The sequence below is a fragment of the Podarcis raffonei genome, chromosome 3 (genome assembly GCF_027172205.1).
Source record: "Podarcis raffonei isolate rPodRaf1 chromosome 3, rPodRaf1.pri, whole genome shotgun sequence".
NCBI lineage: Eukaryota > Metazoa > Chordata > Lepidosauria > Squamata > Lacertidae > Podarcis > Podarcis raffonei.
The window spans coordinates 7670323-7954709 of NC_070604.1; the positions used below are offsets into that span (position 1 = coordinate 7670323).

Consider the following 284387-nt stretch of genomic DNA (forward strand, 5'->3'; position numbering starts at 1 on the left):
TAATACCGTACATGCGGTGAACTTAACCCCTTTCCTCCACAACCTTTCCCGGTCTTCAAATCCGTTTTTGTTTCAAACTGCTTTGCCTAGTTCTGCCTTGGCAGGTTTTCCCAGACCAGGTTCTACCTTGGCAGAAGGGTGTGACCTGCGTTCCAAGCACAGCGAAGACTGCACTGCCCATCAAAGCCCATTAAGCAAGCCCCATTAACTGTCAGGCTATACAGACCAAAGCCAAGAGCTGAGCAATAAGAATCCTGGCGCAGACTCTGGTCTCCCATGTGCTCTACCATTTACTTTCAGGTGGACCGGGAGTAGCCTCCTGGATTTTGCCCTTTGACAACTGCATACAGGTAAAAAAGGGGAGTCGTAAACCTTGGATAAGGTCACACCATGGGCACATTTCGGCAGCAGCACTGGGAATCCAACCGGCTCCCCACCCTGGTGCCATGTTCAGGCCCTCTAGGCGATATCACTTTCTTTGTTATGTGCCTATTGCAATTATGTGCAGCTGACCTTTCTGCAGTGGGGGGAAACAAGCCTATAAATATTGCACACAGACCAATAAGACTAGAATGAAGCAATTAGGGAAAACAGCACATCTCACATATGTTGTCGTGTGGCAGGGCCAGCGCTTATTAGCATAATAACAGCATGCTCAGCTAGCAGCAGAATTAAAAGGAAGGGAGATGTGTTAAGATGGGCTGGCCAGCCAGACAACAGTTGGCTTTGGTAATTAGCAAAACCACGGCCACTTTCGGAGCTCTCTTTTGGGTCCTCTGGGGAATTCCAGGCTCTGGGCCAGTGTTTCTGGAATGTATACTAGCAGCAGGTGAATGCTAATATGCAAAGGGCGATTGCTAATAATGCAGAACCAAACGCCTCTCGTACGAGGAAGAGATGCTCTAAGAGAGATGTTCCCTGTCTGGGAAATCACATAGGAACAGGGCCAGGTGTGAACGTGCCAGTTCTTATCTCCTGGAGCCACCACAAATCTTTTGGGTTCCAAAGCTCTTTAGAAAAAAACAACCCTTACCTTGTTATTTGATATGGGGTATATTCCAGTTAGTTTCATTCCAACCACAATTTCATCCCCCTTCCCCTAATGGACTTTCCCAAGGAAGGCTTGTTGGCTGTTAAGATAGGCTTGAACAAAATTAGCAGTTAACTTCAGCCAGCAACTGTGCCTGCCTCCAACAGATTGAAAAAGGATATTTTGAAATTGAGGTAAGCAACAACAGCGACAGGATAAGGGGAGTGGGGGAGCTTAAACGGAGATCAGTCATTTAGAGATCGGCTACAAGTTAATTAAGAAAATAAACCAAAAAAGGGGGGTAGGTCCAGGTTAACTCTTAACCAATAAGCAACATGGATCTTTTTTGTTCTCAGCATAGGTAAAGGTAAAGGGAGCCGGTGTACAGCTTCCGGGTCATGTGGTCAGCATGACTAAGCCGCTTCTGGCGAACCAGAGCAGCGCACAGAAATGCCGTTTACCTTCCCGCCGGAGTGGTACCTATTTATCTACTTGCACTGGTGTGCTTTCGAACTGCTAGGTTGGCAGGAGCTGGGACTGAGCAACGGGAGCTCACCCCGTCACGGGGATTCGAACCGTCGACCTTCCGATAGGCAAGCCCTAGGCTCTGTAGTTTAACCCACAGCGCCACCCGCGTCCCATCGCCAATGAATCTAGATGTGTTTTAAATATTTGCTGTAATGAAAAACAAACAAATGTATGCTGAGAACAGGGGCATAGGTTCCAGGGCAGCTTACAACAATTAAAGTGCAACATTCGTGCCAAATACTGCGCAACATTAATAACAGTTTAAAACAACAGAAAAAAACATAGAAAAATGTATGTATGTATTTAATGTACCATCTGGTTTCCTCTGCCAATCTTAGTTGGGTGCTTTTCCACTGTTCACAGCCTGGGGTGTGTGTGTTTTTTACCAGAATTCCGACAAATTTTGATGGTGCTGATTCTCATGAGAGCCAGTGTGGTGTAGTGGTTAAGAGCGGTAGTCTCGTAATCTGGGGAACCGGGTTCGCGCCTCCGCTCCTCCACATGCAGCTGCTGGGTGACCTTGGGCCAGTCACACTTCTCTGAAGTCTCTCAGCCCCACTCACCCCACAGAGTGTTTGTTGTGGGGGAGGAAGGGAAAGGAGAATGTTAGCCGCTTTGAGACTCCTGAAGGGGAGTGAAAGGCGGAATATCAAATCCAAAACTCTTCTTCTTCTTCTTCATGGAAATGTAGGGAAATGCCATATGTCAAGCCAGACCACTGGTCCACCTAGCTTACGAAGACTGACTGACTGGCAGCATTTCAGGCAGGGATTTCAGACAGGGATCTCACCCAGTCCTGTCTGGAGCTGCTGTGGCAGCAGGGGCTGTGCCACGGAGCTACAGCTGGAGCTCATCCACACTGGTTGTCTGCCCCACACTTTCTAGGCACAGAGACTGCACATTCCCAGTCCATTTCTGAGCGCTTTCTCTCTTCTTCTTTTTGCCCTGCCTATTTCCCCAGAAAAAAACTGCTCTTTAACACTGAATCAGAACAAATGGCAATTTGGGTTTTCTGCACATTGCCGAGAGCATTAAAGAGTGGATTTCCACGGGGAAAGCAACAGGGGGGAAACATTCAGACACGGACCGGGAAGGTGCAGAGCTGTGCTTTAAAAGCGCAGAAGCATGCATAGGATTGTAGTGATTATTTCTAATTACACTAAGGACGGTGGAAGCAGAAAGCAAGGATCAAGGAACTGTAAAGCAAATAGGGAGCACAAATTATGCATACAGTGGTACCTCAAGTTAAGTACTTAATTCGTTCCGGAGGTCCGTACTTAACCTGAAACTGTTCTTAACCTGAAGCACCACTTTAGCTAATGGGGCCTCCCGCTGCCACCGCGCTGCCAGAGCCCGATTTCTGTTCTTATCCTGAAGCAAAGTTCTTAACCTGAAGCACTATTTCTGGGTTAGCGGAGTCTGTAACCTGATGCGTATGTAACCTGAAGCGTATGTAACCCGAGGTACCACTGTAATGCCTTTTGATCACTCAAAATCTCTGCCCAACTTCTTCCCCCAAATCATTTCCCCAGCTTCCATAGGCACAGCTTTTTTGGCTCAACAATGAGGACTAGAACTTTTTTTATTTTAATGGAGAAACCATTTCCAGAAGAGTAATCAGAAAATTTCCTCAGCAGGTAATTCAAACCCAGTCTGGAACATCATATGATGGCCGCGTTATCCGCATATAACAACAAGGGCGTCCTTCTCATTCCTATTTTTGGAAGGTGTCCATCTGGGTCCATTAAGCTCTCTTCTAGGTCATTTAAGAATAGACAAAACAATGTGGGGGCCTAAATGCATCCCTGTCTCACCCCCCCCCCCAGTCATCTCGATACTGTTCGATAACTGTCCCTGCTGATCGCATCGGACCTGCAGTTTGGTTCCATTGTACAGGGCTTTTATAAGAAAGAGGAGTCGTTTGTCCTGTAAAATCAGATTTAATTTGGACCATAGCTGGGATCTGGGGATGGAGTCAAACGCTGATTTCAGATCCATGAAGGCCACGAAGAGTTTACCCTGTAGAGGCCTGGTATACTTCTTGGCTAGGAAGGACAGCAATGAGGACTAGAACATTTTTTATTTTAATGGAAGCTGATAATCTCTTTATAAGCCGGAAAGCATATTCAGAAGAAACAAGAAAAGTCCTTGTAGCCAAACTTCTGGAAACAAGAAGCCTTCCTGTTTCTTCAGAGGCGTTTTCTCATCCTTTCTCCCCACCCCTGCCATTTCTGTTCCTTTGCCAGTTCTTGGATCTGCTGTCTAGACAGTCTTATCTAGGATTGGAGACGTTCCCTCTTCCCATACTGCTGCGTGTTGTAAAGAGTTTTGCAGCCACTGTTAGCATGCAGGGCCAGGCCCGCCAAACGTTCCCTCGCCTCTGCCTGCTAAACTTAAAGGAGACTGAACTACAAACAGCCTTTAGCAGAGCAAGCAGACTGAGGACTTGAAGGCTGAGCTGGGATCGCCGTGGCTTGGGCCCGTGTCATCTGTTTATGTTCAGTGCCGCTCGTCACTGGGCATAATAATTCGGCTGCATCCGTTGCTTACAAGACTCTAGCTTAGAAGACGGGAAAGAAAGGAGGAAGCATGCTTCTCTCCCACACAGGCCTGGAAAAGTACCAGACACATGAACAGACCGACCGGCATGCATGTCTGAAGGACAGTCCGCAAGACTGATAACCCCTCTCTGCACATGCATATTTCAGCAAGGGAGACAGAGGAGCTGGCAGGCACAAGAAGTCTCCTCACGTGGTCATCATTTGATAAGGCCCCATACGGCCAGCCGCGAGGGTAATTCGGAGGGATTAACTGCTCTGCTTTCTCTGAACCTTTGGCAAAGCAGCGCAGGAGCCACCGGAGGCGGGAATTTGCTTGTGTGAACAGCTCCTGCAATTAATCAGGCACCCAGGGATCAGATTGAAGAGGAGGCCACTTGCATTCCAGTCCTTGCATGTCGGCCACCTTGTCACCATCCCGCCTGACGAATGTTCATCCAGAGGATCATCACTGGCCATCGCAGGAAGCAATGACATCAAGTCATTTGTTCCAAGCAATGGCAGCCAGCCATTCTCCCCTCACAGTCCTGTTCTGCCAGCCCCTCGGATGGTGCAATGTTCTGTGATCCAGGAAACGTTTCTGAGGCTCAAACTAGTAGGGCGTGCACACCTGAGGTGGCTGCTTCCTTCCGCCTAATGGTAGGGATGGTCCTACTGATCAGTGAGCAGTTTTAGTGACTGTGCTCCCACACCCTCCAACATTTCTCTGATGAAAGTAGGGACGTCCTTTTCAATGCTATAAAATGTAAAGGTAAAGGTAACCCTGACCGTTAGGTCCAGTCGCGGACGACTCTGGGGTTGCGCGCTCATCTCGCTCTATAGGCCGAGGGAGCCGGCGTACAGCTTCCGGGTCACGTGGCCAGCATGACTAAGCCGCTTCTGGTGAACCAGAGCAGCGCACAGAAACACCGTTTACCTTCCCGCCAGAGCGGTATCTATTTATCTACTTGCACTTTGACATGTTTTCGAACTGCTAGGTAGGCAGAAGCTGGGACCGAGCAATGGGAGCTCACCCCGTCGCAGGGATTCAAACTGCCAACCTTCCAATCGGCAAGTCCTAGGCTCTGTGGTTTAACCCACAGCGCCACCCGCGTCCCTTTCCAATGCTATACAGTGGTACCTCAGGTTACATACGCTTCAGGTTACAGACTCCGCTAACCCAGAAATAGTGCTTCAGGTTAAGAACTTTGCTTCAGGATGAGAACAGAAATCGTGCTCCGGCAGCGCAGCAGCAGCAGGAGGCCCGATTAGCTAAAGTGGTGCTTCAGGTTAAGAACAGTTTCAGGTTAAGTACAGACCTCCGGAATGAATTAAGTACTGGGCAGAAACATAAATTAACCATCTTGGACTTGTATCCGCCTAACCAAGGAGGACAACCAAGCTTATGCACAAAGTAGGACATCCTTTCTGCTTCCTCTGAAATTGTGTGGCACAAATCAGGCCCTGCTTTGGATTCCATCAATGTGGGAAGTTAAAATTGTATCGGACAGAAACAGGGCCTTTACAGTGTAGGCCTCAAACCTGTAGAATGGTCTTCCCCTTGAGGTCCAAAGTTGCACTTCCTTATTTGACTTTAGAAATACTGCAAGAATTGTTGTTGTTGTTTATTAAATTTGTATACTTCATCTAAAGTTCACAGGACAGTTCGCAACATAAATATACAAAATGGAAACACAAAATGCATAATAAAACAAAAGCAAAGCAAACCAATAACGCTCCCTGCCACCCACAAACCATTTGAAAGGCCATAGAATGTTAATCAGCCAAAGGCCCCGTTATAGAGAAAAGGTTTTCCCTGGAGCCTAAAGATATGTAATGAAGGTGCCAAGTGAGTCTCTGTGAGGAGCCACCACAGAAAAGGCCCGTTCCCATGCGTCTTGAATTCAAGTACAGTGAGTTGTGGTGGTGGTGGTTGTTTATAGACTACCCTTTATCAAAAAATCGCAGGGCAGTGTACAATATTACAATCACATTTTGATGATGATGATGATAAATTAATGGTGTTAATTTAATAATAAATTCTTATGTACAGCCTAACACCCTCCTCATCTTCCTTTAGGTTAGGGAAAATGCTATCAGAGCCTGAGGAAACAAAGTTCCTCATTGCATGGAAGGAATCTTCTACACGTATAGGTTGTCTGGCAGGGGCTCTTTCAGAACTTACAATGAATGTATGGCGTGGGGATGCATGCAATAACATTTCTCCTCCTCTACATGTTTGTATAAAGTCTGTAAAGGACTATTGGGTACCCCTGTGGGATAAAAGTGCAGAACACACCAATCAATCAGTCACATTATTTTGATTTAAGCAAAGAATGCTGTAGTGTAGCTTGGTATATGGTATTCTGGGTTTGTGTGTGGAAAGCCCAGTGTCAGCCTGTGCACTTTCAGAGAGTGGCTTAATATTGTCTATGGGTAAAAGGGGGTTCTTTGTGTGTGTGTGTGCTTTTGCATGTCAGATTTCCTAAAAAGACGGGTGGGGTTGGTGATGCCATTGATTTCTGGACATAACATGTTTGCAGAAGGAATACCAACCCCAAGTGTCTGGAATCGCTCCTGGGGCAGAGGGGTTTTTTTTGTTTTGGATGAGACACTGATGAGTTGTGCTATATTTCAACTTCTCGAAAAATGATTTATCACATCTTACCAAATTCAAACTGTTGCACTGTTGCAATGAAGGTATATTCCCATTACGAGCTGTCAGTAGCACTGTTGCTGCTTTCAAAGGGAATTCAATCACTACTGTCAGGTTGCACAACTGAAGTTGATTTGTGCTCTTGCACAACAAACCCCAACCAGAAAAAAAGAAAACCGGAATGTCTCCGAGTAAGGAAAGTGATGGGACAACGCTTCAGAGAGTGTGGGATAACATTTGCTTGGTGCAACCTCTCCACAAACAAATCAGAATAAATGTTCAAGATAAACAAAGTTATTGAATCTCCCCACAAACCTTGTGCGAATGAATCAGGATAGATCTTCGATAAGGAAGGCTTCTGAAAGTGACTCGTATTATTTATTTCATCTGCTTGGGTTCGTTCCATTTAATTATCAGAAGCACCCTGTGAAGTTTTTCCAATTAGGTTATCTTAACGTATTTAGCTAAATAGTCTTTAAATTTTATCCATTCTTCCTGGTACTCCTCCTCCTTCTGGTCGCGGACTCTTCCAGTCAGGTCGGCTAGCTCCGAAAAGTCCATCATCTTCATCTGCCAGTCTTCCACTGTTGGTACTTCTTGTGTTTTCCAATTCTTTGCTAACAAATTTTTAGCTGCAGTTGTGGAAAAGCTTGCAAATACGAGATAGGCTTGGGGCCTAAATATGTAGGGATAGGAATTAAGATGTTTAAAGCCAGATTAGAAGGAATGAAAGATGTTAAGTGATCAAGATAATTTTTCTTTGAAAAGATAGATTTTGGAAAACTGTTAAAATGATATATAATGAAATTCAACCAGGGGGATTTGAGGAAGTCACTTAACAATGTTACCAAGATTGGTTTAATTTCAAATATGATGTATGTATGTATGTATGTATGTTTGTCTGTCTTAAAAAAAAGGGGAAATTAATAAAAAAAATTAAAAGGGGGGAAAAAGGAGCACCCTGTGAAGTATCTGAATCAAGATCACCCAGTAAGTTTCATGGTTGAAGGAGGGATTTCAACCAAATCTCTCTCTGGGCAAAGTGTTCCATGTCAAGCAGTACCTGACCCTGAACCTCAAGTCTGGAAATATGTCTAGAGCCTTAACTACAGCTATGTTTTGGCATAAATCTGATTTGTACTCTAAATAAGTTGAAATAAATGTTTATTCTAAATAGGATAATCAACCGTAACTTTATAAAAGCTAAAGTACCCGACATTATACCAAGCAGAGCAAAGATAACAGAATGAGGCAAGGGCAGAAATGTAATTGATGGATTAACTTAATTCAATTACTGCAAAATATAGCCTTTATTGTTTTTTGAAAATCACATTTTCCAGTAATTCTGATTCAGTTAAATTTTTATAGTATTATAAATAATTCTAATTACGCTCATATAGGTTTAGCTTTCTTCTATATGGACATTTAGGGGGAAAATTAAATTAAATTATCTACATGTGCTTGAAATGTAATATACAAGATTATCTGAAGAGCCAGAAGCAGCAAGCAAATATGAACAAATTTTCTTATGTCATGTCTGAAAAAGCCTAGCATGGGTTCAGGAACAGAGTTCACATTTTCTGAAGAACCACTCTCTTTGCAGATTAAATGTTTAATTATACAGCCAAGTCTACAAATAGATTGTTAATGTTGGATGGGAGGAATGGAAGGTCTAGATACAGACGCACCAGCAGATTAACAGAAGACCCTGCAAGAAATTTATCAATGTCAAAGGTAATTAATTACAACTCTCCATCGACCGATATAGTTCTGTTTATCAGACAGGATTCCTGGAATGGTAAATGCTTGCAGAGTATTCAGTAAGGTTTTCTGTTCTTCCACTTGTTTGTCATTTGTCTACTTCAATATTTGTCCTTGTTCACATTGGGTTAGCTTGCTAATATATTAAAGCCAAGCCATATTTGGACAGCCTGTAAACTCTGCCTGAGATAAAGCAGAGTCTCTGATATCCATGAGGATTCAGGGAAATAATGCAATAAAGCAGGAGCAGGGACCTGTGTGGTCCTCTGGGTGTTGCTGGACAAGAGCTCTCATCGCCCCTGGCCATGGTCCATGATGGGGTGATGCTGATGGGAGCTGGAACCCAACATACCTGCCCTGGGATCCTATAGGGCAGAAGAGCGGGATAAAAAATTGTATAAAGAAAGAAAGAGACATCTGTAGGACCAAAAGTTCCCCACCCACCCCACTATAAATTGGTAAGAAATGTCGCAGGTCACTTCAGTCTCAGGAAGGGCACACCTGGAATACTGTGTCCAGTTCTGGGCACCACTATTTAAGAAGGATATTGGCACTTGAAACGTGTGCAGAGGAGGCAATCAAGGGTCTGGAAACCAAGCCTTGTGAGGAACGCTTGATGGAGCTGGGCCTGTTTAGCCTGGATAAGAGGAGATAGAATAGCCATTTTCAAATATCTGAAGAGCTGTCCCATGGAAGATGGAGCAAAAGAGTTTGGATTTGGATTTGATATCCCGCTTTATCACTACCCAAAGGAGTCTCAAAGCGGCTAACATTCTCCTTTCCCTTCCTCCCCCACAACAAACACTCTGTGAGGTGAGTGGGGCTGAGAGACTTCAGAGAAGTGTGACTAGCCCAAGGTCACCCAGCAGCTGCATGTGGAGGAGCGGGGAAGCGAACCCAGTTCCCCAGATTACGAGTCTATCGCTCTTAACCACTACACCACACTGGCTCTCAAACTTGTTTTCTCCTGCTCTGGAGGGTAGGACCGAACCAGTGGCTTCAAGTTACAAGGAAGGAGATTCTGGTTAAACATCAGGAAGAACTTTTTGGCAGTAAGAGCTGTTCAACAGTGAAACAGACTCCCATGAGAGGATGGCTATCTGTCAAGGCTTCCTGCATTGCAAGGCTTTGACTAAATAATAATAATAATAATAATAATAATAATAATAATAATTTATTATTTGTACCCCGCCCATCTGGCCCACTCTAGGCGGCTTCCACAAAGACCAAAAATACACTAAGATGTCACACGTTAAAAACTTCCCTGAACAGGGCTGCCTTAAGATGTCTTCTGAATGTCAGGTAGTTGTTTATCTCTTTGACATCTGGTGGAAGGGCATTCCACAGGGCGGGTGCCACCACCAAAAAGGCCCTCTGCCTGGTTCCCTGTAGCTTTGCTTCTCACAATGAGGGAACCGCCAGAAGGCCCTCGGCGCTGGACCTCAGTGTCCAGGCAGAACAATGGGGGTGGACACGCTCCTTCAGGTGACCCTAAGGGGCGCTTCCAACGCTACAATTCTCTGATTCTGTGGTTCTGTGTCTCTTTCCATAAGCAGTTATATTTTATGCTTTATGTTAAGCAATCTTTCCTCCTCTCACCCTTTCTGGAAACAAGAGCAGAAAGAATTTGATTCTCCCATTTCTAAGCCTTCGGTGCATGGTTACCTCTGCTTTCATCGCCCTACGTACTGCAAAGCAGAGCAAATTAAATAGCTCCCCTATTCATTGGGTGTGTGCTACAAATTGCGATCTAGCTGCACACAAAGAGGTCCCACCAGTCTGCTGGAGGCATTGCTGAAAATTACAGAATTTTGGCTGGGAAAGGTACAGGCTGCCTGATCAATTGCCCTGGCAGTTCTCAACATTTATTTTTACTCTGCCCTCTATGCAGAGTACAGTGGTGGCCCAATTCCTTGAATGAAACTTGAGTCTACAGCATTCTGAGCCAAGGTATGGGTGTTATGGCTGAGCCATTAGGATACCTAAGATACACTTCCAAGCAGCCTCAGACTGCACCTCTATGACCTCTCTCCTCCCTGGACATGGGGGGGGGGGGAGTTCAGTGGCTGAGCCTTAGCTATGCCAACTATCTACACAGCATCATAATCTGGGACTATTTTTAAAGGCCCTCTCCTGGAAATGCAGAATCAGAACGCATGAGCAGCAGTTCCTATTTCAGTTCAGCACAAATCCAATGCAGCCTGAAGGAGCTCCAGTTTTCTGCATTGAAATAAACATCTGGTTCTGTTCTAACAGCAGTCCTTCTACTTTGAGCAAGGTCAAGGAGACATAGTGGGAGCAAGGTGGGAGCAGTAACTTATCCCCATCCCAAATTAGGCTAGTCTAAACAGGATTATAGAATGCAGCTGATGTTTGCAGGAATGAGCAATATCACCATCAGGACATGTAAGAGGTATAATCTGAACAAGTTCTGCAAAATGCAGCGATAAAAAAAAAGGGGAAAAACAGATCTCGACGGATGTGGATCTAGCACAACTGCACCCCTTGAGTTTTCACTAGTCCAGCTCAAGGCCATAAGGTAAGTCTGATACCTATTGTAAAATTCGAATAACAATTTCCCACATATGATGATAGGTAGAAGGCTGTAAAAGTTACTAAATTTGGCTTGCTCCTACAAGATCCTATGCAGGTTTATTCAAAAGTACCACTGAGCTCAATATCACTCACTCCCATAGGATTGCAACCAGTTCATAGGATTGCAATGTGAAGCATATTCACTAATGTTCAAACTGTGGGTAGGGGAAGTGGAGTGCGTGCAAGTTCCACTCACCCCATGTTCCCTGCGCACATCAGCCCCACCCACTCAGTCTCCAAACTTCTACTGATGAGTTGCTTCAAAGAATGACAGAAGGACATTTCAAGATTTATCTGGCGAGGAAAGAAGCCAAGGATAAAATATAAATTATTAACAGATCTTAAAGAAAGAGGGAGCTTCTCCCTACCAGATTTAAAATTATGGGGGGCTGGATAATATTTTTGGGGGGAATGAACAATTTCCTATGCCCCACAAATAACCCAGAGATGCATTTTAAATAAAAGGACACATTTTACTCATGTAAAAACACGCTGATTCCCGGACCATCCACAGGCCGGATTTAGAAGGCAATTGGGCCGGATCCAGGCCCCGGACCTTAGTTTGCCTACCCATGAGCTAGAGCAGGCTTCCTCAACCTCGGCCCTCCAGATGTTTTGAGACCACAACTCCCATCATCCCTGACCACTGGTCCTGCTAGCTAGGGATGGTGGGAGTTGTAGGCCAAAAACATCTGGAGGGCCGAGGTTGAGGAAGCCTGAGCTAGAGCATACAGAGCCAAAATATGGTATCTCTGTGGTGAGTGATTCCCCCTCCCAGGAGTAAAGTTTGCATCACCTCAAGCATCCATTATCCTATGGTGAATCTCCAGTGCCCCCGTTCTGCATTCCTGGCAACTAGAAGGAGAGCAGCATGGAGACTCACATTATAATGAGGACCAGTCACATGCTGAGTACTTTAAAACGTTTCCTACAGAGAAGGGGTAACTCACCATGAGGAGAACATTTTCGGCAGCATCCGCAACATGTGCTCCAACTCCAGCTGAACACTATACGTCCCTCAGCTTCATTTGTTAGCTCGTATATTATTGCCGAGTCCAGTCAATTTCAGGCAAGTACTGCATTACTTATAACTTCAAAAAAAAAAGCTATTCTCCAGACCCTTTTTGTCAGACTTCCATGTGAGGCAAGCATTTGATAGAAATATGGAAAGTGGCCTGAACTTTAAATGACAAACAGATGAGAAGTTCTGATGGAAATCAAACACTTCTGAAGCCCACGTTATTTTCACATAGAATATAAATAGCTCTTTTAATTGAAGATGACGAGCTCATGGTCACATATTTGGTTATCTCTATTCGCAAAGTTGCAAAGAAAAAATAAATACAAGAACCGAATCATGACAAGAACTAAAAATACATATTAAAATCTGGTTGTAGGATCCCTTAGGTTATGAACTTCTGGAAACGAGTGAAATAAACTCACATTTTGTTATGAACTACAATCCAGAAAATTTGTAAGTGAGCAAATATACTGAGGATTCCTGACAGATAGCATTCTTTCTACTCCCATTTTATTTTTGGCCCATTTGATTTGATTAGAAACTTGCTCACATTTCTGTTTTAAAATACAGATACAAGTGATAATGCTGTAAGCTGGAAACATAAAGGGCACACATTTTTGGCTGATTTGTAAGAGAGCAAATTCTTTAGAATTGGTTTTCAAGACGGTATGAACTTGGCAAAAGACGTTTTGGCATATAATTTCAAGAGAAAATGCTTAACTCCAACTCCCTTAATAGCATGTGTACAAATGCCAAAGTAACAAGGAAATTTTATGTGGATGTGGTTGTACACACACACACACACACACACACACACACACACACACACACCAGGAAAAGCTTTTATTCTGAACTTATTACGTCTCCTGTACTGAAATATACATGTGCTGCATGCAGCTCAGAGAACCAGTTAGATTAAATAAGGATGGAAAAGCAATAAATATCTCTTCTGTGGCTTTTGCCACTTGCTTGAAGATGATACTCTACTGCAGACAAGAAGAGTATTTGCACCTATTAATATTCTAGAATAATACTACTACTATTCTACAGTATGAACTGAGGCTTTAATTCAGGGGTAGCCAATGTGGTACCTTCCATCCGCCTCGTTCATTATTGCCAAAGGTCAGGGATCACGAGAGCTGTGGTCCAATAATGTTGTTGGCTACCCTTGCTTAAGTGTGAGAGACTACTGTAAGAGATTACCTGGACCCCAACAAATCCAGTAATAGCTCAAGAATACGTTAGCAGAAAACTATCTACTTATAATCCCCCGCACCCCAACCATAGCCTAAAACTAGAACGAGAACACCTAAGGAAACAACCATTTTAGGGAACGTTTCCAATGAAGAATTGATGTGTGCAGGAGGAGTAAAGCACATTTCCCTCTGTTATCCACCAGTTCTTCCCAGGAAGTGTCAAATACTAGGTATGTGCAGCTGTTCTGTGCTGCTACTGAATAAGGAGTTTAATTTGGGGTGATTTGACCTCTCCATGAGCCATCAAGGCCTCCACAAAGCCATTCATCAAAATGGAAGCAAGATTTGGGGGACGTCTGACTTGGGTGTTTCCTTGTGTAGGTAGCTTTCCTCGGGTGACATCTGGTGTGTCTTTCCTCTTGGAGCAAGGTAAGAATGTTTACAAGATTGTGGGGGGCAGGTGAGCGGCAAAATGAGTTGGTGGTTGTTGTTGTTTGAATTTTACAGTAGGATGCAGAACCTGTGGCCCTCCAGATATGGCCAGACTGCAACTCCCACAATCCCTGACCACTGACAAGGATGGCTGCAGCTGATGAAGCCCAAAATCTGGAGAGATCTGGCAGTCTTGGTCCTGGCTGAGCGGAAGCCCTGGCTGCATGCAGCCAATTCAGAGTATACACATGTATGTAATAAACTACAGGATGCCTTCAGAGTATGGGATTTTCCAGTAACCACAAGCACACACATCAGTATGTCAGGAAACCATAGCAGTCATTTCCTGTGAACTCAAGAGAAGTGAAATTGGGCTACTTCCCCCTTTAAAACACTTTGCAGAAAATCTGCCGAAAAGTTATACCGTTTCCCCCTTCCTCAAAGAATGCGCATTATATTTTCCCATGTTCAACAACAGTGGTGAATAATCATACGGCAACAATAGAATTGCTCCTCTAAACCGCAGCCCCACTGGGGAATATAAATGCCAGGCTTGTTATTTATGTAATTAATGTCTCACTGAAGTGGATCATTCATTGTTGGGGTTTTTTTCTCCCTCTGCAATTTGAAGGCTAGAAGATAGAATATCAAAACACCAAAGCTTGACATTTTGAAGTTATTTTTCTCATTAGCCTGTACACTTCAGGATATAGTTTAGCTCCCCTGGAGATTTATCATCTTTTGTATGACAATCAGAGGCTTTGAAAGGTGTATAAGTATTGGTTTTGAAAATGCATATGGTTTCAGAACAAAGAGAACTGGATTGATCAAACAGCGAGGGCAACGTAAAGGAGTAAAGTACACAAAATAATCTCCAAGGAGTGGGCAGTTTCATAAAACAAAGCTTCTCAATGTGGATGCCATATTGTCAATTAGACCTAGCAATTTTCAGAGGTAATGGGAAGTGGAATACAATATGTACAATCTGATATATGAACACAATGGCAAGAGAATCAATACCATATGGTGTGGACAAATTCGGAGCTTCTTTTCAGCAGTATTAGATTGTACAGGAAACTAGGAACGAGCCAACTGTATGGTATTTTGGCCTTTTCCATTATTTCTTTTGTGGGACAGTCTGGAAAAGGTGATCCTCTCTTTTAGCCACTAGATTGGATGAGACCTGATTCGGAGGTACAGAGGAAGCAGAGGTAGGCACATGGTCACACGAGAACCATGTGATGTGGATCCCCAAGGTAGAATAGACCTGTCTCCTCATACTTTACATTGTACTTGTTTCTAGTTCTGCAACAGTAAAACTGCTAGCACATTTGCAAAGCTAAGTATGGTTTGAAACCAAGTCGGAATCAAGATTGCTGGAAGAAATATCAACAACCTCAGATATGCAGATGACACAACCTTGATGGCAGAAAGTGAGGAGGAATTAAAGAACCTTTTAATGAGGGTGAAAGAGGAGAGCGCAAAATATGGTCTGAAGCTCAATATCAAAAAAACGAAGATCATGGCCACTGGGCCCATCACCTCCTGGCAAATAGAAGGGGAAGAAATGGAGGCAGTGAGAGATTTTACTTTCTTGGGCTCCATGATCACTGCAGATGGTGGCAGCAGCCACGAAATTAAAAGATGTCTGCTTCTTGGGAGAAAAGCAATGACAAACCTAGACAGCATCTTAAAAAGCAGAGACATCACCTTGCCAACAAAGGTCCGTATAGTTAAAGCTATGGTTTTCCCAGTAGTGATGTATGGAAGTGAGAGCTGACCATAAAGAAGGCTGATCGCTGAAGAATTGATGCTTTTGAATGATGGTGCTGGAGGAGACTCTTGAGAGTCCCATGGACTGAAAGAAGATTAAACCTATCCATTCTGAAGGAAATCAGCCCTGAGTGCTCACTGGAAGGACAGATCCCGAAGCTGAGGCTCCAATACTTTGGCCACCTCATGAGAAGAGAAGACTGGAAAAGACCCTGATGTTGGGAAAGATGGAGGGCACAAGGAGAAGGGGACAAGGAGAAGGGGACAATGGAGGACGAGATGGTTGGATAGTGTTCTGGAAGCTACCAGCATGAGTTTGACCAAACTGCAGGAGGCAGAGGAAGACAGGAGTGCCTGGCGTGCTCTGGTCCATGGGGTCACAAAGAGTCAGACACGACTAAACAACAACATACTTAGAACTGGCCGTGTCTATTTCATTAGAAGAGAAAAGATCCATGGGGAGCCTGATTCCGACAGGAATCATGGTGTGGGGAGGGGTTAACTCTCACATGCCGTTTTACTGAAAATGCTGTTCCTGAAAATATTACCCATCAACAGGGGAGGGAAGCCTCAGGTCCAGGAGCTCCCTGTGACTTCCCTGTATAGTTCATCAATCTCTTCCCTGGCCCTGCTTCATCCCCAGAGTTTTCCCTGGCAGGAATGTGTCTTTGGCCTCTGATCATGTCTAGATGGAGAACAGAGAGGATTATGTGAGTGTGTGTAGAAACTAGCCTACTGTAGAAAGGTAACAAGGGAGGGAAACTGTCCTTCCCATCTTTCTACCCTTTTACGTTGGCCAATATGGGGTTCCTGGACAAGATGTATCTGTGATCTGATCTGGTAGGGAGTCCACAAAAGAGCCCAGAGTCTTCCACTGTGCGGTCTGTGTCTCACGAAGTTGGTCATTGAGTGGGGAGAGAGGGAGAGGGAGAGAAGGGGGTGGGAGAGAGGGGGCCCATGTAACAGTGGGTGGTCATTTGAGTCACATGTAATGATGCTGAGAGACTACGTCTTCAACCTTACTAGATCTGGACATTCCCAGTCTGGTTTTTACCAAGCCTTCTTTCATGAACCAGAGTTTGACCACATCATAGACCCAAAGGAAATCTGCCTGTGCTACTAAGAGACCTACTAAGATGACTTCTGGTTGAGATTGATGGCTTTTGACTATGACCGGAAACATCAAGCATACACCAAGCGTTCCCACAGCAGACACATACAATGTGCTGGTCAAATGTGTGTGCATGTATCTTAAAAAACCCACGTCTAGGCATCTGGGAACATAGGCGTAAAGTGTTTCCAGGTACATGGATATATACAAGCATATTCACAAGGTCCACACAAAGGACGATAAGACATTCAGGGCGGCTGTTAGTCATAATGGCTATGTTTTCCTCCAGTACAGTGGTACCTTGGTTCTCAAACACCTTGGTACTCAAACGCCTTGGTTCTCAAACGCCGAAAACCCAGAAGTAAGTGTTCCAGTTTTCAAACGTTTTTCGGAAGCCGAATGTCCGATGCAGTTGTTGGCTATTGTTTGGGCACCTGCACCAAACAGAAGCTGCGCCTTGGTTTTTGAGCATTTCAGAAGTCAAACAGACTTCCAGAATGGATTAAGTTTGGCGCGTTTGTTTTTGCTATTTATTTTGCGTATTTGTTTTTGAGGCTTTTTCGGTTAATTTGTATTTGTGACTGTGTGGAACCCAGCTCAGCTACTGATTGACTGATTGTGTGACTGCGGAAATGGATAAAAGCCCCCCATCCAAACAATGACTATCATTAGTGCAGTTAAGAAAAAAAAGTTAATTTTAATTTTTATCATCTACAATACTGTCTTATTTCTTTTATAGTACAGTATAAGCCTCAGTGCCTAGGACTTGCCGATCGCATGGTCGGCGGTTCGAATCCCCGCGGCGGGGTGCGCTCCCGTCGTTCGGTCCCAGCGCCTGCCAACCTAGCAGTTCGAAAGCACCTCCGGGTGCAAGTAGATAAATAGGGACCGCTTACCAGCGGGAAGGTAAACGGCGTTTCGTGTGCTGCGCTGGCTCGCCAGATGCAGCTTGTCACGCTGGCCACGTGACCCGAAAGTGTCTGCGGACAGCGCTGGCTCCCGGCCTATAGAGTGAGATGAGCGCACAACCCTAGAGTCTGGCAAGACTGGCCCGTACGGGCAGGGGTACCTTTACCTTTACCTTTATATTGATTATTGCTTTCCATTTATGGATCAATGGTCTCATTAGATAGTAAAATTCATGTTAAATTGCTGTTTTAGGGGTTGTTTTTAAAAGTCTGGAATGGATTAATCCATTTTGCATTGCTTTCTATGGGAAAGCGTGCCTTGGTTTAAGAACGCTTTGGTTTTAGAACGGACTTCCAGAACCGATTAAGTTTGAGAATCAAGGTACCACTGTAACAAGTAGGCCTCCGAGTACCAATTTCTATAGACCCTGAGCAAGCAAAGTGCTCTTGAGTTCATTTCCTGCTTGTAGACTTCCTATAGGCATTCTTTATTTTATTTTTCTTGAGGCAATCACAATCTGCAGACCTGCCATATATTTTTCAACTAAAAATCAGAGCTCTGAAAGGAATACAGAATTTGGCTCTGCAGCCTATTCCTCTTTCCAAGTGCTGATGCCATGGCATTCTTCGCATCCTTCACATCTAGCCTAAGTGTGAGGCAGACCAATCTCCTTAATTGAGCCAAATCTTTATCTTTAATTGAGCCCTTTATTTTCTCATTAAAACCACTTCAACAGCATCCTACTGGGATTGCTAATTAAACAATTAAAATAGTTGAACTGGGGAAAATGTTGATTCCAAAATACTATGCGGCATCAATTTCCTCTCAAAGAATACTATACTATACTAAATTTTTCTCCTCATTGTTAGCTTTAGTTCACATTGTGTCCAGGCCTCTATGTTTCTGTAAGACAAGACATTTATTTTCATTTCCTTATTTTGTCGTCATCATATTGCTCTTCCATCCCCTGTTCCGAGCACAGCCCAGAATATATTTTTTCACTGCGTCGGGAAAAGCAGGACTTGCTTGCACAGAGCTGCACAGATCGCTTTTTAAGCTTGCCAGGCAGGGGTGCGTTTTCTCTGCCACATGAGCTAACGAGCTCCTGAAAAGTTGGGAGCAGGTTTAGGTTTCTAATGATGTGTAAATCTAGGGGATGAAGGGACCGTGTCATCATGGAGGAGATTTTTCCGTGCGGGGAAAAGTGCATTCCGGGTTCTGTTTGCCTGCGACGCTTCCCCTGTACTCTGGCAAGGAGCTGATGTGGACCTTGGCTCTCGCACAAACAGGCTTTCCGAGACCAAATGACATACAAAAATAGCAGCTGCTCCTCAGAGCTGATTGGCTCATTTTAAAGCAGATGGTCCTAAAATGCTGATGGAGCACTGCATCTCAGCAGGCTAAATCTGAAAGGCTTTTTAGAAAACAATGAAAGGAGAGGTTCTACCTCAGGATCCTTCTTCCAATATCCTGTGCCCAACACCTAATGAGGTGGTGTGTAATAGCAGCAAGGTTACACTGCTTAAGTATTTTGCCTGCAGCAGTTTGTAATATCTTTTTAAGCAGGTCCGGATAAGTTTTCTGTATATAATGGACAGTGCAAATCTTTTCTGTTGTGATTCCATGACTGCCTTTGTTGTTTAAAATTTAAAAGGAGTTTTACATTTTCAAAACAAAGAACCATCCGCGCTGGCTATGCCTTATCAAGTTTTGTATGTGAACGTAGCATTAAAACAACAAAATTAAAACAAAAGTTGATGTAACTAGCAAAATCACTTTCATGGCGCATAAAAATGTAGCCCAAGTCCTTTTCGCAACAAAAGCAGGGTGCATGGTGGCATTGAAGGAATGGGTTTCCCAAATCTAAAAACCTGACTGTACAGTCAGTCTGAAACGCGACCCAAAATCCACATTTTTCCCCCTGCAAGGGAGCATTTCTAAAATGCATTAACTTGAGCTCGTGAGTCAATGAATAAACAGAAAGCCAGCTGTATAAACAAGTGCTCAAAGCCCTCTCCTTTATCAGTCGGTGACGGCAATGGATGGCCTTTGCTGTTCCAGTGGAGCAGGGATGGCACTCTGTCTATCTTACATTAAGACCACACTGACGCACAGACTTAGTTCAGGAACGGTGCCAGGAGTTGGTGACCTCTTGCTCCAAGATAAGAGTATAGGAACAGGAATAGGAACACCCTTTTATGGTCAAAAGCACAGGAAGAGGAAAACCCTTTTATGGTTAAGAGTAAGGAGCAGGAACATCTGTGATGTCAACACACACATGAAACCCATTCCTTCAGCATCAGTCTCAACAACTCTTCCTCCTTTCTTGCTAACACCAACCAAACATTTTTCTAGCATTGAGCTTAAAAGAAAAATATAAGGTGATTTGCTGGTTGTATTGATCCATATTGAGAGTCAGTTGTCACCACTGAAGAAGTAAGGACTGGTAATGTGCTGTAGAATAGTTTGGGCAAATATGCACTCAATCTCTGAGAATTTTTTTTAAAAAATGAAGAGTTTCATTGAATAAAGTAATTGGAGAGATATAAAGATGGACCAAAAGTCAAAGCACACAGCCTGAAGGATCAACAGCTGATCACCTCAAGAGCATTAGGCCACTGAACATGTACAGCTTCATTGTCCAAAGCAATAGGCCATCTGTAGCCTTCCTCTGATATGGACAAAGAAATAAGCTGCGTCATGATGCAAGATTTGAAAATCTGGGGATAGTTTGCCACCCCAGCCGTGACCTACCAGGATAGCACCCTGGCCCTGCAGAAGCAGCTGCTTCCACATTCGTGGCCTTCATTCCCTCACTGGCTTTAGAATGGTTGCTAAAGAGTGTTGTTATTTTAATTCACTAAATTTGTTAGTTGCTTTATCCTGCCCAAAGCAAATTACAAACAAACAAGAACTCCACACAGATGCTTCAAAAGCTGGAGTGGGGGCGAAATACATTAAAAACACCCCACCCACTTATAAAAGTTAGTTAAGGGACCAAAGGCCTGGTTATAGAGGAAAGTTTTTACCTGGTGCCTAAGGATATAAAATGATGGTGCCAGGTAAGCCTCCCTTGGTAGAGCATGCCACAAACGGGGAGCCACTGCAGAAAAGGCCCTTTTTGTGTTGGTGTCCTCTGGACCTCTTGTGGAGGCAAAGGTAAAGGGACCCCTGAACATTAGGTCCAGTCGTGACCGACTCTGGGGTTGCGGCGCTCATCTCGCTTTATTGGCCGAGGGAGCCGGCGTACAGCTTCCGGGTCATGTGGCCAGCATGACTAAGCCGCTTCTGGCGAACCAGAGCAGCGCATGGAAACGCCGTTTACCTTCCCACCGGAGTGGTACCTATTTATCTACTTGCACTTTGATGTGCTTTCGAACTGCTAGGTTGGCAGGAGCAGGGACCGAGCAACAGGAGCTCACGCCATCGTGGGGATTCGAACTGCTGACCTTCTGATCAGCAAGTCCTAGGCTCTTTGGTTTAACCCACAGCGCCACCCGCGTCCCTTGTGGAGGAGTCACATGAAAAAGGACCTCAGGTGATGATTGCATGGTCCAGGTGGGTTCATATGGAGAAAGGTGGTCTTTGAGGTATTGCGGTCTTGAGCTATTTAAGGCTTTATAGGTCAAAACCAGCACTCTGAATTGGGCCCGGAAAGTAATTGGCAACCGGAGAGGTTGGGCCAGGGTCGGTGTAATATGCACAAATCGTTTTGCCCCAGTGAGCAACCTGGCCACTGAATTGTGCTCCAGCTGAAGTTTCCAAACCATCTTCAGAGGCAGTTAAACATGGGTTTAACACACTGCAGTAATCCAGTGATGGCCAAACTTGGCCCTCCAGCTGTTTTGGGACTACAACTCCCGTCATCCCTAGCTAACAGGACCAGTGGTCAGGGATGGTGGGAACTGTAGTCCCAAAACAGCTGGAGGGCCAAGTTTGGCCATCACTGCAGTAATCTAACCAAGAGGTTGCCAGAGCATAGACAACAGGCTATCCCTGTCTAGATAGGCACACAGGTGGGTCACCAGCCAAAGCTGATGACACTCCACACCACCAAGGCCACCTGAGCCTCCAGCGACAGCAATGGATCCAGAAGTATCCACAAACTACATACCTGCTCCTTCAGAGGGTTGTGTAACCCTATCAAGAGCAGGAAATCTCCCAGCCATCCGATCTAGGGAATGACCCACTAATGGTGCCTCAGCCTTATATGGATTGAGCTTCGGTTTGTTGGCTCTCATCTAGTCCATTACTAAGCCAAGACAACAGCCCAGCACATCCACTGCCACACCTGAAGATGTAAAGGAAAGGTAGATCTGTCTGCATTGTCTACACCACAGGCCCCTGCAGGCCAACTTTGACATATAGGGAGGGCCACCCACCTGTCAAACACCTGATGCCATTATGAGTTCAAAGTGACCACTCTCCGCCCTGATTGGTGCTGTCAGTAAGCCCCACATGTCAAGCAATGGTCAGGATCATGCTTCTTTTACCATCACACATGATGTCAAGCGTGGGGCCAATGTACATGGTTTGAAGGGACCTCTGACCAGGCGCAATTATGCCCACATGCCAGAAGTTTCACAGTGCTGGTCCACACAGATGGGCAGTACAGATATATCCCAAACCTGACACACTGTGCAGCCTTGGGTATGGCATGCCATTCTTGATCACTTTGTCCTTAAAGAATTAATGTAATATTAGGTAATGCAGATGGCTGCTGCAATGAACTTTAACGGTCTGACAACTCCTGATCTGTTGAAATCAGTTTTTTCCGCCCTCTGTATTTTCCCCCTTTAAAAATTAGCCTCTTGAGTCTTTTAGAGATAATTACTGTGCTTGTTCAGCTAGGTCTGTCATTAAATTACTCAATAAAATAGACCACTTTTAAACTCTCCAGAGTATTAAAAGCTCTATGGCTTGCTCATCAGCAAACAAGAATCTGACAGGTGATTGTTTTGTAAAGCAAAGTGAACATTTAATTTTGATTTTCCCTTTTTTTTTTTAGGTTTTCATAATTTATGGTTTGCCTTTAGTTAGGTGCCGGAGACACAATTTCCACAAAGAGCCAAACTTTTCAAAGAAATTGGGTCGTGAGGGAGATGCTGTGGAAAGTCCCAGAAATAAAAGTTTACAGAGGGCACTAGGACACGGAAGGGAATCAGCATCCCTCCAGATGTTGCTGATCTCCAGCTCCATCAGGCTCAACCAGCATGTTGGGCTGGGTTGGAACTGGAGTTCAACAACACCTTGAGGGCCACAGGTTCCTCATACCTGCTTAGGGGATGGAAAGTGCCGCAGGATAATAGCCTCAATGCTACAGCTAATGTGCTGTTTCCAGATGTGCTTCAGGTGCCTGGCCCTGGTTGGCCAGAGGTGCTTCTATGCATCTTAACATTGGCCGAGATATGCACATAATAGTAATCTACTTGTGAATACTGCACAGTAACACTTGTGCTTGTAACAGTTTCAAGGTGGACATGTCACTTCAATTCCAATCAGTGTATTTCCTGCTGAAAGGAAAATGCCTTGAAGAGTGATCAACTGGGAAGATGTATACCCCCACAAATAAATTAGGAAGAACAAAGCAAGATGAATGCTCACTGGTGTATAACTTCTCCACAAATAAATCAGAACTGCTCAGAAAAGTTTGGCCATAGTCTAACCTCCATGTGAAGCTATATGCAATCAAATCCGGACGAATGCTCAACAAAATAGGTCATCTGGAAGAGGCTTTGGTCCTCAAACTTCTGAGGAATCTTCAACCGACTGGAGAGCCTAAAAATTATACCTAAAGATTATCTCCTCTTGTACTTTCTCTTGGCCCCACTTATATCACCTTATCAGACTTCATCACTGTATCTTTAATAACACCCTGAACATCTCATATGGAGCTGGTGAATTGCACTATCAACTAACAACAATTTTCAAGACAGAGGGATAAAAGCAGAGTAATACAATTATGGATGTCCTTGGCTTATGCACACTTTGTGGGATATATCCAGCCTCATATAACCAACATGCATAACTCTAATTAATACATGACGATATAAGACCATAGAGTGAGCTGTCCTACCAGGCCTAGCTAGGTCACACACCCTCACCTTGGGAGGAAGGGTTACCAAACTCAGTTCTCTCTTTTTCCACCATGTGAATTCAACCAGTAAGAACGTCTAAGGTGGATGATCCAAGCTTAGACCTCATAACTTTAGCAAGCCATATTTGTGTTTCTATACAAATAATTTAGAAACCCTTCCATTTTTGAAACTAAGTTACACTGCCTGTCTTTTCTTGCTGCTATATGGAAAAGCAAATGAATCTAAACTTTTGAGAGTTTGTAAGTAAACCATTTTAACTTACCAAACATGTGGTCTCTTTCTATGCTAAAGGAAGTGGGAAACTTTGGAAGCGACTTAGAAGGGGATATTTTAAAGGTCTAACAGCCTATATTTCTACACTTTACATTGCAGCATGTTTTGTGATTTTAAATCTCTGCTGGGGCTCACTCACCAAAGAGTACTTGCCCAAACCAAATGCAAACGATCAAAAGCCAACACACAATACTTCTGTGTCATTCTTACCCCCAGTTAAACAGGTTTTTCAGGTTTTTGAAAAAACTGCAAAATCAGTGTAGCAGCGACAACATCAGGATGTATCTGATGAAGGTAACAATGCCTCTGTAATATTACCTCCATCTGTCTCCAGCCCTGGAGTCAGCTCCCAGCACAAGAACAAGCAGTACATGAACCCACAAGCTTTGCGGTCGTGGAGTCATGTTCCTAATTTATTTGTCACATCACCTCTCCCCAGGAGAAGGTGATTAACAGCCTCGAGCCAATATATCCTGGGAAAACATATTCCCTGCTCAGCTGATGTGAATCTCCTTGTCTTATGCATATCATGGCCAGCCAAAGTACTGAGGTGAGCAAGACTTCTTCTTCTTCTTCTTGCAGGTTAAAAGGTAAACGTCCTATTAATTGGAGACAAAGATTATGAGAAAGTCAAGATGCTTTATGGTCCCATGCAACTGATCTCAGCTCTCCTAACATCCCTAGGACATGCGAATAATGGTATACAAGACCTGGATGCAATTCTTCGGATTGCCGCTGATATGAGCACAATGTCTTCGTGCCAGCTGCAATCTGACACTGCCCCAGCTGGGCAGGCTGGCTGCCTGACAAGGAAAAGCATTCCATCTCACTGTATATATCTATGCACATCTGTGAAGACAAAGGAAACAGCCGTCGTGGGCTTTCCGACCACAGTGGATTTTTTTTAAAGCACAAAAAATGCTGACGGGATCTGCTGCGTTCATGACGACATGGAGGTAACAAAAAACCCATCTGTAAGATGAAGAGGTTCTTATATCAGGAAGCTTGCTTGCAAATGTCATATTGTTCTGCTCAGACTCAGTGGATGCTGAGAAACGAGGCGTACAAATACATGCAACGCAACCTGGCAAAGGGGCCAATCCTCCGAGAGCTGAGATAGTAAATTGAATGGTGCTTTCTGACGGGCAGAGCTGAAGCACATTCACACTGAAGTTACCCAGCTGCATTAAGTGCAATTTACTGTCATTGCAAAGGGGTAACCTGCGTTATCCATGGGATTCTATGCCTTCCTAAAACCACAAGGGATGCAGGTCTATTTGCAAGCTTTTTCTTTCTTTCACACTGCTAAAACGGGGGGTTGTTAAAACCTCTATCACACTGATCAGACCGTAAGAACAAAATCTTTGTAAAACAACATGGGAACCACAATAAAGCTGTCCTTTGAAAATTGCACTTCTCTGAATGTTGGGGTACAGTTCTCCAACTAAATGCACATATCACGGGAAAGGATAAAAATGCATGTACAGTGGTACCTCGAGTTAAGTACTTAATTCGTTCCGGAGGTCCGTACTTAACCTGAAACTGTTCTTAACCTGAAGCACCACTTTAGCTAATGGGGCCTCCCGCTGCCGCCGCGCTGCCGGAGCATGATTTCTGTTCTCATCCTGAAGCAAAGTTCTTAACCTGAAGAAATATTTCTGGGTTAGCGGAGTCTGTAACCTGAAGCGTATGTAACCCGAGGTACTACTGTAAATGAAAATAACATATAAACATTTATTATATTGGAGGAACTTGCATCTATTCGGCAGCTAGCCTGAGGGTTGTCCTTACTGTCTCATCTATTATGGGATACTCACAGCACCCCTTTATTACTAATGCACACCAGAAGATAATGTTACTGCTGTCCTATAACCATGTTGATGTGGACAATGAAAGGGAAACAAGAGAAAGCAGGATGTGACGGGTTCTTGTTTGTGTAGTACAGCCTATGTCTCCAAGAACACAAGAAGAGGCTGCTGGATTAGGCCAGTTGTCCCATGGGAAACTGCAGGTGATTGGTCTTGGGCTGAGGTTCACTTTTAGGCTTTCCAGAGACATCTGGTTGGCCACTGTGAGAACAGGACACGGGACTAGATGGGGAGCCATGGGGCACGGCTATATCATTGCCAAAGGCCTCGTCCACCAACCTTTCCACCTCCCTCAGCTTCTCTGCTTTGCTGCCTTGACCTCAAGGAAAGAAACGTCTTGCAGGGGATCCAGGAGCTTATTGCAGGAGGACACACTCATGATTTGTGTCCAACAGGCAAAGAGCCGTTCATTTGACTGAGCAAAACACTGGAAAGCCCCCACATAGAATCACAGAATTGTAGAGTTGGAAGGGATCTTGAGGGTAATTTTATCCAACTCCCTGCTATGCAAGAATCTTCACAAAAGCCCCAATAGCCATACTTAGGGTGGTGAAAGCAAAGGCATCCCATAGGCTTAGAAATGTGCAAGCAGCATTAGAGTGGTTCCCCCTCCAAAGTGTTAATTCAGAAGCATGTCAACAAGGAAATGAACACATTGCTCTTTTCTACTCCTTTCCCTGCCCTAAGCATTCTTATGACTTACCGTATTTTTTGCTCCATAAGACGCACCTAGTTTTTGGAGGAGGAAAACAAGAAAAAAAATATTCTGAATCCCAGAAGCCAGAACAGCAAGAGGGATCGCTGCGCAATGATCCCTCTTGCTGTTCTGGCTTCTGGGATAGCTGCTCAGCCTGGATTTGCTCCATAAGACGCACACACATTTCCCCTTGCTTTTTAGGAGGGAAAAAGTGCGTCTCATAGAGCGAAAAATACGGTAGTTGTGGGAATGACATGATGTATTATGAAGTAGGGAAACTGAGAGAACTGAAATGGGCAGTTCTTTCCATTCCCATTGGGAAGCAGAGGCAGATTTAGGGGAGTGCAACCAGTTCACTCACTGGTGGAGGAACAGGGGGCAGGAGAGGCGCACCACCCCGGGCACCATCGGGGAGGGGGTACCATTGAGGGGGCACCCCTGGACACGTGCCGTGCACCCCCCACCATGCCAGGCACCACGCCCCCAGATCGCATGCCACGCCCCCAGGACGCACACCAGCCACGCCCCCGCCTGCTCTCTGCCCCCGGTGCCGGAGCATGCAGCTTCACCACTGGGTTCACCATCACTGGGCGCTGAGCCTACAAGGCACCGCAGAGGGCATAGCACTAATGACTTAGAACAGAAGACGAGATGTGGCAGGTCCTAAATTTTGGCATTGCAGAAAGCGCTGCTGAAATTTGAAAACCCAAAGTCTGCCACTGTGTGGAATCACAATTTCTCTCAAAGAGAGAGTGCTGGCTGCAGCTGCTCCTGTTGGGACGTCCAGTGACTAGGACAACACGTTTGGCTATTTAGAACTTGCTGGAGCCAACGTGAGTGGAGAAACAAATGTAAATGTATCCTTGTACAGTAGGATTAGGGGCATGGGTGGCGCTGTGGGTTAAACCACAGAGCCTAGGACTTGCCGATCGAATCCCCGCAACGGGGTGAGCTCCCGTTGCTCGGTCCATGCTCCTGCCGACCTAGCAGTTCGAAAGCACGTCAAAGTGCAAGTAGATAAATAGGTACCGCTCCAGCGGGAAGGTAAAGGGCGTTTCCGTGCACTGCTCTGGTTCGCCAGAAGCGGCTTAGTCATGCTGGCCACATGACCCGGAAGCTGTATGCCGGCTCCCTCGGCCAATAAAGGGAGATGAGCGCCGCAACCCCAGAGTCGGTCACAACTGGACCTAATGGTCAGGGGTCCCTTTACCCCTGATAGTTTCTACAGACACCCACACATCCCTCTCTATCCTCTTTCCAGGGAAGCAAGAACCATTAAGTGAGTTCAATGGCACATGCCATCCAGGCAAAAGTGCTCAGGGGGTGTGACTTGGCCCCGGAAGCCAGATGCAGCAGCTTGGAGGACCAAATATGGCCCCAAGACCTGAGGTTCCCCACCTGTAGTGTGGAGAGTAGTGAGCTAGAAGGACCAATGCTCTGTCTTGGGATAGCGCAGCTTCCTGTGTGCTTCCTTCACAGCCTTGTAAAGGCCCCAATCACAGACTTGTCAAAGAGTCACTGGCTGCGTTAGAAGTCTTGAAAAGGCAACAAAGGCTTTTGTTCGGCTCTCAAAACCATTTTTCACCACCTCGGTAAGGCTGGAATATCACCTTGGGAAATGGTTTTTTTAATAAAAAAGAACGAAAGAAAGAAAACCCAACACCCATCTCCCAAAAGACACTCCGTGACAGGATTTTTGTGACTCACGCTTTTTAGGGGGAAGCCAGCGTCAAATTCTGACATCTGCTTAAGAGGTTCTAGCATTTCAAACATGAATTAAGTGGCCTGGTGGAATTGTTTGGGGATGTTTATTTTAAAAGAGGCTGCCTCGGCTCAATGATGATTGAGTTGATATAGCATGAAAGAAAACTGGTACTACAACAATGCAAATACAGGTATCATGTCACGGGCTGGGGGCTGGGTGGAATCTGAAAGCTTGGCCCTCAAAACACATGCCAATAGCACAAGTGCTTTAAAAGATCAGAGCTTAAGAAATCAATCACTTGCAGTGTGCAAGTCAGAACACAACTTCTTTCCAAAATTCAATTAAATCAATATGCAACTTGTTCGGGGGGGACGGGGACTTGACTCCACTGACATATATGGCAACGTTCTCATTGACTAGAATAGATTTTTAACACCTCATTGCCTGCTCTTCTCTAAGCTACAGGCACAAAAAAAAATTGAAAACCCTAAAACTAGATGGCGTTTGGACTGGTTCACACCTGCAGTTTATCACTTGGTGACTACAACACCAAGTGATGGTACCAGGTGTTGAATGGACTTTCATTATCTCCATGCATGGTTTCAAAAGCAATGCCCTTCAATAGAGTGCGGTCACATGAAACAGTAAAGGTAAAGGTAAAGGGACCCCTGACCATTAGGCCCAGTCGTGGCCGACTCTGGGGATGCGGCGCTCATCTCGCTTTATTGGCTGAGGAAGCCGGCGTACAGCTTCCGGGTCATGTGGCCAGCATGACTAAGCCGCTTCTGGCGAACCATAGCAGCGCATGGAAACCCCGTTTACCTTCCCACTGGAGTGGTACCTATTTATCTACTTGCACTTTGACGTGCTTTCAAACTGCTAGGTTGGCAGGAGCTGGGACCGAGCAACGGGAGCTCACCCCGTCGCGGGGATTTGAACCGCTGACCTTCTGATCGGCAAGTCCTAAGCTCTGTGGTTTAACCCACAGTGCCACCCACGTCCCTCACATGAAACAGAGCAGCCATCAATTGAAGGCGCTAGTTTTAACCTTTCAAAGACCTAAATGGCCTGGTTAACCCTAGTTCATAAGGTCCCCATCTAAGGTCCCTGCATGTCTGTGGCAAAGCAAGATGTCATCCAAGGTAGAAACATTTCTGGAGCTCTTCCAAGAAAGCTCAGAGGGCACCCATCTCTGTTACTTCAGGCTTTTCAGGATATGTTGTTGGCTGTGGTCTTATTATATTTCATAAATCTTTATAAAACGCCAAACCATTGCACTGTGGAGAGCGTATTAACTTATGGTCTGTGTGTGTGGTTTGGGAGCTGCACAGTCAGGGGAAAAACAATGCTGTCCAGGGTTGTAAAGATTGCAGAGAGAATAACTGGGTGCACTCTTCCCACCTTGGATCAAATCTACGCTTCCAAGTGCCATAAGAAATCTGCAGAGATAGCGCAGGATAGTACGCACCCCGGAAATGATCTCTTTCAGCTTCTGCCTTCTGGAAGAAGGTATAGGGTTATAAAGGCCAGGACTAGCCGCCTGAGAAACAGTTTCTACGCAAATGCAATTCTGGTTCTAAACGCAGCATAAGGGGTCTCTATAGTATAGTGTATTTTTTAGTATAGTGTATTTTATAGTATAGTATAGTGTATTTTAAAATGGGGTTTCAGAGTTTTTAGGGGTTTTTATAGTATAGTATAGTGTATTTTAAAATGGGGTTTCAGAGTTTTTAGGGGTTTTTGGATGTTTTATGTAGTTTTTCAATTTCATTGTTCTGTATGGGACAATGACAATAAAGATATCGTATATCGTATATACCAGCTCCCCAACATTTTGTAAACCACTCCGGAATGTTGCAGTTATTTATTTTAAAAATTAATCACATTTAAGAAGATGGAGTTCTATGCATTGGTTCACAAAGTAGCTGAAAATTATACCTAACTCCTAAATCACAGGATTTTAGCCACAGACTAGAACTCCCACCAGCCTCTGCCAGCATGGCCAATGATCACAAGCAGTGGAGATTGTCATCCAGCAACTTCTGGAGAGGCGACCACAGTGGTTACCTCTGATTTTTGTGAAGCACTTATTTGGGTCCTTAACTGTGTGCTTGTCCATCATTAAACATTTCAAGGACACACATATCCAGCTGAACGTGTGAACAGAGCTTCCTTTCAGGAGATGCGATGGGGCTGTCTAAAATGTGGGGAGCACAAAGGCTTTGTGATGTTTCCGTAGTGAGCAAAGGCCAAAGTCTCCCTCCCTCTCTTCCGCCTGGAGGTGCTCTATTCCAGGCCAATATACACTCGCATGTGGAAGCATTAGCAGTGGCTGATTTGGAAGGCGCATTGGAAATGAAATGATAGCAGAGTAAATGTCAACGCATTCAGTGTGACACAGTGAGCACCAGATCTTAAACAGCTTCATCATTGTGGCATTTACTGTATCCTGAAATAATATTAATCCCACTGTTGTCCTTCTTGATGGAATCATCCATGAATATGCTTTATGGCACTGGCCAAAGTGCTAATAGGTTAAAAGAACAACCCATTCAGTGTTCCACTAAATTAAGGTCGCTTCATGGGATTTAATGAAACAAAGTGCTGGATGGAGTTTTCAAAGGACGTTCTTGTAATTCATGTCTATTTAGGGCTCCTACTAACCAGAAATCTAATTTCTTCTAGTAAAATAGCTTTTTGTGAAGCCCGGCCATGTGAGAAAGAGACTTTAAAGGGCAACGATCAGAAGATCTTGACTATAATACTTTGTTATTTCACAAATCACTTTTCAGGTTGGCGGGGGCGAATGAGGAGCAGAATTTAAAGTCCTAAAATTAATCAGACCCTGTTTAATCCTGTTATTTTTACTACAGCAGTGCAGAGACAACCCAACCTGTTCTGTTGCACACAAATAAGATGTAGATTCCCCCCCCCCCATTTTAACCAGGGAACAAAGAAGAGGATTGATATGGGAAATATTTCTTCCCACAAACGGAAGCATCTACTTCTTTTTAAATATTTATCTTACTATAACCTTCCCATCAAAACCATAGTTACAGCTCAGTTCTCTAAAAGCAAGACTTCTGAGCCACCCACTCTACAGTTACATGGGGTCTTTCAGATAGCTTCCATGTTGAGTTGGAGACAATATCTCAACCGAAACACATCACCCTAGTGGATTAGTAAGTGGGCGACTCTGCTTTTTGAATCCTATCGCAGTAGGATTTGTTTGGAAATGTATCGTAGCCAAAAGGCATAAGAGAAGGTAACTCCAACACTAAATGCCATCAACAGCTCTGTTGCCTGATGGGATATTCCACCCACGGACATCCAAAACACTTTCCAGGCAGCCACCCGTATGAAGGCAAAAGGAAGCAACTGAGACACAGCAGAGTTCTTGCTTGGGAAAAGGAATGAGCATTTCTAAATTGGAGGTTAACCGACATGTTTATTCAGTCTATTCAGTCTGTTTATTCAATCTGGCCTTTTGTGATACTAATCTTTCCAAGGCAGCTTAAAGGTGTGAGTGAGTGAGTGAGTGAGTGAGTGAGTGAGTGCCAACAAACAATAGTTGTTGTTTAGTCGTTTAGTCGTGTCCGACTCTTCGTGACCCCATGGACCAGAGCACGCCAGCCACTCCTGTCTTCCACTGCCTCCCGCAGTTTGGTCAAACTCATGTTTGTAGCTTCGAGAACACTGTCCAACTATCTCATCCTCTGTCATCCCCTTCTCCTTGTGCCCTCCATCTTTCCCAACATCAGGGTCTTTTCCAGGGAGTCTTCTCTTCTCATGAGGTGGCTCAGCTTCAGGATCTGTCCTTCCAGTGAGCCCTCAGGGCTGATTTCCTTCAGAATGGAGAGGTTTGATCTTCTTGCAGTCCATGGGACATTCAAAAGCATCAATTCTTCAGCGATCAGCCATCTTCATCGTCCAGCTCTCACTTCCATACATCACTACTAGGAAAACCTTAGCTTTAACTTTATGGACATTTGTTGGCAAGGTAATGAAAATGTCATTGGATTCTTCCCACAGGGCAGCTGGAGTTGATGGTAGCATGTCCTAGTGGATGGAGGAGATAGTTGACACCAGGCAGGCTCTGAAATGGTCTTCCATCACCTGCCTTTCTCAATCTCCAAGTGGTGTGAGATTGCAAGCACTCGCCCAGGGTTCATGTTTCCTTTCGGGAATGGAGACTGTGGTGTCTTTAGGATATATGGTTGATCTGCACATCTCTACAACGTGAGGCTATGATGGAGGGGCTCACAACATCAGCACCCTCAAAAGGGCCTTGTTTCTCCCATAACCGCAGCATTGAAGTCAAACAAACATCAAAAATTGCTCTCTGACCCTCTCTCCAGCTGGCTGCTTTTCTTCTTGGTCACATCATTCCTCTCTACTCTGACTTTATACTTTCTCACTATTTTGCTTCCCACCCAGGCTATGACTTTCACCAGGAAGTTTGTCTGTGTTTACCTGGAAGGTGCTGTGATTTTCTTGACTAGCTTGTGAGACATGGAGCAGGTTGGCTCAGAAATTGTGGTTTGATTCACATATGCCTGGTAAACAGACCCTCTGGTGTGACCCTAAACTAAAAAATTAGTGGGGAACCTTTCTTTGGGAGAAACGGGCTGATTGGGGGGAAATAACAAATTTCTCCTCTTTTCTAATCTGATGGGAGTACACTCTCTCCCGTCAGGTGCAAACTGGCAATATTTGCAATTTAAACATCTGTTGCCTACTTTGGCCCTGAAGCACTAAGTGCCTTTGAAATCCCTGCATTCTTGGATGACATAAAGGCTTCTGAACAACATCCTAAGCCAGTAATATGTCTTTACCAAACCCTAAGAGACAAGTCTAAACCAGATCTAGAGGGACTCAGGGTAGAATGAGCATCCGGTTCACATATCGCAATGGAAAAAACATTGGCCTCTCTCAGGCTGATTTTCACAGATATTATCTTGTGTTTGATACCCAATTGTATTCAGAGTTTCTTGGTCTCCACACTGTCTTTCTAGGAAAAAATCAACTAGCACTGACAAGTGCTGTTATTTAGTCCTGTGCTGAAGTCAGAGGTCACCAGCTATATCAATATGGTTTCATGAGATCTTATCAAATCAGGTACTAGTCCTTTCAGAAGGGCAATTTAACTTGTTTCTGAGGATATTCATAGTGGCTAAACATCTAATGCGGGGATCAGCAAACTTTTTCAGCAGGGGGCAGGTCCACTGTCCCTCAGACCTTGTGGGGGCTGAACTATATGGGGGGGTGAACGAATTCCTATGCCCCACAAATAACCCAGAGATGCATTTTAAATAAAAGGACACATTCTACTCATGTAAAAACACCAGGCAGGCCCCACAAATAACCCAGAGATGCATTTTAAATAAAAGGACACATTCTACTCATGTAAAAACACACTGATTCCCAGACTGTCCATGGGCCGGATTTAGAAGGCGATTGGGCCAGATCTGGCTCCTGGGCCTTAGTTTGCCTATCCATGATCTAATGTTTCAATACTGAAAAGATAAGTCTACCACCACCATCCTGACCACACAATGAACAGATGACATGATTCAACTGTCAGCATATGATAACATGACTTTCCATAAACACAAGAAAGATGGGAAGATCTCTGATATATGGACTCCTTTTCAGTGGTGTCCAAACTTTTTTCAAAGAAGGCCAGATTTGATGTAGTGAAGGGCCATGGGGGCCGACCAAAGGACCAACCAAAGTTGTTGAGCTTTTTTTAGGATTTTACCCCCCGAAATGGACTTTGGACATGCCTGCTTTATATAGATCTAGTTTGTCTGGACCACCAACTATTCGCCCTGCTCTCACTCCTCCCCCTTACTTCTACATATCAGACACTTTTTAAAAAGTTATGATTAAGTTTGTATTGTTTGGCTGCATTTATTTCTTTTGGGAAAATTCAATAAGCGATTATAAATAACAGAAAATCATTTCTGGAGAAAGTGAATGTTAAAGGTGGCTAACACAAAAGTCCCCAGTGCAACCCATCTGGAATTTGGCAGGGTTAATTTCCTGTGTATGAGCTACCATGTCTCCAAATTTCATACCCCTAAATGAAAAATCAGGATGCTACTTCAGTACATGCTTGGGGTCACCAAGTTCAAACCTTAGCCTGAAACTCAAGTTCCTTTAGGTAAGCCATTCGTATCTCAGCCTCAACCACTTAGCTGTAAAATTGGGACACTAAAAAGTGGCTTGCCTTGCATTATTCTTGCAAAACTTCTCCTGATATAATGCCCATGAAGCCTTCCGGAAAAAAATACTATATATACATAACATGTGTTTTTACCTGCAAATCACATATGAGACTTTGCAACAGCTTGAGGAATCATGATGCATTTCCAGTTTTTCAAATTCTCCAACTTGTATCTAATACATTATTTCAATTGTCCAGTCCAGCATTTTGAAGTTTCTTCTATGTTTGGCTGGTCCTGCTGACAGTATCTTAATGGTCCATGACCAAACTATTCTGAGACTACAGAATAAAGAAACAAAATCCCATCTCAAATGAGCAAGCTGTGGGTCTACAGCAAATCTGGTGGTAGCCATGATGGGAAGAAGAGAATTTTACAATACAACAATAAACACTGCCAAACCGTACCACGCTGATTCTCGGCCAGTACATGCCCCTTCGACGGCCCATCTGTCACAGAGTTAAGACCTTTAGAAGCTGTTTAAGAAAATGTTAAATAAGATGGCATTCAGCAGTGCAAAATGCTTGACTGGCTAATACAACAAGAAAAGGAACTAGCCTGCTGGTGGGTTTGATATAATGCTTAGTGCTGCAGATTGAAGGCTTTCAGAGAACAAGAGATGGGGATCCCCCGCCTGTTGCTTTGAATATCAGCAAAGTGTTCTGGGGAGCATAGAATCAGAGCCCCCTCCCCAGCTGGGAGCCAGGCAGCAAACAGCACACCACAAGCCACTATAGAGAGGAATGGGGGGCAGGGGACAGAGACAAGGGATAAAATGGGTACCAGAAGGGAAGAGGAAAAGATGTTGCCTCTGTTTGTCTTAAAGGTAAAGGTACCCCTGCCCGTACGGGCCAGTCGTGTCCGACTCTAGGGTTGTGCGCCCATCTCACTTAAGAGGCCGGGGGCCAGCGCTGTCCGGAGACACTTCCGGGTCACGTGGCCAGCGTGACGAAGCTGCTCTGGCGAGCCAGCACCAGCGCAGCACACGGAAATGCCGTTTACCTTCCTGCTAAAAAGCGGTACCTATTTATCTACTTGCACTTTAGGGGTGCTTTCGAACTGCTAGGTGGGCAGGAGCTGGGACCGAAAGACGGGAGCTCACCCCGCCGCGGGGATTCGAACCGCCGGCCATGCGATCGGCAAGCCCTAGGCGCTGAGGTTTTACCCACAGCGCCACCCGCATCCCCCTGTTTGTCTTAGGTAAAGGTAAAGGGACCCCTGACCATTAGGTCCAGTTGTGACCGACTCTGGGGTTGCGGTGCTCATCTCGCTTTATTGGCCAAGGGAGCCTGCTTACAGCTTCCGGGTCATGTGGCCAGCATGACTAAGCCGCTTCTGGTGAACCAGAGCAGCGCACGGAAACGCCATTTACCTTCCCGCTGGAGCGGTACCTATTTATCTACTTGCCCTTTGACATGCTTTTGAACTGCTAGGTTGGCAGGAGCAGGGACCAAGCAACCACCCCATCAAGGGGATTTGACCTGCTGACCTTCTGATCGGCAAGTCCTAGGCTCTGTGGTTTAACCCACAGCACCACCCGTGTCCCTGTTTGTCTTATTGCCTTTTAATTCTCAAGCAGAGGGTCTTCATTTCCATCCATCCAACCCCACGAACTCTCAGTAAGAACAGTCATCCTCTGTGAGATACTTCCCAGTATTCAGGTGTATGAAAGGTACACCTACATATGAAAGCAACAAGCACTATATGCAGGGGGGCCGGGCCACCCACTCCTTCCTGCCCCTGCTGAAGCTCTGCTTACTGGGGTTGCACAACTGTAGCTTCTGGTGAGATCTCATGAGATTGCGTGGGGCTCTCACAAGATCTCTCTAGAAGCCACTGCAACCGCTTCTCCTTGCTTCTCTGGCAGCAGAGGGAGAAAACATCTCCGGAGGCCACCCCTTGGATTCTGCCGCCTGAGGCGTCTGTCTCAGTCTGCCTCATGGATGGGCCAGTGCTGATTCTATGCAAAGATGAGTATCCAAGTCAAGGGTCAGCATGGTCAGACATCTGCCAAATGGCCACTGACGAGCGCCTCTGGACCGGCTCCTCCTGCTCACCTGTGCAACCTGTTTGCTTCTTCACCTGCCTCTTGCTTTGACCCAGAAAACAGTGTTGGTGAGGAGGAGCCATAGATGTGACTGTCTACTTGCTGGTTGGCCCTCTGCCTTAAAAGCAGGCAGGTGGAAGCAGTGATGAGGAAGAAGAGGAGCAGGGGCAGATGGTGATAATGGCAGGGAGGTGGAGCAATCACTCAAGGCAAGGGAGCCCATGAAGGATGTCTGGCCCAAGGGCCCTCCTGCACTGAATATCATCCATGCTAGCTCAACAGGGCCTCCATTCAATATGGATATGTGTTTATGTAATGTGTGAGACAGGCTTCTGTCGGTAAGGAAATAAGGAAACTACCTAGTTTGCCCTTTCCGAATCAGTAAGTGGTCTGAAGCACAGCCATCCTTTGAAATCCACACTTCTCTGAATTTTGCAATTCCGTTCACCAGCAAAGTAATGTGTACAAAAATGCATATTCTGGGGTAACATGTGCATAAAAATGTCACATATTAGCCAAATATATTTTTTCAAAGTGTTATACTGGAAGAAATTGTCTTGTAGAAATAAATCTATTGGCAAAATTGCATACAGATGTATATGCTACAAGAAATTCACACTAAAATGCTGGTGAATTTTCATAAGGACTTTTTTTATTTAAAAAATGCAAACTGATGTGGAAATGTGGAAAACTGGGGGAGGATGAGAAACTGGCTGATTTGCTCATCTCTTTACTGCAACAAAAAGCCATTTACAAGTTTGTTGTGAAAAGTGACCATCTGATGACATGCATTTCTCTGCTTTATTATTGCACCGTGAACAAAAAAAAATGGGTTGGGGGAATCTGGCATTCATATAAGCAAGACTAAATGTGAGAATCTCATGAAGAGTGGCAGAGACCAGAGACATGCTAATGGGATCTAGAGTTAGCTTCTCCCAGCGCTTTGGCTCACAAGAGAGCAATCCCATGTCCACGTCCACTGAAAGGACACTCAGACGTGTGACTACTTTAGAGACAAATTGTGCATCACCTGTAAAGCACATGCAACAACCTCAATGGCCATTTTTATTAACAAAAACCGGTTTGGGAGCTGAATATTTTCAGGAGTGATGTAGAAGACGAGGCCGGTGCTTAATTTTTTCCCTGCCTGTTGCCCCACCCACCGTCCCTCCCTCCAATACAAATCACTCTCACAACACTGTTTTGTCCTACAGATACCTTTGCCAAAACTTTTGAACCTAGGCCAGGTGGCTGGAGGCAGCCAACAGCAGGATTAATAACCTATCTCTGCCCAGAGCTGTTTCATAGGACAATCAGATGTCCTACTTTACAGAGCTTAGTCCTCTGCTGGAAGGCCTCCTCCATTCAAAGGGCTATCCAGTCCAAGTCTGGTTTAGAGGCAAAGAACTATAAGAAGAATGAAACGGGGCCTTGAAGCTGAACATCAGTACAGTGGTACCTCAGGTTACATATGCTTCAGGTTACATACGCTTCAGGTTACAGACTCCGCTAACACAGAAATAATGCTTCAGGTTAAGAACTTTGCTTCAGGATGAGAACAGAAATTGTGCTCCAGCGGCGCGGCGGCAGCAGGAGGCCCCATTAGCTAAAGTGGTGCTTCAGGTTAAGAACAGTTTCAGGTTAAGAACGGACCTCCGGAACAAATTAAGTACTTAACCCGAGGTACCACTGTACTTAGCACTGGGACAGCAGACTAAGCAGCCACACAGACCAACTAGTGGTGAGATGGATTTCTATTTAAATGATAGTCACTGTTTCTAAATTTGCATTTATAAATCTAAATCAGCACATGCAAAGCTTCTGCCTTCTATTTGGAAGTGACCATTTCCCCCCTTTTTGGCAAGACCACATTTCCGTTGCAATTTTTGCTCACTTGGCCCTGATTTGTACAGGAGGAGAAGCAGTATCCAAGCTTGAAAGGCACGAGATGAAGTCTGGTAACAATAAACTTCCCTGTCTCTTCTTCACTCAGCATCGAATACAGCGAGAGGCCTTTTTCTCCTAAGCTGACCTAAATAATGCAGTGTGAGGTAATATGAGAGCTTGCATGTGGGACTCGCATTTCGACAATGCTAATCTGACCCCAACTCCTCCCTGAGATGCCTCGCTCGCACAATCATTAGTTAACTTCAAAGGAGCAGTTGACAACCTTCTGCAATGCACAGTAAAAGCCAAAAAGATCAATTACCAAAATGCTTAGTATGCAAACTGTATCCACAAGCACACGATGGCTCTTTGAAGACAAATAACTTCATTGTTTGTAACTGAGACAATGAAGCTGCTGAGTTGGGGGACGGAGAAAGGGAGGGAGAAGTTTAAGCCCAGACAGGAAGCGAGCTAGCATGCTCTGACTTAAAGGTAGAGAGGTACAGCATTTGAAGGGTTAAGGAAACTTCTAACTCTAGAACTGGCAACTAAGGCCACATCTGCATCATACATTCAAAGCACAATTATACCACTCCAGCAGTCATGGCTTCCACCAAAGACATAGGCATAGTTTGCTAATTCCTCTCATAGACCTACAATTCCCAGAGTTCCCTGGGAAGAACCATTAATGGTTAAATGACTCGGGGAATTGTTACTCCATGAGAGAATCAGGAACCTCAACATCCTTCATAAGCTACACATCCCGGGAATCTTAAAATGGTACAATGGTGGTTTAAATGCATGGTGTTTATGTGGTCTTGGAAGAGACAGCCACAGGGCCTTTTGTGAGGCTCTGGTCTACTCAATAATATTCCAGGGCTTTCCCTGAAATTTAATCCTCCCCTTTTTTAAAAGTAAGTCTGTAACTCTTTTTACTTGTGGCAACATGAGATGACGCATGAAGCCAATATTCTGCCCAATTGCTCACATAAATATCTTGACTGTTTTTCTGACCCTTCTTCTACAGTGGGTCACTGTTTTGCTTAGGCCTCCTTGCCACAGTTTTCAACTAAGTTCAGAGTAGACCCACTGAAATTAATAAGCGTAACGAAGGTAGGTTCATTAATTTCAATAGGTCTGTTCTGCTTAAAACTTAGTTGAATGCCATGCTTTGTCGCCATCGCCAAGGAAGAAATATATCACCAAAAAGGAGACACAAAAAGTGTGCCAACTGCATCTGCTAATTTTATATCAAATTACTATTTTTTAAATGGGAATACAAGAGGGCCATCCTCTGTAGAGCAGGGCGTATGTCCAGCATACCTGTCCCTCGAACTGCAAATGCAGGAAACAGGATATTGTTGCACAGTGTAGAAGGAAATAAACCCTCTGTATCTCCACCATCGGGATGCGAGTGGCGCTGTGGTCTAAACCACAGAGCCTAGGACTTGCCAATCAGAAGGTCGGCGGTTTGAATCCCCGCACTGGGGTGAGCTCCCATTGCTTGGTCCCTGCTCCTGCCAACCTAGCAGTTCAAAAGCACATCAAAGTGCAAGTAGATAAATAGGTACCGCTCCGGCAAGAAGGTAAACGGCGTTTCCGTGTGCTGCTCTGGTTCGCCAGAAGTGGCTTAGTCATGCTGGCCACATGACCCGGAAGCTGTACGCCGGCTCCCTCGGCCAATAAAGCGAGATGAGCGCCGCAATCCCAGAGTTGGTCACGACTGAACCTAATGGTCAGGGGTCCCTTTATCTTTACCTTTTTATCTCCACCATCATAGGAGCATAAAAAGAGCTACTGAAGCTAGCCCAAGGCCCCATGTAGCACAGGATTTTGTTCTTACAGTGGCCAGCAAGACACCTATGGAAGTCCACAAGAAGGACCTGAATGATTCCAAGCAACAAGCATTCAGAGCCTTGCCTCCTCCATCAGTAGAGGGAGAACACAGCCATCATGGCTAGCAGCCACTGATAGAAGACATTATTGTTGTTATTGTTATTGTTACCCAGTGGTAATCTACCCAGAGACATTACCTTGCTGACAAAGGTCCGTATAGTTAAAGCTATGGTTTTCCCAGTAGTGATGTATGGAAGTGAGAGCTGGACCATAAAGAAGGCTGATCGCCGAAGAATTGATGCTTTTGAATTCTGGTGCTGGAGGAGACTCTTGAGAGTCCCATGGACTGCAAGAAGTTCAAACCTCTCCATTCTGAAGGAAATCAGCCCTGAGTGCTCACTGGAAGGACAGATCCTGAAGCTGAGGCTCTAATACTTTGGCCACCTCATGAGAAGAGAAGAGAAGGGTCCCTGGAAAAGACCCTGATGTTGGGAAAGATGGAGGGCACAAGGAGAAGGGGACGACAGAGGACAAGATGGTTGGACACTGTTCTCAAAGCTACGAACATGAGTTTGACCAAACTGGGAGGCAGTGGAAGACAGGAGTGCCTGCCGTGCTCTGGTCCATGGGGTCACGAAGAGTCGGACATGACTAAACGACTAAACAACAACAACAATAATAATATTGAATTTCAAAAAAGTTCCAGACCTCATTCAAATTAAGCGTCTTGGAAAGGATGAGAAAACAATGGTTAACTTCACTTGAGGGTTGCAAGAAAATGCAGTTGGCCACACCTTTACCTGACTTCTGCTTTCAAACAGAATTTCTTAGAGCTAAATTAAAGTACCTAGGTGTGTCCTCTTTAAGTGATGGGTTCATATTTCTCCAGAAGCAAAGCTATTTGAAATCAGGAGAGCCCTGGAGAAATGCCTGCTGTTGATAAACAGCTTATTAGTTTGTTCCCCCAAACAGCTGAGATCATCATTAGTTACACAAATGTATTGAATTATGAGCAAAGCAGCACTATAATCTGCTGCTATAATAGCTCCATGTGAACTCTGACTAGCCACATGCATCTGCTGAAATGATTAAACCGCAGATAAATTCCGGGATTCTTTCATCCAGGGCTGGCCTGAAAGTTCACGGGTTTCTCTGGGGCAGTGAGAGGGCATGAATTTCCAAGTGAATGTGGGTGCCTTAAAATGTTGTTGTTGTTTGTTGTTTGGAAGACTACTGACTTGATTTAAGTCTCTTCCAGATAAGCTGCACTCTTTCTTTACATCTATTATTTTTATTGTATGTATTTGATTTACTTCAATGGTTTTAAATAAATAAATATTAAGGAGACTGTGTGTGCAGGAGCCAGCTGCAAATTATTGCATAGACACTTGGGATGGGAGAAGGATCTGCTTTCCTCTGCTCCCTCCTCCCAATTAACCTCTATCTCCAGGACTCAGGGCTGGGAAGGAGGGCAGAAGAAGTAGAAGAACTGGTCTTGGGCACAAGAGGAGGAGAGGGTTAGGAGTGTGGGCTTCAAAAGGGAGTAGAGCACATGAAAAGGAGCGGCAGGAGCCAAGCTCCTCTGCCACACACAGCCACTCCTAGATGGCCTTTCCTTCTTCTTGGGAGAGTCTGAGGAGGCAAGGACAAAAATTGACCCAGGGAGATTTTGTCTCTCTCCATTTGAGAGACTAAAAAGGGTTTTATTATTTAATTTTTAATAATAATAATAATAATAATAATAATAATAAATTTATTTATACCCCACCCTCCCTGGCCAGAACTGGGCTCAGGGCGGCTAACACCAATAAAATTACAATAAAGCATAATGGGGGGGGAACAGTTAATTAAAATACAGGTTAAAATACAATTTAAAATGCAGCCTCATTTTAATAGTAGCCCATAAATCAAACCCATAAGGGGAGGGAAACATAAGGGTCAGACTGAGTCCAAACCAAAGGCCGGGAGGAACAAAGGCCCAGCAGAAAGATGTCAAGCCCCGCAGGGCCCTAGTCTCTTGTGACAGAGCGTTCCACCAAGTCGGGGCCAGTACTGAAAAGGCCCTGGCCGTGGTTGAGACTAATCTAACCACCTTGCGACCTGGGACCTCCAATGTGTTATTTGTGGACCTTAAGGTCCTCTGCGGGGCATGCCAGGAGAGGCAGTCCCGTAGGTACAAGGGTGGAGGAAAAAACTAGATGGGCCATTTACATTCACTGGCAAATACATTATTTTTGTTTTTTGGTTTCAAGGTTCTGAAAATTGAGGTGTGCCTTAGATTTGATAGCACATTAGATTCAAGTAAATACAGTAGGCACCTTAAGCCAGCCCAGTCAACACACCTCCCCAACTGTGATAGGTCGCCTGATGCTGTGACTAGTGAATCATAACACTGGCCCTATGGCAGCAGGGATTGGCTGCCTGCCAACTACAAGCAAATGCCATTGGAGGGTTTTAGAACCTCTTGATGTCTTTTGTTATGCAGATGAAGCTCTGTTAATGATGAAGCCTAGGCCTGTGACATTATGCATGCAGTCTATCTTAATTTCCAACCACTGACACATTTGCTCATTTGCTAGGCTCTTTTTCTTCATTTACATGACATTTTCTCAGTGACTGCGGTAAATGCTCACTGTGTCGTGATTAATGACATCACCACCGTCATGACATCATCAAGGACTGCCCCAAGGTCTCAAATATGGCCCCTGAAATCTCAGGGTGTGGGATGCTCTTGACCTGCAAACCCTAATCCTGATGTGTTTATATATATATATGCACAGTGTGCAGCCATGTTTCCTGGATTCATCTGAAGACCCGTCCGATGAAGGGACTCCAGAGAGTTCCTCTAACCTTTGTATCCTTGGGGCCATTACTCAAGCATATGTCCCTCGATTGCTGCCTCGTCTGATCTTTAGCCTGGAATGAATAATGGGGGGGGGGGAATAAATCTAAAAGAGAAACTTTTAATATATACTCACTTTTTGGATTTTCTGCATGGTAGCAATGTACCTTAGCACTGTGTTACAGGCCCCTCGTTATTTTAGTTTTTTAGTTTATTTCTTACAGAGATGCATGTGATTCAGGCGTACATAACATTACCCCAATAGAATGCCGCACAAAAGCCAGGACTCTTGGCCAACAAAGTACTTTACAAAACCCCTGATTCTGGTGAACTTGGGTGCCTGGTGGAACACCTACAGAAGAAGAAAAGCCTACACAAACCCAACCCTAAGGTATGTCCAAAGTCCGTTTCAGGGGCCTAATCCAGCCCACCGGTCAATTTAATCTGGCCCCTGTGGCAGATGGTACACAACACCAGTGAAGTTAGGGAAAATGTACAAAACTAGTTCAAATATATGTTGGAAGTGTAAAGAAAAGGAGGGGACATTTTATTATATGTGGTGGGATTGTAAGGTAATTTAAAAAATTTGGGAAATGATATATAATGAATTGAAGAAAATGTTCCATTTAACATTTGTTAAAAAACCTGAAGCATTTTTATTAGGGATTGCAGGGAAAGACCTGCCAAAAAAGCTGAAAAACATCTTCATGTATGCAACTACGGCCGTGAGAGTCCTAATAGCTCAAGGATGGAAGACTGAAGAAACCGCAACTAAAGAATGATGGCAAGAAAAATTGATGGTCTATGCAGAACTGGCAAAACTGACGTATAAGCTATGGGACAAGGATAACTGTGACTTTAAGGATGAATGGGAACCCTTTACAAAGTATTTGAAGACGCAACAAAGTGAACTGGACTCCTTGGCTGGTTTTGAATAAACATTCACAAACTTGTTATTGATAATAATTAGCTAAATAGTTTGAGGATCTATACAACTGTGTAACATGCAGAAAACAGCATTTTTAGAGAAATCAAAGACTGGAACTGAGGGAAGTCGGGGGGTGGGGTGGGTGGGTTCTGTGGGGGGAGGGAGGGAAGGAGGAAAAAAGGGGGACATAAGGATGATATGTTTCTGGATAAGGTTTTGTTTTAATTTTGAATTAAAAAAGTAATTTTTTTAATAAAAAAAAGACTTGTGCCCCTGGAATGTCCCTTTGGTGCTGCTAACACAGTGGTTTGACTTTACCCCTGGAGGCGCACTCCATTGAGACTTTACCCCTGGAGGCGCACTCCATTGTCTCTTGAGACAGACGGATGCCAACCGTGTCCTAGGTGGCCAGCCAAAACAGATAGTTTTATCAAGCCCCTGGTGGGATTGTGCTGCCACATAGACTTGGTGGAGCGCATTAGGCTTGGTTGCCCACATGTTGCGCAGCTCTGTGCTGATTCAATTAGTGCTCCTCAACCACTCTTTCGATATTTACAGCCTTTCCATTTCTCATTAGCTGTCAGATAGAATTATAATGTCACTAGAGCATTAAAGCCTTTTGAATAGATAGCAGCAGTGCCCTTTTTTAAAAGTTTAAATAATTTTTAGCTAAATCGTTTCATCTACCATGCCTACATTAGAGGGGAAACATAGGTGGGGAAAGATCTGACACTTGGATTTATTGAAGAAAAAATGTTCCAATGTATGGGAGAAAATCAGGCACAAGAATTGGGCAGGGGGACTGATAACACGAATTGGAACCATGCATGGAAGGGAAATAGCTGCCAGTGCTATTCTGCCAGTGGAGATGGAAGAGTTCATGAAGAATTCTTTAAATTAGGGCTATCCTTTTTTCTCTTTTTTTTATTTTTTTTTATAAAATTTTTATTGGCTTTTCAACATATATTATAAGACATTACAGACAACAAACACAAACAAACGAACATATAAACATGTATAATTTCATGAATTTTTTCTTGTACCCAATTTCAACGACTTCCCCATGCCTCCCTTTTCTGCATCCCTGTTTTAAACTTTTTCAGCAACCCCTGATCAAATTGCTTATAAATTCCTTTCTTTAACCCTTTTCTTTCCTCTTGTCCAATCATTTATCTCTGCAAATCTGCTATGCTTTACCCATGACGTTTTAACACTCACTAATTTTACAACAATTTTTAAGATAAAATTTGAATTTCTTCCAATCTTCTTCCACCGTCTCTTTCCCTTGGTCACGGATTCTGCCCGTCATCTCTGCCAGTCCCATGTAGTCAATCACCTTCGTCTGCCTATCCTTTTTTCTCACGTTCCAGTGTTTCCTTCTAGCTGCTGGCATTCCCTCCACTTTTCTCTGGCAGCAAGTCAGAGGAGTGGCCCCAGAAGTCGAGTAAGTAGGTGAGGGAAGGGTGGAGGAGCGGGGCCACAATGGTCAGAGCCAGCACTGATCACAGGCAATATGAGGGGCAAGCTGCCTTGGTGATATTGAAAGTGAAAACTAATTCCCTAGTGACCTGAGGATGTTCATTTTAGAGGGGAAATGTCTATTTAATTCCCAGAGGAGCTATTTCTAAAGAGAAGGAGATTACATTTTAAAATGATTTCAATAGCAGACAATCAAGAGGTCCAACACCTTGCTCACATAAAATCTGCTTCATAGATTAAAATACCCCCCAGACACACACACACACACACACACACACACACACACACACATATATATATATATATATATATATATATATATATATATATATATGCTAGCATGGTTAAATATAAGTCAAGGGAGCTGTAAGGGTCAAAAAGTCTCATCTGTTGCATTTCTCCTAACAATGCAAATTGTGAAGATTCGAGAATGTCATTCAGGGCCTTCTTTTATCAAAATTAGACACTGCCAACCCTCTTTGTTTGTTTCAATCTAAAATTCCAATCCTAAGCATATTTGCTCGGAAATAAACCCCATTAAAGTCAGCGGCACTTCCAATGAAATAGGTAATATGATGACCAAAATGCGTCAAAATCTCTCCACCACATTTTAGACTGCATGGTTGACTTTGCCCTTTTTAGCAAACAGTTCTTTTTGGTGGTGGCCCCTTTTTGGCATTCCTTCCTTAGGGAGCTCTGCTTTGTTGCACATTCAGAAAAGCTGTGAGGGTATGGCTGGGATCAAGGTGTAACACTGCTGTTGTAAGGGCAATTGTCCTGTACCATTTCCAATTGTGAGAAATGCTTTTTCAGTAGGAATGGTATACCTTTACAGACAAAATGAAAATGCCTGCTTTGTGCCTTCAGACCAACTCTCCCAAGTCTGCTTCAGCATACAGTGGTCCCTCAGGTTAAATACGCTTCAGGTTACAGACGCTTCAGGTTACAGACTCCGCTAACCCGGAAATAGTGCTTCAGGTTAAGAACTTTGCTTCAGGATCAGAACAGAAATCGGGCTCCGGCAGCAGCAGGAGGCCCCATTAGCTAAAGTGGTGCTTCAGGTTAAAAATAGTTTCAGGTTAAGAATAGACCTCCGGAACAAATTAAGTACTTAACCTGAGGTACCACTGTACACCTACACAAGAGAGCTTAGTAAATGTGTCCAATCATAAATTCACAGCAGCATTCCTGTTCAGATTAAGTGGTGATAAACTATTGTAGTTGATGTAATTCTGGCACAGAACAATGGTGGATTTCTTTTCTAGAAAAGAATGGGCATTTATGCTATTCTAGGCATTAGTTCTGATGTCTTAAAGAGCCGTCTCAAAATGCTGCTCCTTACACTTAGAAGCTTAAAGACGAGGCAAGAACACTCTTGTAATCTAGCACTGGCTGCTTGGAATATATAAGAAACTCCACTTGTCACAGAACTTAATTTCTAGGCTAAAATCAACATGCTGATGTTAACACTCTTCATTTTATTATTAGTAATAGTAGTAGTAACACATTTATACCCCACCATTCCTTAAGGAGCTGAATGTGACTGCTTATCTACTTGCCTGCTTTAATATTAAGATGTGGGACTTAAGCAGAGAAGAAAGATGAATTATAACTGTATGGACTATCCTTTTGATCCGTCCTTGCTTTTGATATTAATATAAAATAAAATATATAAAAAGGTTGCTTTAAGAGGAATGTCCGTTTTTAATTGTCAATAATAATAATAATAATAATAATCTTATTATTTATACCCCACCCATCTGGCTGGGTTTCCCCAGGCACTCTAGGTAATACTCTTTATTTTTTGAGTTAGCAGGTTTGCAATAGTGGTTCTCGTTTACCTAGGAATTTGGAAACTAGGAACACAGCTGACTCCCCACCTTCTGGAGAAAGGCAATCACTCAGGTAGGATATCTCAGCTTCTGACACAACTTGAATATGCAGTGTTTTGTGCCAGCTCACATCTTGAGACATTGCTCAAGACCTTGTTGAAGAGATGGTGCAATGGCAATAATAATAATAATAATAATAATAATAATAATAATAATAATAATAATAATTTATTACCATCTGGCTGGGTTTCCCCAGCCACTCTGGGTGGCTTCCAACACAATATTAAAATACAGTTGTCTGTTAAACATTAAAAGCTTCCCTAAACAGGACAGCCTTCAGATGTCTTCTAAAAGTCTGGTAGTTGTTCTTCTCTTTGACATCTTGTGGGAGGGCATTCCACAGGGCAGGTGCCACTACCGAGAAGGCCCTCTGCCTGGTTCCCTGTAACTTGGCTTCTCACAGTGAGGGAACAGGCAGAAGACCTTTGGAGCTGGACTTCAGTGTCCGGGCAGAACGATGGGGGTGGAGACACTCCTTCAGGTATACTGGACCGAGGCCGTTTAGGGCTTTAAAGGTCAACACCAACACTTTGAACTGTGCTCGGAAACGTACTGGGAGCCAATGTAGGTCATTCAGGACTGGTGTTATATGGTCTCAGCGGCCGCTCCCAGTCACCAGTATAGCTGCCACATTCTGGATTGGTTGTAGTTTCCAGGTCACCTTCAAAGGTAGCCCCATGTAGAGTGCGTTGCAGTAGTCCAAGTGGGAGATAACTAGAGCATGCACCACTCTGGCGAGGCAGTCTGTGGGCAGGTAGGGTCTCAGCCTGCATGCCAGATGGAGCTGGTAGACAGCCGCCCTGGACGCAGAATTGACCTGCGCCTCCATGGACAGCTGTGATTCCAAAATGACTCCCAGGCTGCGCACCTGGTCCTTCAGGGGCACAGTTACCCCATTCAGGACCAGGGAGTCCTCCACACCTGCCCGCCTCCTGTCCCCCCAAAACAGTACTTCTGTCTTGTCAGGATTCAACCTCAATCTGTTAGCCGCCATCCATCCTCCAACCGCCTCCAGGCACTCACACAGTGGTAGAACATCTCCAGAATCTCTCTTCTAGAGCAAAAAGCTTATTCGAAGTCAGAAAAGGCTCCTCTGCATGCTAGAGAAGTCTTCCATTTGCAGAAGGGCTTCTCTGGATGTAATCCATGCTATCCATTTTAAACTCTGAACTGGGTGTGTCTTTCGGAATCCAAAAGGTCTTGCAGTGACCTGGGACTTTGCATCAGCCGAGACCTCAAGCATTTGATGTTTAATTCCTGCATGACAAGACAAAGGGAAGCACTTTCCCTCCCCTTCACCTCCACTCCCAACATCTGCACCTGCTGGGGGGTGGGGAGAAGGGGCTTTAGCAATGGAAAGCCTTTTACCTCTGGGTGGGTGGGTGTCAAATTGGTGGGGGCAGGCAGAGAGGGGGATCAGGTCAGATTATGTAAACGATTCTGCCTTGGAAAGGGGCTTTTGACAGGCCTCACATCTTGTCGACTGACAATTGCGACTACTCGGATTTCAAACCTCATGCTTGGATGCTTTTTTCTGAAACCCTCTCGGTAATGCTAGCCTTTTGAGGTTATGATATCTCTGGATGTGATTCAATAAAAGAAACTCACTTTCTGTGGAAGCCCTGGAACCCAGCCAGGCGGCCTCAACGAATGTGAAATGACTCCCAGAGAAAATAAGTGTGTGGCGGGTTTTTGCTGCTTCTCCCCCTTCTTTCATTTTCCACTTCTAACCTTGTGCCCAGATGGCTGGGATGTCTTTCCTCCTTTATTTCCTGTGTCGATAGTCTTCAAATCTTGCAGCCTTAAAAAAAAAATTGAAACTGTGGGCTTAAACAGTAGCCACAACGAAAAGAATGTGAAGCCAAGCAGCAAACGTCTCTCTCCATCTCTCTGGCTGACCTTTGCCATGCAGGGAAGTAATAGAATTGAACCATTGCTCTAGGTGAGCTTAAACATTATTATAGTCACTAGCTTTCTATTACGTGTTAAAAGGAATTGCTTTATTGTCATTTAAAAAGAAGAAAAAAGCTAAAGAAAAGAAAGAATCGCAAAACCCACCTCAATGCCAAAGGCTAAGATTTTGGGGTTTTTTCCCGTTTCTTTTTTCCTTTGACTGTCATTCACTTTGCCAAGGTTTTATTTTCCTTTTAGAATTTCTTGCTTTGGCAGACGCTGTAATTGTCTTATTCCTGGCTTTTGATCATCCAAGCAGATTAATATGAGGGCGTAAAATGTTACGGGGAAGTGTTGTGGTGTTGTGGGTGGGGGAGGAAGGGAGAGAGAGGAGAGTTGCTTGTTTTCCTTCATCACATTTTGTGAGAGGCATCTTCTTCTTCTTCTTTATCTTAATCCACCTCCATCTGCACAAATTGTTTCATTTTGGCTGCCACTCAGCTGCAAGGTTTAGAAAACAGGATGATAAAAGGCAGAGGCACACCTTGGAGGTGAAATTCAGATATTTGTGGTACAGAAAATGTACAAGGTGTTCCAACACTCTCCTGTTTGATTGGCATTCAGCTGCAATTTTGTTTTTGTCACCTGGAAAACATTCTCCCTGCTGATAAATTTATTCAGAATCTTTCCTCCCTGCTACCATGGAAAAAGAATATGACTGTAGGCAAAGCAAAGAATTGTGAAACAGAACTGGGGTCAAATGCACACTGAGGAACTGATTCTTTGTGTGACCCCCAGCCCCATCGCATGATGTCATAATTACCCACAATCCTATCCCACCTGAGACCTGATGTCACCTGCTTTTTGGGGGGGAGGGGTTGAATTTCCTTTTTAAAAAAAAAAATTTATTGATTTTCCAACATAAATTATAACACATTACAACTGACAATACAAAAACAAACAAACATATAAACATGTATAATTTCATAACCTTTTTTTCCTTAAACCCAATTTCGACAACTTCCCCATGCCTCCCTTTTCTGCGTGCCTGTTTTAGACTTTTTCAGCAACCCCTGATCTCAATTACTTATAATTCACTTTCTTTAACCTTTTTCTCTTACCCAATCATTTATCGCTGCAAATCTGCTTTACCTTACCCATGACATTTTAACACTCAATAATTTTACAACAGTTCTTAAGATAAAGTTTAAATTTCTTCCAATCTTCTTCCACCGTCTCTTTCCCTTGGTCACGGATTCTGCCCGTCATCTCAGCCAGTCCCATATAGTCAATCACCTTCGTCTGCCACTCTTCCAGCGTGGGTAGTTCTTGTGTCTTCCAATACTTTGCTAAAAGAACTCTTGTTGCTGTTGTAGCGTACATAAAAAACGTCCTATCTTTCCTTGACACCAATTGGCCTACCATGCCCAGGAGAAAAGCCTCTGGTTTCTTATGAAAGGTACACTTAAGAACCTTCTTAATTTCATTATAAATCATCTCCCAGAAGACCTTAATCCTTGGGCACGTCCACCAAAGGTGATAGAAAGTACCTTCCATTTCATTACATTTCCAACATTTGTTATTGGGCAAGTGATAAATTTTTGCAAGCTTGACTGGGGTCATGTACCACCTATAGATCATTTTCATAATATTCTCTCTTAAGGCATTACATGCCGTAAACTTTATACCGGTGGTCCATAACTGCTCCCAGTCAGCAAACATAATGTCATGACCAATGTCTTGTGCCCATTTAATCATTGCTGATTTAACCGTTTCATCCTGTGTGTTCCATTTCAACAGCAAGTTGTACATTCTTGACAAGTTCTTAGTATTGGGTTCTAGCAGTTCTGTTTCTAATTTTGATCTTTCCACCTGGAAGCCAATTTTCCTGTCCTGTTTAAATACTTCATTTATCTGGTAATAGTGAAGCCAATCTCTTACTTTAGACTTCAATTTCTCATAACTCTGTAATTTCATTTTCCCCTGAATTTCCAAGGCCATCAGTGCGTACAGAGAGTTCTCTATGCTGGCAGGCAAGCAGACTACGTGATTCAAAATGTGTCTCTACCTGTGAGCACATTGTTGGAGGATGAGGTATAGCACAATTTCATGCACCTGTTTATATGAAATCCCCCCCCCTTTCCCATAGAAGGAAAGTTCCCCATACAGCTATGCTTTCACTAGCCACCATCCTCACAGTATACGAGTAGAAGGCTCTCTATTTTTCTCTCTCTCTCTCTCTCTCCCTGTTCATCTCCTTTTTTAATTTATGGAAAGGCATATACCATTCTGTTCCATTTTGAACTGCTTTACACTGGTACCTCGGGTTACAGACGCTTCAGGTTACAGGCTCCGCTAACCCAGAAATAGTACCTCAGGTTAAGAACTTTGCTTCAGGATGAGAACAGAAATCGCGCAGCGGCGGGAGGCCCCATTAGCTAAAGTGGTACCTCAGGTTAAGAACAGTTTCAGGTTAAGAACGGACCTCCGGAACGAAGTAAGTTCTTAACCCGAGGTACCGCTGTACTTGTTTTACAGTGGCAATAGCTGCATCTCTTTTTATAGTGATATACCCTCTCGCTGTAACCTGCCCTGGGATCTTATGGGGAAGGGCAGGTAAGAAATAAATAAGATTTCAAGGGAAAGCAAATGATTGGCTTTAATTCATTTCAGTGATGTTTCTACAACTTGAGTTGTACCATGCGGAAGAAATTGCTTTGCAAATGGGGGAGGGGGTTATAAACACCCTTAATAAATGAAAGTTCCAGTAAATAGTTTTGATTCACAGATGTTACAGTGAGGCTGGCTTTACAGGCAAGAAGAAGAAGAGGAGTTTGGACTTGATATCCCGCCTTTCACTCCCCTTAAGGAGTCTCAAAGCGGCTAACAATCTCCTTTCCCTTCCTCCCCCACAACAAACACTCTGTGAGGTGAGTGGGGCTGAGAGACTTCAGAGAAGTGTGACTGGCCCAAGGTCACCCAGCAGCTGCATGTGGAGGAGCGGGGAATCGAACCCGGTTCACCAGATTACGAGTCCACTGCTCTTAACCACTACACCACACTGGCCGAGCCACTGATGGCACGAAAGAGTGGCCAGTCTGTTACCTGGCAACGGGCAACAACTTGCCTCCACCATGGGCTGAGGGGGTTCCAGTTGCTCAGCGCCATTCCTGTGCCTCAGAGGAGCTCCGGTGGGAACTGTTGCCTAGTAACCAGTGGGCAGGGAATGCCACCAAAATAATCCTGAATAATCCTGGCACCAGAGGATCACCATGCTGTTTCCTGATACCAGATGTGAGTGCTGTTTTTACTGTGAGAAGACTTGTTATTAAGCTGCTTGGAGCTCCAAAGTGGAATAAAAGTATACTAAATAACTGTATAAGCCGAGGCAGCCAAATTCTAAGGGCACTGGGTAAATAATTGAATCCTAGGGCCCATGGGCAACAATTGTTCATTTGAGCTCCGTGCCTGGAAAATCACAGACCTCCTATGACATCTCGTTGGTGCGGTTTGGCTTTGCAATCTGTTGACAAAAACAGGCAGAGACCACACTTGTAACTTACATTTGCGATTGCCACTGTTGACCTAGAATTGTTCGGAGAGTTGCTCTTGGGTTTGTGCAGATATACCTAATGTGGACTTGAATGGGGCAGTTGCATGTTGGGCATTGGAGAAAGGGTGGACAATTTGTTAGAAGAGATAAATGTCCAGGACCTTGCATGGAAAGAGCAGGATGGTGCATAAACTGTGCATTTGGAAATTCCCATTTACAACGTGAGGCAAGACTAATACGTTCGGTCTAGTTGTCTATCAGTGGCTTCTTGACTAGCCTCCATATGACACGTTCAGGTTGGAATTTAATTCCTGCCCTGGTGAAACGAGCGCTCTCCTTCTTTTTCCATATGCTGTATGTTCCCTGGGGTCTGTTTATTTCTCATCCGTGGCAGATTCTTTCTCACTGGTAGAGTAGCGCTCTGTTTGCAATTGTGTCATCAGTGGATTTACAGACCCTCCTGAAAGTGCACACAATCTGTTTTCCTGAGTCCTTGTTCCTGCTCACTCTTTGCAAGTGGGGCACATAACCAACACTTCCCTCCCCCAACCCAGCCAGCCCTTATTTGTTTAGGAGGCTGGAGGGACACAAGAGGTGCAAAGAGATTTCTGCTTTAGGGGGGGTTGGGCTGGCACACATCCAAATGATTAACTTGCTTTTCCTCGTTCTTGTGACTCCACTACTTGCACAGGTGAGCAGTAACTTTCAGCAATGTTGAGCGGTAAGCAAAAGTTCTCTGAAACTGCAGCAAAGCTGGTAAGCAGCTGCCTGAGAAACAATAAGAGTCAGAATGTGCCTGTACCTCAAGTGTGGCGTAATGGTCAGAGTGTTGGACTGTGACCTGGGAGACCAGGGTTCGAATCCCCACTCAGGTGTGAGGCTCACTGGGTGTCCTTGGGCCAGTCACCATCTCTTAGCCTAACCTACTTCACAGGTTTGTTGTGAGGGTGAAATGAAATTCGGAGGAGGAGAATCATGTACGCCTCCTTGAGATCCCTGGAAGATAAAACCAGAAGCCTTTCTGTTAGGAATGGTAGGAAATGAAATCAATAAGAGAGACTGTAAACTGTTTCAATATGCAGTGACTGCCGCAAGGTTACTTCTGGCCCAAAGATGGAAACAGGAAGAAATTCCAACAGTGGAAGAATGGAGAAGGAAATTGACCGAATATGCAGAATTGGACAAATTGACTGGGAAGATTCGATACCAGAAAGACCAAAAGTTTATTGAGGACTGGGGAAAATTTACAGAATATCTGAAAAATATATGTGATACACAGACAACGCTTGTTGGTTTTGAAGAGACTCTGTGAAATAGTAAGAAATATTGCAAAAAAAAGAGTAAGAGGAAAAGGAGTGGGGAAAGGCAATGTCATGTTTAGAAATGCGCCAATAAATAGAAATTTTTCGAAAGATTGACAGAGAAACTGAGGGAAGTCAAAAATTGAAGCATGAGTGTAAAATAATTTGTTGACTGTATAAAACTTGTTTGGAAAATGAATAAAAATTATTATTTTTTTTAAAAAGAGATCCCTGGAAGATAAAGGTTTTCTATACATGGAATACATAAATAAAATAACTCAGAGCATAGTCCAGGAAGTTATGGCTCGCAAACAAACACATTTACAAAGCTGGGATGTAAATTAATAATGGCTCAGGACTAACATGAGTTAGACCAAACTGCAGGAGGCAGTGGAAGACAGGAGTGCCTGGTGTGCTCTGGTCCAGGGGGTCACGAAGAGTCAGACACGACTAAACGACTAAACAGCAACAACAAAACGGCTCAGGAAAGGCTGCATGGTTCAGCTATATCAGCTATCAAATTCCACAGACCACTAGGGTGAAAAATAGGCATCAACTATGACTTCAAGACAAGGTACCATTTGCAGCCCAGTATATGGGAAACAGCTTTCAGGTGAGATACCATGCTCACAGTTAGCCAACGAAGATTTGTAGCTGAGAAAAACCGAAAATAGCATCTTAGTTTGAGAACTTTACCTCGGTCTAAGAACGGAATCTGAATGGTGGGAGGGCACTGGCGGCGGGAGGCCTCATTAGGGAAAGCATGCCTCAGTTTAAGAACTGTTTTGGTTTAAGAACGGACTTCCAGAACTTCAGTACTTCATGGTCGACTTTCTTCAGTAACGTTTTACTCTGAATTGTTTTATTTGTTGTTTTAATGTGTTGTAAACTGCTTTGAGAATTATTTTTCTTAAAAGTATAAAGCAGCATAGAAATGAATTTAACACTAATAATATATCAGGATCTGCTGGCCCTATGGATCCTGCTGCCTGAGGCGGTCCCCTCAACTTGCCTCATGGGTGGGCCAGGACTGTGCTAGACCTTCTGTCCCAGACATCAGATTAACCAATTTAACTGGGCATGCTGCAAGGCTGAACCAAGGCATTTTGCTGCCTGAGGCAAAATACAACATTCCCCTCCCCTGCCACCCTATTTCATATAGAATCATAGAATCATAGAGTTGGAATAGACCACAAGGGCCATCGAGTCCAACCCCCTGCCAAGCAGGAAACACCATCAGAGCACTCCTGACATATAGTTGTCAAGCCTCTGCTTAAAGACCTCCAAAGGAGGAGACTCCACCACACTCCTTGGCAGCAAATTCCACTGTCGAACAGCTCTTACTGTCAGGAAGTTCTTCCTAATGTTTAGGTGGAATCTTCTTTCCTGCAGTTTGGATCCATTGCTCCGTGTCCGCTTCTCTGGAGCAGCAGAAAACAACCTTTCTCCCTCCTCTATGTGACATCCTTTTATATATTTGAACATGGCTATCATATCACCCCTTAACCTCCTCTTCTCCAGGCTAAACATGCCCAGCTCCCTTAGCCGTTCCTCATAAGGCATCGTTTCCAGGCCTTTGACCATTTTGGTTGCCCTCCTCTGGACACGTTCCAGTTTGTCAGTGTCCTTCTTGAACTGTGGTGCCCAGAATTGGACACAGTACTCCAGGTGAGGTCTGACCAGAGCAGAATACAGTGGCACTATTACTTCCCTTGATCTAGATGCTATACTCCTATTGATGCAGCCCAGAATTGCATTGGCTTTTTTAGCTGCCGCGTCACATATACAGATGCCGACTGAGCTGACAATTGAATATTACATTAATACTGGCAAGAATATAACTTTTTTTCCAGCACGTTTGAAGGCAAGCAGGCTAGTGCAGGGATGCCAGACTGACTATGGGATGTACACCTTCCTCTGGAGAGGAATGGCCAGAGAAACATTCAAGGGGCTTCTGCAACTGCATCCAACATCTGCCACCTGGGGCAGCTACTGCACTCTCCCTAATGGTAAGGTGAAGGTAAAGGGACCCCTGACCATTAGGTCCAGTCGTGACCGACTCTGGGGTTGCGGTGCTCATCTCACTTTATTGGCCGAGGGAGCTGGCGTACAGCTTCCGGGTCATGTGGCCAGCATGACTAAGCCACTTCTGGCGAACCAGAGCAGCGCACGGAAACGCCATTTACCTTCCTGCCAGAGCGGTACCTATTTATCTACTTGCACTTTGACATGCTTTGGAACTGCTAGGTTGGCAGGAGCTGGGACCGAGCAACGGGAGCTCACCCCGTCGCGGGGATTCGAACTGCCAACCTTCTGATCAGCAAGCCCTAGGCTCTGTGGTTTAACCCACAGCGAGACCCCCGTGCCTTTTCCCTAATGGTAGGGAGTGTTTATTATCAAATATGTGTTTATTATTGTTTATTTAGGTAATTTATAACCCACTCTTTATTAAAATCCATCCCAGAGTGGAGTACAGCTTAATAAACCAAAACACATTGAGAACTCAAACTGCCACAGAAAATCTAGCAAACTGTGAATAAAAACTAGTACAGTGGTACCTCAGGTTACATACGCTTCAGGTTACAGACTCCTCTAACCCATAAATAGTACCTCGGGTTAAGAACTTTGCTTCAGGATGAGAACAGAAATCGCGCGGTGGCAGCGCTGCAGCAGGAGGAGGCCCCATTAGCTAAAGTGGTGCTTCAGGTTAAGAACAGATTCAGGTTAAGAACGGACCTCGGAATGAATTAAGTATGTAACCAGAGGTACCACTGTAGTATGGAACTGGCCCTTTAAAAGCAAAGATCAGCGTGCCATGTCTGGAAAACCATTTTGCATGTGACTGCAGATACTGAGGGCACAATATCCTTTCTTTTGGATCATGGATAACCAGTGTGACCTCCATCGGCTTCAGGAATGCAAAAACTAGGACTGTTTCCAAACAACAGTTGCCTCCTGTCATTACGCCTGCCACTCTTCCAGAGTCCTACCCAAAAATGAGCTTTTAAAAAGCTTATAATTATACATGTTCGGGTGCATAATGAAAATTAAGCAGGCCAGGCATAAAAATCTAATGGCCCAGCCTACATAATGAAGATGATGATAATGAGAACACACAATGACAGCCATTAATAAATTTAATTGCCCAAGGCAAAAGTGTGAATGAAACGTTCCAAGCCTTTCTCTCCTTGCAGATAAGAGGCATCTTAGGCCAGGCTTCCTCAGCCTCGGCCCTCCAGATGTTTTGAGACTACAATTCCCATCATCCCTGACCACTGGTCCTGCCAGCTAGGGATCATGGGAGTTGTAGGCCAAAAACATCTGGAGGGCCGAGGTTGAGGAAGCCTGTCTTAGAGCATGGTCTAATCTTTCTGCAGCTGTTTAGAATGGGACCACGTGGGGTGAGGGAATGGCGTTAGCATTGCTCTTTTAATCAAAGAGCAGGGCATTACTGGAGGAGCACCAGAAATGTCATCACTTGGATAGCAGCGTGCCGTTGCACATCCGGGGTGGCTAACCTGTGACCCTTCAGATGTCATTGCACCCTGACTCCCATCAACCCAGCCAGCACGGCCAGTGGCCTGGATCATAAAATCATAGAATTATAGAGTGGGGAGGGACCCCAAGGGTTTCCTGTATGAGAATTTTATTTTATTTATACCCCGAATTTTATTTATACCCCGCCCTCCCTAGCCAAGGCCAGGCTCAGGGCAGCTAACAAACAATAATAAAAACTAGTTGAATGAATACAACTTAAAAACAAGATTAAAATACAACATTAAAGCATTAAAAAGCAGCCTCATCAACAGGAGGAGAAAAGAAAAAAAAAGAGGGAGAGGGAATCAAATTGACTCCAAGCCAAAGGCCAGGCGGAACAACTCTGTCTTACAGGCCCTGTGGAAAGAGATCAGATCCTGCAGGGCCCTGGTCTCATGAGACAGAGCGTTCCACCAGGCTGGAGCCAGTGTTGAAAAGGCCCTGGCTCTGGTTGAGGCTAATCTAACTTCCTTAGGGCCCAGGACCACTAGGGTGTTGCTATTTATGGACCTTGAGGCTCTCCGTGGGGCATACCAGGAGAGGCGGTCCCGTAGGTACGAGGATCTTAGGCCGTGAAGGGCTTTAAAGGTCAAAACCAGCACCTTAAATCTGACCCTGTACTCTACCGGGAGCCAGTGCAGCTGGTATAGCACTGGGTGAATATGCTCCCATGGCAGAGACCCCGTGAGGAGCCTCACTGCAGCATTCTGCACCCGCTGGAGTTTCTGGGACAGTTTCAAGGGCAGCCCTGCGTAGAGCGAATTACAGTAGTCAAGCCTGGAGGCAACCGTTGCATGAATCACTGTGGATAGAAGACTATCCTACGTGTGGTCTGAGGTGGAATCAGCAGCTTTACAAAACTACAAAGAAAGAAAATAAGAGTGCCACTCACCAAGAACTTTTCAGCTCCCTCAACTATTTCAAAATAGCTCTCTGGAGCCAATGCTGTATGCTTAAGGAAGAAGTATAAGCATCACTGGACACATTTTTTCACCGTTTACCTCTTCCCTGGTTCTTAACAGCAATGTATATGCATTGCATTGTATAGTTGATTTTGATTCATGTACCCAAGAGGACGGTACAGGATTCCATTCAGCCATGACAGACTGCATGTTGTCCCCCCAGATCCATGAAGCTGTCTTCACTGAGCCTCATTCTAACACTCAGAGAACCCCTGGCTCAAGGAGTTACCCTGAGGTCCCAAAGAAAGTCACAGATTTAGTTCGTGTCTGACTTTCTGTCTTTAAGAATGATTGCCTCCACATCACACTCCCACTTACACCTCAATTAGGGTTTCACTTTGCACAACCCCCTTTGAGTTTGTAATTAGGTAAAAAATAAAATAAAAATCGCAGGAAGTCTGCAAATGACTAACAAGTACAATTAAAGATAAAAAAAATTATGTTCTCTTGTAATACAAGGATATGTGGGGAGGGTTGTTTACTTTTCAGCCCTGCCGCTGGGGTCATTCCCTTCTGCTAAACATGACTTCATGACCCGTTTGATTTCATATTCCCACACTCCAGGTTTCCTCTCTCCCTTTTTAAATAGTAAGGTTCTTTGTAGTCGTGCTTTGATTCTGAGTTCAGTGCGCAAACCTTTGTGGTGCTCACCAGGCAGCTGAGACAAATGAGAGCGGTTAGAAAACCCCACACTGGCAGTTCTCTAGTAGGTAACACAGTAAGCAACACAGCACTGCCATACCTTCAAAGGGGGCATTTATGGTACACATTTGAACTGCTGCTATACCTGGCGTTACACCTGCTGCTTAATTGTCATGGTTTCCCAAGAGAATCCTGGGAGCCAGGCTTTGATGGGCGTGCTGATCATTGTTCCTTTGGGTTAAACGACATGTTGTGTCATTTAGAATATGTATGAAAATAAATGCACCACTTTTACTTGGGTGGAAAAGCAGCCGCAGGGCCCTGATCCACAATATGCTCCTCCAAGACAGGATCAGGGTCCCCCACATTTCTTGCTGAAAACCTGTAGAAATTTTTTTTTTAAAAGAAAAGAATACAAGGGAAACAACAATTAAAACCCCACTGTTTGCTGTGTCCCAAGGTGAAAGACTTCTGGAAAAAGATTTATAATGAATTGAAAAAAATGTTGAAATATATATTTATTAAGAAACCAGAAGCCTTTCTACTTGGAATAATAGGTTTGGAATTGCCCAAGAAAGATCTCTGATTGTTTTTGTCTGCCACAACTTCAGCTAGAATCCTGCTTGCCAAAAATTGGAAATTACAAGAAGTACCAACAGTGGAGGAATGGCAGATGAAGATGATGGACTTTTTGGAGCTAGCCGACCTGACCGGAAGAGTCCGTGACCAGAAGGAGGAGGAGTACCAAGCGGAATGGAAGAAATTTAAAGATTACTTAGTTAAATGATAACTTAAATAGAACTACTTGTGAGTAACAGATTGGCCTAGGATTTAAATATGTGATATTGTAGAATATTATGGATTGAAGTCAAAATGAATAGAAAGAAAGATGTTAATTGAGCAAGTAAATTTTATATGAAAATAGTGTTGGAAAACCCAGCTAGGGGGATTCGAGGAAGTCACCCAACAATGATAACAAAAGTGGGATTATAACAGTTAGGATAAATGTTTGGTTGGTTGGTGTTGGGATACTGCCAGGGAGATAAAGTCCATCTGAGCCCCCAAGCTCGGTGCCGGACGATCCATCGACCTCCCGTAGTCACGCAGTATCAGCAATTTAGCGGCACGAAGCCTCAAGAAAAGATAGCCACATTCTTGGACTTGTGCACACTCTATCAGCAGAATTCACACAGCAAAAGATGCACAGCAGGAGAGCATATTTACAGTTTATTCAGCGTTGGTCAGAACAAAGGAAGACATGACCGCCTGCTCCGGCTGCTCAGGCAACAAGAAGGAAACGAAAGGAACAGACAACATAAACATCCTGTGAGACAGGAAATACGCAGGCTGTAACACAAACATCCTGCTCCCTTTTAAGGTGGAACGGAAATATCCTAACGGTTGGTTGGTTTTTGATATTGTTATGGTGTTTTGTTGTTGTTGTTGCTATGTTTGTTATAAATTTGGAAAACTAATAAAAAAATTGAAAAAATAAAATAAAAACCCACTGTTTGCGGGGAACAGAAAGTAACTGATAATGATGGGGACAGTGGCTGCTCACCTGGTCACAGGGTGAGTGGATGTTGCAGCCTGTTGCACTGGGCCCCTCCCCCTTGGGAGCAACATTGGGGCTAGGCAGCCAGCTGTGGGAGATTGGCGGGCTTTCCTGCCATAGGCTATTTGAATCCTGGCCAATTCAGCCGGGTCAGGTGGAGAGGGTTTTGGAGCCAATAAAGGTCAGCTTCTGTCCAAAGCCTGTGACAGATGGGCCATAGAGCTTCCTTCAGCAGCTTGGAAGGGTCATGCGTGTAGAGCTGCAGCTTTCGGAGGACCTGTTAGTTCGGGCTTGACCCTGTCATATGTCAGGTCTCCACCAGGGGGCTGTGAGGGATATATAAGGTAAAGGTAAAGGGACCCCTGACCATTAGGTCCAGTCGTGGCCGACTCTGGGGTTGCAGCACTCATCTCACATCTCAGTGTACAGTTTCCGGGTCATGTGGCCAGCAGGACTAAGCCGCTTCTGGCGAACCAGAGCAGCGCACGGAAACACTGTTTACCTTCCTGCCAGAGCGGTACCTATTTATCTATCATCAACCTTTATTACGGTCCAGAGACCCAACAAATCGTTACAAAGCAACCCTATTTATCTACTTGCACTTCGACGTGCTTTCGAACTGCTAGGTTGGCAGGAGCAGGGACCGAGCAATGGGAGCTCACCCCGTCGCGGGGATTCGAACCGCCGACCTTCTGATCAGCAAGTCCCAGGCTCTGTGGTTTAACCCACAGCACCACCCGTGTCCTGAGGGATATATACCCAAACCCTAAGCCAGGGGTTGGCAACCTAAGGCCCATGGGCCGGAAGCGGAAGCCGTTTAACCAGCCCACGAGCCGCCCCTGAACCGAGCCGCCCACTCGGTGAGTCCGTGTGCGCTGGGCTAAACCAGTGCAGAGTGATTGGAAAAGCTTGCAAATATCAGATAGGCTTAGGATTTAAATATGTAATGTTAGAGATTAATATGTTTAAAGTTAAATTAGAAAGAAAGAAAAATGTTAAGCGAATAAGTTAATTTTATGAGAAAGTTGGTTTTGGAAAACTGTTACAATGATATACACTGAAATTCAGCTAGGGGGATTCGAGGAGGTCACTTAACAATGTCACTAAGATTGGTTTAAATACAGTTGAGATGTTTGTTTGTTTGTTTGTTTGTTTGTTTGTTTGTTAAAAAAAATTGGAAAATCAATAAAAGAGATTGGAAATAAATAAATAAATAAGAGTGGCATGGGGACTCACTTTCGCGGCTCTGGAAATCACTTCTGCGCATGCCCAGACACTGGAAATCGCACCTGCACAGCAGCGATTTATGGCACCGCAGACATGCGCAGACTCAATTTCCGGCATCGTGCTGCACCGGTCTGGCCCACAGAGGATCTCCACCGGAGTGATTCAGCCCATGCGCGGTAAGTCTTGCCGACCCGTACCCTAAGCCAAATCCAACCTACATCTGGAATCAATAAAGTTCTGGCCAGTTTTAAGATCCTAGATCATTGCCTTGTCCAATTTGTTCCCTTCTTGGCTCCGGCCTTGCTCCCTGAGGTGGAGCATTTTCTATTCTTGTACTTTTCTGTTGTGAACCATCCTGGGATCTTTGGATGAAGGGTGGTATACAAATTTAAATGATGATGGCGATGACGACAACTGTGACACATCAGATTATCTATCCTGGCAGCTGGCAGTGCAGAGTTCTTAGTCAACCGAAAGAGCCTAGACCTGAGAGAGGCGAGATTTTCAAATGTTGCCATACTGTGGACGGCCTACTCTAAAGCAGCAGCAAAATTTGATATATCGTGTGATGTGTGTCATGGGCTAGGTACATTTGGAAGTGTCACTGCAATCTACAGCTCTGTTAGAAGGACAAGTTCAGTTCAGGACTGGAGGGGGTCGTGATGGGCCTGGAATGTGGCTTTCTCATGAAAGGTTATCCCTCCAGTCCTTATTTGTTGTTGTTGTTCCCTTTCAAGAGATTCCAGCTTTTAAACATTCTTGGCCGGAAAACTCCTGGAGCTCAAATCACACCAGGCCATGAGAAGGGTTCCATGCACTGGTCAGCCTTAATAGTTGCAACCCAGAATGATAAATGAAAGGAAATTCCACTCTTGACTTGTTTGATTGTGCCAGAGTGCTGCAGAGTAAGTATTAAGTAACATCACATGTCGTATTCAGCCCTGAGGAAGAAAGGATCATAGAGGAACACAGGGGCCTCCATCAAAATTTTGAAGTGTCCTTCATCATTAGGGTTTTTGAAGTCCCTCCCTGCCTCCCCTTCAGACTTGCCAGCCCCGCAGCCACAATGAGCAATTACCTGAAATCATGGAATTAGCAGAGGATGTGGATTTATTTCTCTTGCAATGCAGAGAAGAATTGAAAGTACGGGCTATCAGTTCATGAAACGAAGATGTGGACGGAATCCTAAATAAGAGTCTACGAATCCAAGCATAGGTTTCTTTGGCTGATGCCCAACTAATAATAATAATAATAATAAATTTTATTTATATCCCGCCCTCCCCAGCCGAAGCCGGGCTCAGGGCGGCTAACAACAATAAAACAATACAAAAGTACAACACAAACAACACTCTAAAATCATTCATTATACAATTAATTAAATTCAAGCCACTGGCCACCATTGGGCCAGAGCTCCGCGAAGATTGCCGAGGGAGGGAGTCAGGCTGTGCCCTGGCCAAAGGCCTGGCGGAACAGCTCTGTCTTGCAGGCCCTGCGGAAAGATGTCAAGTCCCGCAGGGCCCTAGTCTCTTGTGACAGAGTGTTCCACCAGATTGGGGCCACGGCCGAAAAAGCCCTGGCTCTGGTTGAGGCCAGCCTAACCTCCCTGTGGCCTGGGACCTTCAAGATGTTTTTATTTGAAGACCGTAAGTTTCTCTGTGGGGCATACCAGGAGAGGCGGTCCCGTAGGTACGAGGGTCCTAGGCACAGGAAGATAAAAGGAAAGGTAAAATTATAATCCTGATGGACCTAGACCTTTCTTGGTACATACTGTATTTTTCGCTCCATAAGGCGCACCGGACCATAGGGCGCACCTAGTTTTTAGAGGGGGAAATCAAGGGAAAAAATCTTATTTCCCCCGTGCAGCCTGTCCGCTTCTCCCAGAGCTGCTGCGGCTGCCAGGGGAACCCAGCCCCAAGGAGCAAACATGGATCCCACTCGCTGTTTTGGCTTCTTCTTTAGCCGCGCGCAACCTCTCCCTGCTGAAGGGCTTGCGCGCGGCTATGGCACAAGCCAAGACAGCGAGCGGGATCCATCCATATGGCTTGTGCTATAGCCGTGCGCAACCCATCTGGCAGGGAGAGGCTGCGTGGGGCTAAAGAAGCCATAGCCACGTGCAGCCTCTCCCTGCCGGAGGGGCTGCGCATGGCTATCCCTGAAGCCTTCCGAGCACAGCGCAAGTTCGCGCTCCTCAGGCTTCGGGTTCCTTTTGCCGAAGCCGGGAGAGCAAGACTGCCCTGGCTTCAGCGAAAGGAACCTGAAGCCTCCAGAACGCAGCGGGAACTTGCGCTGCGCTCCGAAGGCTTCAGGCGGCTATCCCTGAAGCCTGGAGAGCGAGAGGGGTCGGTGCACACCGACGCATCTCGCTCTCCAGGCTTCAGCGAAAGCAATGCGAAGCCTCCAGAGCATGGAGGGAGCGCTCCCTCTGCGCTTCGGAGGCTTCGCATTGCTATCGCTGAAGCCAAGGAGCCTGCATTCGCTCCATAGGACGCACACACATTTCCTCTTAATTTTTGGAGGGGGAAATGTGCATCCTATAGAGCGAAAAATACGGTACTGTCAGAGCTGCCCGAGGTCCCAGCTCACAAAGGACCAACGCCGGTTCGTTGTTATGTACGAAAGTCTTTATTGAAGTTCAGTTTCGCTTTCACAGCCGCAGCGTGCAGCTCTACGTCTCAAACTCTAGACCGCTGAAGCTCCGTCTGAATCTCCTCCCCCCAGACACCAGTTTAAGACTCTAGCCTTGCTCCACCTCTTCCTTTGCTCTTTCCTCCTCTGGTTCCGCCTGTCCGTCGGGGTCTCGCCCTTCCTAGACTCTTCTGACGCTGAGTCCCCTGAGTCTTCCCCCTGCCTCCGGCGGGCTTTAGGACCTGGTTCCCAATCCGGGTTTTCTGCTGTCCCGCGCGCCTGTACATTCGAACTTGGCGCGCGCGCCCAGCCGGCAACCTTCCTCCTGACCGTTACACTGCTCCTGTCACTGCTTCCCCCTTCGGGGAGGCTAGCTGGACCTGACCTCCCCTCCGTTCCCCCACTCTCCGATAGAGGCGTGGTCAGCCCTGACTCATCTTCTCTTCCTGCTGGAGGAGACGCTGGTCCTGACACATGTGACTCTTCCCCCCCACTACGCTCTGGTGGGGAAGCTGGTCCTGATCTCCCGCTGCTGCTTTGGGAGTCCCCGCTGGCCCCTTGTTTCTGGTGCGTCCCCCCTGGGACCCCCCTTGCCCTGACCATCAGCGCCCCCTTCTGGGAATCTTCTGATTCGCTGGAGAAGCTCATGGAATCTCTCGGGTCACTGTCATACTCCCCTACGCTGCCCTCAGATTCTTCCCCTTCGCTCTCCATTTCCTCTCTCCCCTGTGCTTCTGCTCCTGAGCCCCTGACAGGTACATTCAGAAAAGGCCCCTCATGGGTGAAGGAAGTGCCAGCCATTCCCTCCCCACTGCAAAAAAACAAAAGCAATTCAAAAGAAATACTCAAAAATAATGAAGGTCACCAACTGGGTGCTCACAGGCACCAAGAAAAGCCTTCATTGGCACCATTGCACCCGCGGGTACTGAGTTGGTGATTCCTGCCTTAAGAGTATTGGATTTGGCCCAGGAAGGCCTGGAATTAAATCCATGCTCAGCTACGCTTACCTTTTTGCTTCACTCTTTCCAGAGCTCTTTTTGGGGTCTGGGCACTTTCACCATGAACCCCCCCCCCCTTCAAAGCTGAAGCGCCAAATCTGCGGATCAGCAAAAAGAGTGCTCAGACTTGGGGCTCATCCCCACTTCCTCTTGTCCTGCTGGTTTCACCCGGAGAAAACTGCTCTTTAGCGCTCAGTCGGCACAAACGGCAGTTCAGGTTTTCTCCAGATTGATGTTTACTCTGATTTAGCACTAAAGAGCAGGGTTCCCTGGTAAAGGAGTGGGGCAAAATGCCTCGAAAGTGTGGGTAAAGCAGAAAAGCACTCCAAAACATGCTCTCTAGGCAAAGAACAAGCAGAAATGTGGACGAGCTCAAAGATCTTTAAAGCATCGGCCTACCTGGAAAGCAGAGAAGACAAGTAAGTGTGGATAAGCCCTTTGTGTATAATCTTAGGTGCATCAGTATGTCATGTCTACTTGGGTCCTAAGGAAGTTTTCAGACAGCAATAAAGTCTGCAAACTTGAAGAAAAGAGCATGCTGGGATGTTCTGGGGTCCAGATGTGGACTGAATGGACAAAATTGAAAAGCCTCTACTGCAGAAAAGGTAAGGAACAAGAATACAATATACCCTTTGCTTTTTCCCCTTGCAACTGACCTTATGGGCAGGCAGCAATTGTCTGCAAATGGCTTCATCATCAGGCTTTCATGAAGCTTGGAAAACAGGCTTTTGATAAGAGGTTTTGGAAGGGGCTTGTCTTAAAATATTGAGAGCCAAGTTTCCGCTCCAGTGCTTTGCAGCCAGGTTCTGAATAGTAACAAAATGGGAATCGGTGAAAGGGGGGGAAGCTCCAGAAATCAGTTTTAATTAGCTATACAGTAAGACCCTTTGTCCAACAAATAGATTTGATAATATCACTGATAACCTTTGCAGCGTCTGCTATCACATTACACGATGCCATTCTCCTGATGGGAGGACATTTTTCCAACCCCAGCCCCACAATTGAGTTGCTTGCAGGGAAAGAATAATGTCACAAGACCCTTCCCAGGGTGGGATTCTTCTGTTTGACTTCCTCCTCTGGCCTGGTGTTGCGCCAGCAAAGCTCATCCTTAGCAAAGACACAGCGCAATGAGCGACAGCCGTCTTCCCTGCTGCCAAGTCCATCTCATTGACTCTGTGTTTACCAGGCTTGCGTATTCCAGCATTTCAGTCTAAAGCTTTGCTTCATCACCTCCAGAATGCTGGGTTTGGTGAGGTAGACCAAGGCACTCTATGCAGATGCTGTGCAGATGTTTTCCGTGGGAACTAGGGCTTATTCACACTTACCTTTTGGGCTGCTCTTTCCAGACAGAGCTCTACGCTGTAACACTCCATGTCCAAGTATTTCTATGTTATTTTTCCACCCTGAGCTTTCCCCACAAAAAACCACTCTTTAAAGCTGAATCAGAGCAAACATCTACTTGGGTTTTCCGCGGACTGACATTTGCACCGACTGAGCTTTAAAGAGCAGGTTTTCATGGAGAAAGCTCCGGTGGGGAGGGGGGAGAAATAAATAAAAAACTGCTTGGACACTGAGCTTTAAAGCTTGGGCCATGCCTGGAAAGAGCAGAGGAAAGGTAAATATTGACAAGCCCTCCGTCAAATACAACCCATCATTTACAAACCATCAAGGTAATATCTTGCTTTCTTATTTTGAACCTGTATTTTATTTTATGCCTTCTACGTATGGTTCAGCACAAGCATTTAAATAAAAATTCAAATTTGGGGTTTTTTGTAGAAAAATAAACGGCACTGCTCTGTTATGGGGGGATGTGGGGTAGAGAAGGTTAGGCTCAGTTTCACTCCCCGGACAGAATTATAAGAACTACCGTATTTTTCGCTCTATAAGACGCACTATTCCCCTCCTAAAAAGTAAGGGGAAATGTGTGTGTGTCTTATGGAGCAAATGCAGGCGGGAGGCTCTGCTCAGCGCTCACTTTAAAGAGCCGTGCGGAGTGTGTGTGCGGCTCTTGGGGGCTTTTCTCCAAGTAAGGAGAAGCCTGCAAGCGCCGCACACATGCTCCACGCGGCTCGTGAAAGGGAGCGCTGAGCAGAGCCTGGGGTGCATACAGGCTCTGCTCAGCGCTCCCTTTATATAATTTTTTTTCTTGCATTCCCCCTCTAAAAACTAGGTGCGCCTTATGGTCAGGTGCGTCTTATGGAGCGAAACATACGGTAACTGTGCCACTGATGATTTTGAAGCCGGTGGGATTATGGATCAGTCTGGAGACTGTATAATTATCCAGGCCAGACGTATACATGGATGCAGTAGCAAGCAGGATGTAGCATATGTCCAAGCGCAACCTTGTTGTCAGCACTCAGCCATGGGCAGCAGCCTCAGGTAATCCAGGAACTGGGAACCACAAGCCATTGGATGAAGCCAGTAGACAAGACTCAAAAACAAACCAAGAGGCAGGACTGAGATGCAAGCTGGAAGTCATAACTGAAGAGAACAGATCAGGATAAGAACACAAGAGCCCTGCTAGACCAGTCCAAAGGCCCATCAATATCCTGTTCTCACAGATGCCCAATGGAAACCTACTAGCAGGACATGAGTGCAATAATACTCTCCCCTCTTGCTATCGCCAACAACAATTGGATGCATACCCAGTGGTGTACCAAATGGTCGCAAGAGCTCAGGAAGACCTTGATGATCATGCAAGAAGGTTTTACTGGAACAGCAAGGCCACTTCTGGTTCTTCCTGTCCAGTAGGATCCAGTGGCCAGCCTGGCTGGACAGGGTCATCCTTTGGTCTGAGGCTACTAAGCTGCCTAGGCAGATGATGCAACACAGCGCATTGGCACACAGACCCAACCATTTCCGATTTAAGCCCCAATGGTTTGACACATGTTGCCTCCAGTCGGTGATACTCCGTCTCTTCCCTGCCATCTTCACATGATTTGGGAAGCAGCAACTTCCAACCTAGTTGCACCCGGCCAGATGTTACTCCTTCCGTGGGAATGCCCAGCATGTCCAGTTTTACAGTGTCTGGATTTTATAGTTTCTGAACGGAACTTCCATGAGTTTCACCCCCCCCACCTCCCTTGAAGTAAGAGCAAACCAAAACACAAATGTCTGGCAATTGAAAGAACATCTGTGTTTTCAAGGGCTCACCCTTTTGGGTCCCATGCTTTACGTTGGGTTTAACTCTTCAAAGCACAACAGCTGGTACACAGCCTAAATAGCCTCAGAAGCGCCGATACCTCTGAACAGTCACAATAGAGAATCCATTTCAAAGCTTCTAAAACCATCTAGTAAATGTGTGGGGTTGTGTGAGCGTGTGTTTGTCTCAAAAGACTGTTTGGAAGCAGTATGAGAAATTCAGGCTGTAAAATCATAGTAAAAGAGGAGGAGGAGGGGATCATTTTTCCACTGAAAGTTACCTGCATTCAGCTTTGTGTCCTTCATATGTTATTGGGGACTTCAGCTGTAGGCCAGCAATATCTAGATTAGGGAAGGGTGAGCTAAAGTGAGCAGGAAAGGGGTTTCAGTGACACATACACACGTTCACAAGCATCAGTTTGTTGTTCCTTATTAAGGCTAAAAAGGTAAAGGTAAAGGGACCCCTGACAGTTAAGTCCAGTCACAGACGACTCTGGGGTTGCGGCGCTCATCTCGCTTTACAGGCCGAGGGAGCCGACATTTGTCTGCAGACAGTTTTTCCAGGTCATGTGGCCAACATAACTAAGCTGCTTCTGGCAAAACCAGAGCAGCACACGGAAACTCTGTTTACCTTCCCGCCAGAGTGGTACCTATTTATCTACATGCACTGGCATGCTTTCGAACTGCTAGGTTGGCAGGAGCTGGGACCAAGCAACGGGAGCTCACCCCATCGCGGAGATTCGAACTGCTGACCTTCTGATCAGCAAGCCCAAGATGCTCAGTGGTTTAGACTGCGGCTACATTAAGTGACGTGGGTGACACTGTGGTCTAAACCACAGAGCCTAGGGCTTGCCGATCAGACGGTCGACAGTTTGAATCCCCGCGATGGAGTGAGCTCCCGTTGTTCGGTCCCAGCTACACATTATTGACTTAAAATGTAGTGAGGTCATTTTCCCTTGCAGTGGTGGTTCAAGTTTCATTGGTACGTTGCTGTAAACATCAGAGAGGGGGCAGGACCAATGTGCTTTCCCTGTTTTTTCCCTTCACGTTTCCATTCCACCACAAGGAAGCTGCCGTCTGCACATGTGCAATGGCTGCCTGGACTGTACACACCTCAGTTTAACTGAGAAGTGAATGTGGCTTGCGTTTTCAAATGGCATGGCAGCTGGTTTGAGGGGAAGTGCAGCAAACAGCAGCATTTTCAATGAGCTATATGGACTGTGGCTGTGTGTACTCAGTTTTAAACATCAGCGGTGGGAGTGCCAGAGGAAAAGTCATTTGCACTCAGCCTAAGATGCACACTCGATGCTGGAGGAAGAAAGCTGACCAAGAAAGAAAGTTTCTAAGTTCTGAACTCATCTTCCTCCTGTGGAAACAATCCTGTCAGGTTTGGCCCAACCTCTGGCCCAGTACTACCACATATCAATTACTGACTTACATCAAGGAGCAGGTTTGCAGTTTGGGTTCACCCTTCATTTAGAGAAAGTATCTTTTTTGATGTGACTATTCAGGTTCAAATGGGTGCTATTGTGCTGAAGGAACAAATGAGGGGAAAGTTCCTTTTTTTTAACTGGGCTGCATCAATAGGAGTATAGCATCTAGATCAAGGGAAGTAATAGTGCCACTGTATTCTGCTCTGGTCAGACCTCACCTGGAGTACTGTGTCCAGTTCTGGGCACCACAGTTCAAGAAGGACACTGACAAACTGGAACGTGTCCAGAGGAGGGCAACCAAAATGGTCAAAGGTCTGGAAACAATGCCTTATGAGGAACGGCTAAGGGAGCTGGGCATGTTTAGCCTGGAGAAGAGGAGGTTAAGGGGTGATATGATAGCCATGTTCAAATATATAAAAGGATGTCACCTAGAGAAGGGAGAAAGGTTGTTTTCTGCTGCTCCAGAGAAGCGGACACGGAGCAATGGATCCAAACTACAAGAAAGAAGATTCCACCTAAACATTAGGAAGAACTTCCTGACAGTAAGAGCTGTTCGACAGTGGAATTTGCTGCCAAGGCGTGTGGTGGAGTCTCCTTCTTTGGAGGTCTTTAAGCAAAGGCTTGACAACCATATGTCAGGAGTGCTCTGATGGTGTTTCCTGCTTGGCAGGGGGTTGGACTCGATGGCCCTTGTGGTCTCTTCCAATTCTATGATTCTATGATTCTATGATTCCTTTTTTTAACTGTCTCCTTCCCACACTGCCCTTTATTTGAAAGAAACCTTCTTACCAGCTACACAAGTTTCACAATTACTTCCTGTGATGCAACTCACAGTTCACAGTTATCACAGTATTATTACCACAATATTATTAAAATATTTAATGCTTCTGCCTTCTGCTTTGTTAACTAGCCAATTTAATAAGATTCTGCTTAATGAACATTTTGTCCCTGTGGAATTGAGGAAGGGGAATCTGAGGACCATGTTCTTTTACACTGTTATTGGTATAAAGAGCCCAGTGAAATCTAAAGTGGTGCAGCCCAGACAGAGCTTTGCCAACAACTAAGATGATCATTCTTGTACTAAAATGATAAAATGAATCAAAACAACATTGTGGACTGGATGCATTTTGCACATAGATATATAAATGTTTATTCTTATTCTTGCTGATTCCATTTGTCATTTTATTTTAAAAAATGTCTCACAACAACTTAACGAGACAAAATATAAGCAGGTAAAATAATGTGAAAGCTAAAGAAAAAGGAAAAGAATGCACAGAATAAAAATTTCATGAAGTACTTATCCAACAATAACAGTTTAAAGGACAAATCCTGCCCCACCATCACACAAGTGTGAGCTAAAAAGCATTAACCAGCAAAAGTCTGGGTAAATAAAAATGTCTTAGCCTGGCACCTAAAAACTGACAGTGATGGCACCAGGCATGTTTCCCTGGGAAATTATTTGAGAAAATGCATAGATACCAGAGAATAGATGGAGGGGGTGGAGAGAGGGAGAGAGAAAGAGAGAGAGAGGTGTCAAATGTTAGATTAATATTGGAGAACAGGAAATCAGAATGTTGCATTTTAATGAGTTGGCAGGTGGTCCACATTCATGACAAATTTCATACCCAAGTTGACACATTTTCAAATGTTAATGTTCTCCAGAGGATTAACTGTACTCTAATGATGGAAATAATGGCTCAGAAGGTTCTGCTTAATCTGGTTCCAAATCCTTGGCACTCAGCGTATATAGGTGTTAGGTTATGCACTCCACAGAAAGAAGTAATTATAGCTTTAGAAACAAGTTACAGGGAAAAATAGAATTATGAAGAGGATCTGAATCATGAAGGGAGCAGGCTACTTCATCAGTGCGAAACAATGCTTAATCAAGTACGGTAACTATAGGAGTGGGTGAACACACACTCACTTATTAACCAGGGCATGCAGCATTGTGAGATACTTTCGCAAGTCATCCCTGTGGCCGACTGCAGAAGTTAAACAAAATGAGCCTGGAGGCCTCATCTTGCTCCTTTCGTTTTGATCTCTGAGGACCAGAAAATAAAACTGGAGTGAGGAAGAGAACAAAAGGAAGATCAACTCCTGGAATTGGTATATTAAAGGCAGTGGGGGGGGTACATTCTGCTTCATATGTTGAGAGCTTTGGAAAGGAAGTTCCCTGGTTTCATGGTCTTCAGCATCCCAGAAGATATGGAAGATACAGAAGAAGACTAAAGCTGCTGTAGGTTTAAAGTGAATAAAGCACAGGTGAGTCTTTATGTTGTTGTTGTTTAGTCATTATTCGTGTCCCCATGGACCAGAGCATGCCAGGCACTCCTGTCTTCCACTGCCACCCACAGTTTGGTCAAACTCATCCTGGTAGCTTCGAAAACACTGTCCAACCATCTCGTCCTCTGTCGTCCCCTTCTCCTTGTGCCGGCCATCTTTCCCAACACCAAGGTCTTTTCCAGGGAGTCTTCTCTTCTCATGAGGTGGCCAAAGTATTGGAGCCTCAGCTTCACGATCTGTCCTTCCAGTGAGCAATCAGGGCTGATTTCCTTCAGAATGGAGAGGTTTGATCTTCTTGCAGTCCATGGAGCTCTCAAGAGTCTCCTCCAGCACCATGATTCAAAAGCATCAATTCTTCGGTGATCAGCCTTGTTGATGGTCCAGCTCTCACTTCCATACATCACTACTGGGAAAACCATAGCTTTTACTATATGGACCTTTGTCGGCAAGTTGATGTCTCTGCTTTTTAAGATGCTGTCTAGGTTTGTCATTGCTTTCCTCCCAAGGAGCAGGCGTCTTTTAATTTCGTGACTACTGTCACCATCTGCAGTGATCTTTATATCCACAGGTAAAAATAAAGGATCTGAATCTGTGTTAGAGCTTGCAGATACAAAACCAAGACATAGTTTGGGATCCAAAGAGGTCCATATGTATGAAGCTAACACACTTCCATGAATGCATGAGGAGTTTTCTACCTGCACTACTAGGACCAAATTGGACATGACATCTATCACCCAACTACAGCTCCCATACATGAGTTATTTGATGACAGAAGCCTTTCCAAATGCCAGTGGAGTCTGGGAGCCTGAGATTATCACTGCCAGCCCCTCATCTTCCTGGGCATCTGCTGGGTCACTGCTCACAGACCAGAAGCCCACAGCGCCCTTAGCAATTCCTCTTAGCAACAGTGTCTCTGAGCCCTGGCAAGCACAGAGGGCAGAGCAAGGCAGAAAAACTGGACTATGCAAAACCAAAGCATGGACAAAGAGGGCTCCAGGGCAAAAATAGAACATGTACAAGCATGGACCCACTGATAATGAAAGTCAGGGTTTTGCCAGCAAGCAAAAGCGGCACATCCCATTTTGCAGCTTAAAGGTAAAGGGACCCCTGACCATTAGGCCCAGTCGTGACCGACTCTGGGGTTGTGGCGCTCATCTCACTTGGCTGAGGGAGCCGGCGTACAGCTTCCGGGTCATGTGGCCAGCATGACTAAGCCGCTTCTGGCGAACCAGAGCAGCACACAGAAACGCCGTTTACCTTCCCGCCGGAGTGGTACCTATTTATCTACTTGCACTCTGATGTGCTTTTGAACTGCTAGGTTGGCAGGAGCAGGGACCGAGCAACGGGAGCTCACCCCGTCGCGGGGATTCGAACCGCCGACCTTCTGATCGGCAAGTCCTAGGCTCTGTGGTTTAACCCACAGCGCCACCCACACTTAGAGCTTAGAGCTGTACAAAAGGGAGAAATGCCCCAAGGCATCACATTGCCATGATAAGAATGAGTTTTTCCTGACAAAATACTCTCTGCATAACTGTTGATATTATTCTCTCCTGCATCTAGTCAGTCAAGGTGTCACTCCAATACAGCTGGCCTTATTTTCTTTGTGGAATAATAACTAATAACATTTGAGCCTGCCTATGATCCCATCATATCACTGTTTAAATGTTCTCTTTTGACCTTTTCTTTTTGGAAGGCTTGCTTTGCAATCAGGCTTGGGGAGCATATGCTATTAATTAAGTAATTTTGCAAATTTAGAAATACAAATTACATTGTTTTCAAGGCAAATAATGGCCTACCAATTATTCTGCCAACGGGAGTGACTTGTGGTCCTTGCTAAATCTTTTCCCTTTGGCCATTGTTTTCTTAGTTATTAAGCAAAGATACAGTTGGTCCTTTTGATTAGAAATCTTTGGCTGGAATGATTGCTTGGGCTACAACAAAACCTTAAACCCAATATCCTTCTGAAATCCCTTTGAAATCAAATCTAACCCAGCCGCCCTCCCTTTTAGGGAAACATTTATGCAATTGTGTGAATGTCATTTTTCGGCGCCAAGGTTTTTAAAATGAGACTGAAGGCCAAAGGGTTGCGCCTCTTTCTAATGCACAGCTTAACAAAAGATCTGTCCCTGCCATTAACCTTTACAAATGAATTGGTGTTAGGCACTTTTCAGTGCTGAATATGGCTATAAAATCCAGAGGTCTTTCTCGTACCATTTTCTTTAAAAAGAAAGGGCTGATTCCAGTACGTTTCCGAGCACAATTCAAAGTGTTGGTGCTGACCTTTAAAGCCCTAAACGGCCTCGGTCCAGTATTCCTGAAGGAGCATCTCCACCCCCATCGTTCAGCCCAGACACTGAGGTCCAGCGCCGAGGGCCTTCTGGCGTTTCCCTCATTGTGAGAAGCGAGGTTACAGGGAACCAAGCAGAGGGCCTTCTCGATGGTGGCACCCGCCTTGTGGAACGCCCTCCCACCAGATGTCAAAGAGAAAAACAACCACCAAACTTTTGGAAGACATCTGAAAGCAGCCCTGTTTAGGGAAGCTTTTAATGTTTAACAGACTATTGTATTTTAATACTTTGTTGGAAGCCGCCCAGAGTGGCTGGGGAAACCCAGCCAGATGGGTGGGGTATAAATAATAAATAATAAATTATTATTATTATATTATTATTATTATTCCAAGAGTCACGTGAAGGCTTTGCTTCAGCATTCCTAAGTAGAAAACTATTCCAATACCGCAATTCCAATCAGTACAAGGGAATCGACACGCAAGTGTGTTCTGTCAACCTTCTCCCAGCTGGTACCCACTTCAGATGCTACTGGATTGTCCTCAGCCATGACTCGTGTCCCTGCTGGCTGAGGATGATGAGCACTGGAGTCCAGCAACATCTGAAGGATGGAGAAGCAGTTAAACACTTTGGCCGGGATCCAATACAGAATGAGAGGATGTCACTGTGCTTTCTCACCAGATCCTGGCAGGCCTTCAAAATTTTGCTATTTGAAATTCACATTTTTAAAACACTGTGAGCTTTAGAACACGTTTTTAGAACACAAAATGTTAGTACTTCTGGCTACACTGCACAGCTGGTGTTTTGCCACTTCAGTGTTTGGAAAATTGGTGATTCACAATGCACATTCCCACGGAAGCAAATGAAATCTATGGATTAATAAAAATTATAGATTTTATAGAACTGTAGGGCGGAGCATTGCATTCTGGTTAAATTCCAAGCTGATTTCAGAAATCACTTATTTTGACCACGGGGTAGAAATCCAAAAAAGGAAAAGCTACAATATAAATAAAGCCAACTGAAAATTTGGCAAGCTGCTCGTGGAAATGATGCCCCAGCACGGGTCTGAGATGGGAGAGAAGGAGGCATTGCAAAGGAATCGTCTGCCCACATCCAGCAGAGAGATCACGCCTCAAACCGCCTCGAATCAACAAAGGAGAGGATTTTGGCAAGTCAAATTAAGAAGAGCAGGGTTTCATTTCTTGTTTCTGAATCATGAAGTCAAGGCCTTTATTGTCAATTAAGCCTTTGTCTCCTGACAGGATGTGGCACCACTCACACAGACCCACTGCAGTGAGAGAGCCTTGGCACTTGCTGCAAGCAAGCAACTTTAGTAACTGTCGTGCCTCAAACTTCGCAATGTCTTGGACTGAAGCCCAGAGTTTCTGCCTGCTGTTGCCCAACCCTGGTGCCTACCCAACTATGGTACTAGGTTAAAAAATAGTTTCCTAACTTTATCTTCGCGTTTGATGGCACCGGAGCAATTTACTCCAAGTACCAGGAGTTGCTTTCTTATAACACTTCCAGATTGTCAGAGACAGCAGCACTGAACAAAGTCATAGGGTGCCTGTGTCCCTCCAGATCTTGTTTGAGATAAATCCCATCATCCCTGATCATTGGCCAGGGCTGTCTTAAGCATATGTGGCGCCGGGGGGCAAAGATCCGCCCACCCCACCCCCCAGGTTGCCCAGTCCCAGGCACGCAGGAGGGCAGAGCCAGCCGGCTTGGTCACCCCCGAACTCACGGCGCAGAGCCGCCAGCAGCAGAAGAGCCTGCCGCAGCTCTCCGACTGACTCAACTCTCAGGCCCCGGACTTTCAGCCTGGTGCCCCTGTGAGCCTGGCGCCCGGGTACCCCGCACCCCTAGCACCTATGGGTAAGACGGCCCTGTCATTGGCTATCCACAAGGGTGGGTGTTGTGTACTGAAGTTCTCACCCTGGGCCAGCAGGGGGATACTGTAGATAGTTTTCACTCAGGTCCACATATGCAAATAAGGACTTGAAAGTGATGTTCAGTGATTGGATAGTTACAGAAAATTGTTACTGTTGCTTTGTAGTTGAGCTCTATATAAGCAGGCTGGCTGAACCCTTCAGCCCAGTTCTGCTCTGGCCTATGAATAAATGAGCTGTTTGAAGAATCGCTTTGTCGTCTGATATGTTCACCCACAACTTAACAGTGGGTGTGGTATCTTGATATGTGTTTGAAAACCCTCCCTTTGTATCAACACCTTTTCCTCCCTGCAAATGTCCCAGGTGAATGAAGAAGAAAGTACTGTAGTTGTTGCGATCTTGGAATATAGCAACTCACAAGTCATTAGCCAGGTGTGGATGCACCCAGGGGTGGCATGTCCCATTTCGCCACCTGAGGCCTCCCTTACCTGGGTTGCACAGTGGCGCCCAAAAAGCAGCGGTGCCAATGGCATGTTCTGGTGAGATCATGTGAGATTTTGGCAAGATCCCTGTGATGGCCTGGGATTCGGATGCTGAACCTGAAGAATCCCAGCCTGCACAGGAGTCCCCGCCTCCAGAACCAGCTGAGCCGGGGCTGGAGCATGAGCCTGAAGGGTCCTCACCTGTGCTGGATCCTCAGGTGCAGGCACCAGCTGAGTCTGCTCTGGCTCCTGAGGTGATGGAGGACCCATTGCCTGCAGGTGCTCCACTCTCAGCCCCGTCAGAGGAAGCTGAGGTTGCCTCTGAGTCTGGTAACCCTCCAGCCTCTCCTGAGCTGCAGAGGCTCAGGGCTGAGAGGCGGAGGGAACTAAGTTCCCGCAGGAGGAGTGCTCGCCTCCAGGCCAGGAGAGGTGAGTCACCTGAGGATTGGAGCCGCCCTGTGCCTCGGGGCAGAGAAAAGCCAGCCAGCCCCAGTCCCAGGTTGCGGGAGCAACTTCGTTGGTTGACAGTTCCTGCCTGAACCCTGTCCTGCTATCCTGCTGGAGCTCCTGACCTCACCCAACTACCTGCCCTGCATCCAGCTTCAACTTTTACAGACTGCCTCCATACTGCACCTTCGACCTCGGACTGGACTCGGACCTCGCCTCCCGGTTAGCCCACGGGACCAGCACAATCCCTCTAGATCTCACTGGAAGCCACTGCCGGCACTGTTTCTCCACCTGCGGGGGCACCACCTCTTTGGCTTCCACCCCCCAGGGCAGCTGCCACAACCTGCCTCATGGATGGGCTGGCCGTGGATACATTCCTCCCATTGCCAGGACTGCCTGCATTTGCTTTCATCCATTTTCAAATGGACACACTGCAGGGTAATCCAGAAAGAATCTGCAGTGAGCTTTTCTTTTACGAACGAAAGCAAGAAGCACTTTTCAGGGGCAAAAAAACATGAAATTGATCTTTCTCCCTCAATTCTGGAGGCGTATGCAGCTTTAGTCACAGGCTACCTGACCTTACCGTTAGAAAAGTTACACTTTTTCAAGCCATGAGTCGTTTATAGAAGTTTGCACAGGTGGCATTTGCAGACCTGGTGCTGTGGGTTAAACCACAGAGCCTAGGACTTGCCGATCAGAAGGTCGGCGGTTTGAATCCCTGCAGCAGGGTGAGCTCCCGTTGCTCGGTCCCTGCTCCTGCCAACCTAGCAGTTTGAAAGCACATCAAAGTGCAAGTAGATAAATAGGTACCGCTCCGGCGGGAAGGTAAAACGGCGTTTCCGTGCGCTGCTCTGGTTCGCCAGAAGCGGCTTAGTCCTGCTGGCCACATAACCCGGAAGCTGTATGCCAGCTCCCTCGGCCATTAAAGCAAGATGAGCGCCACAACCCCAGAGTCGGTCACGACTGGACCTAATGGTCAGGGGTCCCTTTACCTTTACATTAGGATTGGCAATAAATCTTTGGTCTTGCCCCTTAGCCTCATCTTGTATTATAATGTTGGAATCAAGTCACGCCTGAAAATCCCAGGACGTATGACAGTCCCATATTCACAGTGATTGCCTGATCAGTTTCTCAGGTGGCATCATGCTTTTAAGGTAGCGTAGAACCCTTTCAAGCAGACTGTCTGAAATATTAGCATAATGTCTCAAATAATTCAGGAAATGAGTACTTTACGAATGATAAGCTCCATGCAAGTTAGATATAATTGATTAAAAGCCCTTCACTAAAGGAGCTACCTACGAGCCACACAGGTGAAGAGTGGTTCTTCCCTCCTCCACTCACTGTGTCATTTTCCTTTTTCATTTTCTCCCCAGACACCAACATTAATACTTCAAGTGCTATAGAGGCAGAGTGTGTCCCTCACCATCCCTTCCTTTCATGTAAAAAAAACAACATTTCATCCTTTTCACTCATTTCACGGGAGCAGCAAATCATTCAAATGTGAAGGAGGTTTGTGTCACTGCTTTTTAATTTCCCAAATATGGACATGTCTTTGGAGGGTAGTTCAACTTTCACAGCAGAGAGAAGGGATCTTCACCAAGTGCCCTGTATTGTTCGCTACCTCAGCACCACAAAATCTCAGGGCTTCAAAAGTAGTTGGATGATTGCTCTATCTCAGTGGTTCTTGAATGGTGTGATGTGGTGTGCCACACTGGTGTGGCAGGAGAAAGATTCAAGGACAATCAATATTATATTTTGTTCTTATGATGTCTTATGATCATACCATAAAGTAGTTGTGTTCAAGTGCTGCTGGGCGTTGTTTGTTTTTGTTTCCCAATGTATTTCTTTTCTTTTTTTAATAAATTTTTGTTAGTTTTACATAAAGTTGTACACAATAAACATAACCATTCCAAAAAATAAAAAGAGGTTCTTTCGAACCTTCAGACCTCCTTCCCTCTGTCCCTGGGTTCCATTTCTTTTCTCTCTTTTTTTCCTGCATCCTTTCCTGTAATCCATCTACTTTATATAATATTGGTAACCAAAGTTCATGTCACAGTATCCTTGCCAATGATTCCAACTGTCTACAGTGGTCTTTCAGATATATTAAAAAGTTATTCCAGTCTTTCCAGTATTTCTGATCTTTCCCGTCAATCTTGCCATTTCTGCATATTCCGTCAGCTTGGTCTGCCCCTCTTCTCTGGTCGGTACTTCTTCTTCTCCCCCCAAGGTATTTTTTTATCCATAAACAATACTGTGTGGCACAAGCAAATTTTTATTCTGAAAGTGTGGCCCAGAAAAAAAGGAGAACCACTGCTCAGTCTGTACCATGGCTGGTATGAATCCAATATCTACTGGTGCTTTTTCACAGGGAGTGAGCACATTTCAAATCATGCAAACGTTGTCCACCATAGGACTTACTACCCTCATTTAAATCAGGAAGGGGGAACCTGCAGCCCTCCAGATGTTTTTGGACTTCACTTCCCATCAGCAATGGCACCTGGTTTTTGAGGAGTTGCACCAGTCCTATCATGTCTACCTGGACGTGAGTTCCAGTGCAACTTAAAGGTAAAGGGACCCCTGACCATTAGGTTCAGCCGTGGCCGACTCTGGGGTTGCGGCACTCATCTTGCTTTATTGGCCGAGGGAGCCGGCGTACAGTTTCTGGGTCATGTGGCCAGCATGACTAAGCCGCTTCTGGCGAACCAGAGCAGCACACGGAAACGCCGTTTACCTTCCCGCCGGAGCGGTACCTATTTATCTACTTGCACTTTGACGTGCTTTCGAACTGCTAGGTTGGCAGGAGCAGGGACCGAGCAACGGGAGCTCATCCCATCGTGGGGATTCGAACCGCCGACCTTCTGATCAGCAAGTCCTAGGCTCTGTGGTTTAACCCACAGCCCCACCCGCGTCCCTCCAGTGCAACTTACTTTTAAGCAAATATACTAAGGACAGTTTTGTCATTTGCAAATTTCGAGCGAAATGGAGTTGGAAGACACAGGTGTGAAAGCACAGTCTGACTGGCGAAATGTCTTCCTTAGGAAAGGTAACAGTGTTCCCGTCTTTAAAGGCAAAAGCAGGTACTGCAAAAGTAGTAGCGTCAGTCATTTTGAGATGCAAAAGGAGGGGCTTTTTGTGGGAGTTTTATGTTGCTAATTAAATCAAGCAGAAACCTAAATGGTAAATACATTGCACATCGTTCAGTATATAATCTTAAGAATCAAATGACAGGCTTCATATCGGTTTGAATTTATTAAAGTGACATCAGACATTTGCGGAAGGAGTAAACAGAACTGACATTAGGGGAGGCTGACAGGGCAAAGCTGGAGGCTGGTCAGAGGAACCGTGGAAGGAGGAGAAATCTGGGCACATTCTCTCCTACATGTCTTCACTGTACTCTTAATTCTTCTCCTATCATGTTCACGTTAGGAATTCATTTTGCTATCAATGATCATTTGAAAGTATCCACAATTTCCATTAAAACAAGTACACTGAACGAACAAAAGAAATACACATCTGGGAAGTTGTGCTTGGTGCATTTTCCACCCAATTTGAAAATGTAAGCCACATTCACTTCATGGTTAAGCAGAGGTGTGTACATTTAAAAGAGCCATTGTGCATGAGATGTTAACGGCACAGGAATAGGAGTTCGGGGGGGTACAGGTGTGGGGAAACCAAACAGGTAATGTTTGGGTCAAGACATCCCATTTGCAATGTGCAAATGTGACTTGAATCACAGAAATAGAAATGAGCTCACTTGCCAGAATATCATGGGGGACATTGTCAAAAGCCTTACTGAAATCAAGATACACTATGCCCACAGCATTTCCTCATCCACCATGCTGTAATTCCATAAAAATAAAAAGAAGAAATTGGATTGTTCTGGCATGACTTGTTTTTGAGAAACCCAATCTTAGCAATAAACGCTCTCAGACCGACTGTTGAATTATCTGTTCTAGGACCTTCCCTGGTATTGATGTCACCGGTCAGTAGTTACCTGGGTCTTCCTTTCCCCCCTTTTTGAAGATGGGGACAACAAGAAGATGCCCTATGCGGTTAGGCCCAGCATAGGCAAACTCGGCCCTCCAGATGTTTTGGGACTACAACTCCCATCATCCCTGACCACTGGTCCTGTTAGCTAGGGATGATGGGAGTTGTAGTCCCAAAACATCTGGAGGGCCGAGTTTGCCTATGCCTGAGTTAGACCGTTGGTCTATATAAGCCTCCCCCAATTTGTGCCCTCCAAATATTGCTTCACTCCAAGTCCCATCAGCCCCGCCCAGCACAGCCAACAGTGAGGGATGATGTGCACTGTAGCCCAATGACATCTGGAAGCAGAGCCAACCCACCAGTGAGGCAAGAGGAGGCGACTGCCTCAGGTTGCAGGATCCACTAGGGCAGCAGATCTGGCCTCCAAGAAATGTATCGTCTGCTGCTGCAGTGGCTGCTCCTTGGAGACTGGATCTCCTGGCTGGATCACCTGCCTCCTTGGCAGCCTAAGATACAGTGGCATCTCGGTGAATGGGAGGCACTGCTGGTCTCCTGTTCCTGGGTTCACTTACCCCTTGTTCCCTGGCAGGGGGGTCACCAATTTGTGGTTCGCCTCAGGTGCCAACCCTGTCTAGAAGGTATCAGGTTGGGGGACGCTATTCTACATCTACCCAGTATTGTTGCTGATGCCCAGTGGCTCACCAAGGTCAGGGATATTTCCTAGGCCTGAAATATTTCTTACAATTGGGGTTGGCAGAGACTGAACTTGAGACCTGATGTGTGCAAAGCAAGGGCCAGCCTTCCTCAGCCAGGTGCCTCCAGATGTTCTTGGTCTAAAGTTCCCCTCAACCCTCTTGGCCATGCTGGCTGGGGTTGATGGGAGTTGGAGTCCAGCAATATCTGAGGAGCTGCTGGAAGTTGGAAATGGCTAGCATAGGCTCTGCCATTAAGCTCAAACGCATTCCACCGCTATAAAAAAAAACACACACCCTGAAACTAAAACTACCTGTATGCGTCGCATCCTGATGATGTCACAGATCAGCCATCTTGCTTTTCACTGTGTAGCTCTCACCGAAATACCTTCATATATTGTGCCAGGCAATATCAAACAGGGGCTATAGGCAAGCGGCAAGAGAAAATAGGTTTTGTTTTGTTTTCTCTGAGGGATAGATGCAAAGTTCCCTTCCACCCACCCCCAACCCAAAATTATAAACGTCTCCTTTCTTTATTGCTAGTAAAGCTAAAACAACCATAAAAAATAATTACATCTGTGACAAAGTACAATAAAGGCCAGATCCTCAGCTGCCATAAATCAGCATAAAGCCATTAGCTTTCAGGGAATTATGTTGTTGATTTACATCTGATGAGGATCAGATACTATGGCTTTAAGGACTTATCTCCCTAATCATTAAAGACAGCTAGAAAATTATATTTAGCCACAACCAGCAAGCTAACCTTGTGTCATTGGGCTGTATTTGTAAATTTCCTGAACTCATCCATCATCAAGATTTAATTAACCTCTAATCAAAATTATATAACTTGAACTACTGCTGCCAGTCCTTCCATAGTAGATTGAAATCTAACAAGCTTGTCTGTTGGAGCTGGGAAATGGCTATGCGCAAAATACATCATGCAGGATTAGAATAACTGCTAATTAACCAATGGAACTCATCGCTATGAGAAGCAGTAGGGAGCCCCAGTTCAATGGGAGTGAGACAAAACTCAGGGGGGACTGTTTAGTCAACAGCTAATGCTCTGGTTTATTTAGATTTTGTAGCTCACCCTATGCATTCACTGGGGGTCTTGCCCAACATCCCGGCACATCCCACCCTCCCTGTCATTCTTCCCCCATTCAGCACACAGGTCTGAAATCAGCTTCTAAGTTGGACACTACATGCACACCCTTGCGCTGTAAGCATGTGACTTCCGCAAAGAATCCTGGGAACTGTAGTTTGTCACAGGCGCTGAGAATTGTAGCTCAGGGAGTGTTAAACCACAGTGCCCGTGATCCTTTGGGGCAGCCGTATTCTTTTAAATGCCTCTGCTCGACTCTTCATGCTCAACACACAATGGGTGGAAGTGGAGCCATCACATGGGAGCGGGGGGGGCCTTCCGCACTTGAAGCCCCCATGCATTCATCCAAACACGTGAGTCAGGACAGGAACGCCAACAATTCCTCATCTCGTTGTGGAACAGATGGCTGTTATGACCACTCTAGGGAAGCCAGGCAGCAAATCTTCAACTGCAGGCTCTGCCATATTGTTCCATTAATTCCTCCTTGCGCATAAGGCATTTGATATTGCCTTCTCATGCTTCCTCTCCCATCGTGCGGTTTTCTGACACCGTCTCATTTGCAGAGTATCCCTCAAATGAGAAAAATCTGGACTGGGAGAGGAGAAAGTCTGGGAATGCAGTGATTTGGAAGAGAACGTCCCATTGACAATGGAGAATCAATGGAAATACAGAATGCTTACTGTTCACATTACGTGGCAGTATGGATGAGCCCAGAATCTACAGGGGCTTCTAGATTACTGTTTATTGAGGGTGGGGGCTTGTTACGATATAAATTTTCTGCAGCATTGTTGGCATCAAAATACCAGCTCATGTAAGTCCAACATTTAATATGGATTCAACCTTACTAGAGGGGCAGAGACATCACCTTGCCAACAAAGGTCCGTATAGTTAAAGCTCTGGTTTTCCCAGTAGTGATGTATGGAAGTGAGAGCTGGACCATCAAGAAGGCTGATCGCCAAAGAATTGATGCTTTTGAATTATGGTGCTGGAGGAAACTCTTGAGAGTCCCATGGACTGCAAGAAGATCAAACCTTTCCATCCTTAAGGAAATCAGCCCTGAGTGCTCACTGGAAGGACAGATCCTGAAGCTGAGGCTCCAATACTTTGGCCGCCTCATGAGAAGAGAAGACTCCCTGGAAAAGACCCTGATGTTGGGAAAGATGGAAGGCACAAGAAGAAGGGGATGACAGAGGACGAGATGGTAGGACAGTGTTCTCGAAGCTACCAGCATGAGTTTGACCAAACTGCGGGAGGCAGTGGAAGACAGGAGTGCCTGGCGTGCTCTGGTCCAGGGGGTCACGAAGAGTTGGACACAATTAAACGACTAAACAACAACAAGGGGGGCAATCTAGCAAGTTTAAACAAACAAACAGAGCCTGTTCCCGATGACCTGTTTGTGATATTTGAATGAGACCTTTGCAATATTAAGTCCTTATCTGAAAGCACTCTGTATCCCAGTGGGCCTTGGGAGGCAGAGAGGATGTGAGTTTTGATGCCGCAGCAGAGATGAGCAACCAGTGCTAAGAGGAGTGGGAAAACATTAGAGTTTGAAATCCCATTTGAAGATGAGCAAGTGAACCAGATTGGTACTGCCTGCATACTGTGCTTTCAAATGACACCCCATTTCGGCTGAGCTGTTTTGGAACCTTTGAATGGAGCCACTTTTTATGATGGTGATTGCCTTCTCCTAAAATTAGAGCCCTCCGATGCGAAAGCCCCAGGCAACAGCCCTTCTCGAATCTTGGTCTGTGGAATGAAAATCCAAGGGACTGCAAAATCAGGTGATGGAAGCGTCTTCCTACCAGCTTCACACTCCTTGCAATCATTCAAACTGGAAACGTTTTCAAAACGGAAAGCTGGATTTCTTTTTTAATTTAGACATGCAGCCACTGGATCTGAGCCCAAGCCATTTTCTGCTAAGTACCCAGGGATATGTAAAAGCCTCTGTTGTAGAAGTGGAGTGACAGCCTCGCCCTGTTCCTGCACACTCCTCTGAGACATTACCTGCTGGACACAGTTGGAAGACAGGATATCTCTCGAGATGACAGGCAGCCCTTGGACGACTGTGATCAGAAATATCTATTTCCTGCCGCTTGCCCTGCCCACAAAAAGAGCAGCGTGGAGAATCTGGGCCTGAGCTTCCCTTTTTGTTTTGTTTTCCTTCTCCAGGTGCAATAAAACATATGCAAAAATAAGGGCAAAGTTGCTTTGTGCTGGGATTTTTTCCCCCTCTTTTCTGGAGCATGAGCTATTGGCTGAAGCCCAAAGCCCTAAAGGAATATTTCCTGTGTGCTCGGTTGATCGTTCCAGTCCTCCTGACTTGTAGATAACATTGGTATGCCTCGCTTTGCAACACTCCTAACAATCTAAACTCCACATCCCCTTTGGCTATTGCCTTCATCTCATCTGTACGCTGACTTCCACTTATCATTCATCATAATGGGACCAATCCAACAGCACTGAAGAAGCCAGTGGGAGTTTTTACACTGTCTTCAATAGACTAGGAGCAATACATTTCTCTGCCAGGAAGGGCCTAGGAAATGAAATGGCACATGCTGCCTTGTCAGAAGCAAAACTCTCCAAAATGTTCCAGGAGTTTAAAATGCTAGAGTTCTATTTTATGCAGCAGAGGAAGTTGCCTTATAATGAGGCAAACTCAAGTTATCCAACTGGCCTGGTACTGCTGCCTGCTCCAGGGAGAGGCAGGCAACTTCTTTTCTGCTGAGAGCCATATTCCGTCAGGGGTAATCTGTCAGGGGAAGGGCCGACCTGAGCCATTTTGGCACCTGAGGTGAATCACAAAATGGCATCCCCAACCAAGAGGCTGCTGTAAAGGCAGCATTGAGGGACACGTCTTTCACAGCTTCCAAAACTACAAACAGGTCAAGTAGAATATGGAGTCCTCTCCTAGAGAAAATTATCAGCCCCACCACCTACAGAAGGTTGCAGTCCCCACCTGGGCTCTCTCCTTTTCCTTCCCTGGGAGAGCAACACATCCCTGTCTCCCACACAGGATTCTCCATCAATCACCCATGAGTACTTTATCCCTGGACTTTAGCAAAGGCCCCAAACCTAGGACTCCAAAAGAAAGAAGGGGGGGGGAGAGAAAGAGAACAAAACTGGACTTCTCCAATAGAAGCCGTAGCAGTAAAACGGAAAAATACTCAGGAAAGCTGGCCAACATATAAAACACTTCTAAAAAATGAAGATAACCAAATAAAAATTTAAAAACTTTGAGGAAATAAGAGAACACATCTCAGACTGGTTCCAATACCATCAGTTATTTGAAAAATTTAAATCTGACAAACAAAAGGGGTTCTCAACAGAAATTTCCCGATTCGAATCTGATCTTGTAAATTCTAAAAGAAAAACTCTTTCCAAAACTTATCAACTCCTTCTTGACTGGACAGTCAAGGAGGAGGAGGTAACAGTGGCAATGGTGAGGTGGTCCCAGGATTTTGGCCATTCAATAACCATGGCCCAATGGGAAAATTTATGGAAGATCAATTAGAAATTCACAAATTGTTACACGATTAGAGAGAACTTTCAAAAAATGCAACATCGATGGTATCTAACACCATGGAAACTTTCAAAAATGTATAAAAATGTGTCAAGTAATTGTTGGAGATGCGGTGAATAGGAACATTCTACCATATGTGGTGGACATGTAGGAAAATACAGGTATTCTGGGAGAGTATACATGTAGAACTGCAAAAAATGCTAAAGATCTCTTTCAACAAAAAACCAGAGGCCTACCTCCTGGGAATAACAGATTTGGATATTCCACAAAAGAGGAAGGATATCTTTTTATATGCGACGGCAGCAGCAAGAGTTTTGATCACAGCAAAATGGAAGAGTAATGAAATCCCCTCTATACAAGATTGGATCCAAAAGCTGACAGAATATGCCGAATTAGATGGTTTATCAGAAAAAATAAAGAATAAATCAAAACAGGAATTTGTTTCAAAATGGGAGGTTTTCAAAGATTATCTGAAAAATAAATATAGTAGTTTAAATTCTGTTGCAGCATTCGAGGAACTTCAGTAATACTTGCAAGGTAGATATAAGAGATTTATTGAGAATAAGTTTAATTATGATAAAAGTGTGTACTGGCAAAAAGTAATATGAATTTGAAATATGGAATAGACGGGAGGTTGGGTCTTTAGTGTTAAGACCAATAGATGTTTTATTGTTTGCTAAGAAAATTATGTGTATATGGTTATTTTTGTAATTTGTGTGTAATTTGGTATTTGTGTGTGTGTGTTTTTTTCTTGTTGTATAAATAAAAAACTCAGTTAAAAAAAGAGAGAGAGAGAGAACAAGAAAAGAGGGGGGAAAGAGAAGTGGAGGGGACAAAGGGGAAAAAAGTATTAGAAATAGAGAAAAATAGTTTCCAATTTTCCATCTTCGGGTTATATAAGCAAAATGTTATCTAAGTCATTCAGCCCATATTAATACCCATCTTCTCCATTTTCTGTTAAACCATATTTCTTTTAAGTCAAAGTGTCTCAGAATCACTCATTTCTTCTTCCCATGAAAAGCCCACGAGGGATTCCCAAATTGTTGTTATTATTAGTAATTAACTTTCCCACCATTAATTTCCACCACCATTCCTCCGTACTGTCTTGGGCAATAATAAATTCTTCCATCCATGTCCATATTAAAATCTCTCCACTGTGGTCACATATTGGAATAACATTCCATATTTTTCTCCTTGTTATATATCCTTTAGTTCATGCCCAGTTCCGTATGTTCCAATTCCATTTCCTGTTGTTTTCCGTTTCCTGTTGTGTTTACGATAATGTCCCAATCTTCTCCTCCAGGACCTTCCATTTTAATTTTTTCCTGTTGTTCCCCCCAAGATAGCACCATAAATCAAATAGCATCATTATTTGAATGCATTCCAAATCACATGCTTTCTCTCTGCTAGAAAGGCCAGGACTAGCAGAGATACCTGTTTGTGTGTCTAAAGACCCTGTTTTTTGCCCTTCTGCCCTCTTCCTCTCCATACAATGGGCTGCAGGAAGAGGAATGGATTGCTTTTGCTGGATGTCTGGACTGAACGCTTGCAGAAATCTTTCAAATTAGGCCACAGGCTCCCAGCCTCTGAGCTGCAGCATGCGGTGATGGGATGGACCATGGAACATCCCACCAGGAGTGCCACACTGCTGTCTTCCTGAAATTTAATAAATAACAACAACGATGATGATTCGAAGCACATTCTTTCCTTCAAAGAGTTCTGGGCACCGTTGGTTCTGGAGGGTTGCTGGGAATTCTAACTCTGTGAAGGGTAAACTGCTGCAACCGGGAGTCTTCGAATGAAAGACCGCTCCCCGAATGTGCTTTACTGAACTCTCCCCTCTCGCGCTCTGGACGTTTCCCTAAGCAGCTTGGTTTCCTTTCTTCAGGGGGGGGGGTGGAGACGGGAAGAACAGCGACAAGCTTGTTGCACAGCCCAAGTCACACAGCCGCACGGAAGCTTGTCAAGGAATCCCTGATCTGCCTTGAGAATAAGACTCTTGGTTAGTGAATGATCCAACTCAGAAACGTGGCAGCCTTCCTTCCCCAGAACACCTCATAATCTGGGGTGGACACAGAACTGAGGGGTCCCCCTGCTCTTTACCTATTGAGGGTCTCTTCTGTCACTTAATCCCCCTTCATGTGCTTCAGGATAGAACCCCAGCCCTGAAAACAGAGCCAAGCCCTGGTGAATGCTGGCATGGACGATGACATTAATTCTATAGGAACTGTGATTATCCAGGCTGGAGTCTCTGCAAAGGTTTTGAATGGTCTCCAAAATCAGTTGCCTATTATTGGAACAAAAAACACCTTGGTGGCTTCCACCACATGAAGCACTATTGCTTAAACCACTTGGAAAGAAAGGAAAATGGCTTACATATGTTGATCTATTAAAGGACTATGATGGAAAATGGAAATTAAGAGATTATGATGAGATTAAAGATCACTTTCAGAGTTGGTTGCATTATCGACAATTACACGAAACATATAAAGAAAGGGTTCAGCTATACAAGATCTAGGTTTCAAACAGAAGTGATCGAAGGAAAAGTGAAATTACTGAAGGCCGCATACAGCATACTATTAGAATGAGAGACAAAAGATGAAGAGGTAAAATCAGTTATGACTAAATGGGCACAAGATGTAGGTCGCAACATCATGATGGAAGACTGGGAAAAGTTATGGAAAACCGATTTTAAAATTACAGATTGTTCCCTGTTGAAGGAGAATTATATGAAGATGATGTATAGATGGTATTTGACACCAGTGCAGTTAGGGAAAATGTACAAATCTAGTTCAAATATATGTTGGAAGTGTAAGGAAAAGGAGGGGACATTTTATCATATGTGGTGGGATTGTAATGTAATCAAAAAAAATTTGGGAAATGATATACAATGAATTGAAGAAAATGTTCCACTTAACATTTGTTAAAAAAACTGAAGCATTTTTGTTAGGGATTGTAGGGAAAGACCTGCCAAAAAAGCTGAAAAACATCTTCATGTATGCGACAACGGCCGCGAGAGTTCTGGTAGCACAAGGACGGAAGACTGAAGAAACCCCAACCAAAGAATCATGGCAAGAGAAACCGATGGATTATGTAGAATTGGCAAAATTGACACATAAGCTACGGGACAAGGATAATTGTGACTTCAAAGATGAATGGGAACCCTTTACAAAGTATTTGAAGACCCAACAAAGTGAATTGGACTCCTTGGAAGGTTTTGAATAAACACTCACAAACTCTTTATTGACAATTATCAGTTAGATAATTTAAGGATTTATACAACTTTGTATCATGCAAAGAATAGCATTTACAGAGAAACCAAAGATTGGAACTGAGGGAAGTCAGGGGGTGGGGTTTGTATGGGAGGGTGGTAAATGGGGGGGGGACCAAAGATGACAAGTTTTTGGATAATATGTTTTGTTTAAATTTCTAATAAAAATTTATTTTTTAAAAAAAACACAAAATCAGTTGCCTAGAGGAAACGGCCGGAAAGTATCAAAAACCTCATCCGACTTCCTTTTGAAGAAGTGCTGGACTTTTGCAGCTAGAATTACCCAGAGATTTACATAGCTACCCCCATGTTAATGTACTTTGCATGGGTATATTTAAATTCTGTATTGTGTGTGTGTGTGTGTGTGTGTGTGTGTGTGTGTGTGTCACAATGCCTCTAAGACCCAAGGCTAATTTTAGAGGCTGGGTGTGGAAATGTAAGGTTATTTGAGGAATTCCATATGGAACTGAATGCAGACCTTACAGATGCAAAGGCAACTCATCAGGAATGGCTCCTTCTTTCTGGATCAGTCTTCTCTTCCAATTCCTGCCTCTATTCTAAACAGCAGTACGCTTGAACAGAACAAAAAAGGGAGAGGGGGAGCTATAACGAATTGTTCAAGCATTACAAAGGAAGAAGACGACATGGGGAACTTAAATGAAGTTCTGGATGATCTCCAGCTCCCATTTTTGGTTTGGTTTACATTTTTTGACCCAAATAACAGATTAAATCTCCACCGGGGTGACTATAAACTAGCCCCGCTTTGGGAGCTCAGGGTTTTGCATCTTTACTCTGAAGTATGCAGTATAAACAGAAAGCCTTTTGCCTTGGAAAGAGTTCCTTCTAACTTTATCTGAATGAGTTGCATTCAAAGAGGTTCAGTCTGCTGATAAACTGCTGAGATAAAGTTTACTCATATGCACTGGGGGGGGGCGGTTTAAAAAATGCATGGTGTCTCTATAGATTCGAGGACCTGGTTCCACATGTCTTTGTGCACAGAGAGCTTTGCCTGAATTAAACCAAGAAAGCCCATGAAAGAGACATGACTTGCATTCAGACAATCTACCGTATTTTTCGCTCTATAAGACGCACCAAACCACAAGACGCACCTAGTTTTTGGAGGAGGAAAACAAGAAAAAAATATATTCTGAATCTCAGAAACCAGAACAGCAAGAGGGATCGCTGCGCAGTGAAAGCAGCAATCCCTCTTGCTGTTCTGGCTTCTGTGATAGCTGCGCAGCCTGCATTCGCTCCATAAGATGCACACACATTTCCCCTTATTTTTTAAAACAACTCAAATAGAGGTGCCTCTGACACATCACCTGCAACAACACAGCGCTCCAACTTGCAATGGTCCGATTAGCCATGTTGCCGGACTACAACCTTTCTCATCCTTGACCTTCGGCCAATCTATCGGGGGCTGATGGAAGTTGTGGTCCAGCGCCTGAAGGACACCACAACTTGCTCTCCCTGGACTGAAGGATGTTGGCATTTAAAGCAATCTAGCACAGGGATCAGCAACCTTTTTCAGCCATGGGCCAGTCCACCGTCTCTCAGACCATGTGGGGGGCCAGACTATATTTTGAAGGGGGGGAAATGAACGAATTCCTATGCCCCACAAATAAACCAGATATGCATTTTAAAATAAAAGCACACATTCTGCTCATGTAAAAACACCAGGCAGGCCCCACAAATAACCCGGAGATGCATTTTAAATAAAAGGACACATTCTACTCATGTAAAAACACGCTGATTCACGGACCGTCCGTGGGCCGGATTGAGAAGGCGATTGGGCCGCATCCGGCCCCCGGGCCTTAGGTTGCCTAACCCCTGATCTAGCATGTTTTACGGATGTTTGTTGGTTCTATTCTTCCATGCTGTGCCTTGATATATCTTCATGAAAATGTAGATAATACATAAATAAATAAATAGTAAGATCTGCTGGATTTTCACTCATCCTGAAGCACGTTGCACAAACAAGAGCACTCCTGCTTGGCATTTTATGAGCCCCCCAGTGTCAGGCGATGGCCACAGAAATCCTTGAAGAGACAGATCATGCGATTCAGAGAAAGGAGAAGTTCTCGATGTGTAGGTGCCCAGGCTTGTGTCTCTTAGAAGGGATCCGTGGGCTGCTTTGCATGTCCCGATAAGCCAAATTATGGTCTCCAGGGAAGGTGTGAGCATAAAGGCTTTGCTACTTCCAGGTCTTTCTTACTCCTGCACTGAGCTGAGCAAAGCCAAAGTTTAAAACTTCATGTCATAGTATTTAAAAAGCTCGGGGAATGAACCTGCCCTTTGTTCCTTAAGATGATGCTGTTTGGTTTATTATATATACTTTATGGCAAAGTTACAATTCGTTCATTCGTTTTATACCACAGAGAGAGAAAGAGAGAGAGAGCATTTTATGGGTGGGGGCAGTAATCTAAGCGATTTACAAGGGGGGGAACAGTAATGAAATGACATGCTAAAATCTAAGAGAGACATAGTATGAAAATACAGCAAAAGGCTAAACTGCAACAGCGTCTGAAGAAAACTTTGATGCAACCATCACCCAAAGTGAAAGTAGTAAGAAATAAATAATATCACACGTAGTATATCCACACCATCCAAAATCCACTACTTGCCTTTGCAGAGATAAATACAAAACTGTTTGCTGATCGGGAAATATTTAGCAAATGAGTTTACAAACCTCAATAGTCTATTAAAACAACTATGGTCTATAAAAAAGGGGGGAATATTAAAAGAAAGGAGGTTCTTGGATTTGTAACTATGGCAACCTGCTAGGTGGGAAAAGTTGTATCTGCAGGGATCTCACCTATTGCACTTGTGTAAGAATTTTCTATTTTAACAACTATTCCACCCCCACCCCGCTATGCCGATGACATACCTGAACTGTAAAAGGATCTTTCAACGCAAATAACTGCAGCTTGGCTACAGCCTTTGGTGTTCCTTTGCTGTCACCCAGTGGCCGTTCATGAGATGATCCAACTGTGCGCATCAAAACCCACGTGTAAAATGGAGTGCTGATTAAATTTCCAAGTCAAAAGAATGTTGGCTGTTGTTTTCAAAATGACAAACGCATAGCTGTGTGAGGGACAGAAAGGAACAGTGGTGGGGCAGAGAGAAGAGATGGAAGCATATTTATTCATTTTAGGGCCACAGTTGTGGTCCCCCTATTAATAAAAGCGGATTCCTTGAATCATTACATCATGGGAGGGGGCAATAGGTTCTAAGACTTGCAGCGTGGAAAACGTTTCAAGGATTTGTTTTGAAACTTGGCAATGTGGAGAAAGAAGCTTTGAGGCTGGTCTGTTGGAGGAGATATTGTGCATTTTTCTTCCATAGACTTTAGGATGGCTTTCCCATAAATATTTCTCCATTTGTATTGCATTAGGTCAAGGGGCATGTCTTAGTATGTGTTTTTGCCCATGTTTGTGAGGTTTTTTTAATTTTAAAAAAACAATTAAACAGCAAATTTGCAAACAACAGATTTTTCTGGCCAATCTTAGCCTCTGGAAGTTTAGAAGCTAGCTGTTGCCAATCAAAATTCTGACCAATCAGGCCTCAACATTGACGAGTTTGCAGTTCAGATCAGCCAAGAGGCTAGAGATTAGGTGTGAAACAAGAAAGAAAAAATTCGCAAAAATAAGTAAATAATCATTTAAGAGCATGGGGTGAGAGGAAGATATCTCTGAAGTGCACGGAATCTGGATTTTGACCATTGGCTTTTGATGGCACAGTAAAAAGGAGGAAGGACATTGAGGAAGCAGCCATGTGGCTTTGAGTGCTTTAGCCGCTGGATTTCCTCTTCTTCTATTGCAACTTTTTAAGGCTAGGCTTCCAGTAGTGATGTATGGATGTGAGCGCTGGACCATAAAGAAGGCTGATCGCCAAATAATTGATGCTTTTGAATTCTGGTGCTGGAGGAGACTCTTGAGAGTCCCATGGACTGCAAGAAGATCAAACCTCTCCATTCTTAATGAAATCAGCCCTGAGTGCTCACTGGAAGGACAGATCCTGAAGCTGAGGCTCCAATACTTTGGCCACCTCATGAGAAGAGAAGACTCCCTGGAAAAGACCCTGATGCTGGGAAAGATGGAGGGCACAAGGAGAAGGGGACGACAGAGGACGAGATGGTTGGACAGTGTTCTCGAAGCTACAAACATGAGTTTGAGCAAACTGCGGGAGGCAGTGGAAGACAGGAGTGCCTGGCGTGCTCTGGTCCAGGGGGTCACGAAGAGTCGGACACGACTAAACGGACACGACTAAACGACTAAACAACAACAAAGGCTAGGCTTGCCCATCAAAACCCCAGCACCTGAATTTCTCCTGTACCTGTAACAATCATAAGGTTTATTTCTGGCCTTATTTATCTTAATCAATTAGTCACTCAATAGGCATAAGATAAGTTGCATTCGAATTCTCACTCTTCTGAGCGGTGCACGGTTTCTCGTGAGAATATTTCTTCCTTTCCTGCCCCTGCTCTCGGGTTTCTTGTTTTCAGTTTCAAGCTTTCCTCATGGGGAGGGCTGTGGGCGTAGCCTCCTCAAAAGGTAAAATAAGTTAAGGGGAGGGGGGAGAACATTTGGTTTACCTTGTTGTATTAAGTGCTCCCCCCGGAAAGGGGGCTGGGAATTCAAGGGCCACACACTGACACAAAAGTTGGGAGAAGGGAAAAGCCCCCATCAGTAGTGGACACGAAGAGGGTGGTGTTGGTGACACCAGCCATTCTGTCCCCCCACCCCAATCTCAATGTGTTCTGAGATGATTGTCATCCAGGTGATCTGTCTATTGTGCCTCTGGCCACACTGAGTCAGAGGAATCTAGGGCGATTTTTTTCAGGGGCGCATCTGTGCTTGTGCTTCTGGTGGGGGCCAGTTTCACCAACCTCTAGGTACTCCCCTGTTCCCAGTAAGCCAACCATCACTATGGGTTGAAACCAGTCTTGATTTCTGTGATCTCCCTAACGGAGGACATATTTTGGTTGTTATTGGTGTTACCCAGAGGATGAAAGAGTCATCACTACTTCAGCAAAGGACAGATCCCGAAGCTGAGACTCCAATACTTTGGCCACCTCATGAGAAGAGAAGACTCCCTGGAAAAGACCCTGATGTTGGGAAAGATGGAGGGCACAAGGAGAAGGGGACATCAGAGGACGAGATGGTTGGACAGTGTCCTTGAAGCTACCAGCATGAGTTTGACCAAACTGCAGAAGGCAATGGAAGACAGGAGTGCCTGGCGTGCTCTGGTCCAGGGGGTCACGAAGAGTCGGACACGACTAAACAACAACAACAACACTTCAGCAAATGCTGTCATCCCAAGATTGGAGAAGATTTTTCCCCCCATCTTACAGAATACCTGCTATTGTGAAAAGTGACAATGGGCCACCTTTTTGGGGTGTGCAATCTGCCCAGTTTTCAGACTAAAAGAACATTGAAAAATCACATTTCATTGGCCACAAGCAAATGGAAAAATTGAAAGATTTATGAAGGCACTCAAGAAAGCCTTATAAATTGCTATAGTGGAGGGAGCCGATATAAAACAAGAACTGAACCCCTTATTCTACTGGCATGGCACCAGTTACAATAATGTCTGGCAGACAGGGACAGACAAAATTACCTCAGATGGACTTCCTACTCAAGGTTGCACCTCTGTGGTAACACAAAGATAAGACAAAGCTTACAATGAAAAAGAAAAGAAGTTTTATTAGACCCCTTTCTTTCCCCAGGGCTACAACAGTTTAACAAGAAGGTACAGCAACTCGGGCTGTCAATGGAACTTTTGCAATCGATGTCCTTACCATCTGCCAAGGCTATAATAAAAACTAGGCTGTGGGATATTGAACGCCAAAAACCAACAGTAGCAGCAGAGAAAACATGTTCTCCTCTTCATTTTCAACTTTCTTGGGCACATGAAACTAACCACAATTACCTTGAATTCCTGCTCAACCCTCAAGAAAGAAGGGCATTTTCGCTGGCCAGGTTTAATTCAAATCCATCCAACCTCCTTTGGGGAAGGTTCTCAGGCAGGGTGGAAGGAGAAAGAACTTGCCCATATGAAGACCACCTGGTGGAGACCTTACACATATGGTTCTTAATTGTAAACTATATGCTGATCTCCATCAGCAATTTCTAGATCAACTCTGTATCCCCAAATGGAAACCAGAGTTGGAGGTCACACATTTTCTATTACTGGGGAATGATCAGGAGCTCACCAAGTTAGTGGCTAAATATCTCTATTTGGTTTTTTGTCATCGAAATACACTGCAGACGTCTGATCTCCCTGGAGACCAAGAGATGTGACGATAGACTGCTCTGCCTCCTTTCTTTTAGCAAATGTTTTGTGCGACTGGGGAAGTGGTAATTCTGTACTGATTTGTTTTGTATGTTTGGATGTGATGCCAATAAAAGGTTTGATGATGATGAAAAAGATCTACATCGTGGGATGTTGCATGTGAACACCCCTTGTGTGCCTCTGTCAGAGACTTGTTTTCACAACCACTATATAAGCTCACGGCAGCAACCGTAGTTTTTAATCCTTACTGCCAAAGACAGTAGGGTTGCCATATTTCAAAAAGTAAAAATTTGGACACTAAAGTTGTTGTGCTTTTTTGGGGGGGTGTTGTCTTAGCCATCCTTCACCATTAGGCCGTGCAGTAGATTACTGCACTTTATATATTGTTATAGGGACGCGGGTGGCGCTGTGGGTAAAACCTCAGCGCCTAGGACTTGCCAATCGCATGGTCGGCGGTTCGAATCCCCGCAGCGGGGTGCGCTCCCGTCGTTCGGTCCCAGCGCCTGCCAACCTAGCAGTTTGAAAGCACCCCCGGGTGCAAGTAGATAAATAGGGACCGCTTACCAGCGGGAAGGTAAACGGCGTTTCCGTGTGCTGCGCTGGCTCGCCAGATGCAGCTTGTCACGCTGGCCACGTGACCCGGAAGTGTCTGCGGACAGCGCTGGCTCCCGGCCTCTAGAGTGAGATGAGCGCACAACCCTAGAGTCTGGCAAGACTGGCCCGTATGGGCAGGGGTACCTTTACCTTTACCTTTATATATTGTTATAAGTTGTTGAGCCATCAGGACATTCAGTGGGGTCCCTCTTCCAGAAGTGTTAATGGGACCAAAAGGCTTTAGGATTTCAGTTTGGGGATGATGAATGCCAGGGAGAAACCCTCAGCCTGTTAGCAACAACAAGGAAGATGGAGGCAAAGAGTGAGTTGACTGTGACAGGGAGCAAGGCAGGTTTCTCTGTTCTGAGACCCAAGCCTGCTGTGCCTGTGGGAGAAGCAAGGAACTCCCTTGGAATGTGAATGGTCTGAACTTTATCAATCTAGACTCAGGTTGTATATTTGCGTAAATAAAACATGTATCATAAAGACTGTCTCTGTTGTGCCTCATTTCCAAAGGAAACATGGACCCTGGGTAAAGCATGTCTAACTCTAAACCAGGGGTCAGCAGGGGGCCGGTCCACTGTCCCTCAGACCTTGTGGGGAGCCAGACTATACTTTGGGGGGGTGAACAAATTCCTATGCCCCACAAATAACCCAGAGATGCATTTTAAATAAAAGGACACATTCTACTCATGCAAAAAAAAAGCTGATTCCTGGACCGTCCGCAGGCCGGATTTAGCAGGCGATTGGGCCGCATCCGGCCCCCGGGCCTTAGTTTGCCTACCCATGCTCTAAACCCTGGAATCTCACGCTGCTGTGGAAATTCAGGCGGCATGTAGTGATATATCAGGCAGTAAAGAGCCTTCAGCATGCAACAGAAAGTGTAATGAAGATACTGGAGTGCCGCCGCACCTCTGTGGAGAGGGAATTGCACAACCTGGGGGCTGCCCCAAATAATGCACTTTCCTAGGCCACACACCAAACTTCTGATGAAACGGAACCAGCAAGAGGGTCCCCTGTTGAGGGGCTGCAGGAAAGGTGGCGATATTTGGGGCCTACGTCATGACTGATGCCACCTGCAGTGCATAGGTTCGGCCCAGATTGGCTTCACAAGTCCCACTAGATTTCCATGGCTCAAAGTGATGTGAGGAGCCAACTGAGGTACAGCTGGTCAGTGTGGGGCAGGCGGACGGTAGATGGCAGCAGTTGAACAGCAGGCTAATTCTGAAGCAGGTTAAGAAATGCTGACTAGAACAGTGTGCCTGTCAGGGAGTCAAACAATGGTGCGATTTAGCCCTGGTATGTTGAGAAGAAGGTGTGGCGTTGAGAACTTGCAGCTTGAGTTTTTGGAGATGCGTGCTTGGGGAGGTAACACAAAGGAGGCCTGTTCAGCCTAACCTGAGAATGCTTGGATATCCTTGGGTATCTCCAGCCGCAGGAACAAGTCTCAGCTGAGCTAAGTTTTCCATTGTAGACATCTAGGGAAAACCTACTGACAGTAAACTTTGGCAGGCTTCAACAAGCCACTGCCGTTCCATTGCTGAAAACTCATGAGCTGTGACCAAGGCTAATGTATATTGAGCTGCGTTTGGCGTTATGCCTCAAACAATTTCCATCGTACGAGAGGAAGAGCAGAAATGCCACCTAAAGCAAGTTCCACAGCAGCCACGCCCCTGCCATCCGCTCATTGACCCACGTGCATGATGCCCCACGTGCATTTTGGGGGTGGAGAAAGATCTGAAGCTGAGTACCTGCTCTACCCATCTGGGCACCCCACACAATGTAGAGCCCTGCCCAACCAACGTTCAAAGTCAGGTGGAGGCGACATCACAATGAGAAGGAAAATCCACTGTTCCTCTGACCTCTTTCCCCAGTGGTGGCACTAAATTGGGTCAGAAGGCTGGTGGGTGAGAGCTTGGTGGGCAGAATCAGGCCTGCAGGATGCGAGTTTGCTAGTCCTAGGCTATGGAAAGCGATTCATCTGCCTACAAAACGTGCTTGTTTTAATGAAGTTTATTTGGTGTTTGCCTACGCCCAAAGTCCCTGTGGCCCATCACACGACCTAATTAGAAGGATAAAGAACTGGGATTCCATGCGCTGCATCTGGCTCCCCTAATTTATCTGGTCCCGGTGACCCCACCAAGTTTGACGATGCCGTTACCGGTTTTGCCCCCAAGTTTCATTTGTGGGGAAAGAATGATCGATTTCAACAGTTGTACGTACAAAAGGGACGCGGGTGGCGCTGTGGGTAAAAGCCTCAGCGCCTAGGGCTTGCCGATCGAAAGGTCGGCGGTTCAAATCCCTGCGGCGGGGTGCGCTCCCGTTGTTCGGTCCCAGCGCCTGCCAACCTAGCAGTTCGAAAGCACTCCCGGGTGCAAGTAGATAAATAGGGACCGCTTACTAGCGGGAAGGTAAACGGCGTTTCCGTGTGCGGCTCTGGCTTGCCAGAGCAGCAATGTCACGCTGGCCACATGACCCGGAAGTGTCTGCGGACAGCGCTGGCCCCCGGCCTCTTGAGTGAGATGGGCGCACAACCCTAGAGTCTGTCAAGACTGGCCCGTAGGGGCAGGGGTACCTTTACCTTTATGTACAAAAGAGAGCACGATTTCTGCTCTCATCCTGAAGCAAAGTTCTTAACCCGAGGTACTATTTCTGGGTTAGCGGAGTCTGTAACCTGAAGCGTATGCAACCTGAGGTACCACTGTACTTGGAAAGAGTGTTCTTGCATATACCTGTTTTGGAAGTGTGGGGAATCCCCTTCAACCCCCTGACTAGAGCAGGAATGCAAACTCTGTGACTTGCCAGATGCTTTTGGACCACAATGCCCAGAACCTCTGACCACGCTGGCTGGAGCTGATGGGGTTTGTGCCCAACATCTGGACCGTCTCAGGGCCCCCACTCTAGGTCTAAAAAATAGTTTGACCCCCAGAAGGTACCGAAGCTGGCAGTTATATGGGAATGTTTGAAGTAAGGAGAATGCCATCTCAGAAGAGGAAAAACAAGCGAGACGCTTGAGATGATCTAAGGCTCTTGCTGCGATTCAGAAAACTGGCTGGGATAAGTGGAGCATTTTAAACAAATGTAAAACAGACCCTTTAATGGAAACAAAGCTATAGATGATAGATAGATTTTTACATCAGCCACCACCATTACAAAGTACAAATATATATAAATACAGCATAGCAGATAAAATTGCCTTCAAAACTGAGGGTGGTGTCCCAGCTAAATAACTGTGTGGACACAAGGGTTACTGCTAGCATAATGGGGTCCCCCCCCCCGCACACCCCGCACCACCCCAAAATCTGCTCCAGAGTTGGGAGAAAACCCAGAAAATATTGAGGAGGTGCACCAGGGGGAGACCATTCTGTTGGGCGAGTGGCTTAGTGCTGCACTGAATACAATTCTAAAAACTATGCAGATTAAAATTCATTGCAGATTAAAACATACTGACCTTTTCGTAGCACAAAAATGTAGGCTTTGGTGATCCCCAACGCACTGCTCTCAGTCTAGATTGATTTTGGACCCTGCTGTCCACAAAGGTGGTTGTGCTTACTGGGTACACATCTGAACCCCTCCCTCTTGATTAGAATATATATATGCCTTTTGCTCCTCGCACGTGCCCCAAATGAATGAAGAAACGGCCATTGTGATCTTGGTACATGCCCACCCACAGTGTCACTGGCCAGGTGTAGATACAAGTCACCCCCTCCCTCCCCAATGCCAGGACTAACATCCGGTTTTCAAATGGACACATTACAGGGCAATGCAGAATCATTCCGCAATGAGCTTTTATTTTCCAGAATGAAACCGGTTTCTCAAGAAGCCCTTTTGAGGGGCTAAAAATAGGCAGCTGGGCTAGATTGTGTGTGGACTGCAAAGAAGCAGGCACTCAGCTTTCATTGATTCTAATATTTTTAAAAGGTTGTGTGGATACATTCTCAGAGGGCCTCATTGTGGCCCTTATCTTAATGGCAGTCGTTAGGAGTTTTGGGGTCTTTTAATATTGATTCATAAGGAGAAAAGTCAAATTATAATCAGTTGGCCTCTCTGCATGAGATTCATATTGTTATTAGTATTATTTATTGGTAAATACCTATTTATTTATTTATTTATTTATTTATTAGTAATTATTATTAATTATGGTGTGGTTAATAATAGGGTGATATCCTTAGTGGACGCGGGTGGCGCTGTGGGTTAAACCACAGTGCCTAGGACTTGCTGATCAGAAGGTCGGTGGTTCGAATCCCCGCGACGGGGTGAGCTCCCGTTGCTCGGTCCCTGCTCCTGCCAACCTAGCAGTTCAAAAGCATGTCAAAGTGCAAGTAGATAAATAGGTACCACTCCGGCAGGAAGGTAAACGGCGTTTCCATGAGCTGCTCTGGTTCACCAGAAGTGGCTTAGTCATGCTGGCCACATGACCTGGAAACTGTACGCCGGCTCCCTCGACCAATAAAGTGAGATGAGCATGCAACCCCAGAGTCGGCCACGACTGGACCTAATGGTCAGGGGTCCCTTTACCTTTTTATCCTTAGTGGAGAATGTTAAATTGCCGTAACAATCTCACACGCCAAAGTTATTCCCTGCTTCCTCCTGTAAAACCAAATGAAGTAATTTTAACACAAAGTAGTTAAAATAAATCAGGCCTTGTATACAGACATGGTATAAGAACCCCTCAAAGCAGGTCATAAATACAAACACAATGTTCAGCCCACAGTGAAGGAGTTCACTGTGAGAGCGAAACAACAGACTGGGATGTTAAGATGCTTGATGAATACAACTCTCCATGGAAACACCACATGTTCGTTCCTTCTCTCTTGGGGAGATTTCATCAGCCCAAGGCAACAAATTAAAAAGACTGTTTATATCCTACCTGACAACGTTCACCAGCAAGGCGCCTGCGTCTTGCAGCTTATAAGAAGAGATAACCATGTGATTTTGAACAACGACCAATTCTTTCTCAATGAAACAAAACTTATTAGCAGCAAGTAACAAAAACATATTTTCAGGTGGGATGGAAAAGTGGTGAGCAGAAGAAGAAGGGCAAGTTCCACAAGGGTCACCCAGGTACCTTATCCGCTCTGGGTTAAATTCAAACTAAAACTGAGCAGTCGGCATGCATGAACATTACATGAGGAGCGAACTTCTATAACTAGAGTTCCATGCTCATTATAATCTAAGCTTAAGTCCTCGTGAGTCTAATAAAGAAACAGGAGAACTTGTAAACAGTGACTTAACTGCTAAAGACAACACAACTCTATGTTCTGCTCCATAAATGCTGGTACCATCCTCATTCTTACAATCTCCCCCTCCCCTTCTACTGCACCTACATTTGCTCTCCTTTCCAGAGCCATAACTTGGGGGGGGGGGGCTCATTCTCTGCTTTTAGAAAAAGCAGAGCCTGTTTTTTACAACAGGCAATTAAGTGTTAAGATACGGGTGTGATAGGACTACATATTTGCTCAAATTGTTCAAGAGACCTCTGCAGTAATTTGAAAAAATCCTTGATTAACCAGTCCGTGATATTTGTAATATACAATATATCTGATTGGCAATACATCACTTGAGATTTGTATTTTGGCTTTAATGTCCAATTCAAAATTAAGCTGAATAGAAAGTATACCAGTTAAGCTGCTATTTAATGCAAGATTCCGTTCTTGAAACCTAGGGCGGAAAGGGGGGCTCTTCTAAAAAGATGAACCATTTTGAATTCCACAGCCGTTCCATGAAGTAGCCAAAGCCTTTCTTCTTCCTATTATACAGACATGGAACAGAGCCTATGCAGATCTGCACGCGGACGTATCCAAATAACATTATGTCTTGTTTTTACCAATTCATAAAAAGGCAAAATAACATGCAGTAGTAAATTGAGATGTTCTGCATTTGTAAACAAAGCATTTCTCCCTCTCTTTACAGTTTTTGTAATGCCAATCATAAAGTGACTGCTGTGATAGGCTTAAGATCCTGGTTTTGAATTCTACAGTTTTGCTCCGATCCATCAAGGGAGGTAAGCACCTTCTGGGACTGGGGTTCCTGTGCTGGATTGAGAACATTTTGCAATTATTGGATCCAGGTGTGCATTTTCACCGTGATGCGAGTCCTCCAGTGCTGTTTACAGTCACACTACACAGCATGGCTGGGGGTGTACATTTCCATCTATACTGCAACACAAATGGCAATGCCTTTGCCTAGGTGCATATTGCCATCTGCAGCTGTGTCTGGTTCAGGGCACTTACAATTTGTATTTTAATGTAATAAAAACATACGAAGCAAGTAGGACCTTGCCACTGCCCCCCACCCCCAATATTTCACCGTATTTTTCGCTCTATAAGACGCGCTTTTCCCCTCCTAAAAAGTAAGGGGAAATGTGTGCGCGTCTTATGGAGCGAATGCAGGCGGGAGGCTCTGCTCAGCACTCCCTTTAAAGAGCCGTGTGGAGCGTGTGTGCGGCTCTTGGGGGCTTTTCCCCAAGAAGGGAGAAGGGCTGCCCAGTCCAAGGTCGAGGGTGTGGTATAGAGGCTGTCTGTCAAGGCTGAAGCAGGGTCCATCGGGTGAGGTCAGGAACTCTGGCAGAAGAGCCGGTCAGGGTGCAGGCAGGAACAGGTTACCAACAATGTTGCTCCCACAACCTGGGACTGGGCTGGCTGGCTTTTATCTGCCCCAAGGCACAGGGCGGCCCCGGTCCACAGGTGACTTGCCTCTCCTGGCCTGGAGCCGAGCACTCCTCCTGCAAGTACTTAGTTCCCTCCGCCTCTCTGCCCTGAGCCTCTGCAGCACAGGAGAGGCTGGAGGATTACCGGACCCAGAGGAAATCTCCTCTTCCCCTGACAGGGCTGAGAGTGGAGCACCTGCAGGCAATGGGTCCTTGATCACCTCCGGAGCCAGAGCAGACGCAGCTGATGTCTGCTCCTGAGGATCCGGCACAGGTGAGGACCCTTCAGGTTCAAGCCCCAGCCCCGGCTCAGCTGCTCCTGGAGGCAGGGACTCCTGTGCAGGCTGGGATTCCTCAGGTTCAGCCTCTGAATCCGATTCCCAGGCCATCACAATTCCGCTGCCCGGGAGAGGCTGCGCGCGGCTATCCCATAAGCCAGGATAGCAAGAGGCTATCCCAGAAGCCAGATCCCTCTTGCTGTTCTGGCTTCTGGGATTCAGAATCTTTTTTTTCTTGTTTTCCTCCTCCAAAAACTAGCTGCGTCTTATGGAGCGAAAAATACGGTATTCATTCAGAGGTCTTGAATGCCACAAGATTCCAGCCAAGAGCTACTTATTTCATCTGCTTGGATGGGACCCAGGGAAGTTGTAGCGCAGCTGAGTCGTGTGGTTGGCCACTTCTCAAATGTCTTTCGATCAGCAGCAGCAGCAGAAACTAGATTGAGGCTGCCTGCATTCATGCTGGGTATTAGCGCAAGAGTTTGTGGATCACAAAACGCTGGCGGCCTTTTGGTGAAGCCAAAAGATGGTGAATGCATTGAAGTGTTCAAAAGAACTAAGCAGAAAGGCATTTGATCCAGGCAACAAAAAAGGCCTGAAGACCTACTTAATCTTTTGTTAACCAAAGGCCATCACTTGACAACCTTGGCAAGGAGGCTGGAAAGCTGGTAGGATATGACAGAGGTGGAGGTTAAGTTTGCAAAGTTTGCTGGCATCTCCGTATCAGCAACAGCCATCCCCTTTGTTGTCGTTTAGTCGTGTCCGACTCTTCGTGACCCCATGGACCAGAGCACGCCAGGCACTCCTGTCTTCCACTGCCTCCCGCAGTTTGGTCAAACTCATGTTTGTAGCTTCGAGAACACTATCCAACCATCGCGTCCTCTGTCGTCCCCTTCTCCTTGTGCCCTCCATCTTGCCCAACATCAGGGTCTTTTCCAGGGAGTCTTCTCTTCTCATGAGGTGGCCAAAGTATTGGAGTCTCAGCTTCAGGATCTGTCCTTCCAGTGAGCACTCAGGGCTGATTTCCTTAAGAATAGATAGGTTTGATCTTCTTGCAGTCCATGGGACTCTCAAGAGTTTCCTCCAGCACCATAATTCAAAAGCATCAATTCTTCAGTGATCAGCCTTCTTTATGGTCCAGCTCTCACTTCTATACATCACTACTGGGAAAACCATGGCTTTAACTATACGGATCTTTGTTGGCAAGGTGATGTCTCTGCTTTTTAAGATGCTGTCTAGGTTTGCCATCGCTTTTCTCCCAAGAAGCAGGCGTCTTTTAATTTCATGACTGCTGTCACCATCTGATCCCCTTTAATAGCCTTTCTCAAAACCCACATCTAGAAAGACTTGGCTATTATCATTCAAGTTATCCCGGTTGTATCCTGCCCTTCCTCAAAGAGCTCAAGGCTCCTGGGGCATTCTCATTTTTAAACAAGCACACAAGGTCAGGTTAAGAGATAGCAATTGGCCCTACAACACATGGGCAACAGCCTCACTTCTTTGTTTCTGCTACCTGCAACCCTCTCCAGCTGTTAGATGCCATTTCAAAGAATGGATTTCCAGTGCATCTTCCTGTTACTTTCCTTATTGCAAGAAATGTGATCTTTTGGGGAAGCGTGTTTGTTTCACAAGAGCTCCACATCAGCTTTAATTGCATAGCGTGCATTTGCCAGGATGTGACCAAATCCCACGTGGAAACAGCAACAGACTAGAAGTGCTGTATCATTTGCCCTGCGCCTTGAGCCTTCTTTCTTTTCCACCAAACACATCCATCTACATTCATGTTTAACTTAGCAATCACATGAATTAGTCATTCCCTAGCCATCTCATGAGGGGCGCAGGTGGCGCTGTGGGTTAAACCACAGAGCCTAGGACTTGCCGATCGGAAGGTTGGCGGTTCAAATCCCTGCCACGGGGTGAGCTCCCTGCTCCTGCCAACCTAGCAGTTCAAAAGCACGTCAAAGTGCAAGTAGATAAATAGGTACCGCTCCGGCGGGAAGGTAAACAGCGTTTCCATGCACTGCTCTGGTGCGCCTGAAGCAGCTTAGTCATGCTGGCCACATGACCCGGAAGCTGTATGCCAGTTCCCTCAGCCAGTAAAGCGAGATGAGTGCTGCAACCCCAGAGTTGTCCACGACTGGACCTAACGATCAGGGGTCACTTTACCTTTAGCCATCTCACAATTCCAGGTTTAAGAGACTTCCAGAATATCTGCCCAACGGGAAATGACAATGTTCCTCAGTCAGTAATTAACCATCAATGAAAATAAAATTGTGGTTTTTTCTCTCTCAAGAAGAACTTGAGGAAATAGGACTGTCTCCAAACTTATTTTTCAGCACATAAAAGGGAAAACACTATCTCTCCCACAATCATCCCAGTTTGGGGGTAGAGAGGTGATTTGCCCAGCTACAGAAAGTGCTGTAACTATTTCTGCATGCAAACACAATGCTATTTGAGTTCCCTTGGTTGGGAAGCCAAGAAGACGGTTTATTGAAGCAAAATCCACCTCGGCAGCCTGCTACCTTTGCAACACTTGGCAGTTCAAAACTCCTTGGCTGATTCCTGTCTAAACAGCTATCCGTGTGCTCAGTGTACCTAAATAATGTTTTGATTAAATGTCTGTGACGACTCACTGAAAATCAAAAGCAGTCCCAATCAAGAGCGTTCAAAGATAGATTGTGCTGCTGTACTTGTACTTAACTGCAACTGTGTACAGATAGCACTTTCTGTCTGTGAAGAGAGGGGTGGTTGAAAGGAAGGCCATATGTTGACAGTTTTCAAATATTTAAAAAGGAGAGGCTGACTGGCGTGTTCTGAAGCTGCAAGACATTCATGCAGGTGTTACTCCTCCAGCTACGGAAGAGGAACTGCATGAGTGCTACAGAAGCGGCCTAATCCTGCCTCATGTTTACTTTTTTAAAAAAATATTTTCGTTGATACAGCAAGAAAAAAGAAAAAAACACAAATACCAAATTACACACAGGAATAACCATAGACACATAATTTTCTTAGCAAACAATAAAACATATATCGGTCTTAACACTAAAGACCCAACCTCCCGTCTATTCCATATTTCGATTTCATATTACTTATTGCCAATACACACTTTTATCATAATTAAACTTTTTCTTAATATATCTAACTTCTTATATCTACCTTGCAACTATTACTGAAGTTCCTCGAATGCTGCAACAGAATTTAAACTACTTTATTTTTCAGATATTCTTTGAAAACCTCCCATTTTGAAACAAATTCCTGTTTTGATTTATTCTTTATTTTTTCTGATAGACCATCTAATCTGGCATATTCTGTCAGCTTTTGGATCCAATCTTGTATAGAGGGGATTTCATTACTCTTCCATTTTGCCGCGATCAGAACTCTTGCTGCTGCCGTCGCATATAAAAAGATACCCTTCCTCTTTTGCGGAATATCCAAATTTGTTATTCCCAGGAGGTAGGCCTCATGTTTACTTGAAAATACCACACAGGGGCCTAAATTATACCCAACGTGATGAAAATTCCTTTAATCCGTTTGCTGCTTTACATCGATGCCACAGCTAAGGAGTAACCATTTAGACAGGTTTCTTTATTCACACCTTCAGAAGACTTCAAGTTATAAGAAGAGACCTTAAGTCGATTGCTGCGGTCCCACAGAAACTAACAAATATCAGCAGTTCCCAAAATATGATCCTTGTATACCTCTAATCTCTTTTTAAAAATTCCTTCTTATTTCACGTGTAAACACTGAATTTGAGTCATTATCAAATAAATCATTCCCTCTCCCCACCAAAAAAATATGACTAAACTATATTCTATGATTAGGATATTCTATATTCCATTTGATTCTGTGATTAGGAAAATGCTTTTGGAAACAGATGAGGGTTAAAGAATCAGCTTAGCAGAAACAAGCAGTGGGGACAGCATCTCAAACTAATCAAACAGCTTAGACGAAATGTGCTCACATTATGAAGTAAATCTGGAGAACAGAGATGAGAATGATGGCTCTCAACCAAGTGGAACGGGGGAAATCTAACATGTCCCAATTTTAAATCAACAGAGAGAATTGTGCTTAAAACGAGAGTCCCAGAGTAAATTGAGCGTGAACTGAATGTTCACTGCAATAGCAAACAGACACCTTAATTCAATCTGCTAGGCCAGAGCTTTCCAAACTGTGTGACGTGACGTTAAGTGTGTTGGCTGCAGTGTGTAGGTGTGTTGAATGTGCACTCCCCGTGCTCCTCCCAGGGCTGTAAAGGGTTTCGTTTAACCTCCGGTTTGCTAGTAAAACCAAATTAAAACGTAAAGGTAAAGGGACCCCTGACCATTAGGTCCAGTCGTGACCGACTCTGGGGTTGCAGCGCTCATCTCGCTTTATTGGCCAAGGGAGCCAGCGTACAGCTTCCGGGTCATGTGGCCAGCAGGACTAAGCCGCTTCTGGCAAACCAGAGCAGTGCACGGAAACGCCATTTACCTTCCCGCCGGAACGGTATCTATTTATCTACTTGCACTTTGACGTGCTTTCGAACTGCTAGGTTGGCAGGATCAGGGACCGAGCAACAGGAGCTCACCCCGTCGCGGGGATTCGAACCACCAACCTTCTGATCGGCAAGTCCTAGGCTCTGTGGTTCAACCCACAGCGCCACAAATTCATGCATGTCTAAAAAGTGTCACCAATATGAAGTGTTGGGAAAGGTCTGTGCTGGGCCCTTGGTGGTTCCACTTTCACTGGGTATAGGATACAAGTTAGTACAAATTGGCTTTTCCCTTTTTAACTAACAGACTTCTCTGCAGAGTCAGTCCGCAACCAACAGGGCAAATGCTTGTGGGTGCTGGTTTGTTTCTTTGAAAGAAAAAACAAGTTTCTAGTCCCTATGACTATTTGAAAATTTTCAAACCCAGTCTGGTGAAATTTCATGAGTAGGGGAGAAGCTGGAGCACAGAATCACAGAACTGTAGGGGGTAGAAGGGATTCCAAGGGACATCTAGTCCAAACCCAGGAGACTGACCAGGGCTTTTATTAACCAGGGTTAACATAGTGCTAGTCACTTCCACTGTTTGCAGTAAGGATATGTATGCATATTTGCTTATTTTACATTGTAAATTTGACCTTAAAGGTAAAGGTAAAGGGACCCCTGACCATTAGGTCCAGTCGTGACTGACTCTGGGGTTGCGGCGCTCATCTCGCCTTATTGGCCGAGGGAGCCAGCGTACAGCTTCCGGGTCATGTGGCCAGCATGACTAAGCTGCTTCTGGCGAACCAGAGCAGCGCACGGAAACGCCATTTACCTTCCCGCTAGAGTGGTACCTATTTATCTACTTGCACTTTGACGTGCTTTCGAACTGCTAGGTTGGCAGGATCAGGGACCGAGCAACGGGAGCTCACCCCATCGCAGGGATTCGAACCGCCGACCTTCTGATCGGCAAGTCCTAGGCTCTGTGGTTTAACCCACAGCGCCACCTGCATCCCATAAATTTGACCTTAGGTTACTGCGATTTATAATGCTGATTTTTGTAATACAAAATATACATTGCTGCCTGTAGATACTGAAACTAGTTATGGAAAGCTTAACTGACATGAAGAGAAATTCACAAGAGGCATCCACCAAGAAGTCTCTCCTTCCCCTTTCACATCCTAAAATGCTTTCAAAGACTATGGGGTGGGGAATTAGCAGGTGAAGTTGACATTCTAAGGAACTGTCAAGGCTAACCTGGTTTTTTCTGATTGTGAGTGGTTTAGCTGACACATATATTAATGGATGCCTTGTAGGACATCTTTGGGAGATGAAAAGGCTTAGGAGTAAACCCTACACAAATCTGGAGTGAAGTCCCCAAGATGGTTGGATAGTGCCTTATACGCCTCCTTCTGGCAACTCCTGCGGCCAAGCTGGTACCAGCCGTATTGCTCTGCTTTCCTTTGGACCACATCAGTCTGAGCAGCGAGGTCTTGTCTTCTGGCAGCCCTGGACCTCCATATACACTTTGCTCAGGTCTGTGCCCAGGAGAGATCATTTCAGTGCTGCTAATGCAGCAAAAAACAACATGGGAGGCAGCAGTAAGGAGTTATAGTCTCTACAGCCACAGCAGGCGCTGTGATTCTCCAGCGGTCTGATTGCGACTCCAGAAGAGCGCTCCATTGTCTCTTGAGAAAGATAGATGCCAACAACAACATGAATGGAACTGACGGGGGGAGAGGCACTCCAGCAAGAACACCAACTAAAACATTATCCAGTTGAGCTAGAGCAGGGATGAAGAACCTGCGTCCCTTCAGATGATATTAGACTGCCAACTTCCATCCGCTCCAGCCAGTATGGCCATTGGGCAGAGAGGCTGGTGGGAGCTGTACAGAAGTGCGGCCACTTCTGGAGGCTCCGTAATTCCTAAACTAGAGCACCAGCAGAACTAGAATGGAAGGAAACAATTCTTATTAACAGCAGATTTATTCAAGAGGATACTTGATAAAACGCAGCAGCTAAGCTGGTTTAGCATGAAAGAACTGCACAGAAGTGTCAGATGCAGACAAGCAGATACATTTGAACACGGACGGTGCAATCTGCCAACTATCTGTTCTGCAGTAGTTGCTCTTAAGCTGCCTAGCATATGGATACCTTGTTGTGTTTCCCAGATCAAAAGACAAATTAGCTATAAGTTCTATTTTGTAAAAAGTAGGTGGGTTGGAAGACCCTGATTGGTTAATTTCAGCTTCTCTATCAAAAGTCAAAATAAACAACAGGATCTGAGGGGGGGTTACAAATCTCAAATGGTTTTTTGTTATAAATTTATTTCACCAAAACATATTTTTACTCCATATGAAACATGACACATTCAATTAAAATATTCATTCCGCCTATACCAATGAAAACAGGGAAATCCTAGTGTGTTTTCTTCTTTTTGGCTGGAACGGGAGTTCTCTTTGCAGACTTGTTCTGAGGTTTGGGTTCATAGAGGGCACTCCGCAGAAATCTTGAAGCGGCGCCTTTATCCAGCCTGGCAGCTTTTTTCTTGTCCGTTATCTCTTTGACTCTGTTCATGTAGGTTCTTATTCTCTCCTGGAAGACATGGAAAGATCACACTTTCAATCAAAAAGGTGTAGGGGTTAAGTAAAACGGTAAACAAAAGACCCACCCCACACTATTATTTCCTTGCACATTCCAGAATTCAACTTCGCCAAAAACTAACTCACAATGGAGACTCTCCTCCAAGACGAAAATCTAATTCTCAAGGGCTAAACTGGGAGGGGTGGCTAACACCCCAGAGGACAGGATCACACTTCAAAACGACCTTGACAGATTAGAGAACTGGGCCAAAACAAACAAGATGAATTTTAACAGGGAGAAATGTAAAGTATTGCACTTGGGCAAAAAAAATGAGAGGCACAAATACAAGATGGGTGACACCTGGCTTGAGAGCAGTACATGTGAAAAGGATCTAGGAGTCTTGGTTGACCACAAACTTGACATGAGCCAACAGTGTGACGCGGCAGCTAAAAAAGCCAATGCAATTCTGGGCTGCATCAATAGGAGTATAGCATCTAGATCAAGGGAAGTAATAGTGCCACTGTATTCTGCTCTGGTCAGACCTCACCTGGAGTACTGTGTCCAATTCTGGGCACCACAGTTCAAGAAGGACACTGACAAACTGGAACGTGTCCAGAGGAGGGCAACCAAAATGGTCAAAGGCCTGGAAACGATGCCTTATGAGGAACGGCTAAGGGAGCTGGGCATGTTTAGCCTGGAGAAGAGGAGGTTAAGGGGTGATATGATAGCCATGTTCAAATATATAAAAGGATGTCACATAGAGGAGGGAGAAAGGTTGTTTTCTGCTGCTCCAGAGAAGCGGACACGGAGCAATGGATCCAAACTACAAGAAAGAAGATTCCACCTAAACATTAGGAAGAACTTCCTGACAGTAAGAGCTGTTCGACAGTGGAATTTGCTGCCAAGGAGTGTGGTGGAGTCTCCTTCTTTGGAGGTCTTTAAGCAGAGGCTTGACAACCATATGTCAGGAGTGCTCTGATGGTGTTTCCTGCTTGGCAGGGGGTTGGACTCGATGGCCCTTGTGGTCTCTTCCAACTCTATGATTCTAGGATTCTATTCTATGATTCTAAATGCAAAATTCATGTCTGAGACCCTTTTGTTAAGTGTTGCTAGCTTAGCTCAGGGATGGAGAAGTTGCTCCTTCCAGACTCCTCAATGACTCCAGCTCCCATCAGCCCCAACCAGCAGGACCAATAATCAAGGATGATGGGGCTTGTAATTCAGCAATATCTGGGGGGCCACAGCTAAGGCAGCCCTGCACTGAAAAGGGCCATGGAGCAATGGCTAAGCAAGGGAGCGCATAAACCTGGACCAATTGCCCTGACGACAAAACACGCACCACTCAGCCTCACTGACGTGGTCCAAAGGAAAGAAGAGCAGTAAGTTTGGCACCAATGTGCATTAAGAATGCACAATTGTCCGTTATTTACAGTAGTGGGGGAAGAAAGAGAGGATTGTGGGTTGCCTCAATTGCATCTCAAAAAACCAGCAGAGCTATTCCAAGTGGTGCAAAGTTTATTAATATGTAAGTGAACAAAGTACTGGAGCCCTCGAAAGCCTGCTGAGACATGTCTCTAGGGTCCTAGCGGATAAAATACTTTGCCACCATGACAAGTTGGGACACTGTGGTTGTAACAGGTCCAGAAGGGATATCCAAGGAACCACCGAGTCCTTTTTGATGGGATCCATTGAAGCTCTGGAGGCCTGAAATTGTCTGGCTGACCATGACCATCCGTCGCCACGAGCAAGGGTCTTGAGCTAACTGTGTGCTGTGGGTCAGTGTGGTCTGACTGGGTGACTGAGTAGAGGGATGTACCATAAGCACATGACACCACTTCTAGAAGAATTGCACTGGCCATCTGACTTTATACTTTGCTTGTTGTTGTTGTTGTTGTTGTTGTTGTTTAGTCGTTTAGTCGTGTCCGACTCTTCGTGACCCCCTGGACCAGAGCACACCAGCCACTCCTGTCTTCCACTGCCTCCTGCAGTTTGGTCAAACTTATGCTGGTAGCTTCGAGAACACTGTCCCACCATCTCATCCTCTGTCGTCCCCTTCTCCTTGTGTCCTCCATCTTTCCCAACATCAGGGTCATTTCCAGGGAGTCTTCTCTTCTCATGAGGTGGCCAAAGTATTGGAGCCTCAGCTTCACGATCTGGCCTTCCAGTGAGCACTCAGGGCTGATTTCCTTCAGAATGGAGAGGTTTGATCTTCTTGCAGTCCATGGGACTCTCAAGAGTCTCCTCCAGCACAATAATTCAAAAGCATCAATTCTTTGGCGATCAGCCTTCTTTATGGTCCAGCTCTCACTTCCATACATCACTACACTATAGCTTTAACTATACAGACCTTTGTTGGCAAGGTGATGCCTCTGCTTTTTAAGATGCTGTCTAGGTTTGTTATTGCTTTTCTCCCAAGAAGCAGGCGTCTTTTAATTTCGTGGCTGCTGTCACCATCTGCAGTGATCATGGAGCCCAAGAAAGTAAAATCTCTCACTGCCTCCATTTCTTCCCCTTCTATTTGCCAGGAGGTGATGGGACCAGTGGCCATGATCTTCTTTTTTTGATGTTGAGTTTCAGTATACTTTGCTACTGACCTACAAAGCCCTAAACACTGTTTTAAACTTAACTCTTAGAGGGAAAGGGGGACCTATAATCTTCTTTTCATTCCCATTACACTAAAAGCGGAACCAAAATAGCCTCTCCAAAAAAAACCACGCCCCATAAGCACCTTTAACTTGCTTCCAGATTATCCAGCCTATTTAAACCTGCAGTTCTACTTGCACAACTATTAGTAGAACACACTATCAGATTCTTTTGAATCACCTGGAAGGGTAGCTGTGTAAATTCCAAAGCATCCACTCAGCACAGTTGTTTCATTTAGATAAAATGTCATGTCAGATGGCAGTGGTTCAAGGAAGAAAAGGATTCTACGTAGATGGGGTGTATAATATAAATTATGTGGCCTCTTCACTTCATGGTGTCACCATAGAAAAAGGCAGGAACTGGTGCCAATGATCCAGAAAATGCTGGCCCTGGTAGGGGTTCTGATGGTGTGGCTGCCATTTTGTCTCTGCTTCAGGCAGCAGAATGTCCTGGGCTGGCACCGATCTTTTGATTAAGATTTCCAAAATTACGAGTATACGGAGTTCCCTTTAATCCCATTACAACAAATGTCTGATTAGATAGTGACCTTGTTTTCTCAAGACCATCATAACATGTTGTGTGATGGCCTCAGGAGTGCTCCAACAAGCCATAAGAATAAATGGCAAGCCTGTATGTCGACGTAAGTAAAAGGAGCTGATGAAGAGATTTACATTCAATGACACACGTAATGGATTCTCATAACCTGATTGAAAAGTTCCACTGAACCGATCATGTATGTTCCCTTTGGTCCTAAGTACCAGACATACGGCAAGATAGCAATGACTACTGATTGAGCATCCATATGCAAGATAAAGACATCATGTCATCCTTCAGAAGGAAATACCATCACCTCTCTCTCCTTCCCCCCACCCCCACCCCACTTCATTATACCATGTTTACAAGGAACTAGAAGAATTGGAAAATAATCCCTTTCCTCTCAGGGAGCTCAAGCTTTCAGCAAAACGAACAATTCACACATCGCTTGAGATTTTCAACACTAAATATATTTTCTATAGGCTATACTGACATAGCTTTGGGAAGAGGTAAGAAAAATTGAATGGCAATTTGGTTCAGATAAGATCTTGGAACAAATGCAAATCTTCTTTCTAAAAGAATGCACCGCAAATCTAGCCACACGTTATGTATGGGCATGAAGCTATAGTTCTCTACACAAGAGTAACCTTTATTCTGCAATTAGTTCTGCCAACCATCTGCTTTTATGGTTACGCACTGTTCATTGTTTTAGCAACGATGTGTGCATGTATATAGAATAATACCATGTATATGTCACAACTATTCTGATAGATTTGATCTGCAGTTTTTCTATTCTTCAAGCTAAATCATTTGATTTGATTCTTGAAGTCAGCAGAATTTCCAAGGTATCCAGCCTCATATACTGTACTCATGCATCTAAATGGAATATAAAGACAAACCGAAAAGATTTATTGTAGGCAGTAAATATGTCACTAATGTAGAATTACTGGACAGTATACATACAACTGGTGCCAAAAAAGCTTTTAGCTTTGTTGCCGAACTGGATTCTTTACTGCTGAGAAAATGAATTAATGGAGGGATTGGAAAAGGGGAGGGAGAATCTTTTCCCGTTTTTGCTAGTAAATCAACCACATGATACTTTTAAAGTCGTACAGGAGTAAGGAAAGGTAGCCTCAGAGATTAACACAAGTATTTATAGGAAAACACACTGTACTGGAAGTTATAAATAATTATTAGATGTGCAACATTTTTCCATTCCGCAAGTGAAATGGCACAAAATCTGACTCTCAGCAGGGAGAGGCATCAGAAAGGATTGTCTAACTTTCAACTGGTAGCCCTTTTGGAATTTCACCGAGACTGAAACTTCTGCTTGCAGAGAGAGACAAGACTGTTTCAAAGAAACGCTCGCCTCCTGGGAATTCCTTCCTAGCTTAGGAAGGTGAGCAAATCATATGAACAATTGGTCATTGTCAGAGGCTCAGGAGCAGAAGCACAGGGGAGAGAGCAAATAGAGAGCGGAGGAGAGGAATCCGAGGGGAGCGTAGGGGAATATGACAGTGACCCGAGAGATTCCATGAGCTTCTCCAGTGAATCAGAAGATTCCCAGAAGGGGGCGCCGATGGTCAGGGCAAGGGGGGTCCCAGGGGGGACGCTCCATAAACAAGGGACCAGCGGGGACTCCCAAGGGAGCAGCGGAGGATCAGGACCAGTTCCCCCACCAGAGCACAGTGGGGGGGAAGAGTCACATGAGTCAGGACCAGCCTCTCCTCCAGCGGGGAGAGAAGATGAGTCAGGGATAACCACGCCCCCATCGGAAAGTGGGGAAACGGAGGGAAGGCCAGGTCCAGCTAGCCTCCCCGAAAGAGGGAGCAGTGACACAAGTGTAACGGTCAGAAGGAAAGTGGGAGGCTGCGCGCGCGCGCCAAGTTCAAATGTGCAGGAGCGCGGGACAGCAGAAAACCCGGATTGGGAGCCAGGTCCAAAAGCCCGAAGGAGGGAGGGGGAAGAGTCAGGGGACTCAGCGTCAGAGGAGTCTAGGAAGAGTGAGACTCCGACTAGCAGGCGGACCCAGAGAAGGAAGGAACAGAGGAAGAGGTGGAGTAAGGCTAGAATCTTAAACTGGTGTCAAGGGGGAGGAGATTCAGATGGAGCTTCGACGGTCTAAGGTACAGACGTAGCGTTGCGCGCTGCGCGTGTGGAAGTGAAACTGAACTTCAATAAAGACTTTTATACTAGAGAAAGAAGCAGCGTTGGTCTTGTGTGAGCTGGGACCTTGGGCAGCGCTGACAGTCGTACTCAGTGGTGGCTTTGCTTCAGCCAATTTTCACTGGAGGCAGGACACCAAAGCATGGAGGCAAAAGCTTTGTATTTGAAGCAAGTGTGGAAAAGTGGTTAGCATAGGCTCTCTCTGATGTACCGGTGGTATTTGACTCCAGCAAAGCTGGCTAAGAGGTATAAAAATTCTTCTAATTTATGCTGGAAATGCAAGGAGAAAGAAGGTACAGTTTTTCATATGTGGTGGACGTGTAAAAAAAGTAAAGGAAGATGACCTGGATGGTCGCCAGGTTCTGTGTACAAATCTGTAGGCGCAGACCATCGCCCAACTCAAAACAGTCCGACATGAAAATCCCCAAACTCGGTTCTATGGGTGACTCTGAGTCAACTCCCTGGGATAGTTCATTGTTGTGCATTGTTTTAATTGTCTGTTTTAACCATATTTGCACATCAGTTTCTAATGTTGTGAGTGTCCTCTAGTTCAGAGGCTTCTACTCTGCAGCCTATTATAGTTGTTTTAACTGTGAGTCTTTTAGTTCTTATGCTCTTACAGTTGTTTTAACTGCATGTCTTTATTTGTTTTTAGTTCTTATCTGTTTTAATTATCAGTTTTTATCCATCCATTATCTGTGTTTAATCTTGTATTTTATTCAGATGTTTTATCCTATGTTTGTTTCTTTGTCCTTATTTGCTCTAACAATTATCGGTTAAAAAAAAAATCCCAACTGCTATTTTTTTTATATGTTGTTGTTGTTGTTTTTATCCTGGTCTGTGACCGTAATAAAGTTCATTCATCATCTGCAAGTAAAGGGCTTCTGGGAAATGGTACACAATGAAATTTCCAAAATGTTTAAGAATACGTTTGTTAAAAAACAGAGGTTTTTTTACTAGGAGTAATAAGTGAAGAAGTGCAAAGAAACAAAAGAGACTGTTTATGTATGTGACTACAGCAGCTAGAATGTTAGGTAAAAGGTAAAGGTACCCCTGCTCGTACGGGCCAGTCTTGACAGACTCTGGGGTTGTGCGCTCATCTCACTCTAGAGGCCGGGGGCCAGCGCTGTCCGGAGACACTTCCGGGTCACGTGGCCAGCGTGACATCGCTGCTCTGGCGAGCCAGCGCAGCACACGGAACGCCGTTTACCTTCCCGCTGGTAAGCGGTCCCTATTTATCTACTTGCACCCGGGGGTGCTTTCTAACTGCTAGGTTGGCAGGCGCTGGGACCGAGCAGCGGGAGCGCACCCTGCCGCAGGGATTCGAACCGCCGACCTTTCGATCGGCAAGTCCTAGGCGCTGAGGCTTTTACCCACAGCGCCACCCGCCGCCCGCCTAGAATGTTACTTGCCCAGAATTGGAAAGAAGAGAATGTCCCAACAAAAGAAGAATGGAAGACTAAGATGATAGACTATGCCGAAATGGCTAAACCTACCGTGAAGATCAGACACCAAGATGAGGAAAAACTCAATCAAGAATGGGAAGATTTTACAGATTACTTTAAAGAACACTGTAAAAATGTTAAAACATTAGCAGGTTTGATGTAACATTTGTGAACTAATAATAGAATTAGGAGGAAAAAAGAAGTTATAATTAATTGGAGAGATATAATTATATGCAAGGAGAATTAAAGGGGGGAAATGGAAACCAGAGGGGGCGGGGGGAGTCATTTAATGGAAATTTGGATTGGATATGTACATACAAAAGAAAAAATGCAGTTATTTTGAAAATTGAAAAATACATTTTTTAAAGGGGGGGGAAACATAGGCTCTCTCAACCTTGGTCCCTAGATGTCTGGACTACAACTCTCATCATTCCTAGCCAGAATGGCCAGTGATCAGGGGAGTTGTTGTTCAAGAACACCTGGAGATCCAAGGTTGAGGAAGGCTGGGTTAGCACTGGAAGAGGACTCGGGAGATCAAGGTGCAAACAGCCATGAAGGTCTAGGTCGGGCATCCCCCATCTCTGGCCCTCCAGATGTTTTGGCCTACAACTCCCATGATCCCTAGTTAACAAGACCAGTGGAGGGGTGATGGGAATTGTAGTCCAAAACATCTGGAGGGCCAAAGGTTGGGGGTGCCTGGTCTAGGTGGGCCAGTCAGTGACTCTTAATCAACCTCAGAGGGTTGTTGTGAGGTTAAACTGGGGTAGAGGAAGAACCAGGAACATCACCCTGACATGCTTGGAATAAAATAAAAATATAAAATAAGGTTATAATTGAGGATCCATCCATGAACACACACACACACACAGAGAGAGAGAGAGAAAGAGAGAGAGAGAGAGAGAGAGAGAGAGAGAGAAAGAGAAAGAGGATTTAACATTGTGCAAGCATTTATCCCAGGAATTTTGTACTGTATTTTAAGTAAGAATCTGATTTTGTACTGTATTTTATATAAGAATCTTACCAGCTCCTGTTTCACTGGGTGCTCCTTTGGATTAATTCCTTGTGTGGCAAGATATACTGTAAAATGAATTTTATTAATCAATATTATTGTTGTTGTGAGAGACTTTAGCAATAGAATCCTTACTACACATCTAAATTGCAAAAGCAGACATCAATTGCAAGACTGTAAAGCTGCTTTGCTAAACTGAACTCAGTAGTATTCGTCATAATATAAAACGCCTAACAGCTGGGTGAAATGGCATCAAAGGCTCCACGGAGAATCGGAAAGGTTGCTAGAGGAACCAAAGAACAAGAAAAGGGAATTGATCAGTTATTACAAAAATGGCGAAGGCTTAAATAATTAAGCTTTTCTTTAAGTGTCACTTATAAAAGTATAGTGGCTGTAAAATCATCATTAGAAATAGGATGGATACTTAGCTGCCGAGTTGCATATTTAAATATGCCGCTACATGCTAAAGTGCTTAAATTACCACCATAAATTTCATACTCCGCACTCACCCCAAAACATCGAATTCAATGTGTAAGCAGAGACCAAATCTAATTTTGCTTGTTCAAGAGGATCCAGCTAAAACACAAAAGATACAAACATCATCGTGTGCATTTCATTATCTAACATCAAAAAAGGCTTCCAGCTACAGGAACCAATTACTATCACAATATAGCGTCAATGGCACATTCCCCCCAATCTGGAATCTAACAGTACTTCGCAGAATTCATAGTTCATTTTTTTAAAAAATCAAATTGTTCATGGAATCCTACCCAATAATTTCAAGTAAACAAATTTCTAAAGAATAGAAAGTAATATTTATGTAGGCATGATCTGCATTTGGGGGCTTGACTTTCAGACATCTAATAAAATTGTCCCATTATATTATTACCTGCCCAACCCAATGAAGGGACGCGGGTGGCGCTGTGGGTTAAACCACAGAGCCTAGGACTTGCCGATCAGAAGGCCGGCGGTTCGAATCCCCATGACAGGGTGAGCTCCCGTTGCTCGGTCCCTGCTCCTGCCAACCTAGCAGTCTGAAAGCACGTCAAAGTACAAGTAGATAAATAGGTACTGCTCCGGCGGGAAGGTAAATGGCGTTTCCGTGCGCTGCTCTGGTTCGCCAGAAGCGGCTTAGTCATGCTGGCCACATGACCTGGAAGCTGTACGCCGGCTCCCTCGGCCAATAAAGCGAGATGAGCGCCGCAACCCCAGAGTCGGTCATGACTGGACCTAATGGTCAGGGGTCCCTTTACCTTTAACCCAATGAAATGTCAGGATATCCACAAAGTACAGTCATACCTCGGGTTACAGACGCTTCAGGTTGTGCGTTTTCGGGTTGCGCACCGTGCCGAACACGGAAGTACCGGAATGAGTTACTTCTGGGTTTCGGCGGTCGCACATGCGCAGAAGCACTAAATCGCGCTCTGCGCATGTGTAGAAGTGCCAAATCGCAACCCACTCGTGCGCAGACATGGCATTGCGGGTTGCAAACGTGCCTCCCGCACGGATTACATTCGCAACCCAAGTGTCCACTGTATGCTGAAATAAGCTAGTAACACAACTCAGCATCTATGTACCCGTTCTGAACATTTAAAACGATTCACATTTTTGCACGTGCTTCACATAATTTGCAGGAATATTTACAATACCTCTGTGAGGTAGGCTAGTATTATTGTCCCTGAATTGCAGGTGGAGGGACAGCTTCCCAAAAGCCAACTGATCCGATTCTAACAGGACTTGACAGTTTGCAATATGGGGAGCTTGCGTATACTCCCAGGAAAACGAGTGGATATTTCAGATCTTTCCGTGGGTGAAAAAGAGAAGCCCACAAAAGAGAAGCATCACTGTTCCACAGGAGGGGAAACCATCCATGTCAAAGGACAGCACAAGGCATTCCAGGATCCTAAGCGTCCTTGTTCCCCCAATACTCCCCAAACTGACCCCAAAACTGTGCCAGCCTATTTTATCCTCCTCAATCTGCTGCGGTCAATGGGAAGGAAATATATATATATATTTTTCATGACTGTGTTAGGAAATAGTAACACCACCCCAGCCCCCAGCAAGCTGTCTGGGCTTCAGAAGTAGCAGTCTCCTCCAACATCACCAAAGGAAGCTCTATGAGCCATTATGCTACACCACTGCTCCCATGTATTATCTACCGTATTTTTCGCTCTGTAGGACGCACTTTTTCCCCTCCAAAAATGAAGGGGAATAGTGTGTGCATCCTATGGAGCGAATGCAGGCTTTCGCTGAAGCCTGGAGAGCGAGAGGGGTCGGTGCGCACCGACCCCTCTCGCTCTCCAGGCTTCAGGCAGCTATCCGCAAGCCTTTGGAGCACTCCGAAGGCTTGCGGATAGAAGCCTGCAGCCTGGGGAGCGCAGCGCCAACTGCCGCTGCGCTCCCCGGGCTTCAGGCAGCTATCCACAAGCCTTCTGAGTGCGGCGGGAGTTCCCGCCGGGCTCCAAAGGCTTGCGGATAGGAGCCTGTTCTGGGGGCTGGGGCCGGGGGAAGCTCGGGCTTCCCCCGTCCCCAGCCCCGCAAGCTCCGGGAGCGGCGGCGAGGTTGCATGCAATCTCATCGCCTCTCCTGGACCTGTTTTGGGGGCTGGGGTCAGGGGAAGCTCAGGCTAACCCAGCCCATCGGCTAAAAACGAAGCCACGTGCAATCTCTCCCAGCTGGAGAGGTTGCGCGTGGCTAAAGAGGAGGCCAAGACAGCCAGCGGGATGTATCCTGCTCGCTGTCTTGGCTTCTTTGCTCTTTGGGGCTTGGGGGGGGAATAATTTTTTTTCTTTATTTCCCCCCCTAAAAACTAGGTGCGCCCTATAGTCCGGTGTGCCCTATGGAGCGAAAAATACGGTACTTGTCATTCCTGGCAGTGACCCAACGAGGTAACCTCTGGACCTTCCTCACAGCCAACTACGAAAGCCCCAGGCGCTCGCGGAGTTGCTTCTCTTTACAAGCGAGGAAGGAGTCCTACGGCACGGGGGCTATGGATCGCTGCCACCTGTGCTTAAGTGTACAATGCATGCAGGGATATTGCAGCTGTACACCAAAAGGTAGAAACGTGTTTTTTTTGGCTGTCAAACCCAATCTATCATTTCGTTCCTACAGGATTTCCAGGAAACTCAGGTTACATGAGTGTGCAGCTTACAAGATTGAACATGGATGCTGTCAAAGAGCTGAGTTGTCAGGACCGTCGTGTTTATAATTTATTCATGTTTGGAAAGCTTCGGGGGTGAAATTCCCTGATGGACGAGTTTTTATTTTGCCCCAAAGAAATTACAAATTGGATTTTAAATGTTAAGGTACATCAATACATGTACCAAGGCCCCAGGCAGTGCCTTGTGCTGTTTCTGGGTGTTGAAAGTGAGAAAGAAAAGATACTTCATATATTCTTTTAGAGCTGTTCTTCCTACAGCTGGAATGGGTACGGTAGCAGTTTAACACCTAGATTTTACATTCTAGGGCGAGTTTATTCTAAAACCCCACTTTCAGAAATAAGGCAAGCAGAGAACGTACTCTGGTTTCTGGGTGAAGTACAAGCCACCCTAATATGAAAGACCGCTGGGGACCCTCCCTTCCACCGATTAGTTAAAAGACAAACACTTTTGTGCCTTCACCTGCATCTTACCTTCTGGAGAAGCTCACTTCTCGACACAGACATCATAGTCTTCAACATCTCATCCACAAAACCAAGAGACTTATCAAAGGCCGAAAGGTAATCATGGATCTCTGCTGGGTACTCTTCTCCAGCAAGATCACTCTCCGACATTATGCTCTACACACAAGAAGCAGGACAGGTTTACCTATAGTACAGGTAGATAAACACAGAAACATTAGGCTCATGAAATGGTCCGCGAGCTCTTAAAGAAATCACTTACGTCAACCTATGGGTTGACAGTCCTGGATAACCAAGGGAAGTCTGCAAGGCTGGCAACTTTTTTCATTTTGAACAGGTTTTCAAATATTATCATGACAGCATAGGTACCACTTTCATGCACCTCATGAAAGTGTTAGAATTCCTGCTCCGTGATTGCAGACATGGGATTGTTGTCTTTCACATGACAGTGTATGTTTTGACTCCACAGAGTGGGAAGTGACGGAGACAGGATGCTTGTGTTACTGTGTTCCGTGAAGTAGGACTATTGTCCTTTGTTCTTTCTCTCTTTGCTGTCTGATGCTAGAGAGAGAGGGAGCCATGTTGCAGTGCTCCGTGTGTGTTTATATGTAAATAAAGTAGATCAGCCAAAATGCTGAGTTGCTGAGGTCTCTTACGCAAGCTGCGCAAACTCTGCGGATCCCTAAGTGTACCGATGTCTGTTGGCATCGGCCGCTGTGATGTTCGAGCAGAAGAAAGCTTTTAAAGCTTCTGAACGATCAACCAGGAGGGAGGGAACATGCCAGTTGCGCATGTGTCTCTGCCAGGGTCCTACTCGAGAGTAGGACGAGCTCCTGACAGAAAGCCACCATCAACTTGGGTTCCATGACAGAAGAAAGGAAAGATATAAATGTAGTAAAATTAATAAATGTGCAGCACCTAGATGGGTCAGCAAACTTTTTCAGCAGGGGGCCGGTCCACTGTCCCTCAGACCTTGTGGGGGGGCGGACTATATTTTGAAGAGAGAAAAAAATGAACGAATTCCTATGCCCCACAAATAACCCAGAGATGTATTTTAAATAAAAGGACACATTCTACTCATGTAAAAACACACTGATTCCCGGACCGTCCGAAGGCCGGATTTAGAAGGCGAATGGGCCGGATCTGGCCCCTGGGACTTAGTTTGCCTATCCATGACCTAGATCATACTGGTATCATTTAAAGCAGATGGCCCTGCAGGTGTTGTTGGATTCCAGTTCTTACCAACCCCAACCAGCATGGCCCATCGTCTGGGATGATAAGAGATGGAGATGATGAACATATGGAGAGCCATAGATTCCCTGCCCATTTTAAAGATTTATATGTGGGTTAAGACTACTTCTCATGCTGCTCGCTGCTCACCACTGGAACCAGAAAGCTGATGTTGGCATGAAAATACCCCGTGTGATATATAATTTGATATTCTACTGATAACAATGTGGGAACCAGACAATGGAGTTCAGGAACCACATTGCAAAGACCATCTGAATAGCGCTTTTTTTTCAAAAGAAAAGGGGCGTGGGCCAGGAACATGGATGTCTGCAAGGTCGGCAACTTTTTTCATTTCCATCACATGGACTCAGCCAGAAAGCACATTCATAAAATAAATGAGTGCCCCATTAGCTCTCATTGAGAAATTGTGCACCTCCACTGATTCGGAGGGTGGGGAGAATACTACTTTTTATTACCTCAAAAAAGACACACAAAACTGAGCTAGCAGAGGCCAGAGTGTGCCCTCACACTTTGACAACCATGACCACAGAGAATGTGCTGCTGCTATGGCAGAGTTTAAAAGTTGTTTGGACAACTGATTGGTCCACTTAACTTAAAAAGTTTGGACCATTTAAAGAGGTGTCCCCAAATTGACCACAGGTCAGTGGCACAGCTTTTGTGTGTGTGTGTGAGAGAGAGAGAGAGAAATCAGATCCCTTTTTAAGATGGCAGCTTAAAACTTGTGTTTTAATCACTTAGTTCAGAAATCGGTTGCAACTCATAGTAATGACTAAGATTCCAGGCAACACCCCTAGTTTTAAGCAGTTGTGTTCAAGCTTTAATCTTCAATAAATAAGACCATTGCCTGCTTCAACAAAACAGCTGGTTGCCAAAATCAACACAAACTGCTATGGAACAGAAGTTGCTAAGGGGGAAATAAAGCAATGTGAATGATTCCATATATCTACAGGCAATCCTGGACTCCTTGTTTATTTCCCTTACTTAATCTGCAAAACAATTACTTCAAACTATACAAAAAAGGTACTTCCTACATACAAGCAGAAACTTGATCAGTTTCTGGCCTGCCTTTCCGCCACATGCCTTGTGCCAAAACTGAACGACGGTTCTACATAACAGCAACAAAAATTTCTTTCCAAATAACCCCAGTTCTGAGAGAAGGCCAGAAAGGTTTTTAAAAAGTAGGAGCAGAATAGAACATTCTGCAGAGCCACTAAGCAAGGAATGTATAAAAGGGAAGCTATTCTGTGGGTAAGCACACTACTTGAATCAAATGTATATTGGCCAGTTCCTGCAAAATGAAGGGACGACAGAATGATGCTGCAGGAATGATTTTAAAAGGGCGACCCTTATATTTCTGCCCAGAAGTACTGCTTACAGGCAACCTACAGGAATAGCAAATCTCACGGGCAGCAAATCTCTCCCCCTCCAATCCACTTTGAAATTGGTAAAGGTCTTCAGCTGTTGTAGCTATTGCACTTTGCTGTGCTAAATGGTAAAGGTAAAGGTACCCCTGCCTGTACGGGCCAGTCTTGACAGACTCTAGGGTTGTGCGCTCATCTCACTCTAGAGGCCGGGGGCCAGCGCTGTCCGCAGACACTTCCGGGTCACGTGGCCAGCGTGACAAGCTGCATCTGGCGAGCCAGCGCAGCACACGGAACGCCGTTTACCTTCCCGCTGGTAAGCGGTCCCTATTTATCTACTTGCACCCAGGGGTGCTTTCGAACTGCTAGGTTGGCAGGCGCTGGGACCGAACGACGGGAGCGCACCCCGCCGCGGGGATTCAAACCGCCAACCATACGATCGGCAAGTCCTAGGCGCTGAGGTTTTACCCACAGCGCCACCTGATTTTTAATTGTATTTTTGCTGTGGGTCACCGGGACGAAGCTTGTGAACTCTGGGAACCTCTAACCTAGACTCTTCCATTCCGATTGGAGAAAAGGTTACACACAAGAGTGCTGTCCCACATTTTGGGGCAAGGAGGGAGAGAGGCTTCAGAAATAAATACACCCCTCCTTGTTTTTTTCCTTCACCTCATGCCACACTAGAAGATAAAGTACCATTTCTGGACACTTGGAAATATATTTATGGTTTTGAAAAAATACCGTGAACTTTATTGTGGCGATATTCCAAGTGTGGTGTTGCAGAGAGTTGGTGGGAAGAGTTTGATTACTATTTACAAAGTAGTAGCCTTAAACTATTACAGAGATATGAATAGATGTAAGGACAAAATGACCATGAAAGCATTCTCCAGCAGGCTAATAATTCCAGGACATCAAACCTGTATCTCATTTTTAACAGATATATCCAAAATTTGAAAGGGCTCGCTTTCTACTTGCTTGTTTTTTTAAAATAACAGCCTTGCGACTGCAGGTATTTAGAAGTCTGTAGTACCACCACTTCAAATTTTATCTGTAGGCTTTTACCCAGTAAAGAAAGTCACCCTCCAAACATGCTTCCCCTCAGAAACTACTAACCCTGAATATCATTACAGGCAGGCATTCAGCTTTCTCCCTGCTTCTTTCCCTTACAATAGCCATTGTACTGGGGGTTTAACATACATAAAGCACCATATCTGATTTGAATCCGTTTAAGAACATAAGGAGAGACATCACCTTGCCAACAAAGGTCCGTATAGTTAAAGCTATTGTCAGAGCTGCCCGAGGTCCCAGCTCACCAAGGACCAACGCTGCTTCGTTGTTTAGTATAAAAGTCTTTATTGAAGTTCAATTTGACTTCCACAGCCACAGCGTGCAGCACTACGTCTCAAACTCTAGACCGCCGAAGCTCCATCTGAATCTCCTCCCCCCTGACACCAGTTTAAGACTCTAGCCTTACTCCACCTCTTCCTCTGTTCCTTCCTCCTCTGGTTCCGCCTGTCCGTCGGGGTCTCGCCCTTCCTAGACTCTTCTGACGCTGAGTCCCCTGACTCTTCCCCCTCTCTCCGTCGGGCTTTAGGACCTGGCTCCCAATCCGGGTTTCCTGCTGTCCCGCGCGCCTGCACATTTGAACTTGGCGCGCGCGCCCAGCCTCCCACTTTCCTTCTGACCGTTACACTGCTGTCACTGCTCCCTCCTTCGGGGAGGCTAGCTGGACCTGACCTCTCCTCCGTTCCCCCACTTTCCGATGGAGGCGTGGTCAGCTCTGACTCATCTTCTCTCCCCGCTGGAGGAGAGGCTGGTCCTGACACATGTGACTCTTCCCCCCCACTGCGCTCTGGTGGGGGAGCTGGTCCTGATCCCCCGCTGCTGCCTTGGGAGTCCCCGCTGGCCCCTTGCTTCTGGTGCGTCCCCCATGGGACCCCCCTTGCCCTCACCATCGGCGCCCCCTTCTGGGAATCTTCTGATTCGCTGGAGAAGCTCATGGAATCTCTCGGGTCACTGTCATACTCCCCTACGCTCCCCTCGGATTCCTCCCCTTCGCTCTCCATTTCCTCTCTCCCCTGTGCTTCTGCTCCTGAGCCCCTGACAGCTATGGTTTTCCCAGTAGTGATGTATGGAAGTGAGAGCTGGACCATAAAGAAGGCTGACTGCCGAAGAATTGATGCTTTTGAATTACGGTGCTGGAGGAGAATCTTGAGAGTCCCATGGACTGCAAGAAGAGCAAACCTCTTGATTCTGAAGGAAATCAGCCCTGAGTGCTCACTGGAAGGACAGATCCTGAAGCTGAGGCTCCAATACTTTGGCCACCTCATGAGAAGAGAAGACTCCCTGGAAAAGACCCTGATGTTGGGCAAGATGGAGGGCACAAGGAGAAGGGGACGACAGAGGATGAGATGGTTGGATAGTGTTCTCGAAGCTACAAACATGAGTTTGATCAAACTGCGGGAGGCAGTGGAAGACAGGAGTGCCTGGCGTGCTCTGGTCCAGGTGGTCATGAAGAGTCGGACACGACTAAACGACTAAACAACAACAAAGAACATAAGGAGAGCCTACTGGACCAAGCCAATGGCCCACCTAGCCTCTGCTCTCACAGTGGTCAAACTGAGGCCTGTGGGAAGTCTGCAAGCAAGACCTGAGCTCTAAAGCACCCTCCCTTCTTCCAGCAACTAGTATGCAGAAGCATAAAGATCCGATAGCGGAGGGCATTTCTGGACCTTTTCCTGGTCTCCTTTACCATGTAAATCAGGAGGAAGGAACCTTTATCAGCTAGCTGGGTTACAATTCTCTTGTGGCTAACCTTCTCGGGAGTACGTGCTGGCAGCAGAGCGGCAGTACCCAAAGCATTCTGGATTAAGTAATCTGGAATAAAGACCGCCCTCTTTCAATGAATCCTCTCTCTCGTCTGTTGCGCACAGTCCACACGTTGCAGTCACAGCTGCCCAAACGCTTGCACCTCAGCACAATGCAAAGTACTAGGGTGCAAGCATTCAGAAAAGAGTTTGAGAACTCCAAAAAACAGTATGTGGACTGAGCACAGATGATTTAAGAAGTAGGGTTAAGTGTGCAGAAAACAGTACCTTGCTTAAAATAATCCGGAATCAGATGCACTTTCACCTATAGCTGTTGGAGGACGGTTTCCCTTGAGTGATGAAGTTGAAAAGCCTTCATCCACTCATTTGCCGTGTTTTGCAGAACTCAGTTTAGGCAGGTGTTTTATTTGTCGATACCTCCTCACCCCTTTCTGTGTATGTAGTCTTTCTCAAGCTGGCAAACATCAAAAACATAAAATATATTTAAAACTTATATACAGTGGTGCCTCGCAAGGCAAAAATAATCCGTTCTGCAAGTCTCTTCGTCTAGTGGTTTTTTCGTCTTGCGAAGCAACCCTATTAGCGGCTTAGCGGATTAGCGCTATTAGCGGTTTAGCGGCTATTAAAGGCTTAGCGGCTTAGCGGCTAAAAGGCTATTAGCGGCTTAGCAGCTTAGAAAAAGGGGGGGAGCGAAAAAAATCGCAAGACTTGCAAGACGTTTTCGTCTTGCAAAGCAAGCCCATAGGGAAAATCGTCTTGCGAAGCAACTCAAAAACGGAAAACCCTTTCGTCTAGCGGGTTTTCCGTCTTGCGAGGCATTCGTCTTGCGGGGCACCACTGTAATACATTATAAGCAAGCACCGATATTTCACGGTGTAATTTAAGCAACAGAACTGCCATGGCCAATAAAATCCCATCAGTTAAAAGCCGCTTTCAATGCTGGACTGAAAAGGCCATTCACGATCAAGGTGTCTCCCCTGCCAGGTAAGTATATATATAAGTATATATATAAAGAATATTAAAGGATATTATACATAAGGACCAAGCGGGTTTCTTACCTGGCAGACAAATGAGAGACAATGTTAGGAATATAATTAACATTTTGGAATATTTGACTGCCAGAAATGAGAAACAAGCGATGTTAATATTTGTTGATGCGGAAAAGGCCTTTGATAACATATCTTGGGATTTTTATGCTGAAAAGTCTAGAATATATGGAAGTAGGGGAGGAATTTCTCAATGGAATTAAAGCAATATATACGGAGCAGAAGGCTAAATTAATTGTAAATAATGTGATTACTGAGGAAATTGGGATATCTAAAGGTACACGACAAGGGTGTCCACTTTCACCATTGTTATTCATCATGGTACTGGAGGTCTTTCTAAAATCATTAAGGGAAAATGAGGCAATAAAAGGGGTTGAAGTAGGCCGGAATGAGTATAAAGTGAAAGCCTTTGCCGATGATCTGGTTATAACGGTAGAAGACCCTTTAGAAAGTATGAAAAATATACTTACAGAGGTAGAGAGATTTGGTCAAGTGGCAGGATTTATACTGAATAAGAAAAAAACTAAAATAATTGTTAAGAATATGGACTCAGATAAAATTGAAGAGATACAGCAGCAAGCAGGTATAGAAGTGGTGAAAAAGGTGAAATATTTAGGTATATGGATAACCCCCAAGAATATAGATTTATATCAGAATAATTACATACCAGTGTGGAATGGGATAAAAAAAGATTTGGATATGTGGGGACGAATGAAATTATCATTCTGGGGAAGGATCTCAACGATAAAGATGAGCGTGCTACCAAAACTACTGTTTTTATATCAAACAATTCCGATAATCAGGGGAACTGGGGTTTTCAAAGAATGGCAAAGAGTAATTTCAAGGTATATCTGGCAAGGAAAGAAGCCAAGAATTCAATTTAAGTTACTAACTAATGCAAAAGAAAGAGGAGGCTTTGCCTTGCCAGACTTGAAACTGTATTATGAAGCCTCAGGTCTCTGTTGGTTAAAGGAATGGATAAAATTAGAAAACACAGAACTGTTGGACTTAGAAGGATTTGATAATAGATTCGGATGGCACGCGTATCTATGGGCTGGAAAGAAGAAAATCCATAGAGGTTTTGGAAACCACATATTCAGAGGACCGTTAATAGAAATATGGGAGAGGTATAAAAACCTACTCGAAACAAAAACTCCACACTGGCTGTCGCCATTAGAGGTTATGGCGGTTAAAAAAATTAATATGAGAAAGAATTGGATTACATATGGAAATTTGATCATTAAAGAAGGGGGGAAATGGAAAATGAAACCTTATGAAAAAGTGAAAGAATTTGTGTATGATTGGTTACATTATTTCCAAACAAATGAAATGTTTAAGAAAGACCTTAAAGAACATGGATATATAGAGAAAGATTCTAGGTTTCAAACAGAAATAATAAATAATGAATATAAAAATTTATCCAAAATGTACAAAATATTGTTGGAATGGCATACAAAAGATGAAGAAGTTAAATCAGTTATGATAAAATGGGCCAGGGATATTGGACACAATATACAATTTGACGATTGGATAAAACTTTGGAATGATGGTATTAAATTTACTGCATGCACTGCATTAAAGGAAAATGTTATGAAAATGATGTATAGATGGTACATCACACCAGTAAAATTAGCAAAAATGTACAAAACATGTAAGAAATGTTGGAAATGTAAAGAAAAGGATGGTACATTTTTCCATATGTGGTGGGAATGTAAGAAAGTGAAAAGCTTCTGGGAGCTGATATATAACGAGTTGAAAAAAATGTTGAAATATACATTTGTTAAGAAACCAGAGGCTTTTCTCTTAGGAATAATGGGAAATGAAATAAACAGAAAGGATTATAAAATTTTCCTGTATGCAGTGACAGCGGCAAGAATACTATTGGCCCAGAATTGGAAACAAGAACAAATACCAACGTTGGAGGAATGGAGAACAAAGCTGATGGACTATGCAGAACTTGATAAACTGACAGGGAAAATCAGGTATCAGCGAGATCAAAGTTTCATCGAGGACTGGAAAAAATTAGCAGATTATTGGGAAAGTATAAGTGATAACGAAATAACGTTAGTGGCACTTAAAGAAGCTCTGTAATAGATTAAGAAATATTGCAAAAAAGCAGAATATAAGACGGGGGTAAGCATAAAGGTAATATAAAAATTGGGAAATGTGTATTAAAAAATTAGAATTCGAATGATTGTCAGAGAAGCTGAAGGAAGTCAAAAAATGGGAAATTTATTGTAAATTGTTAATGCGAAACGAATGTATGGAAAATTAATAAAAATATATTTTTTTAAAAAAAAGAAAAGGCCATTCACTGAGCCTCCCATAGGATAGGGTCCTTTTATAACACAGGCCTTCCTTAGTGGCTGCCAGTCTAACTTATCATAAAGGCAGGGTAACACGGAGGCCTCTCCGATGCTTATCGCAAAGGATGGTGAACTCTACAGGCTCTGTACACATTAGAGGCCTGAAACATAGTTAGATCACACCCCCACCCCAGGCTGAGCTGCAAGCTGCTTTCTTGGTCGATGTTCACACCACATAGGTGGCAGGGCTATAGATTCATCCCAGGTCCGTTACCAAACTCAAATTCACTTAAGTTGCCATCTGTGCCAGTGCAAGGGCTGTCTGAGCCTTTGTCAAGAAGCTACAAGGTACTGTGGCTAATGCCACGTGCACTCAGCTACAAACCAGTGTTCAAAACTCCCATTGTTCTAGGCACATTGTGCGACAGGGAATTTCTGAGCTCAGGGCGCAGTACTGTGCCTAAGATTTCAGATTAACTGCAGAGTGGAGGGAAAGGACTTTTTTCTGCCTCCCCACTTCTAGCTGCTCTCTGAAGAGTTGAGAAGAGACCCCTTAAGAATATTACGGGGGTGGGCAGGGGAAGGACTAAAAGGTAAAGGGACCCCTGACCATTAGGTCCAGTCGTGACCGACTCTGGGGTTGCGGCGCTCATCTCACTTTATTGGCCGAGGGAGCCGGCGTACAGCTTCCAGGTCATGTGGCCAGCATGACTAAGCCGCTTCTGGCGAACCAGAGCAGCGCACGGAAACGCCTTTTACCTTCCCGCCGGAGCGGTACCTATTTATCTACTTGCACTTTGACATGCTTTCGAACTGCTAGGTGGGCAGGAGCAGGGACCGAGCAATGGGAGCTCACCCCGTTGCGTGGATTCGAACCGCCGACCTTCTGATCGGCAAGTCCTAGGTTCTGTGGTTTAACCCACAGCGCCACCCACATCCCTAGGGGAAGGACTAGACCATGTGAAAAATTAACTTAATATTTTAGCTGCAGTTGATTCATTTTCAGTTCGTATTCCTGTTATTAAAAAGCACACCTAGGCATTAGCAAGGTTATGCTTAAAATTCTACAAGGAAGGCTCAAGCAGTATGTGGACCGAGAACTCCCAGAAGTGCAAGCTGGATTTAGAAGAGGCAGAGGAACCAGAGACCAAATTGCAAACATGCGCTGGATTATGGAGAAAGCTAGAGAGTTCCAGAAAGACATCTACTTCTGCTTCATTGACTATGCAAGAGCCTTTGACTGTGTCGACCACAGCAAACTATGGAAAGTTCTTAAAGAAATGGGAGTGCCTGATCACCTCATCTGTCTCCTGAGAAATCTCTATGTGGGACAAGAAGCTACAGTTAGAACTGGATATGGAACAACGGATTGGTTCAAAATTGGAAAAGGAGTATGACAAGGCTGTATATTGTCTCCCTGCTTATTTAACTTGTATGCAGAATTCATCATGCGAAAGGCTGGGCTGGATGAATCCGAAGCCGGAATTAAGATCGCCGGAAGAAATATCAACAACCTCAGATATGCAGATGACACAACCTTGATGGCAGAAAGTGAGGAGGAATTAAAGAACCTTTTATTGAGGGTGAAAGAGGAGAGTGCAAAATATGGTCTGAAGCTCAACATCAAAAAAACGAAGATCATGGCCACTGGTCCCATCACCTCCTGGCAAATAGAAGGGGAAGAAATGGAGGCAGTAAGAGATTTTACTTTCTTGGGCTCCATGATCACTGCAGATGGTGACAGCAGCCACGAAATTAAAAGACGCCTGCTTCTTGGGAGAAGGGCAATGACAGGCCTAGATAGCATCTTGAGAAGTAGAGACGTCACCTTGCCAACAAAGGTCCGTATAGTTAAAGCCATGGTTTTCCCAGTAGTGATGTGTGGAAGTGAGAGCTGGACCATAAAGAAGGCTGATCGCCGAAGAATGGATGCTTTTGAACTATGGTGCTGGAGGAGACTCTTGAGAGTCCCATGGACTGCAAGAAGATCAAACCTCTCCATTCTGAAGAAAATCAGCCCTGAGTGCTCACTGGAAGGACAGATCGTGAAGCTGAGGCTCCAATACTTTGGCCACCTCATGAGAAGAGAAGACTCCCTGGAAAAGACCCTGATGTTGGGAAAGATGGAGGGCACAAGGAGAAGGGGATGACAGAGGATGAGATGGTTGGATGGTGTTCTTGAAGCTACCAGCATGAGTTTGATCAAACTGCAGGAGGCAGTGGAGGACAGATGTGCCTGGCGTGCTCTGGTCCAGGGGGTCACGAAGAGTTGGACACGACTAAACGACTAAACAACAACAACAAAGGCATTCCATTCTTGCACCCATAACCTAGGTTTTAAGGTGTCATTCAGCTCCTAGCTTTCATATCTCAGTTTCTAACACTGCTTCAAACACATGTAGTGGGAGCAGTCAAAGTAGGCCGAAATGTGCCCACAGTCAGTGTCCTAATTTGGCCCCAAACACGAAGCGTTGTACAAAAAGGTGGCACGCTATTTTCACTGACTCCACCCCCCACCCTACTTCATCTTTCTGGGCCATAATCGCATAAGACCGGCTTCTCCACACCCCTGGGTGGAAACAGAGGCACCAGCAGCAAAGGTTGGTGCTTCTTGACAAAAACCAGGCTGCCTGCCTTACACAAGCAGAAACTCTTTCTGCTCCTGCAAACCCAGCAGATGCAACTCAGAGGAAAAAGTGCTTCATTAACTACAATAGCCAAATGAATTGCCCAGGTACGCATGCACACCATGCATTTAAAGCACATTCAAACACACACCCTGCAATCTGAAGCGCATGGCTGCTCCCTCTCCCCTCAGAAAAGAATTCTGGGAACCGTAGCCCCTCTGGGATGAAAACTACAATTCCCAGGATCCTTTGGCAGCAGGGGGAAGCCATGTGCCTTCAACGTGTGCTGCACATGTTTTAACAAATGCTTAGTGTGGATCCACTCTAAACATGAAATACATAATCAAAACAAAACCAAACCACCCCCTCCCAGAAACACATTTTTAACACCCTTTTAAACGTGTTTGTGGAAGGGGGTGGGAAGAAGGGGACTACTGATTTGCTTTGCTCCTGTTCTTGTTTTTAATATGTATTTTGTGTTTTTAATGCTGTGATCCGCCCTGGGATCTAGGGATGAAGGGCGGTATACAGATTAAGTAAGTAAATGAGAACCACGGATAGCTTTTCCTTTCTTCTTTCTTTCTTTCTTTCTTTCTTTCTTTCTTTCCTTTTCTTTTGGGGAGGGTGATGGGGGCACTTTCCAGAAGAGGCCCCTGGGCGATCCCGTGGGTCAGGGGATCCCTCGCGGCCGGATCCAGCAGATCTCCCCCCTCCCCGGAAAGGCGCCACCAGCTCTGGGCCCAGGGACCCCCGAGGCCACCCGCTTTGGCGCTGCGGGTCCTGCGGGGAATGCAGTCCCTCCACCGCCACCGGGCTAAACGGGAGGCCAGCGCCCGCCTGCCTGCTTCCTCGCGAGCCGGGGGCCCCGCTCCTCGCCCAGCGGCGCTTCTTCCTACCTGCGGCGTGGAGACGGCGGGCCTCCGCTGCGCTCTGACGCAGAAGCCGGGGAGGCGCCCCCGGAGTCCCGCCCGCCTGCTCGGCCGCCCGGGCTTGGGCGAGGCGGAGCCGCGGAGCCTGGCCGCCGACCGCGCTCCTTCGCTGGGAGACGCGGAGGCCGGGCCTGCGCAGCTCGACCCCTCCGAGCCAAGGGGGTCCCGCGGGTCTCCGGCCGGGCTGCGCGCGGGGAAAGGCGCCGCTTTACGCACGCCCGTCCCCGAATGGGCGAGCGAGAAGAAGGGAAGGCAAGCCGCGGCCAAGGCAGCTTGGAAAGAGGGCCTTCCTAAGGGGCTGCTGGGGGGACCGGGGCGGGGGCGGCTGCAGAGCGCACTGCCAGCTACGGCGCCCGAGTTTGGGACGTTGCTAGCGGGGCGCGCCGGTTTATTTCTGATTTTTGTCCGCCGGAACTCCCCGCCCTTCCAGTTCCGGCCCTTCTCTGGGGGGCGCCTTTGCCATTCTAAAAAGGAGGAGGGAGGTTGTGATAGGAATTTTATGGTCTTAGATATATGGCAACGTTCATAACCACACGTATATAGATCAGCACAGGAAAGCCAACCTGGAACCATTTTGATTCCTAAACTGAGCAAATGTTTCTCTGCATGGTCAAAATGGAAAAGCCTCCCCATTGTCTCTTCCTTCACAAATCCTGTCTTAATCTGTGTTTGAATAAGGCTGTGAGCCTTATCATTACAAAAGACTGCCCAGGCTCCCCAAGAAATCCAATCAAGTAACCTGCCAGACAGGAAATAAACAAAGCGACAGGAGAAAACAACATGCAAATGTTCTGTTTTAGACCGCCTTATCTGAGGGGTGGTCTTAGGTTACACCCCTTCTGTGATGAATGCATAATGTTTCTGGGGGTGGTCTGGATCTAGAGGATGGGAATTTCAAAAGTCTTTATAAGCCCTTGCACAGCATTTTTGGGGGTCCTCTTCCTCTCCTGCGTGTGAGGGGAGCACCCTGTTGCAACAGATCAATAAAGATCAAGCTTACTAGCTGCTTTGCTTCTCAATATTCTCTGGTTGGCCTCTGTTATTTTCTCCTACCAATAGCGAACCTATGTAAGGACTCTATATGGGCTCTTGGATACCCCATAAGGGAAAAGAGCATATTTTTATTTACAACAAGGTGCTCATAGTGAGTTCTGGAACCTCTTTTTTCTAGAAAAATAGCACTGATGTTGTAGCCTTATGAGGCTTTGCCCTCGGGTGGGAAAAAGATTGCGCCTGGGAAAGGGAAGTGGGAGTCAACAGACACTCAAGGAATGGTTTCGGAGAAAAGGCTTTTATTTCTACCATCCATGAACTGGTAGAAGGAGCAAGTGTGATAGTCCACAAAAGCATGCACGAAGTTCACAGTCATGTGCACAAGCATATATACCCCGGACCAGATCCCTCCTCCTTTCTCCTCCCTCAGGAGTCCTGCCCATAAGTTCCTCTGAGCATGAACAGAAAGCTGTCTTGGGACTATTGGACTCTTGGCGCCCTTCCCAGGAAAGGGGTTTCAGAGTGTTCAGATATGTTTCAATCTCTTGTTCTGCCATGGTTCCCGGACAGAAAGCAAGTTGCAATGTGGTTCTTTAGCAAGGCCAGAAGGCATCAGAAAGGCCTGAGAAACAATGGGCGGTTCTCTACCTTTGTTACAGCAGAGCAGAATGTTTCTGATGCTTAGCTGCTGAGAAAATGATTTTGAAAAGCTTTGAGCCTGCTTTGGTGGGGGGTGACTTCGGGCCTAGGTGAGGTCACCTGTCCTCACCTTCCTTCAATGTAGCTGTAACAACAACAACAACAACAATAATAACCTATTATTTATACCCCGCCCATCTGGCTGGGCTTCCCCAGCCACTCTGGGCGGCTTCCAACCCAGTATTAAAATACATCAAACATTAAAAGCTTCCCTAAACAGGGCTGGACCACAAAGAAGGCTGATCCCCGAAGAATTGATGCTTTTGAATTATGGTGCTGGAGGAGATCCTTGAGCGTCCCATGGACTGCAAGAAGATCAAACCTCTCCATTCTGAAGGAAATCAGCCCTGAATGAGAAGAGAAGACTCCTTGGGAAAGACCCTGATGTTGGGAAAGATGGAGGGCACAAGGAGAAGGGGACGGCAGAGGATGAGATGGTTGGACAGTGTTCTCGAAGCTACCAGCATGAGGGAGGCAGGGGGAGACAGGAGTGCCTGGCGTGCTCTGGTCCAGGGGGTCACGAAGAGTCGGACACGACTAAACGACTAAACAACAACAACAACAAACAGGGCTGCCTTCAGATGCCTTCTGAAAGTTTGGTAGTTGTTGTTCTCTTTGACATCTTGTGGGAGGGCGTTCCACAGGGCGGGCACTGCTACTGAGAAGGCCCTCTGCCTGGTTCCCTGTAACTTGGCTTCTCGCAGTGAGAAGGCCCTTGGCACTGGATCTCAGTGTCCGGGCTGAATGATGGGGGTGGAGATGCTCCTTCAGGTATACTGGACCGAGGCCGTTTAGGGCTTTAAAGGTCAGCACCAACACTTTGAATTGTGCTCAGAAACGTCTGGGGAGCCAATGTAGGTCTTTCAAGACCGGTGTTATGTGGTCTCAGCGGCCGCTCCCAGTCACCAGTCTAGCTGCCGCATTCTGGGTTAGTTGCAGTTTCTGGGTCACCTTCAAAGGTAGCCCCACGTAGAGCGCATTGCAGTAGTCCAAGCAGGAGATAACCAGAGCATGCATCACTCTGGTGAGACAGTCCACAGACAGATAGGGTCTCAGCCTGCGTACCAGATGGAGCTAGTAAACAGCTGCCCTGGACACAGAATTGACCTGCGCCTCCATGGACAGCTGTGAGTCCAAAATGACTCCCAGGCTGCGCACCTGGTCTTTCAGGGGCACAGTTACCCCATTCAGCACCAGGGAGTCCTGAAACAGTACTTCTTTTTTTAAAAAAAAATAATTTTTATTAACTGGCCAATCACATCAAATTAAATCACATCACATAAATTCCGAATTACAAAGCCAAATTTTAAATTTTGTTGGGGGGACCCATATTTCAAGATCCGAAGGGGAATTCTGATCATCTTCTTGCTGCTGCGTTAATGTCCAAATCAGTCCAAATCAGTCCAAACAGAGTTCATAATTCTATCCCATCTTATCTTGCTGTTTCCACATCACATCTTGTTCATATATATTTTTTTTCTTTATGATCTCTTCTGATAGTCTCCTTAAGCCGATAAACACCAGTAGTAATACTAATCCTGTGTGAATTTTCCATTCTTCCAATCCTCAAATCGAGATGGTTTCCATATATCATCTCCTTCATAGATAACATCGCTCTTTCCATCATAATCTCGCAAAACTGTCGCTCTTAAGTCCCACTGAGGAGTTTAATCCACAATATATAAACAGCTCTGTTTCTCTCTTTCTCCTCCCAGACTCAAGACCTCCGACAGAACTTCCCAATATGGCGATGGCATTTTTAACTGCGTCATTCCAAAGCTCTTATACATTCCACACTCTTCTTAAAACATGCTTTGGTTCGAAAGTTTATCTCCACACAGCCTTAAATCCACAGCTTAAGTCCTTAAAACGACATTTTTGACTCGTGAGGGGAGGGGATTCTTGTTTAATCACATAAGAAAAGAAAGGAAAGTTTTTTCCCCCTCCCCCATCAGTCATTTGCCGTACCATGTCTTAGCGTATCTTTTCATGTTTTATTCTGTCTTGTTTTATCAGAGATCTCTTCTGTTAGCAGTCTTTACTCCCCCTTCTTCCTTGAAATATGTGCATTCGCCTCATCCAAATTGTTTCTTTTGAAGTTCTTGCAGCTAGTGGCGCAAATCAGGGACGGCGTCCAGGAGTGCCGAAATCCCACAGGAGGGCTTTGTGCCTAGTGCCCCCATCCCCACAAATTCGGGGGTGGTATAGGGCACAGCAGGCAAGGGCCGTTCCCCCCCCCATCCTGGGGGGGTTAGGGAGGCTAATTACTCCCATCATAGCCTCCAAATTACCTTGTGTGGGTCGGAGAGATGTTATTGTCAGCCATCTTCCGATGCGCCCCCTAGTGGCCCCCCTCGTCCTGAAACAGTACTTCTGTCTTGTCAGGATTCAACCTCAATCTGTTAGCTGCCATCCATCCTCCAACCGCCTCCAGACACTCACACAGGACCTTCACTGCCTTGACTGGTTCTGATTTAAAAGAGAGGTGTAAAAGAGAAGAGATGCAAGAGCGGTTCACAGCATAAAAAAATATAAGGAGACGTAATGCATAATAAGAACAAAACAAAAAACCCTCCCTCCCACAAATGCCCCCCAAACTCCCCTTTGAAGGGTATCAGATGTTAGCCAAGGGGCTGGTTGAAGAAGGTTTTCGCCTGGTGCCTCAAGGTGTGTAATGAAGGCACCTGGTGAGCCTCCTTGGGGAGTGGGCCACAAACAGGGAGCCATCAATGCATCCCCAACTCCCACGTCGCCTGTGATCCTTGTGGCAGCAGAGATCCACTGAGAACTGTACCCTTCATGCACTTGTCTTCACTCCCATCTAAAGCTATCCTGTGGTAGCTGATTCCATAAGTTAATTAGGTGTGTGTGTGTGTGTAAATCAGATGTAATGAAAAACCACAGATTCTGGGAAAGCCAACAGGCACCAGGCACCTATTTTTAATCTCATGGAGTTCTTCAGGATTATTTAACGGAGGCTGATGTCTGTAAGAGGCAAGCCCAGAAGGCCTAGGCCTGGCAGGCCACAGGAGAGGAATAGAATACAGTGGTACCTTGGGTTACAGACGCTTCAGGTTACATACGCTTCAAGTTACAGACTCCGCTAACCCAGAAATAGTGCTTCAGGTTAAGAACTTTGCTTCAGGATGAGAACAGAAATCGTGCGGTGGCAGCAGGAGGCCCCATTAGCTAAAGTGGTGCTTCAGGTTAAGAACAGTTTCAGGTTAAGAACGGACCTCCGGAACGAATTAAGTTCTTAACCCGAGGTACCACTGTATAATGCTTTCACTTTTGCATGCAAAGACTGAGGAAAAGAGAGGGGGGAAGCGGTCTGCTAAGCTGCAAAAATGGCCAGGGCGATAATAAGCGATCAAGGGCAATATTCCATCATAGAGTCTGAAGGCATCTGTTAAGTTCTTTATTTAATGTCTATACTGCCCTTCATCTGATGATCAGAGGTTGGTTTACAATATAAAAACACAAAAATATGTAACACAGTAGCAAACAACTAGATTGGCTAGTTAAACGATGCTTTTTCACAATAAATGGGAGGCAAGGGTGACACTGAGACTTTTCTAGCAAACGAGGTGCCTTGTGTGATGTGGAGACCACACTCCAGATTTCTATTGTGTAAGGCTGGCAACTTTTAACAGCCTCTCTTTCTACGTTATGTAGATATAAATACAGGCTCAGAGGGGACCCACAGATGTCATCCAGACTAACCTTCCTCCCCAGTCTGATATCAATACTTTGTAGGCAGACAGCTGTTTGCCACCGTGACAAGGACCGGCCTGGTACGTTTTGCTTCCTGATTTGAAGGACAGTATTGTGTGAAAATAAATAAATATATATACACACACACACACACAAACACAAACACACGGGACGCAGGTGGCGCTGTGGGTTAAACCACAGAGCCTAGGACTTGCTGATCAGAAGGTCGGCGGTTCAAATCCCCACGATGGGGTGAGCTCCCGTTGCTCAGTCCCTGCTCCTGCCAACCTACCAGTTCGAAAGCACGTCAAAAGTGCAAGTAGATAAATAGGTACCACTCTGGCGGGAAGGTAAACGGCATTTCCATGCCCTGCTCTGGTTCGCCAGAAGCGGCTTAGTCATGCTGGCCACATGACCCGGAAGCTGTACGCCGGCTCCCTCGGCCAATAAAGCGAGATGAGCGCCGCAACCCCAGTCGGCCACAACTGGACCTAATGGTCAGGGGTCCCTTTACCTTTTACACACACACACTCAGCCATTTGTTCTCCTAAACACTCCACTTTTCTGCCTGAGTATAGCAAAGATGATTGCTTATAATGCCATCAGGTAAGTTAGAAAAGTCTCGTGTTTTTTGAAAAATTACACGATTCCCCCAGCAAAAGGCATATGCAGAAAATATAACTAGATTTACTTTGGCATTGGTGATGGGACAGCATCCTCCACCGGTGCTGAGGGCAGCAGGCTAACTGAGGAGCTGCCAAGTGGGCTGCTATAGAGGGCTGGGGGTGTTGTTAATGGGACTGCTGCCAGAGCCTCAGGCACCTGCCTCACTGGCTAATCCTGTGCCATACATGGGCCTGTCTCTCTCCCTGCCCGCATTACCAATTTAGCCTTTGAGTCAAAGGACTGTGCTTCCTTTTGGTGTAATTCTATTAGAAAGATGTGCTATCTGCCCTCTTACAAGGGAGTGTTTCTCATCAACATTTAAATGCAAAAGTAAACGATACAAGAGAACAAGCACGATTTTCACTTCAGGGTTATTTCCCTGAGATCGTACAGGGCTTTCTGATTAAAGCTTTTTCGGTCTTTCTTCTTTTTCAAAATGGTAGATAGAAAAGAGATACGGGTTAAGATTAGGGTAATTGGCACGTACCACAAAGAGTCTCCTGGACGTGAGCTAGATGAAATGACAGGATGTGTTTGGGCAACATTTTGCGCGACCAGAGCTGGATTGGTTAAATGAAGGCTTTTGTTATATGTTGTAAGTCGGAGGCAAATCTCTTACAGGATCTTGTAAGTCCGAGACAAATGAAACAAATCAGAAGCAAATTAAAAATGGTTATGCTTTGAGAGGCAGAGCAGTACTCTATCTCTCTTTTTTTGGTGACATCCTTTGCTGGCATCCTAAATACATGTTTAGGGTGCCTATTGGGTAATCCAACACTGTTTGCAGCACCGTCTTAGGCGTTTGATGGGCTTTAATCCCAAATAAGTGTGTACAGTATGATCAGATTTTGCACAATTTCAACCTTACGTAGTTGAAAGCCAACCGGTTGAAATCTCGCAAATTACATTGCACGCAAGGCGGAGAGCTTGCATGGAAAGAGCTTTTAAATTCTCAGACTTGCTTAGCAGGCTCTGGGATGCTCTCACAAGATCTCGCAGGAACTCAGACAGTCCCGTGGGATCTTCTGAGAGCATCTCAGAGCCTGGTAAGCAAGTCTGAGGGCCTAAAAGCTCTCTGCCTTGCTTGGAAGATAAAGATGGTCAAACGGGGGCAGTTCCAAGGAGGTGGTTCGGGTATATACATTTTTGCATATATGCACCCCCTCCTGGAATATATCCACTGCACAAGATGTGATCATACTGTGCAGAATTGCGGCTTCAATAAACTCAGGACACTATTGATGTTCTAATAGATGCGGTATGTTCTGTGCTGATTACGCTTTTTTCATTGGCAATAAATTTCAGTGTTGGACTCCCTAATCCCTTGTGGTCTAATGCAGCCATGTGTAGTCAATGTAAAGTCTACATGATTGACTTGAGTTTTCATCATGTATTCTAATATGAAGTATTCCCATACTTGGAACTGAACTGGAATACGGAAATACCGGCAGGAGGAAACGGGGAGATGAAAGGCTGCAATCTTAACCCCACTTAACCCTCCAGTAACAGGTTATTGTTGGTTTGCGGCAGGCTCTAAAGGGCACCGACAGACAGAACAAAAGGCCCCAAATTTCTCTAGCACATTTTCCATATACATTGGTACCTCGGGATGCGAATGGGATCCGTTCCGGAGCCCCGTTCACATCCTGAATGGAACGTAAGACGCAACGGTTCACGGCTTGTGTTTTGCTGCTTCTGCGCATGCGCATGACATCATTTTGAGTGCATGCGCAAGTGGCGAAACCCAGAAGTAACGCGCTCCGTTTTCCAGGTTGCCACAGAGCGCAACCCGAAAGTGCTCAACCTGAAGCACATTCAACCCGAGGTATGACTGTACAAAATTCGATTACACGGGCAATATCCCTTGCATACTGATACAGCTCCCTTGCATCTTGGACATTTTTCTCCTGTTTTGACATCTGACTTAGGCCAGGATAGTCAGGTGAACACCACCTGAAATATATGAGCATCTGAGTTTTAATCAATTGCAGCACAATCCTAACCATGCCTATGAAGAAGCAAGTCTCTTGAATTCAATGGGATTACTCCCAGGTATAGTGAGGCTAGGATCTATCAAATAAATTTGCATGGGGGCAAAGAACAACATTTCTGAAGCAAGAAGTGTTTTTTTAGAATATCACACATGTAGTGAACGTCCCAAAAGAATGCATCTTTTAAACTGATGCTTATCACCTGCACTTTTTATAAGTACTTAAAAAAAATTAGTAACTTAAACCAATATCTGCAGCTGGATTGGTAATTTAGCTAATTAAAAGTTTATCCAATTTCATTTAATTGCTGCAGCTCTATTTAATATCAAATATAGTATTTGATAAGGTGACATAAACCCAGCTCAGTTTGACAAAAAGAACTGGCACCTTTGCTCTATTAATGGCAAAATTAGACTGACTAGATGAGCGTCAAGGGGAAAATCTCCCCGTTTTCTGTCTGTTTTATACAACCTAGAAGTTGGAGCAGGCCTTTTCAGGTGATCAAAAGGTGATTTATTTGATTTCAGTACCATAAAGCATCAAATTCATTTGGCAGTCTATAGATTGGGAACAAATTATGCTTGAACCTAGAGTGCACTTGAGAGCTCTGCTTTAGGTGAATATGGGCCCTGTTTCAAGGATTAACAGCTACAGTAGCTCGATTTAGGAACTGCAGTCACAATAATTCAAAATTCATTTTTAAGATAGGTCCCACCTGTCAGATTGTCAATGAGGACTTCTTTCAATTAGACAACTTTATTGTAATGAAGAATGCCAACGGCATGATTTAGTAGCTGTTCTGCTATAAATTACACTCACCAGTAGCCACACAATCCATATTTGCTCCTGAACAAATTGAATGGCCATAACTTACGGCAGGCGAAAAGAGCTTTATTGGCAAGCATATCAAAGTACTGTACCGTGTAGTCACAAGTGTTTTTCTGGACAATCTATAGGATCCAGCATGCACGCTTCATGCAGTTACAATCTGATGCATGTGATGATCTGTGGGTTGCAGGTACTAATCTATTCTAATGCTGCAGAAAAGAACAGGGTATCTTGGGCCCCATCCTAAACCCTACTCAAGGAACTCTCTTTATAACCAAAGCATCTCTTTCATTTTTCCAGAAGGTGTTGGGACACTCAGTTTGTTGTGTGTAAAAGAGAATATTCAGTGTGGATGAGCCAAAGCATTCTATCAGTCCATAACCTCACACATCTCAGTTGAAAGCTGAAGGCTGCTATTGAAGCTCCCTGGTCTTCCATAACACCTCAGCAGTGCCACAGGCTGATAGCACCCACGCCACGCCGCACTGAGGCAGTAATTGATGCAAAAGGGGCCCAAACCAAGTACTTCTACTTCTCAGAGGTCCAGTATTGCTCTATTTGCAGTCCTTGTTTTGCTGATTTCATTTAATATTCTAATTTTCTGTGATTGTTAATTTGGGGTTTTCATCAGCTGTACAACATAAACATCACAATTATAACAAATAAAGGCTTGACATATCTCGCTTTGCATGTCATGAGTCTATCTCATATATTAGTTTCACCTTTTAAGTTGAATTACTGAAATAAATGAACTTTTCCACAATATTCTAATTTTCCGAGTTTCACCTGTATACACACCAAAACACACACACAGGGTAGTGGCACAGGAACCTGTCATCTGGAACATTTTGCTGCCTTCAGGCATGGCATAGCTCCCTGAGAAAAGTTCAGGTTTTAGAAGCACTGATTTCCAATGAAACAGACTTGTCTGATGCAAAAAAAAAAAACCTTAAATGAAAAGACAATTTAAGTGTAGTGCATTAGTTTGACAATCCCTCCTCCTTTTGTTTAGCACTTAAACCACTTACGCAATGGAGAGGAGGAGCTGGATTCCAAAATTTTTGAAGCTGCCTTCTGTTTGCCCAGATACATGCAACCCTTACATGCCTGTTGGAATCTACTGCGTGCTGTAGAACTCAGTCTTAAAATGAAATCATGTAAGTCACGGCGACAAGGTCTCCTTGATTGTTCAAGTTCCTCAAAAGGCCTGGAAATCATAATACATTTGAATCAGTACGGATTTGTACCTTTCCGATATACTGTACTGAATAACTTTTATTTAGTTCTTCTCTTGCTTGGAAAACACGGCTTCACCTTCTGCAATGTTGACATTTCCCCACTAGAGGACAGGGTCAGAATACCTTCCACTGTTTCGTAAGATAGACGGGGCTATCTTATATCTTAATGCATGGTCCATTTTTGAAATCCTGCACCTACTCTGAAATAAAATGCTTAAGTTGCAGGCACATAATCTCAAATCAAATATATTGACAAGGCCATTGCTCTCCATTTAGCTTAAACAAGAAGTATTACCAGTAATTCACAGCTTCCTTAACCCAGAGCTATTCTTGTTGTTTCCTATCAAATGTTTATGCCTTTTTTAAAAAAAGATGTGACAATACAACTCAACTCTGAAATTGCTTAACAATGCTAATATTAGTCTGGTTTTATTCACTCTTGGATCTAGATTAATTTTTTGATTCATATGAAACAAAAAAAGCAATGCATTGCAGCTATTGAAATTCCCAGGGGGAGTGAAATACCCATTTTATCTTAGAGAGGGGCATTCAAGATCTAGACTTGCCTCCACACTAGGCTGCTTAATAGTTTGTCCCAGACTCATATTCACTTACATTTTCAGACACATATCTATTTTGTTTACTATGAGACATGCTGCTGGAATTTGTATGCCACATGTAATTTAACTCTTATCTGGCCATTTGGCCAAACTGGGTTGGCATTTTGTCATTTCATGGACTACTGCAATGCACTCTATGTGGAGCTACCTTTGAAGGTGACCCGGAAACTACAACTAACCCAGAATGCAGCAGCTAGATTGGTGACTAGGAGCGGCCGCCGAGACCACATAACACCGGTCTTGAAAGACTGACATTGGCTCCCAGTACATTTCCGAGCACAATTCAAAGTGTTGGTGCTGACCTTTAAACCCCTAAACGGCCTCAGTTCATTATACCTGAAGGAGCATCTCCACCCCCATCATTGTAACCGGACAATGAGGTCCAGCGCCAAGGGCCTTCTGGCGGTTCCCTCACTGAGAGAAGCCAAGTTACAGGGAACCAGGCAGAGGGCCTTCTCGGTGGTGGCACCCACCTTTGGAACACCCTTCAGATGTCAAATAGAACAACTACCATACTTTTAGAAGACATCTGAAGGCAGTCCTGTTTAGGGAAGCTTTTAATGTTTGATGGATTACTGTATTTTAATATTTTGTTGGAAGCCGCCCAGAATTGCTGGGGAAGCCCAGCCAGATGGGCGGGGGTATAAATAATAAATTATTATTATATTATATTATTATTATTATTATTATTCCAAGAGTCACGTGAAGGCTTATTATTATTATTATTATTATTATTATTACAAGCTTGCATAACATTGGGATGGACATATTATGTACTGCTAATTTTCTGTAAGCTCGGTTTATAGACATTTTAACATTGCAGCCCTCACGCCCTGATCTTTGTTGAAGGGGGATGAGGACATGTTGGAAGTGCCCCATCAGCCGTGGGGGGAGGGGGGACGTCCCCTCTGCCACTGCAAAGTCCCCCACTGTGTTTAGCTGCATAGGAAACTACTGCTGGCATTTTTCTCCAGAAAGCCCTGAAACAAAATTATATAGACTTCTTGATGAACCTAATTCTTGGGCCCATCAGCAGAGCCAGCTCAGAGATGGTACAGTGAAAACACAAGAAACCCGTCCCCACATTCCACCCTAAGGCCTGCTGTTCCCCAGTTGGTTTTAGGATTTCTAGCTGCAAAATTGGCGGTCCTCCATATATTTTGGACGCGGGTGGCGCTGTGGGTTAAACCACAGAGCCTAGGGCTTGCCGATCAGAAAGTCGGCAGTTCGAATCCCTGCAACGGGATGAGCTCCCGTTGCTCAGTCCCAGCTCCTGCCAACCTAGCAGTTCAAAAGCACCTCAAAGTGCAAGTAGATAAATAGATACTGCTCCGGCGGGAAGGTAAACAGCGTTTCCGTGTGCTGCTCTGGTTCGCCAGAAGCGGCTTAGTCATGCTGGCCACATGACCCGGAAGCTGTACGTCGGTTCCCTCGGCCAATAAAGCGAGATGAGCGCCGCAACCCCAGTCGGCCACGACTGGACCTAATGGTCAGGGATCCCTTTACCTTTACCATATATTTTAGGGTTCAGTTACTGAAGCTATCAGCTCTACAGTGTTAAGATTAAAACAAAAAGGCTTTAAAAGTTGACATACCTTTGTCTTGGGAGACGGTGGAAGAGTGCGCCTTTGGGGTTGAAGTCAAACCATTGAGAGAGTTATAGTGCCTGGTTGTGCTGCAGCAGATGCAACATGTTTCTTTCTTTCTGTGCTCCTCCCAGCGGTCATTTCTTGTCTGGAACTTCTTATGCCTGCATGCCGATGCACATTTAACTGGGAGCACTTCCTCTTGAGTTCAGTGGAATTTATTTCTGAGTAGACATGCATAGGCTGACACTACGCAGCTACAGTTCTGTGTACAATTTACTTGTAATGTAGCCTTATGAGGCTTTGCCCTCGGGTGGGAAAAATATTGCGCCCGGGAAAGGGAAGTGGGAGTCAACAGACACTCAAGGAATAGTTTCAGAGAAAAGGCTTTTTATTTCTACCATCCATGAACTGGTAGAAGGAGCAAGTGTGATAAGTCACAAAAGCATGCACGAAGTTCACAGTCATGTGCACAAGCATATATACCCCTTTCTAGTTCCCTCCTCCTTTCTCCTCCCTCAGGAGTCCTCTGAGCATGAACAGAAAGCTGTCTTGGGACTATTGGGACTCTTGGCACCCTTCTCAGGAAAGGGGAATGAGAGTGGTTCAGCCTGTCCAAAGATGTCCAAGAAGTTGCAACTGGAATGAGAGAAGATTCATTTCTCACGCCTGCTATGAACAGAGCCTATTCATTAGCCTTTAAAAGTAACATTTTGCCTTTTGCCACAGCATCTTGTGAGAAAAGCAGAGAAGAGCAGAGAAAAGCTGTTTTGGATTTTTGGAAGACAAAAGGAGTTTTGGACAGTTTTGAGGCCTGGTTGATTATTGAAGCCTGGGGTGATTTCACAGACAGGATTTGGGTATTCTGTCCCTTCAGTAAGACCCTTTTAACTCCGTGGGGCTTACTTCCAAAACAAGCAAAATCCATGCTGCACAACACAGAAATCAAGATGTTTGACACAAAGTCATCAAGCAGATCATTCTGTTGGCCTGGAATATGATGCAGTAATAACGTGGTCTTTTGAGAAGTTCTGGAAATCATAGTTTTACAATTCCTTTGTTTTATCTGAAACTTTGCAATATGTTTCTACTGCAAAATTTATTTATTTTTAAGGAACATCTTCAAGACTGCAAACTATTTCACAGGACTGGTCACACATATCACTTCTACGACAAAATACTTTTTATTTTAAAACTGTCCACAGCTTCACTCAAGGCAAGCATCCAGTTCTGGCATGTGTGGATTTTTCCAACCTTGTGGAAAATCATGTTCAAAGTGATTCTCAGTGCACTGTATATGCATACTTTGGAAGCTTAGATGTTTCTCACTTAATCAAAATAAAATTTGACTTGGAATCTCTTCAGTGATTCAGATGTAGTGCTTCTTCTGTGCTTTTCTGACATTTTATATTATTTTCTGTTGATCTGTTAAACCTTTCAACTTATTTTATTATGCTTTTATTGTCTGTAGATTTAGATTACATTGATCTTGAAAAAGAATAAAAGCTTGTTCAAAACACCAAATTGATGTGGGGAATTAAATTTTATTCATATTCAACTGCTTTCTAAGCACAAGCACAAAATTAGTTTAAGCAAATTTGATCTTAAAGGTAAAATGTTTGTAAATTGAGCCAAGTTGGTTTTAATATCAAAATAGGTGTGGTCAAGCAGAAAGCCATCTTTCTGGCCGGAGTATAGCAAACTACACTCAAATCATAATATTATTCCATTCATGTTTATTTATCATATTTTAAATAAGCAGCCAATAACTGAAAAATATCACTACAAACATTAACCTTTATTATATTAAAACACAGCTGTTCAAATTTTAAATGCAGAAAATAAGTGCAATCCAAGCCATTTTGGTGAACGTAATAACAAATGCAGTACTTTAAAGGACAAACACTTGCTGGTTCTGGAAGTTGGTTTCTAAGATGTGGTTTAGTTTTGTGGGCAACAGACGCACAAAATAATTAAAAATGATTTAAACAAATGTCAACAAATTTTTACTGCTGTACACAAAAAAAGGCCACAACCATAAGAAACTTTGAACTTAAGTGTGTCACATACAAACAGGTCTTAATGTGCTAAAACTGAAGGCACAGGTTGTAGAAATGTATGCTACACTTCAAAATGGTGAAAAGTACCCCAGACAAAATGTTTCACGTTTTGTTCTGTAGCATGAGGTCATACAGAGATTCCATTACATTTCTAAAAGGTTCTTGCTCTGGAACACATACATTTTTTCCTCCTTAGAAGTCCTTTGTCAAATCCTGTTCAGTTTAGTGACGATGAGTACTCTCAGAGTCTGATCAAAGGCACTACAGACACAGAGACCCATTTTGTCAGGGCTCCAGTCAAGGCTTGAAATAGGTTGCGTTGACAACGTCACATTCTGTAAAAGGCTAACCGAACCTGCTACTCCCATCTCATTTCCCTCTGAATCTTGCTTAGACCGCTGTGCAGGATACTCACTGGAAAATAGATCAAAAAAGGTATGTGAAAAGCCTGTTATAAGCACACACCACACACTCTTTTTTTATATCAATATTTCCACCAAAGAGTTCAGGGTCACTTACAATGGGTATCTTATGTTACCCTCAGAACAATCCGGTAAGTTGGTTTAGGCTAAGATCGTGACTTGCCTAAGGTCACTCCATGAATCTCACAAGTGACTCCTCAACCTGGTTTCTTCACATTCAAATCCAACCCCCAGAAACTATATCCTACTGACATTGCGGGAGATGGGAGATATCACAAAGGAAATGCAGAAGATTCCAGAATTTTAATAATGCTAAGTTACAGTACATTCCTATGCACGTCTGTTCAGAAGTCCTACTGAATTCAATGGGGCGTAATCCCAGGAAAGTGAATACCGCAGCCTTAGGCAAACCAAAGCTCAGAAGGACGTTAAACATCAAGGCCAGGGATAGGCAAATTTGGCCCTCCAGCTGTTTTGGGACTACAACTCCCATGATCCCTAGCTAACAGGGCCAGTGGTCAGGGATGATGGGAATTGTAGTCCCAAAACATCTGGAGGGCCAAGTTTGCCTAGGCCTGATCAAGGCTGTGTCAATAAGCTTTCTGTTCTATAAAGCTGCTTGGTAAAATGTTAAAATACATAAATATGTATGCTGAAATTTATTTATCAAGACGTGTATGCTACTTACAAAAAAACCTCTAGCTGGAGTAATTTTAAAAACAACGATAAAGACAGACATTAAAAACAGAAGATGTATGCTATTCCTGAATTTTATTATATTCAGTATGTGCTCAATGTAGCCATTTAAAAGAGCTACAGCCTCTTCTCTTGTCTGCCCCACCCAAGAGCAGAAGGAGTTTGTGGTTCTGTTCAGAAGTTAGTTTTAAATGGCATCTGTACTGGAGCAAAGCACACTGCTGCTGGAGCAAGAAGGCTCATATAAACATCAAGCCAATTCACAGACTGGAAGAGCAGCTCAGCAAAACTTTCCCCCTAATACTCTAGTTCTAACTAGCCACCCTTGAGTAAGGGAGAATGAAATTATGTCAGTTTATAGGAGCTAGGCAGAGAAGAAACAAAGGGCTTGAGCCATTGGACAGTGTGTTCCCTGTACAGACTTACAGGGAGACTAGAAACAAATCTGTGTTGGTTAAGTATTATTTCAGGGACTTGGTAGCATGAACATATTACAGGAGGACAGTCACTGTTAGAAACACTAGTAAAGTACACAATCTATGGAACAAAGATCATATATTTTCATTTGGCAGAGGAATGTACAGCTGCGTTTCAACACAAAGTGATGGCAAAATTATTTAAGTTTCCTGCAACATATAAGGTAAAGGGTAAAGGGACCGCTGACCGTTAGGTCCAGTCGCGAATGACTCTGGGGTTGCACGCTCATCTCGCTCTATAGGCTGAGGGAGCTGGCGTTTGTCCGCAGACAGTTTTTCCGGGTCATGTGGCCAGCATGACTAAGCCGCTTCTGGCGAACCAGAGCAGCGCACGGAAACATGGTTTACCTTCCCGCCAGAGCAGTACCTATTTATCTACTTGCACTTTGATGTGCTTTCGAACTACTAGGTTGGCAGGAGCTGGGACTGAGCAACGGGAGCTCACCCCGTCGTGGGGATTCGAACCACCGACCTTCCAATCGGCAAGCCCTAGGCTCTATGGTTTAGACCACAGCGCCACCAGCGTCCCCCGCAACGTATATCCACTGCCAAAAAAAAATGTTAGGTTGCAGATGCAAAGCTAAGCCACTTCTAATAATTCGGTCTTAACAGCAAGCTCTCCTACGACATGACATCACCGTAACTGAATGTACAGAATTAGGGCTACTCAGACAAACCTGGTCCTACTCCTCTGCACGCCCCCCCCCCCCACCCAGATGAACAGTAAATACTTACTATTTCCAAAGGTGAAGGTTTCCGGCTCCTCCGCTAGTCACAAATATATCTCTGTTCTGTGGAAGATGCCGAACTTGCCACATGGTTGATTTGTGGGCCTAACAACAAAGTTATACAAAAATTGTACATACATTAGTCTAATCCAGTGATTTTCAACCTGTGTGCCATGGCACCCTGGTGTGCCTTGAATGTTGGTCAGGGGTGCCAGGGGCAACACTGGCCTCTGTCCCTCTTTCCTTCCTTCCCTCCTCTGATGCCCTCGCATCTCTGCCTCCCAAAGGCTTGCGTGACTGCTAGCTGCAGCAGCCCTGGCAAATGGTGCCTCTGGGGCTGGCCAGGGGGTGTTTCCCAGGCCCCTGTGGGGCAGCGTGAGGAGGCACCTCCTTTGGGGCAGGGGGAGCAGCTCAGACATTTGGCACCAGATTCGCTGGAGGAGCTGCTGGAAGGAGGTGTACAAGGCACCATCCAACCGCACTCTAAACTTAGCCTTTTCTTCGCTCAAACATAATAATAATATAATAATAATTTATTATTTATACCCCGCCCATCTGGCTGGGTCCCCCCAGCCACTCTGGGCGGCTTCCAACAAAACACTAAAATACAATAACCTATTAAACATTAAAAGCTTCCCTAAATAGGGCTGCCTTTAGATGTCTTCTAAAAGTTTGGTAGTTATTTTTCTCTTTGACATCTGGTGGGAGGGTGTTCCACAGGGCGGGTGCCGCTACCGAGAAGGCCCTCTGCCTGGTTCCCTGTAACTTGGCTTCTCGCAGCGAGGGAACCGCCAGAAGGCCCTCGTCCCACAATTTATTTCACAACATTTATATACGACTGGGGGGGGGGGGGGGAGAACCTCTTCATAGAAGTTTACCAAAAAAATCCCCACTGCAAAAAGTTAGTTGACTACTGCCCCATGAGAGTGTTCAGAGGGAAAAGTCTTCCAGAGGTTTAAGGCCCCAGTCATAGTACGCTTATGTGAATCTGTTCCGACCTAAACCTTTTGCTTTGCCTCTTCCCCACGGCAAGAGTAGCGTATTTTCTGTCAGAACAATGAACAGCCTGTGTTTTATACCGTACCTTCTCTGAAACTGAAGCAAAACCTTTAGCTGGATGCTGAGTCCTCATGTCAAAAACATGAAACTTTCCTTCAAGTGATGTCGCTACCAATTTGTTCATATTTATATCCTTCCTGTCAAATTCAAGACTGCAAACCTAGAAGCATAAAGCAAGCAAGCATTAAGACTTCAGCAGAATTGCGGTGCAATCCTAACTGTGTTTATTTAGAAGCAAGTCCCACTGAGAAAGAGCTCAAGATGGAAAGGCATGCAGGCCATTCCTATGTACATTTAGGTATGCCTAGAATCAAAGTGATGCTTCTGGGGTATGAAGAAGAAGAAGAGTTTGGATTTGATATCCCGCTTTATCACTACCCGAAAGAGTCTCAAAGCGGCTAACATTCTCCTTCCCCTTCCTCCCCCACAACAAACACCCTGTGAGGTGAGTGGGGCTGAGAGACTTCAGAGAAGTGTGACTGGCCCAAGGTCACCCAGCAGCTGCATGTGGAGGAGCGGGGAAGCGAACCCGGTTCACCAGATTACGAGTCTACTGCTCTTAACCACTAGACCACAGTGGCTCTCAGAGAGAGAGAGAGGGGGGGAGAGGGGTTCCCCTTCCCCAAAGAGAGAGCATCCCTTCCCCACTGGCCCCAGAAACCGGCACATATTATATATGTATATTATATTTATTCATTCATTCATTCATTCATTCATTCATTCATTCATTTATATATTGCCTTTCTGCCAAGGCACCAAAGGCAGCTTAAAATTTTAAAGGACTAAAATAAATGATATAAAATGTAAAGTTGACCGGCATGGGAAGACAGTCCAGCTGGAACAGGCCCTGAGTTTGGGCTGCCCTCTCACCCTCTTCCTCCTTCTCAACGGGGATTCACAAATTTTGGCTGGCGCTGTGGGTTAAACCACAGAGCCTAGGACTTGCTGATCAGAAGGTCGGCGATTTGAATCCCCACGATGGGATGAGCTCCCGTTGCTCGGTCCCTGCTCCTGCCAACCTAGCAGTTCGAAAGCACATCAAAGTGCAAGTAGATAAATAGGTACCGCTCCGGCGGGAAGGTAAACGGCGTTTCCGTGCGCTGCTCTGATTCGCCAGAAGCGGCTTAGTCATGCTGGCCACATGACCCGGAAGCTGTACGCTGGCTCCCTCAGCCAATAAAGCGAGCCGCAACCCCAGAGTCGGTCACGAATGGACCTAATGTTTACCTTTAGCAGCCAACCCAAACTACACAGTCTGTGGGATCCTGACCCGTTTCCAAGGGTCCTTCCTCAATTGCAACAATACAATCCGGGGTTATGGGCAATCCCCTGCTACCCTCCCTTACTCTGAAGTTTGGAATAGGGGAGAATATTCCTGAATCGTAGGGCAATTTAAGAAGCAGCCTCATAAGTCAGCACAATGCTAGGATGATGCCTGCCCCACGCCTTGAATTCCAACTGGAGACCAGGCTGGGGCTTATTTTCTTCTTTACCTTCTCAGGTGATTGGAGCACCACAGAAGCGTAGAGGCAGGCATAACAGGCCTTCAGCTCAAAATGAAAAGAGTGGGCCTTGCTGTTTTTTAGGTGTGCTTCTGTGCCTTCCTTTCCTACCAGGAAGGGATTTTCACTGCAGTTGCACTGCACTCTGGGGGCGTTCTGAGCACCTCCAAAATACCGTGCAACAGTAAAGAGAACCTCAAGCTGTTTCTCTAGCTACACAATTGGGGATTTTCTGACAGGGGGCAGCAAATACACTTGCCAAGGGAAGTGTAATTAGGGACCTCGGGAGCAATCCAAAAGCTTAGGCATGCCTCGTGGGATTCCTGTTATAACAGCAGACCTCCATGATCAACTGTAATCTGCCTTCGAGACTACAAGAGTTTCAGAAGTGGTAGCTGCCAGGATGCTTATAGCAAAAAATTGGAAAGGGAGAAAAATTCCATCAATGAAAGAATGGCAAATTAAATGTTGTGAATCTATAAATCTGGCAAGACTCACAGCATTCATAAGGGGACAATTGGACCAGAAATTATTAAAAGAATGGGGATGTGCTAAAGAGTATATGAAAAAACATTGTTCTGGAATAAACATATCGGTATGTAATGAATGATGCTTTACAGGGTTAAAGAAAAAGAAAAATGGTGTAAAAAAGTATAAAGATAGAAGTAACCTACATTAGACACAACAATTTAGAAAGAGTAAAAGGAACAAAGCAACCAAGTCAATATGTGTATATGTATGTAATGACTAGATTAGAATGAAGATATGGTTTTATTTGTAGATGTGTGCTTTTTCTTTTGTTTCCTTTTTTGTGTTCTGTTTTTCTTTCTTGTTTGTATAGTATTACCTTGGATTCAATGTTTGTAATTTTTGTTATAATTTTGAATTGAAAATAAATTTTTTTTAAAAAAAAAACAGTTTCAGAAGTGGTTTGACATGTAGCAAGGGAGCTTGCCATTCCAGAACACAGGCCCAAGACCTACTGCGTGGTTTTTAGCGGAAAGGAGGGAATCCCAGCCAACAGGGTTGGGTAGAAGAAGGAGTTTGGATTTGATATCCCGCTTTATCACTCCCCTTCAGGAGTCTCAAAGCGGTTAACAATCTCCTTTCCCTTCCTCCCCCACAACAAACACTCTGCGAGGTGAGTGGGGCTGAGAGACTTCAGAGAAGTGTGACTGGCCCAAGGTCACCCAGCAGCTGCATGTGGAGGAGCGGAGACGCGAACCCGGTTCCCCAGATTACAAGTCCACCGCTCTTAACCACTGCACCACACTGGCTCTCTTGGGTACCCTGAACTCTGTATAGAAGTGCACTTTTCATTGAGTGAAGTCTATAAGATGCCCCATGTATAAGAAACCCGCCCCCCCCCATTTTTCAGACTCAGTTTTAAGAAAATGAGGGGAGATGGCCCCAAGTTGTTTAGTTTCTCCCCCCCACACACAGCTGTGGGCAGGAAACACTTCCTAGATCATTTCCCTGCCAGCCAGCTGGTTGGCTGGAACGCAGCTGTCCCTGATGCCGCTGCGTGCAGGAAACGATCTAGGGAGTTTTCCCCGCGTGCAGCGGCATCGGGGGAAGATGCTGGTGGCACGCAGCTTCTCTCCCCCCCCTCCCCCGCCGCAGCTGCGGGCAGGAAAAACTCCCTAGATCATTTCGCACTCGCTGCAGCACCAGGTGAAGTTGCGCTCCCGCCAACCGGCTGACTGGCAGGCGCGCCGCTTCTCCCTGCCCCCCTTGCAGCTACCCATGTATTAGACGATCCCAGTTTTTTGACATGACATTTTAGTCAAAAAACCTCGTCTAATACACGGAAAAATACGGTATATTTCTCATTCTCACTGTGTAGATTTTATTCCTCTACAGATCCGTGCCTTGTAACAAAGACATCCTTCAATGTCATTTCCAAAGCCTGAACTACAAAGTATTGAGGACCAATGCAAACTTAGCAATTTGTATTGACTACTGTCATACAAAGAGTAATATTTTTTTGCCATACCCCCAAAAAAGTGCACAGAAAAAATAACTAAATCTGCAGCTTAATTTTAATCGCACTAAGCATAATTTCCAAACTAGAAGTATCTGTATTGCAAAAAATAATTTTTAAAAAAGATGGACATTTAGACATACATTTGTGAAACATTACCCCATTCTTGATGTTGGTCTCCCACCGCAGTGTCATGTTCCTAAGGTCAAACAACTTGACATCCCCATTGTCATAGCCGGCACATACAACACGTTCCTCTTGATTGTAAGCGTTACCTAGTTAGAAAAAAAAGAGGCACTGCTTAAAAAATCATATGACCAACAATTTTTATAACAAGTCACATTTGTGCACCTATTCTGTTATAAAAGCATAATGCATTTCTGGTAGAAAACCAGTCCTGGAATGACAGGTTATTACTATTCAAGAAGAGATAAAAAGGCATTTAACAAAGGACAAGGGCAACAGCTGGAAAGATTTAGTGCAAGCTACTGTCTTTCTGCAGGGACGTGGGTGGCACTGTGGGTTAAACCACAGAGCCTAGGACTTGCTGGTCAGAGGGTCGGTGGTTTGAATCCCCGCGATGGGGTGAGCTCCCATTGCTCAGTCCCTGCTCCTGCCAACCTAGCAGTTCGAAAGCACCTCAAAGTGCAAGTAGATAAATAGGTACCGCTCCAGCGGGAAAGCAAACGGTGTTTCCGTGCGCTGCTCTGGTTCGCCAGAGGCAGCTTAGTCATGCTAGCCACATGACCCAGAAGCTGTACGCCGGCTCCCTTGGCCAATAAAGCGAGATGAGTGCCGAAACCCCAGAGTCAGTCACGACTGGACCTAATGGTCAGGGGTCCCTTTACCTTTTACTGTCTTTCTGAATTACTTATTTTATTTAAAATGTCAAAACTGCATTCTTGGAGACAGAAGCAATTGAAGTGGTGCTTCTGCAACAGAAAGCTAGAACCCCGAGAAGATCAAAGAGAAAAGGAAGCAGCTGGAAGCACTCTACAGACTCCATTTCGTATAGAGTCATTTAAACTCCATGTTATGGTACAAAAGCGATGGGAGCAAAGACAAGTTCCATGATATATGTTTGTATGCCATCAAAAATCAACCAGCTCAAGAGAGACCTTACCAAACGCAACTGTCCAGCAGTCTCTCTTGCTCTCTCCTTGAGCTGGTTCCATATTGGCAACTGGAGTGTCTTTTTGTCTTGGGTCCCACACCTTCACGGTCCCTGCAAAAGTGGATAATGGATTATTATTTTACTGATAAAACACCTGGTGGCATTTATTATATTACTTCAGCCCCAGTAACTTGCTTAATAAAACACTATTAATGTCCCCCTTACTCCTATTCATTTTTAATGTACTTTAAAAAATAATAATAGAAAAGTTTGTTTCAATGCTTTCACAATTTGATGGATGAGCTGTTTCATCCAATGAGCAGACTAACTGATAAATGAAAGAAGATGCAACTCAGCTAAAATACTAGCTTCCGTTTCCTGGAAGCTGTAATCTCCATTAAGAAGACAGGCCTACTAATACCACACATTTTTATATGTAAATTATACAGATCTTTCTGCAATTGTCTTGCTTTATGTTCTTCTTTTTGTGTCCTCATATATGCAGATATCAGTTTGCTACAGCCCTCTAATGACTTATGTGAAAACCCTGTTCTATGTGGGACTCAAAATAGAACATACAGCATATGTAGATCTGATTGCAGTACCCTTGTAACCATATCATATGGCAGCTGAGGAGGAACCTAGAATGGAAAAAGGCTGGCCAAGACTGCTGTTACCAAGTATATACTAGCTGGGGGGGGGGGGGGAGGACAACTAGGGATAAGCAGTGATAGACTGGACTAATCAGTAGGTGTAGTCTTATTAATTAGAGCTGTAAGAGCGTCCTCTTCCAAATCTTAAAAATCTGACAGATTTTTGTTTTTATATTGCTGATTTGCTTTTTATCATATCCTGCTCATCCCACCCTGCAAAAAGGCCTGGTATTCATCTGACATCCCTTTGAAACAGAATAATAGAAAAAGCTTCTTTATAGTATAGGCTTATAATTCAATAAGTTTTAACGAAAGCTCGACATGATATAAGGGTGGGGAAATCAGAAAAAGACTCTTCTTATTTTCATTCTTTTCTACTCCCCTATTATACCTAAATAAACTTGATTTGCTCTGACAACTAGTGGCAATCTATTAAATCTATTAAAAACAAGAGATATTAAGCCACTAACTTCAGCAGGGCCTGGAATGTACACAAGAAATGGACTAATTTAAAACTATCAGTTACCAGTTTATAGAATAGCTAATATGCCCAAGCATGCGCAAACATTGTAAGACAGCCACAAATGCTCAGTACAGATTAATCCTCAGGGGACCTCTTAGTTGTAGCAATGCCCATGCTGATTTGCATCTCTGTAGACCCCGTGGCATTTCTGCTTGCCCAATGAGATACAGCCATGCAGTGTTGCTCCAGCTGTTCTTTTTTTAAAAAAAAGCACACCACAACGCCAATGACCAATCTTAAGCTAATGTACTGCACCCTCTGGAGCACCTGATATCAGACAGAATTTTAATGGTCTGTGATTGCTGCCAGCCCCTGCTAGAGCAATGTAACTGTCCACCTTTTTTGCTGCACATAGGCACAGCTCAAAACATCATCATCCGGTGTTACTTTAGAACTGCTGCAACTAACAGCTATTCACTAGTTCCCCATCCTACAAGCTGCTATGCTTGTAAAGTGATTCATAGGAGCTTGTAACTGAACTCATAAAAAGCAAAAGGCCACATTAAATAAAACAAGTGCAAGTGAAGACCCATCAGAAAATGAACTGCTGGAAAGGTGGTGGCAGAGAGGAAGTAGATGTTCATTCCTTTGTCCTCCCTCCACAAATTCAGGCACATTCATGTTCTCTCACGTTTAGAGTGACAAACCAGTCTCCACTTGCATCTCACTCTCCCCTCCCCTTTCCAGTAAATGATAGAAGCATTGGCCTCCCCAACTTTCTCCACTGAGCGGCTCTGGATCCGTCAGGCAGGAGGACGCAAGTCCAGGATGCTACCCTTAATGTCAGACATCAGGTGAGCGCTCAGTCAAGTCCAGTTCCCAGAAAAATACTGGGACCTTGAGTTAGCAAGGCAGGGACAATGCCCTTCTCAGCTGCTGGAGCTTAGAAATCGTGGCCTCAAGAAAGTGCACATGTACAACCCTTGACCATGCGATGCTTGGGAGATGCAAGATATTTTGATCTAGTAGTTTTTTAAGCAAGAGTAGACCATCCCCCATGCTTCTCAATCCTCTCGCTTTCCCATTCTCAATATCCCTACATAGTTGTCCTAGTTTGAAAAGACAATGTTTTAGAATTGCTTAGGTCTCAGAAACTATCTTATGGTAAAGATAGGTGACAGAATCCTGGCCACGTTTACTTGCAAGTTCCACTGTGTTAATCAGGCTTACTCACAGGAAAGCATGCCAATCTACACCGGGAGTAAGCCCCATTCAGCTGAACGGTTCTTACTTCTGAGTACATGGAAACACCCTTTAAATTTAGATAACAGGACTGAATTGGTTCATAACACTAACATGTGAAGACAGAAGAATGGTAATCATTGGAAGCTATTAGCTGGATTTATCCTAACCCACTTCGCTTTTCCTTCTAACCAGTGACACTGCAGTAGATCTAACTCACCATCCCGACTTCCCGTCACAATTTCTGGTGCTCCTTCTCCAATTCCTAAGCCACCAACGCCATCAATACTATTGATTATTTCTTTATGTCCCTTCACAGAGTACACTGGGATTTCTGGAACTTCCAAATTCCTAAACACCATAAAGGAACAATTATTTTTTTACGATTTCCAAAGGGGAAGCCATGTCAGTCTGTTGCAGGGAGGAAAAAGCTAAGAGTCTTACAGCAACTTACAGACGAATACAGCTATCATGTCATAAGCTGGTGCACCTGAGGAACTGGACTTTAATCCATGAAAGCTTATGGGATAATTAGTTTGTGTTCTTTAATGGTTCTCAATAAATTGAATTAGGGATATTTTATACCACAATGGTTAAAACAAACTATTCTCAATTCAGTTTCAAACAGCAGTGATAATTAAAATGATATGCACAAATTTGTGAAATTTCTGATGCAAAAACCAAAAGTGGTTTTAGGAGTAAGGTAAAGGTACCCCTGCCCGTACGGGCCAGTCTTGCCAGACTCTAGGGTTGTGCGCCCATCTCACTCTATAGGCCGGGGGCCAGCGCTGTCCGCAGACACTTCCGGGTCACGTGGCCAGCGTGACAAAGCTGCATCTGGCGAGCCAGCGCAGCACACAGAACGCCGTTTACCTTCCCGCTAGTAAGCAGTCCCTATTTATCTACTTGCACCCGGGGGTGCTTTCGAACTGCTAGGTTGGCAGGCGCTGGGACCGAGCGACGGGACCGCACCCCGCCACGGAGATTCGAACCGCCGACCTTTCGATCGGCAAGTCCTAGGCGCTGAGGCTTTAACCCACAGGGCCACCCGCGTCCCGGTTGGTTTTAGGAGTAACAACCCATTAATCAAAATCTGAATCTGCTCAAGCCTTAAAAAGCAACATTTTTATCATTGGTATTTGTTACAATGACAAGTTTGATGCAAACATTTTTTTTAACTGTGTGCTTTCCTTTCCCACCAAAAACTGATGAAATTCCAAAGGTTCAAGAAACACCTTCACAATCCAAACTACAAAAATTCAAGGCTACAATTCAACTTTTTGACTGGTATGCTGAGCCTGCAAAGGCCCAGTTCACATGCAGTGCTAAGCCAAATCATAGCTTAGTGCAAATAAGCAAATTTGTGGGTTCCTGGAGGATTCCCCCCTCCCCAGTCCTGTTGCTGCTGTGCTATCTGCTACTAAATCATGTTTTCACTTAGTACTACATGAGAACCGGTTCAAATAGTAAGAGCTAGTAAAAATGTAAAAGATAGAAAGAAAGAAAAAGAAATGGGAGAATGGAGGTTGAAATATGTCCCTTTAACTTTTTTATAGCTTTATCATAAGATTGGGTGAAATCCTAAGGGGGGCGGGAATTCAAAAGCAAATACCTTTTGCCTGAGTATTAGCTGCTGACATCTAGGAACATTTGAAGTTTTCTAAATCATTCAAGAAAGGGACATCAAGAACCAGACGGTTGCAAAATGTGCCACTTGGGTTGTGAGTTCAATAGTAATCTTACCATATTTGCAAATCCTGTTCTTTTTAGGGTCTTTCTTTTTCCCTTAAGATCTACTTTTTCTTTTAGCATCTGGACACTGTGCTTCTTTCTAGCTAGTCAATGCTACTATCATTCAACAACCCGCATACACCCTCTGCTTATCAGGACAAATGAAGAAAATCCAAAATACTCTTATTTAATGTAGCTAATACATGTATTAGGAGAACTGGTGCAGGAAACAAAAGCAAGTTGTTAACAAGGTATACAGATTCATGGATTTCTCTGTCTGGTGAAACCATGATTAATAAGGGTCAAAAGGTAAGCATGCAGAAAGCTCCCCACCCCCAAAAAAGACAACAACAACAACCAAGTGCCATTATCTTCGGCGGTTTTTCACTTGTGAAGGGAACACTTCAAAAAGACTATGAAATTTATAAAACAATAGTATCTAAAAACACTACCTAAATATGCTCACTGATATTTAAAAATTAAAATAGTAGCCTATGATTGCATATCACAAATTGCTTTGCAAAGTCATAAAACCATGCAGACGGAGGTGGCATAATTAGGGAACTAAATTTTCTATATAACTGAATTAGGTTACAACTGCCTAAAACCTTTGTGATCCTAAACTAAGGCGACTTAAATAAAGTGACAATTTTGAATTAGCTGAGAACAAAAGAATAGGTGAAGTGTGAAATGGAGCTTTAAACAGTATTAACCAGCAAAAATGTTCTTACCATATGTTTAAATTTCCACCAAAATCTCCTGTAGCTAGGTACCTTTGTTGCAGAGAAGAAGCACCAAAGGTTCCACATTTAACAGGCTTTGATTTTTCAATCTGGAAAGGAAAAAAATACTAGGAGGAAGGCTTAATAATTTTACATTTATTATCTTGTCCAATCTACTGGTTCTGTTAATATTAAGTGCTGATAAAAAAGTAAATGTCAAAAATCAGTTTCTCTTGTTTGAAGAGTTACTGCTGGTAGGTTTTAGCAAAATTCAAATATGCACCATGAAATATTTATATTAACAAACAAGTCACACATTTTAGTCTGATTTTTGGTTATGAAATTGCATTTGTCTAAAAGAATATGGGAGAGATTTGTCATTAAGAAGTCTATTTTAAGTCGCTGTGGCTGAAATCCCATACACATTTGCCTAGGAGTAAATTCCACTTGAATTCAGTGGGACTCATTCTTGGATCGGCATCCATAGACTGAGCTGTCATTCTTCTTTCCAATTTATTTCAGAGATGTCCATAGTTAGTAAACCTAGCAACTGCTGATAGTTTGCAAACATAAAAGTAGATTGCAACTTACCTATTATTTTCTCCCTCCCCTTTTCATATTGTTTTAATTGGCAAATATCAGAACCAGTATTATTTATATACCACATGTTTTGGGGATAGGATTGCGTAACTAAAATCGGATTATAAAAAAATTATGAGCTGCATCCACTTATGTCATCCTTCCAGCATAAAGAGTTCTGCCTACGCAGTGGGATTCCTCTTCTCCTCCTTTCTCCATTCAGCCCCACTCCCACCCCACCTGTTTCAGAGGAGTGGGGATAACATTAGATGTGGGGTGCAGGGAAGGAGAAAAGAGAGATTAAGTTCTGTTGTTCAGGTGGAAATCCTTGCACAAACAGGAAAAAATTGCTGGATGCAATCCTATGTTTAAACAAGTGCTGTAAATAGGCTGCTAGTAACTGAGAACAATGCTAACTTCATTCTCTGAATGGTAGAAAGCAGTAAAAGTAGTAGTTGTTCACTGAGAAGACCTCATGATTGATTTTCCATAACTGGCCAGCCAATCTATCGGACGAAAAGACTCTCACTCCTCAATACTTTATCCACAATCTACTCCTCAATGCATAAGGCGGCCAACATTGTGTTCTCCTACATTGCTATAGCTACAGCAACAAAAGCTGTGTAGGAAGCAAAGGGCTGTGTAGACAAGCAAAGCTAATGGTTATCACCATGGTGATCAGAATGGTTTTCCCCATCATTATTGGTTTCTAAACAGTGCTTGATTACTGAACGTTAGTTTGCCAAATGCTGAGTAAAACAAACATTACATTGCTTCATTTTATCCATGCCAATCCATACATGATTCTCTTATTATTTGATCCTGCTTTGGGATATGCTTACAGTTCACTATCAATGTTCCTAATTAAAAGTTGAAACTTTATCATTTTGAAGCTATTTTTAATATTTACACTTCTTCACCCATCACTAAACGTGTCTCTATTTATTATTATTTTGTATTAATATATTTTTATATATCCTGTCTTTTTGCCCAACAGGCAGTGTTACCTAAGAATGTGAGCTATGAGCCCAATTCAAATATCATCCTAGTCACAAACTTACTTAGCTGACCTAAGGCACCTCAATCACTGAATACAATTAGATTACTACTTACAATGGCCAGAACATGATACATGGGAGTGAACAATGGTGACCAATATATATATATATATATATATATATATATATATATATATATATATATATATAAAGAAGGGGTCAGCAAACTTTTTCAGCAGGGGGCCGGTCCACTGTGGGGGACCGCACTATATTTTGAAAAAAATGAAGACATTCCTATGCCCCACAAATAACCCAGAGATGCATTTTAAATAAAAGGACACATTCTACTCATGTAAAAACATGCTAAACATGCATCTGGTCCCTGGGCCTTAGGTTGCCTACCTCTGCTATACAGTGGTACCTCTGGTTACGTACTTAACTCGTTCCGGAGGTCCGTTCTTAACCTGAAACTGTTCTTAACCTGAAGCACCACTTTAGCTAATGGGGCCTCCTGCTGCCGCCGTGCCGTCGCTGCACGATTTCTGTTCTCATCCTGAAGCAAAGTTCTTAACCCGAGGTACTATTTCCGGGTTAACGGAGTCTGTAATCTGAAGCGTATGTAACCCGAGGTACCACTGTATATACCCTTTTAATTGGGTTGTGGGACGGGGGAGGGGGATTATCAGTTTGTTTTTCTTCTTATTTTTATTACATATTTTGCGTTTATATACATATACATACATAAATATATATGTGTGTGTGTGTGTGTATATATATATATATATATATACACACACATAGTATGTGTAGGTTGTCAACTGCCCTGTGAACTACAAACGAGGGTGTAAAAATTGAACCATTATTGTGAATAATAATAATTTATTAAATTTGTACACCTTCACCTGTAGTTCTCAGGGCGTAGTTCTCACAACATGGGAGACGAGCACGATTAGAGTTGGATTTGATTATTATTATTATTATTATTAATTATAATTATTATTAATTATTATTATTATTATTATTATTATTATTATTATTATTATTATAGCCCATTCAACTCGCGCTCCTCGTTCCCTTTCCCTCCCCTGAACAAACACGAGGCGGACCAAATTCCTCAGCAGCAGCCGGCGAAAGGCAGCGGGAGCCCGCGCTCCGCCCGCCCGCCCGCCCGCCGCCCCTCACTCACTTCGCGGAGCAGCTGGAGGCGGCCGCCTTGCAGCTCGTAGAGCTGGACGACGCCGCTGCCCCGCGGGAAGCTGCCCAGGCAGACGAGGCGGGCGCTGCTGGGCACCCACTTGCACTCGAAGGCCGTGTAGTTCAGGCTCTGCTGCGCGTGCGCGATGATCTGCGGCTTCTCCAGGGGGCCTCCCGGAGACGACATGGCGGCCGCGGCGGCGCCCCAACGGCTCCCCGTTCAAAGCCGACGCGTCTTCGGCTGCCCCAACAACGGCAACATCCGGGCTACTCCGCGCGGAAGCACGCAGCGGGCGCAGCGCGGGACTCCCCGCCGCTCCTCATTGGCCAATAAGGGTTCCGTCAGCGGCAGGGGGACTCCAACTCCCGTCGGCCCCCGGGGCAGCGCGGCCTATTCTCCTGGTTGGGTGGAGTTTATGTGTGTTGCCAGGTGCTTTCAAACTCAATTCGTGCAAGGCGCGTTTTCTGAGTGGGAAGGGCAAAGCACGCGCGGCGGAATCACAGCATCATAGAAAGTTAAAGGGAAAGCTGCATGTGTTAGAATCATACGGTTACAGAGTCATCAATGCAGGAATCTCAGCCAAAGCATCGTTGACAGGTGGCCCTCGAACCCCTGCTTTAAAAACCTCCAAGGAAAGAGAATCCACCATCTTCTTCCCAATTTTTTAAAATTAATTTTCACAACATTATAAACAAACAAACAAACAAACAAAAATCATAACCTTATTAAAAATTACACTTATTAACATTATTAAGTGACTTCCTCGCTTCCCCTTCGTTGAATTTCATTGCATGTCCTTTAAACGGTTTTCCAAATCATAGCTCTTAAAATAATTTAACTTAAACATTAACATCCTTAGATCTTCACATTATGAAATTAAACCTATTAATTCATCACTTAACTTGAATAAAATCCTAAGCCAATTAAGTATCTGCAAGCTGTTTTCAGTTAGTTTAACTTAACATGTTTAACTAAGTAATCATTAAATTTGATCCAATCTTCCTGATACTCCTCCTCCTTCTGGTTGCGGACTCTTCTGGTTAGATCGGCTAGCTGCGAGAAATCCATCATCTTCATCTGCCATTCTTCTATCGTTGGTAATTCTTGGGTTTTCCACTTTTTAGCTAACAAAATAAGAGCCGCGGTTGTGGCATACAAAAATAATTTTACATCTTTCTTGGGCAATTCCAAACCTGTTATTCCAAGAAGAAAGGCCTCTGGTTTCTTTATAAATGTATATTTCAACATTTTTTTCAATTCGTTATATATCTTTTCCCAGAAGTCTTTCACCTTGGGGCAGGTCCACCACATATGATTAAATGTTCCTTCCTTTTCTTTACATTTCCAACATAGATTATTGCAGTTATGACATATCTTTGCTAATTTTACAAGAGTCAAATACCATCTGTACATCATTTTCATTATATTTTCCTTTAACACAGTACATGCAGTGAACCTGACCCCTTTCAAGAATCCACCATCTTCTGAGGCAGTTCCATTGCACTGTCAAACGGCTCTTGCCCTCAGAATGTTCTTTCTGATGTGAAGTTGGAATCTCTTTACTTGTAATTTGAAGCCATTGGTTCGAGTCCTAGCCTCCATGTGACAGAGATATTTGAAGATGGCTATCATATCTCCTCTCAGCCTCCTCTTTTCCAGGCTAAACATACCTAGCTCCTTCAAGCGCTCCTCATAAAGCTTGGTTTCCAGACCCTTGATCACCTTGGTTGCCCTCCTGGGCACATGTTCCAGCTTGTCAACATCCTTCTTAAACAGTGGTGCTCAGAACTGGACACAGTATTCCAGGTGGGGTCTGACCAAGACAGAATAGTGTGGTACTATTACTTCCCTTGACCTGGACACTTTGCTTCTGTTGATGCAGCCTAGAATAGCATTAGCTTTTTTTGCTGCTGCATCACACTGTTGACTCCTGTTGAACTTGTTAAACCCCCCTATACTAAAACCCCATATACTTTTCACATGTGCCACCATTAAGCCAGGTGTCCCTATCTTATACAGTGGTACCTCGGGTTACATACGCTTCAGGTTACAGACTCTGCTAACCCAGAAATAGTACCTCGGGTTAAGAACTTTGCTTCAGGATGAGAACAGAAATCGTGCAGCGATGGCGCAGCGGCAGCAGGAGGCCCCATTAGCTTAAGTGGTGCTTCAGGTTAAGAACACTTTCAGGTTAAGAACAGATCTCCAGAACGAATTAAGTTCTTAACCTGAGGTACCACTGTATTTGTTTTGTCGGGTCTCTGGACCGTAATAAAGATTGATTGATTGATATTTGTGTGTCTGGTTCTTCCAGCTTAAGTGCAAAACTTTACATTTGTTGCAATTAATTTTGTTAGTTTGAGCCCAGCTCTCTAATCTGTAAAATTCATTTTGAATCCAGATTCTGTCTTCTGCAGCATTAGCTACCTCTCCCAGTCTAGTGTCATCTTCAGATTGGATGAGTTTGTCACTGCCCCCCCCCAGATTATGACACACCATTTCTGACCATTCTTTGGGTTAAGTCAGTCAACCAGCTACAAATCCACCTAACAGTTACCTCATTCAGTATAGGTAAAGGTAAAGGGACCCCTGACCATTAGGTCCAGTCGTGGCCAACTCTGGGGTTGCGGCACTCATCTCGCTTTATTGGCCAAGAGAGCTGGCGTTTGTCCGCAGACAGTTCCGGGTCATGTGGCCAGCATGACTAAGCCGCTTCTGGCGAACCAGAGCAGCACACAGAAACGCCGTTTACCTTCCCGCCGGAGCGGTACCTATTTATCTACTTGCACTTTGAGGTGCTTTCAAACTGCTAGGTTGGCAGGAGCAGGGACCGAGCAACGGGAGCTCACCCCATTGCGGGGATTCGAACCGCCTACCTTCTGATCGGCAAGACCTAGGCTCTGTGGTTTAACCCACAGCGCCACCCGTGTCCCTTCTTTCAGTATATATGCCCCCTTTTAGATCAGCGTAGAAATTGAATGTACTGTACTGCTTGTTGTTGTTGTTAGTTAATAGCAGGCATAGGCAAACTTGGCCCTCCAGATGTTTTGAGACTACAATTCCCATCATCCCTAGCTAACAGGGCCAGTGGTCAGGGATGATGGGAGCTGTAGTCCCAAAACATCTGGGGGGCCGAGTTTGCCTATGCCTGGTTAATAGCTCAGTTGGTAGCGCAAGAGACTCTCAGGGTTTTTGAAGCCCTACTTCGGATTCCTGCATTGCAGGGGGTTAGGCCAAATGACCCTCATGGTCTCTTCGACATGCATGATTCTACTATTGTTGTCGTTAATTATTGCTACTACTATTCAATGGGGGGGGGGGAGGAGGCCGCAAGACGATAGAGCGCGCGAAAGGGGGAAACTAGAGCGGCGGAAGTGACGTCGCGGGCGCGATGACGTTTCCCAGGCCGCCGGCCCCGCCCCTTCCTTTCGGCGTGCCCCGCGGACTCGGCATGGAGGGCTCTGCCGGCGAGAGCGGGGTCGCGGAGCCGCCCGCGGCCATGGAGGCGCAGGCGGCCGGCGAAGGCTTCACGCGGGTCCGCAAGCGGAAGCGGCGCGCGTGCGAGCGCCAGGAAGGCGCCATGGAGACGGCCGAGGGCCCTCCGCCCCTCAAGCGGCCGGATTTCCCCCCTCTCCGCGGAGAGGCTCTCGGGGTGAGTCGGGGAGAGGCTCGTGCGGCCCGTCGGGCCCTCCAGGCCCTGCGAGGGCGGCTCAGGGGCCACGTCCCGCCTCGGGCTTCGTCTTTATTTCTGTGACGTATTGATCTGTGACGTATTGATCTGTGACGTATTGATCTGCTTATAGAGCTGTGCTCCTTCCAAGGTGCTTCGCGTGGTTTTCCTCCTCATGCAAATCCCCACAACCACCCTGTGAGGTAGGTCAGGCCCTACGTCACCCAATGAGTTTCATGGCTGAAGGGGAGATTCGAACCCTGCCCTCCCTAGTCCTTTTGTATATTTGTTGAGAAAACATACCTAGAGGTTTCGTCAGCTGCCCAGTAAATGACGTGGCCAGATAGCATCTCCCTAGCCCAAATAAAATGGGTTGCTCTCCCCTCCTTCTGCTCCTCTCACCTTGAATTTGTTTTGGGGTTTCCCCCAAGACTCTGGATAATTTTTGGGGAGGGACCAGGGCATACCTGGTTGGGGAGAGGAGGGGCTATGTGTTAGACAAAGCAGCCATGTTTGTTCGGTAACAATGCCTGCCCCAGTCACTTCTTCTTCTTTGGCAATCGCTTTTAGCCAAGTAAGATTGTCTTCCATTAACACGGTCCGTAAGTGACTGTGGAGGCCAATTCTGGACCCACATGTCCTTCCACAGTGGTGGTGTTTAGTCGTTTAGTCGTGTCCGACTCTTCGTGACCCCCTGGACCAGAGCACGCCAGGCACTCCTGTCTTCCACTGTCTCCCGCAGTTTGGTCAGACTTATGTTTGTAGCTTCAAGAACCCTGTCCAACCATCTCGTCCTCTGCTGTCCCCTTCTCCTTGTGCCCTCTATCTTTCCAAACATCAGGGTCTTTTCCAGGGAGTCTTCTCTTCTCATGAGGTGGCCAAAGGATTGGAGCCTCAGCTTCACGATCTGTCCTTCCAGTGAGCACTCAGGGCTGATTTCCTTAAGAATGGAGAGGTTTGATCTTCTTGCAGTTCATGGGACTCTCAAGAGTCTACTCCAGCACCATAATTCAAAAGCATCAATTCTTCGGCGATCAGCCATCTTTATGGTCCAGCTCTCACTTCCATACATCACTACTGGGAAAACCATAGCTTTAACTATACGGACCTCTGTCGGCAGGGTCATAGTTTCCCGGGCAGAAGTTGATCACAGTGAGGGTGTGCCAAATTTGCTTTCCTCTTAGCACCTTTCTCTCTGTCATCCTGAGTTTGAGTGTCTCCAAAGCCCATGACACCTTTGGTAAAGGCTGTTCTCCAATTGGAGCGCTCACAGGCCAGTGTTTCCCAATTGTTGGTGTTTATACTACATTTTTTTTTTTTAGATTTGCCTTGAGAGAGTCTTTAAACCTTTTTTGTTGACCACCAGACCCTTTCAGTTCATTTTTAAGTTAGTTGCTTTGGAAGACGACAATCAGGCATCCACACAACATGACCAGTCCAATGAAGTTGATGTTGAAGAATCATTGGTTTGACACAGGTGATCTTTGCTTCTTCCAGTACACTGGCATTGTTCACCTGTCTTCCCAAGTGATGTGTAAAATTTTTTTGGAAACACCGTTGATGGAATCTTTCAAAGAGTAGGAAACATTAGTCACTGCACTACACTTTCTGCATGATGATCATACGAGAAGATCTTGCATCATGTAATGGAAAATCTTTGGGTATTGCAAGTCCTGGGTGCAGCTATCATTTTCAAGTGAAGTACAGTTGGTTTTTCCCACCCCACCTTGTGCCAGGAGTCATACAGGTCTGGAGGGTGGCAAGAGAAGAACAGGCTCCCCATCTCTGAAATGCTCTCTCCAGGGACGTTTGCCTGGCACCTTCATTACGCATCTTTAGGCACCAGGCAAAAATGTTCCTTTTTAACTAGGCCTTTGGTTGATTTGACTGACATCCTATCCTCTTTGAAAATGTGAGGTTTTGTGGAGGGAGCGTATTAGGTTGTTGCTGCTTTTATTTTGATTATGTATTTTGTGGTTTTGTATTTTGATTTTATTCTGTGCGCTGCCCTGCAATATGCAGGTAAAGGGCAGTATATAAATTCAATAAATAAAATAAATGGCCCCCTGGGTACCTTCCAACTCTATAATTCTATGATTCTGTGTTTTGAGATGTAACGGGCACTTGTATCATAGTGAATTACTTGACACGGGGTACTGTGATTAGACCTTGATTTGGTTCAGTGCTTGAAATTCCTCAGGCTCCAGTTGCGTTTTGCGACTGGTGTGGGTCCATTTGCTACCAACAAGTGAAGATGTCTTGTCGCCAGTTTTGGCAATGGACATCTCCATCTGACTGGTGTGTTTTCTGCTTCAGACATGCCCCCACATGTCCCAGCATCAAGAGACACTGCTGCCAGCTGGCTGATCTTTGGACATCTTCTCCTTATTTTATTCTTGATTGTTTTATTTGATGTTTTAATGTGTTGTAAACCACTTTGATTTTTTTCTCTTTAAAATATAAAGCTGAATATAAATGAAATTAATAATAACAATAAACCTTATTATGGGGGGGAAATGGCGACTACACAGAATGTTGTGGCAACTGTAACCTGGTGATTAACTTATATTTCTTAGTTGCTGACACTGGTTTGGTTCTGCATTCTGATGCAAATCCTGCCTTGGCCAATGCAGGTCACTCAATGGGTTATGACCAAACCTTAAATTATTGACTAGGTTTTTGCTGTTATTCTGCCTCCCCATTTCTGAATTCATGGGTGTTGCAGGGAGACAAATTATGGTTGAAAATTGTCATTTTGGAAGGATTCAGCATTTAGTATGTGAATATTCCCCAAACCTGAATCTTGGTTAGAATCTTGTTAGGTCAGTATAAACTTGGTTACCTGAACAACAACACCTATCAGACTTAAAGTAAAAGTTTTGAGCAAAAATAAGTCAACTGGGCTTACTAGCCACGGTTTTCCTAAGGTTATTGAAAGCAAAACATTAAGATAATCATTGAATTGAATACTTAAGAGTAATTTTACTTGTCATGCAATTTAGATTCTGGTGCAAAGGGATCTTATTTATTTGTACACATAGGAATTTATATACTTCATTAAAAAAAAGCTTTCTCAGAGAAGTGTACAGTTAATATAATAAAAATTCTTAAAACCAACATTTCTTTCTTTCTTTTTTGGTCTTTTATTATAGGGTGGAAAAGGTGAAGTGAGGAAAATTTCTGTGCCACCAAACAGATACACACCTCTGAAAGAAAACTGGATGAAAATTTTTACACCTATTGTAGAACACTTACAGCTTCAAATTAGGTTTAATTTAAAAACAAGGAATGTAGAGATAAAGGTGAGCTGTAGGATGTGTTTTCCTAGAACGTATAATGGTAAGCCATCGTGACCAAAGAGTGTACAGTGGCACAATGCTCATTTGTGCCTGCCCCTCTCCTTTCTCCTGTGTCTCCTCATGCCAGGAGGAATAATTGATAGATAGGAAAGACTTGAAAACCTGACTGCTGAACTAATCCCATGTCCATTCTAATTAAACTATGAGTTAAGGGGCAAATTTAGTCACAAGCAGACAATTGGCTGTCCCAAATTCAGCATGCCCTTTGCTGCCCAGAATGTGTTGAGCAGAATTGATGGTAGCAGAGAGGGAGGTGCTAGTTAATGTATGAGGTCTTTGGCCCTGGGATGAGGAGAACTGCCTGCAATCAAGCAGCCTCTTCCCATGTCATGTCATCTGGTGCTTTGTAACCTAGTATTTGCTATTTAATGAAAGCATGTCTCTCCCCCCCCCCCTTAGCTGAAAAGGGCTCACACAGCAGTTACAGGCTAAAAAGACGTGACACAACACCAGGGTGGGAGACAGGGTCAGGCCCTAGTTCCTAGTGAAAAAGTTCAGCAGGTAGTAGTGGGCTGGATTTAAGCACTATAGTCTCAGCAGTGCCATTTGGTGGCTGGCATTGGAGCAGTTGCAGCGGATCCCAGATAAAGCCGAAACCAGACAGAATGGATTCTCCTGTTTAACTAGCTAAATTAAATAATGAGGCTATTGGGGCAGAGTCATTGAGGTTAGTGGATAAATCAGTGCTCTGGAAGTTCCATTAATCTCAGGAGAACCTCACTTCTTTCTTAGTAACACAACTTAGATCTGAGCCGTTCATCGTGGAGAGTTAACTTTCAATGCGGAATAAAACAGTTTGAAATGACCTTACAAAATCATTATGTATTGTTGCAGAGTGTTTTTGTAAGGGTAAATATAATACAGATTTAGGAATGGGTAAAAGTAAGGTGAAGTTGACCATTGGGAGTTGTCAGCATATGCTTCTGTAGGAGGAGCAGGTGTTAATGTAGCAGGTGCCTTTGTGTTAATGGAAGCATAGAGCTTGTTTTTTAAGTTGAATGATGTAGAGACTAGCAGCTTGTATACTAAATCTCCCAGCGCTCCATTGCCCAAACCTTAACAACTTATTTTCTCTTCTAGACTTGTAAAGAAACAAAAGACGTAGGTGCTTTGACAAAAGCAGTTGATTTTGTGAAAGCTTTTCTACTTGGATTTCAAGTTGAGGTGAGTTACTTGTTTTTAAACAGATTCTCTGGCATGCATAGGGTAAAGTATTTCTTTTGTCTTTTGAACAATGGAGATTTAACAATCTGTTAGCCAAATGAAGAAATTGACTTTGTATTGTTGTGCTGTCTTCCAGCCATCCCTGCACTGAGATTTGCATGCTTGACTTTCATGTATGATTTCTGTTTTAGAATTTATTAAAGCTGTTTTCTTTGGGGTGCTTTGTAGTCAAAAGGGGAATATGTTTTGCCAGAGTGGATGTTTCCAGGTTTTTAAAACAAAGGTGATGGTTTAAAAATAGGAGCAAAAGTACCAGATTAATATTGACTTTGGAAAGTTTTCCTTAATGTTTGCTAATATACCTTAATTCTCCTGTTGTGGAACTTGTATTTTTAAAAGCTACAAATGATAGCCAACTGTGGTGTCCTCCATGCACTGGGCTTTTGGTAGTGAGACATCCCTTCTTCCTCCTGCATTCTCCATGCCCACCAACCCCCCCAAAAAATCTGTTTGAGGCGAAGGAATGGGTTTCTGTGCAGTCAGTCTGAAACGGGACCCAAACTCCACATTTTTCCTTCTCCAAGGGAGCATTTCTAAAATGCATTAACTTGAGCTCTTGAGTCAATGTATAAACAGAAAACCCAGCTGTATAAACAAGTGCTCAAAGCCCTCTCCCTTATCAGTCCGTGACGGCAATGAGTGGCCTTGCCAGTTCCGAGTAGAGCAGGGATGGCACGTCTGTGTCTTATCTTACATCCTGACCACAAAGATGCACAGACCTTGTCAAGTCTGACAAGAGACCCGGGAACGGCACCAGGAGTTGGTGACCTCCTGCCCCAAGATAAGAGTATAGGAAAGGAACAACCTTTTATGGTCAAGAGTGCCGGAACAGGAACAAGTGTTTATGGTCATGGATGTCAACTTACGTGTATAAGCTGACGTGCTTGGATTCCTGGCGAAGGGGGGAGAGGGTGTCTGGAGGATATATATACTGCATGAAATTTCTCATTTCTTTGGACTTGCTGTGGGCTGACCACGCAAGTGCCTTCTGCTATCCGGAGAGCAGAATAAACTTTCTCTGAAACAACCTCAGTGTCATTTGACTTCCTTCCTCCCGTCCGGGAGCAACGCAGACCCCACCAGTCGGTAAAGTCTAAGAAGGCTACAGAGGAACCCCATAGGACAGATTGGGGGAGCAAAGGAAGAAGTCCTCATCACACCTGCTATTGTGACATTGCCTTGCCCTTTATATCCTGGGTTCTTCAACCTCCTATGAGCCATTTTCACAGGACTGTCAATCACTGGATGTCACCCACGTCAGGTGACCCATTTTAGCCATGCTACAAAGGAAAATTCAGAAGCCGCTGCCAGTCAGTTCTATTTTTGTTCTAATTTTCATACTGTCCCTAATTAGGTCTTGTGCCTGCCCTGTAAGATTACTGTTTTTTTGAGAAGTATTTTTTTGTTTCTTATACAAAGTTTCAAATTCCACAACTCTCTTCCAGGATGCACTTGCTCTCATCAGATTAGATGACCTTTTTCTGGAATCCTTTGAAGTAACAGATGGTGAGTCTTTTATTTTTAAGGTCTTGTGTTTTCAAAACCTCAGTATAGGTGCATTTTTCAGTTACTGAGGAATGTGTAAGCACTTACACTTAAGTAACAAACGCTACTGCTCGCTATTAAAATGAAAGGCTGTTTTAAATATCATTTTCCTTCACTGTTATAACAACACATAAAATGATTGCAGAGCCTGTGTGTCCTTAACTTTATTTGTCTGATCTCGCTGTTAAAGCTTGCAGCCTTAGTTTTAACAGTTAACAGTTCTAAGTGTTACTAATTTCAAATAGCTTGCTTCAATTTGATTATTCATTTTGGAATAAACATTTAAAAGTATTTCATTCTCATGTGGTTCTCAGTGATCTCCTATTCAAGAGATTAACTTGGTTCACAGCTACTGAGCATTAGTTGTTCAACATCGCATTCACCCATATCATTCATTGAGCCCAGAACAAACTTATTTCGGACCAGTTGGAAAAATTTGTACGATGAAGTAACATTGACCTTTTCTCTTTAGTCAAGCCGTTAAAAGGAGATCATCTTTCTAGAGCAATAGGAAGAATTGCTGGGAAAGGTGGAAAAACAAAATTCACTATTGAAAATGTGACCAGAACACGAATAGTTCTTGCAGACTCGTAAGTATAATCCAGTAGCCTATAACATTTTCTTGTGGTATGAATATGAATTGGTGTACTTTCCGTGCAACGTTCTATCTGGACAAGACTTTTTAAAAGTGATTGTAGGGGACCCTGAATAGGCAGTAAGACGCTATCTGGCTACGTCATTTACTAGGCAGCTGACGAAACCTCTAGGTATATTTTCTCAATTTCAAAAAGCTGTGTATGTTTTCTTGTGACAATTATTCCTCATGATACAGCACTAAGTAAAGAATGGATTAGCCCCAATTAAGATGGATTCTTCAGCCGCCGCTGCCACCCCCCTCGGTGTGCTACGGTAGATGGTGTGGTTGTTATCATGCAGTGCAGCAAAGTGGATCTGAAATGAAGTAGATGAGGACAAGACGATGCCATGGCTACTTTTAATGCTTAGGATTTGGAAAGTGCTGAGCATCTTGATAGATGACTGAAATCTCTCCTTATGGAGGCACAGTTCAGTCAGGTGCCGATTCTACCAATGTGAGATTGGTTTGGTCCTTTGGGGTCACTAAAAATATTTTTTTCAAGTATTAGTCAAATATTCCTAAATACTGTACATTCCACATGTAAAGTAAAACTTCTTATTTTCATTACAGGAAAGTTCATATTTTAGGGTCTTTCCAGAACATTAAAATGGCACGAACAGCAATCTGCAACCTCATCTTAGGTAAGCCTCTTTTAACAAATGGAAATCTGGATTTAAAGAGCCCTGCTTTGGGCTAGGACTTTTAACTGGCTTTGCTTCTATTGATGGCCGAGACATTACATTTCTGAGCAGAAATAATTACTTATGACTTTAATAATCCGGAATGGTAGTAAGAGCTAGGTATAACTATTAGTATCCATACAGAAGGAAATTAGGTTCAGAGGCAGCTTTTGTACTACTATCTACAGGGCTACGCATCTCTAAATACTTGTTTGAAAGCTGCTTCTTTTGAATATATTAGTACTCATGGTTTTATCTATTTTTAATCATTTTTCCTATTCCTTAGCAGCATGACTTTTGTGTGCATGTTCATCTTATGTCTTAGGATTGTCTAGTAAGATCAATACTGGTATCAATTATATTTTCATTTTAAGTGCTGAATTTCATTATCAGCAGTACTAATACTTTGCTTTCTTCTATAGGAAGTCCTCCATCAAAGGTTTATGGCAATATTAGAGCAGTGGCCAGCAGAGCGGCAGAAAGGTTTTAAGACGAACAATGCTGGATTTGAAGCTAAATGGATTTTCTGTACAATAACTCGTATACAGAAACAGTGGGACTGAAGAAAAAAGCCTGTGGCAACTCTTCACTCCAACATGGGTGTAGGAAAGAGTGTAACTGTGTTCTCAAGCAGACATATTGTCTGATGAGCATATGTAATAAAGATGGCAAGCAAAAGTTTTGCTATAGCCAACTTGCCTAACACCTCAGTGTTTCAACGTGAATGTCCAATTTGATAATTCTATGCAGTGATCCCACAACATTACTTGTATCCTAGCAGTGTTCGGTAGCAGATGTTGGACCAGTGAGATGTGTGTTGACATGGAAACTCACCTCCACCACGGATACCCGTCAAATTAGAAACTAGCCATAGTCTGTCTACTGTATTTGGGCTATGACCGTTTTAAACACTGCATTAGATGGCTAATTTACATCTCCTCTTAATAGGACACAATGCACCCGATAAGCTACCCTACAATAATTCTTCACACCCCAGTTTAAGTATTGTGAATACTAAAGGTAAAGGGACCCCTGACCATTAGGTCCAGTCGTGACCCGACTCTGGTGTTGCGGTGCTCATCTCGCTTTATTGGCCGAGGGAACCGGCATACAGCTTCCAGGTCATGTGGCCAGCATGACTAAGCTGCTTCTGGCGAACCAGAGCAGCGCACAGAAACGCCGTTTACCTTTCCTCCGGAGCGGTACCTATTTATCTACTTGCACTTTGACATGCTTTCGAACTGCTAGGTTGGCAGGAGCAGGGACTGAGCAACGGGAGCTCACCCTGTCGCAGGGATTCGAACCGCCGACCTTCTGATCAGCAAGTCCTAGGCTCTGTGGTTTAACCCACAGCGCCACCCGCGTCCCTAAGACTAAAGATACTGGGCTTTAAATGACAAGACAGTGAATGCATCACCTCAACCAATTTGTCGATGCAGCAGTTAAACTCACACCCCCATGAAAGCTTTATGTAAATTACTGAACACAGTTTAAGTAGTTTGAACAGGAATTGGTTACTATGCTGAGGGGTACGGTACAGATCTCACTCCTGTATTGGTGTCCCCCCTGGGATGCAAAAAGAGCTTTTCCATGGGTGCTGAACTTGGTCTTTAGGCCTGCGTACTCAAAAGCCCAGTCAAGAGTGTTGGAACTCTATAATGTAGCTCAGGAGAAATGTGTCCTGTTCTGCATTTAGGAAGTGCTTTCTAATCATGCATGAATGTCATTGCATCCAAGCCAGTATTGATGGCCGGTGTGTGTACATTAAATTGTAGTCCAAATTACACTTGAAGTTATGATTAAGGTTTTACATCCCACTGTCTTATTAGTAAGACTATTTATATATCTCCACCAGCTTGCTACAAGTTACTTTTGTTCAGGAAGTTTTGACTAACACAGTAGCATCCCAAGAAGGTACCGTATTTTTCGCTCTATAAGACGCACCAGACCACAAGACGCACCTAGTTTTTGGAGGAGGAAAACAAGAAAAAAAAATATTCTGAATCTCAGAAGCCAGAACAGCAAGAGGGATCGCTGCGCAGTGAAAGCAGCAATCCCTCTTGCTGTTCTGGCTTCTGGGATAGCTGCGCAGCCTGCATTCGCTCCATAAGACGTACACACATTTCCCCTTACTTTTTAGGAAGGAAAAAGTGAGTCTTATAGAGCAAAAAATATGGTAAGTCAGAGGCAGCTGAATATCTGACACTGATTATTTGGTGAAATACTGCTTGGGATTTATGCATAAACACATAACTGGCATATTAAACCTGAAATCAGGGGAAATGTTTTAGTTTTGCGTTTACTTGCCTGTTCTATAGAAGCTTCAACAATTCTATGGTAAAGTTCAAATATTTTATTTTTTATTCATACAGTATGAAGGTTCCTATAGTTCCAACAGTGTATGATGTAGCATGCAGAGGAAAATCTAAACATTCAACATAACGCATTTTCCACACACAAACTAAAAAAAAAAAAAAAAGGCTCATCCCCCAATAAGAAAGTAATGTTAGCACTATTTTTCTATAACGCCAGCCAGGATATGCACAAGCAATTAAGAAATAGAAAGCATTTGCTAAAATGTTTGTAACAAATACTTATGTACAAAAAATTCACAAAAGACTAGTTCCCCCTTGAAGCAGAGCACATGGCAGTTGACACTGGAACAGATACCACCACTGGCTGGGATTCTAAGCCACGGACTGATCCAGAAGAAGAAAGTTACATGTAGTGGAGATTCTCTGTTTTTAACATTTACCAAAGTTTGGCAACATTATCGTTTTAAATTATGCAAATCATGTAAACAAGAGGAACGTTTCAAATCGATCTACATGCAAAACTTCATGTCATGCAAGGACACCAAGCACCTGGATTTCTCTCTCACAGACAGAGCCCATGATGTGCAGCACTCAGTTGAAGGAACAGCTATGGCAGGCAGGCAGGCAGCTGATTTTAAGTCCATACAACCTGCCCTTTCCATTGCCAATTTTAAAACCTTTTAAATAGGAAAAACTGCTACACAGGAAAGGGTGCGCTATCCTAAAAGTCGAATGAATGTTTTTCTTCTAGCCAATAGTACCATTGCAGAAAAGGAAAGGGATGATATAAAGTTGTAGAACATGGCTCGCTACTTTTATATCACACATATAAAGTTACTATCCATTACAAGTCATGATATGGACAAATCTAGAGAAAGAAAAACCCTCTCCAAATGCTGGAGAAGAACAAGAGGTATAAATTTAGATAAAGTGAAGCTTTCCTCCTTCCCTATGGCATTGGTTAATGTTTCCCCCGTAATATCCGTAATAATCCTATATACACATATATAAAATATTACCAGTTTATTTATGCAACTTGGAACTACTACATTAAATGCATAAAAGAATCTATATGGTTGGGACATAACTTAATGGCAAGAAAGGTTTTATAGTCTCACTGTGCAATGGGAACGCTATACAATTGTCTTGTTAATCCTAAATTCTTAATTAAGCTAAGTGCTGAGAAACAAATGCAAATACTTTCAACTGTTCTATCTAGACTTAATGGATCACAGCTGATGCTTACTAAGGGTATATTATGTACAACTGCATCCATTTAGTAAGTGAAGGGATGAAATGGCCATAAGCATCTTTTAAATCCTATTTGCACACAAGGACTAGTTCTTGGCATTAACATTAAATTACATTTTCTCATCCTAATAAGTAGAACTGTACTGAGAGCTATCGAGCAAAGATGCAGTCCCTGGTAATATATCAACAGGTATATAAACAAACTTCAGTTTCCTGTCTTACAAAAATGTAATTAGGGAAATTAACAGGAAACAATGCTTTCTCTGCCAGTCAATATATAAATATTTGAAATAGTCACAGGAAAAAGGAAAGAGTTGACCTAACAACCATTTAAAACTTTACATTCTTCTACTATATATATATAAAACTGTGTGACATAAAAGTAAAGATGTATATCCATATATTGAAGTGTTAATGTTCTGCTTGGCACTTTGTACTCTATTTTTGTTTCTGAATCAAGTATATTAAATTAAAGCCCACTTAACTACTACATATAGAAAGCTACATATATATCTATATATAAATACACACATATATATAGATAGATATTTTCTTGTTATAAAAGATGAGAAAAATAAATTAAAAAGCCAACCCCCTTCCCTTTCTCCACCACACTGATATGCTCTTCCCATCTTGCTGTCCTTCAGACTTTAAAGTGCTACACTTGAGTTATTGAGAGAATAAAAGTTCAATAACACTTAGTTGGCTTCATGAGGCTCATGTTGGAAAATGTGGCTTCACAGAGAAAAATACTTCCATTTAAATACACAGAGAGCGTTGCTGGACGTCTTGAGCAGATCTTCAGAGATGGAGAAGAAAGCAAAAGTGTTGGGTGGTGTCCTAAAGAGTCACACATCTACCACCATCTTTTTGTGGATATCTAGGCCTCCTACAACCTGAAATGTTGATAGAAGAATATTATATGAGAATTCACAAGAGAGTAGAGTATCGGCTGGTAATTTAAATCAACTGATTCTGATCTGCTCTTCACAGAAATAGACTCTCACCTCAAGAAAGGTCCGTTTCCATAAATTCAGGGTTGTAGTTGTGGAACAACTTCTGTTCATGCAAAGATACCTCCCTCTTCCTCCCACATGCCTCCAGTGCGCACACCCCCAAATCTGCTCTGGGCTTTCCCCCCAACCTTTCAGGGATTATGTGGGCAGAAGGAAAGGGAGGCAAAGTTCTGTGCATGAGCAGAAATCTTTCCATCGAAGCAATGGTGCTGACCTTTAAAGCCCTAAACGGCCTCGGTCCAGTATACCTGAAGGAGCGTCTCCACCCCCATCATTCTGCCCAGATGCTGAGGTCCAGCGCCGAGGGCCTTCTGGCGGTTCCCTCATTGCGAGAAGCAAAGCTACAGGGAACCAGGCAGAGGGCCTTCTCAGTAGTGGCGCCCACCCTGCGGAACGCCCTTCCAGCAGATGTCAAAGCGATAAACAACTACCTGACATTCAGAAGACATCTTAAGGCAGCCCTGTTCAGGGAAGTTTTTAATGTGTGATATTTTACTGTATTTTGGGGAGGCCCAGCCAGATGGGCGGGGTATAAATAATAAATAATTATTATTATTATTATTATTATTATTATTATTATTATTATTATAATATTATAATGGCTTCCTTGGCTACAACCCTAAGTAATGAGTCAAAAACAGTATGCAAGACAGTTATGGCATTAAAGGTCTGGCTCGTGGGCCTTATTGGGCCCTATATGGGTGCCAATTTGGCCAACGATACCAATTAAAAAAAAAAAGACCACCTGCCAACATATTAATCCAAGTGGGTATAATTAGCACAGAATCAAGTGTGGGGCACGTAGAGATATTGTTGCCAGGATACAACTGGGAGCCTTAAAAGTGTGTTCTCAGTTGTGCATTGATAATGGAGGCTTGTGATCGGCAGTGAGAGAAAGCGTGGGGACAGCTAGGCTACAGAGTTCCCCACAGGCTGCGGACTGTGTGCATAGTGGGGCAAGAGGGGCTCCAGTGGGCTTTAAAGCCACTGCCTATCAGCTGACAGGTTGAGACTTCAAGCCCACCGGACAGGCTGTACAACTGAGTTCTCCATGGGAACATGGTACAGGAAACTGGCTTGGAGTCACAGCCTATCAAGCTGTTGAGCAGCAACTTCAAGCAGCGATTGGCTTGTATTTCCTTTTGTAGTATGATTTGCACGCTGCGGAGGAAAAATTGCTCACCTCATGTCATAATGACATCAGGCAATTGACAGGTGGGCAGTCTAAGTGGCCTGCTCACCCCTAAATTACCAAGTGGGTATAATTAGCACAGAATGAAATTACAACTTAGTTTTGCAACAGATTCTTGTAGCCAACCTAATTTTTCTCACATCTGAAGACCTAAAACATTTGAATGTGGGGAAGCTTTAATCTATGATAAATGAAGCAATCAGTAGCAGGAGGATAATTATGTCAAGTCTCCAGAATGCCCATATGATGTGAATGAAAAGAACTGCCAGAGGACAGTTGAGTCAATAAGGAGTCTTAAAATGGGAAGGGCTTAAAGCAAAATTAATACGTTATCCTGTAAAGAGTTTAAGATGAATGTTGAAGAAAACAATGGAATAAGTTAAATGGGTTATTTTCTAGGAAATAACGACATCATCTGCAAGGGCAAAGTTGAAAATGAAAAATGTGTATATGAACATATTTTACTAAAAATGAACTTACAGCACAGAATTCCTCAAAGGATATTCTTCCATCACCATCTTTATCTGCATTTATTATGGTTTTGTCTACAATTTGCTGCAACTGGGTATCTTTGAGATTGTTCCCAACCATCATCTTCAGAACCTGGAAGAGCTCCCCGTTGGAGATATAGCCATCTTTGTCCATGTCATAGATACGGAAAGCAACTGCAAGATAAGAAAAGCTCAGTAGCAAATATGACTTCTGTGGCCCATTCAATGTTTTCTTTCTCTCACACGCTGGTGATACCCTTTCTCCTTTTCTGCACTGTTTTCTATTAACACAACAGACTTATTCTGATTGTTTTATAACTTCTGAGCAGTTGAATGTTCATAAATCATTCTTTATCTTAGCAGCTAAGTCAATGAGTATTTATAGCATTTATTTATAACATTCATTCAGTTTCCTAATTGAAGCCAAGGCTCTTACTTTCACCACTTAGTGAAGTTCCAAAGACAGAAGATCAACTTTCTTTCAGGTATTTTTTAAAATTTATATTTGAAAATTTATATTTTCTTTGGAAGAGTGAAGAAGAGACTTGACAGGAACATTTTACTGCAGATCGGTGTTACACACTTCATCTAGACATCTTGTCTTTTTACAGCCATATCGGGTATCAGAGATATATGAAAAAATAGCTTCTATTAGATCAGCTGTGCCATTTCAATCCTAAACACTGTATAAAAGGTAAAGGTACCCCTGCCCGTTCAGGCCAGTCTTGCCGGACTCTAGGGTTGTGCGCTCATCTCACTCTATAGGCCGGGAGCCAGCGCTGTCCGCAGACACTTCCGAGTCACGTGGCCAGCGTGACAAGCTGCATCTGGCAAGCCAGCGCAGCACACGGAACGCCGTTTACCTTCCCGCTGGTAAGCGGTCCCTATTTATCTACTTGCACCCAGGGGTGCTTTCGAACTGCTAGGTTGGCAGGCGCTGGGACCAGACGACGGGAGCGCACCCCGCCGCGGGGATTCGAACCACCGACCTTTCGATCGGCAAGCCCTAGGCGCTGAGGCTTTTACCCACAGCGCCACCCGCGTCCCATAAACACTGTATAATGTCACCGTAATTGTCTGGCTACAAAGTGACTGGCGTACTCCCTTTCAGAGTTGGTTACATTGGTTGAAACCCTAAACCCAATTAGCTGGAAATATGTTTCACTTATATTAGTGGGTCTTAGTTCTAACTAAACATGTTGAGATGGATCTAGAGCATGGCTAGGCAACCTAAGGCCCAGATCCGGCCCAATCGCCTTCTAAATCCGGCCTGCGGGAGGTCCGGGAATCAGCGTGTTTTTACCTGAGTTGAATGTGTCCTTTTATTTAAAATGCATCTCTAGGTAATTTGTGGGGCATAGGAATTGGTTCATTTCCCAAAAAAAATATAGTCCGGCCCCCCACAAGATCTGAGGGGCAGTGGACCGGCCCCCTGCTGAAAAAGTTTGCTGACCCCTGCTGATCTAGAGTTGCCCCGTTTGCTCCCAGTCAGGGTCTGGGAAAACAATTTTTACCTGGTAAAGGTACCCCTGACCATTAAGTCCAGTCGCAGATGACTCTGGTGTTGCGACGCTCATCTCGCTTTATTGGCCGAGGGAACCGGCATACAGCTTCCAGGTCATGTGGCCAGCATGACGAAGCCGCTTCTGGCGAACCAGAGCAGCGCACGGAAACGCCGTTTACCTTCCCGCCGGAGCGGTACCTATTTATCTACTTGCACTTTGATGTGCTTTCAAAGGCCCCACACTGTTCCAGAGGATTCCCCAACCCTATGAAGCAGCTTTTCAGAGGGAAGGAGAAACTGATAAAGCCTTCTATGCTAGGACAGCTTTAAGTCTGAATTCTCTAGTGGGGTGTATATCTATATGGGTGGCTGCGGGGTGAAGAATCATTCTATGCTTTATTATTGGCAAATGACACAATATTTGCAGGCACAATATTTCATTATGTAAAAAACAAACAGGGCCAGAAAAGCTTTAGTGATGCACCTACAGATCTAAAACACCCACTAAGGTACTTTCAATTACAAAAAAAACCAACTCCTAACACAAAGCCTGTGTATTTCACCTTGAACTGTAGAAAAGATTTAGTATGTTAATTTTCCATTCTCCACATAATTAAGGATTTTCAATTGATATTCAAGTTATTTCAAAGTACTTACTGTTTTATTACAGAACAGACATCTCAATAATGATTTTCTTATCCACCCCCTCCCCAACTGCCCAATTGCAAACTTTATTTGCCAGCTAAGGAAAGATCTGATACTTACACCTCAACTTCTGTTCCTTGTCACCTTTGACACTGAACTGAGAGACTCCTTCTATAAATTCTACAGAATAAAGGGAAGAAGAACATTTATAAAATATTTTACATATTACATAACATACAATTCCCCCCTGTGGATGCATGTCTAGCATTCTCTCGAAGGAAGTCAACCCTGAATGTGGTCTGCCTAGGTTGGTCAATGTTTTTGTGTGCTACAGCGTCCTATGGGATTCACAATACTCATAAAAATCTCAGCTTTCATTTAAGATATGTAGAGTGCTTCCAGGTGGAACTGATGCTGCCACAGACTTTTTGCAGTGTCCACACAAAGTAATTTAAAATGCCAGTCCATAGTTTTTCTTGGTTTGATTTCCATTTATCCATTCTGCAGAGAATATATACACAGTCACTGCTAGTGTGATAGCTCCTTTCAGGCTGGTGGCCTATTTCACCACATGCTTGGTAATGTTTTGGTCAGTGGCCCCTTATCACCATACCCTTACTTGTGTTTGCTCCTCACATGAGCATAACCTAGCCATTCTGTTTTGATGCGCCTAACTATTTCCACCAACTACCACCTGCAGAAGGCAAATTTCAGAGCAACTGTTCTCTCATGAGCTCTACAAAGCATGTAGGGGATTACTCCTCAGAGACTAATCTCATTTCTAGTTTTCAAAACAATATAGTGGAATGTTGTGAAAGACCTCTTAATCACTCTTCTTAAAGCCTTAAAAGGGTAAAGGGACCCCTGGCAGTTAAGTCCAGTCGCGAACGACTCTGGGGTTGCGGTGTTCATCTCGCTTTACAGGCCAAGGGAGCTGGCATTTGTCCGCAGACAGTTTTTTCCGGGTCATGTGGCCAGCATGACTAAGCCGCTTCTGGCAAACCAGAGCAGCGCACGGAAATGCCGTTTACCTTCCCGCCGGAGTGGTACCTATTAATCTACTTGCGCTTCTTGGCATGCTTTCGAACTGCTAGGTTGGCAAGACCTGGGACCGAGCAACAAGAGCTCACCCCCCCATGGGGATTCAAACCGCCGACCTTTTGATCGGCAAGCCCAAGGCTCAGTGGTTTAGACCACAGCGCCACCCATGTCCCTCTGAAAGCCTTAGTTAACACCCCTGCTTTCATTTTGCCTATTGTGAAACATGCTAACGCTTATAATGTTCACAATTGTGCTCTTTTGCACTTCTTGGATTTCTTTTTAAGGTCTGTGTGCACAGGGATAGAAATATCTGCAGGCATGACCAGAACAAAAAAAGTTAGCAAAGGGCAGGGGAAGGACTGAAGGAAATGGCAGAAAAACAGTCTATATATGGTTTCATCAAGCTCTGCCCACTCATGGGGACGGCAGGTGGTGTAAAAGCAAGGAACATCATGACTGAAAGAATGAGAGTGTGTGGATAATTGTGTGCCCATTGTACACTCAAAAATTGGATCTGAATAAGAAGTTTTTGAGGTAACGCCCCCAACTAAAAGCACCCATCGTTTCCAACTCACAGTTAGAGGCTTGATATTATGACAACTAAACGAGGTGGCAATAAAGAATGAAACCAACCAAAGTTGACTGCATTTCCGACGCTATGACTTCTAAGTCCCCCACCTACTCCCTCCAAGGTAAAAAATATTCTACATTTTAACAAGGGAGGCAGACAAGCATATATTTATAGTCACTATAGTTTGGCACCAGTCAAATTCAGTAAAAATATGTAGAAAAACTGCATGTGAGCAGCAGGCCTCTAACTATTAAACATACATAATGTAGTTTTCAAGTGCTAAAGTCATCCTTCTAATTTGTAATATTGTGGATTTTCATTAAAAAGCTGCACACAAATGACACTTTAAATGCAAATCCTAACCTTATCCAAAAGCTTGAAACTATGTCAAGGCTGAATTAAAAGTAGGTGGTGACTTAAAATATACAAATGTAAGTGTCCTGCAATATAAGAACATAACTAAAGGGCTTCCGTAGTTGTGCACATCTTTGATACTTTCTTGGGTAGAAGAATATCTTCAGGCAGAGCAAATCAGTATAGCTGGGTTGTGCTCACTGGAATATCTAGTTGTAGAGTATTAGGAAAGACAAACCCATCTTCAAATGTGAGGCTACTGTTTACCGTACCTGGCATGCTTTCCCTTTAAAACTGAAGGGAGAAAACTTCCTGAACCCCTTGCTTTGTATTGCTTCCATAGTTTTATTTAAACTGTTTGTCTCATTTGGGAATGGTTGTGTGCTCTGTTCTGGATAGCGTTCCTCCTGAAGGATCAAGTTCATTGCTTGAAGGTGCTATTAGATACAGCCCTATCTCAGGAGGCCCAAGTGTCTTGGTAGTGCAAATAAGTGGAATATAAATGCTTAAAATAAAATATACTCCAGGTTATTATTATTTCTCTTCCCTTGTTGGGGGGGGGGATGTATGGATAATATTGTTCAGATGTGCATATGGATGAAAGGATAATCCTATTAAGGCCCCAGATTTCCACATTACCCAGGTACTCTGGGTAATAACTTGAGCCAGTACTAGTATGAAGGAAAGCTGCTCATTCCTAGACCCTGCCCCCTTGGGACCTATGCTGCAAACAGAAAAATTAGAGTTAAGATTTGACAAAGGAAACAAGGGCATTAAATGATGATTACTACAATGAGATTATGAATTGCATATTATCAACTCACAGACCTAAGCCACTATCTGTATACCTGCACGAGATCCAGCCACTGTTTGCGGAAAAAATGTATTATTTCAGTGGAGCAGCTATTTATGTTTTTGAAATTCACATCCTAGTTAAGGTCAGATAATGACCAATTTTTGAATTTAAAATAAGAGCTTCAATGTTCACATTCTAAATTTTGTGTGTCAAACCCTGTAGTGACAAGCAATAACTAGTGAAGATTACTATAGCCAAATATGTGAGCTGAGTTTCTGTCATGTAATATATCCCCCAAATTAGGACTCTATGAAGCCAAAGTAAAGCTCCTTTAAGTAATATTGAATTAATGGGAGAATTAAGAATATGTTTAAAATACCTCCCATTGAAACAGGAAAAAAATTGCTGAACTTTTGCTGGATTATGACTTTCTTCAAACAAGCCTAAGTAAGTGGAAGCCAAAATCAAGTTTTTAAATATGTTCTGGCAGTTAACAGCCTCACATAAGTTGTCAGCATTCACAATCGTATGCATGCCTACTCAGAAGCAAACCCCTCTGGGTTCGAGGGACTACTCATAAGTATGTGATAAAACTGCAGCCTTAGTCACAAGTCAGATCTTAAGGGAAATGATCTTACATAATACCATTATTTAAATTGGTATGTTCCCTATAATGCTAAAGGAAAGACAACTTTCTATGCACTTGGAAAATTAGAGGTCCTTTACCAAACAACTGAGCAGCAACATAAATTTCATAAAACAGTACCCCAAAATGGTGACTATTCCATTTCCTCCTCCTTACTTCATGAACCATTTCCCAAGCAAAGAACCAAATAATCACACATATTCTATGGGATGTACTAATTCAAACAATGCCTGCAATCCTACACACATTTACCTGGGAGTAAGTCTCACTGAACTCAATGGGACTGAAAAAGCAGACATGTATAGGATTGCGCTGGAAAAAACCAAAAAGCCAAGTTTCAGCAGAATGTTCTAACTAGAGTCCAAGTGTGAACACACTGCTTTCACATATTAAATTTAATATATCCAGAGAGAATGGCTTCTTACCTTTGAAGTCTACCTCTCCATTCCCATCTGTATCGAATATATCTATTACTCGTTGTACCAGTGGATTCTGTTGTAACTCAGGCAAAGACATGAACTCTTCCACACTCAGAGAACCAGAATTATCTAAATCAAGCTTTTTAAACCTCTTTCCCAATCGTTTGATCTCATCTGCATCAACTGGGGTGGAAGGAAAGAGAAAAAAGTATATTGTTAGAAACAGTTCACTGTACTATTTTATATGAAGCAATGACTTAATGTAATGCAGTGGTATTTCTTTAAAAGTATATAGTAACTCTACATACTTCTATACAAAAGGGTTAGCTTTAAACATTACCAATTCAAATTGCTTACCTTTTTTCACAGGGCATGCCATGACACATTTAACCTTACAGCTCACTATAAACTACTGTATGCTGACTCAAATGTTCAAAGGGGTGATAATACTAGCTAATTCTAGTCACATGGCTGCTCAACTATATAAACATCCACCCTGCTTTATCATAGACTCGCTCTGTTAAACCGTATATAACATCATCCAGGATCTTCAAAAAGGAGTCAGCTAATAATCATTCAAAAAGAAATTCAATCAATTAAATCTCTTATCAATTTCAATTCCTTGTGTTTAGGTAGAAATAAAAAAGGTGCTATTCAGATACTAGCTTAGATTGCATTGAACTGAATTCACCACAGCTGTCTTTTATGCAGGAGAGAAGAAAATCAAATCTGTTTTCTTGGTTGATGGGATGGGCATGGTTTCATTCCAGGACCTCGTTTCTGCATGAGTACTGAAAAACTTCTAAGTCTGGCTAAAAAATTTCCCTCAAAAGGTGGAACACAATCGATTTTTAAAAGTTTGTTCAAACTACAACTGTTGCAAGAAATCAGCACCTGAAAAGTTGTGGTCACAATGAAAGGCAGAGTAAAACAGTTTAGCTTTACCTGCCATGCATCTAACAGGGAAACAAACCCAAACCTGCCATATAGCAGTTTATAAACAACGATGGCTGCAGAAAATGCTTTATATTTACAGTTTTACTTCTCCTTTGAACAGAATTCAAATGTGTCTGTGAGAAAACAAGGAATTCTCATATTGAAAAAGGTAGTTTGAGAGAGCAATTCTAACTCTCTGGTGTTTGTTTCTGGGGGGGTAAAATGAAGCCCAGGCTCACTAATGATGGGGGAGATGCTTCACCGTCAAAAGGGGTCTGATCTGGGTCCCTCTGCTGCACCTTGGCACCACTCCTCAAAACATCCCCCCCTTTTTACCCAGAATTTTGAATGTGAAGGTGGTGTGGCTCAGCTGTTCCAATCATTCCCTAGATAAGGGTTAAGATTGCTCTGTCTGAATGTGGTCAGAGTACTAATTCTAGCAGAACTTTATTCTGGAATTTTCCCATAAGAGTTACATAACATTTTTAAAAAGATTAAATGTATCATGCAAATAATTAAAAGGGCTGTCAAATGCAGTCAGTCAATTCTGCTGTAATAAAGAAAACCTCATACTGCCTTCAGAAGACACCCAGCTTTAGGTGTCTAAAGTTGAAGTATAATTTGGAGCTAGGAAACCGCCCACCTCTTTGTATATTTATGCTGTTCAAAATTTATGAAATTCATGTGCAGGAGTAACTACTATGATGAAGATAGAACTTATTAATTCTTGTTTCAAATCAAAACATAATAGTGAATTCACTGGTGATTTTATGCAGACCACCATTTGTGAAAAGAAGATAAGCCATGCCTATAGGAATATTGTAGGAATTACTGTGAAAGATGCATTCCTGCACACCATTTCGCTTCTAAACTGCTCAATTTCAATGACTGTGTCAGGATACAGGAAAATAAAGTGATCCCCCTCAGTATGTAGAACTTCTTGAATCAAGGCCAGAAGACTACAAGAAACCAGTGCAGATGCTTGAAACCTAGATAGTGCAACTTTGTGATTATAAATGACAAAAGGCAAGATGTAACCTTTTTTAAAAGGTTTACAATTTAAAAATGGATCTTTGATAAAATGGAAAGTGGGAGAGAACTCAAAGGAGCTGGGCCTGCTGGCTAAAGACTGAAAGGGTACCCAATAAAACTGTTCTGTTCTTTAGTTACATTCTTATGTCATAGAATCATGTCATATTCAAGAAACCCAGAAGGGTGTCTTAGCCTAACAACCGGGGCTGTGTAACCAGTTTGTGCTGTGCATGGGGTAATGGTAGCCTCCGAGATCTAGAGTAAAAGGAAATATTATTCGAAAGCCCAAATTCAGTGTCTCCTAAATGCTGAGCAGTCACAATATAAGAATGTTTGAAAAAGTTGGTGATCCGTTAGTTTGGTGGTTTTGTTAAATATTTCAGCTTGTCTGAGTTTCCTCTAGTCTTTTCCAGCCTTATACCCATGTTTGATTGGGGAAAGAAAGGATGGAAGAAAACCAGCGGTCCCATCCTCTTATTTTAAAAATAATAATTCTTGTCCGTCTTATCTTATTGAGGGCAGTGTCACACATTCCTCCAATTTTGGCCCTATTTTTGAAAGCACAGCTGTTCTCTTGGTGCGTGTAATTCTTTCCTATACTACCAGGCCCTCATTCTATTAGCAGTGGTTAGTTTATTGTCTTGTCTCTCTTTTTTTATTTAGATTTGCAAATATTAGTTTTTCCTGATCACCATCTCAATTCTGGAATCAAGTCAGGATCACCCCAGGGCCAATCCGGATTACCAAATCCATATTGAAATGGGGGGGGGGGGCATGAACTGAACAGCCCTACTAACTAACCCTGTTGTGCGTGTGTTGAAACATACGGTGTCAACATGAGCAGGGGGAGGGTCTTGTCCTTGGGGAGAAAAGTGTGTCTTCGTGTGAGGTGGAAGCCCTGTCTGGCAAGATGATTCTATGTGGAAGGCAGATACATTCACAGGTCTCAGGCTATATAGGAGGCTTCTGAACAGCTAGCATGACACATGATGTACTGGAATAGATGCACATTCTGCACATTAGCATGGGTTTTTAATTGCTGGTTTAGACTCTACCATAAATACGTAAGGGTGCAATTCTATGTTGTGCAAGCGTACTTCCACTTACACAATGGGATTTCATCTCCTTCTCCCCTCACACACACAGCCCCGCTCCCACCACACCACCAAGATCTGTTCAATCCCCTACCCTTTGAAACTGATTGTGAAGTGTGAGGACGTCTTACTGCGCAAGTGGAATTCCATTCTGCTTGTGCACAAACGTTGTTGGATTCAACCCCAAGCATTCACGTGAAGAAGCATACATTATAAGAAAGCAATAACTGAAAACTGCACTAAGACATACTTCATACAATTACGAAATAAGTTATAAAGATGTTACAATTACATTATATAGAGCCTTCAAATCATAGCTTAGTAGAAAAAAGTGTTAACGTAGGTTTGAACTTACAATGTGAGCACATTTCCAGTGGGTAGCTTGCCTCATTTCCCTGAAAAAAAAGGGGGAAACAAAGTTAAAAATGCACCTTTATAGACTGTTTGTGAAGTTAAGTAATAATCTTTTATATAACTATTTTTGTTTCCTGTTTTTATTTCCAAAACCACATACACCAGAAATTTCATTCTAAGTCATTAATAGGTAGTGGTGCCACCTCTGGTTGCTGCCTTGTTGGCACAGACCTGCAACAAGGCCTTTTCAGAGACGATCTCTCCTTCCTGCTAAGCTGTATCCCTCATTATTGACTATTCAGAAACATCCTATTTACTTAAGCATTTGATGCCTGAAAGTTACTGGAAATAGTAACCTTGAAATTGAGGTACATTATTATTTAAATGTTTTTAGATGCTCTAAATGATTATTTTAAAATATTTTAACATGTTTATTTTTTATGTAAAATTGCATTGCTTTAATGTTTTGATGTTTGTCACCATGGGCTGCTTTGGGAGGAAAAGTGGGACAGAAATATAATAAATAATAATTCCTGATATACTGAATTTATTCCCAGGAAAAGCATCAGCAGGTAAGAATAAAATTCCTAATAAAAGAGTAAATAAATTTACATATAAAATATGTAAGAACAGAACAGGTTCAAGTCTAAATACATCTCAAGATTTTCCACGCTATGGAAAAAACACCCTGAAACACTATAAGTACTAGCCAACCAGGTAATACTCAAAGTACACTCACTAAGATCAATGGATTGCAGTAACAAGCCTGTTTATTTCAATGTGTGCATTGTGAGAATGACTTAGATTGATGTTATTGTATTATGACATTTCCAGAGCTGTTTTCAGCAGGAACTCACCAGAACTGAGTTCCAGCACCTCTCAGGTGGGTGCCATTGTCATTATAAGAGAACAGGGGAGGTGTTCATGGTGAGTTCCAGCACCTCTTTTTCTAGAAAAATAAATGCTCAATAACCTTTATTGGACATTTCTACAGTAGCCTTTCAGCTGAGTCAGAGCAGAATGCATAAGAGTTCACGGTAGTCTTGGAACAAAAAAAGAAAAAGACACAAGCTCTTGGCTCCTGAAAAGAATTCTATTTAGGTAATCATTTGATTTAACTGAATCCTCAGATGTGCTCTTTTTCCAGGGCTAAAAAGGTAAAGGTAAAGGACCCCTAGACAGTTAAGCCCAGCCAAGGGCGACTATGGGGCTGTGGCGCTCATCTCCCTTTCATGCCAAAGCAGCCAGCATTTGTCCACAGACAGCTTTCTGGGTTATGTGGCCAGCATGACTAAACCACTTCTGCGGTACAATGCTTGTGGTTCTAAAGGTTCAGATTATCTCTCTCCAGTCTTCCCAGCCCAAATAGGTACCTATCCAAAGAACTGACACTTTGGTGGTGATACATTTTTCCATCAGCTAGCAAGTCTTCGGATACAGAATTCACAACCTAATTCACAGCTCGAATCACTTTATCTACCATAGATCCTCCCAATTACCTCTAAGGTGTGAAGGCAATACCACCTGGGCCTCCAAATCCTATAGCTCTGCTCTTACACTTAAAGGTGTACAAGCAACTTGAAATTGCACAACAAGCTATGCTATTTTATTAAATCTGCACACATCCTCAACATTTCTATGTGGCTGGCAGCCAACATAGCTGCTAATTGCAAAGAACATGGAGGTGGATCAGAAGAAAAACACTGCTTTTTCACAGTACAGTTCCCGAAGCCTAATTATGTGCTGAACCTGGGTATACAATGCTACCATGAGCATGTGCCAGCCTCGTCATCTTTGAGGCTTTTAGCACAGTAACTGGTCAAAGTGAGAGCCTAGTCAGTGATTTGGATCCAAACATACTCTTCCTGCAAATATCAGAGCTCCTTTGATTGGCGGAAGGGTCTCAAGCAGAGGCTCTCACTGGAGGAAGGGTGGTGATTTTCACCTAGCACCCCTTACTCCAGCAATTCCTCCTCCATGCTACTTCCCACAGTATTCCAGAAGGTCCTTTAACCCTTTTCATTGGTCATTCATTCTCTCTCTCTCTCTCTCTCTCTCTCTCTCTCTCTCTCTCTCTCTCACACACACACACACACACACACACACACACACACACACACACAGAGTAACAAACTAGAGTGGTATCTTGGTTCTCAAACTTAAGTTCATTCTGGGAGTCCATTTGACTCCTGAAACTGTTGGCACAGCTTCCGATTGGCTGCAGGAGCTTCCTGCACTCAAGTGGAAGCCGCTTCGGACATTCAGCTTCCAAAAAAACATTCGCAAACCAGAACACTTACTTCTGGGTTTGTGGCATTTGGGAGCCGATTTGTTCGGCAACTAAGCTGTTCGGGAACCAAGGTTTGACTGTATAAAAAATACAACATACCAATAATGGAATAGCCAAAACCAATTAAACACACAGTAACATCTGGAGTAAAATCTCAAAAAACCCCAAATCAAATCTAGTATTAATCCCAAGCACCTGCTTATCACATTGTCACAACAGCGTAGAAGTGTTCATACCCTCTTTTACTCTGTTTAATTTACAAGGATTTGGGTTTGGGGGTTTTTTCACTCACAGAGAAACTGCAAAGGATGGCACCAAGAACATTAAAAGTCACTCAAGGATAAAACACACCTATGTCTACAAACACCATAGCACAACTCGGTTATTCGGGAATAACCAAGTAAGTAAGTACTGAGAGAGAAAAGTACAGACACTATCAAATCTATACAGTTTATAATATACTAGGAGTAAGCCCCAATGGATTTAACATAACTGACTTCTGAGTAGACATGGTTAGGATTATGCTGTATCATGTGTCATTATGGCCAGATCTGCTTTCTCTAGGTGGACACAATTCATGCATCACCCCAAACTGAGCAAATGCAGGTGTGCCTACCATATAGCTGTACATTGCTTAGCTAGAGTGTAGACCAGTGACTATGTTCAAACACTGTGCAGCTTTATTCCAAAAAATCCACATTAGGGAAATATTTTTATAAAGCCAACCAAAGTATCACAAGATAGGGTGCAAGCTTTTGTGTTCTCCGGAACTCTTTATCATGTTAGATTAGGGATTGTGAATTCATTTCAGCCAGCGAACCTCATTGCCTCATGGGCAACCCTGCATGGCCCCATACCAGCAGTGGGTGCAGAAACAGATGTGACTTCTCTCTTTCTACGGTAAGCTATAGTTCAGCAACATAAACTCAGCAGTTCCTACACTACATCTCTCTATTCAGGCAAGGAAAATCCATTACTACAGTTCAAAGACACAGTACAGTCAAGGTAAAGAACCAGACAAGAGAGGCTGGCAGTTTGCATTTGGTCCCCAGGCCTGAGGCTCCACACTTCTGGATGGAATGGTAAACAGAGCAATTGAGGGAAGTGGGGGGGAAGGTGAGGGAAAAATTTTTTAATTGATATGGAAGCCCTAGAATCTGCATCTGGTCACAGTATTAAGATGGAATGGAAAAGGAAGTTACGGACTTCAAATGGGGTTCTTTAGGTGGAATGCATGTATCAGGTTGTAACAAGGTCTTCTGAAAATAAGAAGCATAATAATGTTCAACGCTCCAGGCTGGTAATATAGCAAACTCAGAAAAGTGCACAGCTAATGTCATGTTTTTATTTTTCTTCTTAACGACAGAGGAATCTGGTCAAACTTTTGAGGGAGGATGAAAAAGGAGACTTCAAGCAGTGAAGATTTTCTAACCTGATACTGAAAGGTTAGTATTAAGATCACTGAAAACCAGAGGACAGAAAGAGAGGTCTACAGCTGACGGACACTTAACCTGGGGAGCAGTTGTCTATGACTCACTAACTATTTATAGTCATGGAGAGGAATCAACTTAAGACTTGGCTGTAATGCACAGACCTATCACAGCAGTAGATCTCAGGAATGGAGACATCAGAGTTTAAATCACAGGCCCTTAAAATGTTTGGCCATTTAAAAGTATTTGGTCAAAGTAAAAAGTATTTACTTTCAACACAAAAACTTAAAGTTCCTCTGAGCTATTTTGCCCTATTATCAGAAACAATGAATGCTGAGGCCTACACATCACTAGGCCACTGTTGTCCAAGAGATGTTTGATTGCCATGACACTTCTTAAAAAGTGGAGAGAAAGAGAATGTGGTCCTTTTACTGAGCAAGCACGCGGAGAGAAAAAAGTTACACAGATATTTTAATCTGAAAACTACACAGCAGTCTAACCTATGTGCAATACAAAAATAACAGGCAAAAGAAGTTTAGACAGGATGGCTAATGAACACAATGACCTGCTTGGCCAACCTTTAGTGAAAAGCAATGCTAAGCATATAGAGAAATATCGAACGTACTTTTCATTGATTTGGAGGCTATGTGGTCTACCAAACCATGTTGCTTTGTTGGAATGTGCTGTTACCAACAAGCCATGGAGTAGGAATGAAGCTGTACAAGTCAAATAAGACACCTACGGTCTTCTGCTTCAAAAGAAAAAGTTTCATGTTACCTCAGCATGACCAGACATAAATTAAATGGGATTCAGTTGGTAAGAGAATCACATTTTGTTCCAGAGGCAAGTTATACTTCCACACTCAAGCAAATTAGGACCTGTGTGTAGCAGAGCATCTGCAACAGAAGCAATCTTTTCTTTTTTAAAAAACACTGACCCCGAGGAACCATTCAAAAGCGAACTCACTATTTTCCTATGATTGCTTAAAAGAGAACTGCATAATTACCGTATTTTTCGCACCATAGGACACACTTTCCCCCTCCTAAAAAGCAAGGGAAAATGTGTGTGCGTCCTATGGAGCGAAAGCAGGGGGGAGGCAGGCGGGAAAAGCCCCCAAGAGCTGCACACAAGCTCCGTGCGCTCTTGCGGGCTTATCCACAGGAGGGAGAAGGGACTGACTGGCCGCGTCAGTCCCTTCTCCCACCTCCCAGAAAAGCCAGGAGAAGCCGCGATCTCTTTAAAGGAGTTGCGCGGCTTCTGCCGGTTTTGCGGGAGGTGGGTGAATCCCCCCCACCTCCCAGTAAAGCCAGGAAAGCCCTGCGCAGCGTCTCCCGGCAAGGAGAGGCTGCACGGGGCTATGGATTCTTTACCCCACGCAAACTCTCCCGGGAGGGAGAGGCTGCACGGGGCTAAAGGGGAAGCCAAAACAGCAAACGGGATCTATCCCACTTGCTGCTTTGGCTTGCTCCATAGCTGCGCGCAACCCCTCCGGCAAGGAGAGGCTGCACAGGGCTAAAGGGGAAGCCAAAACAGCAAGCGGGATCCATCCTGCTCGCTGCCTTGGCTTGTGCCATAGCCGCGCGAAACCCCTCCGGCAGGGAGAGGTTGTGCGCAGCCTGTACGCTGCTCTTTGGGGCTGGGGGGGTTTTTCTTGATTTCCCCCCCTAAAAACTGGGTGCACCCTATGGTCCGGTGCGCCCTATGGTGCGAAAAATACAGTATATTGTTCCTACACACACACACACTCTCTCTCTCTCTCTCTCTTACTAGAGGGGAGTATTAGGTTGAAGGTATGAGAGAGATCAATGAACCAACAGAGAAGAATGTGGAAAGGAATGTGGAAAACGTGATGCATGGAAACAGGCAGCTTTGAAAAACAGGTCATAATATATGTGAAATTTTCATTTTTACTATTTTACTGTTTCAATGAAATTAGGAAGAAATGCTCCACCTGCTCAAATTACAGCCAGGGAAGTAGAAGCAGTGGATTAGGCATTAGACTGGACTCTTGGTTTCCTAGAATTGATGGATGAGTTACCATAGTAAAATGACAGTGTCCATCTTAGTGGATATTCTATTGACACATTATCTCAGTCAACATGAATCACTCTCCCTCTGTTCCCACAAGAAGTGCTACAGTAAAATTACACTTTGTCGCTTCTTGGAATTGAAACTTGGCAGACAGAAAGGAAGGTAAGCTATTGCCAAAAACAAAGGAAGGATGTAAGATGATAGTTTTGCCCAACATTTAAGTATTCTTGAATCAAGGAGGAACTTACAAACTTAGTGTGTTTATATGCATTTCACCTTCAAAATAAATTTTAGTTTGTACATCATGTGAACACCATACTTGTCTGCTGATAATAATAACTCTTGTTTATGGGTTATTAGGAAAAAACAACACTACCCTCAGTCCAGACATGCAATCTAGAAATTCCAATTTCTGAAAACGTAAAGCAACAGTCTTTACTGCTTTTGGACATTCAACAGAATTCAGTTACAGACTTCACAGAATGGATATTATATAATGCCTTTCATGGAGACATTCCTTCCATCCACAGAAGACTTTTAAGCTAATGAAGGAATCTCACCGGTGAAGAGGGTTAAGCAACTTTTGCCCATTTCCTCAGCCCGCCCCATCTGAACTTTGCCATTTGTCTCTTTTGCTCTGTGCCTCTAAACCACTTTGAGTTTTTTCTGAAATCTAGCAGCATATAAATTTAATGGCATAAATACTACTTTATTTATTTGTTAAAATAAATACCAAAATGTATCAAATCAGTTCACAACAGTAAAAATAAAACTATACAATAAAAGCATAAAATGCTAAAAAGTTAAAAACAGCAAAGTTAAAAACAAAGATCAGTAACCCATTGTGGGAGATACCTCTTCATTGTCTGCATAGGCCTGGCAGAACAGAAGCTTTCAGCCAGCAATTTAGAGGGAGATTTCCATCTCAACAAAACAAAGCTTTAGGAGGGGTTGAGGATTTAGTGACTGAAAAAGCAAGATCTGGGCTCATGGGGTTGGAAACAAAATGAAAGAAAATGGGGCATCTGTCTTTGGGTGTGGGGTAAGAAGTCGTGGGTCTGGATTCTGCCTGCTTCACCGCCTCACCTGGAAATGGGGTTTGTTTGGGGGAAAGTTCTCTCTGGAGGGAGGGAGGGATGGCAAGGTAGCTGGGGATAGTTCTGAGCTGGCCAGATAGTCTGCAAATAATTTTTCCCAAGAGGAGAGAAAACATCCCTTTTATGAACTTGCTACAATTCTTAAAATGCACATTGTGCCAGACAGTTATGATCAACTCCTAGTCTTAATTTCAATGTCTGTTCTCAGTCTTACAAGAGCTTCTTTTTGTCAAAAGCTCATCCTAAATTATTCCTCCCCACCCCAGAAGCCAGGCATCCCCTTTAAAATCCTGATTTATAAACACTCAATACGATACAATGGTTTGAAGGACTGGGAAACAAGTCGTGAGCTCACACACTCCCTCTTTCCCCATGACTGCCTATTTAAGGCTACCCCTAGTTTGTTGTGGCAGCTAAACACCAAACCATGAGCATCGCTTGCCCTCTCTACCAAAGTGGAAATTTATTTCAGAACTATGGTTTCTGTTGATGGTTTGGAGAACAAAGCAAAGGGTAATCTATAGTTTTGAAACTCAGGTGTCGCAGCAAACTAAACAGAAAAAGAGATGGAAGTTGTGTTTGTTAATGATGTAGAGCAGTGGACGGCAACAGTAGATGCCCAGAGGACTTCCGAGGAGGGAGGGGGAGGAGAGGAGGCTGAGGGAACACTCCACAAGGGAGGGTGTTTGAAAAAGGGTGAGCGCCTGCCAGCTCTGCAAGCAAGGGGTGACCTAACTGGGCTCCTGAGCCCTGCAGGGTGCCGCAGAAAGAATGTAGTTGGTCAAAGGAGCAGTGGACTCAAAAGGTTGAAAACCTCTGATTCAGAGAATAATTTAAATTAAGATATCATGTTTAGGCAAGATCTGAGGTTTAAAAAACTGATAAACTGTATAAAGCCTCCTGGTAAAGATTTTAGATTAAACAATCGCATGTCAGTCCAAATTTAATGGTTATGATTTTCACCAATAAGTTAAAATAAGTGACCTTCTATAAGTGACCTTCAGTACTAAAGGAATTCAAATGAAGATTAATACCTCTTGGACAGAGCATTTAAAAATGTAGACATCAGAGATAATGAACCACGGCAAAGGGGATTGCAGGATTTAGGATTACAGCCAGGATCAGGTCAGGTTAAAGCTGTTACAGCATTCAGCCACTGTTACGCTTCAGCACCAATGATTTTTAGTCTAGTTGTGATTATAGCATGCTTTATTGAACTAGAACAGTTTTTTACTTCTTCCACTTTCCTAAAATAAGTGGCAATGCCAAGATCAACAGGGGTTTTGTGGGAGCTCTAGAGAACAAGCATTCTTGAGGAGGAGGAGGAGGAGGAGAGGGAGACACTATATTCAGTAATCCCACCCTCCCCAGTGTCAGCTCCAGAGCAGGGTGAGTTTTTTTGGGGGGGAGGGGTTAGAGGGGGCACAGGGAGTAATCACCAAAATCATCCCTCCATTCATTCAGTTACTGAGGTTGAGTCTGGATCCCACCCAAGGTAGTTTGAGAATCTTAACAGTAGTGTATGATAAACACAAGAGTAGCTATTTTGTAGTTACTTTTCAAAGCACTTCTTTACAATCCTCTTATGACATAGTGTGTACGTGGCTCATTTTTGTCTAGGATTAGCTCAAACCAACTAGCGGCTATTTTAAAGGAAGCACTGAACCCCTGTTCCTGCCATGTAGTACTTTGGGCCACCTAATGCAACTCCTGCTTTTATTGTCATTCGTTAAGGACAAACTACACTTAATTCAGTGGCTGCTGCCAGGAATTTTGGCTCAGGGAGGGTGGAAGAGACAGAACATAGGATTGTGCTTCTCTCCCTTCTAATTTACTATTGAAAGAGCCTAAGAGCAGGAATCTGTCTTTTTTTGCTTGCACTACTCTGTAAAGCAACACACTGGTAAAGTGAAAGTAAAAGATAACTTACCTGACTAGATTCCAAAATCAGGTTTGGTTTACCCCATATTGAATCACAGGTCTATAGTTGTGGGGTGTTAGAGGAAGTACCGACGATACAAGAATGGAGATTGAAACTAACGGACTATGCGGAACTGGACAGATTGACTGGGAAAATAAGGTATGTTCGAAACCAAAAGTTCATCGAAGATTGGGGAAAGTTTGTAGATTATCTGAAAAATGTATGTGATGTGCAAACAACGCTAGTGGGGTTTCAAGAAGCACTGTAAAAGTTTGAGATGTATTGTCAAAAAAATAGAAAGGGGAGGGAAGACATATGGCAATACAATGAAGGGAATGCGTATTGAAGAGTAAATATGGATGATTACCAGAGAAGCGGAAGGAAGTCAAAAAAGATTAATTTGTTAAAACATAGAGAAAAATGTATAATTGTTTTGGAAAACTAATAAAAATATTTATAAAAATATATATAGTTGTGGGGTTTTTTAACATTTTTTTGTTTTTTACACAAACCAAGTTGAACATTAACAATAAAAATAAATAGCAATAGTAAAGGTACAAAAATACAAAATGAATAACATTTTTCATTGTATTATAATAATTTCTTGTGTATAAGATGCTTACTAATTTTTTTATCCTAACAAATCCTCCAACTTCACCATGTGACTAGCTGAATACCTAGTTAAGCTGATTTCACCTACAACAATGCTCTTCCCCCAAAACATGAGCTTACAGACACCATCTTTTGCACTAAGCAAGATTGATAAATATTCTAATAGCAGGCTCTGGTAACAGAAAATGAAGGCTGCCACAAAGCTGCCACTTACTGCAGCCTTTGGACAAGAAAGTGATTAGGTCAGAAAAGGAAGCCAGAAAGCGTGCATTCAGCATGCTCCTATATTTAAAATGGAGGTGCTTACCTGTGCTTTCTCTCATCACTGGGCGACAAAGGTAAGAGGAACCAATTCATATATTAGCATTAAGAATGTACCCTTTTTGAGTTGAGCCAAGTTCAGTAACATGGGTGAAAACCCTAATATTCAACAAGCTTTTCTTACATGGTTTTCTTTGACCAGACCCACATGGGCAATGCTTCACTTCTCTGATCAACTATGTGTAGCACAGTATGCCTAAAACCACAGCATCAGGATAACAGTGTCCTAGCTCCCCCTGACTGAAAAAGAACTGGAACTCACAACTCCAGTTTTTCTGAAGGTTTTTTTCCCCCAGACCAGATTGGTACATAAGGCAAGTCACAGGTTACAGGAGTCAGTGGGTATAAGAGAGCCAAAAGGCATGGCTAAGCATGAGCTAAGATGTTGAACCAACAAGCTACACATCCCCTTTGAAGAGTGCTGCAAGCACAGCAAACAGCTGAGTTCCTAGACTGGACAAGTAGTCCTTCTACTGGGTTAGGTTTGAACATGCCAGAGATTCTGTGTTCTAGGCAGTGGATAAGGGGTTAAGGACCAGCTCAGCATCTGATCTCCACCCCTAAGCCCACAAGGATCACACACCTCTAGGGGTTTAGCCACCATGACTACAAACAAACCAGCAGTGGCGGTGCTCTGGCACCGGGGGGGCGGGCGGAGAGCAGCGGGGGCGTGGTGGGCGTACATCCCAGGGGCGTGCCGCCTGCAGGGGCATGGTGCCCAGTGCAGGGGGGGCAGCCATGATGGCACCCCACTGGTATAACACTGCCGGGGGCGGTGCACTCCCCCCGCACCTGTCTTCCTCCACCAGTGCACACCAGGACCCTCTCCTGTGGTCCTATGCAAGTGCTAACTTCTCCCCTCCCAAAACCTAGTAGCAGTTCTTTCTACTAGAGTGAGTCTGTGGTTCTACTAGCACTGAAAAACCAACAACACAATACTAATAACAACTGTCTATCCTAGCACTCTCCATATTTTCTGGGGAAAGGTGAGTGCACTGTCCCTCCAAAAGTATATTCTTCCAAACCTGTGTGAATATGCATGTATACAACCATCACCACATACATGCTTTTAATAATACATTTCAGGCTGTGAAGTGGTTTTTACCCCATAAAACAAAATCAGAATTAAAAAGGAGAAAAAGCCTTCTCTGCTTTCTTCAATCTACCCATAAATTTTCAATTTTCAAGAGTGCTCTGATTAGCAAAGGAATAAGATGTACTTGCATCAAAACTATCTCATGGTTCTAAATCAGAAAACAATAGGTGGACTTGTTCATGCAACACTAAGCCATGCTTAACCACAAGTTAACTCATAGATGACCAAAGAAACTGCAGCTTGCTTCGTGCATGTTTTTTGTTATTGTCTTCCAGGTGCTCTAGCCTTGTGCCTTTGTGACTTAATGAGCACCCAGGATGGGTGGCCAAACAATCTTAAGGTTAAGAAAGGAACAGTGCTTTGCACATAATGCCAAGCAGTAGTTAAAATAAACCCAGGTTTTTAAATCAACAAACAGTGAGTTCAAATAAGTTTTTTTGACAGTAAACAAACCTAGTTAAGCCACTAGGGAAAAAATCAAATAATTAAACATACAGTAGTTTAATAAACCTTTACTTAAGCTGCAATCCTAACTCCACTTACTTGAGAGTAAGCCCCATTGAATTCAATAGGACCTACTTTGAGTAGACATGGCTAGGATTGCACTGAGTGTTGTATGCAAACCAGGCTATTCTCTTTCAGATAACCTACCTCAAACAGATTTTGAGGGGAATATAGGATAACCACACGTTTGCTAATATAAGCTCCTTGGAGGAATGGTAGGGTGTAATGTGATTAAATAAATGTGTGGTAGAGCTATGGGATATGGCGGTTCCAACAAAGCCTAGAAACCAGTGTTAGAAACTCATATATAAGCCAGGCGCCAAATGGCTTCTTAAACTAAGGTTGCAGTCGCCAAAACAGAATGTATACTTGCCATTTGGGGGCAAGATGACTCTAAAGTCTTATTTTTCAACTGATGGGCCTGATTGTGATTATCAGTTAAACATTTGGCTAGTTAACAGTTAAAACATCTGACAACCTTCAGCTAGATTAAGAACTTTGAGAACTTAAAAAAGAAAAGTCTCTTGATCCAGGGACAGTCCACATATATATATTGGCCTATTCCTACCTCTTTTTCTTAATGGTGACCATTCATAACATAGGAATACTCTTCACACCTGTGAGCAGGGCAGTGGGGTGGGGTAAGTGAAGGCAAACTACAACAATCAACTACAACATTTTTCACTGCTCCTACTCAGGCTGCACAGAAAAAGCATTTTGGTTCCTGAAATTCATTCTGATTGTGCATGTAAAATATAACTGATAGAATTCTACAGGATGGGGTATCAGTGTGTGTCAAGATCCAATGATCCCCAGGCATGAATCTCCAGATGACGGAGATGTCAGGCGCCATGCTATCACCCACGCATCTTCACTTGGTTGCAAGTGGCCAATAGTCAGATGCAAAATGCAGCTGGCCCCTTGTTAATTTCAAACACTGCTAGAATCATCCCTGAAGCCCACCTAGAAACCTCTGTAAGCAGGACAAACCTACCACTCTCCTATTCATCTTTATTTTTGTTGAACAAAACTGAACAGTTAGCTAGTGTGACATCAAGTGCCTGGATGGAACACCGTTGGATATAAGCTGCTCTGATGTTTCTTAAAGAAGTAACATAATGAGCAAGGTACACAGAATTAAAGAGAAATGAGCTCAAGCTGGAGGTCCACACTCCACGATTTTTAAAAAAATAATCAGATAGGTAAATTAACATAATTTATCAGTATTTCTAAGTGTTTTTGAAACAGCCTTGTATTTAGGCACTATCCTGACAACCACAGGCAAGTGCATGACAAATGAACAGGCTGGTGGAGAAGGCATGAAGCACTTCATTCCTCCCCTGTGCCTAGTACAGAAACTGCAATGACCTGCTGCTCTTCTGTAAGCTGTCAGAAGGCAAGTAACGTATAACTAACTATAGACATGTATTTATTTAATTAATTTAGTATTACTTACAGACTTAAAAACTAAAACAATAGTGCTTATAAAGCTAGCCCAAACTGTGAAATCAAGGAAAATTGCTGCCCTAGGCTCCTTTGGGAGGAAGGGTAGGTTAGAAATTTAACAAATAAATAAAACAGATACTAAAGGGTAGTAACAAAATATATCCATAACACCAAGTGTCTTCTGCCACTGAAGGGCAAGAAAAAGTACATTTAAACTCCAAACATTTACATAAAATTTGCTAGAATATTGATCTACAAAAATAAAAAAGGCTTTAAGGTACAAAATGCATTTGCTTTGATGCAAAAGGATCATGTAGTATTTTTCACTCCCACTGAAAACTCTAATGCATGTGATATCTTGTTAGGTTCTTCAGTTTTGAATCTATTAAAATGTGGCTAAGGCTTGGAATTCCTGGATCAGTGCTCCTGCATCAAATATAAAGTAAGTTAACTACACTTTTGGAGTTGTGCTTTTCTAGATTTTTGAACTTTGCTCCCATCTAAACATTACCCTGTACTCTTAGCAGCTAAAATTTCCTCATTTTTTGTCTTTCATAATGATCAGTTTTAAACAGTTAAGACATAAATGTAAGACCGAAATAGACCTATTCATACTTCAAAAACATGAAAAAGCTAATGAAATTATGTCATATCTGAGGTTACTTCACTCAGTGAGCATGGTCTGTAGCCTCAAACCTGCTCAGCTTTAAAATTCAGTTCTATATGAAAAAATCCACACTCAACATCTATTTTCCTCTTCAAGTATACTTCAGTTTGGTATTAATTCCTCATTCCAGTTTTATTCTGGTTGGTCTAACTTGAGAGTCAATGAACAGAGACCTTGACTTTAATCTCGAAGATAAAGTCCCATCTCAGCTACAGACTCCCTATAAATGTGACCCTTAGCCGCAGTTCTGTTTGAAAAATGGAAATAATAGTAGTCTACCTCCTCACAGGACTGTTGAAAGGACAAACATGATAGTAGTAAATTAAAAGGAATATGCTACTTCTGATTCTATTAAACTCACAGAAGAATGGTGCGGCTGCTTGCTGGTGCCGGACCTGCCTGGTACTGGTGTTGGACCTGCCTGGCGTTGCTGCTGCAGATGTAACATAATAGAGATTTTACACTTCTTTTCCTCTATATAAAATATGAGCCATGTGTTCATTTAGAAAGTGTCTTTCCCCCAACCTTTTATACAGATCAGTTTTCCATTCGCCACTACTTTGATTTAAAAACCCGGCCTTCCATTATATTGACTAACTAATAATTTACTGTGGCATGAGCTTTCTTAAGGGATACTTCATCAGATCACAGTTACCTTTCCATGTAGGCTAGCAAATATGTCACCATTTACTAGACTTTTAGAAATACTACTCCATGACTTAAACACTTGCTTATAATGGAAGTAGTTGCCCTGTGCTAGTTAATGTGATTATTTTGAAATAATTACTCATAGTCATTCACATAATAACTGGAAGGTTGGAGGGCTCAGTTCCAAATCCTGTATTTAGAGTCAAAACTTAGCCATAAAAGATGTGCCTCTAAGCATCACAGAGTAGCTTTTCTTCACCATAGAGCTGTAATGACCAGACTGTGCATTTATAGAAATATTAGAAAGTCATGCCCCTTAGAACAGGGATAGAATGACATCATTGTTTTCTAAATCAGCCTCTATTTAAAATTAATCCTTTGCATTGGAGAAATGACCATCAATATTAATGCAAACAGAAAGACCCTCTTTTACAAATTGAGCCTGCCTTAATCCCACTCAGTTCTGAAATCTGCTACAATTGCTGGCAAATATGTAGCTCAGTTTTCTTAAGAGTGTTGCACTTTTCAATATGCATGCCTATTTCAGAGCTTGCTACAAGCAGCTATATGCATGCCTACTGTGGACAACAACTGCCTTAAAAGATCACATGTGACCAGAAGAGAAGCACCAGAGAGGCAGGAACACTCAATATACACAACATAGTCAGGTGAAACTTAAGAAGCTCTTCAAAGGTAGGAAATAATTTCCATCCACAGCAACAGAAAGGGCACTTCAAACACATAACCAGAAGAAAAGCAATTTTCACATATTTCCCCTCATGCAGCAACTTGAATCCTCAAAAAATCTGCTCCCAACCTTTGGGGGACTCATAGGGACAGCATGTGAGATAGTGTCACAGATTAATGAGGTATAGAATGATATAGAATGGAGGAGCCAATTTTCATCTAAGTGGAAGCTTCCATTGGATCACACACTCTTCCTTTCACTGAAGGACTACTTATGTGCATGGAAAGGTACCTGGAGACCTAATCTGTTTCCTTCAGGAATAAATAAATTCCAAAATTAAAATGTATTTAATACAAAATGATTGCCTGAATTGTGGAAGGTTTCAGAAATGGAGGGAAAAATACAAAGCTGCACGACACTTTAAAATGTAACCACACAAGGTGATTCCTTCCAAAACCAACTGTGTCCATTAGTAGTCTAAATAGACAAAAACAGGTAGGGTCCTGTAACAAAATGTTGCAGTGTAGAGTGCTTCTGTTTAGGGTTTAAGTTGCTTCACTCCATTCCTCTTCCCCTTGACCACAATAGCCAGTATTCTGTGCCCACTGAGAATGCTGCAACATATCTGTGTGCATGCTAGTTCAAAACAGCTGTGAAGCATCTCAAATTACCATTATAGGTGTTTAGCCAAACCCTTCCCACAGATTTGTCCGGATCTAAGTAGCTCCAACAACGCTATGAGCAAATAATCAATAGGCCATGTATTGATTGGCAGCTTTCATACATAGGTAACATCATTATTATTGATACACAGTGGCTAAGGTGCCATGGGAATTTATAACAGTATTGTGCTTTTGGATTTGTTGCTGCATGAGCATAGACAATAAATCTGGTAGGGGCATCAGTGGCAGGGAACAGATTGATCCATCGGCAGCTAGCTGGCACTTACAAGAATTCCAACGTGCCAAGGACCAATTGGAAATGCATTGCAATTCTAACTTGCCAAGGACCAACTGGAAGTGTATCTATCATGTAAGGTGTGGGGCAAATGGTGAGATTTGGGGGAAACAGCCTCACAGGCCAAATTAGGACCACTGCCTGACAAAATTAAACCTGCAGGCCAGAGGTTCCCTACCACTGCTCTAGTAGCAGACTTGGGTGACTGAATGCCTATCAGAATGGAAAATTAAAAAGGCAGATAATGTTTGAGTTTCTCCAAAACAGTGCAGCAATCATCTGTAAGTTTCCAAGGCTGAGGGACTGGAGTTAAGAAAACAACTTATCTAATAGTCTAGTGGGGGAACTGTCAGGTTCACAGGGAAAGCCAGAGACAGTCTGTGTTTGCTGCTACTTTCTGTATGGCAATGTGGGGTGGGAAGACTCTGCTGTCCTCTCATAACTTCACTAAATTCCTGGGTTTCTCCATAGTTTTCTATGGTCAGATCTCACTTTCACCAAGTGGGTTGGGGGTCTAAATTAGGAGTTAAGAATCTGTGGTCTTCCTGATATTATCAGAACCTCAACTCTCAATAGCTGCAGCCAGAAGGGCTGTTGGAGAGGAGTAATAGAACATGTAGTCCAACACCAGCAAAGCCAAAAATTCTCTTCTTTGGTCTAAAAGGAACCAGAGGTCAGGCAGGCTGTGAGAGTCTATTAGGTTTTATGGTTCAGAGTAATAGAAATACAGATCTTGTAGCATTCAGAGGAAATGGGAGATAGCCACCATCAGCTGAGACACAGAATGCTAAGTGGTGCGTGTCAGTTGCAGGGGCATTGTGAGGCATCAGCACAGCTCCATGACACAAGTTTGTATAAAAAATACATATGTTAATTTCTCTTTAAAGATACAAATTTAGCCTGACTCTTAGAAGAAAGGAATATACTCCAGTCACTTGAAATGAGATTTATTCCCTAAAATATCCTTTGCTTTTCATGAGAATGATAAGGATTTGATCCAAAACATGTCAGGTCCACACATATTATAGCAGAGAGAAGCATATCTTACCTTTTCAGATGTTACATCAAAAAGTACAAAACACAGATGCATACTAGTATGTTGGAAATCAAGCAATTAAAGAAAATACTTGTACTAAACTAAAGAAACAACAACAACCCTTCATTGCCTGCAACATAATTTTGGGTCCTATACATGAACTCTAAAAAGAATATATAATAACTCCACTTTTATAGAGCAGACACACCTGGAATATTTCATTTGCTTAGTGGTTAAGGGAGAGGAAAATGCCTTAACCCACTCTACAGACATTTAAACAGTAGCAGTCTTAATAAGCCAGCTTGGACTGTGATATTGCCATAGCTCAATTCATCTTCTAAAGGAGGAGTGGGCAGAAGTGGGGTTGAAATCTATCTGAAGGTCACCAGATGATTTGCAACAGATCAGCGCAAGTTTGATTCCTTATTGTCAAATAACAAAGAAGCACTTCACCTAAATTTTAAAGTTGATAGCATAGAAAATGGAAACCAAAATCCAAGGCCAACTTTGGTTTATCTTAACTGGAATTAAGACAAACACAAAACAATCTCCAGGGCAAAGGCATTATGAAAAGTTGATTACCAATATATGAAACCTTTTAAGGCAAAACAGTCACATTATAAAAAAAGGACAGGAACACTAGCATTTTCAACTCTTATACTGTTAACTTAATACTTGATGAGAAATAAGTGCCCTTCCAAAACCACAGCCATAAGCAGAATTTATAATTTTCTATAAAGAAGAGTATAGATTCCGAGCATTTCCAGTCAAAAGACTAAGTTATGTAGCAACAGTATTTTCTCTTCAGGATCTGTAGTACTTGTTCATTATTAAAATTGCTTTGGATGACATGTGGGGGGAATGGCTATTTTTTAAAAAAATTCTTCTCTGTGTGTGTGTGTGTGTATGATCATGTAGGTAAATCAGGGGACCACCAACACTGCTATAAAGTAGTAGGTTTGCTAATAATGTTGTGCCTCTAATATTAAATTGGAAGCAATGAGCACAAATATTTGCTTATAAATTGGAATCATCGAAATGTCATCTCTGTTCCACAAGAGCTATCCAACTCAGGTGCACTATCCAGATAACAGCATGCCAAAAGAAAAGGTACAGCGCAGAAATGGACCTATTTAGCAGCCCTGCCAACCTAGCAGTTCGAAAGCATGAAGTGCAAGTAGATAAATAGGTACCGCTCTAGCGGAAAGGTAAACAGCGTTTCCGTGTGCTGCTGTGGTTCGCCGGAAGCGGCTTAGTCATGCTGGCCACATGACCCAGATGCTGTACGCCAGCTCCCTCGGCCAATAAAGCGAGATGAGCGTCACAACCCCAGGGTTGTCCGTGACTGGACCTAATGGTCAGGGGTCCCTTTACCTTTACCTATACACTTCAGCAGACAATTAAGAAAACCTAAATCATATAGAAGGGAGAAGAAAGGAAGCAAAATCTGGTCACTAGTTAACCAGACCTTGGAAAAACCAGAGAGATTACTAGTGATAACTTGCTACACACCTATTATGCCTTTGTTCATGAAACAGTATTCCATGAAGCCATAGCAGTTAAAATTGATGCCCACTGACTAACTAGGGAACTTTATTGAGCATTTATTTTCCCCAAACCTAAGTGTCACTAGAAGTAAACCTCTAGTATTATAAAAACTGTCAAAAATGACTTTGGATAAGATTTATGAATAATCACATGCAGTCAGAATTAATAGAATTAGCTTGTTCATATATACAGTTAATTACGACTGCTGACTATTAGTAAAAAGTTATACACAGGGCATACAACACAGACCCGGATCCAAAGAAGCATGAAACTAATTCCAAGAGTCCAAATGGATTTTAGGTTTCTTATGCAATGTCCAGAAATCCCCTTGTTGCATCAAAACAAACTGAACAAAAAGCAAGACTTTCTCTATATAAAAAATAACGGTTTATAAAAAATAAATACCAAGGTTATCTTAAATAATAATTTGTTTAATTATCAAATCATCTATATAAAAGCATGTTAGCCCTTGGGTTCAATGCCTCCACCAAATACATCTTACACAGAAAGGTTTTTCTATGTAAAAGCTGAATCAATCTGGCAATTTCTCAGATATGAATATTTATGCTCGTACTTACTAAATGTAAGAATTTCATTTCCACCTGATGAAATCAACCTGTCTGCCAAAGAACTATCAGTAATGGGCATGGTCTCATCCGAGACCAGGGAGAAGAGTCGGTGGAAGAAGACTGGAAAAAGTTTAAAGACTATTTACAGAAATACTGTAAAATTAATGAATGTTAGAAAAACGTTGGAATGAAGTTATATGGCTTTAGTAGAAATGTTATAAGGAATTAAGTATAAATAGATTAATAGAGTATTAGAGGGAAAAATAAGGTTAGAATATGTTAAGATAATTATAGGATAGAAAACAGAGGAAGATGGAAAGGAATTGCTGAAACAATTAATAGAAGTGGAATACAAAAAGGGAGGTGTGAGGAGGTCGTTGAAATAAGTGAATGAAAGATAAGATATTGAAATTGTTTGATGTGTTTTAAACTGTTTTTGTTTTGTTAGTTTAATGTGTTAGTGTTTTGAAGTGTTTTTGCATTGTATTGTATTGTTTATTTTTTTGTTGGAATTATTGGGAAAGCAATAAATATTATTTTTTTTAAAAAAAATCAGTCATGGGCATTTTATCTCGTTTGCCACCTTCTTTTTATGAGGCTAGGCTAAGGCAAAGTGAAGCAGAAATGAAAAAATATTGAAAAGAAGGTAACATTAACCAGGATTCAGGTTCCTATATTCCCATACTTCCCATCTTTCAAACTGTCAAGGCTATTCGTGTTAAGAGTTTTATAAAATAAATATATTAAAGACACTGGGTTGCATACAACACTGTCTACAAGTGAGCTTAACAGATTTCTGTTTGTTCAATGGAACTTTGCAGTCCCCCCCCATCTCTCCTACGGTCCTCTGTAAACCCTAAACATCCACTCTAACAGATTTTGGGGCTGTGCAGGAGAAGTGAATACCTGTTGTGCAAACAGAAGTCTATTCACAGACTTGTTTCTGCCCATTCCTTCTATTGTAAAAAAAAAGAAGGAAAAGGAAAACCTGCAAAACATATATAGTGTGACACGCAAGACTGTGGTGAAAGAAACAATATAAGTAATACCCTATTTAACTGTAAATTAGTATGGCTTAATATTCAATTTGCACCACTGCTTAGGAAATATATGAAGTAATCAACAGGAAACATGATTAAAATCACTTATTTAAATTGGCATTTCCCCCCTGTTGATTTAAATTGCCTTGATTTAATTCAATCCACGATGCCTCACGGCATACTTGAAATGGGGGAATTTCAAAAGCTGGTCAGTAATGATTACTTATTTGCAAATCTGCCAACAATGGAAGTAACAGAAAAGTGAACATATACCCCTATTAAAGTTATTTATGCATGTACATCTGATCCAAACAACAACTCAGCTTAGAAACACTAATCCCACGTTGCTCACATCCTAAAAGATATGCATCTTTGAGGTTTTGAACGTTTACTGATAAACTGAAATTCAAAATGATGGGCCATAGGAAACACTATAATAATAATAATAATAAATTTTATTTATATCCCGCCCTCCCCAGCCGAAGCTGGGCTCAGGGCGGCTAACAACAATAAAACAATACAAAAGTACAACACAAACAACACTCTAAAATCATTCATTATAAATTAATTAAATTCAAGCCACTGGCCACCATTGGGCCAGAGCTCCGCGAAGATTGCCGAGGGAGGCAGTCAGGCTGTGCCCTGGCCAAAGGCCTGGCGGAACAGCTCTGTCTTGCAGGCCCTGCGGAAAGATGTCAAGTCCCGCAGGGCCCTAGTCTCTTGTGACAGAGTGTTCCACCAGGTCGGAGCCACAGCCGAAAAAGCCCTGGCTCTAGTTGAGGCCAGCCTAACTTCTCTGTGGCCTGGGACCTTCAAGATGTTTTTATTTGAAGACCGTAAGTTTCTCTGTGGGGCATACCAGGAGAGGCGGTCCCGTAGGTACGAGGGTCCTAGGCCGTATAGGGCTTTAAAGGTTAAAACCAGCACCTTAAACCTGATCCTGTACTCCACCGGGAGCCAGTGCAGTTGATATAGCACCGGATGAATGTGATCTCGCAGCGAAGACCCCGTAAGGAGTCTCGCTGCAGCATTCTGCACCCGCTGGAGTTTCTGGGTCAGTCTTAAGGGCAGCCCCACGTAGAGCGAGTTACAATAATCCAGTCTGGAGGTGACCGTCGCGTGGATCACAGTGGCTAGGTCAGGGCGAGAGAGGTAAGGAGCCAACTGCTTAGCTTGGCGGAGATGGAAAAATGCCGCCTTTGTTATAGCTGCAATCTGCGCCTCCATGGAAAGGGAAGTGTCGAAGATTACACCCAAACTCTTAACGGACGGTGCTGGCACTAACTGCGCCCCCGCAAGAGATGGGAGTTGCCCCCCCAATCCCATATCGTCCCGTCCCAGCCACAGGACCTCTGTCTTCGAAGGATTTAGCTTCAACCGGCTCCCACGTAACCATCCAGCCACAGCTTCCAGACATCTGGTCAGTGTGTCTGGGGCCGAGTCAGGATGGCCATCCATCAACAGATAGAGTTGGGTGTCATCGGCATACTGATGGCAACCCAGCCCAAAACTCCGGACAAGCTGGGCGAGGGGGCGCATAAAGATGTTGAAAAGCATTGGGGAGAGTATCGCACCCTGAGGTACTCCACACACCAAGGAGTGGCGCGATGACAATTCCCCCCCAAGCGCCACCCTCTGTCCCCGACCAGAGAGAAACGAGCGCAGCCATTGAAGGACTGTGCCCTGGATCCCCACGTCGGCAAGGCGGTGGTCCAGAAGTTCATGATCGACCATGTCAAAAGCTGCTGACAGATCTAGAAGAATCAGCAGCCCCGACCCGCCTCGATCCAGCTGTCTACGAAGATCATCTGTTAGGGCAACCAGAGCTGTCTCGGTCCCATGACCAGCGCGGAAGCCAGACTGGAATGGATCCAGAGCCGATGTTTCATCCAGAAACCCACCAAGCTGTTCAGCAACCGCTCTCTCAATCACCTTACCCAGAAACGGAAGATTCGAAACCGGGCGGTAATTGGATAGATCTAAAGGATCTAATGATGTTTTCTTTAAGAGCGGGCGCACCACTGCCTCCTTCAGTTCCCCTGGGAATGTCCCCGTGCCAAGGGACAAATTGATGATATCCCCCAGGAGGGCCCGCACCTCGTCTGGACACGCTCTAATCAGCCAAGACGGGCACGGGTCAAGAGGACAGGTGGTGGGCCTTCCAGCTCGGAGGAGTCTGTCCACATCGGTAAGCTATGAAAGATACAGCTTACTCTCCTGTTCTTAATTACAGTGGTACCTCTGGTTACATACTTTATTTGTTCCAGAGGTCCGTTCTTAACCTGAAACTGTTCTTAACCTGAAGCACCACTTTAGCTAATGGGGCTTCCTGCTGCTGCTGCGCTGCTGCCACACAATTTCTGTTCTCTGTTCTCATCCTGAAGCAAAGTTAACCCAAGGTATTATTTCTGGGTTAGCAGAGTCTGTAACCTGAAGCGTATGTAACCCGAGGTACCACTGTATTTCTTGATCTAAAGGTATTTGAACTGCCCTTACAGCTGTTCAATTAATATTTCTTGGAAGCTTCTTGATTAGAAATAAATTGATTAAAATATGAAGTAATAACATGGGGGGGGGCAAATAAGCTGACAACTGGCATATGCCAGGAAATTTGTGCAAGGTTTTACTTTACACATATTTTGTGCTTAATTGCACACATGGACTAATGTGGTGCTTCAGGGTAAATGAGGACAAACTGCAGTAGGACTCCGGCTCTTGCACAGTTTTTTTTCTCCTCTGGTGCAGCCATGAGGAGCTCTGAATTGTTTGCTTTCATTTTTACTAACCTCAAATTGTTGTGATGCTTAATTGTATTTTAATGATTTTGTTTAATTGCATTTTTATTATTGATTTTGCTATGTTTTAAGCAGTTTTTGCTTTAACCAGTAAGCCCCCTTGAGTCCCATCAGGGGAAAAGGTGGGGTATAAATAAATTTGTTGTTTATTATTTACTATTGTTATTTATGATGATGATGATAATGTTTGAATAAGGATAAACTGCAAATAATGCTTAATGCTGGGTAGGTAAAACAAACCACAATTTACAAAGCTGGCTGGTTTTGACTAACTACAATCAACATTAGCTACCATATTTTTATGTGTATAAGATGCCCACGCGTATAAGGTGACCTCTATTTTTTTGAACCCCAAATTAAGAAATCAGTATTCTAAATATCAAACAGAACAACTCTGATATTTTATTAAATATTCAAATCACCAGCACCAGCTTAGCAACCCCCTCCAGCGCCTGGTGGGCGGAAGTGGTATGGTAAGTGAAAGGGATGGCGGTGCCAGCAGCTTTTTCACAGCAGCCGTGGGAAGGTAAGTAGTTTTTTTAAAAGAAGAAGAAAAAGAAAACACCTGTGCATTCACCATCCATGTATGAGACAACCCTGAATTTTTGATAATTTTTTTAGCAAAAAACATTGTCTTATACAAGAAAAAATACAATAGTTTAGGGTCAGATGCAACACTAAACTGTGGTTAATCCAAATGGGGACGTTCACAATCTCCTTCAGTATTTTTCTTTTCTTCTCCGAAAACATCTCTGTATTGCAGGGCCAGGGTGTGGATGTGTGCCTGTAGTAACTTCACAGCACATTATCTCCATCACTTCCCTCTCCAAGATGCTTGCTCTAAAAGTTAGGTACTTAAAATTATCCATACTGAAATGGAGCAGTACATAGCCTCTTGAGTATTGCTTGATTGATTAAAAGATGGAATTTGAAAGCTCCAGAGAAGGGAAACAAGGGAAGAGCTTGTCCCTCGTCTTTGGTGACATCACATAAAAGATCCAGAAGGCAACACTCCAGCCACCCAATGCACTAGCAAAGTTTGCTATCAAGGAGAAGCACAAAAAGCTGTCTTATGAGTCACTCTTGGTCGATCTACCTCATTATTGTCCACTCTAACTGGCAGTAATGGTTTTCCAGGGTTTCAGACTCTCCTCCCCCAAACCATGAACTGTGAGGCTATTTAGTACTATCAAGGACTAAGCCTTATTTAATAGGTATTACATTACTTCTAAACTCTGCTCTGGTCAAGGGTTTATAGTCAATGCTCTCTTCAAAGGTGGACTCAGGCCACAATCTCAAATACTGAGGACGAACTGATTATACTACAGAGGCTACTGCAGAAGAGGGTCTTTGATTGACCTGTGGGGAAAGCATTGCACAGGATTGACTGTGCCTCCTCTCCACCTTCCAGAAGGAAGACGGAGTCCCTGTTCTCAGCCAAGTCCAAGCTTTGGCGAGGCCTGAGGAAGTCAGTGTCAGTTTCAATAAATTCAGCAGCCATCTTGTGGGCCTGACTGTCCATCCCGAGCAATGTGTTGTGGGACTCAGAGTCACTCTCATCTTGGTCCCAGGGACATTTTGGTGAGGCTCAGGCTGGAAAATGCCTGTCAAGACAAGTCCTCTGCAGGGAGTTTCCTGCTCGGCAGGGGGTTGGACTCGATGGCCCTTGTGGTCTCTTCCAACTCTATGATTCTATGAGATGTTCTTGTTCACAGTCCTTTGAGAATATCCCCTCCACATCCAGCACATAAATATGGGAATCATAATCTCGGTCACAGATTTTAATCTCAGTCAAAAGTTTGGCGAAATACAAAATATTGCAACCTGAACGATGTTAACATATGGTATCCTAGCAACAGAAACTTAATAAGAGAAGATTGCATAATAAATGCACATTTTCTCTACAAATAAAAAATGAATGCAGCAAAAGTGTATAGAGGCCCAAAGTGTACAGTATATATGCCTACAAAATATATAAAGAAGATGTTTTATAATTTTTGTGTCATCATGGCTGTGAGATCTGAAGACCTGCTTCCGGCCTTGCAGGTCTTTTTCTACCTCACTCTAGCTGCAGAAGCTGAGGCTGCTAAACAGACTCTTGGGCTGGGATATTACTTAGAGAATTCTATTGGTAATAATTTTGGGGTCTTTATTTTTGTTCTTATGATTTAGGTGAAAATTGTTCAGTTTGGTTGTGTACTTTTTGCTGTTTTATTTATTGCTTATTATTACTTCTTTTTATGTTTGCAATTATGTAATTTTTACATGTTGCAAACTGCCTTGAGCAGGTTTCAACTCTGAAAAGTCAGCATACAAATAAAATTATGTATGAATGTAGTGCAACACTTCTCAAATAATAAGCATGTCCATCAAATGGCCATGGACTCCCTTTTAAATGGTTTGCTAGGCCTGCAGGTGGAGTAGTGATAGTTGTGACAATCAAGGGAACCACAATGCCACTTCTGTGTGACCAGGCTGCTTTGTACTACTCTATTAGGGACAATTTATTTCAAAAAATAAGTTTGCGATAGGGCAAGGAAGTCTGCTGTTTTAAGTCCAAAAACCTGTTGGGCATGCACAACTCCTGGGTGTGCTTAATCCCTGGATTAAGACTCATATGCTTGAATAATCTAACAGGCAACAATCAGGATTTAAAAGTGGAATTCTTCTGGTAGACCCCATGAAAACTAAAGGCTTCATCTATTCATCTCTTAACCAGATTTATCACCACTTGCATAGAAATAACTGAAACTTAGCTAAATATGAATAGCAATTAACATTCCAAAACAATCTTGTAACATAATGATGCAGATTTCATAAAATAGAGAAATCTGCACACCAGAATATTCTTAAAATGATTATGAACTGCTCTGAGTTTACTTGAACCTGAAATGCAATTGTTATAATGAAACCCCTCAAAACTATTTATTCTTAAGGAGTTCTTTTAAACAACCTATCCAAACCAGGTTTACTAACAACAAAATCTGATTAACTTTAATTGGATGGTATCCAAAATTAGCCATACTCAAAGTAGACCTACTGAAATCAATGTATTTAAGTAACATGTCTATTGATGTCAATGGATCTATTATGAGTACCACTTAGTTGAAATCACTTATTGCAAACACTTTCAAGCATACATACTGAGGATTGAAGCCTTGGGCTTTTGTTTGCTTGTTTGTTTAGGTAATAAAAAATAGTACATGTTGCTGAACCTTGTTAAAGAGTATAGCTTGCAACTACTTTGAATGGCTCACAAATGGCTCACATTTTAAGTCACTTTTTAAAACAGTTAACCTTAATACTGCGTTTTTCTGACACACATTTCTAATTCATAATATACAACCATTGCAGCCTTGAAGATATAGTACACAGGTTACAAATAAGCAAGATTTTAAGCAACTGACATATTACAAAAATCAAGCTATGGCATAAATGTTTTCCAAGTCTACCCCCCCCAAAATATTTTGTTACAAAAGAAAAGGCAATAGATAATTTAAGCTAACAAATGTTTGTAGAAAAGGGCGTTGATTCTTGGCACTAGCAGCAAGCAGGAGACACCCCTAGTGTTGACATAAAATACTACAGCAGTAGTATTACTAGATTAATTTTATAGCAGTGAACAGCAAATTTTGATCGCCATGATTTTTAGGTAGGCAGTTCCTTTCTACCTCATCTTCCTTATCCACTGAAACCTGAATGGTCATGGACGTATCAACTCCTATATTCTGGAGTTAACATTACTTAATGAATCTGAAATACATATTATCAGGCATGCTTTGTGCAAAGGCTATGTGCACTGTAGCATCTCAGTTCAAATATGAAGATCAAACAATGCTGTACCACAGCAAAAAAAACACACAAAAAAACCCAACCAGCACACTAGAAAAATATTAATTTTAAAAATCCTGCCTTTATGTTTTGGGGCACAAGACCCCTGAACAAATTCAAGTCACAATTTAAAAAAAATAAAAATTTGTTTGTAGAAAGAGGATGTGTACAAGTGGAGGACACATTCCTATGGTGAAGAAAGGGTGGCTAATGTATTAAATGGTGAGAACATGTCTGTTTATTAGCACCTAGCAGGAGGTTAGTAAAGAGGGGGTTTATCTGTATAGTTCAGGGACCACTGAGAAAGATCAGTGAATGGGGATTATTTTTTGTGGTGGTGTATACTGTATGAGGAAATTATGGTGTTGGGACAATTATAATGAGGATACTGAGGTAAAGTGTAGTCTAGATTAATGAAGGCTACATAAAAAGTGCAATAAAAATTGCTGTGCAGGTTATGCTTGAAAGGCAACTGAATAATATGACACCTTAGTACAGTAATTATTTTGGAAATGGGTTCAAGGCTTCAAATGAAATTAGAATGACCTTTCTCTATGGTTGCTTGTGGACAGTAAAGGGAAAGGAATATGACAGGTAGAGGCAACTGCAAGAAGAAATTAATATAAATCTGACCAGGAAATGAAAAATTATGAACACATTGCATTACAGCACAACACAAATCCAGGAGTTTTCACTATGTGGAAGTTCAGGCAGAGTAATGGAATTAAAACTGGATAAAGGAATATTGTGAAGTCTGTGAATGCTACAGGGCAAAACAGTTAAGACAGCTACTGAGAAAGGCAGGATCCTGCGCAAGATCCTAGGCACATTTACCTGGCTGTAAATTCCATGGAACACAGTGATACTAACAAGCAGGCATGCATAGCATAAGGCTGAATATACACATAGTCAAGATGATTTAATATTGATTTATAAAGCAATCTTATTCAGAAGCAAGTCCCACTGTGCTCTATGGGACTTATCCCCAACTAAACATGCACAGGATTGCAGCCTTCGTTACACATCTGATGAAGTGGCCTCTAGTCCATGAAAGCTTATGCCATAGTAAATATGTAAATCTACGAGATGCTGCAATAACCATTTTTGCTGCAAGGGACTAGCATAGCTAACCACCTGAAACTAGTTACCCATTAACCACCCTCTTCACTACCAGTTAGGGTGATTAAAGAGAGACACACACGCACACTTAAAACAAATGCAAATTCTTCCAGTTGCTTCAAAGCATGCTTGTGGGTGAAATAGAGTCCCGCCATCTGTTTTCACCAAGCACCCATAACCGTGGCTGTTCTTCGGGGCACAGAGGCAGGATCATGTTATGCCGTGTGCCAGATTTCCTAGCGCTGTGTGAGCATGCATACATACAGGCACATACACACATGTGAGGTGGGAAGAAAGAAGAAAGGGAGCCTAGTAGGTGACAGCGAACTATACAAGGTAGAAAAGGTTGCAGAGGAGGGGAGGGGGGGTTGCCGCTGCTGCTGCGAAGCAAGCAATGCGAATACGCAAGAGGAGCTGCGTGGGATGAAGAAAATGTGCAGGATTTTGTCCTTTTACAGGGAGATGAGGAGGAGTTCGGAACAGAAAAGAGGGGCGCTTTCAAGAAAGCAATGGCAGGAGGGGAGGGGAGAAAACGAGCGCGTGAAAAGTGCGTGCGTGGGGGGGGGGAGGTTAAAGCAACACAGCACATATTGAGGAGACGAATTCTTTGCCAGGGGTGGGGCACTGCAGGGAAAGAGAGGTCACTGCTGGGTGAAGGCAACGACCGGAAAAGCAGGAAAGCCACTGTTAGTAAAGGGGGGGGGGGAGAGATAGGAGAGAAACACACACACACACACACACACACGAGGTCCTGGGGTTTTTTTTTGCGTGCGCGGGTGTCGTTTTTTCCTTTTGCGGGGAGGGTTTGGGGTGGTTTTTTGGGGGGGGACACACACCGAAGGCGCCTCTCGATGAGATGCGGAAAGGAGGTCGCTAAGCCGGTGGGGAAATACGGGGGCTTCTGGCGGGTGGGTGGGTGAGGGGGCGGGTGAGCCTTCTACCAGAGGGGGGGGGTCTCAGCGAAGGCCTGACATGGAGGAAGCGAGAGAGCGGATTGCGCCTCTTCTCATATACACATATATATATATGAACACCATATATATATTTATATGTATATGAGAGAACACCACACCGAAAGCGGGGGCGGGGGGGCGCTTCATTTCCTTCCTTCCGCGGCGGGGGGGGGGGAGGAAGAGCTCCTCGCCGCCGCCGCCTTCGCTCCCTTCCCCTCCCCCCCCTCCGCGGTCGGTTGAGACCGGGCTCCCCTCAGGGCCTGCAGGTGGCGGGGGGCGGCGGCCGGCGAAGCTCCTTACCATGGTGGCGGGTTGTCGAGAGCCTCCCCGCAGCCGAATCCACCGCCGAGTGCCGGCCTTCTTCTCCTCGTCGTCGTCGTCTTCCTCCTCCTCTTCTCTCCTCCTTCCTCCTCCTCCTCCTCCGCCTCTTTTCCCTCACGCTCCTCGGTCCCTTCGCAAGCGCTGCCTCAAGAGCCGCCGCCGCCGCCGCCGCCCCTCCTTTTTATTATTATTATTATTACTGTGGTTGTTGCCGACGACGGTTTCGCCGCAGTGGGCTCGCGCTGACCCGCAGCCTCGCGGAAGGGGAGGGGGAGGAGGAGGAGGAGGAGGAGGAAAGAGAGAGAGAGAAAGATAGAGATAGGGAGGGAGAGAGAGAGAGAGACAGGGGAACCGAAGCACGAACGGTCGACAGCAAAGGGGAGGAGCCTCCAACATCCGGGCAACTACGCCGCCGCTTCAACCACGGGCTTCATTTGCATACGTGGGAGGGAGGGAGGACGTGCGCGTGACGTCACCCGCGCCGGGGGGGGGAGAGAAGGTGTTAGAAGGGGGAGAGGAGTGAAGCTGTAAAATGGCGGCTATTGCCGTGAGGGACGTTGGAAATGGGCAAGCTAGAGATGTTGTTAGCCGCTCTGAGCCCGGTTTCGGCTGGGGAGGGCGGGATATAAATAAAATTTTATTATTATTAGCCCCAGGCCTCAGCTCGTGCTCTGGTTTCACCGCGTGAGGAAAAGCCTTGGCTTTCAAAGCTCCCCCCACGACACAAAAATAAAACCCCCAAAGCTTCCGCCCCCTCGCCTGGGAAAAGCGACGCTCAAATCGCGTCAGCCGCTGCGCTGGAGAGGGCAGCCGCCCCCCCCCCCTGAATGTGTGCCTGGAGCTAAACGGCTTTGCCCCTGGAGGGCAGGTGCAGATGTAAACAGGCTTCTGGTGCTTCTCTGCGCCATTAAACGCTCCTGAGGGAATAGGGGCGTCTATCAGAACAACACGCCCAAACAGGCATGGCGTGGCAGCGCCTGTAAACCAGCATTAGAATCCATAAGGCCCTGAAAGTTGGAAGGGACCTTGAGGGTCATGCAGTCCAGCCGTCTGCAATGCAGGCAGAAGTGTCCCTAGGGTCTCTTGCGCCCTTGGCAGGGAGCTGTGTAACAGCACCTCCCCAAAACTCTGTTTTTCTTTGTGTTTCAGGCTCTGCCAGGGACTGCGCTTCACCACCTTCCAGGCTGTGCCAGTGACTTCTATTCGTCGCCTTTCATCCTCCGCCAGGGACTCCTCCTTCTCCTCTCCAAGCCAAAGTGGAGAGACCATTTTTTGCACCTCCCTGGGCCCGCACCAACCTGGACAACCCATAGGTATGCCCCTGAATGGGGGAGTCTCAACTAAAGCACCCACAGCAGATTCATAGCTGTCAGCTTTCAGATTTGAAAATAAGGGATCAGCAGCCTCACCTGTCCCAGGGACAGTCTACGGGATATCTAGCGATCCGGGATAGCAGTGGGAAACGGCACTGGAATAAGGGAATTTCCAGCCGTAAAAGGGAAGATTGACAGCTATGAGCAGATTGCCACCCAACCTTTGCTTTAAAACATCCATCACAGAAAATAGATTGCTGCATTTCATGGAAGTTTCCAAACTTACCTAGGGAATAAGCTTCATCAATATGGCTTCTACATAGGGTAAGCTGATAGGCAAAGAGTCGCCTGATAAATTTATTCTGGGAGGGTCAACCCTCTCTTTTTTTTTTTTTAAATAATATTTTATTAAGTTTAACAATAAAAAAGTAGAACAATAAAAACACAAAGAAAATATAAAACACAACAATACAAACTTTCACGATACATAAAATACAAACGTTTAGCAAGGAAACAAAAAAAGACAATCAACACTCAAAAAGTAGAATAAGAAAAACACAAATCACTCTTTTCCAATTATTCATCTTCAATTAACTTATTTTCCTGACTTCCTCACGCCTCCCTTTTTTATATCCCTTTTTAACAATTAGTTCAGCAAATTCATATCCTACTACTTTATCCTTATATATTTTACCTCCCAAATTTCAAATTTTTATCTCTTATTACTAGAACCCCTTCATTTTAATTCAATGTCATCAGCATTCATACATTTTACAATACTTCTGTAAATAAGTTTTAAATTTCCTCCAATCTTCTTCCACCAACTCTTCTCCCTGGTCTCGGATTCTGCCAGTCATCTCAGCCATTTCCATATAGTCAATTACTTGCATCTGCCATTCTTCCAAGGTGGGTAATTCTTGTGTCTTCCAATACTTTGCAATGAGTACCTCTCTTTTCTACTTTATCATTTTTAGAGTATCTCTTTTTATCAGGGGTATGTCTGGACATAGGCCTGTTCTACGCAAAATGCTGTTAAGGGCACAGAGCACCAAGGTCACTAGAGTCTTGTTGTCTGGGCAGCCAAGGTCCTCCATACACACTGCCCAGACTCTCGCCCTGGAGAGGTCACTTTGGTGCTACAAATGCAGCAAACCGAGGCCACATACGCAGAAAAGCATTTTATGTTGCAAGATTTACCCTTGTCCCAGTACAGAGCCCATCTGCCACTAGCTGATCAGTAAGACCAGCCTCCTTTGCCACCTCATCTTCCACCAGCTGTGTACATATAAGTATGGGGGGGACTACCGTTAGAGAAAATATAGTAGATTTGAGGGGCAGGTGTCTTACAGCTGCAACCAAATATATATACAATGGTACCTCGGGTTACATACGCTTCAGGTTACAGACTTCGCTAACCCAGAAATAGTGCTTCAGGTTAAGAACTTTGCTTCAGGATGAGAACAGAAATCATGCTGCAGCAGCAGGAGGCCCCATTAGCTAAAGTGGTGCTTCAGGTTAAGAACAGTTTCAGGTTAAGAACAGACCTCCGGAACGAATTAAGTACTTAACCCAAGGTACCACTGTATATCTATATTAGGTAATAATGTTCATACATCTTAATTCTAAGTGTTGGACTACAATACTGAAATACAGTAGAGTAATTATTTTCTTGTGAGCTGATATTTAAATAATGTCTTTTGTTTATCTCAGTAGCTCTTGGCCAGATAGAGCATAAGAACCAAGAAACTAACTAACCATACCATAGGTTCCAAGAAGTGAACTGAACAATGGTAAACAAACCGTTATGTTGCTATTGTTACATAAATGTCCATAGTTATCTTAGCCTTGAGAAAGCTTCTAGATGTCAAAATATGTGTGGGGTTTTCTTCTCACAGTGGCTTTTGCTGCCTTAAATAAGAACATTTAACATAAGCAGTAAGTTATATATTATAACTTATATTTTAGCAATATTGCTTGAAACTTGACCTTTTGCCTAATAAAATATATGTGCATAATTTATTTATGTAAATTTATGTAAATTATCTTATTTCACTATAGGAACAAACTTCATTGCAAAGAACCTACTGGATTTGATATACCATCATCTTCTGTATTGTATTTTAGAGTTTTGCCCTTTACAATTTCCTCACACCTCTTTCACATCTGTCACTAGCGGCCTTATTTTTCACTTGTAAGTTAACTCAGGGCCTGGGACTCCATCTAATTAACTAATCTTCTCCTCTGACCCTTAAAAGGCCATAAGCAGCTTTTCCAAGCAAAGCGGGTGAACCCTCGGGCATGTGCAGTTTCAGTCTAAAATGTCTGCCTTTTTTAAACCGCACACGTATAATTCTTCATGACTGTTGTACAAACTCACATTTATTTTTAGAAAGGGTTCCTCTGTCTTTTTTAATGTTTTGAGAAATGGTTGTGTTATTACTTCTTAAAAGGCAAGTTAGCAGTTCCCAAAACTCAAGAGAAAGAGGGTTACTTAATAAATAAGAGAAATACCATCCCATGTGTAAAAATGTTCGTGGAAATGTGAACTTTTCTATTGGTTGCAGCTGAGCATATTTGCCAATGTGAATTCAGGAAACTGACAGCTTAATTTTACAGTTCCTATTTAGCAAGATGCTACGTGTATTATTTCCTGATGGATGCACACTGAAAAATTGAAAAGAAAACAAGGCTAGTTAATTATTTTCTGAACACTTTTCTTGCTTTCTCTGAAGTAGAGCATGGCAAATAAAGCACCGTTCTGACACTGGACTGATTATTTGGGAATGCCCTGGCTTGTTTAAATAAAATCTAGTATTTTTAGGTGAGGAAAAGGTATGTAGAGCACAGCGGAAAGCAAATAAAATCCAAACCTTTTGTAAATATCTATTCATTACTGTCACAGAAACTGGGTCACTACCATGTCTTTGCATGGAGGACAGATATGGAGGTGAGACCAGTGTCAGTGCAGCCATTAGGCAGGGTGAGGCTTCTGCCTCGGCTGGCAGAAGCCTCCAAGTTGGTGCCCCGATATGCTCTGTTGGCATATGATCTTTTGGGCCTGATCTTTCAAAACAGATGAGATCTCAACCAAAATCGATGCCGGTGCTACTTCTCTGCATAGCTGTCAACTTACAGATTTGAAACTAAGGGACCAGCAGCCTCAAAAATAAGGGATCAGCAACCAAAATAAGCGATTTTAGTCAACCAGCAACCAAATGAAGCCTCAAGCGGTGGCTCCCACAGCACAGCAACCCTGCAAAGGGGATGCAGCAAGGAAAACCACTGTCACCTCTCCGCTGGGAAGCACTGAGCAAAGGCGAGTCCCCAGGCAACGTGGCCGATTTGATCGGCACAAGGCATGCAAGCTCCACCCCCCAGTCGTTCTTAGACTCCTTATTGGGTGAGCAACGCAGCCAAGCAACACAGTTGGAGGCTCCCTCCTCCCTGGTCGGCAGGGAGGGAGAGGAGCTGCTTCCTTTGAAACCCGGGAAATTTGAAGGACATCATCAATCTGGGACAGCAGCGGGAAACGGCGCTGGGATAAGGGAGTTTCCCGCCAAATAAGGGACGGTTGAAGGCTATGCTTCTCCACAGGTGGCTGGGTGGTATAGGTGGCAGCAGCAGTGACAGGGCAGGGCAGCAATTCCCATTTCGCCTCTAGCAGTGAAACGGCACACACCACCACTAGGAGGAACACTGCAACAGCTATATAACAAGCACTCTGGGGGCAGTGAGGAATCATAGGGAAAGCTCAGCATGTGCTGTCCCTAGTTAGTGATGTGGCCTAGCATTTCTGCTTTCCTGCTTAGCAGCAGATACTGCTATATTATACTAATCTGTTCCTGTGTGCAAGGGCCCAGGCTACTGAATTCCTGAATTGTATGGATGAAGGTGGTTTGAATGAAAAAGCAGCAAAAACTGTGGGCTCTTATTGCTTATCTTGTTACAACTCCGGGTTTAAATTTGAATTAATACAACTTCAAAGCTATTGCAATTAACTAGAGAGAAGTTAATTTTTGCTATTCTCCCCCACTTCCCTGAAGCATTGTGTGGGCTTAGCATCTCAATAATGCATGCATATGTGAGCTTAATAGGTAGCCCAGGAAATAGATGGGGGGTGAGAAATGTCTTTGGAATATTCTATAGAGAATTTTTATCATAATCTACAGCACGATTCTAACCATATCTACCCAGAAGTAAGTTCAACTGAATCCAGTCGGGCTTGCTTCTGGATAAGTGGGGTTAGGGTTGCAGTCTTAGGCTTTTCTTTCTTATGGGATATTCTTTTGAATCATTCTAGTAGGTGAACAACTTTTAAAATACTGTGAAATGTTTTTCTTTTGAAAATTAGCCTGCTTTAATAGGGCGTTTGACCTGGGAACAATGACAAACATCGTGGCATATGTCTGAAGAATGTTACAGGACATTGTATTCATATTTGGAGGACATTTATATTTGCGATCTTACCTAAGTGGTAAATATCAAGAAGCATTTGGGTGTCTATTTTGTTCTTTTGTTTCCCTTGGGTAAGGACATGTTTACATATGCATGTTTATAGCTGATGATTGTGGCATCAAATGATCATCACAACTCAGAAAGAAACTTTGACTAACTTGTGTCAGCTCCAACAGAATGTTTTTCAATTAAATTTGTTTTAGCAGGTGTAAAGTAGCCAGTCCCTCAAAATGTTATTCAAGTTAATAGAGATGCTACTTTTACGAGGTGAGAAATAGGAGACCCTTTAGTGTTATTAATTTGTCTGTTGCTATTCATAGAATCATAGATTTGGAGGGGCCCAAGGGCCACCCAGGACACGGGTGGCGCTGTGGATTAAACCACAGAGCCTAGGACTTGCTGATCAGAAGGTCGGCGGTTCTAATCCCCGTGACAGGGTGAGCTCCCGTTGCTCAGTCCCTGCTCCTGCCAACCTAGCAGGTCGAAAGCACGTCAAAGTGCAAGGAGATTAATAGGAACCGCTCTGGCGGGAAGGTAAACGGTGTTTCTGTGTGCTGCTCTGGTTCGCTAGAAGTGGCTTAGTCATGCTGGCCACATGACCCGGAAGCTGTACGCCGGCTCTCTTGGCCAATAAAGCGAGATGAGCACCGCAACCCGAGAGTTGGTCACGACTGGACCTAATGGTCAGGGGTCCCTTTACCTTTAATGGCCATCTAGTCCAACCCCCTGAAATGCAGGAATCTCAATTAACACATCCATTACAGATGGCCATCCAAGCTTTGCTTAAAAACCTCCAAGGAAGGAGAGTCCCCCACTTTCCGAGGAGTCTGTTCCACTGTTGAACAGCTCTTACGATCATAAAGTTATTCCTGATGCTCAGAATCTCATTTCTTTCGCTGTTGCTACTTTATCTGCAAAAGAGCAAGCCTGTTAAGTAAAATATTGATTATTTGCTGTCACATTCTCTGAAATCTGTCTACAATCAACATGTTTTGTGAAAACAAAATCAAAACCACATTCCAAAATAATTTTCAGTGTTAGTCTTCCCAAACAAATCTGAGAAGTAAGGCCAATGAGAGGCAGTGGTTTTAACAAGCAACAGTTTTTATTTACAATGAAGAAACTATGTTGCTTCCATATTATCTGTTTAATCTAGAATTGCTATCTTCATGCACTCACTTGTAAAGAAGAATACAGGCATTGTTGCCAACATGTTGCATATCACTGTTTTCTGCATTGTCTTCCCATCTTTTTTCAAGCCTAGTTTAAAATGCAATTGCAACACTAGTGTGGACTGGTGAAGTGTTATGGTAGCTATTTATTGTTGTTAGCCGCCCTGAGCCCGGCTTCGGCTGGGGAGGGCGGGATATAAATAAAATTTATTATTATTATTATTATTATTTAGGGTTATACTGTAGTGTGATTATCTATAAACTTTCTCCCTATGATTTCTATCCTGTATTTGTTTCCTGTTGAGCAGGAATATAGCATTACCATATTGCCCCTTATTTGGTAAGTTCCTGTTCTTACCAAAAGGCAATTGCTGGCTTCTTCACATTAATTGTTTTCTTCGCTTTGTAAATTTTAAACACTATCTAGCTATCTTAACACAAAAACAAAAAAATGGAAAACTATGGAGAATTTGAATTGGCTAATGAAGAGCAATTATTTAGTAATATCATGGTTGCTGAACAAGAAGTAATTACAGGGGCAGAGATCACAAAGAGGAAGCTTTTAATTCTAGTTTTATAGAACCATTACAGAAAGTTTTACAGAACCATCACTGAATGGGATAAACATAAAAGGATATTGGCTAAGGCTAGGTGTTGGCGTTGTCAGAAAATATTTTTTTTCTTTCAATTTTTTTTTATTAATTTTCCAAATTTAAAACAAACACACACAAAAAAAATTACAGTATTAGAAATAAAAACAAACAAACATATAAACACCTAACTGTTAAAGGCCTAATTTAGTTTACATTGTTAAGTGACTTTCTCAAATCCCTCCTAACTGAATTTCAATAAATCTCATTGTAACAGTTTTCCAATATCTCTTTTTCAATAAAATTTACTTATTCAAATTTCTGTCTTCCTTTTTATAATATATTCAGTCCATAATGTTATAAAATTCAACATATTTTAATCCTAGGCCAATTTGGTACTTACAAGTGATTCTACTTATGTTATAGTCGAATATCTAGCTAAACAGTCCTTAAATTTCTTCCACTCTTCTTGATATTCCTCTTTCTGATCGCGGATTCTTCCAGTCAGGTCAGCCAGCTCCAAAAAGTCCAACATCTTCATCTGCCATTCTTCCACTGTTGGAGAAAATATAGCAGTATATTAACTTCCACAGGAAATCAACTCTGGCTAGTTCAGCTCTGGCTAGTTCACCTGCTACAGCCCCTTTTGGGGCTGAGATGACTAGGCCACTGTACCCCAGATTGGATTATTGTAATTCATTCTATGTGCATTCTGTAACTTCCAGATTAGATTATTGTAAGGCATTCTATGTGGCACTGCCGTTGAAGGTGACTCAGAAACTAGTCCACAATGCAGTGGCCAGAATATTGGCTGGGGTTCTGTTCAGGGCTCACATAACCCACATTTTAAACAGCTGCACTGGTTGCCAGCTCATTCCTGGGCCCAATTCAAGGTGCTCACGTTAGTGTTTAAGGCCCTAAGCAATTCAGTCCCCTAATACCCAAAATACTGCTCCTTCCATACACATCCTTTTGTGTACTAAGATCAGTGGAGGGGGCCTTCTTGGTTGTTCCACCACCCTTAGAAACTTGGAGGGTGGCACCATCTGTATACACCCTTCAGCAAATATGCTTTATATGTGTAATTTTAAGTTGTTTTAAACTTTGTCATATTGTATTTTAATTATTGTAGACTGCCCTAGGACTGTAGGGTGAAGAGCAGGTCATAAATTGTAATAATATCGTAATCATAATAAATATGTGATAGGTATACCTAAACTCTAACAAACCAGGATTTCCAGCTGTGTCAAAGTATTTGTTCATTTACAGGTAGCAATGTGAAATATAACCCCAGGGTTTATAATTCTGAAAAAGGCAAGTATACCACTCCAAATTTGAGACCACTGTTCTTCAAAAGATTTTACAGTGGAAACCCATATATGCCTACTCAGAAGTATGTCCCACTGAGTCCAATTGAGCTTACTGCCAGATAAATTGTGTATAGTACTGTTGCTTTATTCAGATACAGTATGGGTTGTTGTCCAGGAAAAGGGTTTTGATCCCCCAAAACTGAGAATACAGCTGCCCCCAAATATTGTTTTTTTTAAATGTCTGTTCACGAGGAAATAGCAAGTGTGGAAAGATTTTTTACTTTCTAAATATTGAGACAAAAAAAACCCACATTAAGTCTCAAATTAAACTTACAGGTAAAGGAGAGGAAGAATAATAGTTTATTAAAGGAGGACATAGTACATGCTTCCAGATCATGCTATAGCAGGGCATCTATTTTTTTGAAATTTAATACTTCTGCAATAGCCAGGTATTTTTATGCCTGGTCACATTATTTTTATCTTTCTATGTTTGATGAGAACATTGGGAAAACAGTAGTATAGTGGGGGCATTTTTAGTTTATGAAATATACTCAGAGTCGCAAAGTGATTTCATGCTCTTTATTCAGCTCATAGTGGTGAGGAGGAATGAATGAATGTCCCCTCAAAGCATCTGCTTTATATACATTATTTACACAATGGGCTGCACATGATTGGCTAATTCCGGAATTCTACTGTAAGCCAATCAGGTTGTGGATTCACTTCTATCTGGAGCACGATTGGGTGGTTCCTGCCAACCAATCATACTGCTGCATTGTTCTAGGACCAATCAGACTGCTGCATTCTGAATCCTATTGTTCTAGGACCAATCAGACTGCTGCAGTTTGGATCCTATTCAACTCAGTACATAACAGTTTATGATCTTGGTGTTCTATGTAATGATTGAAATAGGTTCCAGAGTAATGGATGAGGGGCTGTAGTTCATTTTTTATGTTTCAAAGAACAAGTTATTGCTACAGCAAGTAGGCTGTCAGTATAATTAAAGATGGCTTGTGAGCTTTGTGTAACCTTAACCATTGATTTATGGATGTATAGTGCATTATGTATAGAGAATTCCAACTCCACCTTGTTCCTGGCAAATATATGAAACCTACTGCATGTGGTCGAAGAGATGCAATCCTAAATTGGGACCTAGAGTTGTATTCCAACCTCTACCCAAACAAAGCAACTCTGGATGAGTTTGGTAAATCGCTACCTCTTTCCCTTTCTTAACCACACATGAAATAAGCATAATAGTTACCACCCCCCACATGGTTATTTATAAAATATAGTACAATAGAACTGTTCTGTAAATCATAATTTTATCCACCTATATTGTTGAAAGAAGGCTGTAATTCTTAACACACTCCCTGGGGAGTAAAAACCCCATTGAACGCAATGGGATTTATAGGTGTGTGCTGTCAGACTAATTGCCTGATGTTCATTTGCAGCCCCAGGCTTTGGGCCATATGTGGGAACAGAAAATACTTGCATATGCTCTGAGGGAAGGGGATTGCCTTGCCTACTCCAACCCTGTCTGCACCCCTTTGCACCATTGTGCCAATATTATATTGCCAAAGTGTCTAACAAAGCAGTAAGAAACAAAAGAAGAAGAAGAAGAAGAAGAAGAAGAAACAACAACAAACAACAACAACAACAAGTGAAAGAAGACAGGTACAGTATTTCAGTTTTAAGTCATATAGGACTTTAACCATTAAGACAAGTGCTTTGAATTGAGCATGGTGCTTTACTGGGGGCCCCTGGAGTTTTTCAGTACACCTGAGCTATGCTGTCTTCATGCTGTGATTCTTTTTCTGTGCAGTGTTTTCCGTTCACTAGAGCAAGTGATCTTCCACAAATTTGCTGCTGCACTGTTGCAGTACCCAAACAATTAGGTTGGTGTTTGTATATGTGTTTGCTTTGCAGTAGTTGGCCTCCTTCCCATGATTCATTAGAACTAAATCCAGGTCCCTTGAACTCCCTGTACTATTATCATAACTAGATATTTATTTAGTATTCAGTGTAGTCAGTTATATCACTTAAATCGTTAAACCTTCTAGCTGTTGTACACCATGGCTGATTCAACAGTGTGCTAAAAATGTACAAAGCATTCCATCTAGTTTTGTAAATCTTCTTTCTTTTTATGACTTCCACCTCCGTTTCAACGGGAATTACCAGTATTTTCTATTTTAAACCAGCCCCCACTTAAAATCCCATTCTAATCCACATTTCCTTTACTTGCCATCTTTTCCAGCATAACTGTTAGATTTTAAAGCAAAAGTAGGTGCTGAATAATTTGGACTTGCATGCCTGATATTTTGCAGGCTACAATTAACTAGCAGTGACAGCGGATCAAAGAAAGAACATATAAATGTTCTTTTGCCATCTTAGTCACCGACCTTAAGCAACATAGTGCAGGAATTATGCAACTCCTACAAGGTTTAAATGGTCTGGAAAGGCTCACAGTGTGAGCCATTTTTGAAGCTCCACAAACATTGGGCTAATGTTTATTATAATTCCATGTTTAGTGTACCCGTCTCCTGACAACCGGCGTAGAGAGATGTTAACATTCTTTAGAGTTGGCAAAGCAAGATTTGGGCATGGAGCAAGTTTTTCTTCTTGATTTATATATGTAAAAAAAATTATATGCCACACATCAATACAAAATACTTTGCGGGCAAATAAAACAGATAGAACAAACTAAGGAACACACTGCATAATAAACCAACAATCAAGTCCAAAGATGGCTGATAAAAGCAGTGTAATTAGAACAGATAATAATGAGTTAAAAGGCCTGGGCAGAAAGGTCAAGTGGACCTTGAAAATACATCAAAGTAGACAGCAGGCAAACTTTTATGGCAAGAGCTTTCCACAAGCAGAGTACCCCCATGAAAGCCTTTTTCTCTCATCAGCACCCAGGTGAGAGGAGAAGCTGGAGGATGGCATCCAAAGGTGATCACTCTGTATGGGTAGGCTTGTACCAGAGCAGAATTCCGTGAGGGAAGGTGAAAAATAAATAAAAGTAAATAAATACAAAGTTTGGGAAATTAAGGGGGTTATATTCCACCAGCTCATCTGCTGACATGTATAGTACCTTAGGTGCATTAGGGCTACCGATACAGTTTATATCACCTTGGTGATACAAGGTTTCCAAAATGAGGCAGGATATTGTGAAATATGTTGGTCTGCTGCATTAAATGCTAAATGCAGACTCTGGTGCATAGCTGTCAACCGTCCCTTATTTGGCGGGAAAGTCCCTTATCCCAGCGCCGTGTCCCGCTGCTGTCCCTTATTGATGATGTCCCTTAAATTTCCCGGGTTTCAAAGGAAGCAGCTCCCCTCCCTCCCTCCCTGCCAACCAGAGAGGAGGGGGGCTCCAACGGTGTTGCTTGGCTGTGATGCTCACCCAATAAGGAGTCTAAGAATGACTGGGGGTGGAGCTTGCATGCCTTGTGCCGATCAAACGGCCGCGTTGCCTGGGGACTCGCCTTTGCTCAGCGCTTCCCAGCAGAGAGGTGATGGTGGTTTTCCTTGCTGCATCCCCTTTGCCGGGTTGCTGCGCTGTGGGAACCACCGCTTGAGGCTTCGTTTGGCTGCTGGCTGGGCTTTCTGCCTTTGGCTCGGAGGGGCTCAGAAGTCGAACATACCTGTGCTCTGAAAATCCCTTATTTTGGCTGCTGATCCCTTATTTCCGAGGTTGATGGTCCCTTATTTTCAAATCTGCAAGTTGACAGCTATGCTCTGGTGCCTGTCCTATTGTTCTTGGTTTGGCTCCTGCTTGGTCACCAAAATACCCAGAGTCTGTCCACTGAAATTATTTCAAATGCATCCAATGTCCTAAAACTGGTCCTAGATCACAGTTTAAGATTGGACTTGCTTTCCTAGGTATGTGATTTCTTTATTTTTGCATACAAGACGACTGAAATGGCCATGAGGACTACAGTCCAGCACATGTTTACTCCCCGTCAGTTTCAATGGGATTTGAATGTAGTAAACTATGTGGGACTGTACCTTAATGCTGCAGTACATGCAAAGTTATTAGGTTCCATTCAACAACTTGGGGCAGACCTTCAATGAAAAATGTGTGGGAGCCAAAATTGTTAAATTGTTTAGTGAAGTTGCATTGAAGAGAAACTGCTGGGTGGAAAGAAAACAAGGCCATATTTGACGTGATTGAAAGGGAGTAGGCAAGCTATGTTACAGATAAGAAAACAGTAGAAACATCAGGAGATGGAGAATGCAACAAATGCTGTAGCAGCTTCAAAGAGAATTGTAGATTAAGCTCTTGTGCCTAGCTGAAGATGTAAAATAGGGTAGCAACAAATGAGACTAACTGCGCATGTCAAAAGGTGTAAACTGCTAATTGGTTAGTGTCACTAAAATATACTTTCTGTGTTGAACTAACATAATGAAGGGGTTGGTTTTATGATTTTAGGTTGCTATATCTATGCTCGTTTTGCATCGTTTTGCATCCTTTGTAGCGACTTCTGCATAGGGGTTGCCACCTTGGACATGCAATAAATGTTTATTGATTCATACCTTCTTATTTTTTTTTTATTTTTTTTTTTTGGTTAATTTTTAACTTTTATTTTGCTTTAGACAGGTACATATAAATATAGACAACCAAAATTACAAAGGAAAATTCCTTAATAGTGATGGGGGGGAAACTTTAAAAACTACAAAAAAATATCAAAGTACATGACACAGAACATAAGCAACTATGGAAAAGATAAAAGAAAAGAAAAAAGAAAAACAGGAAAAAAAGAAAAAGGAAAAGGAAGATGAGCCAAAGCAGGAAGGCTCATCTATTGTACACTTCCGTCAAGCTCACAACAGATCATTATTCTTATCAATTATCTCTATCTGCATTCCAAAGGAACCCCTCATCTTGGTATCAGGGAACATTTATCTATGCGGCATCATTCTAAACATAGCCAGATCTTTCTTGCTGAGCCCTTGTCACCTAAATAATTATTTAAACATTCCCATTCTTCTTTCACCAATTTTTTAGGTTTATCTCTTATTGCATCTGTCAGCTTTGCGAGCTCCAAATACTCACACAATTTGACTCCCCATTCCTCTTTAGTGGGTGTATTTTTATCTTTCCAGTGTTTTGCCACTATAACCCTTGCTGCTGACGTTGCATACATAAATAGCCTAGTTTTGTTTTTGGGAATATTATCTGAAACCATTCCTAATAAAAATCCTTCCGGTTTCTTGCCAAATGTAGTTTTTATCAATCTCTTTATCTCTTCATAAATCATGTTCCAAAATCTTTGTATCTCTAGACAGGACCACCACATATGGTAGTATGTTCCTATCTGTTCCTTACATCACCAGCACTTGTTATTGTTTGATTTATTTATTTTTGCAAGTTTTACAGGGGTCAGGTACCACCTATAGTACATTTTCATAAGATTTTCCCTTATAAGGAAACAAGCCGTGAATTATATATTTTTAGTCCATAATTCATTCCAAATATTGAGTTTGATCGTATGTCCCAGGTCCCTCTCCCATTTTACTGTAATTTCTTTGATATCTTCCTCCTTTCTTTGCCAATTCAAAAGTAGTTTGTACATTTTAGAAAGTATCTTTTGATTATTATATAAAATATCCTTCTCCAGATAGGATATTTTTTTGTCAAATCCTTTGGTTCTTTTATCCTTTTCAAGGGCGGCTTTTAATTGATAGTACTGCAGCCAGGTTATTCCCTTCTGTTTCAATTCGCTTAGGCCCTTTATTTTCGGATCACTACTTGTTTATATAATAATAATAATAATAATAATAATAATAATAATAATAATAATAATAATAATAAATTTATTATTTGTACCCCGCCCATCTGGCTGGGTTTCCCCAGCCACTCTGGGCGGCTTCCAACAAAGATGAAAAATACACTAAAATGTCACATATTAAAAACTTCCCTGAACAGGGCTGTCTTCAGATGTCTTCTGAATGTCAGGTAGATGTTTATCGCTTTGACATCTGATGGGAGGGCGTTCCACAGGGCGGGCGCCACTACCGAAAAGGCCCTCTGCCTGGTTCCCTGTAACTTGGCCTCTCGCAGTGAGGGAACCGCCAGAAGGCCCTCGGAGCTGGACCTCAGTGTCCGGGCAGAATGATGGGGGAGGAGACGCTCCTTCAGATATACTGGACCGAGGCCGTTTAGGGCTTTAAAGGTCAGCACCAACACTTTGAATTGTGCTCGGAAACGTACTGTTTCCTCTACTAAATCCTTATATGTTAGCCAATCGCTGTTCATATTTATCCTGTGAACAGACATAGATTCCATTTTCATATCTTCTTATTATTGACCTCCAGTATGGGAACTTATGTCACGCTGGCCACGTGACCCGGAAGTGTCTCCGGACAGCGCTGGGCCCCGGCCTCTTGAGTGAGATGGGCGCACAACCCCAGAGTCTGTCAAGACTGGCCCGTACGGGCAGGGGTACCTTTACCTTTACCTATGGGAACTTAGAATTCCACTACAGATGCAGAGGAGTAGAAAGCAGACGCCCTAAATTTTAGCTGAAATTCTACTTCCTTGTCCACCCATCCCCTTGGCTTGTTTCTACAGGTGCAGATATGAATAGAGGCCAGAAGTTAAGCAGAAATGCTTACTTAATGTTCCTTTTAAATTATCAGTCAACATGGGACACTGTGTAATTTTATTGGGTTGACTTTTAATAGTTGCCCTTGTACACCAAGTCCTGCACAGCCTCTCCATGTTCATCAGGATTGCACTGATTATGTTCTCTGCTACCATTCATTCTTTTTGTGGCAAGTGCTCTAATTTAGGTAAATTCCATTCCATGATTTGCATAAAACGGATGCCTTTGTGGCACCAAAGGCATCACTGATTCAGAGAACTTAGAATTCTATATCTTTGCCAGCCATACAGTTAAGGATATAAAAGAGCAAATAAAACTGGAGTATATGTATGCAGAGTATATTAGGAAGATCAGTGACATAAAAATTATAAGTCTCTTTTAGGAGTAGGGAACCTGTGGCCAGCCATTATTGGGACTCCAACTCCAGTCAACATAGCTTGTTTTAAAGCTACACAGTGTTTCCTGCCTCCCTTTACTTCCCAGAGTAGGAATCACACACATTTTCTTAGTCACACGAAACAGATTAAAATATAATAGAAGTTGCCTTCTTGGCCCCATAGTAATCAACCTCAGGATAACAATGTTCAGTTTCTTCCCTTATGTTCTTTCTTTCTTTGGTTTTAGTGTTTGAACACATGCTTACTGCACAGCCCAGATGCCGTTTTATAAACCCGGTATGTTGAGATCTGTGAATAATCAGACTGCGTGTCTGTAGACTCCCTGGGCATTTTCAACCCATAAAACAAGGGTAACATGTAAATACAGAGGAAAAATTGGACAACCAAGCTTTACACAGCTGTTCCTGCTCCCATTGGGGCCCATTAAATGCTATACAAACAAAGCTGCCTCTCATTTAGGACTCGGCTAGCATGCTTTTTGTTGTTGTTTTTTTCATAATGCCATAAATTGTTTTCAAGTGATGTCGTCATGATTTTTTGATGTTTACTTTCTATGGTTTGAACTAGAATTGTGGGGTGTCTAATAGTAAAACTTGGACAATTTTTATACAGTGTGTAAGTGCAGTTTTGCCTTGAAAATGGATTCTGAGTGAGGCCATTCCTCGTTTCACGTCTCTGATTACATGAAATGAATGCATTTACAGGTCCCAAAAACAGCAGGACTCAAATACCTTATGAATCAGATTTGGCTTCTCTACCTTTGTTATGGATTTAGGCTACAATCTAAACCCCACTTACCTGGGAATGGGGTTGGGGGAGAAGTTCGATTCAGTTTGCATTTAAAGCCAAATTTATCAAATGTGCAGTTTCTGAAACAGTACAAGAACCAAAACATAGCCAACCTTCAAAATTCACAAGTATCTGAATTTTACAATGCCGTTCTCAATCCAGCCAGTGCATATATGGGGGGGGGGGGGAAATGTGTAAAACGAATATATTAGCAAAAATAGCATACAAAAATGCATTGCATTAGGATTATATTGCTTGCAAATATCTGTACATTAATCAAAACTGCATACCAAAATGTGTTTATTAGGAGAAAGTGTTGAAGAATTTTCATGAGGATTTTTTTAAAATTGCAAATTGATGCAGAAACACAGAGAATTGAATTTACTATTGGAACAGTGAGAAACTGAGAGAACTAAAATTGATAGTTTCTTCTATCCTTACATGGGAGTTAGCCCCATTGATTTTTGTAGGGTTTACTTCTGAGTAGACAAGCTTTGGATTGTATTTACTTTTAACCTTGGTATGAAATTGATTTGCTGCATTGATCTGTGTACTGGCAAGCAATATACTAATAAGATTCTTGGAAACCAGTGGTTTTGTTAATCTGTTTTATGTATGTATCAAATGCATTTATGCAGTGTCTTTGATATTTCTGAACCTGTAATGAAAGTAAGGGCATAATGTGTAGGAGTGTGTGTGTGTTCTGCATCGCAGTAGAGATACTGACTGTATCAGCAGTCCTTATATGTTCTGCTACAATTAGTTGCAATGTACCATCTGTATCCCCAAATTTTAATATGCTTTCCCAGTTGATTAAATGTTCCCATGGAGTTCAAAGTAGACATTATTGGGTAGCCATGCTTCTTCACAGATTGGTTTGGAGATCTTATTTTCACAGCATAAGGTGGATGAAGATGCAGTTAACTGAACTCTTCCCCACCTTACTTTCTGCATTATGTTGCTTCAGGCACACATTTCACATATCTGAAGTGAATCAGGTCATGTGTGAAGTGAGAAAGCAAAATGGGAAAAGGTTCGGTTTCCCCTTAACATCATGTCCCCCTTTTGCTTTAAATGTAGGTGACAGACTCATGACCAAACAAGCATCTTTGCTCCATAGCATCTATTCTGGTCCAGAATGCAGTTAGTACATGACAAATTGCTCCATTATTGGGCACACTGCAGTTCTTGTTGAATTGTTAATACTGGCTACATCTACCTTTCAAGCACAGTGTGTTTCGGGATCCATTTTCCAGTACTGGAAGGGCAAATTGTTCTTCATGGTAAATATATCTGTGCTCAAATGTAAATGAGTTCTGCCTCATGTGTTCTGCCTTATAGTCACGGCCTTATAGTCACGGCACAACACAGTGCTTTTTTCACGCATCAACACACCCATCTCAAATCTGAGTGTCTCCTCCTAGTTTACCTCCAGGCCAGGAAGTTCTTCCTTAGCGTCTCTTAGACTAGGGTGTTCCTCTTTGGTTGAAATGTTCTGAGCTCCATGTAAGGCTAGTATATAAGAAAGAAAGCTCAGCTGAAGAATTATTGTAATAAAAAGATGGAATTAACGGCTAATTTGCTAATGAGATTTCTTTTGGGGGGAGGGGGTAAAGGTGGTGTGTTTTAAAACCCTTTCCTGAAAACTTCAGAGGTCATTCCATTTGCAGAAGCCTCCTTAAAACTGTCTTCCTCCAGCCGATTCTTGGGTCCCGTGTGACTACATGCCACATACTCACTTTACTAAAAGAGGAAGTGATTACGATGGTAGCGCAAAGCAGAAAGTACAAAATCAATGACTGAGTTCAACTTTCTCCAACTCTTGTGGTTTCTCATAATACGAGGCTAAAATGAAGACATCTATTATACAGGGAAGAACCGAATACATATGTCATATTTTTCAACACATAAACCGGGGCGGGGGGGGGGCTTATTGTTTTCTTCGGATTACATATACTCTGCCTACTAAATGAACTTTCTGAGAGACTGCTCAGTGCCTCTCAGCCTAACCTCCCTCGTAAGGCTTGTTGGGATTAAATGAGGAGGGGGAGAACCATGTATGCCACCTTCAGCTCCTTGCAGGGGGATATAAATGCAATGTATGTATTTTTCCATGTATAAGACGCCCCCATGTATAAAATGACCCCCCTTTTTTAAATCCAAAATTAAAAAACTAAGTTGCTTAGCTTTTTAGGGGGGTGGGGGAGGTCACTTCCGCCAATCGCTCACCCGCCTGCCTGCCACTGCTGATCACTTGCTACAGCCACTGCCGATCGCCCACCTCGCCACAGCCGCCAAACGCCTGCCCAATTGCCGCAGCCACAGCCAATCGCCAGCAGGCCTTTCCGCAGCCACCAATCGCCGCCGCCAATCTCCTGCTTGCTGCTGCCATTAATCACACGTCCCCCCTCTGCATTCACTATCCGTGTATAAGACGACACCCAATTTTTGCCTAGTGTTGTTTTTTTAAGCAAAAAGCATCGTCTTATACACAGAAAAAATATGGTAGGTAAGTAAGTAAGTAAGTAAAATCATTGGTGGGGAACCTGAAACCTGGGGGCCAAATATGGGCCTTCAGGCATCTCTGTCAGCCCCTTTAACTCTCCCCAGGCCATAGCCCTGTTCAGGGAAGTTTTTAATATTTAATGCTGTACTGTTTTTAACATTTGATTGGGAGCCGCCCAGAGTGGCTGGGGAAACTCAGCCAGATGGGCGGGGTATAAATAATAAATTATTATTATTATTATTATTATTATTATTATTATTATTATTATTATCCCTCCATGACTTTGCTGCACACTCCAAATGTTTTCGTCTGGCTGGAATGTAGCTTTGAACTCTGAAAATGTGCATTGCTTGCCTGGGTGACGGATACAGAGGGGCGTGTGAGCGTGTGTAGAACCTAGCCTACTATAGAAAGATAAAAATCGCAGTTGTTGCTCCGCCCGCTTTTGCCTGTGTCTGTGTCTGCCACCAGCATGGAAAGCCCAGAAAGCCACCCAAAAGGACATGCAGTCCTTGGGCTGAGAACTCCCCCTCCCCCAGCAATAGACAGCATGACAATGTCCATAACTGCAACAAGAATATGTATGTTTTCCCCAGTCCAGAAATGGCTGTCCAAGCAGCAGGATGTTCAGTCTGACAAGTCAGTGCTTTCTCACTGAGTTCCTGGCCCAGATGGCAGAGGCAGGCGGTGACGGAAACCTCCCTCAAGGCCACAGATATTTCAGTCACCGCTCTACAACCCAGTGTTGGTCCAGGCCCATGCAGAGCTTGTCTGAAGCCTTCAGGTGGGGGTGTCTTGTCCACTTGATGTGCCACCACGGCAGCACCACCCAATCTGACCTGACACTACACACTAGTACGCAGTAACACGGGTCCAAATTTTACTGTTGAAGCGTTGCAGTGCATACAAACTGGCATGGACATTTTGCCCATGGTTGTTTAGCCCATTAAGACCCTGGTCATTTGGGAGGCATGCGGTGTTCTTGACATGGCAAGGTGAGTGGCTGCCCGCATGCTCTGCCTTTGCTTCTCCCTTACAGGCCAGGGCTTCCTCAATGCTCAGGACTTTCCCATTCTGGCCCTCTTGGCCGATGTAGAGGGTGCTGTGGCAGCAAAAGTATTAGAAGCCTCCCCCCACCCCACCCCCGTTCTTTGGTATAATGAGTATCTCGTACAAAATATGTTTACTTGGGTATTAGGTCATTACTACTGCTTGAATTCTCAGTTGTTTAGTCTTCTCAGTTGTACAATTCCCATTAGCATTGCTGAGACTTAACAGCAAGTATCAAGAGGAGTACATAATAGAAACTAGACCAAAGGGAATGTGACGGGCTAGTTAATAGATGATTAGAACAGTGGAGCTTTAAGCTTGATTCTCCCTTGGCTATGTACAGCACTGCGTTGTGACATACAGAGAGAGCGTCGCCTCCAGGGACAAGATTCAGAGCAGTTACTATAAACCTTCCTACTAGAGAAGTTGAGGCTTTCTAATTCAGCAAATGGGAGGACTGGCAACTATGCTGCAAGCTGAGCTTGCATATTCAAGAGTTTGCTAGTTAAAGCTGAGCTCCGTTTGTGGTGATATTGGCAATTGCAGAGCTTAATGAAAAGATGCTTTATCATCTAATTCAAATATGCTGGAAAGTGGGGGACTTGCCACCAAATATTTGGCTGCTTAGTGTAAATAAGGTGGGTGGGGGTTGACCTGCAGTCCTGGAACTGTACCTAGACTCCAACTCCCATCATTCCTGATTCTTGGCCATCTGCATAATCATCACTTAGCTTGCCCCCCCCCCCCGCCAGCTTAAATTTAGTGGTCAAATTCACACAATAGCAAGTTTGGAGTCTCTTACAACAGCTTCCGTTTGATATTTCATAGTATTTCCTACAGCTATTACAGCTAACAATGAAATATTTACCGTATTTTTTCTTCTATAAGACTCACTTTTTCCTTCCTAAAAAGTAAGGGGAAATGTGTGTGCATCTTATGGAGCGAATGCAGGCTGTGCAGCTATCACAGAAGCCAGAACAGCAAGAGGGATTGCTGCTTTCACTGCGCAGTGATCCCTCTTGCTGTTCTGGCTTCTGAGATTCAGAATATTTTTTTTCTTGTTTTCCTCCTCCAAAAACTAGGTGCGTCTTGTGGTCTGGTGCGTCTTATAGAGCGAAAAATACGGTATATTATGATCAGGTATTTCCCTCCAGAAATAGCCATGTCTTCTGGGTGATGAAATTTTGTACCTTTCAGGAACAATAATGAGATGTACTCTGATGTTCTGAGCTGCATAGGGTTGCCAACTGGACAAGGAAAGAGCAAGCCTTTCATTTTCTTGTGCCTTTAACATAGGTTTGATATGCATACATCAGCAGGTAGTTTTTTTCTTCACAGGAAACTAAAGTTTATCTCCTGCTAATTGCTGTTGGGGGACATGGGTGGCGCTGTGGGTTAAACCACAGAGCCTAGGACTTGCTGATCAGAAGGTCAGCGGTTCGAATTTTCGCGACGGGGTGAGCTCCCGTTGCTCGGTCCTTGCTCCTGCCAACCTAGCAGTTCGAAAGCACGTCAAAGTGCAAGTAGATGAATAGGTACCGCTCCGGCGGGAAGGTAAACGGTGTTTCCGTGTGCTGCTCTGGTTCGCCAGAAGCGGCTTAGTCATGCTGGCCACATGACCCAGAAGCTGTACGCCAGCTCCCTCGGCCAATAAAGCGAGATGAGCGCCGCAACCCGAGAGTTGGCCACGACTGGACCTAATGGTCAGGGGTCCCTTTACCTTTTAATTGTTGTTTATCAATCTTCACATTAAGGGAAGATAGTTCCCAGGAGGAAGGAATGGTTGGAACTGTATTTTTGGTTTCTATGGAAGCCGCCCAGAGTGGCTGGGGAGCCCCAGCCAGATGGGCGGGGTATAAATAATAAATTATGATGATGATGATGATGATGATGATGATGATGATGGCATCTCTAGAACTGTGGAAGAACGGACGTACACAGTTGGACATACCTCTGGAGTTCTAGAATAAACAAAAGCTCTACATTGCCATCTGATAACCTTATGGGAAATAGTTGAACAGCTGCATTGTTCAACTCCTTGTAACGTCAAGATATTATGCAATTTTTATGTTGCTGCTGCAGAAAGTGGCATAAATTTAGCAGTTTACTGTTTCCTGGTCATAAACAGAAGGAAGGAAAGGCAGGATACACAGAATACATAGAAAGCTGCCTCAGACCATTGGTCCATTTAGCCCAGAATCACCTACACAGACTGGCAGCATCTCTCCAGAGTCTGAGGCAGAGGACATTCCAAGTTCTGCCTGGAGATCCTGGGCATTGAAGCTGGCACCTTTTGCACCTTTACAGTGCAGTTCCAACCATGTTCATTACTTGCTAGTTAGATCCAGTGATTTAAGTTAAATTTTCTTTCACGGAAAGAGGTTTACAGCCTCAGAATGGAAAGGAAGGGAATGTTTTCGCGGAGGTGAGATCTATCAGTGGCTCTTTACCATAATACCAACAGGCAGGAACGGGGAACCTCTGGCCCTCCAGCTAAAGCAAATTTTACCTCTTTAAAAATCGGAATGAACCACTCATTTATGAACATGCTCTAAGGTTGCAGTCCTGTGTTCACTTACCAGGAAGCAAGTTCCGCTGAACATAACCTCTGGCAGTTGCTTCATTTTTAATTGTCAGTGATTCACTGGTACTGCAATATGTTTTTGATTGTTTAAAATGAAGTCGTGAGCTTTGAGTATATTGCACAGAAAGCAAGCTATAAATGTATTAAATACAAATAAACATGCCTATGATCAGGAACAGCATCTTAAAAATCAGAGGCCAACGAAGGTCCTTATGGCTAAAGCTATGGTTTTCCCAGTAGTGATGTATGGAAGTGAGAGCTGGACCATAAAGAAGGCTGATCGCCAAAGAATTGGTGCTTTTGAATTATGGCGCTGGAGGAGACTCTTGAGAGTCCCATGGACTGCAAGAAGATCAAACCGATCCATTCTGAAGGAAATCAGCCCTGAGTGCTCACTGGAAGGCCAGATCCTGAAGCTGAGACTCCAATACTTTGGCCACTTCATGAGAAGAGAAGACTCCCTAGAAAAGACCCTGATGTTGGGAAAGATGGAGGGCACAAGGAGAAGGGGACGACAGAGGACGAGATGGTTGGATAGTATTCTCGAAGCTACCAGCATGAGTTTGACCAAACTGCGGGAGGCAGTGGAAGACAGGAGTGCCTGGCATGCTCTGGTCCAGGGGGTCACGAAGAGTCGGACACGACTAAACGACTAAACAACAACAACAATGATCAGGAACAGAAAAATCTCTCTGTGTATATAAGGAAACCTGGGAGTTCTTGGTGAAGCTAGTGCTGTAAGTTATTTCTCTCCTCTTACCACCATCTAGTGGGGAAGTAGAACATGTTCTTCTACAGTATACTGCAGGGAGGGAGAAGAATAACCTGAGTCATGTATCCAAATCAGACCAAAAAAATGTACTTCTGTGACAACCATAAGTGCTTTGATACATAAGTATATCCAGCAGTCCTGCTTTCCTTTTATATAAACTGCTTGTTAACTTGATGCAAAGAAAACTTGAGTCTTTGGAAATAGCAAGGACAAGAGAAGGGATTATTTTGTGGTTGTGTAATGGATGATGGGGGGGGCGGAAATACAAAGCCATGGGCTCATGCTGGTGCTTAAGGGAACCTTTTGGATAGGAAAGAAAAAAGCAGAAACAGAGATGGGTTATGGGTGTGAGGAAGAGGAAATGAGGAAATGGAAGAGAGTGGTATCAAATAAAGAATAATAATATCTAAGATTTTTGTTGTGCTTTCAAGTGCTCAAAGCACTTCATATGCATTATTATCCTGTTGTAATCCTCACAGCAAACCTGGGAGGCAAGTCAGTGTTATGATTGCCCATGTTGTAGATGTCGGGGAGGGAAGCTAATAATAATAATAATTTATTTATACCTCGCCCATCTGGCTAAGTTTCCCCACTGGGCGGCACTGAGCCCGCTCTGGGCGGCTCCCAATCAAATATTAAAAACACAATACAGGATTAAACATTAAAAACTTCCCTAAACAGGGCTGCCTTCAGATGTCTTTTAAAAATAGGATAGTTGCCAATTTCCTTGACATTTGTTGGGAGGGCGTTCCACAGGGCAGGCACCACTAATGAGAAGGCCCACTGCCTGGTTCCCTGTATCCTCAGGCAGTGGAAGACAGGAGTGCCTGGCGTGCTCTGGTCCATGGGGTCACGAAGAGTCGGACACGACTAAACAACTAAACAACTGTCTTCTTTTATAGTTGCCACATATAAGGTCGTATCAGGACATGGGTGGCGCTATGGGTTAAACCACAGAGCCTAGGACTTGCCAATCAGAAGTTCGGCGGTTCGAATCCCCGTGACGGGGTGAGCTCCCGTTGCTCGGTCCCTGCTCCTGCCAACCTAGCAGTTCGAAAGCACGTCAAAGTGCAAGTAGATAAATAGGTACCGCTCCGGCGGGAAGGTAAATGGCGTTTCCATGTGCTGCTCTGGTTCGCCAGAAGCGGCTCAGTCATGCTGGCCACATGACCCGGAAGCTGTACGCCGGCTCCCTCGGCCAATAAAGCGAGATGAGCGCTGCAACCCCAGAGTTGGCCACGACTGGACCTAATGGTCAGGGGTCCCTTTTCCTTTATAAGGTCGTATCAGCTAAATCTTAATGTTCTTTGAAAGTATGTCACCTCTGTCACATGATAAAAATACTGCAGGACCTTCTAGCTCTTCAGCATTTTTCTCTCTATTATTTTCACTGTCCATCTCAGAACCTACCAGAAAACACCAGGGACCACTGCATTACACATATCCCCATACTGAAAGTGACTCTTATCTGTCTTGTGCAAATATGTAAGGACAGCTGAAGAGGTTACAGCTGCATTCCTATACAGTGGTACCTCGGGTTACATACGCTTCAGGTTACAGACTCCGCTAACCCAGAAATATTACCTCTGGTTAAGAACTTTGCTTCAGGATGAGAACAGAAATCATGCAGCGGCGGCGCAGTGGCAGCAGGAGGCCCCATTAGTTAAAGTGGTGCTTCAGGTTAAGAACAGACCTCCAGAACGAATTAAGTTCTTAACCCGAGGTACCACTGTACCAGCTTACCTGGGAGCAAGCACCACTTAGCATAGTGGAAGTGAAATCTGAATAGACAGGCACCGGACTGCTCTGTCAATTATTATGTATATTTGCTTTAAAAGAAATATGCAGGGCTGGGGAGAAAGTGACAAGCTGCTGTAGCTTCACAGCCCAGTCTTTCTAGCTGACAGCAAGAGGGGGAAGAAGAACAAAAAACTGCTCACCCCCCCCCCAAGCCTTTGCTTCCTCTTGCATTTGTCCCTAGGCTGCAGTGCAGCAGAGGAAATAGAGGCAGGAACCATTCAAAAGCAACAGCTTTCACAAGCAGCTTTGAGAGGAATGTAATGAATTGGGGGGGGGGGCAAGTAGTTCGTTGAATCCAGGCTACTGAGAGGACAGAATGTAGAAAATGTTCAGTAATGGGAACCCGAATTCAAAACGTTTTGAGACATTCAGCTGGTTGATAAAAGTAAATGCCAGCAGTGTGTCTTATTATTATTTTATTTTATTTTTTTTGTAGCAGCAATTGGGAGTTTGCTTCAGCCAGCAACATTGTAATAAATAAAAAAGGTCAGCATCTCAAGTTAGGTAAAGGTAAAGGGACCCTTGACCGTTTAGTCCAGTTGTGGATGACTCTGGGGTTGCGGCGCTCATCTCGCTTTACTGGCCGAGGGAGCTGGCGTTTGTCCGCAGACAGCTTCTGGGTCATGTGGCCAGCATGACTAAGAACCAGAGCAGCGCACAGAAATGCTGTTTACCTTCCCGCCAGAGCGGCACCTATTTATCTACTTGCACTTTGACGTGCTTTCGAACTGCTAGCTTGGCAGGAGCAGGGACCGAGCAATGGGAGCTCACACCGTTGCGGGGATTCGAACCGCCGACCTTCCGATCTGCAAGCCCTAGGCTCTGTGGTTTAGACCACAGCACCAAGGTATCAAATACCGTACTTGTATTTGCAAAGAAAGCTTATAACGTTTGTTTCGGTAGCTCAGGGGTAACCAATGTTGTGCCAGCCAATGTTGTTGCACTCCAGCTCTCATCAGCTCCAGCCAGCATGGCCAGTGGTCAGGGCTGATGGGAAGTGGAGTCCAACGATATCTGAAGGGCCATAGCTTGTAACTGTCTATTGAATTATAAAACACTTTCCAGGTATTTTGAAGTGCAGCTGATGGGGAACAGGACGGGGCCTTTTCAGTCGTGGCACCTGAGTGATAGAATAGACTCCAAGATCTATCCCCCTCCTATTTTGAGTATATTTTTAGATGGACCTTTTTAAAAGAAAAAGAAATTGTGTGTCTTTGTTCCTAAATTTGATCCTTTTATGTGGTTTTGTACGTATTGTGGTAATTTATGCATTGTGACTTGCTGTTATTTTTTTATTATAGTTTAGTTATTATTTATTATAATTGTTAAGAGTGAATTTCTGTCTATTATTTGCTGATATTTAATTTCATTATATGCTATTATGTGCTCATATTACTTTATTTGCTATTTTGTTTATTTAAAAGTTATGTTTTTGTATTTGATCAGGTTGTTATAAGGTTGTTATAAGGGGATGCGGTGAAGCTGTGGTCTAAACCACTGAGCCTTTTCGCCTTGCCAATCAGAAGGTCGGTGGTTCAAATCCCTCTGACAGAGAGAGCTTCCGTTGCTCTGTCCCAGCTCCTTCCAACCTAGCAGTTCGAAAGCATGCCAGTGTAAGTAGATAAATAGGTACCACTGTGGTGGGAAGGTAAACAGCGTTTCCGTGCACTCTGGCTTCTGTCACGGTGTTTAGTCCTGCTGGCTACATGACCTGGAAAGCTGTCTGTGGACAAATGCCGGCTCTCTCAGCCTGAAAGCAAGATGTGTGCCACAACCCCATAGTCGCCTTTGACTGGACTTAACTGTCCAGGGGTCCTTTGCCTTTCTTTCTTTTTTACCTTTATAAGGTGTGTGATCTTTGTTGTATATTTTGTTGTTTCTTCAGCTTATAAACTACTTTGTGTATGGTAACATAGGAAGGCGGTATACTAATTTAAAATGGAATGAAATGATATACGTTTCTAGTGTGTTGCTGTTGATATGCGGCTGCACCCAATGGTGACTTTGTGCTAGCACAAGGTGGAGTATCCAAAAAAATTCCCAGTTCCATCTCCCGCTGTCCAAGAGGTTGCTTCTGAGGACTAAGAGGTCCTCAGGAAAAGTATGGAAAGGCTGCAATAGGTAGAGGGAAGCAGGACAGAAGTGGTATTCAAAGTCTTCCTGCTTCCTGCAGTGGTAATAGGACACAGCCGTTATGTCTGGTAGCTATTGCTAGCCTTCTCCATGAATTTGACTAACCTTCTTTTAAAGCCATCCCAATTGGTAGCCATAACTACCGTATTTTTCGCTCCATAAGACGCACCTAGTTTTTAGAGGAGGAAAACAAGAAAAAAAAATATTCTGAACGAAACAGTGGATGTATGATTTTTTGGGGTTCATTCTGTGGCCACAGACATGTGATCTGATGGTGAATTTGGGGTGACCCAATGCAAAAATCCCGAGGATCCATGTGGAGCCGTGCTTTGTAACCACGTTTTTGCGCCATTGCGGCCCCACGCAACAGTGGGTGCGTGATTTTTTTGGTGCAGGCTGTAGCCATGGACATGCTGTGTGATCTGATGGTGAAGTTGGGGTGACCCAATGCAAAAATCCTGAGGATCCATGTGCTTTTACCTCCCCCCTTCCAGGCAGCCTCCCCTAGAGTCCCTTATCTCTCTTCCGATCCCACTGATCAGCTGTTTCCTTTCAACACTCCCTTCCCTCATTTGCCTTAGTGTCTTTTCCTTAGCTGGAGCAGTTTTTTGCTCTTTTTCTTCTAATTTCTCTCCTTATTGCTTTAGTCTTCCTGTTTCCCCCCTTTGCAAGTTTGCTGTCTTTACCTCCCCGCTCCCAGGCAGCCTCCTGTATCTCTAGCATCCCTTATCTCTCTCCACGATCCGCAAACGATCAGCGGCTTTGTTTCAACACCCACTTCCCTCTTTCAAAAAAAAAAAAAGGAAAAAAGAATGATCTGCTTTTTGTGTCTGGGCAATTCAGCTCTAGGGATCACACATTCACTCCATAAGACGCACAGACATTTCCCCTTACTTTTTAGGAAGAAAAAAGTGTGTTTTATGGAGCAAAAACTACAGCACTTCTTGTGAAAGGGAATTGCATAGTTTTAACTATGTGCTGTGTGAAGACGTCCTTTCTTTTGACTGCCATGAGGCTTCCAACATTCATCTTCATTGGATGGCCTTGAATTCTAGCATTATGAGAGGGACAGAGACATCTCCCTTTCCTCTTTCCCCAGACCATGGAGAATTATAAACATCTCTATCATGTCCCTTCTCGCTCCCCTTTTTGTTATGTACTGAAGTTCTCACGCTGGGCCAGCAGGGGGATACTGTAGATAGTTATGCAAATAAGGGATTGAAAGTGACGTTCAGTGATTGGATAGTTTTAGAAAATTGTTACAGTTATGTTGTACTGGAGCTCTATATAAGCGGGCTGACTGAACCTTTCAGTTCAGTTCTGTTCTGGCCTGTGAATAAACAAGAGCTGTTTGAAGAATCACTGTGTCACCTGATATGTTCACCCACAACTTAACACAAAAGCCCCAAATGTTATAACCTTTATTCTAAGGTTATCTTGCTCATTTTGGCTGTTGAAGCTCTTTTATTGTAAATTGCCCTGTGTTCGATTTTATGACAGGCAGGGGATGGGATGTAAATGCCCAAGGGTTGTATTCGATGCTGTCCATGCATGAGTGGTATGGACCTCTGCTCTTGCAAGGGTATTTCACCTCCGTCTCCCCCCATGTACCCTGAAAAATTGCTCTGGGGAGTTGGGGGGGGGTCTGGGCAGGGATCTGCAGGATGGAGAAAAGAAAGATGAAATCCCATTGCACAAGCAAGAGTCCATTTGTGAAACGTCGGATTCTCCCCGTAATAAATGAATAAAAGCACATTTGGCAACTTGTGGGGAAATGACTGGAAAAATGGAACAACTAAATAATTAAAGACTTGCTGGAGTGTTTAAAGGAGAGCTTGCCTTTGCAGCAGTGGCAGAATTGTGCTCAGTAGGGAAAAGTCCCTGGTAGGGAAAAGTCAGTGATGGGTCCCTGAACTAGAACTGAGCACAATTCTGCCACTGCTGCAAAGGCAAGCTCTCCTTTAAACACTCCAGCAACTGCTGCTAATGTGATAGTGCAATGGTAGTCCTGGGTGAACCTTCTGACAGGGAGAAACACAGTCAAAAGGCATACAGAAATGTTGGGTAAGGGCTGTCAGATTGTTCGCGTTATGAGGCCTCGTTGAGAGGGGTTTCTTCTGGTAATATGCTTTGATTACACAGCTCAGACTGTGTTGACGGCTAATGAAATTATTTATTTAGATAGATTAATGATTCTACTCTGCTGTTACAGGTTTTTGTTTTGTTTTTTTATCAACAGCATTGAAAACTACCTTTTCCTGCAGGCAGAAACAAAGCAGCTCTCAATTGTACAAGTGAAACCTACACGTAAGTGGTCATCATTATTATTTATCATCAATCCCTTTGATTGGTGCAAGACAATGGCTCGGTAGCAGACCATTTTTATAGTGGCAATCTAGTCTGCTCATAAAATTGTTTTTTAATGCCATAGTGTTGAATCTTTTGGTGTTTTAAGGACAAGCATAATTCATCAAGGGTTCATGTAGGGAATTCTAAAACTGGTTTAAAAAAACAAAAACAAAACCCTGACATGATCAATGTTATTCCTGGCAGTATTCAAGCTCATGAGGATTATTCTTTGATCTAAGATTAATAACAAGACACTTCACAACTAAACGCCACCCATCCACTTTTCCAAGTTGAGGGGATCCTATTTGCATGTGCTATGCAGATACCAAGATTTCAATCCTGCAAAGACATACATGGAGACCTCACCTTATTTTTATCATAAAACAATGGGAGGGAGGTTACCTGATTTTGTTTCCCATGCCAGTCCCACTAAAAGCAATAACCCAAAGGTTAATGGGTCTACTCTGAGTATGACACTGAGTATGGCATTGGATATCGTAGAATCATTTAAATTTACGAGTTAGAAGGGACCCAGAGGGTTTAATCATAAGCTGCTTTGGGTGGGCATTTCCCAGAAAAGTGTCCTAGAATTAAAAAAAAAGTGGCCTTTTAAAGAAAATTAATGATAAAAATAAATAAATAAATTATAAGAATGTGATGGCAAAAGAGCTTGTTTTAAAGAGGCAAGCATTGCTGATTTAGTATATTTGAAGTACAATTTGCACAAGGATACCTGTCCTTAAAAAGTTCACATATTGACACGAATGCCAATTAAGTAAAATGTGACAAAACCTAGGGAGAAAACACAGGTTTCCAGCTCCTTTATTACAAAGGTCAAAAGTTATAACAATTTCAATTATTCACATGAACGCAGCTGGTATGCACGGTTACACAGACACAAGACCATCTTTATTCCATGAGCGAAGCAACTTTCCACGTATTTTATTAGAGATAAGAATGTGCTTCTCATTTGTCACAGCTTTGTAAACAGGTTTACATAGGACATAGCACCGGAGTTCAGTCCCCTGCGCAAGTTTATGCAACTTTCCTTTTACTTTGGAAAGAGCTCCGTTGTGATTATGCTTAACCCGAAAGGCTGTCATTCAGTGCAACAGAGCTTTTGCAGCTCCAAAGTGACTAGCAGCCCAGTTTCGTTACATTTCACATACAAAAATATCACTGGTAACCTGAAAACCCAATGGGCCTGATACATGACCATTATACTGAATTACTGCATATTCAGGTATTAGCATTATACACACACACAAAACTTAAACCATGGATGTATCGTTTCACCACTCTCTTACACACTTCTCAAGAACTCCACCACTGCTGTTGACTGGAAGAGTTGTTTCAGAGACTGGGAAACAGGAAAACAACATCTCACAGGATAGGAAAGGTTTTACAAGATCCAACAATCACACTCTCCTTACCCCCTCCCCTGGAACAACCAGCTGGATTAGGGCTGTGTGACTATTAGGGCTGTGTAATTTCGTTGTCCCTGAGAGGGGGCAATGACAATAAAGATATTATTATTATTATTATTATTATTGTGGTACCAGATGTACCATCATTGGTAATTTGCATTCTTCGTGTGTGCCATGGTAGAAAGAGATTACTAGGAAGAGGTAGGTAGGTAGGCAGGTGTATTGAAGTTTATGGCACGTGGCAGGCAGGCCACATTGAAGCGCCTACTAACTAGGGTGAAGGAGCACAGTGATTTAAACAAAAAGCACAAGAAGCTGTCACCAACATATTGCAGCATGGGATAAACATAGCTAGGAGCCTTCAGATAGGGCTGCCAGATGTCCTCTTTTTCTAGGACAATGGCCTCTTTTTCATGGGTATGTAAAATGAGAGTTCGTCATAACGATCCATACTTAAAAGCAGAAGTTGGCAAATGTGTCCTCCTCTTTTGCTCTTCAAAATATGGCAACCCTACTTCGGACCTCGATGGACACACCTCCAGTGTTCATTACAGCGAAGGTGTGGGAAGAGTCAGATTGGGGAAGAGGATAAATGTCAAAATCCCAGTAACGCTGATGTTGCGCCCATGATCTGGAACACATTCACTTGGAAACAAGTCCCATCGATTTCGAAATAAGCTTATCCCCAAGTGAGTGTGTGCTTTGAAGTCTCATTTGTCAAACAAAAGCATCTATACAGAGCGCCTCTGTTAAGGCTTTGTACTGGTCTGAAGATAGGTTCACTCAACCAAGAGATTGTTCTTTCGCCTCTGCCTCACTTTGCTTCAGAAGAAGGTTTCTTTGTTGATCCACATGAGGCTGCGGGTCTCATTCGGCTTGCACTCATACTCAATGCAGGCGAAGCTGTTTCCCCACTGACAGTGGTCTCGCTTGTGGTAGTTGTAGAATTTGACTTGCCAGACTGTTTCAAAAGCACCGATGTCAGTGACCTGGAGAGAGCAAACCCAATTCACTTCTTGTTAAGAGCTAGAAAAACCATCATCATCATTATTATTACTGTTATTTTATTATAAGAATTTCATTTATAGAAGGACAGAGTGAGAAAAATAAAGAAAAAGTGAGATTGAATGTAAAAATGGAAAATAAAGTATTTTTTCTTTTTCTTAAAGAGCTGCAAAACCTGCACGACTGCAGATTCAGAGGTGAATACCCTGTAGCCTGACAAACACTAACCTAAACAACTGTATCAGAATTAACAGAGTTGCTGCACATTAAATAAAATCAGTTATTTGAAATAAAGCTTTCGCAGGACAGTGCTCGCTTAACTCTGTGGCATGAGTAGCAACACATTCCTATGCATGTCTAATCAGAAACGAAATAGATTGGAAAGAGAAGTTGCTGAATTGCAGCTTATTACCAAACTTAAGGGACGCAGGTGGCGCTGTGGGTTAAACCACAGAGCCTAGGACTTGCCGATCAGAAGGTGTGCGGTTCGAATCCCAGCGACGGGGTGAGCTCCCGTTGCTCGGTCCCTGCTCCTGCCAACCTAGCAGTTCGAAAGCACGTCAAAAGTGCAAGTAGATAAATAGGTACCGCTCTGGCGGGAAGGTAAAAGGCGATTCCATGCGCTGCTCTGGTTCGCCAGAAGCGGCTTAGTCATGCTGGCCACGTGACCCGGAAGCTGTACACCGGCTTCCTCAGCCAGTAAAGTGAGATGAGCGCCGCAACCCCAGAATCGGCCACTTCTATGACAGATACTTATGCCAAAACAAAGTCAAATCTGGCTTCATTCCGCAACAACTTATATTGGGCATGAAGATGCTTTAAAAATTGTGATAGCTGAAAAACCACACACAAAGTCACCCCTCTAGGATTCGACACCACTTACCATATGGACCTGCAGGTGGGCCAATTACCAGACTATTGTAACGGTAGACAAACCTATCCAGATACGTGGACGTTCTTAATCTCCTGTTAGTTTCCTGCTGACTGCAACTGCTTTTAAAGCATTTTGGTTAATTTTTAAACTGATTTTATCGATAATTCAGATATTTCTTATAAACCACTTGCAGGGTATGTTACAATCAAGCTGTATATACATTTTGCTAAATAATAAAGTAATAGTACATCTAAACTTTCTTACGAAAGAAAACTGAATTCTCCCAGCTGAATAGGTTACAAATTAAGGAAACTTGCATATGGGTCTCAGGCTGGCACTTGGGAGACCAGGGTTCAAATTCCTCACTCAGCCATGATGCTGACTGGGTGACCTTAGGCCAACCATAGGCTCTCAGTCTAACCTACCTGACAGTTGCTGCAAGCATAAAATGTGGCAGGGCTGAAGCTAGACTGTCACTCAGGGCAAAGACCCAGTTCAGCACCTCCCCCTACGTGTGTTTGCGCGCACGCGCACGCGCAAACACACACACACACAACTCAACACATTTGTTCATAAAGGGCATAAAAAGTAGTTAAAGGCTGGAGAAGTCTCTGCAAATAGTAGAATTGTCTGTGGCTTTCATTCAACCTTAAGTAGATCTCCTCCGAGTGTAATAGATCATTTGAGGAATTCTAAGACTGTATGACCAAAGGGAAAAATGAAAAAGTAAGAGTAAATTGAAAGGGTTTGCACAGAAGAACATGACTTTAAAATACCTGGGTGTGTTTGTCTAACTTATCCTGTTTTCCTAAGATCCTGTTGGGGGGGGTTGGGGGGCTGGGACTCCCTGTTAGCTTGATTGTCAAGCAATTATTCCCTGTTTACCTGGCTTTCTTTTTTTAATATTCTCTTTTTTTATTAAAGATTTTCTTGTTTTACAGAAGTATGTGTAATGTCTCTCGTACTTTTTCCATGTAACATTTTTACAAATCAGTTTCATTTGTTGAGACATTAGTGGTTTACCTGGCTTTTGACTCACTGAATGCTCTGTAAATGAAGGATTCAGCTGAAATTGTTACCTGTTGTCTCTAGGAGACACAGGTCCACTCCACCCGCCCCCCCTTGCTGACAGGCGGGAAGCCTGGTGCCCTTGGGAAAGGGTCAGGGGTAGAGATACTGCCTGCCCTCCCCCATTGGCTACAGCCCTGAATGGGAGCAGGAAAGTCCATGTACACAATCTTGAGCAGAGGAAAGGTAGGATATAAATGTAATAAAATATATTTTGGACTGTGACTAAGTTTTATTCAAAGTAGACGCATCAAAATTAATGAACAGGACTATGTTAAGTCCATTAATTTCAATGGGTCTACTCTCAGTAAAAGGGTGGCGCTGTGGGTTAAACCACAGAGCCTAGGACTTGCCGATCAGAAGGTCGGCGGTTCGAATCCCCGCGACGGTGGGAGCTCCTGTTGCTCGGTCCCTGCTCCTGCCAACCTAGCAGTTCGAAAGCACGTCAAAGTGCAAGTAGATAAATAGGTACCGCTCCGGCGGGAAGGTAAACGGCATTTCCGTGAGCTGCTCTGGTTCGCCAGAAGCGGCTTAGTCATGCTGGCCACATGACTCGGAAGCTGGATGCCAGCTCCCTCAGCCAATAAAGTGAGATGAGCGCCGCAACCCCAGAGTCTGGCACAACTGGTCAGGGGTCCCTTTACCTTTACCTAACTCTCAGTAAAGCCCCACCCTAACTACCATAAATCTTGTTCTATATTTCAGCTGCAATTGCCCGTGTGTCTTCTAGTACAGGACCAGCCTAATACATTTTGCTGCAAATTGCCCCTGCATTTCCCCAGTCAAGATGCACAGTAGATTAGACTGGCCTGCACCATAGACAGAAAAACTCATGAGCAAACTCTTTCCTTTCCTTTCCTTCCAGAAGTATAAATATAATAATAAACTAAACTATTCACTTCCCTTTCATGACACTACACTCCATGCTTCTACAGAACTGTGGCAAAACCACAACCCTACTGCAACCCCAATGAATTTCCACCCCTTCACCTCTTAGTTTTTTCACCTACAATTACGTCTCTTGCATTAGCATATAAAGTACAACCTGGTGCAACTGGTTGCACAAATAAAATGCACAGCAGGGGAAACCTCAGCAAGAAATTAGCTTCCTTCAAAAATACACCGAGGCAGTGACCACCAATATAGTTTTGAAATAACTTCATTTATGCCCACTGAAAATGATGACCTGTTATGACTTGGACTACTGCAATGCACTCTGTGTGGGGCTACCTTTGAAGGTGACTCACAAAATACAACTCATTCAGAATTTGGCTGGTGACTGGGAGCAGCCACTAGGACCATGCAACAGTAGTCTTAAAGGATCTACACTGCCTTCCTGTACGTTTCCGAGCACAATTCAAAGTGTTGGTGCTAACCTTTAAAGCCATAAATGGCCTTGGCCCAGTATACCTGAAGGAGCATCTCCACCCCCATCGTCCAGCCTGGACACTGAGGTCCAGCTCCGAGGGTCTTATGGTGGTTCCCCCACTTTGAGAAGTGAAGTTACAGGGCATCAGGCAAAGGACCTTCTTGGTAGTGGCGCTGACCCTTTGGAATGCCCTCTCATCAGATATCAAGGAGATATAATAGTATACAGCTATTAGAAGACATCTGATGGCAGCTCTGTTTGGGAAAGTGTTTAATGGATGATGTTTCGTTATGTTTTCTATATTCTGTTGGAAGCTGTCCAGAACGGCTGGAGCAATCCAGTCAGATGGGTGGGGTATAAGTAATAAACCATTATTATTGTTCTTATTATGGTGATGATTAGGCCAGGAGCACTGGAAAACAGAAACTGTAAATCACAACTGACAAAGACTTGTTGCAGCTACAGTCGACTTGCTTAAATCAAAAGGTCTTGAAAGATGGGGAGGACAGAGAGAGAATTGAAAGCAGTTGGTCATGTTATTACTGACAGCTAATCTTTGTCAAGTGCCTTCATTCCAGTGATCAAGAGCTGACCTTTGCTCATCTAAATGCATCTAAGATTTTCCAGACCAGTGATTATTGTGAGCAAATTCCATGATGACTTTTCAGCCTAGTCAGAATCAGAAGCTTCGGAGTCTCACCTAACAGACATGAAGGGGGGGGGGCTTGCTTGTTATTAGATTATATAGTGGCCCCAGGGTACGCTTCTGACAGAATAACAGGAGAGAGAGATCTCTGTCCCAAGGAACTTACAAATGAAATTAGCAACTGTTAGCCTCACAAGAAGAGAATGGTAGAAAAGGGGAGGCAAGGGTTAATCAGGATGCACATGACTTTGCCCACATTTCCAACTGTAAAACCTATGAGCTGAACCTATACACTGCTTGATGGTAAAAATAAAATAAAATCTCAAAGCAGTTTACAAAAGATAAAACAGCAGAATCGAGAAAAAATTGCAACTACCATATTGACCCGAATATAAGCCTCACCTGAGTATAAGCCACATGTTTAAAATTGGAGGTGGGGGGGGGGGAGAAAAAAAAAGAAAAAAACCCCAAATATAAGCCACTCCATTCCTCGCTGCTTCTGGCTGCATACAGGAGGGGGGGCGTGCTGCGTTTCCGTCGCCCTTTCCCCTTCCTCGCTTTCTCCCTTCCCAGCCTTGGGGGAAGAGGATGGGGGGGCTACATGCGGGGAGGGGCCCCACTTTGCTGCGCTCCTGCTGCTGTTTGCCCTGTGCTCCTGGCCACATACCGTAAGGTCACAAATATAAGCCGCACTTCAACTTTTCACGGTTGGAATTTGGGGGGGGGGGAGTGAGGCTTATATTCAGGTCAATATGGTAATACAGATTAAAATTAACAAAACTTTTAAAGCATCTGGGTCGGATTGTCTAAACAGGAATGTTTTTAGCAGGTGCCAAAATGACTGCTGTGAAGGTTCTCAATAGGCGGGGAGTTCCAAAGTGCAAACGCTGCCGCACCGAATGTCTGAGTTGCACGATAAGCCTCCCACTGACAGCATAAACCAGGGACCTCTGAGCTTTTTGTACCCGGAGGCACATTTGGAAATTTAAGAACTGTCACAGGCGCACAGAACACCCATTGCTCTCCTCCAGCCCAGGCAGGCAAAGCACCTATACTCCCCAAAAATAAGAACATAGATAAAACAGGCAACCAAACCTCTCCCAAAGCCCACAGCTTTAAAAAATGGAAGGAGCAAAGGGCCTTGGTGGAGACAGTAGAAGATATCTGAAGATGCTGTGGTGGTGCCCACGGGTGCCACGTTGGGGAACCCAGGCTGAAGATGAGTGACGGAATAATTGCTTAGGCATGCCAGAGATGTTTGCAATCGGAACATCTGTTCATAGGAGATTTTCAGGGATCTTACGTAACAGCTAGGCTTTCAGCTCCTGTGCAAGGCAGCAATGCGATGCTTATTTGAGCCCAACTCCCAAACCATGATGTTTCTGCCACTACAGATACGTTAAAATCGGTCCAAAGGCTGGAACTCTGCCGTGTCCTCTGCTCTCAGGCTTGGCAGGTCAGCGTTCTTCCTGCAGAGGTGCATCCTGTGCCTTTAGCACAAAACTGCAGAAAGCAATCCTGCCAGGAAGGAGAACCTAGACTTGCAAAGTACTGGTTTTTACATGTCTCCTGCCTGTGTGAGTTTATCACCACACATGGCAGCTGTTCCATTCTCCTGGTCTTACTGTGCAGGCTGCTCAGCAATCATCATGGTTTATATGCTTTCACCTTACAGTTTGTGGCTATCTGATGCAGTGGGCCAGGAATCCTGCCCCCAACACCCTCCTTTTCCACTGAAATGCAAAGCCCAGTTCTGAAAGGTGGTCTCCGTTTCACAGTTATAAGAATGCAAGGCTTATGAAATGCAGAAGCTCTTAACAGAGAAGAAGGAAAATAAGTGATCTTATAAAGGTGTTCACAGCTAACAGAGATGCAGATGGCTTGCAAAATGGAAAGGGCTTTACTCTGGAGTATTGTGGGTATCACAGCCAAATATAATAGATGATATAAATAACAAACAACACCTTAGAGCTGATGTGTTGACAGCGGGTGCAATAAACTGAAAAATGCAACTCAGAGGGATTAAATAACTTAAAGGGGCACAGTTTGGCCAGATTTGGTAGCTTTTGCTATGTGTCTATATGGCAGAGATTGCTCTTTCAGTGGGGTGAGATGGGTGAACATAAATCCTACACAGGTTAAAGGTAAAGGGTCCCCTGACCGTTAGGTCCAGTCATGGCCGACTCTGGAGTTGCGGTGCTCACCTCGCTTTATTGGCTGAGGGAGTCGGCGTACAGCTTCCGGGTCATGTGGCCAGAAGGACTATGGCGCTTCTGGTGAACCAGAGCAGCGCACGGAAACACCGTTTACCTTCCCGCTGGAGCGGTACGTATTTATCTACTTGCACTTTGACGTGCTTTCGAACTGCTAGGTTGGCAGGAGCAGGGACCGAGCAACGGGAGCTCACCCTGTCGTGGGGATTCGAACCGCCGACCTTCTGATCGGCAAGGGGAAAGGAAAAGCTATATTCCTGTGCTCTGGATTCAAGAACCCTGAATGGAGTCTCCCAATAAAGATAAAGAGATGATGGAAAACATGGGAAATGCTAGCATGTTAATGGTCAGCCACAGCTAATTCTGAGTGTTTTAGCCAAGGAGGCAAATCTTTAAACTAATGCCCAAGCCAGAAGAAGCCAACCTGGTTCCCTCTAGAAAATGTGGGACTCCTGTCAGTCCCAGCCTGCATTGTGCTTGCCGCTGAATGGTCCAGTTTTGCTGCAAGAATATGTCTAGTCACGGATGACCACATGTCGCTCCTTAAACCTCAGGTGAACTGGAGCGATGAATGGGTCAGCTAAGGTCATGGGCTCTGCAGAGTAATGGCCAGTCGGCCTTTGGAGGTTTACGCTGTCACAGATGCTTAAAAAGATAGAAGTCCAAGGTGGAGGGGAATTACAACAGACAGTGCTATGTTCTTAAGTGCAATACCTTTTAAACAGACCAGAATGCACTGCCCGTGCCCAGGCAACATCACTTATGCTACCCCACCCCCAAAAACACACACTACCTGTATGTTGATTTGTATGGGTTGTCTCTCGCCACTTTTAGTGTGAGTTACGCCTTCTGTATCGTAGATTCCAGTGTAGGTAACAGCTTGGGGGTCTCTCGACTTCTCTTCCAGGGGGAATGTTACTCCTCCTATACCCATAGTCCTGAAAGAGTAGTTAATATTCTTAGCAAGCCTCTCTTCCTAACGTGGAGAGAGAAAGTAAGGTTTACAAGCAAACATCTGCCATGATTATAACCAGCTCCCTTTAGTTTTCTGTCCATATATCAGAATGTAACAGAGAAGGGAAGGCAGAACAAATGCCATGCCACTGTCATTCATGACGGGCGCGCGGGGGAGGGGGTGGACATACAATGGACAGATACTCTCAAGAAACCAAGAAGTATTCAGTTCCACCACTTTCTGTTCAGGAGGCCATCAAAGAAGATGTGCCCCCTCCACGTGAGGTCCAGAGGGTGGCAACACAAGAACAGGCCTTTTCTGCAGTGGCTCCCTGTTTGTGGAATGCTCTCTCTGTTTGTGGAATGCTCTCCCTGTTTGTGGAATGCTCTCCCTGTTTGTGGAATGCTCTCCCTGTTTGTGGAATGCTCTCCCTGTTTGTGGAATGCTCTCTCTGTTTGTGGAATGCTCTCCCTGTTTGTGGAATGCTCTCCCTGTTTGTGGAATGCTCTCTCTGTTTGTGGAATGCTCTCCCTGTTTGTGGAATGCTCTCCCTGTTTGTGGAATGCTCTCTCTGTTTGTGGAATGCTCTCCCTGTTTGTGGAATGCTCTCTCTGTTTGTGGAATGCTCTCCCTGTTTGTGGAATGCTCTCCCTGTTTGTGGAATGCTCTCCCTGTTTGTAGAATGCTCTCCCTGTTTGTGGAATGCTCTCTCTGTTTGTGGAATGCTCTCCCTGTTTGTGGAATGCTCTCTCTGTTTGTGGAATGCTCTCCCTGTTTGTGGAATGCTCTCCCTGTTTGTGGAATGCTCTCCCTGTTTGTGGAATGCTCTCCCTGTTTGTAGAATGCTCTCCCTGTTTGTGGAATGCTCTCCCTGTTTGTGGAATGCTTGCCTGTTACCTTCATTACACATCTTTAGGCTCCCAGGCCTTTGAATGATTCACATTCTATGTCCTTTTAAATGTCCCTGTGGGAGAGAGGGTTATGGGTTTGTTTTGCTTTTTGCATTTTCATTTTGTATTTTATGCTGTGAACTGCCCTGAGATAAATAATCATACGCTCTCCACCCCAAGGGATGCCCTAAAAATATGCTGGCGACTCTTTTTGCAGATATCTGTCTATGTCATATACCTGCAATTCAAAACAATTTGATTATGTGCCACTAATCTCAATGAGTACAAATGAGTAATAAGTCGAACAGTTTGAACAGAAACGCTACAAAAGAAGAAAAGTGGGCTGTAACAAGGAGAAATTGGAGGGGTTTGTTTTAAAACCTGCCTTTTATGACTCAGAAGAAGATACCTCTGTGTTGGTCCTATGGGAGCCTCAGAACATAGCAAACTGTTTTATATCAAGGCAGACCATTAGTTGAGCTAGCTCAGTATCGTCTGCAGAGATTGGTAGTGACTCTCCAGGATTTCAGGCAGAGGATTTCCCCAGCCCTGCCTGGAGATTATTGGGACTGAACCTGGGACCTAGGGCAGACTGAGCTATAACCCCTCCCTTAGAGACAGCCAGCTCAGCTACCAACACTTCAAAAATGGAGCTATGGTGTCAGGGACATAGGAAGGGGGGGCGGTCCACTCCAGGTGTCACCCTGGGTTTGTGTGTGACAAAATCCCCCCTGGGCGGATTGCCACCACACTGATTGCACCCCTGGGTGCGCCGCTGCTGTGCCGCTGCCCCCCCAGCAGATGACTGCCGTGCTGATCACCCCGCCCCTGAGTGCACGACATGTGCGCCGCTCCAGGTGCCCAAGTGGCTAGCTCCGCCGCTGTATGGTGTCTGGACAGTTCCTTCAATGTTTCTAAGTAAATAGAACAGGATCTATTATTCAGATTACGTCCATCAGGTATATCTATTTTGGAGCTGGGAAGTGTATTGCGTCAAGTGAGGTTTATGGCCTTGGTTCAAAGAGAGCACAGTGCAAAACGTGTGTCTGGTGCAAACACCATTCCTTGCTTTGAAAGGGAGGAAAACAAGCAAGGAGTTTGTCAGTCCTTAGATAAAACATGTGATCATGTGTATACACATTTAAACTCACTTAGGAGCACAGCACCACCATGGCTTCAGGAATGAAATGGACCTTCTGCCGCCTGATGCTACTCAGAAGCAATTCATATTTAATTCAATGGGTTCTGCTTCCAGCTACAGTGGCAGACTTTGGGCTTTCAAATTTCAGCAGCACCCTGTGCAACTCCAAAATTCGGTGGCCTCTTGCCTTCCGTTCCAAGTCATTGTTGCGACGCCCCCTGCAGCACCCTCTTGGCTCAGCACCAGTAACACTCCCCTAGATCCAACTCTGCCAGGTAAGTGGGGAAAGGTTTGCAACTTCACTTGGGAATAAGCTCCATTTCACTGTATAAAAGGTAATACCTTCTTAAAGTAAAAGGACAGGAAAGGGGGGGACCTCAGACTTTGGGGGCCCATTAGCTTGCTGCATTTTACCTTGCTTATTCAGTGAGTTAGTTCTTAAATTTGTACACTGCCCTTCATCCAAAGATCACAGGGCAGTTCACAAGAAAACGAGAAGGCAAAATGAAACAAAAACAACCCAGTAACCCCAACCTCCCCTCCATTTAAAAGGGCACAGAATGCTAGTCAAAGGCCTGGTTATAGACAAACATTTTCGCATTGCACAAACGGGGAGCCACCCTCCCGGCCTTTCAAGGAGGGGGCAAAGAAGAAGGGCCTCAGATGATGATGACAGCAGGGTCTGGGTTGGAGAGAGACTTCTTTGGAAACTGCGGCATTTATTGCTTTAAGGTCCTGATTTTAATGGATTTGTCTTTGACATTACCCTAATACCCCCCCAAACCCCGTTTGAATGGAAGGCAGAAAATGAATGTTTTAAATAAATGTCTCGCTGGCAACCGCGCGCCCCTGACAAATTCCGAAGTAAAGGATGCTGCAGAGACCAGGATCAGTCCCCTGGCGGTCCAGGAGTCAACCCTAGGACCATTTGCTGCTGCTGCTGCCTCCTCACCACCTGCAACTCTGCAGGAGGTCACCGGGCGGGGGGCGGGCGGTGTCCCCTGATTCCAGAAGCCCTGGATCCGCCCTGCTTCCAAGACACCCCTAGAGGATGCGCGCAGGAGGGGAGGCCGGTTACATAAGCAAAGCCGGAGCGAGGACGCCGGGCAGATCCGCTCCATTGTTCCCCCCATCCCCTAGGCATCGCCCTCCTCCCGGTCTCCAGCGCCGCACCTCGCCGGGCCTTCGAGCCGAGCCTCTCCAGCCCTTCCCTGCAACCGCACCGGCCCTTTTCTGCTGGCAGGGAGCGGGGCGTTTGCCTGCAAGGCTGGCCTTCGCGAGCAGGCTGCTCGGCGCTTTATTCCTCGGGCGCAAGGCAGCAAGGGGGCTCGTTTCCTTTTTTTGCCCAGGTCCCGTTGGCGCTGCGGGTCCAGCTGGCCGCTGTGCGGGATCAGGACGCAGAGATACCGAAGGGGAAGGATAAGAATGGGGATAAAGATGGAAGCCTGTCCCTTTGCCAGGGAACAAATCTGGGCGGGCGGGCGCGCTGCAAGACGCAGAAGCTGCTCTGGGGAGGGAAAGGTGAGGAAGGCAGGTAGGTCCCACTTACGTGGCCTGGATGGCCCCGGGCTTAATGGCCACCTCGACTTTGTACTTGGCCCCCGTGAGCAGCTTGATGGTCCGGTTCTGCCCGAACCTCTGGCCGTCCACCTTGAAGTAGACGGGCCCGTCGTTGGGCTGGATCTTGAGCGAGATCTTGATCCGCACCACGGTGGGCACCTCGGCCATGGCTGCGTCTTTGCGCGCCGCTCCTTCGGCGAGGATGGAGGCGCGGGAGAAGGAGGGCAGGCTCTCCGCCCGGATCCCCCTCGCCACGAATGACGACGGAGGCCCGCTACACCCCCACCCCACCCCCCTCCCGCGCGGGTGCGCGCTCGGGTGCGGACGGAAGGAGCGGCGGGGCGGGCGGAGCGCGCGCGCGCGCCGCTGGGTCTGTGCGCAAAGCGAGGCGCGGAAGTTAATCCCCGCTGGCCTGATTCTGGGCCGCCCCCGGGCCAAGCCGGGCGCCTCCCCGCGGACTCGGTCAGACGCGGCCAGAGGAGAAGGGAAACCCCCCGAGCTATTCTTTTTTACGAAAATCAGGGCGAAGAGGGGCTCTGGCTCGGATTTAATCGCTCCGGGTGGAAACAGCTGTCTGCCGAGCATCTTCTCTGGGGGGGGGGCACCACGAAGAAGCTGGGCTTTGGGTGCCGTGGATTGATAGTTGGAAGGGACCCCGAGGGTCATCTAGTCCAATCCCCTGCAAGGCAGGAATCTCAACAAGAGAGGCGGACTTTGGGAATATGGTGCCCTGAGGGAGGACAAAAGATGGCGCCCCCTCCCTAGATATTTCTGATTTTCAACAATGCATTTTTGTACAGTTGCTTTCTTAGGGTCTTCTCAGTAGGTGCCCAAATAAATACAGTGGTATCTCGGGTTACATACGCTTTAGGTTACAGACTCCACTAACCCAGAAATAGTACCTCAGGTTAAGAACTTTGCTTCAAGATGAGAACAGAAATTGTGCTCCAGCGGCGTGGCGGCAGCAGGAGGCCCCATTAGCTAAAGTGGTGCTTCAGGTTAAGAAAAGTTTCAGGTTAAGAACGGACCTCCGGAACGAATTAAGTACTTAACCTGATGTACCACTGTATAGGTTTTATTATGATCTTCCATACTTGCTGGACGGGTTTTGATGCTGGGCGTCATCCATGTTACCTCTCTCCTTAGGTCCCAGCAAGGTAGTGAGGTCCAGGTGTCTGAAGTTGGTGGTGATAGACTGGATGAGGCCTAACAAACTGAAAGTTAATTCAGATTGGTTGGTGGGAAGCAATCTGGTTGATCTAGGATCAAATGCTGAGCCTATTCTGGATCGGGTTTCACACACCCATCCTTGAAAGAGAAGATTTGCACCTTGAAGGTGCTTGTGAGTTTGGCTATTACAGGATGAACCAAAGGTGGTAGCAGCCAGTAGTTTTGCTTACTACACCAGTTGAACAAACTTCTAGCCACAGAGATGCAGACCACAGGGACCTCAAAATTAGACTACTGCAATGCATTCCACATGGGGCTGCCTTGGAAGAGTGGTCAGGATGCGCAACTTGTCCAAAATATGACAACAAGGTTCTCGATGGGCTTCTAGTTTGTATCACGTCTCACACATCGGAATCGCTTACTGGCTTGTGTCCGGGCCTTATTGAAAGTGCTGTTTTGACTTTCAGAGCCTGAAATGTTCTGGAACCAAGCTATTGGGGGAAAGGGTGTCTTCTTACATATTCCCCTACTAACACCATCTTGGGTCACTTACTTTGCTGACCCATGGACAGTGAGAGCCACATCACAGGCTTTCTCTGTAGGATTCCTTTTGCAGGAGGATACATCTGGTTGACCCTTGTGAGTTTTTGGAGGGCAGCCAAAGCTTTCACATTTAGGTAAGCTTTCATACTGCTGGACAAGAAGAGCCAGTGTGGTGTAGTGGCTAAGAGTGGTGGACTTGTAATCTGGTGAACCGGGTTCGCTTCCCCACTCCTCCACATGCAGCTGCTGGGTGACCTTGGGCCAGTCACACTTCTTTGAAGTCTCTCAGCCCCACTCACCTCACAGAGTGTTTGTTGTGGGGGAGGAAGGGAAAGGAGATTGTTAGCTGCTTTGAGACTCCTTAGGGTAGTGATAAAGCGGGATATCAAATCCAAACTCTTCTTCTTCTTCTTCTTTTTGTCTTGTTTTATCTTGTTTGATACTAGTGAATGATATGTTACTTGTCAGCTCTGATTGTTGTTTTCTTTGTGTATAATTTGCCAGCTGATGCAAGAACCATGTACTGAGCATGCAGGATATACATGTTGTGCTCAGGGACAGGGGTCCCAATTATACAAGATCTAAGCCATGGGTAGGCAAACTAAGGCCCAGGGGCCGGATTCAGCCCAACCACCTTCTAAATTTGGCCCACGGACAGTCCTAGAATCAGCATGTTTTTACATGAGTAATAATAATAATAAAATTTTATTTATACCCTGCCCTCCCAAGCCAAGGCCGGGCTCAGGGTGGCTAACAAGCAATAATAAAAACAAGTTGAATGATTACAACTTAAAAACAAAATTAAAATACAACATTAAAATATTGAAACATTAAAATATTAAAATGTAGCCTCCTCGCAGGAGAAGGAGAAGAAAAAAGAAAGAGAGGGAGGGAATCAAATTGGCTCCAAGCCAAAGGCCAGGCGGAACAACTCTGTCTTACAGGCCCTGTGGAAAGAAATCAGATCCTGCAGGGCCCTGGTCTCATGAGGCAGAGCGTTCCACCAGGCCGGAGCCAGAGTTGAAAAGGCCCTGCCTCTGGTTGAAGCCAATCTAACTTCCTTAGGGCCCGGGACCACTAGGGTGTTGCTATTTATGGACCTTGAGGCTCTCCGTGGGGCATACCAGGAGAGGCGGTCCCGTAGGTACAAGGGTCCTAGGCCGTGAAGGGCTTTAAAGGTCAAAACCAGCACCTTAAATCTGACCCTGTACTCCACCGGGAGCCAGTGCAGCTTGAAAAGCACTGGGTGAATATGCTTCCATGGCAGAGACTCGGTGAGGAGCCTCGCTGCAGCATTCTGCACCTGCTGGAGTTTCTGGGAGTTTCTGAGTAGAATGTTTCCTTTTATTTAAAATGCATCTCTGGGTTGTTTGGGGGGTTGCCTGGTGTTTTTACATGAGTAGAATGTGTCCTTTTATTTAAAATGCATCTCTGAGTTATTTGTGGGGCATAGGAATTCGTTCATCCCTCCCCCCCAAAAAATATAGTCCTGCCCTCCACAAGGTCTGAGGGACAGTGGACCGGCCCCCTGCTGAAAAAGTTTGCTGACCCCTGATCTAAGCCTTCACCAAAGTACTCATCAATGTGGGGAGGGTTGCAGATGCAGCCCAGTCCAAACAAACCAGGGTCAAGCACACATAATTAGTCTAGGTCCAAACATGATCCAGAGACAAGGCCAGGCGACAGTCTAAGGTTAACATCACAGGGAGGTTAGGTCAGACACAACACCGCAAGGCAGGGAAACCAGCACCAGGAACTAGCTACCAAAGACTTTTCTTTGTTTCCACAAACTGGAAGACTCAGGAGGGGAAGCCTTATATACTTTGGGCTCCTAAATGACAGCCTAAACACAACCGCTGTTAGTGAAGGAGTATTAGGGACTCCCTTACTCATGAATAGTTGCAGTTGCTCAAAAGTAGCCTGGCTCTGGGTTTGTAGACAGATGCTATGCCTAGAGGGACGTGGGTGGCGCTGTGGGTTAAACCACAGAGCCTAGGACTTGCCGATCAGAAGGTTGGCAGTTCAAATCCCCGCGACGGGGTGAGCTCCCGTTGCTCGGTCCCTGCTCCTGCCAACCTAGCAGTTCGGAAGCACCTCAAAAAGTGCAAGTAGATAAATAGGTACCGCTCTGGTGGGAAGGTAAACGGTGTTTCTGTGCACTGCTCTGGTTTGCCAGAAGCGGCTTAGTCATGCTGGCCACATGACCTGGAAGCTGTACGCCGGCTCCCTTGGCCAATAAAGTAAGATGAGTGCTGCAACCCCAGAGTCAGTCACGACTGGACCTAATTGTCAGGGGTCCCTAATTACCTAATTAGTATATAGGATTTTGATGGTTTGAGTTAAATACATTTAGATCTGGCAGGATCAGTTGAACATTCATATAGTTACCAGCTTCTATGGTGTCAAGTCATGCTGGCTGACAGGCAGCTAAGGGTGAGTGTTATGTATATTTGGATGATACTGCTAGCATCTTTATACAACAGGCCCATGCCTAAAATGTAGGCCTTTATTCTTGCATTATTTGTTTCTCATTTTTTTAATGTGCTGGATTTGGGATTTCAATCCAGCATGTCTCTTTCTAAGAATCAAGCAGATTTTTATCTACAGATTTGACTCTTAACCTGGTACCTGGGGAAGTTGTGTTTATTCTTCTTTTGGGAGTTTCCAGAAAAATGCTAGACTAGAATCTACTGCCAGGGAATCCAATGTAGTGCCCTTCAGATGTTGTTGGACTCAATTTCCATTAGCCTCAGCCAGAACGGTTGACAACCGACAACCAGGGATGATGGGAGTCCGTCCACATCTGGAAGGCTCCATGTTGCATACCCCTGATCTACCACAATGTTTCCGTACAGAACCAATGGCCAACTGGTTCTCTTCATGCTCTGCTTTGTTGGAATCCTTTTTCCTGAATCTGGTCTTTTAATTTCACATACATTAGAAGGATAGTTTCACAGTACCCTTCATTTTCTGCAATCAGCTCAGAGGGAATGAAGGTCATTTGGAGGACTAGTAAATCCATCCTTTATTTTTCCTGTTTCTTGAAGCTCAAAATGTTAGTAGCATGCATCTATATTAATGCTGCCTCAGCACTGGTAGTTTTGAGAGATGGGACATGGAACTCAAAAGCAATCTATTGTGAATTGTGCATGAAAAGTGTGCATTAGAAAGGGGAGTATCAGCTATTTTCAAGAGTGGAGTTTACATATGTACTGAATTATTTCCCCCAAATTTACCTAAATTCAGTTTTGGGGTGTTTGGAAAATCCATTGTACTGTGTTGATCATAAACAGTACAGTTATGATGAACTGAGATATACCACTTTATATCCCATGACGAGGGTGAGAGGGTGGTGAGGATATCATCTTGTATTGGGGGCTCATTCTAAATGCTTGCAAGTCTTACATTTTTAAGGTCAAGGTTCATATTGTAGCACCTGCTACAGCTAGCTACAGCTATTATTATTTGAACTTATATTTTAAATGCAAAGTTAGTAGATAGATGATAGCTAGCTAGATGATAGATAGATAGATATAGATAGATGCCTAGCCACTTGCACTGGGAAAACAGGGCAAATTGCTCTTTTACCACTCATTGATCATCCTGACTGTACAGGCAAATGGGCAATTAAGGCTGTACTAAAAAAGTAGGTCATTTGTGCAGTCATCCTGAGGACACACCCTTAGAACACTTGTGTAATCGTAGGTGAGAAAGGCATCTGGCTGTGTCATACCAACATGATAAATTGGCCAACAAGGAAAGTTACCATGTTGTTGTTTAGTCGTTTAGTCGTGTCCGACTCTTCGTGACCCCATGGACCAGAGCATGCCAGGCACTCCTGTCTTCCACTGCCTCCCGCAGTTTGTTCAGACTCATGTTTGTAGCTTCGAAGACACTATCCAACCATCTCGTCCTCTGTCGTCCCCTTCTCCTTGTGCCCTCCATCTTTCCCAACATCAGGGTCTTTTCCAGGGAGTCTTCTCTTCTCATGAGGTGGCCAAAGTATTGGAGCCTCAGCTTCACGATCTGTCCTTCCAGTGTGCACTCAGGGCTGATTTCCTTCAGAATGGAGAGGTTTGATCTTCTTGCAGTCCATGGGACTCTCAAGAGTCTCCTCCAGCACCATAATTCGAAAGCATCAATTCTTCGGCGATCAGCCTTCTTTATGGTCCAGCTCTCACTTCCATACATCACTACTGGGAAAACCATAGCTTTAACTATACGGACCTTTGTTGGCAAGGTGATGTCTCTACTTTTTAAGATGCTATCTAGGTTGGTCATTGCTTTCCTCCCAAGAAGCAGGCGTCTCTTAATTTCGTGGCTGCTGTCACCATCTGCAGTGATCATAAATAGTTACCATAATACGTTGCAAAACTGATTTGGAGAATCGAAAGTACATGGAGCAAAGGATGAAAATGCCTGGCAAACAACAAGTGCAATACTGGTGCTGGCATGTGAGAAGAGGACTAGAGTTAAAAAACACAGCAATGATGGGATCATTCCCATTATAAAAATGTTTAACTTAGCTCTAAGTATGTCTTAGCAATGTAAATTATTGACATGGGGTTGAAAGTTGCTCCTGTCTAGACACCCAGGGTTCTTTCAGCACCATAGATGTGGACAGTTACCAACTAAGAAACTGATTTACAAACTGCTAAAAGACAGCTACTCAATGTAAACTCCCTCCCCCTAGCTACAGTGGTACCTCAGGTTAAGTACTTAATTCCTTCCGGAGGTCTGTTCTTAACCTGAAACTGCTCTTAACCTGAAGCATCACTTTAGCTAATGGGGCCTCCTGCAGCTGCCGCGCCACCGGAGCACAATTTCTGTTCTCATCCCGAAGCAAAGTTCTTAACCTGAAGCACTATTTCTGGGTTAGCGGAGTGTGTAACCTGAAGCGTATGTAACCTGAAGCGTATGTAACCCGAGGTACCACTGTATTTTAATTCCTACAGAGCCCAAATCTTGTGAGTCCCAGCTAATCTAACATTTCATTATCCAATTGAGGAGTAACAAATGATAACACATTTGTTTCTATGCATAGAAACAAATAGTCAAACTATTAGCACAACTAATAGCAGAAGGCAGAATGCCAGAACATTGGCTAGCACATTGGCTAGAATGATTAATCAATTAGAACTCTCGCTTGAGTGGGGCATATCATGTCTGGGTAAATTGTGTGGAGCTGAAAATATTGATTTGAATTTGCTTTTCTCCTAAACAATAGGCTGGATCTATAATGAGTTTAAATCCATTGCCAGCCTTTTATATTTATTCCATTAGAACAAACAGCTTTATGTAGACAAAGGGAGAGTGGCATTTTTCTTTTCTTGTCCTGGGAGTTTTGCAGCATAATTTGTTGTTGTTGTTGACCTCCTCTTCACTCAAAAATCCCTGGGTAGGTCGTTGGCATCCATATGTTTTGGGAGACAGTGGAGGAGTGCACTTTGGGGGGTGAAGTCAAACTGTTGGAAGGTTATAGAGCCCGCTGTGGCTGTAGAGAGAGATGTTTTGTTGCAGCTGCAGAAGATGAGAACAGTTTAAGATAACTTACCATTACAAAAATGGTGTGGGCCCTGAAAATATATGTCTCAAGTGTCGAAGACCAGGGTTCAGAAGTGCTTTCAAGGAAATCCGTGTCATGAAGGTGCCAGATGCACGACAGTGGAGAGGGAGTTCCACAAATGAGGTGGTCCTTCAGAGATTGCCCTCTCCTGGGCCAGCATCTCCTCAAGCTTCTGAGAGTGGCAGAACTACTAAGAGTGCTATCTATCTATCTATCATCTATCTATCTATCTATCTATCATCTATCTATCTATCTATCATCTATCTATCATCTATCTATCATCTATCATCTATCATCTATCTATCATCTATCTATCATCTATCTATCATCTATCTATCATCTATCTATCTATCTATCTATCTATCTATCTATCTATCTATCATCTATCTATCATTATCTATCTATCTATATTTATCTATATCATCTATCTATCTGTTTGTCTATCTATCTATCTCTATCATCTATCATCTATCATCTATCATCTATCATCTATCTATCTATCTATATCTATCTATATCTATCTATCATCATCATCTATCATCTATCTATATCTATCTATCTATCTATCATCTATCATCTATCTATCTATATCTATCTATCTATCTATCTATCTATCTATCTATCTATCTATCATCTATCATCTCTATCTATCTATATCTATCTATCATCTATCTATCTATCTATCTATCTATCTATCATCTATCTATATCTATCTATCTATATCTATCTATCTATCTATCATCTATCTATCTTCTATCTATCTATCTATCTATCTATCTATCTATCTATCATCATCTATCTATCATCTATCTATATCTATCTATCTATCTATCATCTATCTATCTATCTATCTATCATCATCTATCTATCTATCTATCATCATCTATCTATCATCTATCATCTGTTTCTATCTATCTACAGTATCTATCATCTATATCATCTATCTATCATCTACCTACCTACCTACCTTTCTAAATAACTTTTTATTGGGTTTGATAAATAAGAGTGATAGGAATAATAAATGGTGTAAAAAAATAGACCTAGAATAAAGCTCTTTCTTTTACATCTCATTAATTAAATGTGGGCCAAGTTCTATCAATGCTGTGGCTTTGTCATAATGCTTCATTGAAGTAAATTTGGCACTCAATCCTTGGGAGCCCCACTGCTTTCAGGGCCTTTTTGCTCTCAGTTGTCGTAAGTATGGGTGGGCACACACACATTTGCATATACAGTGGTTCCTCAGGTTAAGAACTTAATTCGTTCCGGAGGTCTGTTCTTAACCTGAAACTGTTCTTAACCTGAAGCACCACTTTAGCTAATGGGGCCTCCCACTGCCGCCGCGCCGCCAGAGCATGATTTCTGTTCTCATCCTGAAGCAAAGTTCTTAACCTGAGGTAATATTTCTGGGTTAGCGGAGTCTGTAACCTGAAGCGTATGTAACCCGAGGTACCACTGTACACAAGTCCTCCACAAGTAAGTGACGAGTGTTTCTTCATGTCCAAATTAAACATTTGATAATTATTGTGCTTATTAAAGGTCTACTGCTATGGTCATGTGATAAATATAGATCTTGTTAACTGTCTATTGAGACTAATCCATTTATGGCTGCTGTGATCCCCCCCACCCCACCCCCACTTTCTTGTAAGAATTGCAGGCTTGAGGGTAAATACACTTTTCTTCTCCCCTCAGCATCTTGTCCAATGAAGAGTTCTGGAGAATCCAAAAATTTGATCACCATTTTGTGATACTTTATTTGGTTCTAATAAAGGTATTGTGATACTGCGGCATATATACAGTATTTTAATACTTTGTTGGAAGCCGCCCAGAGTGGCTGGGGAAACCCAGCCAGATGGGCGGGGTATAAATAATAAATTATAATTATAATTATATATATATAGTGGTACCTCGGGTTACATACGCTTCAGGTTACATGCGCTTCAGGTTGCACACTCCGCTAGCCCAGAAATAGTGCTTCAGGTTAAGAACTTTGCTTCAGGGTAAGAACAGAAATCTTGCTCTGGCGGCGCAGCAGCAGCAGGAGGCCCCATTAGCTAAAGTGGTGCTTCAGGTTAAGAACAGTTTCAGATTAAGAACGGACCTCCAGAACAAATTAAATACTTAACCCAAGGTACCACTGTATTTAATAAAACTCCTGCCCCCAAGATCTCCTTTTCACATTTTAATAATAGGCTTAGGAATACATTTTAGGGGGCAAGGGCTACAGACCTACACTTAGACATTTTAAAGAGAAACAAAATAAACAATTACAGTGGTACCTCGGGTTAAGTACTTAATTCGTTCCGGAGGTCTGTACTTAACCTGAAACTGTTCTTAACCTGAAGTACCACTTTAGCTGATGGGGCCTCCTGCTGCTGCCGCGCGATTTCTGTTCTCATCCTGAAACTAACTTCTTAACCTGAAGCACTATTTCTGGGTTGGCGGAGTCTGTAACCTGAAGCGTATGTAACCTGAAGCGTATGTAACCCGAAGTACCACTGTAGTGCATCTTATGAGCAGTTGTTGAGTCACTGTCACAACTGGGTGCTGCTTGAGAAATAACCAGGCTAGGTCTAAAATAGAATGACTGCCCTGCGACTCTCCCCTGCTTGCTTTGGGAAATAAAAAGCCTGAGAAAAACCCAGCTTTAATGAAACAAAAAAGGAGAAAAATGAAAATGTTAGAAAAAATCTAATTAAATCTAGAAAAACTTGTGCCTTGGAAATTTTATCTCATAGTTTTCAATATTTAGGTTTAGCAGCAGTGGGCGCATGAGATCTCTGTGTTTCTGGGTTGATTCTTCTCCACCTTTTTACTGTAGCTTGCTGGTCTAATGCCCTGCAGATGTTAATGGACAACACCATCTTCCTTGACCACTGTAGTGATCAGGTGGGATTGCTATGAGGAATTATAACAAATATAGAGTAAGCCATCTGTGTCAGCAATGAAAGCATTGTGTTGACTGGGTTTGAACTATTTTGATATGATTTTTGATCAATCCACACCTCCACATCCCTGTTCCATTTCTCTTTCTTCACAAGTCACATACACACTTAGACAGGCAGGCTCCTGGGTCATCAAAGACAGTGGGCAGTTTCTTTGATGTAGCTTTTCTGATATGTTCATCTTAGGGCCAGGAAACAGATCTCACCTGAAGGTGATAATGATCGCTGTCTTCCTGGACATCCTTCTTATCATGTGTATTGCTTGTTTATGACCTCAGGGGTTGTCAAATGCACTTCTTTGTAGTTCTGTTTTGTTTACCCCAGAAATATGTGTGCTTAATTACTTTTGGTAGTTTAACTTTGTCCCCACGTGGGGTTTGTTGAAATGCTCAGAAGAAATCTGCTTGGTTCTTACGAACACTCTGTAAAAAGTTCTTTTGTGAATAAAACGACCTGGGCCGGAGGGTGGAGACACAGATTATTATACACACCCTTCCTAGAGTCTTGCTGGTCAAGCCTCTGTGTGTATTCTTATTAATCAGAGTTCAATCCTTCCTTTACTTTGAGAACGCCTCAGAGCACTGGCCACGTTGGCTGGGTCTGATGGACGTCCAATAGCATCTGCAAGGCCACCAGTTCTGCATCCCTGGTCTAAGGCCTGCTCCTCTCCCCAGCCAGCAGCACCAGTAGTGGGAACACCCACCTCCACGAGGAGGGAGAGTGGTAGAGTCCTCCCCTCCTTCTTTCCCATTGTGTACTCAAATAGCCCATCAATGCCTCAAGGCTCATCTCTGCTGCTGGTGCTATGATTAAGTATCTTAACCTGAGAAATTGGGGGGTTTAAGAATGCTTTAAACTGAAATAATAATGTTGTACCTAAATTGTGGCCAAGATGAATGGAAGACTAGAGGACAAAGTCTATCCACCTTAGTGTGAGTCACTGCTTCATTTTTTTTAAATAATAATAATAATAATAATATAATAATAATAATAATAATAATAATATCTTTATTGTCATTACCCCCTCTCGGGGACAACGAAATTACTTGACTGCTCCATAAAAACACTAATTAAAACAATACAGTATAGTACAGCAAGGAAGATTAGATGACTTTCAAAGTCCAGGCTTCCCATTCAGGGCCGAGATCGCTCTGGAGAAGAAGCTGTTCTTAAGACGGCTCGTTCTTGTCTTCATCGTCCTGTATCTCCGTCCCGACGGCAGGAGCTCGAAGAGACAGTGACCAGGATGCGATGGATCTTTTACTATGTCCAGTGCCCTGAGTGAGTTTGCACTCTCCTGCAAAGCATCTATTTTGAACGTATTTGCAAATCAGGCTCTCTGTAAGTAGGACATTTTGGAGAGTGGGGTCAGTAGTTGACCTTGATGGCCTAGGCTCTAGTAAATGTCAGCTGTCAGGCAATGCTAGTGTTGCAGGGAAACACCCCCCCCCCAATCATTTAGTTTGTACAAACTCGACACACACACACACACTCACTCACATACGACATACGCGATGTTTCTGTTATAAATTCATAGAAAATCAACCGTACATCGGATCTACACCGTTCCACTTTTATTTTGCTCCATGAAGAAAGGACTATCAAAGGGGGATGGTTTGATACAGGGTGGCCATAATCCCTTGAGCATACCAACACGTACTCAGAAGCCCTACCCAGTTGGCATGACCACCCTGATGGTCCCAGACAGAAGACCATCAGGGTCACAAAGAACTTGCATATGGGAGTGGATTCAGCACGGACTGAGACAAAGGACAATGATCAGCTCTTCCCTCTGGGGGCAGGATACTGCAAACTCCCCTTTGGAAAGTACTCATGGGGAGGGGGAAAGGAGGAACCGGCCAGGTGACAAGACGCTCAGGTTACCACCACAACTCCTCCCTCAACCCCTCCTTTTTGTGATGTGTCAATGATGTAGTCATGATGTAGTTGTGATGTAGTTCTAGGGGTGTAGCTTGAGGGATTAGTAGCTAATAAAAGTTGGGGTCTCCTTTTGTTCAGGGCTTCCATTTTGTTTCACCTGGTGGCAGGTGGGAGTCCTGTCGCGACAGTCTTCTATAAAGACCAAGCCCACTGGCTGCTGTTTTGCTCTGGTATTCCTGGCTGCTGTCCTTGGTTTTTGTCCAAGGGAGCCCTCAGATTTCTCCATTAACACTAGCTGTTAATGCGACTTCCGGGTTAGCGCCATCGGCTAATGGCGGATTCCCTCCGAGCTCCAGAGGGAATCGGCTCCGCAGGATCTGGGTCTTGCCGCTGCGGTGACGCGGGGACCCTCAGAAATCACAGGCGCTGAAGCCTGTGAACTTGGTGACTCGGCGGGCACCATTTGCGCCCCCCCGACCCGCGAAGGAGCCTTTTTAAAGGCTTCGGAACGGGGGACGGGGTGAGCGGCGCAGTGCTGAGAGTCGACTGCTTCTCCTGCGGAGTGAAGCCGCATGCCATGGTCGGAGAGCGCTGACTTCTTCTTGTGAACAATTGGACTCTAAAAGTAACAACCCGTGAGTAATACGGAAATTGGATTTGTAAAGAAAATTTTTTTTTTGAATTAGGCACAATCGGGGAAGGCGCAAACAGGAAGTCCGTCTCTAAATAATCTAAAGCAAGGACTAGCTAACTAAGGTCAAGAGAATTTCTTCTTCTTTATTGGGTAAAAGACATTAATTTCACGATTTGGCAGTATAAGTAATTTCACTGGAGGATAAGAGCTAATTTTGAGAGCTGAAGTGCCACCCCCCCGGACCCGGGAGTGATTCGCGAGAGAGCCTGTTGAGGAGATATAGAAGAGTTTGACAGCTGTCAAATTAGCTGTCAAGAAGGAAAAAGAGAACTTTGTTTCTGCTATCTCTGCTGGATATATTTGCTACAATTTGGTTATATTTTGTTGAAAACAAGGAAGAACTGATACAAACTAACTTGATTTTTGGATTTGAACTGGAAGGAAGATAAAGTAACCAAAATCCCTCTAGAGGGGATTTTGGGACATTACAAGAATGGCTGAAGGAGGAAAAATTCAAGCTAAATTGGACAGAGTTTTTCTTCTCTTGGGAAAGTTACAAGGCCAAATTGATGTTTTGGCTACAAATGTTGCAACTCTGGACTTAACAGTAAACAAATCCATTGAATTTGATAAGGACTTGACTCATGAAGTCCATGCAGCTGGACAAGAAGAGAAACTTGAAAGATTTGAGAGTGTGGAGAAAGAGATATATGTTGTTTCTGAGGAAAAGGAAGGAGGAGATGTAATGTTGCAGATGACGAAGGAGAGCCAGAGGCCTGACATGATGGCTACAAAGGAAAATAAGTACTGGATGATGAAAATCTGTTTTGAATTGAAGATTGAAGAATGGAGAGATCTCCTTATGTGGAGATCTGAAGACCTATGGATTACAAATTTGATTAAGGTGAAAGTTGGAGCTTTTGGGACATTTGGACTTAAAAGGAGTAAGAAACAAGATTCAGGCTCCACTTTTAAGTATGGAGGTCTGGCTGGAAGAAATATGGACCCTATCGGGACAGAGCTTCTCCGAGATCTGGTGTTTAATATTAAGGACTCCCAAAAAAACCGGCAGAGAGGAATTGAGAGAGAATTAAGAGCCTCGGATGTGAGGTCTCCAGGCTGATAGTAGACTAAGACTGATGGACATTTGTTGGGGATTGAAATGGGGGGGGGGGTTGGGAATCCAAAGGGTGCAGAATAATAATCAGTTTTTTTTATTTTGTTTTGTTATTAGTATGAAAATTGGGGAATTCGTGGAAGGGAATTTGGGTCGACTTTAGAAAAAAGTTTTAAGAACGAGCACTGATGTTTAAATACTGATGTTTATAAGTTAAAATTGTTTTTTTTAAAAAAATGAATTAAATACAAAAAGGTCAAAAATTGGAGACAATAACTTGTTGAATTAACAATTTGAAGTGGAATATAAGAAGGGGAGGTGTGGGGAAGTCAGGGAAATATGTTATTGAAAATAAGGATTGTAAACTTTATGTGTTTTTAACTTTTTTGTTTTTTCTTTTTGATTTTTTAATGTATAAAGGTGGAAAAACTCAATAAATATATTTTAAAAAAAACAACACTAGCTGCTAATGCAATGCCTGATCACAACCTTTTTCTAGGGGAAATCCTCCCACCTGCCCCTTGCCTCGAACCATAAGAATGAGCAAGTCAATTTTTACAATGCAACACTAAAGGACCTTAGCTCCGTGGTAGAGCACATGTTTTGCATGCCAAAAGTCTCAGTTTAAACCCACAGCATCCACAGGTTGGATAGGGAAAGACCCCTGCCTGAAACTCTGGACAGTGTCGACAATATGGAGGCAGCTGGACCAATGTGTTCTGTATACAAGAGAACTTTCTATGCTCCTAAGATTGCCACCAGAATCTGGCTCTGTTGCACCCTATTGCATTGGCTTTATGTCCCTACTGCATTCTGACTTCTCCATATTCATGTGTGTGCACGGTGGGGAATGTGAGAAATGCTAGTTTATTAACTAGCACACTGTCTTTTGAGGCAGCAAAACTGCACCTGCTGTGGAGCTGAAGGAATGGGTTTCCCAAACCCCAAAACTGACTGTGCAGGCAGTTTGAAACTGCACCAAAATCCCTATTTTTCCTTAGATAAAATGCTTTAACTTGAGCTCTTGAGCCAAAAACCCAGCTGTATAAACAAGTGCTCAGAGCCCTCTCCTTTATCAGTTTGTGACGGCAAGTATGGCCTTCACTGTACCAGTAGAACAGGGAAGACACGTCTGTGCCTTATCTTACGTCCTGACCACAAAGACCACAAAAGACGCACAGACCTAGTCTGGGAACAGCGCCAGAGTGTGTTCCTGGAGATGGTGACCTCTTGCTCCAAGATAAGAGTAGGAACAGGAAGATCCTTTTATGGTCAGAATTATAGGAAGGAATATCCATTTATGGTTAAGAGTGCCGGCGCAGGAACATCTGTGATGTCAACCTGTGTGTATAAGCTGACATGCCTGGATTCCTGGGGGAGGGGGGAGAGGGTGCCTGGAGGATATATATACTGCATGTAATCTCTCATTTCTTTGGACTTGCTGTGGACTGACCACGCAAGTGCCTTTCTGCTGTTCCGGAGAGCAGAAATAAAGAACTGTTTCTCTGAACCAACCCTCGGTGTCATTTGACTTCCTTCCTCCTGTCTGAGAGCGACGCAGACGCAATTGGTGAACTCCAATAAGGCTACAGAGCCAAAACCAAAGCGCTGGGATTACATGCCACCTCCCTGACTATGCGACCTCATGCGCAGCAAGGCAAGCGATACATTCAACGCAACCCTTTAGCTTGGCTCTGGGGCATATTACGTTTTTCTGTTTTCTGCCTTTCTCAGCTTGTGGACATCCAGATGTGGCTGCCAGAGTATCTGGAACAGTGAGGGGAAACTGGGAAATGTTTCTTTTGTGTGCATTTGTTTAGGCTCATTTGGTTTAGGAAGGCTTCAGCACTTTAATGTGGAGGCTTTAAATTAGTGGAATGAAGCTGAAAGTCTACTCTTCTCTAAAAATAACATCCTGTGAAATTTATGCTGCAGGCTGTGAGCTCAGTTGTGGCATTGTGGGGTGGTTTTTTTATTAGCTCATTTCATACCTTTTGGGATTTTTCTCCTGCTTAGAAAAACAACTGGGTTTTTTTATAGCCTTAACAGAATCAACGGCTATGTAGATTTGTTATCCTCTTATTATAATTCTGGCAAACAGTTTTTGACTCTGTTCTTCCCTACTTGCTTAATGGTCCATCGACAGGTGGAGTCAAATCAGCACCAGATTTAGGGTGGTGCAGGGAGTTCTGCCAGCACACAGGGTGCCAAGCTGAGGGGGCGCAAAATAATAATAATAATAATAATAATAATAATAATAATAATGAAGACAGAAGTGCCTGGCGTGCTCTGGTCCATGGGGTCACGAAGAGTCGGACATGACTAAACGACTAAACACAATAATAATAATAATAAATTTTGTTCTTCAGTCGTTTAGTCATGTCCAACTCTTCGTGACCCCATGGACCAGAGCACGCCAGGCACTCCTGTCTTCCACTGCCTCCTGCAGTTTGGTCAAACTGGGTTTGATCTTCTTGCAGTCCATGGGACTCTCAAGAGTCTCCTCCAGCACCATAATTCAAAAGCATCAATTCTTCGGCAATCTGCCTTCTTGATGGTCCAGCTCTCACTTCCATACATCACAACTGGGAAAACCACATCTTTAACTATATGGACCTTTCTTGGCAAGGTGATGTCTCTGCTTTTTAAGATGCTGTCTAGGTTTGTCATCACTTTTCTCACAAGATGCAGGCGTCTTTTAATTTCGTGACTCCTACCACCATCTGCAGTAATCATGGAGCCCAAGAAGGTAAAATCTCTCACTGCCTCCATTTCTTCCCCTTCTATTTGCCAGGAGGTGATGGGACCAGTGGCCATGATCTTCATTTTTTTGATGTTGAGCTTCAGACCATATTTTGCGCTCTCCTCTTTCAGCCTCATTAAGAGGTTCTTTAATTCCTCCTCACTTTCTGCCATCAATGTTGTGTCATCTGCATATATGAGGTTGTTGATATTTCATCCGGAAATCTTAATTCTGGCTTGGGATTCATCCAGTCCAGCCTTTCGCACAATGAATTCTGCTTATAAGTTAAATAAGCAGGGAGACAATATACAGCCTTATCGTACTCCTTTCCCAATTTTGAACCAATCAGTTGTTCCATATCCAGTTCTAACTGTAGCTTCTTGTCCCACATAGAGATTTCTCAGGAGACAGATGAGGTGATCAGGCACTCCCATTTCTTTAAGAACTTGCCATAGTTTGCTGTGGTCAACACAGTCAAAGGCTTTTGCATAGTCAATGAAGCAGAAGTAGGTGTTTTTCTGGAACTCTCTGGCTTTCATAATAATAATAATAATAATAATACCCCCTATATTTATATGGTACAGTCTGAGAAGATCTCTAAAAAGCAAGTGTACCAAAATGAATTATTGTGAAAATAAGAAATATTGAAGAGTGGGGCACCAAATTTTGTCCTCACCCAGGGCACCGTATTACCAAAGTCTGCCCATGGTCAAATGCACTCCAGCAGCACTGAGAGAAAAATCTTTACACAATTTTTTTTTCTGGTCAACTGGCTACCCTAAGGTTGAATGCATATCAAACCTCTAGCAAGATTAGGATGCACATATATGAGGGCTTTTCCTAGTGGGAAAAATAACAATTCAAATTTGCTATAAGATGTGAAATTTATCCAGGGCTTTAAGAAACAGTAAATGCTGCAAGATAATCCATATGTGTTCAAAGATGGGTTTAAATACTCTATGGCTGCCATATGTCCAGATTTTCCCAGACATTACTGGGATTTCAAAGGTGGAAATGACATCTGCGGGGGGGGGGGGGATTTCTGAAAGGCGGGACTTTGTCCTGGATCTTAGGCAAGTCAATCAAAAACGTTTTTTGGCATTTTTCTAAAAAAAAGGGGGAGGAGAGGGAAAAAGTCAACCACCTCAACAATTTTCGGGGTGTCCTGGTTTTTACTTTTTGAAATATGGCAACGCTAAAATACTTGTATGTCTGAACCTGAGCGTGTAGTAGGAGAGTCTGTTACAACCTTGCTTTCCATCTACCAGTTTAGCTGAAACTTTAGCAGTCTAGTGTCACATTTGACTACAATGAAAGAAAAGAGGGCTGTCACACAAATGTATTCCAAAATAGGTACATCCATAGAAACAAACATTTTATAAATATCTCCGGTTGCTTCTAGTACCAGAAGAGGGCGCTTCTATAACTGAGAAAAACAGCCAAATAGACTATGGCATGCAATTTTTAAATCTTACCAGGAAGAGTGATTTTTTAAAACCCAAAAAAACCTGCAGTAACTATACTGTTCTTACGCAGTTATTGCGGGGCACCCTGACATCTTTCCTCAGCATAGTCCTTGCGAGGATATTGAGTTGTTCTAGGACTGAATGTCTTGTGCTTTGTCCCTGGGAAAATATGCCCTATGGCTAACACATTCATTTCAATTGTGAATATGACTGGAATTCTACCACTGGATTGTGTCTGTGGCAACAAATCCTTCTCCCACTGCACACTATTCTGACCCTTATGTTATATATGCTTCTTTCTAAAAGCAGTGAATTCTAGCAGAGCTCTCCTTCTGTAGTAACGCTTCATCTTTGGGGTTTATTTAGTCTTTTATATAGAACAGTGCTGAAGAAACTTGTGGTCCCTCAAGATTTGTTGAGCTACAGCTCCTACCATACCTTTCTGTTGGCCATGTTGGAGTCCAGCAACATCTGAAGGCTCCCCACATCTGGGTGTTCAAAATGCCTCAGATGCCTTATTCTATTGTGATCCTGACCGCAGCCCTCCAAGAGCAGATGTTCCACTTTGCTGTTATTGTGTTATGTATGTGTGGTCATACCTGTGTGATTCTTTATTAGAGAATTTGTATATCACCCTTGATAAATTCCAGGGTGGTTTATAATACAGTAGTACCTCGGGTTACAGACGCTTCAGGTTACAGATGATTCAGGATACAGACTCCGCTAACCCACAAATAGTACCTTGAGTTAAGAAGTTTGCTTCAGGATGAGAAGAAAAATCGTGCTCCAGCGGCAGCGGGAGGCCCCATTAGCTAAAGTGGTACCTCAGGTTAAGAACAGTTTCAGGTTAAGAACGGACCTCCAGAACGAATTAAGTTCTTAACCTGAGGTACCACTGTACACAATTTAAACAGGTTGGAGGATGGATGGCGGCTAACAGATTGAGGTTGAATCCTGACAAGACAGAAGTACTGTTTTGGGGGACAGAGAGCAGGCAGGTGTGGAGGACTCCCTGGTCTTGAATGGGGTAACTGTGCCCCTGAAGGACCAGGTGCACAGGCTGGGAGTCATTTTGGACTCACAGCTGTCCATGGAGGCACAGGTCAATTCTGTGTCCAGGGCAGTTGTCTCCCAGCTCCATCTGGTAAGCAGGATGAGACCCTCCCTGCCCGCAGACTGTCTCGCCAGAGTGGTGCATGCTCTAGTTATCTGTTGCTTGGACTACTGCAATGCACTCTATGTGGGGCTACCTTTGAAGGTGACCCAGAAACTACAACTAATCCAGAATGTGGCAGCCAGACTGGTGACTGGGAGTGGCTGCCGAGACCATATAACACCGGTCTTGAAAGACCTACACTGGCTCCCAGTACGATTCCGAGCACAATTCAAAGTGTTGGTGCTGACCTTTAAAGCCCTAAACGGCCTCGGCCCAGTATACCTGAAGGAGCGTCTCCACCCCCATCGGTCGGCCCGGACACTGAGGTCCAGCTCCGAGGGCCTGCTGGCGGTTCCCTCGCTGCAAGAAGCCAAGTTACAGGGAACCAGGCAGAGGGCCTTCTTGGTAGTGGTACCCGCCCTGTGGAGCGCCCTCCCACCAGATGTCAAAGACAAAAATAACTACCAAACTTTTAGAAGACATCTGAAGGCAGCCCTGTTTAGGGAAGCTTTTAATGTTTAATAGGTTATTGTATTTTAATATTCTGTTGGAAGCTGCCCAGAGTGGCTGGGGAAACCCAGCCAGATGGGCGGGGTATAAATAATAAATTATTATTATAAACACAATGTGAAAACTAAAGCAAACATATCATGGTCAGTGTTACCCCCACATTTCAGAGAAGGAGCTCAGAAAGGGTAACTGAGTCAGGGAAGAGCTGTAAGAACCCTGTTGGATCAGACCAATGGCTCATTTCATTCACCACTCTGTTTCCCATTGTAAATCAGATAACTACAGGATGTCCACAGGCAGGGCAGGAAGACCTTCAGTGTTTGTCCTCAGCAGCAAATATGTGCTGTTTTTCATCATGAAGGTTCCACATTTATTTCTTGTGGTTAGACGATTTATGTATGGCTTAATTGCAGTCACCTCTAAGTGGTGCACACGGAATAAAACACAATGAAAATGAAAATAGGTTAAAAAGATAAAATCAGAATTGAGTTAACATGCCTGCTGGCACTGGAATTTCAATGTGGGTGGGGACAGCCTGATCTCATATTGGAGGGAGTCCTGCAAATTTGGGCCCACAATAGTGCATGATTCTTGGTAGATTTGAGCCGTGTATCCACACCATAGGGACGCGGGTGGTGCTGTGGGTTAAACCCCAGAGCCTAGGACTTGCCGATCAGAAGGTCGGCGGTTTGAATCCCCGCGACGGGGTGAGCTCCCGTTGCTCGGTCCCTGCTCCTGCCAACCTAGCAGTTTGAAAGCACACCAGTACAAGTAGATAAATAGGTATCGCTCTGGCAGGAAGGTAAACGGCGTTTCCGTGCGCTGCTCTGGTTTGCCAGAAGCGGCTTAGTCATGCTGGCCACATGACCCGGAAGCTGTACGCTGGCTCCCCCAGCCAATAAAGCAAGATGAGCGTCGCAACCCCAGTCGGCCATGACTGGCCCTAACGGTCAGGGGTCCCTTTACCTTTACCTTTATCCACGCCATAGGAGACTGCTAAGAGTGATGCCCTCAGAGACCTTGGTGATCAGGTAGGGACATCAGGCGGATCTTGACATAACCTGACCCAGGTTGTTAAGGACTTTCAACCTTGAGCTCAGCCTATCAGCATATGGGAGGGGGAAATCATGGCTCATAGCCATTGCTATCCAAAGATGATGGATGGAACAGGCCACAGAGCTTGCTGACTAAACCTCAGTTGGTGACCAGAGTTATCCGGGGAGAATCCTACCTCAATATTCTTCATCCTAAACAAAGCTGAAAAGA

At 43.9% G+C, this 284387-nt stretch overlaps 5 protein-coding genes and 1 long non-coding RNA gene across 8 annotated transcripts; 2 read left to right on the top strand and 4 right to left on the bottom strand.

Moving 5' to 3' along the window:
* The first annotated feature begins 20711 nt into the window (after positions 1-20711).
* Positions 20712-179027, top strand: LOC128409932 (uncharacterized). Its single transcript, XR_008329346.1, has 2 exons — positions 20712-21057; positions 177212-179027. It is a non-coding gene; the product is annotated as an uncharacterized LOC128409932 (long non-coding RNA).
* C1D (C1D nuclear receptor corepressor) lies at positions 110712-134860 on the bottom strand. The gene is made up of 6 exons (XM_053380471.1): positions 134733-134860; positions 128125-128311; positions 122430-122604; positions 119308-119374; positions 118811-118866; positions 110712-111013 (listed from the first exon to the last, which is right to left on the bottom strand). Exons 3-6 carry the CDS (start codon positions 122568-122570, stop codon positions 110837-110839), a joined length of 441 nt encoding a protein of 146 aa, XP_053236446.1. The 5' UTR covers positions 122571-122604; positions 128125-128311; positions 134733-134860; the 3' UTR covers positions 110712-110836.
* DNAAF10 (dynein axonemal assembly factor 10) lies at positions 148878-164987 on the bottom strand. The gene is made up of 8 exons (XM_053380466.1): positions 164716-164987; positions 161962-162062; positions 159720-159850; positions 157151-157252; positions 156187-156302; positions 152567-152701; positions 151490-151587; positions 148878-149574 (listed from the first exon to the last, which is right to left on the bottom strand). Exons 1-8 carry the CDS (start codon positions 164908-164910, stop codon positions 149367-149369), a joined length of 1086 nt encoding a protein of 361 aa, XP_053236441.1. The 5' UTR covers positions 164911-164987; the 3' UTR covers positions 148878-149366.
* PNO1 (partner of NOB1 homolog) lies at positions 168091-176544 on the top strand. Its single transcript, XM_053380467.1, has 7 exons — positions 168091-168376; positions 171547-171696; positions 172834-172917; positions 174423-174483; positions 174995-175112; positions 175730-175800; positions 176262-176544. Exons 1-7 carry the CDS (start codon positions 168116-168118, stop codon positions 176327-176329), a joined length of 813 nt encoding a protein of 270 aa, XP_053236442.1. The 5' UTR covers positions 168091-168115; the 3' UTR covers positions 176330-176544.
* On the bottom strand, positions 178894-220752 carry PPP3R1 (protein phosphatase 3 regulatory subunit B, alpha). 3 transcript variants are annotated; one of them, XM_053380468.1, is made up of 7 exons: positions 220396-220752; positions 205273-205344; positions 191498-191537; positions 188087-188263; positions 184374-184433; positions 182094-182278; positions 178894-180301 (listed from the first exon to the last, which is right to left on the bottom strand). In XM_053380468.1, exons 1-7 carry the CDS (start codon positions 220396-220398, stop codon positions 180254-180256), a joined length of 585 nt encoding a protein of 194 aa, XP_053236443.1. In that variant the 5' UTR covers positions 220399-220752; the 3' UTR covers positions 178894-180253. The 3 variants fall into 3 exon arrangements, with proteins under 3 accessions (XP_053236443.1, XP_053236444.1, XP_053236445.1); XM_053380469.1 differs by having other exon boundaries at positions 205276-205344; positions 220396-220751; XM_053380470.1 differs by lacking the exon at positions 205273-205344 and having other exon boundaries at positions 220396-220741.
* A 31306-nt stretch (positions 220753-252058) lies between these two features.
* CNRIP1 (cannabinoid receptor interacting protein 1) lies at positions 252059-263716 on the bottom strand. The gene is made up of 3 exons (XM_053380472.1): positions 263383-263716; positions 259641-259785; positions 252059-252661 (listed from the first exon to the last, which is right to left on the bottom strand). The coding sequence occupies exons 1-3, from the start codon at positions 263559-263561 to the stop codon at positions 252497-252499; spliced, it is 489 nt and encodes a 162-aa protein (XP_053236447.1). The 5' UTR covers positions 263562-263716; the 3' UTR covers positions 252059-252496.
* Between the last annotated feature and the right edge of the window lie 20671 nt (positions 263717-284387).

What these genes read in the sequence shown, in the direction of transcription:
- CNRIP1 (XM_053380472.1), bottom strand. Translation starts at nt 263,561, where the DNA reads ATGGCCGAGGTGCCCACCGTGGTGCGGATCAAGATCTCGCTCAAGATC. An exon ending in CCCGGGGCCATCCAGGCCAC is followed by an intron (nt 259,786 to 263,382) that starts GTAAGTGGGACC and finishes CTACTCTTTCAG; the next exon opens with GACTATGGGTATAGGAGGAG. An exon ending in CCATACAAATCAACATACAG is followed by an intron (nt 252,662 to 259,640) that starts GTAGTGTGTGTT and finishes TGCTCTCTCCAG; the next exon opens with GTCACTGACATCGGTGCTTT.
- DNAAF10 (XM_053380466.1), bottom strand. Translation starts at nt 164,910, where the DNA reads ATGTCGTCTCCGGGAGGCCCCCTGGAGAAGCCGCAGATCATCGCGCAC. An exon ending in GGTGGAAATTTAAACATATG is followed by an intron (nt 159,851 to 161,961) that starts GTAAGAACATTT and finishes TATGGTGTTTAG; the next exon opens with GAATTTGGAAGTTCCAGAAA. An exon ending in TGTGACGGGAAGTCGGGATG is followed by an intron (nt 157,253 to 159,719) that starts GTGAGTTAGATC and finishes CCACTTTTGCAG; the next exon opens with GGACCGTGAAGGTGTGGGAC.
- PPP3R1 (XM_053380468.1), bottom strand. An exon ending in TGGAGAGGTAGACTTCAAAG is followed by an intron (nt 184,434 to 188,086) that starts GTAAGAAGCCAT and finishes TTTATTCTGTAG; the next exon opens with AATTTATAGAAGGAGTCTCT. An exon ending in CAAGGAACAGAAGTTGAGGT is followed by an intron (nt 182,279 to 184,373) that starts GTAAGTATCAGA and finishes CTTATCTTGCAG; the next exon opens with TTGCTTTCCGTATCTATGAC.
- C1D (XM_053380471.1), bottom strand. Translation starts at nt 122,570, where the DNA reads ATGTCGGAGAGTGATCTTGCTGGAGAAGAGTACCCAGCAGAGATCCAT. An exon ending in GAAGTGAGCTTCTCCAGAAG is followed by an intron (nt 119,375 to 122,429) that starts GTAAGATGCAGG and finishes TTTGTGTTTTAG; the next exon opens with CTGGATCCTCTTGAACAAGC. An exon ending in ATTGAATTCGATGTTTTGGG is followed by an intron (nt 118,867 to 119,307) that starts GTGAGTGCGGAG and finishes TTCATTTTACAG; the next exon opens with TATATCTTGCCACACAAGGA.
- PNO1 (XM_053380467.1), top strand. Translation starts at nt 168,116, where the DNA reads ATGACGTTTCCCAGGCCGCCGGCCCCGCCCCTTCCTTTCGGCGTGCCC. An exon ending in CAAGGAATGTAGAGATAAAG is followed by an intron (nt 171,697 to 172,833) that starts GTGAGCTGTAGG and finishes TTTCTCTTCTAG; the next exon opens with ACTTGTAAAGAAACAAAAGA. An exon ending in ATCCTTTGAAGTAACAGATG is followed by an intron (nt 174,484 to 174,994) that starts GTGAGTCTTTTA and finishes TTTTCTCTTTAG; the next exon opens with TCAAGCCGTTAAAAGGAGAT.